At 39.6% G+C, this 279533-nt stretch overlaps 19 protein-coding genes across 28 annotated transcripts in view; 7 read left to right on the top strand and 12 right to left on the bottom strand.

The window, feature by feature from the left end:
* The window catches only part of aplnrb (apelin receptor b), a 2158-nt gene extending 228 nt beyond the window's left edge, over positions 1 to 1930 (bottom strand). Inside the window, exon 1 of the mRNA XM_061061586.1 lies at positions 1 to 1930. This exon is cut by the window's left edge and continues 228 nt beyond it. Within this exon, the coding sequence (XP_060917569.1) occupies positions 765 to 1841 (1077 nt within the window). The 5' untranslated portion in view covers positions 1842 to 1930 and the 3' untranslated portion in view covers positions 1 to 764.
* A 13412-nt stretch (positions 1931 to 15342) lies between these two features.
* Positions 15343 to 23749, bottom strand: tbc1d10ab (TBC1 domain family, member 10Ab). Its single transcript, XM_061060780.1, has 9 exons — positions 23467 to 23749; positions 22043 to 22142; positions 21608 to 21715; positions 21291 to 21397; positions 21087 to 21201; positions 19793 to 19858; positions 19387 to 19576; positions 18384 to 18538; positions 15343 to 18182 (listed from the first exon to the last, which is right to left on the bottom strand). The coding sequence occupies exons 1-9, from the start codon at positions 23646 to 23648 to the stop codon at positions 17778 to 17780; spliced, it is 1428 nt and encodes a 475-aa protein (XP_060916763.1). The 5' UTR covers positions 23649 to 23749; the 3' UTR covers positions 15343 to 17777.
* A 1347-nt stretch (positions 23750 to 25096) lies between these two features.
* On the bottom strand, positions 25097 to 34109 carry LOC132991866 (protein phosphatase PTC7 homolog). The gene is made up of 6 exons (XM_061060810.1): positions 33488 to 34109; positions 31197 to 31376; positions 29801 to 29999; positions 28240 to 28363; positions 27998 to 28127; positions 25097 to 27575 (listed from the first exon to the last, which is right to left on the bottom strand). Exons 1-6 carry the CDS (start codon positions 33687 to 33689, stop codon positions 27517 to 27519), a joined length of 894 nt encoding a protein of 297 aa, XP_060916793.1. The 5' UTR covers positions 33690 to 34109; the 3' UTR covers positions 25097 to 27516.
* A 311-nt stretch (positions 34110 to 34420) lies between these two features.
* On the top strand, positions 34421 to 38882 carry prnpb (prion protein b). The gene is made up of 2 exons (XM_061060852.1): positions 34421 to 34579; positions 35113 to 38882. The coding sequence occupies exon 2, from the start codon at positions 35117 to 35119 to the stop codon at positions 36590 to 36592; it is 1476 nt and encodes a 491-aa protein (XP_060916835.1). The 5' UTR covers positions 34421 to 34579; positions 35113 to 35116; the 3' UTR covers positions 36593 to 38882.
* A 789-nt stretch (positions 38883 to 39671) lies between these two features.
* On the bottom strand, positions 39672 to 40819 carry sprn2 (shadow of prion protein 2). Its single transcript, XM_061060853.1, has 2 exons — positions 40663 to 40819; positions 39672 to 40203 (listed from the first exon to the last, which is right to left on the bottom strand). The coding sequence occupies exon 2, from the start codon at positions 40185 to 40187 to the stop codon at positions 39735 to 39737; it is 453 nt and encodes a 150-aa protein (XP_060916836.1). The 5' UTR covers positions 40188 to 40203; positions 40663 to 40819; the 3' UTR covers positions 39672 to 39734.
* A 1787-nt stretch (positions 40820 to 42606) lies between these two features.
* Positions 42607 to 59539, bottom strand: LOC132992325 (calsenilin-like). Of its 2 annotated transcripts, XM_061061564.1 has the most exons (10): positions 59480 to 59539; positions 59233 to 59307; positions 54733 to 54907; positions 47259 to 47383; positions 44134 to 44203; positions 43870 to 43940; positions 43646 to 43753; positions 43456 to 43560; positions 43273 to 43335; positions 42607 to 43186 (listed from the first exon to the last, which is right to left on the bottom strand). In XM_061061564.1, exons 2-10 carry the CDS (start codon positions 59305 to 59307, stop codon positions 43139 to 43141), a joined length of 840 nt encoding a protein of 279 aa, XP_060917547.1. In that variant the 5' UTR covers positions 59480 to 59539; the 3' UTR covers positions 42607 to 43138. The 2 variants fall into 2 exon arrangements, with proteins under 2 accessions (XP_060917547.1, XP_060917549.1); XM_061061566.1 differs by lacking the exons at positions 54733 to 54907; positions 59233 to 59307; positions 59480 to 59539 and adding an exon at positions 49377 to 50481.
* Positions 59540 to 64623: 5084 nt separating this feature from the next.
* On the top strand, positions 64624 to 69155 carry trim69 (tripartite motif containing 69). Its single transcript, XM_061061390.1, has 6 exons — positions 64624 to 65674; positions 66075 to 66170; positions 66499 to 66732; positions 67379 to 67401; positions 67500 to 67615; positions 67721 to 69155. The coding sequence occupies exons 1-6, from the start codon at positions 65039 to 65041 to the stop codon at positions 68263 to 68265; spliced, it is 1650 nt and encodes a 549-aa protein (XP_060917373.1). The 5' UTR covers positions 64624 to 65038; the 3' UTR covers positions 68266 to 69155.
* A 1269-nt stretch (positions 69156 to 70424) lies between these two features.
* LOC132992440 (bone morphogenetic protein 1-like) lies at positions 70425 to 85206 on the bottom strand. Of its 4 annotated transcripts, none has more exons than XM_061061720.1 (20): positions 85032 to 85206; positions 81003 to 81098; positions 80742 to 80891; positions 80509 to 80626; positions 79542 to 79720; positions 79240 to 79345; positions 78100 to 78224; positions 77779 to 77894; positions 76409 to 76511; positions 76173 to 76289; positions 75882 to 76027; positions 75520 to 75715; positions 75311 to 75436; positions 74056 to 74219; positions 73783 to 73963; positions 72757 to 72882; positions 71699 to 71826; positions 71364 to 71577; positions 70945 to 71195; positions 70425 to 70849 (listed from the first exon to the last, which is right to left on the bottom strand). In XM_061061720.1, exons 1-20 carry the CDS (start codon positions 85057 to 85059, stop codon positions 70715 to 70717), a joined length of 2805 nt encoding a protein of 934 aa, XP_060917703.1. In that variant the 5' UTR covers positions 85060 to 85206; the 3' UTR covers positions 70425 to 70714. The 4 variants fall into 4 exon arrangements, with proteins under 4 accessions (XP_060917703.1, XP_060917700.1, XP_060917701.1 ...); XM_061061717.1 differs by lacking the exon at positions 85032 to 85206 and adding an exon at positions 84330 to 84650; XM_061061718.1 differs by lacking the exon at positions 85032 to 85206 and adding an exon at positions 84330 to 84650 and having other exon boundaries at positions 74056 to 74216.
* A 1927-nt stretch (positions 85207 to 87133) lies between these two features.
* antxr1b (ANTXR cell adhesion molecule 1b) lies at positions 87134 to 101623 on the top strand. Its single transcript, XM_061061555.1, has 18 exons — positions 87134 to 87656; positions 90189 to 90260; positions 90352 to 90423; positions 90540 to 90621; positions 90740 to 90773; positions 91035 to 91114; positions 91716 to 91784; positions 91886 to 91966; positions 92063 to 92123; positions 92282 to 92380; positions 93710 to 93779; positions 93948 to 94026; positions 94816 to 94911; positions 95006 to 95047; positions 95174 to 95266; positions 98294 to 98455; positions 99050 to 99130; positions 100731 to 101623. Exons 1-18 carry the CDS (start codon positions 87481 to 87483, stop codon positions 101103 to 101105), a joined length of 1824 nt encoding a protein of 607 aa, XP_060917538.1. The 5' UTR covers positions 87134 to 87480; the 3' UTR covers positions 101106 to 101623.
* Positions 101624 to 107352: 5729 nt separating this feature from the next.
* On the bottom strand, positions 107353 to 129104 carry LOC132992515 (AP2-associated protein kinase 1-like). Of its 3 annotated transcripts, none has more exons than XM_061061844.1 (20): positions 128062 to 129099; positions 126620 to 126738; positions 125267 to 125375; positions 124920 to 125062; positions 124322 to 124443; positions 123844 to 123925; positions 123474 to 123606; positions 123258 to 123361; positions 122854 to 122936; positions 122531 to 122691; positions 122019 to 122140; positions 120802 to 121134; positions 120035 to 120168; positions 119746 to 119921; positions 119557 to 119646; positions 118477 to 118572; positions 118073 to 118180; positions 117524 to 117694; positions 116186 to 116296; positions 107353 to 109024 (listed from the first exon to the last, which is right to left on the bottom strand). In XM_061061844.1, the coding sequence occupies exons 1-20, from the start codon at positions 128222 to 128224 to the stop codon at positions 108330 to 108332; spliced, it is 3255 nt and encodes a 1084-aa protein (XP_060917827.1). In that variant the 5' UTR covers positions 128225 to 129099; the 3' UTR covers positions 107353 to 108329. The 3 variants fall into 3 exon arrangements, with proteins under 3 accessions (XP_060917827.1, XP_060917828.1, XP_060917829.1); XM_061061845.1 differs by having other exon boundaries at positions 119767 to 119921; XM_061061846.1 differs by lacking the exon at positions 107353 to 109024 and adding an exon at positions 110719 to 115873 and having other exon boundaries at positions 128062 to 129104.
* A 1203-nt stretch (positions 129105 to 130307) lies between these two features.
* anxa4 (annexin A4) lies at positions 130308 to 138901 on the top strand. The gene is made up of 13 exons (XM_061061143.1): positions 130308 to 130465; positions 131743 to 131796; positions 132956 to 133043; positions 133710 to 133804; positions 134689 to 134802; positions 135269 to 135359; positions 136615 to 136694; positions 137081 to 137137; positions 137214 to 137307; positions 137598 to 137693; positions 138153 to 138211; positions 138320 to 138442; positions 138654 to 138901. The coding sequence occupies exons 2-13, from the start codon at positions 131788 to 131790 to the stop codon at positions 138708 to 138710; spliced, it is 963 nt and encodes a 320-aa protein (XP_060917126.1). The 5' UTR covers positions 130308 to 130465; positions 131743 to 131787; the 3' UTR covers positions 138711 to 138901.
* Positions 138902 to 150462: 11561 nt separating this feature from the next.
* Positions 150463 to 156147, top strand: LOC132992368 (prolactin-releasing peptide receptor-like). The gene is made up of 3 exons (XM_061061619.1): positions 150463 to 150613; positions 153481 to 153955; positions 155061 to 156147. The coding sequence occupies exons 2-3, from the start codon at positions 153507 to 153509 to the stop codon at positions 155692 to 155694; spliced, it is 1083 nt and encodes a 360-aa protein (XP_060917602.1). The 5' UTR covers positions 150463 to 150613; positions 153481 to 153506; the 3' UTR covers positions 155695 to 156147.
* Positions 156148 to 159384: 3237 nt separating this feature from the next.
* Positions 159385 to 163620, bottom strand: brf2 (BRF2 RNA polymerase III transcription initiation factor subunit). The gene is made up of 4 exons (XM_061061722.1): positions 163416 to 163620; positions 162046 to 162105; positions 161605 to 161926; positions 159385 to 160444 (listed from the first exon to the last, which is right to left on the bottom strand). The coding sequence occupies exons 1-4, from the start codon at positions 163567 to 163569 to the stop codon at positions 159634 to 159636; spliced, it is 1347 nt and encodes a 448-aa protein (XP_060917705.1). The 5' UTR covers positions 163570 to 163620; the 3' UTR covers positions 159385 to 159633.
* Positions 163621 to 164229: 609 nt separating this feature from the next.
* rab11fip1b (RAB11 family interacting protein 1 (class I) b) lies at positions 164230 to 178554 on the bottom strand. Its single transcript, XM_061061089.1, has 6 exons — positions 178060 to 178554; positions 169845 to 170272; positions 167858 to 169619; positions 165666 to 166505; positions 165204 to 165318; positions 164230 to 165043 (listed from the first exon to the last, which is right to left on the bottom strand). The coding sequence occupies exons 1-6, from the start codon at positions 178419 to 178421 to the stop codon at positions 164837 to 164839; spliced, it is 3714 nt and encodes a 1237-aa protein (XP_060917072.1). The 5' UTR covers positions 178422 to 178554; the 3' UTR covers positions 164230 to 164836.
* An 879-nt stretch (positions 178555 to 179433) lies between these two features.
* On the bottom strand, positions 179434 to 188156 carry LOC132992486 (glycerol-3-phosphate acyltransferase 4-like). The gene is made up of 13 exons (XM_061061794.1): positions 187812 to 188156; positions 186776 to 187065; positions 185344 to 185413; positions 184947 to 185241; positions 184515 to 184589; positions 184204 to 184293; positions 183681 to 183774; positions 183432 to 183547; positions 181452 to 181507; positions 181273 to 181358; positions 181062 to 181190; positions 180881 to 180960; positions 179434 to 180478 (listed from the first exon to the last, which is right to left on the bottom strand). Exons 2-13 carry the CDS (start codon positions 186941 to 186943, stop codon positions 180316 to 180318), a joined length of 1422 nt encoding a protein of 473 aa, XP_060917777.1. The 5' UTR covers positions 186944 to 187065; positions 187812 to 188156; the 3' UTR covers positions 179434 to 180315.
* A 187-nt stretch (positions 188157 to 188343) lies between these two features.
* cabp1b (calcium binding protein 1b) lies at positions 188344 to 204136 on the bottom strand. Of its 3 annotated transcripts, none has more exons than XM_061061525.1 (8): positions 203215 to 204134; positions 192895 to 193062; positions 191991 to 192021; positions 191741 to 191884; positions 191429 to 191538; positions 190837 to 190911; positions 190660 to 190732; positions 188344 to 189928 (listed from the first exon to the last, which is right to left on the bottom strand). In XM_061061525.1, exons 1-8 carry the CDS (start codon positions 203866 to 203868, stop codon positions 189903 to 189905), a joined length of 1281 nt encoding a protein of 426 aa, XP_060917508.1. In that variant the 5' UTR covers positions 203869 to 204134; the 3' UTR covers positions 188344 to 189902. The 3 variants fall into 3 exon arrangements, with proteins under 3 accessions (XP_060917508.1, XP_060917511.1, XP_060917510.1); XM_061061528.1 differs by lacking the exon at positions 203215 to 204134 and adding an exon at positions 195887 to 196425; XM_061061527.1 differs by lacking the exon at positions 192895 to 193062 and having other exon boundaries at positions 203215 to 204136.
* A 10943-nt stretch (positions 204137 to 215079) lies between these two features.
* Positions 215080 to 224642, top strand: ggt5b (gamma-glutamyltransferase 5b). 2 transcript variants are annotated; one of them, XM_061061839.1, is made up of 12 exons: positions 215080 to 215343; positions 217043 to 217170; positions 217540 to 217635; positions 218960 to 219155; positions 220153 to 220313; positions 220444 to 220590; positions 220715 to 220845; positions 221376 to 221563; positions 221662 to 221753; positions 221871 to 221980; positions 222063 to 222188; positions 222387 to 224642. In XM_061061839.1, exons 1-12 carry the CDS (start codon positions 215171 to 215173, stop codon positions 222531 to 222533), a joined length of 1695 nt encoding a protein of 564 aa, XP_060917822.1. In that variant the 5' UTR covers positions 215080 to 215170; the 3' UTR covers positions 222534 to 224642. The 2 variants fall into 2 exon arrangements, with proteins under 2 accessions (XP_060917822.1, XP_060917823.1); XM_061061840.1 differs by having other exon boundaries at positions 215081 to 215343; positions 222063 to 222170.
* Positions 224643 to 226904: 2262 nt separating this feature from the next.
* On the bottom strand, positions 226905 to 238601 carry ggt1b (gamma-glutamyltransferase 1b). The gene is made up of 13 exons (XM_061061838.1): positions 238405 to 238601; positions 236397 to 236596; positions 236015 to 236145; positions 235809 to 235898; positions 235393 to 235585; positions 234666 to 234826; positions 233870 to 234019; positions 231425 to 231561; positions 230584 to 230771; positions 230356 to 230483; positions 229923 to 230035; positions 229668 to 229781; positions 226905 to 228223 (listed from the first exon to the last, which is right to left on the bottom strand). The coding sequence occupies exons 2-13, from the start codon at positions 236561 to 236563 to the stop codon at positions 228077 to 228079; spliced, it is 1719 nt and encodes a 572-aa protein (XP_060917821.1). The 5' UTR covers positions 236564 to 236596; positions 238405 to 238601; the 3' UTR covers positions 226905 to 228076.
* Positions 238602 to 243412: 4811 nt separating this feature from the next.
* lrrc75bb (leucine rich repeat containing 75Bb) lies at positions 243413 to 271153 on the top strand. Its single transcript, XM_061061594.1, has 4 exons — positions 243413 to 243989; positions 250011 to 250139; positions 253717 to 253829; positions 269246 to 271153. Exons 1-4 carry the CDS (start codon positions 243705 to 243707, stop codon positions 269844 to 269846), a joined length of 1128 nt encoding a protein of 375 aa, XP_060917577.1. The 5' UTR covers positions 243413 to 243704; the 3' UTR covers positions 269847 to 271153.
* Positions 271154 to 279533: the final 8380 nt, after the last annotated feature.

Here is a 279533-nt window from a genome sequence, read left to right as displayed (position 1 = left end):
CACACACACACACACAAACACACACGCACATACAGGCAGGCTGTCAAAGCAGTCACCTTTTAATTGGGAACTCCACCAGCCTGAAAACATTTATCAGCTGCCATCTGTCGGTCTGTCTGGGACCCACCACTCCACTCCACCCCCAACCCACCCCACTATCTCCGTCTCTCCTTACAACACCCTCATCAGACTACAACACCTCTTACTGACTGGAATACCCTTACCATACATACACACACACACACACAAAACTGCTGCCTGTGATTCTACGGACCGAGCTGGAGGGTTGAGTAGTCTGATAGAGATCACACTTCAAGTGCTTACAATGAAAACAAGAACAGCAGGGGCAAAGGCATGAGTAAGACATTTTAGCAGGACTTAAGGACGGAGTTCAAAGCCTGGTTTCTTGCATGAAGTCAATCGGAGAACCAAGAGACACAAGAGCATGAGGTCCTCCAACAATACATTCCACTTATTCTGAAAAGAAGAAGTGTGGAGCTGCCATTTGCCTTGTCTTAAGAGGTCCAGTTTTTCTGCCATGTTACTGAATGTCAAGCAGGAGTTTGTGTGGTCAGACCCCAAAACTTCAACCTCAACTGTTGCCCAAAGCAGTCCACAGTGTCTGAGAGGAACAAAGGGGTTACCCTGGAACTGACCATGGACAATCTTTGGGCACGCCAAGCACTGTCAAGTCTTGATTTATCTGCAGTGTTCTGCATTGTTTAACTCTTTCTCCCAGAGTGTCTCTTGGCGCTCAGTTGTCGTCACACTTTTGTAGCCAGAGAATGAGCCTCCGTCTTCTGCGATGACAGGGAGCTGGCAGGGCTTGCGTGCAATGACTTTTTGAGGTTCAGTAGGCACAGGCACTGGGATCTGAAGCGCAGGTCGAAGAAGGCATAAAGAAAAGGGTTGAGGCAGCTGTTGACATAGGCCAGGCAGGTTGCGTATGGGTGAGCCAGTAGCAGGAAGCGCAGGAAGGCACAGGTGGCGGGGAACAGGTCCAAGTAGGAGAGGGCGTCTGCGCTCTTCACGATGTGGAAGGGCATCCAGCAGGCAGCGAACACCACCACAAGTGTTGTGATGATCTTCAGCAGCCTCCTCTTGCGCTGGTCCTCTTTGCGCAGGGTGTTGAAGTGGCGGGTGACAGTGCAGCCGATGAAACCGTAGCACACCATCATTGCCAAGAACGGTAGAAGGAAGCCGAGAGCTGAGGAGGAGATGCTGAGACCGGCGATCCACAGGCTCTCTTGTTCTTTGTTTGTCAGCACCAGGTCAAAGTCCATGGCGCAGGATGTGCGGTTGCTGGTTTGGTCATATTTTGTTGTGCGGAAGATCAGAGTTGGGGCTGCCAGGAGGCCGGACAGCATCCAGATGGCTGTGAGGCAGGCTTGTGTGTGGCCGCGGGTGCGCAGCTGGGTGCTGGAAAGTGAGTGAACAATGGCCAGGTAGCGGTCAAAGCTCATGCAGGTGAGGCAGAAGACGCTGGCGTACATGTTGAGCAGGACTACGTAGCTGCTGATCTTGCACAGGGCCACTCCGAAGGGCCAGTGGTAGCCCATGGCGGTGTAGACAGCCCACAGAGGAAGAGTGACCACAAAGGTGAGGTCGGCCAGTGCGAGGTTGCCGATGTAGACGTCAGCAGCTCGCCGCTTTCCTTGGGCTCGCCACACAGTGAAGATGACCACCCCGTTTCCAGAGAGACCAAGGATGAAAATAAGCATGTAGAGCACCGGGATGACAGAGTATGACGGCGTCCACTCGGAATAGTCGCACATGGTGGAGTTTTCTGTCTCCTCGTAGTCGTAGTATTCATAGGGCCCTTCAGTTGGCTCCATCTCCATTCTGTCTCTTTTCTTCTCTTTTCGCACCTTTGTTGAAGAAACAGAAATGTATGATGCAGCTAGGTTCCACAGAAGTTGTCAGTGCTCTGAAGTCTGTTGCTACATGTGAAATCTGCCCACCTTTATATACCCCAACAGGCTTGTACCCTCCCAGAACTCCCCCTTCGCCCCTCCCACTGCCCTCCTACTCTCGGCTGTGAAGAACATGCTCTTTTACTGCACACACGCCCACTTCTCCCCATTCATTCAATTTGTGTCCCTCACTATGTAATGGATTGTAAAGCAACTTTAATAAACGTAATTTTGTAAATGTTTTAAAGTTTGGTAAAAGTCCCAATACTTTATACGAGATGATATCCCTTACTTTTTCTTGCACACTTTATGAACAAGGACAAGATATAAGGAGGCGAAATGAAATTATCTCCACAATTTAACAATCATGAAAACTACATTTCCAACTCACCTCAAACACCAGTGCTATTGCAACACTATTTTTTATTATTTCAGTAGTTGAAGTTTATCAGACATGTTTTGACTGTGGCCCGCAAGTCAAGTCTGGGCATGACAAGTTTCATGAAGTACTCAATTTCAATATGAATTGAGAGTCCTTCAGGGAAGTAGCACTCTGTTTAAATAGGAACAGGGCTCAATTTACGTTTGTATGTTTGGCTGTTTCATGTCTGTACATGCTCAAACAAGTAGAACTAAAAAACTGAAATCAAAACAAAGATAGGGTTTGCTTAATTGAACTTCAGGTTCTACAAACAAACTTTGACCTCTCGACTTTGATTGAATATACACAATGTTGACACGCATTACTGTTAAGTATCCCTCAGTTACATTTAAAAGTCTATTTGAACTTAATAGGACAGACTGAGAAGAATGCAGGTCACAATGTGATTGAAGGAAATGTTTTTTTTTTTTTTTTAATCACAGTCTTGTTTTTTTCATTAATGATTTTTAAGAAGAAAAATAAATCACATCACGCATTTAGGAATCCCTTTTCAAAGATAAAATAAAAAGATATGTATGAATACGTAAATGAAACAGTATGCCACACATGAATTCACATTACCTCAGAGAGGGGGAAGTAGATGATATAAACAGAGAAGTTAATGCTACGAAACGCTTAAAATGCAATACATCCAAAAAGTCATTTTTAAACGTCAAATGCTTTGTTTTAAAAAAAAAAAAAACTCGGAGGGAATAATGTAACATGATATTTTTTTTGATTAGTACTTGCAGGAGAAGAATAGCTGGCTTATGGTGTGTAAGAGTACAACAAAGCTGATCTTTTAGGCATAAGTGTCAAAGTTATGACACAATAAACCTGCTTGAGAAACAATCCAAACTTGAGTTGGGTTTTGTTTCATGTCACAAAATGTAAATACAAACCCAGTTTCAAAGAACAAGACAGAAAGAATGTTTGGTGATGTGTATAATAAGATGATGCACTGAACATCTGGCATATTTCTGTGTAATTTATATGTTGAAACCACAAAAACCACTGCCAGTGTTTGTATGCAAATATAACCATGCATAGCTTTGGGGACGGATATTTGTGATGCTTCCTGACAGTGTTAAATAAGATACCTTTTTTTAAACTCTTAAACTACAACAGGGGAAACAAACTGTGCTATGGTAAGTGTTCAAACACTCCTCTCTCTGTTGTCTGTCGGGTGTATCTGTTGGTCCAGGTGGGACAGCTCAGTCTTCAGTTCGCTCCGTCTCTCAGCAGAGCAGCAGCAGTGGCGCCAGGGCACCGACCTTTAGACACAACTACTGTTTCACTCAACAATCTTTTCCTCCACTGAGCCCTTCCTCCATTCCTCTGCCTCTGCCTCCTCTTCCGTCCGCGCTCATCTCCTCCTTCCTCTGATTATGCAGATGAGAATTGATTCCCTTCTCCCTCGCCCTCTGCCCACGTCATTTAACGGAGATGTTTGTTGTTGCCAGATTTATTGTGATGCGTGATGCTTGTGGTATAAGGTAATCAAACTGATCCGATTGTTTGTGTGTCTCCACCTGAACTGTGTCCTCTCTTACTACGCCTAATCGTCCCTCCAGCAGCTCTTTGTCCCTCCGGCCGAAACAGGAAAAAGGCAAAGTGAGTTGAATCAAAGCGAGCTTCCTATCTGCCCTGTGACGAGTCTGTTTTTAGTTTATGTGAGGATGGGAAAATACAGCTAAATAAAACATCAGGCCTTGATGAACCCATCAATCCACCCACTTGTTTTTCCCAAAATCCCCTAATCAGCCTTTAAGAAGCAGTTTTACAGGACAGGATATGAAACAAGAAAAACAAGAAACAAAACCGTCTACAATAACACTTATGAGAATCCAATGTCATGTTTGCATGATATGACACTAAAATCTAAATTCTCTCCACTGTAAGCCTTCAGGGGTGACAACAAGTTCCAATTGGAAAAAAAAAGCTTTATCTCCTTGAAGAACATCCATCACTTCACCCTGCATACCAGAGACCCAGTTTCCACAATGTTGGTTCTTGTTTTTCCTCTAAATTGCCCACCTGTGTTTCATATTGATGTTGTCACTGTTGCTGCTGTCCTCTCATGTGTGGCCCTGTGCTGTAAACCACACACCATGGAGGCACCGCAGTATCCCTCGCTCTTGGTGCCCTTATTTAACAGCCCCAAAAAGCTTGTTGTCCATCCTTCATCGCCTGTCATGTGTCAGCGATGAGTCAGTCATTGAGTTAAACAAGTTGGGGCTTCTGATAACTTACACAAAGACAGAGAGAGACACACACAACAGTGACTGTCTGTCTGCGGAGCTGCCTGTTTTTTTTTTACCTTTTATCGTGACCTTGCGCGTTTATGAGACACTTTTTGGTGATACTTTCGGCGCCAAAACAGCTCTAAGTGTGTGTTCTTGTTGTTTAGATGTGTGTGAGGGTTGGCGGGAGGGGGGGGGGTCGACAGTTGTTTGATGTGTGCTAAGCTGTCACAGACCACATACATGCGCCCCCCCCCCCCCCTGTGCTGAGACAGCTGCTTCCTCGAGGCTTTTGCTTCCAATGTGACAAACTCTGAGTCAGAATCAAGCTCAACTATTAAGTCATGATATCACATGTTTTGACCTGAACGCAGCTTGACAGCTCTGATGATAAACAGACCCTTGGGCAAATACTGAGCAGCACCATTACATTACATTGCCAATCAGATCAGCGGTTTGATATGCAATTTTAGCTATCTGAATGCTGTCAAAATCAATGCTTGCAGCCTGGCTGGAAAGCTAGAACATTTGGCCGTTGTTACCGCCTGCTTCACTTCGCAATTCTCCCTTTAAGTCACAGACGTTGCAGCGATTAACACCAGCTTGTTAGACTAAAAGGGCAAAAGGATGGGAGAGGTTTACGGCATTTCTCACTGTCCCAATGAAGACTAAAGGGACTCCAGTTAAGCTTTATAGCTGGTTCCATGAATGTCAAGCTGCACTGGGGACATATATGGACACCCTACAAAATATGAAAAGAAAGGCGGATCACTACAGAATATGGTCAACGTTGAACCCCTGATTTCATGTTATCTCTAATTTGGTGTAACGCTGATGTAAACAAGAATAGCGGATGATATCAAACTGTGATACTTGGCCGGAACCAGAGGTAAGACCTACTTAATTGAATTAGATTTTGTAGGAGCAACTGTGTTGGGTTTGCAACCTGTCAGGGAGGGTTTAAGACTAGATCTGCAAATCTCAAAGCCTTTATTCTGGGTTGACAGTCAATACTACCAAGCAATGCCAGATAACGTATTTCTCTTAAAAAAGCAAAAGGGGATGATGAATGAAATCAATCCCTAACTCCTGCAATCTTAGCCTGGATAACGTTTTCTCTTCCAGTGTCTCCTTATACATCATGTTGATACATGTTATTTTTGATGAACGTAAACTTGTCTTGTAATCACTGGAACAATCGTGTTATCTCTGATCATGTCAGTCACTATGCAAACAGAAGCGATACATTGGGCTGAAGTCAAGTTGTTAGATTCATGTCAGATTTACTTACTGCAGCAGCATATTTGTCCCATCATGTAAAGTCGTTGGATTTCCAGGAAATTGAACTTGCAAAGAACTGACCTTAACTTTTCAGAGTCCTTTTCCCAAAACACAGCAATTCTAGTAGCTTAACGCTTGCATCAGCAAGATCTTGGCACATTTGGTCTCCTGGGGCCGGATTCAAGAAAAAGAAACTTCTTAAGTGCTGAGTTCTTCTTAACTTCAGTCTTAAGACAAAATTTAAGATGATTTGATATTCATGAAAAAATATTATTTATTTTTTTAACTTTCCTCTTGTGTTTTCTCGTAAGAAAAATCACAAGAAGAAATTCGATTCTTGAAAGCAAAGTTTTTCAATGTCTTCCTAATTTTCTTCGCAACTTGTTGACAAACATGCTTATTATAATGTATTGAAATTACATTTTAGTCCTTTAGTCAATGATTTTACACCCCCTAAGGCATATGCATAGGCCTATTATATAGGGATAAAAGGCTGCCCTATACAGCATATGAGAAGTTCATAAGTAAGAATATAAGGAAGTTTGTAAGAAAGAAAATAAAGAAGTTCTTAAGAAAGCAATGGGTCTCATGTATTACTCCATTACCATTCCAATGGATCTTTTGAAAGGTGAGTAAGTAGTATTGCTGCTGTTTTGTAATGTCTTACCCCATGTGGCACACAAACATTAATTTCCTGAAATGTTTTTTGAAGAACTGAAAGTCATTTAGCCTACATGTAGAATAGCAGCAGTGTTTCTGAATGAGCAGTGAACCCACACATGGATGTCCATTTTTTGTTTTCTGATTGTAGATCAGTCGACCGGGGGACTCTGTTGACATAAATCTTCCTGCTTTTCAACATGTTGTCTTCTCTGCCAGCAGCAACTGACCAAAAGTATTTATCAGCTGTGAACTTGAGGACAGAGGAGGGAAATCCCATACAGCTTTCACAAAAAGGTATAAATAGCCCTCACTTGCACTCATTGGTGAAAATAACGGTGGAGGATGGGGGGGCTCTTCAATTTAAGATAAAGAACAGTAAAACGTCTTGTGTGTTTGCTGTGGGACATATCCACAATTAAACTAGGATTACATACAACATGCTAAACATAAAGCAAAGAGATGAAGAGACTCAAGGGAAACAGATGAAGAGAAACTAGTAGCCTACCATCCTAAGGTGCTACGCTATAAACGGTGACAGTCTCAGTTTATATCCTTATAAACAAGTTTGTTTAGTTCTCTGTACAGTATGTAGTAACTTATCCAGTAGTTACCAAACTTTGCGACTTTAGAGTTTTGGCAGTGTGTCTGTCTGTGAGCCAGTACCTGAATGATTAACCATTTCCCTTCAGTTAGCTAATATTAGCATGCTCACGCATGAACTGAGATTGTGAGCATTAAACACATTTAAACATAAATATGTTGGCTTAGTTCCTGCTGTGCTAGTAAAACTCTTTCAGATAGGCCAGCATGTTCTTTTTCCGAGTGTGCTTGGCCTCTGTGAGCCAACATCAGAATGAGTAACCATTTCCCTTCACTCAGCTAATGTTAGGATTTGCTTCTCTTTTTTGGCAACTCTTATTTTTGCTTGCCTTACTCGCTACTTTCATGTGTACCACCCTTCTGTTTGTATAAAACGTCTTCTCTCGTGTTTAAGTTTTACTTTTGTAATACTGACATCGAACGCTTGTGTTTGTGATATGCTAATCCATATTGTGACAGTTGGACAAAAACAGAAAAAAAAGGAAAAGCAAGTGAAGTTTGCAAACACTGACCACCAAATAATTGAGCAATGCTGCATTTACTTGCTTCAACTTTAAAAACACTTAACAATTAATCTGTGTTGCTGTCAGAACTGCTCTGGACTTCTCTATATGGATGAAACCAAATCTACGAGTTACAAGTTAGCAACGAAATCCAGCAAAAGAACCGGAATATGCTGAGAACCTTTTTTGTTGTTTACCCAAATTTTGGCAAATTCCATTTAATTTGTTTATTACATACTTTGAGGGAACTGCAGGCTTAATTTCACACAAGCTACAAGTTTTTTTGTTTTTTTTAAAGGTTTATTTTTGTGCTTTTTGTGCCTTTATTTGAGAGATAGGACAGTGGATAGAGTCAGAAATGGGAGAGAGAGAGAGAGAGTGGGGAACGACATGCAGGAAAGGAGCCACAGGTCAGATTTAAACCTGGGCCGCCCGCTTGGAAGACTACAGCTTCCATACATGGGAAGCGCGCACAAACCACTGCACCACCAGCGTCCCAAGCTACACGTTTTTCAGCAATATCCTGAGATAAACAAACCACCCAAATCATTTGTGAAGGAGATAAAGTCGAGGTCCCCTGCTGTCTTAACAACAGGAAACAGCATTTTTAAAACCTGCACCAACGTCTCCCCCTTTCCCGTGGGGAACATCCACCAGGCGAGAAACTTTATTCTGCTGCACGCCTTCCTCTGGAAATAAAACTGACATTGTACAGAAAATCGTGTGAATCATGGATGGTCCAGAGAACAGGAGGTTGTCTGGATACTGTGTGAATTATTCTTAAAGCACTGCCGGATTTAAGCAGCTTTGAAGTCATTTATCCTCCACATGTAACATGAACTGTTTCATAGATTTTTATGGCTGTCCGAACTTCACATAGTTTTGAAACACAAACCTCCAGTTTAGTTTCTGGGTGGAAAAGTGTACACATACATATACATACGTGCACATGCACAAAACACACTCCACAATCCTGCAAGCTCACTGAGTGTATGTAACACCCATGAAAACTCTGGATGGAATACAATAAGCTATTGTAACCTCAAACCAAAGGTCTTGACGCCCATATGCTTTTGTCATTAGTCTCAATTATAACAGACTATGAGGTCACTTGCCGGTGTGTTCAAACACATCCCATTTTCTCTGTTTCATGCATACACCCACTGACACACTTCAACCACAATGCAAAAAACAATGCAAACATTTTTTAAAGATGTTTCAAATGAATTTTTTTTATAGTAGTTACATTTTCCCTCTTACAATAATTTCTGATGGCACAATGATGGCAGTTCTACTGCTGAACATACATACATGAGAAGTATGTGGGAATAGAAATCAGAAGTATTATTATGTTTGGAAATTGTGTTGACTATTCTGGCAACTCAACAGCATCTGCAGCTGATATCACAGATGTTTGCTACAACTGGATTTCTTTGTGACTCAATTGCAGGCCTATGTTTGAGATTACAAACAAACCTGTTTAATAAAATCATTTACATTTACATGTTATAAAAACTTTTAAAATAAAAGATTTTTACCTGTACTCTTTCAGACCTTAAAATACCAAATCTATCTTTTTTATTTTAAGACAAATATCACAAACATGCAGATTTTATTTTAGCTTTGTTTTGATAATACTGGGTAAATGTGATTATTGATTCATATTGTTGAAGTCAACACCCCTAGAAGTTATATGATCAGGCATGACTTAAACAACTGAACAGATAGACTAAATGCAAGATACCTTAAATATATCAGCGTTAACTCATTGATTTGACAGGAAAACTATGTGCACACTCCAACAAGCACAGGAGATTAAAGTGGAACAAGGAAGTTAGCTTGTGTCTGGTTTGTATCAGTCTTTGATGGATGTTTACCACAGATAATGTGTACTGGTTTCTCTGTTTGATTTTGTTTTTAAAACCCTATGGTCCAAACTCAGCAGTTAACATGTGATATACAGATGTCACTGCAGAAAGAAACAGTGGCTACAGTTGTAAAGATTAAATCCGAGTTTAATCATTCGGGAACATTCTAGAAACTTTAATGATCTGTATCTCTGCAGGCTTGCTCAAAATTGCTGATACAAGCTTAATACTTTCCACAATCGGCCACTTATTTAATGTCTTATTTATTAAAACCTCTGAGTCTTTACTCTGCTGGACATTTATCGGACTGTTATCTCGGCTGCTCGTGCTTCTGCTGCTGACCATCAGTATCTGCCTGTCCTAGTTAAAGCTAGCCCAGGGTTTATCAGGACCAGAGCCCTCTCTCTCTCTCTCTCTCTCTCTCTCGCGCTCTTTTACTGCAACAGCCCCCACCCCCCACTGTGTATCCTCTGTGAGCCTCAGGCTTCCTTGACGGGGAAAGAGGGGACTAGATGGACGGGAAGACAGGAGACAGTGGGGATGTGACACAACAATGGCAGGAAGTGACTTCAGATCAATACAGATTGAGGCAGAATGGAGCGACACAGAGGCAGCGCGGTAACAAACATCCCCGGTGAAGAGATAAACATGCAACACAAACAGGGCCAAATAAACGTAGCCAGGACCCCAAGCCATTAAAGGCATAAAGGCAGCTTCAATCAAAATGTGCTACAGGATATTTCATTCTTCTCATTAAAGTAAAATGTGGTTCTTTTTTTTCTTCTTTTGTTATCTGATTTAGAATTTAATTACATTTAACATTTAACATGCACTGCCTAAATGCCCTTAATTACTGTAATCATCTCACCAAAAATGGTTTAACCACAAACATTTGCTGCTGGGTTTCTTTTAATACGTTGTGCTGCAATAATTCTTGTTTAAATATGCAGACTGATAGAACACATTGATTTAAAGGTTAAACTGCAACAGTTTACAATACAGCTCAGACACATAACAATACTAATTATTGTTGCATGCTTTTTCCGTTTTTTAACTGACTGCAACACAAATTGTAGCAGTCAGTTAAAATTGCACAAGAGTCATGCACAAGAAAATAAATCTATAGAAACGTCTACAAATCAATGAAGAAAGTTGTTTTTTTTTTGCAGGAAGCGGAAGGAGTCAACATCGTGGTTCAGTCGGGGAGGGGGGAGGCTGTCGAGCAGTTCAGAGGTCACTGCGAGGTCCCTCAAACAGATAACCTGATACGTCTCTGAGGTTGTATAATGTGAAACCAGGAGCTTGTGACTTCAAACAAGCTGAAATCAAGTGTAAAGAATCTAGATTATGAGACGACATGATGTTTTACAACACCAAGGAGATTAGATCACACTTAGTAATCTAAGCGTGATTATGTGAGAAAATGCACTAATTTGTCCAGATTTAAGAAAGAGGAAAGACATACTGTTAGAGGTAGGGATGGGAATTACAGGATAACTCAAGATATGTTTAATACAACACGATTTGATAAACTACGACATGATATATGATACTTGGCCCACAATGACGGTAATATCATGATACAGCGATCCTGTCATAATTGAAATATTGCAAGACAATCATTATGATGAAGAAAATAAAATGACCCTAAAAAGTGCTGGATTAATGTTTTTATTCACTGCAATTTTGCCTCATCGCATTTCATCTCTTAACTCATCTCTCACCTCTGTCTGACATTATCCCGCTTTCTTCTTTTCTTTCCTTTATCCTGCTGTCAACTTTGGCCAATTTGTCACTTCAATTCATGTTACCCTCATTTATGTCACAAGTACCACATATAACAAGTATAACAACATGTTACCTCTACACTGACCTAAAGCTATCATGTATCCAGTGTTGCACATCATTTTCTGTATTGTGAAACTCAGCCAATGCCAATGGATCATTCCTACAGGAGAATCTTTTGCACATATGCCTGTCTGGAATCCTGCTACAATGCACTTTTTTTTTCTTTGAAGAAAACGACCCTTTGAAAGACCTTAGCATGGGACAATAACTTGGATGTATATATGAAACTACTTTGCAATGTGCACCAAGCCGCATAAATCAGTCTGAGGATGATTCATAAGACGTTCAGCCACAAAAGATCAGGGGGATCCCCTCTTAAACCAAACAGGTGTGCCTTATCATTTCCTCCAGCGAATCATAACCCAGTGTCAAAAAAAAACTGATGGATCTGAGATCATTGGGTCTCCATGTCCAGCTACTGTTATCCTGAGGAAAACCATAAAAGGACATGCACATCCTGTCCACTGTTCACTGAACGAGCATCTGTCCGACCCCTGACACCTTCCACTCTGACTTTGCTTCCTGTCCCACACATGCAGCTCAGCTACTTGAAACTTTTCATCAAAGAATTAACCCCCCGAAAACGTAAGAAGTCCTCAATATGAGCAACCATGAGGTGCCAATCCTCTGTGCCATCACATATGCAGAGAGTGGGGAAAAAAAGGAGAACACAGATTGTAGACAATTATTGAGGCCAAAAATCACATCACGCATACATTCTCAAACTGCAGAAAAGACTTACCAGCTGCAGTCTAATCTGACCATTTAAACTATTATCAACTTGTCACAGTTGGGGTGTGTGACTCTGACCTCTCCCCCATATAATCCCCCCCCCTTTGGGCATGATTGGGGATGGCAGGCCGCGGATAAGGGTCTTCGTTACCAAAAAGCATTAGCGGAGCTTTTCAGCTCCTGAAGCCAGACTTTAATCTCCCAGACGCTTCACACATATGTTCTCAAGAGATTATCCACCCCACTCTATCCGCCAATCCCCAATAAACAACTATAAACAGTACATAAACAGATATCACTTGTGTGGGATGTAAGCTGTCAATAAAGTCATACAGTCAAAATGAAGAGCAGGAAAAAAATTGGAATCAACTTTGATGATTTATTCTTGAAGTTCCTGTGAGGATCCATCAGTTTGTGTTGATTTCAGCGCCCCCTGTGGACAATGTGGTACAGTATTATCTGACAAAGGAACTATTTGCTGGGGGTAAATGTAAAAAATGAAGACGGCTGTTCTTGCTGGGTGCAGTTCATTACTTCGTCTGCCACCTACCCCTTGGCACTGGTTTCAGGCATTAAACATAACTATGTACAATAGTCAGTCTTGATGCTGGTCTCGCTTGCTTTCATAGATGATATGGTGTCGTTTCAGTCAGTTTCATAACCTGCTAAAATGTCCTATCTGTAGCTTTAACCCGAACAGGGTACAACATGCTTACTTGGATGCAGTCAGGAAGCATAATTTGGATGCAGTGCAAACAGTTTCCAAAAAGGAGTGATACTGCAGTACTGCAGAAGGAAGGTCTGTAGTTAGGCGGTGCTTCTTATTACTCCCTCTGTAAGTTTACAAAGTTTTGCAGGAGAGTCAGAGCTCAGTGTGTTTGCTGATGTTTCTCTGTCAGTTAAGAATCATTGTCACAGGTGAATAACGGACCCAGATGCACATGTTGACCCACCGTGAATGAAGCACACTTAGTTCAAGTTTGTTTTGTCATTTCATCCATATCTATGTAACATGAAATGTTATGGAAATAAATTGTGTCTTAGGACAAATTTACTGAGAAGAGAACAAATAATTGAATAACATGCCTTAGGAACAGATCATTTAAAAACGAATCTGACACAATAAAAGCAATTCTATAAGGGACCCATGCAATGTAGACAATAGTGTAATGAGGCATAAAAAATATAAAATATCTTATGGAAATAATTTCAAAGAGAGCATGTTGTGTGGATTTCAGGAGCAGGGTGTTAGCTTTGTAACCATCTTACGGCCTGTGGAAAGAAGCTGGTTCACTCACATTTGGATGTCTTTCGTATGTGTTTAATCATTTTAAATGTGCCATCGTCTGTAAACGTGTTACCTTGTGTTTTTTATGGCATATAACGGCAAAGCCAAAGACACATTTCTGCATTTCCTGTTCCTATTTTTAGGATCAGATGTACTTAAAAACCGACAAGAATATGGGGATGAATGCAATTTGGCTTACACCTCAACAGGTACCAACATAATGTTGATAAATGTGATTAAGACAAGTTAAGTGTCAATCCCACATAGGGAAATGAAATGACTTTACTTGTTCAGTTTACACAGAAGAACACATATGTACACAATATTAGCAGCTATGTGAACAATGAAAGTATATTTGGAAACCACTTGTTGTTCTGTTTGTTGTCCTGTTCTCAAGAAAGCAATACATGGTCAAAACTGCATTTTCTGAGGCCCTTTGAGTCATTGCAACGGGACTGCTGGAAAAAGTACAAACATGTTTTTATTAGAGAGAAAGGGATTGTCTTCAGACGATAAAAACGTGGGAGATTTGCAACAAAGGAGGGCTTACCCGCTTCTCTAGTTTTGCTGCATCACAATTCACTTTATACGGTGTCGACCAATATGTGTGCAAAAGAAGTTTCCCAGTAGAATGTTTGATCACATAATGACGACACGATGGAGAATATAATGATTGCTTTGGCTCAAGGACCCAAACGTAATAAACTACTGTGTAGGGTTTCTGTATCTGATGAGGTTTAAAGCCCGTGGATGTGGAGCGTTAATAGAACTGGAACTCCTGGATCATATTTCATCTTCTCACCAGTACTTGTAGTAACATGTTTGCACTAACATGGCCCCTTGTGATTTTTTTTAATTTTTTTTTAACATGGACCAGTTTCAGTCCGAACATGGCCTCAGCAGCAACATGGATATTGGGCAATGGCCTCTCCAAACAATATGAGTTGCCCTGATTTCCTCAGTAAATTGTTTTATTTGTGTATCAAATTGTGATTTGGATGGTACAAATGGTAGGAGCAATGAGTGCAATGTGAAGTTCCTGCAAACTCTTCCCCAGCAACAGCTTATTGTACCACAAAATCGACAAATTCTGCTGGGCTTTCTGAGAGAGAGAGAGAGAGATTATAGGGGCATGTCTGGGTCACATCTCCATAAAGCCAGTCTCCCATTACACACGCTACAGTCAAGGTCCGGGAGTTGTGGATGTCGGGGGGAGACAGACAGGTGGGGTTTATAGTAGGGTGGGGCTGGTTTGAGTTGGGTTGGGAAGGGGTGGACAAGATTGCATTGTTTACAAATAGTGGAGTCAGAACAGAGATGATGAGAGGAGGCAGGAATACAAAAATGCTCTAATGACAGGCATCATCAGACAAATGATGGATTATCTTAGAAATAGAAAAGCCACTGAGGAAGAGAAGGAAAAGTTTTTAAAAATCTCAATCATCATCTTGTCTGATAGTTGTGTGCAATAAATCAAAATCCTGTTCATCTTTCCTGCCAATAAAATATTCAAAGCTGAAGTATAGGAGAAATCAAATAACCATATTAATGCAATCAATCATGTGCTTACAATAAAATAAAATAGTATGAACATGTAGGAGGGAATTTTTTGCCTTAATGAAGAAGAAAGAGAAGTCGAAAAGCTGAAGAAGGAGTCTTAACACACGCAGAAGACTCCATTGAGAAACTAAAGGCAAATGTCTGCGTGAGGCTCTTTGGACGCTGCTGTGGGAATTTGCCCCATTTGAGATGCAAATTCCTCGAGGAGCTGAAAGAGCCGGAGAAACAGGTGTCCGAGGAAGTGTGCTGCTGCGTGGGTGAGTGAAGGCGGGTGTTAGGGTGCTGAATGATAACACAGGGCGCATTGAAGCCCTGCTAGTTCAGTGCAGTCTGTGCTCCGCTGCTCTTCTTGTCTCAAGTTTCTGTGATATTACATAAAGGCAAAAGAGGCAGGCAAAATAGGAGACGGATCTGCGAACGTCAAGAGTTTCACATTTTATTGATTTAAATGTAACTCAGTATAAAACAGTATGCAGATAAGGAATATCAAATCAAATGGGGAAAAAAAAAGATCAGAAATAAAAGTCCTGTATACGTATCTATGGAGATGGATGGATAAGTTGCACATTTACAAGCCCCGGCTAAATGATTGTTCTCATTAAATTCAGTTATAATGGGTCTCTTACCTTTCTTTTGGAGTGGCTTTGATTGGTTAGTATTTCGATTTCATCAGTTTTAATTTCAATCACATTCAAACATTTTGTTTTAAGATGGCAAGAACATCTTGCACAGCCTGTATCCTTCAGACTGACTGAGTCACTAGTAATACGAATCCCTGAATGGAGCTCTGTAGCACCATCTACATGACAGTGTAGAAAACGCAACGTAGAAAGTCAACCCATAACCTGTCCCACTGTGACATTATGGCGCATGTTCTTGCTACAGATTGGAACAACATTGTTTAAAGATTCAGGGATGTGGCAGGAACACAGTGCTTCTCAATCAACTCCCAGCACATACTTAAAAAAAATCACAAACTAACTCTATCATAAATCACAAAAAAACAAAAAGATATTTTATTACAAAACACTTCACAATGCATGTTGTTGTTGTTGTTGTTGTTGTTGTTGTTGTTGTTGTTGTTGTAGTAGTACAATTACACTTTAACTGCTGATTAAGTACAGTCCAGGAAGAAGATTGTTAAATGGTGATTGTTTATGATTACATTCAAGAATTTCTTCTTTGAAACAAGTCAGATACTATGAGTATCAACACAAACTGTTTGCTCATCACCTAAAGTCAGTGGTGAAGTTCAGGCAGAGTATACCCAGGTATACAGAGTATACCCACTTATTTTTCAGTCTCAATAGGGCATACCCACTTCTTGATTGACAATATTCAGTAGTATGCTGCAGTTTTGTTTCCTAGGATGGTGAAGAGATGACTCTCCCTATTCTGTCTCTAACTGACGAGTACTTTACAACTGTGTAATCTTACCACTGTTAATAACAGAGGCCGTTTATACTCTGCTGGACCGGCCCCTTAAAAAAAAAAAAAACTGTGGGGAAAAAAATGAAGAGTATACCCAATTCTTTAGGCACCACTACACCACTGAAGGTTTATGTCTCCCTCGACTTTGAATACCTTTTATTGCTTAAATTTATTCTCAACTGGATTTCTTACAAGTTCATTCTGGCGCCTACACAAGAGCCTTCAATCAGCTATGGTTATTCCATATGACAAAGAAACCTTTATTTTGAGCTCATTATGGCAGTGGTTTTAAAAAAGGTAACACCATGTAGCACATTCATGTCATCCTGGTTTAGGATGTAAGACTCAAGCTTTCTTTTTCTGTGAAATCAAATATTTGAAAGGCTAAGGGGCCACAAACCTTTAGCACAATTGTGAAAAAACACTTTTGTGTTCGAGTGCTTTAACATTACATTTCGCCATATCTCCTCACAACATAAATAAAAACCTGAAAAGCTCTCTGATACTGAACACAGTCAAATACAGTATCACAACGTGATTGATAAAACTGCTCAGTATATTAAAAAAAAATCTTTGGCTTTGTAGCGCAAATATTCCCTACACACTTTCCTTCATCTGAGATCAACACAACTGGAGAAAGTTCATGCTGCTGGTCACGGCTGCGGCTGCGAGATGATCTGAGGACGCCCTCAAGTGTTCAGCAACAGCAAAGACAAACTCCTGAATGCAGCCTAACTGTCTAAAGATACTCCCTAACAGATACGCTGTCATATCTGTGTGTCTGCATATCAGTGTGAGTGGGTCTAGCAAAGCAAGATAAATACTAATCTCTGCATTGGCAACATAGCAACAAACGCAGGCAAAGTGGAAGACTTTGAAGTGCTCCAGTAAAGATCCCATTAATTCAGACAGGACCGTACTTCATTTACGATAATATAAACAGAGTTCTGCTATAAAAGGTAAATAGCAGAAGTAACTTTTAACAGTGAGTTAGTGAGTTCACATCTCCATAAATTCAGTCATATAAAGCTAACAGCTTCACAATCCCACAGGCTAAAAACCTTGTTGACATCAATGCAAAAGGCACGTTGTCGCCATCTGTTGTTACTCCCTGGTAATTACACATGTATCAGTTTCATTCTATTTTAAAAATATAAAATAATCTTATGGTACATTTTCGTTACGCTTCTTATTGCCAAAAAAAAATTGCCATAAAGGACAACAGCCTGTGCAAATAAAATGACACTTAGTAGTCTAAGAAAAAAAAGGGCATTTTTGCCAACTGTTACAGTGTTTTATTTCAACAACTGTTTCCTGGAGTTTTACCTTTGTAAAAATAGCTTTACTAAAATTTGTCACAGTCTAGACTACAACAGCCGAGTTGTGTGGAATGATTTGTGTGAGTAAACTTTTGGCACTCACCCTGCTACAGGTAAGTGTCATGCTCAGCACTGCTCAGACTCTCTTTGGACCCTTGCACAGTCATGTGATTGAGTAGAGGTGAGGGGTCACTGGGAGGAAGGTAAGGATCAACAGTCTCCTGTGATGAGGAGGCATTTTTCTTCTCTTTCTCCTCTTTAGTCTTTCTGCTCCCTATGGCGCCCTCCGCCTTCCCCCCGTCTGTTTGTAGTGCCAGGGGAGACTCCACTATGATGGTGGGCCTCTGCCTCAGGTCCTGTCTTCTGGGCGGCTCGGCGGCCATGATGGCCTTCGCGCCGTGCATCCTTGGAGGGGACTTGCAGTGTAGGTCGCCGCGGGACTCCTTCCAGCGCCTGAGCTGAGTATGATGCTCCTTCTCAATGTCTTTCTCAGACACCGCTAACTCAATCACCTGAAACATTAATGGGACAAAGAGAGTAATTCACGTGAGCAACGCTGGGTGTTTTTGTTTGCAGCACACTACAGGTTAAGTCTCTCTCTATCGCTGTTGCTCACAGGAGGGCAAAGTTTAAGAGGAAGATAGCTGAGCATGCAGTAAATGCTGAGGCAGAACAATAAAATGCAGAACAACCATGATGGATTTATACTGTACCTCCTGCACCAGGAATTCTTCCTGCATGTACTGTAGCTTTATAGCACGGAGTAGCTCCATTGTTTCATAAAGACCTTGACCGGTTTTGAGTTTCTCTTGGGATCCCAACATGCATTTCAAGAGAACCAGGCCGACCTTGAAGAGGATTTTTACTCCTGATGACAGCAGAGAATCAGACGACATACGGTTACAGCAGCTGTTTTTGTTTACCTTTTTACAAAGAGACATCCATAAGGGTGCAATGAACTGCTTGAGAGCAATATAAACACTGTACTCAAACTCTCAGCTCCCAGGATATTTTAACCTAAGCAGTACCTCCTTTTCACACTGGGGAAGAAAAGTGAAGAAGTAAATTTGATTACTTTAACAAAATTGGAATAAGCTGCAAACATAGGAAGTTACACACTCTGATTTCTTTTGAACATTTTAAAACACTGAACTTGTATACTTGCAATCACAATTGAGAAAATGTAAACTGGAGAGAAACAAAATATCCTCTCACTGTACTTTGTATATGGCTGAAATGACAATAAAGAAAACTTGAACTTGCGATGCCTGTGTCCATAAATGCTTCAAACTGTATATGTCTATTTCTCTACACATCTGAACCTGATCTCAATTAGACTGCCTGTTTTAAATAAAGCATTAAAAAAACCTGGATCGTAACCATGAAAGGTGGGGTTGTCACACAGATAGGGCGCCGTCCTGTCTCCTGACTCCATTTTAACATAATAATAAAGAGGCTTCATGTGTTGGTTATTTCCTGTTGCCTTAACGCTTAGGTGTATCGTATATCAAGTTAAAGAGGCAGATAATGAGCGCATGACATAACCTGAAGGAAAACTAAATACTGCTATTGAATAATGCTATGAATAAGGAAGTGGTTTCACCTGCTGCGTATTTAATCTCCGCTGTTGCAGATGAGCACAAGAGATAAATACACAGCAGGTGAAACCACTTCCTTGTGCACAATATTGATGTACGTGTCCATGACGTGCCGTACCCTCACAAAGGAACATGTCCCACACACGCAGCACTGAGGCCCAGGGTAGTGTCCGAGAGAAGGCACACATGAACCACTCTGTCATGTACAGGATGGGCTCCAGCTTGTGCTTCTTCAGGTGACGGTGGGCCACAGGAGACACCCGCCGCAGCAGAGCGTACAGGATCTCCCCGTCCAGCTGGATCGCCTCCTGTGGGAGCAAAATGAACCAGCTGTCAGTGGAGAGAGAGAGAGAGAGAGAGATACAGAGGGAACAGAGGTCTTCTTTCTGCATAATGTGATTGTCCTGATTATCTAGACTATGAAGCCTGGTCAGCACCTCGTGTCAGGAGCTGGTGTGAAATGCAGTCTTAAGAAACACAACATGGAATATAGGTCCCCTTTGTGTGTCTGTGTGGACCCTTACCAGCCCTGTGCTGTAGTATCCAGGGAGGTATTTCTCACAGATCTGGACCAGAACCCAGAAAGCATCCTGAGAAAAAAAAAAAATTAAACAAGGTTGGCTCATTAAAAGTGATATGTGGTATTTCAATTTAAACTTTTACAGAGAAATAGTGATTTTGTAAATAACATGTAACAATGACACACAGAGCATGTAAGGCATTTTATTTGACATGTCATTGTCCTAACTCTATCATAAAACAGTGAGTATGCAATTGAAAAATATGTCTGAATAAGAGTGAACCTGTTTAGAAAGGGGGAATTGTTAAAGTCCTATTTTGACAGAGTGAGGCGCGTGACGCAAAGTTATTTGGGCCGTATCCGACTACATTTAGCCAGTTACGCGCTGCACAATCTAAGCGAGGCACAGGGTGCGAGGAGATTAAATTAAGTTGCTTGTTTATACATAGGTGTGCTTTGGGTGTAACATGACTCAAACCAGCGAGTGTCAGCTCTCATTACCCTAACCCTTTAACAGCTAGGTACGTAACGTGCCCTCTTAGTAGCAGGAACATGCTGCACCACACTTTTGATTTCAGACCAGGTTTGTGCTCTTAGTGCAGTCGTTTGGATAGGAATGAGCCACCTTGTGACTAACCACACCTAATTTAAGACCAACACAACCCTGGGCCCTTAGAGGGGTGCAAGTTTATATGCTATTTAAATAACGTGAGAGCTGATCCTTAAAAATTACCCCTGGGACTGCATCAGGTGGTAAAATAGAAAAGACACCTGCACCGCATGCCAAGACACTTTGCACTGGACGTGTGATGGGGCACTAAACCGCAATTTTCACTTAGTCCACGTATGCTGCGTTCCGTCAGCGCCACTGGGTCTGTTTCTGGAGCGTGAATCCAGAGGAGTGAAGCCATAAGCAGTTGTAAACACAGGAGCAAAGACAAAAAAAAATATGCAAACAACATGTTGCTTTGCTGTTCATTCTGTGCCCGTTTTGACATAATGTTCAAAGACTGATGGAATATACGATCGTGAGTCTCTATCTTTATAAATTGACCGGATGCTCTGTGCATTGCTCGGGTTGATCTAGTCTGTTCAGCTTGACGCGTGCTTGCAGCCGACTCCGTCAAAAATAGACTCTGTGCCTATATAGAACAGAGCACAGCGGAGTGGCGCTGCTGGCACTCTGCATAGACAGACCGCGGTGTGTGCTGTAGAAACACAATCAGTGACCAGAGTGGGAGCGAACAGTGCCACAGTGCACAGACTACGTGGGAAAACGCTGGTTAGTGTGTAATCACCTCTGCTGGCATGTGCATCAGAAGTACAGCAGCGATTGGAGCCTGAGCCTGACAGTAACCCTCCTCAGGACGATGCAGAGTATACGCCTTCAGCACGCGGAACAGGTCCTGCTGCCTGAATATTTGAACATTTACATTTTGTTCAACAATTAACCTTATGCAGTCATAATAACATACCAATGGGCATAATTGTAGAAGGCTTACCCATGACCTCCTCTTGCCGCAAACATTTCATGGAAGGGAAACTGTCGATGGAGGTCCCTCTCTATAATATCTATCCATTTAGGATCCCCAGGCTGATCGTCCAGTTCCTAAAACACCAAAGAAATGCATTAGGAATGATTAACTCTTTAGGAATGTCAGTCACTTTTCCAAAATGTATTATTTACTTCTCATGTTTTTTTATTTCCAAAAAACTCAGCAGTTTTTCAAATAACTCTGACTTGGCTGACAGGCATACTTTAAAAAAACAAAAAACAAAAGGACTTCACTATAGAAGGAATCACAAATATGCAACTGACCTGGAATTTGCCCTGGTTTTGCTCCCTTCTAACTTTCCCCCCTGTGAGGTAGAGCCAGGCCCGTCCACGCAGAGAGGGAGGGATTCCCTTCTGACAGCGCTCTTTCACCTGTTATTCAACACATGCAAAGTTATTGAAGAGCCTTCCGAAGGCGGGAGTAATGAACAACAGGAGAGAGGAGCACTGACATCTCTTCTGCTTGTCAACGTTTCTACATTATCTTAAGAATCTGACATCATAATAGACTGGATACAGGTTTTTCCGGCATAGTTTGGTTTAGAGTGCAAGTGCCTTTTTTTTCAAAGCTGACGTAACTGTGTTCATGCTCCAAAAACAGCCCAGTGCACATTAGATAAATTCCTGCAAAGTCCAGATGTCCTTGGCAAAGAGAGAAAGAGTTGAGGCCAGATCTAATATGCAGTTTATCAAGCAGACCTTCTTGTGTTTTTTGGCCATCCACTTGTCCCAGCTGTTGAGCATCTCCAGCCATTTTGACTCTCGCTGCCTTAGCACCTCATGAGGTATTCCTTCTGCACTGAGGAGATAAAAGACACATAAATGCAAAGAAATTACTTTCCATAAAGCAACATCAACTGTACTGTAAAGTGTCACTTCCTTGATAGAGGAACCCTGACATGGGGGGGAGGGGGGGTGGTGGTGGTGGTGGTGGTGGTTGGATGAGGGGGCTCATCTCTTCCTTGTCCGCACAGGAAACATAACCTCAGACAAAACAGTGAAGCACTTGCCAACGGCAGCAAAGTACAGGGAAAACAGGAAGCTGTGGGAGAACTTTCCCCCGTGTTCTGTTCCCTGCTTAATCCTACACAAAACTTAAACCGTGATCTCACTTCACAACAATACTGTCATGTCATCGTTCACACACTTTCACTCAACACTAAAAGAGCTGATGAAATGTTTCTGCAAACAGTAGCTTAAGGAAGTTAACAAGTTGTCAACCACAGTAACATAGCTGAAGAAATGAGACTGAAGACCAAACACTGAGGTTAATTCAGTTCTGTCCCAAAAATAAAACAATCAATAGGAATCTTACAGCAGATTACTGACCCCAGCAGCATGGTTTGTTCAGTTATTCAATTTGCTCTAAATCTGGAAAGCAACAATACAAGAAAACTAAAAAGGTGAGCACAAACTGTACTTTTATGCAGGATTAAATGACGGAAAATCTAATCGAAAGGCAACCAGAGCAGAGGCTCAATAACTACACTTTAAAATAGTAATAACAACGTAATGTAATGTGTTCTTGTGAAGAATCAGTGCACTATGTTAGTGGTTCCTAACCTAGGAGATGCTCCTTTTACAAGAGTGGATTGACAGGTTCTATTAGAAGAAAGTATTTTCTGTCCCCCCCCCCCACTTCATTTTCTATAGTTGACAGCTTTGCCTTAATGCTGCAAAAAATAATGTCAGTTAAGAAGGTAAAATCCGTCTTGAAACGCTCACAGCTTGTTAAAATAACCTATGGCAAGGTATGGGGAAATGCCTTTGCTTTTAAGGGTCATAGGTTAAGAATTTCTGCGCCAGGTGATAAGAAACGAAGCTATTAACTGATGCTACAAGCCAACTATCAACAATGTGGCTCTATAAATTGCTTGCCTTCTTCCACATAATACAGTCAATTCACATGACAGCACATTGCACTGTAGGTCCTCAGCTTCTCTCTGTAATTATTGAATATGATGACTCCAGATATCGCTGAGGGGTTATTGACATTATCAGTAGGCCTATCAGTAAGGTCACAAATCCCATGCTGCAAGAGCAAACAAACATACAATTTAAACCACATTCAGTCAGTGTAAGTAGCAACAGATTTAGACTTAGCAGCATGAAGCTCCACTTACGTGTCTCCGGAGGATTGCTGGGCTCCTCCCGCGAAGCCGTACTTGTCCACCTGAGTCTCCTCCACGACGCCGTTACCGTGTACCTCTGGGTCGGACCCATTGAAGCCGCCCGTCCCGCTACCTGTCAGCTTTTCCGTGCTGCCCCGCATGTCGAGTCCATTGCCCTGCTCGGTTTTTGCCATTTAGTCAACATTTAACATTGAACGAGAGTCTACAATCTGCTCACATAACGAAGACTTACGACCACCGCAAGCTTATTCTCCATGAAGACGTCCGCGGTGGGTCGGATGATTGGCTTCCTATCTGCTAGCTCGTTGGTACCACAACAGACACATATCCTGCGATAGCTTTTAATGGAAGAAAAACAAAAACGGTTCGCCTTGTTCACATAATTAACGCGAACACATTTAACTTGTCAAGCTACAAACGCAGCTACGTCGAAGAATTAGCTCTGCAGCATACAGCCGTCAGCTGACACACAGCTATTAAACCCAGATTCTCTGCTGTCAGCAACAATGTAGGTTATGTTAGCTGCTTCTGGCTACAAGGAAGCAAGTAAACAAAACATCCACAGCATCCTTTGACTCACTGGTGCCACCTACTGCTGAAAACCACTAATTCAGGCATAATGCTTACACTTATTAAATCAGTTTCATAGCCTAGGGCCCATTTAGGTTTTAAAAAATCCAGATCTTATAATGGCATTGCTGTTGGACTTTAAAATATTAAGTTACAACTACATAATAATATGAAAAGAACAGGAGAGGGGGGGAATAGTGTTCAGTATATTAACCTGTGCCCATTACTGGCTTGAGAAGTACACTTTACTTAACTTGGTTTTACCTTTAGTTAGAATAGAATAGAATTTCTTTATTGATCCCAAACTGGGAAATTGTGGCGTTACAGCAGCAGGTTATCCAAACACACAATATGAGTAAAAAAAACCCCACAATGTTAGCAAATCTAAACACAATATAATATTAAATACAAAGTAAATAAGTACTAAAAAAATATCAAAAATAAGAATGTCAGTGCAAGGTATGTCACAAAATAAAAATCTTAACACATCCAGGTTGCTTTTTTGCATAATCCTTATAATTTACTTGTGGCTCCACAGTAGTAATTGTACAGTTATATACAGTTAAAGAGGGTTAGTTAATGTAATAGAGTAATTGCAGTAAATGGAATTGGCTTATTAGGTTGGCCTTTAATGCATATAAAATGGTATATAGCCTACTATTTTTAAGCATATTCTCAATTTGCCATTCGAATCAGACTGCAGATTTTTAAACATTCAGAGCTCTCATTGACAGTTATAGAAATATATGTACCAGCTGGGATAACTTGTAAACATAAACAGTGAAATATTTGCAATTGTAGGGAGTCAGGGCAAAGTGGGTATAAAAATATATTTTTTTCATTTGGTCATTTTTACCATAAGTATAAAAAATTGGTAATCGGATATTGAGGAAGCAGATAAGAAGTCAATTTTTTTTAAACCATGCGAGACTGCCCTCATTACATTATTCTAACGCCGTCAATACATTTGCAAGACTGTCTTCTGCGACAGTACATCTGTTTCTGGAGATCAAACAAACACACAAAAAAACATGGAACGGAAGCATGGAAATACAGAATATTTAGTATAAATACTAGATTCTTTATTTAAATATTGTACATATTTTTAAACATATTTACAGAAATTAGACCTGCATTGGTACACATTAGACACGTGTATCTCCCATACACACAAACATTGCTTGCTGAAAAGATGACAATCATAACATACGGACTGCAGAAGCACCTTTGAGAACAGCTTTACAGATACGTACGGGCAGACTTCATTTACATCAAATGCTGAACAACATGACCGAGATGAAACAAGCTTGCAATGACAGGAAAGGCCTCTTGATTACAGGTCTAGCTATTTGTTAAGGCTGAAACTGTGCTCACCCTCATACTGTAAGTTCACAGCACCATTACCTCCTTCACCACCGCTTCTTTTTGCATGTGGGATCCATCTTTCTGTCAAACATAGGGCTATCACTGAAGAAAATACAAGAACCATTCTACAACATTTATAAACCATTCTAACAGCAGGAGCAACTGAACTTTCTTAAACAGTGCCTCTATTTGTAGAAACCATGCAAAAGAACAGTGCAAGACGGACAGATATCATTGCCACCATTAAGTATATGAGTGGGGGAAAAAAACATGTTTTAACAGCAGGGCTCACGGAGCAATCATGTGTCTAAATATGGCTTTCCTTCTTTGGTTTCATAAACCTGTCTTGTATTTTGTTGCAACCAGTCACATATAACTTAAATATGGTACACTCTTTTTGTTCTGATAAAACAACTGTAAGCATAGAAAATATATTTGTATGTCCCTCTGAACATTTCCACCCACACTTCTGGTCATCACACAAAACTCAGAGCACATGGAGTTTACAGTATTGCTGTCTGATGTTTTTAACAACAAAGCATAATTACATACACATAGAAAATGTGTCTTTGGTGCACCTACTTTTTCACCTTGAAGACATTGTCCAAACCACTTGGGTGAGCTGTTAGACAAAAGGATGGACTATCACAGGCAGAACAGTATTATCATTGTCTTTGATTAATGTAATGTGATGCGGCACACATATTACAATCACGGTGATTGCGTTTATATAAATCATGTCAAGTTGAGTACAGACATCTTCACTGGGAGCAGCAAACAAATGTAAAGGGCAATAAGGAACGGAGGAACAAACGGAGTACACACCCACACAGACACCTGACTCTAAAGATAGCAGGATCTTTTGTCATCCATCACACAGACAATTCAAACTCTAACTTTAAAACTAAATAATGTTAAAAAAATACATCTTTTCCTTTAAAATTCACGCCTGACCTATCATTGCATTAGTAAGCATTCCCAGATGCTAGATTTAGCTTTGTGAGACATCAGATGTTTACATTAAATACACCACCCACTCCAACCACAATATATCACATGTATGCCAAACACATGCACGCACACACTTTTCACAGCTTTCCTCCCACATAGACACGGCAACAAGCAATCTCGACACATTATCTTCTTGTTCATTTCAGCAAGTGGAAGTGTGGGGTAGATAAAGCTCACTCCAAGATCAACATCTATACAAGAAAAATATAGTTATGAATGCATGTGTACATCTTCCACAATTGTAACCAAATAATTGCTTTAACACCCAAAGCAAAGACAACAGAAAGGCCTGAACGTAGCCCTAAAAACACAAGAATATTTACAACTTATCAGGGTGTGCGCACCAACAGACCCCCAAGCAAAGTGACGAAAACGGATCAACCTTCACGTGTAACTCAAACAAGTGTTAGTTTCCTTTACATATTCATTTAATCTGAGCTTTTACTCGTTAGCTCTACCATCGCTCACATTCCCAAACCAAACTCTGAACATTATTTTTTTTTAAGACCCTCTCCACACCCAGTATCAGCTTCCTCAGTCCATCTATATGCTTTGTTCAAATACATTTACAACAAGGAACAGATTGGAACAACGGAGACAGAATGCCGGGTTCAAAGTCAACACTATCACTACTCTCTTAAGGATCCACACCATGGCTTACACCTCTTATTATTTCACCTTTTTTTTTTTACACAGAGAGGCTTCCAGGTTTTAAAGCCCTCAGTCAGACAAAACAGTCCCATTACCAAAGAAGTGTTGATGCAGTGCAGTGGGACATGCAAGACTGAAAGGCATCCCTCAGGCCACTGTACTCGGCTCCTCCTGCATCATGATCAACATGAAAATGGTCCTTTATGTCTGCTTCCCCTTAAACGTTGGAGCACCGAAGCAAAACAGAGGAAGGGAACTAAAGATGTACACAGGTGAACATCAGCCCCCCGGCTAGGGAGTGTGCGACGAGTTAAAGGGCCTTCCCTGTCAGCCCACAGGATGCGGTGCATTTTTTAAGGGGGGAGGGCCGCAGGTGGAAGACTCAGGCAGACAAGAGGGAAGGACCAGCCCCAGAGAAGCGCACACACACACACACACACATTTTCAGTCTGTGTATTCCGCCACTATGGACAGCAGCACCGTGATGTCATCTGGCTTCCCCCCTGCAGAAGCAACCCAAAACAATTAGCAACATGTCCTGCAAAGTAGCCCTTGACATTTTGCAATTCTATTTCAAGCTCAATTACAAAGCATGTAAGATTTAGTCAAGACAAATGGAGACAGTTAAAGGTGTGTAATCAGCCAAAGATAGTCTTCAATTTAAACTTTTTTAAGCCTAATTCTTGTGAAATTACAACAATTATACTTATTCTGTAATATTGTTCAACTTAAAATATATGTACATCAAAACAAAACTTTATGAATTGCAGAGTAAATCTCCAAGAGTAACCAGTGCAAGAGAGAAAGAAAAAACATTTTTAAGATGTGTGCGGGGATAATGAATAAGGCCATTTTGGTTCCACTGATTTACATGTCCTCAAAGTAGTTTTAACTTTGAAAGCATCCGAAAGCTCTGTATACATACCTCTTACATTCAGGCCATTGTCACAGGCAAACTGTGCGAAAGGCGACATATAGTTGGGGTCGTAAGCAAGGTCATGAGCTTGCTTTGCAATACTCTGTGCAGTCTGCAGGATGCTGTCATAGTTTGTAGTCTGAAATGAGAATGAGAAAAAAAAATTGAATTTGAGAAGTGACATCTCATATATTTATTATATGGATACAGTTTGTGTGAAAGCTTGAGTAAGCGAGATATAAATGTGACACCTTGAGTTTTTTTAGCTCCTGCAGAATCATGTAGTCCGGCATGTTGTCAAAGAGGCCGTCGGTTGCCGTTAAAATTATGTCACCAAGCTGCACATCAAAAGAGGAGCTGTCCGCTGCTTCAGGACTGGAGGGAAACACAAGGGCAAGTCAGGATCAGTCAAAGGTGAAACAGGATCATGCAGCGCCTGAGCGGCTGTCAACAGTTTCCATCATGGAATTAAGCCAGTCAGTGGTCACTGTGCCAAGTCTTGAGGGTGGACGCGGCGTGGGCGTTTAATCGGACAGCTGCCTAGGAAGCAGCCTGTCCTCCGTGTCCTTGCCAATCGCAGAAGGGACCTGGTGTTTATTGGCAACATACCAAAAACTCAAGTTTATTTCCTGGGATCATTTAATTGTATGTCTGTGCCTTTTCCTGAGGGTTTTATTCTAAGGTTGCAAAAAAAGAGCCATTAATGTTTCTTTAAAGTGAACGTTTGGAGGTTTAACAGCTAAGTATTAAACTCTGTTTCACACCAGACAGGATTAAATTCGAAACAGGCTTCTAGACGGCTCTTAATGGATTATAAAAGGTTTATCTTGTTAATTGGGCTGCCATTGTTAGAATCACATTGTGACACCAATCGGGATTGCCTTGCATGCATGCTTATATATCGTGTCTTGTGCTACTGAAACAAACTGCATGTTTTGTGTGCAGGCAGGACACTGCATTTTTATAAAAGGTAATATTTATAAAGTTTCATTTTTGCTGAGGCCTCCATGATTTTCAAAATAATGCCACAGAGATAGTTGTGTTCATACAGCGCAAGATAAATACTCCTTTAAAACAAGTTTATGAGAAACTATGAACTATAAAACATTTAGCCAAACCTAATGATGATTCTTTTAAACCCCCCAACTATTTCATATGGTATCATGCTCTCATGATAGTATTATTGCTACGGAACATTAAAAATGACAGAAAAGTTGACTACCACCATCCCAATAGATCTGGCAAGCTATGTGGAGGTGTAGCCTGCTTTGACACCAAAACAGTCATTGTTTATTCTGCAAACACTGCCTGAATGTTAACTTCCCATATATGAGGGCAAAATGAAATGAAAATCCCTGTTTGAACCACTTGCTAAGGAAAGTCTACATGTACTAAACAAGTCATGGTTTGGGGCGGCAGCAGCTCACGGTGTAGGGACTTGGGTTGGGAACCGTAGGGTTGTAGATTCAAGTCCTTGGTGAGGACCAAGTCTGGAAATTGGTCGGATGACTGGAGCGATGCAAGGTCACTTCCTGAGCACTGCTGATGTGCCCTTGAGCACGGCACCAAACCCCCAGCTTCTTGGGCGCTCTTTCATGTGTAGCCCCTCCCTCTGACATTTCTCCATTAGTGCATGTCCATAGGATCCTGTTTGTGCATGCATGTGTATTCCAGCCTATGTTTGTATCCCCTCGTGGGATTAATAAAGGACATCTTTATATCTTCTTCTTTCTTATGTTGTAAAATATACCATGGACTTTATTCTTTCTAACACCTGATTTGCGAGTGTGCATGTAGCGCTGAGATACTAACCTGTCGCTGAGCACCACTCCCTCAGCTCCTGGAGGAGCGATGGACAGCTGGAAGGGCGTGTTAAAGTAGTGCTGCTGCTCGTCTGAGCGATGAACCACCTCTCCTCCCCGAACCACCAGGAAGCCGGAGTCACCAAGGTTGCACGTGTGTAGCCGGTGACTCCGTCGGTCCAAGACCACGATACAGGCTGTACTGCTCCCTACAACCAGAGGAACATAAAGTTATTGACATATAAAAAGGTGGGGGGGGGGAAAAGAAAAAGCACAACAAACACAACAGAAGAAAAGAAGCATAGGTTTGATGTGCTTCACTACACTTAGTAGAGAATGCTGCTTAACCAGTGCATCAATGTGTGCACCTCCCAAAGACTGTGGGTGAAATTACTGTGCAGTTTTAAACTGGCCTCGCACCATGAACAGTGAGGAAAAACAACCGGCAGCTTTAGGTGCCAACAGTCTGCGTAACCTTGAGCAACGAAGGTCAAAAGCAGACGTCGTCAAAGCTTCCAAAAATAAAAGTAGGCCATTTGACAAACATCGTGACGAGAGGGAGGAGGTGAACTTTTAGGGCTGGCTGCATGTCAGGGATACCCAGAAGATATGCAACCATGGTCACATGTGTGGCATGTGCACACTTTTAAAAACCTGTCTGACCCGCCTGCAGTGTCGGGCCATACACAGATTCTTGACCTTTTCCAATTCTGGTATAAGGTTAGTATGGTCACCCTGCATGTTTACCCCCACACGGCTCAACATCCAAGTGTCATAATGAAATGCAGCCTGATTCAGTGGTTAGTTACCTCACAGGCATTACATCACTAAGGAGGATGCAGGTCAAAGCCTAAATTAATGGTAACAAACAGCCCACACACTAAATAATACAAGGGGTGAAGCTAGCTCTCCGGATATAATAAACGAGATAATTAGGACTATCATTGTGTATCCTATTAGCTCTTTCCGACTGTGTTTCCGAAAAAGTGCCGTAACGAACCTCAGCCGTCATTACGTCTTCGTACATTCATATTGGTTCCACAACGGTGCACAAACACATAGCTTTGCGCTCCCCCACTGATCCTGTCTCGCCCCTGTAACTACCTCCAAAAATGGAACCCCAGTACACCTCTGAGACATTCAAACTGAAGGCGAAACATCACAGGGGTGTATATATCGTGGCTTGAAATGACAGTCCGAAGTAAATGAAGATACTGTATATTATATCAATATGTTTTGCATCTAGCCAAGCAAAGCCATTATTCACAGTCTGACTCATCCTGCAGCTATGTTATTTATTACTCAGAGTATGTCTGTTCACATGGGACCATGACTCACTCCAACACTGAATTTGTGAGCACCTTAATACTTCACCAGCGTGTGGTCTTTTCTCTGTGTGTACTCACCTAGTAGGGGGACTTTGTTCTGTAGAAGCTCGTAGTAGCCCGAGGTCAGGATACCCACTGGATTACTCGGAGTGAAGCGTCCCTCCTTCACAAGTCGCTCACAGGTCCTCATTAAGGTGGCAGAGAACTGAGAAGGGTCCACGCCATAATCGCGCCAACCACCAACGCCGTCTGCAACCCCTGATGGACGAAGGGGACATTTTTTTGTTTCACAAAGGGCTCACCAATACAAAAACAATCTGGTCCAGTCCGTCATACATGGTGATAACAAATAAGAGCTGAAACAATACATTGATCAATGAATCAGGTGACGGTCAGGGAGTCAATGAGCATCTATTCTGACCATTTATACACTTTAACCATTTTTCAAGGTAGAATATAAAACACTTTCTGGGTCCAGCTTTGCATATACGGTCTTTCTGATATTAAAGTACATATCTATTTGAGATTATCTAAAACAAGTAACATCTGATTAATCAACAAAATAACTGGAAATTATATTGATACATCTTTTTTGGTTACATGCCTATATTTTTCAGTTTCTAAATATATCAGGACCAAGGTACCGCAATGGTTTTTCTTTTGGCCGTGACCATCTTGCAACAGTAAGTTGTATTCATATACAGTATATTAATCAAACAACAGACTATATGGAGAGGAACATGTGTTCAAAAAAGGATGACAACAACATAACACATCAAAAAGGACCAGGGTTTTAATTCAGACTTGCTGTATTTTTGGCTCACTGTAATGTGTTGAGTTATAGAGCTTTCAGATTTGTGGCAAAAACAAATGCCTTTTTAAACCTGTGAGATGTCTAACCAACTTCCTAAAATAAAGATTTTTTAAAAAGATAATGCTGCTAGAACATTTATCTTCAAAGCAAACTAGTTAGTATCTGATAGTGATACAACTTCTTTTTTTTTTTTTAAACACCATTGCGGAACACAAAACTATTTCCCTAAAATAGATGTCACATAATTTAACCTACAGAGCACAGTCTGACTATATGGTAAACAAAACCGACAAAAAGTTGTGGGCTACAGAATAATAAATCACCCTTCTTTAGTCACTAATCTCCCTCATGTGTGCTTAAGTAACATGCTATTAACTTTTTTTAAAGTAAGAATTATGAAACTCACAGAGTAAACTTGTTTTTCCATAAAAAACAATGTAACATGTCGAGGGCACCATATGGTTTAAAAAATATATATAGTGCATTCCTATAGTATTTGCTCAGTGATTTTATGTACATCACCCTGTTTTTGAGTAAAATAATGTTTTTCTGTAGTTATGTTCACTATGCACTTTTCCAATGTCCAATTTTATTACACAAAAATCGGTTTAGGAATGTTAGATATATGTTAATACGCTTTAACTTTGGTTTCAATTTTCTGTTTATATTTCGTGTCGAAGCTACCCCATCCCCCCCCAACACACACACAAAAAGAAAATACCATATAAATTCCCAGAAATTTGCCAAATCATTCGAGTTCACAGAGTTTTACTTCACCCGTACTCTCTTTGTCATGTGTTACAACCTGGAGATACTTTGTTTCACTGAGCTGCTTATTTGCATTTCATATTAATAGCATCATCATGAAAGACTTCAAATTACTAACAAAAAACAAAAAAAACTATGAAACACAACGCCATGGTGTCGACCAAGTCATGAGGCAATTCGGGGCAATCTTTGTTGCGTCCTGTCGGCTGAGAAATGAAGAGGACAAAGCAATTACACCTCGCTTAGCTGGCAGGCTAAGACGCGAATAGCAACATGGCTGCCTCCATGCTCAACCATTCTGACCTTTGCAAGACATTGTAGTAATAACTCTGAGAAGCTGCAGAAGGGGCTTTTTTTTTTTTTTTAAATGTATTCCCACATATATTCAAGCGTATCTATATCATGTAGTCTGACATCTTTCATTAGAGTCATGCCTTCCCCAGTTGAAGCTCTTCTAGGTGAAAGGTCATTCAGTGGTTCACCTCAAACGTACCCGCTGCAGGCAGGTAATCACAAAATAATCACAAAAAGACATGAGTGCAGCTGAACTTAAAACACTGTACGTCCCTAACTATTTCCCCTACTTGGGATGTGAACTGGTGATAACGTGATAGCTGCAGGATGAGGAAAGTTGTGACTCTTTCTTAAGTGGGGGTGGGTTGGGGGGCTGTTGTGTTGTCATCCAAAAGGGGGACCCTGAAGGTCATCTGAGTGGAGGGGTGACCCCATGAATGAATGCATGTCAGCTACAGTGTTTTATTTTTTTTATTTTTGCTTGTGAGCTTACCCAAAACATCTGCAGCCCTGTTCCGTGCAATGAAGCAGGCATCGTCGCCGTAGCACATCCCTTTCTTCAGGATCCCCTTTCGGAAGTCTTTACCGAAACCACAACTGGCGCTGATCAGGCTGTAGTCCCGACCGTCCGTCTGAGAGAGTCCGCCCAGGACAGCCCTGGCAACCAGTCTGCCATAAGACAGTACGGATAACATCCCCTTGCAAGGATACCCCTGTCTTGTGTAGAGACGCTCTCTCTCTCTCTCCCTCTCTCCCCCTCTCTCTCTCTCTCTCTACCCGGTCCCGGCCGCCTGCCTGTTAGGCTGCTTCTTCAGATCAAGCACCGGTTCTTTCTTTATCCGTCCATTCGGTCCGCACTGTCCCCGCTTCCGTGAAATAACAATTTGGCCTCCAACACTTTAGTTCTCGTGAAAAAGAAAAAAAAAAAAGCCACCGTCCGCCCTGCCTGGTTAAAGTGCAGTTTATGACTCAGGTGAGAATCTCATAAACGATGTTCCTCCGCTCGGCTCCCTCCTTCCAGACATGTTTCCACTATTGTACCGGACATAAAGCTGCGAGTACATACGGGTTGTTTGACCGTGTAGAATCGTGACGCTGACGATTTATCTACGCCGTCCAATGGCAGAGCAGCCCGCAGCCCGGAGAGGACTTGCAGTTCCCAGACCTGCCGAGAAGCCTCTGATTAGGGTTGAACTGCGCAGGCTTTCCGATGCGCGTTCGTTTTCCATCACGGGACCGCCCGGTTAGTCTGCGAGAGACACAGTCATCACCATTTGGCCTACAATGAGGCTACGTTAATAATACAGTTCCAGATGAATGCGTTATTTAAAAACCACGGTTTGCAAGATTGTTTTAAGACAAAATGTCGAAAATGTAACACAATTTGAGGTCACAGCAAAGTGTCACCGCCCCCTTTCCTACGGGGTACTTGCTGCACATCAAAACGAGCGCACTCCATTTAGACGACTCTGCAACGACAAGTAGCCCAAACACCATAACGGTTCTGGGAAAGAGGGAGATCAGACATCAACACTTTGCAGCCGATTAACCATCAAAACATTCAGATATAGGGCGTCAGTTCAAGGTAAGAAATAGTTTTGTAAGAAGAAATAATTATGTTATTTAAGTGTTGTGGGGGGGTTATCCTCGAACAGAGGACAGAGCGGCACACCATTGTGTTTGTGGTTATGTTAAACGTAGCGATGGTTATTATTAACAAGGAATGGTGCAATGGCTGTAACTCAGTTTTTAAATCAAATAGCTCTTTCATTTTTTTAATTTTTTTTACTCGTTTATGTCGTTTGGCTCTCCTTTTTTATTTTTATTGAATTTTTTGTTACCTTAGGCTACCTCATTTATTTTTAGATAAAGCAAATGGTGCGAGGTGGTAGCCTGCGTCTTTGAAACGCAATTAAAAACGCATTTTAAAGGACTCGATAATGTGCTGCTATACTATAGACCATGGACTATTCATTATTAAAAGGAAAGCCTAAGGTGACCCGATGCTTTTTTTTTTTTTGCACGTCATCCTGGGGTGATACCTGGGGAAACAACATAAAACGCCGTTGTTTATCATGCTTGTGTTTGACAAATGTCTCGAAACATTTTTCTCTTTAGGGACATGATGAGGAGGTTGTGTGAGTTGACACGCGTGTCCATCCTTGTTTTGTTACTGTTGAACACTCAGTCAACATGGGCTAAGAGAGGCAGCAGCAGCAGTAGCAGCAGCAGGAAAACATCATCCACCAGCAACAAGGGTGGGACACAAACTAAACCATCCACTCAGCCAGGAAACTACCCACGACAGCCGCAGAGTCCCAACCGAAACCCCAATCCTTATCCAGGTGGTGGAAGTTATCCAGGAGCGGGCAATACTAACCCAGGAGGAGTTCCCAGACAAAATCCAGGAAGTAATCCAGGAGCTGGTGGTTACCCCAATCAGTATCCTGGAAGAGCCAATCCTGGAGGTTATCCAAACCAGAATCCTGCAGGAGGTTATCCGCACCAGAATCCTGCAGGAGGTTATCCGCACCAGAATCCTGCAGGGGGTTATCCAGCAGGCGGAAACCCAGCAGGGTATCCCCAAAACCCAGCAAGAGGGAATTATCCAAATCAGTATCCAGCTGCTGGAGGCAACCCAGCAGGAGGTGGCTATCCCAACCAGTATCCAGGCAGAGCTGGTACCAACCAAGGAGGATATCCAAACCAGTACCCAGCAGCAGGTGGTTACCCTGTCAGAGGTGGAAATACTGGACAGGGTTGGGGTCAGGGTGGTGTGAATCCAGGGGGTTACCCTGGTCAAGGTGGTGGATACGGTGGTGGTGGTTACGGCGGTGGTTACGGCGGTGGTTACGGCGGTGGTTACGGTGGCGGTTACGGCGGCGGCGGCGGTTACCCCAACTGGAACCCGAATAATAAGATCCTCAGTCCTCGCTTTGGTGGAGGAGGCTATGGGCAGGGAGGCTATGGACAGGGAGGCTACGGGATGGGAGGGGGTTCTCCCTTCTCCCGTTCAGTACAGAGTATGGGATACCAGCCTCAGTCGTCAGGTTTTGCTAAAAAAGCCATGTTAGCGGCAGGTGTTGGTGCTGTAGCTGGAATGGCTGTTGGGTATGGACTTGGGCGTTTCCCTCGACCACATTTCAATTTCCGAAACCCTGAAGAAGAGCAGTATTACAACAGCTACATGTACCGTCGTTATGGCACCCAATCTACAGACCAAAAAGACTTTGGCCGTGACTATGTCTACAAGCCCCCACCAAGGGCCGATTCTTATGACAGCTTCATGGATAAATGCATGAACAGGACTGTCAAAGATCAGAGCAGCACCACTCCTAAAGGTACGACGGGAGGCGATAAGGAGGATGACGACACAGTCAGCATTGAGGAGATTGGATACCCAGCCCTGATTGAGCAAGTGAAGGCCCGGCGCTGTGTCGAACAGTACATGGTCTACTCTGAGCGCTTTTTGGAGGAACGAAAAGCTGAGCCGCAAGTCATGCCGCCTGCTGGCGGGAACAGCCCTCCGAGCTACGGTGTGATGCAGCTCTTAACCTCCCTCTGTGTGCTACTGTCCAGCATGCTTCTTCTCCAGTAAAACAGTTATCCTCCCTGTCACCAGGCCCCATATGGATTTCTACTTCCTCCATTATAGCTGCATGTCTGCATTGTGCTACGGTATATTATCCCCATAGTAAACAATAGCTGTACACTTAAAAGTTCTTATGGTCAGTCAGTCATTTACTTAACTAACAAAACAAGATACAGTAATGTGTATGTGTAAAGGAGTCAAACTTTGATTTTGTTAGATCTTCAGTTTTGTGATGTGCAAGCTTCACTCCTAACTTTTTTTTTTTTTTCATCTCAGATGTTTTGCACTTTTTTACTTCAGGTTATTGTACACTGAATGCATAGCCATTCAGGGCTATTTTAGTTGTTTGTTTGTGACAGTTTACTTTGACGCTACTGTTTAAATAGGAATGTAACTTTATAAGATCTATCTACAATAACATCCAACTAACACCATTTATTTACATACATTTATTTCACTTTCCACATTCCAATATATCAGACTGTTTTGTTCAAGTGGTTATTCCTGTTTTCTGTTTGTATCATATATAAGCATCTTAAAGCCATGGTTCCACTTCTAAATTGGGATACATTTCAACATAAATATAGACAGATGAGGTCGAAGACCAGTCATCATACTGTAGAGTCTCTACTGTAGAGAAAAAACTGAGAGATAATGATACTTACAGAATAATTAAAGGCAAGGCATGAGTCATGATAATTGCATTCTCTCCACAATGTGGCTGTTACATATTACAAGATGATGCCCTGAAGTATTTCTTGTAAACCACTGTTATGACCACACTCTTGGCTGCAAAATACTCAACCTTAGTGGGAACTATTAAACGCTAATTCCCTTTTTTTTTTTGTAAACCACAATAATAACAAACAGTTGTATACTTGCATGAGAAAACAAGTGAATAATGGCCCTAACTCTTCTCAGGTACTTTATACTCACACTTTGTTTATTGTTAGGTACAGTAGGTAGGATTGCATGTAACAGCCCTCAACAGCCAATGGGCATCAGTGAACATGTCTCCTTTGACGTTCAACAGATGCCGTCATTAGCAGAGCTCTGGTGTTGCTTTTTTGCCTGCAGCTATTTGATAACAGTGCATTTGTCGTCTTGAGCGGTGTCTTTATCTGTTCATTACAAGTTTGCTGAAAACTGAAGCTATATTGAAGTTCTGCACAGAAAACTCCTGCATCAATTCCTATTTTAATCCTAGATTCTGGCATCCAATGAGTCATTTATATCTGCACTTTCACCTTACTCATCTCTTACTTATTGTCATTTCTTACACATCAGTTTGATACGATTTACACTGGAACTAAAAGCAAAAATTGGGCAATGAGGAGATTAAAAGTTGCTGGTTTAGAGAAAATGTGGAAGTTTTAGAGGGCGTAGTCTCACTGCTGTAATGTTGTGGAGAATTGCTTCCGATCTCTATGCCAACCCTGGAAATACTTGTTCAGTCTCCTAGAAAAATCTCTAGACTTTCCAGTCTGGTTTTCCAGGTTTGAGCTGGTCAACACATCTCATGTTCTAACTGTCATCATTCGAATCTTTAAACACAGTGAGATGGATATAATAGGTGTAGTTGTTTGGTCTACTACAGATATCTTGGTTTGCCTTTCCTGAACCTGACTCCACCTGGCTGTCATGGCAAATTACTTTTGTTCTTCTGGACCTTTCACTCTGAGTGAGTTGTGTCACTGTGTATAGTGTTGTTGATCTGTACATTAGAGATTCAGTTCCAATCTTTGCTTTCATTTTAAACCTGCCTGATGTAATGTATTTTATTTCTCTCTGGGTTTTGTAAAGCACTTTCTAATTATTTTTGAAGGTATTTTCACCCAAGCTAAAAAAAAACAACGTTCTGATTGAATTAAAACTATTTGGGGAAAGTCCAGCAGGGTACAGTTCAAATATGTGTATTTTTCTGGATGTAGTTTTACGATGCTGGTCTAAAACCATACATGTATTTTATACCCCTCCCAGTTAATTTGTTTTAGTGCTACACAGAGGGGGTTTCTCCTGTTATTTTTTTAATAATGGCAACAATGATAAATTGATTTAAATTAGATTTTGACATCTTTGTACTATTTGGGCTGTAGGATATCTGTGAAGTGCACTTACTCCCCTTCTGGATTAGATATTCCGTGACTGCGTCATTGAGCTCATGCTGAGAAGGATTATCTGTGTGACTCTTCTGGTCCTCACCTGCAAATGAAACACTTTCGGTACTCATCAAATACTATGGCTGATTTTGGTTTGTCATGGATGTTATGTGTTAAATAAAATAACTAACAAATCAGTGATTTCTCTGCCTTATTAATGTACATTTGCAAACCCTGTCACATGTTCTCGTTACAACCCTCCTTTATAATATATATTTAAAACAAATCTATGTATGGGATTCAAAGAGTGTCACAAACGTTGCTCTAAAAGCAGTGAATAAAAGTGTACAGCAAAGTACATCACATCGTTTCCTGCATTACTAGACACTCTAAACCTACTCCACTGCATTTGGCTGAAAGCTTTCGTTTCAAGTTGATTCATATTAGCTTAGCATTGGGGCTGTTGTTCTGAGCTCATTATAAGTGGACTCGAGAGATTAGTGGTTATTACAGGATAGCAACACTTATGATTTACTGTATGAGTGTCTTGTGGAAAAATGCAGAACAGCCTGTTCTGCTCTAAATGAACGCAGCAGTAATGTTTGTTCAAAAACACAGAGAACAATAATTAAACCATGACAGAAACAGTGCATATTGCATTTTACAATAAAATGTATTCAAAATATGTGTATATATATATACATCGTCACTTGATTAAGGTTATTGAATAATGGGAAATTTGCAGATTATTTGAATATGGAAATGCTAGTTCTGGCACTATCTCAAAACAAGTTTAATCTTCCCATAAAGAAAGTGTCATGAAATCAATCTAATAGATTCTAAGGCCAAGTTCCATGTTAATGAGGATTTTTATGAGTAATGTTAGATTAAGTTCATAAATTCTTAAAGCTACTGTAAAATGTTGTTTCAAACGTATATGCACTCTTCTAACACAGCATACTCTCAAATAACAACACTAACACACATTTTCTTTAAAAAGCTTTTATTTCATTTGAGTTGCAGACAGACCGCTGTGATCAAATGTTGTGTTACATGTCTCTGATCCATGCTGCTATAAGGACAGACACCGCATGTCCCAGTGTGAGGAAGGCGTTAGGAGCCGGGGCCGCCGCGTTAACAAAGGCTCTCCACAGAGACTGGTTGTGAAATCCCTGGCGGTTTTCATAGTAAAGCCGTTGATCTTGCTGGGAAGAGACTGCTTTATGATGACTCATAGATCCATGCTTGGGTCGACCAAAGAGGCCCATCCCGTATCCGGTGCCTGTGCCCCCCAGCATCCCGGCTGCCGCTGCCCCCGCCAACTTCAGGCCGTGCTTGGAGAGGCCGCGTCCCTGGGACGGAGGCCCTTTGTCTGCATCACCTTTTCCTCGCCCCTTGAAGAGGCCTCCACGTTTACAGTGTGCGTACTGTGCACCCGGGCACAGTGCTGCCACCAGCAACAGACAAACCCAGAGTGAGAGGAGCTTCTGCTGGCCCGTCATTTCTGCAGATCTGATCCTGCAGAAAATGAATGAAAATGCTCTCTCAGTTTTTGGACCGTAAACACTTTTATATAGATGACAAAGAGAGAGGTATGTTGGCTGTTATTCAAACTAGTATAAAAGCTTTTGACTGAACATCTAGTCACATGACAAACAGCACAACAGACATCCAGAACTTTCCACATTCTCTGTCAGCACTGGCAATCAGCTGGGCATTATGTGTGTGATGCATATTTCTCCCCTTTGTGACAATTGTTTTCATGTACACTTTGTCATCTGTTGTAACAAAACGTATCAAAGATGTAATATCTAACAATTGCATTTATATTTACGTTATGGTCCACGTATAATTGCAAGAAGATCAATTCTTCTTAAATCGAAATTTTAACAATTATCCATCCATTTTTTTTGAAATAGTTAAATGAAAACAACATCATAAATATACATAAAATGTTATATGTAAACAAGTCTTTACCTTTAGTAGTTGGTCACTCTGAGAGGTCGTGATGCAGGAGCGGCAGTCCTTTGTTCAAACCACTTACAGCACAGCAGCATTTTAGAATCACTATCGTTTACATACAAACAGCATGTTCACATCAGAGGCAGCTCAGCTCCTCCCCCCCCAAAAAAAACAAACCCTACAGGTTGAATCATTTAGCTGATGGAGGCATATCACATACAGTGTAGATGCCCAGGTTTATCCTATTATACAGTAGGCCCCTCCTCTATGTTTGTTGACTTCCAGCTACATACAGTCAATGACTACACGCTTCTGATGTTCTCGCATCGGTTATGGAACTTATTGGTTTTCCTACTGACATTAACCTGGACTTCATTAGCTTGTCCTGTCGATAGAGGGTTTCCAGTTGAGGAAGAGTTATAATTACAAGACAGAGAAGACTTTATGCAAATTTAATGAAAGTAAATTCTGTTTTGGTTAAGTTTGCGTCCCTCTTTCTATGTCTGTGTGTGTTTCATTTTTATACTGTAACACTTAAAAGCCCAGGTTTTTATTTTTGTCAGTCGAAGAAATGACCCCGCCTTTATTTGGGACAGGCGGGTCTTTGATTATTTTCACACAAAACACGTTCACAGCAAAGATTGGAAAGATGATAAAATTGTAAATATACACCAGTAATAGTAATTAAGCAGCAGACACACAAACTTTATTCTGTCTTTCTATGACAGATGTTGAAGTTTATCTTTATTTTTTTGTGTCTTGCTGTTTTTTTATCCTTATTTTTTGACCCAACACCAGGCTAGTAAACAGGACTTGACTCTGGAGGGGCTTTTATTTACATTTTTTATGATTTGTACTGTGAGAACCAGTAATCTGTGTTTAGCCTCAGCTTTTCATCTTCAACGTAGAAGCATGAACTTTGGTTTTTCAGTCTAAAAAAAAATTACATGTCTGCTTCACAAATCCCCCAATCGCACAGTTCTGTTCTTCTTTTCAGTCAGTATTTAAAGAATTATAACACAACAATAAAAACACAGAATAATATTTGGTGTTTTAGCTCTGGACTTCATCAACCCTTCAGATTTATAAATTGTACATGACATGTTAAATGTATACGTATGTAAATCCATTGAGTCATTAGCATTGTACCTATGATGAAAAAACAAATCTACACATGTTGATTTATACAGTATATGTGCATCAAGGAAGACATATTGAGATCATAGGATGACAAAACTAGAGTCCAAGAACTGCATGTATCAGAATCAAATGAACAAGAGAACATCAGAGACAGATGGCCTTTTGAATTTGAACAGTTTTTGTTCAAAATACCAAGACAGTGATGCAACAAAGCAACAGATTTTGGAACAAGAACGAGGATTGTTCTTAAAAAAAAAAGAGAGATTGTTTAAAGTGGTAGATAAAAGGGGAGGGGGGCGTGTCCTAAGGGGACTTTCAAATAGTTTTTTCCTCTGAGTGATGGTGCCTCATTATTTACAGTCTATGGATGGCGCCATGTTTTATGACACTATCTTTAGGACACAGTGTCAGTCTGTTCAGTATGATACATACAAAGGCTTAATACATTGTTTTTTCCATTGAACTATACAATGCTTGTAGTTGTACAGAACAGTATTTATTCCTTACAGTAAGTTTCCCACTGAAGCTTTAAATTGAATGGAAATGAACATATAAAGTAGCACAGTTGTTATATCTCAGATGTTTAAATTAAAGTAACAATGGTTTATTCTGTATTTTATTTTGAAAGTTCCCACCCCATTGTGTCCACAGATCTAAGTTTTGTTCATTCTCCCAGGAAAACGGTTCCAAAGGAAAAAAAAAAAGAAGATGAAAACAGAATGTGATGAGAATTTTTTCCCGTTAAGATCATCTGTAGGCCCATTAGATGACGTTTGCTTCAAACTTACTGTGGGTCTTTGTGGAGAAATTGTGCTTTAAAAAAGAACATAACTGACTTATCGGTTTGTGAAGGTTTATATTTATTTCAGCATATTTTGGGTCAACATGACAATGACTTGGCATCACATTTACACAACAATCTAAAGAACTTTGAAACATATATATTTCTTTACACTATTATACAGTAACAAATCACATATGCAAACTGTCATTTGCCAAGATGACAACAATGAATCCTTGTGAGTGGTTCATCACATGCTTTAAAAAGTTGTGCATACACTCATGCTCATCTGGCAATGGTGACGTCTTTATTTCACATTTCCTTCATGTGCAACAACAAGAGTAAAACTGTCATGCAAAGAAACTTGACACAGTGATTTCTCCACATCCCTCTGCATAGAACAGGTTGACAGGAAATAACAGTGGTCGCCATTTTGTATTTAAATGTGTCAAATGTGTTGCATGACCCAGATTTGTCCTTTTTTCAGGATGAATTAAGTTATTTCAGGCGTTTGGAGCTTGCAGCTGGAAGCACTGTATGGCATTACTGATCCACGTCCCTCTGCAGGAACTAGATGACATTTTCAAAGAGCTGCATGGAGGCCATTATATTTTCATCCTAATATCAGAAGACAAAGAAAGAAATGTTGTTGCTTGTTTAAAAAGAGGCATGAAAATTGGATTGATTGGATTGGATTGACCTACCTTTTGGCAGGTTTCTATGAATTCGTCGATTGTCACCACTCCATCTCTGTTTCGATCCATCTTCTGTAAAACGTCAAACACCATGTGGAGATTTGAGATGACACGAATTTGTCATAATCTTATTTTCCATTCTTTTTCTGAGTGTCTGTGTAATATCTGGATGCAAGAGACTCTGCTGTATACCTGGAAGAATCTGTCCACGTGCTCAGATGGTGAATCGTCTCGTACACTGGGTAAAGTATACCTGCCCATCATGTCATAAATGGACGTCATTATTGCCATCATTTCCTGCAGGAAGCCACAGAGACACACAGCACAGGAATAAGGACCATGAAGCACTTTTTGGTACAACTTCAATAAGTGATGATTGAACCTCTTTAGTAACGTAGCCGTCTTTGTTGATGTCATACAGGTTGAAAGCCCATCGCAGTTTCTCTGTGACGGAGCCTCTGAGCAACACGGACAATCCTATCACAAAGTCCTATAAGAGAAACACAAGTTTAACTACAAGCTTATTTCCAAGGAAACACCTGCCACCCATTAGACATAAACAGAACATATGACTGAAGATGTCACAGAATGTGCAGGTTAACTCACCTCAAACCTGATTGATCCACTTCTGTCAATGTCAAACGCATTGAACAAGAAATGTGCGTATGTGGTTGCATCTGAGAACAATCATTGAGAGGAGGAAATTAAAAGAAGTTGGCTTTGCATGATTCTATACTTAGTTAGGTCTACCTGTGTCTGCCTTACAAAGTTTACACATTTTGAATACTTACAGACAGTCGTCACTGAGCGATGATCAGAACATTCAGTGGCAGTTTAACCAACGTGTTAGCATTAGTAGATATACTGTACCTCCTTGAGGGAAGAACTGTGAGTAAATCGTCTTAAAAGTTTCCTCGTCCACGAGCCCACTGGGACATTCCTGTTGAGAGAGAACAACACACACGCACATGACTTCAGCTGATTCCCTTTATTTCATTTTCTGGAAAATTCACATTTTGTGTTTTATGTTGATATGAAAAATAATAATGTAGTTGAATTACCAATGAAAGCGTTCTTGAGTGTGAAAATCCATCTTTCACAAAGGGCCAAAAGAGCACAATAAAGTGTTGCCATGGCTTCACAAATTCTTGCTAAACGAATTCCCTGTTGTATGCTACACTCTTCTTCATTTGGTGAACCCAATTTCTACTTAATAACAGAAAAATTAATTGTTGCTGATATTTTGCAAATTTATTTTTGTTGTATTTCTGCTGCAGTACAGAAATATGGCCACTAGAGGGCAAGAGAGAAACATATTCCATTTCAAAAGCAATATCCTGACAGAGGCTATCTGCACTTTGTTTATTCTTTAGACCTCATAATCAGTAGTTCAGTGGCACTTGTTAAGCGGCGAGTGTGACAATTTCAAAGAAAAATAAAACAATTTAGCAAAACAGTAACCAAGCCACGGCAAATAGGATTTTAAAAGTATAATTTGATAAAATGGCATGTTTTTCAACAACACAATCTATCATCAGGAGGCGTCAGGAGCATTTCTAACGTCAGGGGCCAGAAAGATTAGTCACACACAGTATTTTTATCCCCTAGGCTTGAAGGGCTGCCACTTCATTTCAAGCATAACGGCAAGAGCGAAATTGTTCTTGTTACATCAAAAGAAAAACAAACATCAAAACCCTGTAGAAATGCAGTTAACTGATTTGTGGAATAAGTTGCTGAATAAAACCCAGATTGTTTTGTTTGTCGCAAACAAATTTGTCCAGAAAAAAAAAAAAAAAAACAGGTGAAACTGATAAACCAAGGCTCAACAAAGCTTCAACAAAATGGGATGCAGCCTTTGCAAATTGAACGTAATAAAATGCAACTGCTATTACAAGTCACAATGTATGCTGTGAAAAAAATGGGTTATTCAAAGGGTACCATGTGAAGATTTTTATTACAGTTTTGTTTACACTTTCTCACCACATCTCTTTATGTGAATCCTTACGGTCACAGGAACTTCATGAACAGATGCAAGCTTTCTTTTAAAGACTCTTAAGCCTGCTTTGTTTACATCAGCATGCTGTCTTCTTCTCCTGTTCTTTAATGGCACTACGCATCCTCTAATGGCACATTACAGTCGCTAACTGTCGATATGCATTACCCGCATCAGTGGTATAGGCCAAATGATGCATTACGTCACGCTTGTGTTCATGCATTCTCATCCTTGTGTGTCTAAGAACACAACCTTTAAAAACAAAACAGGCACCTACTTAGCAAAAGTAGATCAGTATCAATAACCTCTAGTGCAGAAAAACAAAGAAAACTTGAAGTGCCTAAACTGCAGTTCCTCCAGTGGCCACTTGAGGCTGATTCCAGAAGCAAGTAAATCCCTTTTCGGCCCCATAAAATAAATCAAATGTTACAGCAAAAGGAACACAAATATGTTTGGTCTTTAAAATGTATTTTTCTTTTCATGACGACTGAACAAGTGGCCTTAAAAATCTGCACGATTGTGGAGTCATCGCTTTGGGGGACTGCTGGGAGCTGCTTTCAGTCTGCTTGGTGTCCCCTCTGCTGATTCAGTCACTAAACTGAACCTCTCCACCTGTTTGTGTTGTAGATGCGCTTTGGGGATATATTAAATGACCTGCTGTGCTGTAGCAACAGACCATCCATGAAGCCTATCAGTCCTTTTTTCGCTGAATGATCAAACTGTAAGGCTTGTCAGTTCAGTGTTTGCTCAAACATTGATTCTTTTTGTTGTATTAGAATGTGCATTGGATTCAGAGAAGAGCAGAGAAGAAGGGAGGTCAAAGTGAGTAGAAGACTTCATTGAAAGCTAAGTTTGTTGTTCACCAATAAGATCTTTTTGCTTCTTTATTCTGGTAAATAACTAAAACTATTCAGCCGTACCAAAAACAGTCACTCACTCTGAAAACACAATGGTTGACTGTTTCATTAGCCAGCTAGTGAGTACAGAGACTGTAGGATTAGGGATTGGCTAACTTGGAGTTCAAATCTCCTCCCCAGTGTTACCCTCTTGATGTTAAATTGACACTTCTGGATCAAATAAAGAAAATGGAAACAAACCATTATGTGACGTCAAGGTGGCGATTTCTGATTATTTAAACACTCTATGGACTCAACACAAATGTGGGCATTCAGATGATACTGAATACAGTAAAGAAACATTGTAACACAAATAAAAACGGTTTATCTATGAAATATAAAACGTCTTCAGAGCTTTGCTTTCCCATCTGTGAAAAACTGGCTTTAATTGTATTCAAATTAGGGCTGTCAAAATTAACTTGTTCAAAGAGAAATGTGAGAAAGCAGAAGTTAAGGCTTGATACACTGCTGTGAGTCGTAGCAGTGGGACCGGTTTGTGCAGCTATAGAGGTTAGATGAGCTTGAAATGACCAGTGAGGATGATATTTGAAAGGGTGGAAAAAAGGAGGAGAGAAAGGAGCTGGGATGAGGAATGCATCAGCTTGTTTTGTATTTGGTATTTCATGGCATAAGAAAAGGGAAGAGATGATTCTGAAACAGGATGGCATAGTACTGGGTTTGATACGACATGAGAGGGATGATGTGGAAGGCTGGGCCTCTTTGGTCATAGGATGCGTGGGGACGCTGCAGGTCGGACACTGGTGACGTGGAATTGAGGAGCGGGAGACGTAAGTTTTGCTGGGACGCTGTGAAGAGTCAGAAAAGTTTGTTTGTATGTAAGAAAGTTTGTATGTTTGTAGCTCGTGAGGTTTGCGGTGGACTTGTCTGGCGTTCAGGTGCCTGGCTCTTAAGATGGTAGGAGAGGGGCGTGTGAGCGGATCTTAACCCCGGGCTGGCGGAGGGTAAAGGTCCGACGATGTGAGAGCCCGGGAACTCCAGGAGTTGTGGATTCTCAGACTAAACTAAATTAAACAAATTACTTTGCAACTCAGCTCACTTACAGGGGCATGTCTTTAGGGTTACATCTAATCAAAAGCATTTCCTACATTTTTGAAGCCTCTGTAGAGCGACTGAAGCTCCTTCCTGGTGAACTGAGTCTGGGCCTGGAGCTGGTCGAGACCCTCAGGTTGGTGCCGCACCATGGAGAGCTCGAGGTCATTGTCACAGCTGTCTGTCAGCGAGAAGCAGAGAAAACAAGGGCGGAGGAGGGACAGAGGGGGAGGAAGAAAGGCCGAAGGGAAGGAGGGAGGACAGAGCCGCAAGACAAGAAAGAAAGAAAAAAGGAAGGAAGGGTAGGAGAGGAGAGGAGTTGAAAATACTACAAAATAAAAAAAGACGGGAGGCAGAAAATGAAAACTACTGCACATAACTGAAAATGCTCACCATCTTAAGACAAAGAAAATGAAAGGTTGAAAAGGAAACAGAGGGGTTAGAGAAGGAAGGTAAGAGAAGGAAATAGGTGGGAGATTACATTGTTAAATGACAATACAAAAAAGAAGACACAACAGAAAATATTTACATTGGTTTTGACAGTTCAGTGAAACAAATCATGAATAAGACAAATCTACGTTTGGGAAAATTGTTGAAGAAAAATGAACTGTGTAAGAATAAGAATAATCTACATTTCTCATTGTGGGCTCTTGCTGTGTTCAAAGGGACTCCCTTACACGTTAGAGGGTCATTTCTTAAGCCAATTCTGTTTCCTCAAAGTTGACCTATTATGCTGATCCCCATTTTTAAAACTCACATATAGTGTTACAATAAGTACTAAACGCGGGCAAAGTATCAGATCATGAGGTAAAAGTCTGTCGGAGTAATCTCAGGACAATTCTGCAGAGTGCGATAAAAAGGCTTGTTCTGCAAATCCCGCAAAAACTCTCTGATATGAAACCAAGAACTTCAAGAGATGGCTTCAGGCCTCTGTATAGCCCGTTGAAACCTCTTATATAGGCTTCTTCTGCCAGCACTGGAGAGCAGCCCTCCGCTGGCCGCCCTGCAGCGTTCTGCCCCCCCAGGACGGCCTCCAGAGAGCTGGCCAATCAGAAGAAAGTGGACAAACCGCTTCAGACAGAGGCTGAAGGAAGGGCTTTTATGGGTCAAGTATACAATAAATAAGGAGTTCTTTGAGCTCCTAATCACGTAAAGCCAGTCTATAGGTTTCACAGACTGACAGCATGGAAGGTGAAAATGAGCATAACATGGGGATCTTGAAGAATATGAGGATGTAACTCGGAGATGTAGGGGCATGAAGATGTATTTAAAACACTCTTTAATAATACGTTTATCTGCAAAATGTGTGGATAACAAATTGTGGGTGATTTCAAACAGCCTTTGACTGGTCATAAAATCACAAGTATCACTAATGAACATTGATGAAGCTGCGTTTCGGTGTACTCGTTAATCTCATCAGTAACTCCTGTGTTTGACAAGCGTTCATCTGCAGTATAAAAACTGTTTCATTCTATCAGCAAAAGGGAAAACACTGACACTTTTTAGTTCGGTGAAAAAACGAGAGGTGAAAACGTTTACAGAAACATTCAGCATGAAACAACAGAAAAGATTTATTTGCAGAGGAACACCACCATATACTCACCATCTTTACCAGAACAAAACACGAATGGGATGTTGAAAGAAAGCGAACCAGGAAGAGGTGGAGGACAGATGACGAAGAAATGAAAGGGAAGGAAGAAAGTTAAAATGTTTGGCTTGATATAGACAATTTTGAACATTTAACACCAACACAGTGAACAGCCTGTTAAAAGACAGACTCATTGTTTTTTTAAGGCTGTCATGAAAACAATATGAACAGGCTGATATGTCCCCCCCGAAAAATCTCTTAGTCTCCAGAGAGATCTTTTCAGAGTTAACTGATTTTCCCGTTTCTGTTTGTGTTACAAATATTTAGGCTCAATAATGAAACAGTATCAGAGAAACACTCGAGGAAAGAATTTAGTACTTGAAAGTTAATGAACAAGAAAATAAAGAACAACAAAATTAGTAATCAAACTGGTCCTATCTTTTTATATTAGCGTCCTTTAATTTGTGCAACTTAAACGTAACATTTCGGCAGATTCAACAGAAACAAATCACCGGATGTTTTGACATGATTATTGTTCTAATGCTTCACATGACAAGGTTTTTGGAAATGGAAATCTATGCCTTACCTTCCAGAGATAAGGGCTCCCATACCCCAAACTGTTTGAGCACGACAACAAACAGACCAATAACAACAGCAATGGCGATTACTTCCAGCCCATCCATTCCCATTGTTGCCTTGCATTAGAGATCGCCTTTTTTAAAAGCTTTGGTTAAAAAAAAAAAAAGAAACAATTTAAAACGTATCCTGAATCTGATAGAGCAGCCTGTATCCACGATTATCATCTGCTACTAATCATCTTCTTCAACCAGCTACCTCCTTTTATCAGTATTTTGCACGGGCATCAGCTCTTCTATTCACTTAAAAGAAACCTAGGACATCAACCACTGACCACTTGTGAAAAAAAAAAAGAAAAGCTAATAGATTGACTACGGAGCATCCTCCTTTAAGCAAACAGCCCTTATGTCCATCATTTGCTCTTGAAAAAATATTTAATTTGACAAACTTTTAATATCCCATGATGATCCAAAGCTGTCTCCAAGCGCAGATGATCCATCTCTGTTTCTGTTTGTCAGCATATCATGACCTGGGGTCTGTCCCACAACTCCATCAACTCCGGGGCTCCACCCCTGCTCACTCCATCGCCCATACTATCCTGAGCTGTGTGTGTGTGTGTGTGTGTGTGTGTGTGTGTGTGTGTGTGTGTGTGTGTGTGTGTGTGTTTGAGGTCAATACTGAAGGAATTTCTTTACTAATAGTCTCTGATTGACAGGCCACGCTGTCTTTTATTTGCTCAGTCATTTCAAGGATGTAAAGCTGTAAAACCAGGCATTGATCCACATTTGCTGATGACTGGGATATGAACAGCACTTAGGATGGAGGAGCCGGCCCTGCCCTGTGTGGCGCTCCCTGTGTCTACCGGGTTGTTCAGCAATGCACGCGGCCAATAACGGAGAGGGATTCTCTCTGCTGGAAAACATTGTGACCATTGCGACTGTAAAACCAGCGCTTTGTTTAAGATGATGTGGTTAAGAATAGTTAAGTTGAAGTGATTTTTTTATCTGTGCTTTAAACATGTTCTCCACACCTCAGAGGCCAAATTTAGCCGAAGTAAAATCCTTCACATAATGTCCTCTCTGTGTTCTGAGGAGTTTTTGTTCGAAAGGCTTGACGTTGCTGTTAAAACCTGAGGCAGTCTCTGCATGATGGTGCTGTGCTGTAAAACAATAAGAGTAAAGAAGTTAAGACTGTAGTCCACAAGTGATGACTCGGCACAACATAATGGACCCAGTTTAAGCAGGATAGGAGGGTGGAGTGCAAATCAATTGTCCAGAGTTAAAATACCGGTCTTAGAACAGGCAGAGAAAGTGGGCCAGAAATGCATTTGGATACCAGGGGAGGGATTATGGAAATGGACTCATCCTTAATGTCTGCATGTCTTAATCAGCTACTGAAACAAAGATTAAACTGGTATGGTGCCACCCAAAAATAACTTGAGTATGATTCTCTACATAGCTTCTGTCTACAAGCAACATATCCTACAGTAATAAAAAACAAAATATGATTTATTGTTTTCTTAAAGGATCAATATGTAAGATATCTACTGAATTAAGTCATAAAATCACCTTACCATATGATCAGACATGAAGGAATCATAAAATGTTAAAGTGCTGGCTTCTCTGACAACAATGCAGCAGCCAGTATGTCCTCCTACTAAGATTAGATTCCGGTCCGTAATGGTCTGCATTTGTTTTGACGAGAGGAGGTAGGTGGTTTAAAGGCTGCCCCACATGTCCTTCATGGATGCCCATCAGTTTGCCAGGCAAGCGTCAAACCCACAGGTGTTGCGGCGGTGGAAGCAGGAAAAAACAAACTGGCTTAGCTATAAATGATTCTAACGGACCTAAAAAGTCTCAGCACTATTCTAAAAAGTTCCACGACCAGAAAGGTGAAATAGGGAAGCTTTCTGCCCCAGCCTGAATTGTTGATCAATCCAGAAGCATGTATGCTAAATGTTAGTTATAAAGTATTCAGAAAACACAATGTGGAGTGATACATCTAGTTTAATTCACTAGCGCTGTTGTACTCATTATCAGCACTGATGGAATACCTCCTCACCAATCAAAGTTCTAGGTCAGGAAAGATGTTGCATTATGTAAAATAACCTACCCTGATACAAGATTGCTGATTTTAAACTGCGAGAAAAGAGGCGATGAAGTGAAAAGGAAATGGTGCATCTGGTTAACCTCTGCATATAAATGCGTATTTTTGCAGTATTTTGACATGTGTTTGTTCTACCGCCGCAGACAGAAAACACACTCAGCCATTATAACACTAACATGCAAGATGCATGAGCTCATGTGGGAACTGCCTGCCATAAAAATAATGCAGCATTACACTGTTTAATGCTCCTTAAGTGCTGTTCTTCTATTAAATACAGACAAGGGTGAGGTGGCTTAAGCGTGCAGAGATGCAGACAGTGCAGCCTTCAGGTCCTACCATCAGGTTTTAATGCTGCAGTGAGAGCCACATTACAGCCCAGTGCCCGAACCCATTCATCATAGGCTGTCACACAAGCTCTCGTCAAACAGTTAAACACCCTGGACTTCGCGCTCTTCCTCTTGGCTTTTTTTTCTCAGTGCTATCTGTGGCTCTTTCACTGAATTTGAGACTTCTGGCTTTTTGGAAGGAAAATGCCATTATTGAGAGGATTAACCACACATACAGCTTGCATCGATCCATGGGCGGGCTGGGACGCTTTATCATACAAGAACAGCACACAAATGTTTTTTTTTTTTAATAAAACATGTCATATATATTCTTTTATCATACGAAAAAGTAAAAAAAAGTATGTTAGAAAATCTCAGAATTCTCATATTGTTCAAGGATATATTGAAACAGACCCTAAGACTAAATAAAGAAATCAGATAGCTAATTAATGGATGAGTATTGTAAAAGTGTTCCTTTATTTTTATTTTAAAAGTGCTCTGTTCTCTGTTTGATTTAAGTACGAGTCAAGAGTGACATTTTAAGTGCAACAGTCTAGACATCTTAAAAACCTATGCTCTCTGATCTAACACAGCTTGAGAGTGTAATACTCTTTGTATTATTCATACTTTTATAACTGTGTCACTTTCAGCACCAGTGAAGAAATGATGTGTACGTAATAGCGGGACATCATAGTAGTGCGACAGAGTGTAGCCTGCCAAAAAAAGTATTACCGCTGTGGCACAGGAAGTGACGATTCTTTCGACCAATCATCGGACCACAGCGGGTCTAGCTCCACCCTTTAGGGTGGGACAAGTACCATGGCACCCCAACAGAAGGGTAGAAAAAAGTAGGACTGTGGAAATGTAATTTAGGGTTCAGTGTCATTCGTGTCCCAAGGACATTCGACAAGTAGCCGCAAGAGCTGAAGATTGAACCCCCAACCTTTTGGCTGAGAGATCACTGACCCACCACTGAGCCACAGCAATACAACCTGTATTTATTTTGGTTATGTGTCATGTGTTTAAGCGTGTGGAAACGTAGTTCACGCATTAGAGCTGGATTTGCAAGAAGATACAGTACATATCGTTTCCTGTACTTATTCTCTAAGGAGACTGAATGACAGGACGATACCAGACTGATGAGGAAAGAGGGAGAGACAGCGTGGGCGGGGTTGTGATCCATGAGCGGTTTATCATGGTTTACAATAATGCAGCACCGAGGGGGACACGGGCATTTTAAAATATGGATCAGCGAGTTGATCATTTGGATCTTTTGTGCTACATCACAGGGAATCCAGTCCAATGTGGAGTGCATACACTCACTGATAAAACACAGCTCTCCATTTGTTCTCCAACTTTACATTTTGTTAATTTTAATCATTGCAAGGTTTTTGAAGTCTAATGACGGTGAACGAGGCTCTGTGTGTATTTGCATGAAGAATGGACGGTGAGATATTTACAAAAGGTCACTGGGGATGCATTTGGACATGTATCATCTGGCCAGGTGTGAAACCCTATACGCTTAGAGCTGCCAAATGTATGATTCTATCACTCAGGTGTAAACCTTCTTCTAGTGTAATAGTAGCTTGTCCAGGACACAGAAAGGTTGCTATACTGTTTAGAGTCCAGTAGATGGCAGACAAGTTGCATGTGGAGTTGCTAAAACCTCCATATATATTTCCAGACTAAAAACAAACAGCCTGATAAATAAAACATGATTAATAATGCTGTTTTTGAGTTTGTAGAATACTGGATCAGTCCAACTGTTGATGCACTTCAAAGGCCTTTTTCATAAAAGGTCAAGACCTTCCTCTTTTGCAGGTGTCCAAATGAGGGTTGGGATTCATTTGTTCTACGGGCAAACCCCTTTGAGGTGATGTCAGGCATGAGAGCGTTTTTTGTTCTGCTACTGTTTTCATCAACGTGGTCATCTGTCTACTGGCAGAGAGGGACGTCAACAGCGGACGAGCCTGGATGACAACAGTGAGTCATTTCTGGAAGCCGCACAAACGATTCTGTCTGCTCATCACTGTGCTTTTCAACCGCGCAGATCGAAAGCATCTGAGGACAAATGAATCTAACTCTTCAAAGACATTGTTCCCGCTCCTAAAAGGATCCGTGTGATGCTGCGTGGACAGATTGCAGCCCTGCCTGTCGAGTGCAAGCTCACAGCTGACTGCCCCACAGCAGGATAATGTCAATAATTTAGATCAGCCCAGAAAATGGGGGCATGTAGGAAGACACTGTGCTCTTCATCTTAAAAATATGCATCCCTGTCTTTTGTGATGCATTAACATGGTGAAACACATATATCTTTTCAGCTTATTTATTGATTATTTCCTCTTAAAGCATATCTTTTTTTATTGCTGATTGAGACGAGGCCTTAAGATTAAATCATTTCTTCTTATTTCTCAGAGGGATAGTGGGCGTGCAGAAACAAAACAACATCTCCGTGCGGTTGTTTTAGAGAAGGAGGAGAGAGAGAGAGAGAGAGAGAGAGAGAGAGAGAGAGAGAGAGAACAGTCGATGAGCGAGCATTACATGTGGAGGAAAAGATGTAGTGGATCAAACTTGACTCCATGAAGCAGCATAGATTGAAAGCGGCCCATTCGATGACTGATTAACTGCTGAAATAAAGTGGCATTTGCTGAAGAGAGAGGTCAGCGCTGTAAACACTCACTAGAGGAAAAAAGAAGGGCGAGAACATACAGAGAGATAGAGCAGATATATGAAGTAGATGGGGCAAGTGCATGCTTTAAAATGTATGTATTCTGTAGAGCTGGCGATTGAAGGCCTACACCCATACTCTGCCACGAGTCCCTCCTCGCCTGCTGCCGCAGACAATCCTGCAGATGTTCAGTGTGATGCATTGTCTGTGGGGTGTTAGCATGTGTGTGTGTGTGTGTGTGTGTGTGTTAGTGTATGTGCCTGTACCTGGCCCTTGTTGCGTGGTGCTGGCAATAATCCACTTGACGAGGCAACACTTCATCAGAGATTTGCGCGTGAGCCGAGGTTTCTGCCACTTGGAGCCCTCTGTCTGTCCAGGAGGGGTTGGGTCTTTCCCGTTAGCGTCGGGCATCAGACCGCCATCCTTGCTCTTGTCGTTTCCCTGAGGAAAAGAGAAAAGAAACGGTCCACAAAGTAGACGTTCTTTGTAGTAAGCCGATGTTGTCAGAACACGGGCAATAGCTTTTAAACGTAGCAAAAGGCTGCAGGTCCCTCCGCCTGTATTGTCCTTTATTTTGTCTTCCACCTGTGCATCAATGTTTCTTTGAATCATCCAATTTATTTTCTGCCACCTAAACAGCATGGTTTCTTTTCAATCAACTACTTTGTTTTAGACTTAAAAATCTCTTTCCTTTATTTTTTTTTGTTTAAAACCGCACTGACTTTAGAAAACCCCTGAACTTTCCTTTAGCGATAAGTGCTGCCACCACCGAAGTTTTCACCTATCTGGTGAAATATTTTAATATTTTTCTGGAGATCTTTTAGATCTTCCACCTGGTGCTATCATGATGCCAAAATTCGAATGTTTCAAATCAAAAAGCTCCTGCGAGGTACTTTGGGTCTGTGTTGATTTTGGCGCCCCCTGTAGAAAAACCTGTACATCTATTGGTGATCTGTTCCTGTACATGTGTAGTGTTTTAGGATGAAAAAAAAATCTCCTCCTGCTCTATTTCTCTCTTGTCAGACACCAACCTGGTGGCAGAGGTAACAGGCCTTGAAAGTAACTATTTCACTGTTGTTTTTGATGGTATGGTCTGCTTTTAGGTTAAATAGAGGCGTCAGTATATTCATTTAATACTTTCATAAGCAGATGGAAACGCCTAACAGAAGCTTATAGTTCATCACGTCCCCTGCAGTTTCACATGTTTCTAATCCTAATTTAAAAATGTTAGCATGCCATCACAACACAAAGATGAAAGAAGAGTATACCTGCTCAGAATTAGCTTGTAGCTCAAAGCTAGTTTCAGCAATCTGCGAGTCTTATTATTTGTATATTTGATATATAAAGTCAAAAAAACGATGAAATGACTTTAACAAAAGACATGCGGGAAAAGAAAACATTAAGGGGTTCCCTTGTGACTTGGGTTTATATGATGCCAATGTGATAGCACTGTCCCCAGTCTGAAAACACATTTTCTTCTTTTTCTCCCTATAGGCCCTGTAATGCACTCTGTCTGTCTAAAAAAGTCATGGAGACATAGCGAATACGCTTACAGAAAAAAGAAAATTAATCTGCACTGCAACGTCAAGATATGTGCTATCTTGTAGGCCAATAAGTCTGTCAGGTATTTAAGCTTGGTTTAATAGCCTTCATTTACTCTCTGGTGTAGGATGAAAGTTACAGAGAACTGAAGGGCTTTTTTTTTTTAAATACCACCAAACAGACAAATATTCTTTCTCTAGCATATCTTTCCACTACTTGAGATAGGTTGTATATTCATGTAGTTTCTCCGTCATATGGTGGTATGAAACAAAGGAGGGTTTGTCACTGCTAAATGTGACATCTGGACCAGCAGCAGGAGTTTCTTTATTCAGACAACTGGTGAGTATTGATGAACAGATACTTCAAAGAGCAATACTACAAAACTCAAATGCTGCTTATTTCATATGAAAATCTGTTCACTACAATCATTGATTTATCTTTATATGATTAAATACTTCAAGGTCCAAACACTTTGTGTTCCAGCTCCCTAAAGTGTTGGTCTTTTTTTTTAAATAAATGGTTCACATAAAATAAGATGTAATAACTGAAGAATAAAATGCGATTTGATTTAGTCTGCTTTTTCTTTTTTACACTGAAAGGTCCGGTTGAGATGATGAAGTCTATTCTGCCACAGAGTCCTGGGCTAGAAGGCAGCGCCAGCAATTTATGAAGAACAAAAAAAACATACATCCCTAAAAGCAACACGGACAAAGGACGTGCATAAGAAAGAGAGATAGACACATTTCACATCAAGAACCAAGTTAAAAAGCAACAGCAACAGGATTCCTCCCAGACAGTTTTCAAGGTCTTTAAGGTGTTTAAACTTTCAGGACAGGGATATGCAAGCTTCAGTTGTTTTGACTTTTGACATCATCTTCTCCTCCCACACTAGATGCTCACTCACAGTTTTTCCATCCGGATTAATATTTCAGTTATAAAACAGACTTACATTTCTGAGGCGGTGGATTTAAATAGCACAGCCGGTACTGTAAAATAATCCAAAGATGATATGTCAGAAGACGGTGACGCCTTCAGGGGCTGATTCTTTTTCAAATTTTAATATTTTCTAAGGCAGCATCCTCGTGTTTTTATTTTCCCCTTATAAGTTCAATGAGAGTGATATTTCATTCCACTGTTGTATGATTACACAACCACATCTTTTAGGTTTAGTTTCATCTTAGGCTTCTTCCTTTTTTTGTTGTTTATACCTTTAGATCCTCTTTTCCAAATGTTCTCGTCTCTTTTTCTTTGCCTCTGCAATCTTTCCAATGTTGTGATAAAGGCCTGTATAAATAAAACAGCTTTCTATAAGCGCTCCACGAGAAAGTGATGTAAAGAGTTTGTAGTGAACATAGACAGAAGGACTATCCGGGGAGCGTCTCTGTCCCCCTGGTCCCCTATATGAATATGAAGAGATGCCAAAGCATACAGGGCATGGAGAAGTGGCTCAATAATTCACACTCTTTGAAACAGCATCAATAAAAGATCAGAGCTGGCTGCCATGCTGAGGTTAAAGATGACAATAGACAAACCTGAACACTGTTAGATCATCCAAAACCCACATAAAAATGGACCTAGATAGTCCACACCAGTCACACTGCATGTATCTGAAAATGGTTCAATCATATAATCAGGTAAGAAAGTTCAGCAAGAAAGTTATAAAATACTAGTCATACCTCATCATTTGTGAACTGTCTATGACTTTGTGTTTGTCTGAAGAGAGAGTCCCTTTTTGAGTCTGAACATCAGAGCGCTGCATTATTAAAAAGACAGAAGCCAAGTGATGCTCTCTTTGATCATCTAAGTCATCCCTGTGTGTGAGCGTCCTCCACTGATCATCACATATGTTACCTTTGCGAGCTACGAGCATGCACGCACACACACACACGCACGCACACACACACACACACACACACACACACACACACACACACACACACACACACACACACACACACACACACACACCACCCCATCCCAGCCATCTGACACCTGATAGCGGCAGACATAATTTCTATCTTTAAGCCCTATTAAAAAAATGAAAAGCTGATGGTGGATCTTGATTTGGATTTCAAACCTTATGCTGTTTTTTTTTTTTTTTTTTTTTTTTAAATAAATCTTTTATCTGCTTCTTATTCAAAACTTTGATGCTCCTGACCATCGTTTGTTCTGTTTCCCATGTGGCTAACATCTCACTGGTCAAAATCACGTAAAAACAAAAACACCTAGTTAAAGGATCTATTGACTCCCAGCTTGACATGAAGTTCATGTGTCATTTAAAACAACACCTGATAAAGTTTACAATTATTAGTTGATTCCAATACTACACATTTTGAGGTATGTGTAGGCTACTATTTTTTTGCCCATTTATACTTGAAGTTCGCAGAATTTCAGTATTGTAGATTTTACACCACTACTTAGCTCGATAGCTTCAGTCAGAGGCATCGTGCCTTTTCAAACTGGGGGTCTGGAGCCCCCTCAGATTCTAAAAAATGTCCCATTTTTTTTGGTGGAAGGACCCCTTGACCTCACTCTAACTTAGCCCCCCAGAATTTTGGCTTGCATAACGCCCATGGCTTCAGTCAAAAGTTATCTTGTCGATGGATATTTTAGATAAAAAAACATTTGATAAACACGTATACAATGAATAAAAGAATATAATGCAATTTCAAAGTTTGAATTATCGAAAATTGGGCTATAAACTACTACTGATAAAGTTAACCCCAGATCAACAAGCTTCAACTACAAGATCAAAATCAAGCATTCATGTTAAAGCTACAATGATAACAATCAAATCTAAATGAAGGGTACAAACAGTAGAATTAATATATTGTTTTATTTAATACCCTTAGTAGGATACATTTTGCTTATAATAAAAATATAGTTTGCAGGATTTGTACTTTTAACTGTTATTTACACTCCAGCATGCAAGCTTATACAAAATCTATCACAATAGTTCTTACATCTCCCCTTACATTACTGGTGATAAAATGCAAACCACAATCAAATATATGGCCCAATTCTTATTCTTTAATGTTAAAATACTTTTTAAGACTTTGAAAAATAAAAAAAAGTATGTTCAAGTTCGTCAGAACGGGACCTCAGGTAGCTCACACTTAGCATACGGATGGGAATATTAGCATGATTTATGTCAAAGCTGAACATGCTCGTCCTATGGAAGCAACAAGTCAATTAAAGCATGCAGAGAAACTTGTTTACTGCACCTGCATTGCGTCTTGATTTGAGTTGGAGGAATATCGCTGCAATGAATCCTGCTCTGCCGGCGCTCCTTCAGTCATCTGCAGCAGCATGTACAGAGAGAGAGAGAGAGAGAGAGAGAGAGAGAGAGAGAGAGAGAGAGGAGAGAGAGAGGGGGGGCTATTAAGGAGGAGCAGAGCTGCTCACAGTCATCAGCAAAGGATTAACACTATAAAACTATCATTATAGCTACAGATTAACAAACACACGAACCTAAAAGGTCTGAAAGAATCTAATGACTGAGTCAGTGATCTGCAGAAAAGAGCATCAGTCCTCTCAACAAGTGATGGGAGGGAAACAATTTATAGAGCGACAGAAGGAGCGGCGACTGCACGAGGTCCTTACATCATGACATTTTTTATTAGAAGTGCCAGACATATTATAACCTGCCGTGATGCTGTGTGGGTCCAAATTCAGACTGCTCTTCCAGTGTGAATCTCTAAGGAAATTAAACAGAATTGCAGTGTTCTCATGAAGCCAAAGAAGTTGCTGTATTATGTGTGCTTTCTACAGGGAGAATTTATTTGTGTTCGGTATTTGAGTTTATTTGTGTTAGATTCGCAGGCTGCTCAGTTTTTTTTTTTTGTTTTTTTTTTGAGTGCAATGTGACTTTCTTATTGCAGAAAAGTCAGACTGTATGGAGGATCAAAATGACACTGACATCAATTCATTAACATGCTAAACGGCATATTTGTGTGCCACCTGAAGCGGGGAAAAGCAGAAAGAATACACTATCCCGAAATAATTTATAGTATATAGCATATATAGGCTATTCAATGTTTGTTGATCCCTCTAAAAGAAGGTTCAATTTACAATTTATCACATATGCTTAAAACAAAGAAAACCACACATCTTTCCCTCACTTTTAATCAAACATGAGCATGACGTTTTATGTTGTACTGAAACCATAGTGTCAATATGTTAAAGAGCTGAAGTATTCCTTTATTTTGACCTTGATCTGTGACATTATCGCCCCAAACGAACAGTCATTGCTCGCTTTGTGCTGTGCACCTGCTTCTATTCAGTGTCACATTAACTTGGAAGGAAAATGAATCCGAGCGCAGGAAGCTGCCTCTTGTTCCCAAAATATGCTCTGACATCGTCTCTGCATTAGTCTAAGTGCCTCCTCTCAAATTCTATGAAAGTCATGAGGTAGGAGAAACAGACAAAAATTCACTGAGAAGAAGTCCAGCAAAGAAGGAGGAATGGATAATTCAAGACCTGAATATGCTTTTTCACATTTTGTAAGAGATTATTTTGACCAGAGATTGCGCAAGCTAGTGTGTGAACATATTTATAAAACAAAAACTGGCTGGTTGTTCCCATGGTCACATGGGAGGTTTAAATGGCTAGAGAATAGCTGAACACTTGGTTTTCGATGTGTTTGCGAATGAGGGAAATGTTGTCCATCTATGGCAGGATTAACCTGAAAGCAAAATTGTAGAAATTCTAAAATTCTTAAAAAATAAATGCAAGAAAAAAATAGTTGTAAATTATATTTCTTCCACTTCATAACCGCCATGATCTAAACTGTAGAAATTCTATATTTCCATACTGTCTGTCCTTGTGCCTCTTATCTTCCCACAGGTCGGTCTCACTCCTGCAGACACTGAGGTTATTTTTAGCCTCTCAACTTCCAGAGAGCCTTGAGCTTCCCAGATGCCTCACACATCAGCTTAGGGTTTAATTGAAGATGTGTGTTCGGTACGGATACCTATAGTGTGTACGTGTCAATCAATGCGTGTGTCTGTGTGTGTATCTTTAGTTTTTTCTTTTTCCTCATAAATGTTGCATATTGTTTCACAAAACACAAACACTCACATGCATGGCAGCACACATTTGAGAACATATTCACACGTTGTCTCCAGCTGTGCCACAAATATCCTCTGCTTTTCATCATGTTGTGAGGTTAGAGGTATGAATATTTATTTTAAGATACACCATTAAAAACTGTTAATAAGTTACAGAATGTATCGACATGTTTGTGTACCGTAAAAGATGTGCACAAGAAGCCTCACTGTAGCACACATGACATTAAAGGTTTCTGCTTGGTGTGTGAAGCCAAATACACAGGAGCCAAAATTCATAGAGCTAAAAGTAAACAATGCTACAAACTATACAATGATATGATTGATATCTGACATGAAATGACCCTAAAATACGCAATAATGAGTCTACAGCCATATTTGAGTTCCCTGTACCTTTTAGCTAACTCTAGCATGCTAACATGCTCACAATGAAATGCTACAGTAGGTTTCGTATGCTTAGCAGGGTAACTGCTGACCATGTCCAGATTTCTTAGTGTAGCATGTTACGCAAAATAATTATGAGGATAATATATGTTGAGATAGAAAAGTCTGGACAAAGGGGTTGGACCCACCGACTGAACAATATGGCTATCCGTAGAGCTCACAATAGCAAGATTTGCTACTGTTGAGTTTTATATTTTGGTATTTTCAGTGTTTAGAATTCATTTCCTGTTTTATTTTGTATTCATCCCTCATGCTGCTTTAATTCCTGTGTAATCTATGGTGGAATACGTTTCTAGTGCTTCCTGTTTCATTTTCTTTTTTATATCCTTGCTGATTTGTGTTTCTCTGTTTGCTGTGTATTTAGTTTACACAGGTTGTTAGGCGGCTGATATTCCACTGTGAGTTTAGTTTTCAGTGTTTCCTGTTTTATTTTGTAGTTCTTGACCCTTTGAATCACGTCCAGTCTTACTTCCTGCCATGATTGTCTTCACCTGTGTCCGATTGCCCCAGTAGCTACCTTCCCTCCTATTGTCAGACTCGGCTCGTTCATCTACCTGTGGTCAGCGGTCACGTCATCCTCCTCATGTTCATGGATTTTTTGGTGTTGGACTTAGTTATAGGTTTGAAACAAAGTTACTTATTGGTTACTGTCTTTTGCAGTTTTTTCGTTTAAATAAATATTTTAGCTTCGTTGCTGAAATTGGGTCCTCTACTTCCTTTGTTTAAACTACATGACAGTACACAGTGTGGATTTAAAGAGTTTAGTGCATCGAGACAATTGGTATCTAGATTATTGACTTTCATTGCATTCAGGCAGCTTCTGGTGTAGTTTATCTTAATTATTCAATGCCATTGAAGGTGTAATAAACCACATCCACTTCATTCACCCTCTGCTGCACTCCACTCAAATTTCCCCGACCCCTGAGGTTTACAAGAATCTTAACTCCAAAGAATTTAAACAGTTTAATTAACTCAACAACCCTAATCTGTCTCCTCGGTTAATTAAGTTTATGCAGCCCTGAGCCGTCTTTCTTTTTTACTGGGGACCACTGAAGGTTACAAGTTAATTACCCTGTCTGCCATCCATTAACTCGATTTCCAGCAGAATCCTGAGTGAATGTAAATTACAACAGATAAAAGTTTTATAGAATTTTTGCTTTTTTTTTCTTGCCTTCATGTTACAGCAGTGCATGATGTACTGCGGCATGGTTGGATTTGATGGATCATATTCAACTTGTGTAATAGTGCACAGACTTACGTGTGATGCTGTACATGTATGACCTGTGTTATACAAGAAGTAAAGATATACAAGAAGAAAAGACAAACACTGACATGGCATCAGATACTTAGTAATGTGGATCTAAAAACTTTAGTACCTTAAAAAAAAGTTGTAAATATTGAAACTGAATAATAATATAGTGTTTAATGGTTTGTCAGAATGTATTTACTTCTTTACCTCAACACAGCATTTAAAAACCTACTCGTGTAATTGTGCTCTTTATCTTTTGCTAATAAGAAAACATATAGGACACAAACAAAGTTAAAGACATCACTACATCACTGTAACTTATGTGAAAATGATGTCTTTTGAGTGGAACACAATTCTAGTTGCCTTTCTTTGTGTTTGTACATTCATAGGATGCAATTATCTTACAATATATTAAATATACACAACGACATTGAAATACATTCAAATGTATACCTGCATATAAAATCAGATGAATTCAACCTGGAAAGAATCGTTAAAAAAAAATCAAGGAGAGGGAAACACAAATTATTATTGTTGTAGTTAAAGGTGGAGCGTTTTCCTTTTTCTTAGTTTTCAGTGTTTGGACACATTTGCGTGAAAGCGATTAGAGTATTTTTGTATTCTGTGTGCACACATTTTTTGCTAAATCAGTCTGTCAGCTGATTGGTGAATGAGGAACTTGTCGGTCATTCCTATGAACATTCACAGCTTTAATTGAAGGGATTATGGGTGGATATGGGCCAATCAGAGATAAATTGGTATTGGAGATATGCAAGTGTTTTTGTAGGGATCATAATGGAGAAAACAATGATTGAGGTGATTACGTGATGGTGCCATCATGTTGTTTGTACAGCAGATCAAGGTGGGAACTCAGGTTCGATTTCCGACCTGCATCTCCTTTCCCACATGTCATTCTTCTCTCTCTCTCTCTGACTTTTATTGTAGCCACTGTCCTGTCGAAAATAAAGGCAAAAGCACAAAAATAATTCTTTAAAAGAATCTTGACCAGAGTTAGTTAGGATCCTATGGACATTCACAGATGAAGCGCCCAAGCAGTTGGGGGTTCGGTGGATTGCTGAAGGGCACCTCGGCTTCACTCAAGAAGTGAACCGGCACCTCTCCATCAACCAGACCAAGATTCTTTTTTTCCCTGTTAAATTTGCATAGTGACGTTCTCAAAACATCAACATCAGTCTGGCTCTACTGCAGGATTTGTCCGTTTTTCATTGGTTTTTGAAAGATGTGCGTTGGGGACAAATATTTGTCCTTCAATCATTATTAATGACCGAGCTTGTTAAGATTTTCTTTTCCCTCTCCACTGTATTGTATACTGGACATCTTTGTGAATTTTCAGTTACATACACCAGATGTCACTGTTGTCCTTAACAGTCCGTCAGAGGCCTGCTAAACTGCTCACTCAAAGTTTTACATGTTTAACAAAATACTTCAGCCTAATACACTAACCATTACTCTAAATGTACTGAACAATATCCTGATGTGTCAGAACTCTTTTTCCATGGAACAAGTCGCATTAAGACACTGCTTAGAGATGCTTTTTTTCTTACCAGGCAGATGTTTTAACCCTCAGGGAACAAGCTGTAAATATATCTAATAATAATACTAAGGTCACACACATAACACACAGGATGTTTGCAGTGTTTGTGTTTGTCTATGGTGGAGCTTTCCTCCTCCAGGACGTGTTCTTTCTGTGTGTAAATCTTAATGATGTTGTTTTCTCCTCAGCAGCGATGATTACTTACTGGGCAGAGTCTATGTCCATAAAAAGAAGCAGGAAATCTGTTCCTGCCCAAGGATTTTTTTGTTGGTCTCACTAACACACTCACACACACACACACACAAGACAGACACCCACACAGACACAGACTCAGACACAGTTGAAAGTCATGTTAAAATGGATTTACATTCTTTGGTTGTTAGTGTGCAGTAGATTAGGAGTTTAGTGACTCAGGATTTTTTTGCAGGCAGCCAGACTTCACAAAACAAACACACCAAGGATAGAATATCCACGGTCCGCCTCGGTTTCCTAAACTGTGACGTCAGTCTGGAGGGAAAAGGGGGGCCCATTGAGATCCCCTCACTATCGGCTGAGGATGTGAGAGGCTGTGTCTCCGCCTGCACCACCCCCTTAATTTCCCCCACAATCAACAGGAAGGCTGGAGGCCTGGGAGAGCAGCCGTACTCTGCAGGAGAGGAAGGACGTAGAGGTCCAGCTGTACACTTGGAACAAAGGAAAACCATCAAGGCAAAGGAATGAGCAAGACTCAGAAAGAAGTGAAGAAAATCCAGTCAGCTTACCTGCAGAACTTGGAGAAATTAAACCAGGGCATAAAGCCAGAGAAGAAAAGTTGGAAGCCGAAGGAAGGAGAGTTTGTTGTGCAGACAGCGATGGAAAAGCTGCGGCAGCCTCCCATAGCTGGAAAAGTCACCAAAAGCTCAGCTCATAGAATAAGTAGAGATCTGACCTGCTCCATATGCCTGGATCTCTTCAAGCAGCCCATGTCTCTGCCCTGTGACCACACCTTCTGCAAGGGCTGCATCGAGGGGTACTGGACAGGTCCCAGGGGTTCCGGCCAGGGGGGCACGGGCTCCTGCCCTCAGTGCAGGAAGGTGTACCCTGGACAGAGCTACAGGCCAAACCGCATCGTGGCAAACATTGTGGAGAGCTACTGTCAGGGTTTGGAGGAAAGCGGGGCCACAGCCTGCCTCCCAGATGTTGGGGTGCTGGAGAGGGTCCCCGCTCCAGTCCCCCGCTGCAGCAGACACAGAGAGGAGCTGAAACTTTACTGTGAGGAGGACCAGGAGCTGGTGTGTCTGGTGTGTGGACTCTCCCAGGAGCACAGGAATCACACCATGGTGTGTGTGCAGGAGGCTGAACAAAAGTACAGGGTGAGTAAAGCTTTAAGTAAACAGCACGATGTCAAGACTTTACTATTTATTTCTGTCTAAAAAAAAAAATGAAACACAAGAATGCATTTCAGGAAGTATGTACTTTATAATAGATAGTGAATATTTTTTTGCTTTTGCGTTCTCTAAACACTTTTATTGAGGGTGCAAGTGCCGCTTCTCTTGAATTTATGGTACTCATCATGAACCTGTCAATATAGTTAGTGTCTATATAACATTTGTTCCACTGTTTTAAATAAGCAGATAATTAAAAGGGACATGTCAGAATCATGTCTTTTTTTATTTCTTTTTTTACTTGTAAGGAGTTTGAAGTGTGACTCTTTCTGTCTTTTTAAAGTTTGATCCGGGTCAGTTTGCACTGACACTGTTTCTGTCCTTTCAGGCCTCTCTGAACAGCTCCATGGATTCCCTAAAAGTTGAGCTCAACACAGCACTGCAGTATGACAGGGAAGCTGAGGAAGAAGTGAAAAAGTTGAAGGTGAGGGGGGAAATGCACAAACATACTGAGCCCCTGAAGTCCCAGAAAGAAACACTTGTGTTAAGTTATTATATAACTTGTGCAAACAAGATATTTTTTTTCACTTTTTGGGACTTCAGGGGCTCCATACAAACACCATTTAACGGCATGAATATACCTACAAAACGATGCATTGATTTCTCTTACTTTTCACACAAATTGATCCAAAGTTACAATCTGACTAATACAGCCTTTATAAAAGATATAAACATGTTTTTTCAATAGGACACACTTAGTATGGTTTTAATGCTTCCGTATTCCATATATGTAAACGCTGTTGTGACATCAGGAGCACACGGCTGACCTGAAGCAGCGCATTGAGGCCCAGTTCAGTGACCTGCATCAGTTCCTGTACCAGGAGGAGAAGCTGCTGCAGGTGAAGCTGAAGACGGAGGAGCGCAGGGAGCTGATCCGCCTGGACGAGCACAAGGCCCTGCTGTGTGTGGAGATCTCTCGTCTGCAGAGAGCTGTGCACGAGATTGAGGACAAGCTGAAGGAGCAGGACGCCTTCACTCTGCTACGGGTATACGAGCTTCATATACAATGAAAACAGCACATCTGGAAGTTATTAAAGAGCATGATGAGTCAGCTCTGGCGATGGATAAACAAGAAATGCTGAGCTGTTAGAATCAAACTTGTTTCTTTCCAGAAGCATCTATTTCATATTAAAAAGGGAGTCCATTTTTTTAAAATTGGGATGAAAGTTAGTTTAACATCATTCTGTTATGTTTTTGTGAAAAAAACAACAACATCAATATCGACATTCAAGATTTAAGGGTGTGCCTTTTGGCTTTCCTGTTTTAGTTTATACAGCATTCCTGAAAGCCTTAAAAGCTTTGCATGAATTTGAAGAGTAACCTTTGACCTACTGGTAAAATAGTTTTCACTGTTTCTACTCTGAGAATAACAAAAGACTTTCGCAGTTAGTGCAGACAGGATGTAGGCCAGTGATCTCACCCGTTGATCTGGAGGATTAGGAGTTTAGTTGAGGCACAGGGCCAAGCTCAAGGCCACGGCTACGGGACTTTCCCCCGGCCACAGGGAGATCCCAAAGGGTGGGATCGTGTGAGCTCAGACATTGATGTAATGTGGAAAAAGCTCTATCGTCTTTTACGTACAACAAAACTAATCACCCCGTCTCCTGTTTTTATTCCTTTGTCTCATTTCAGAGCATTAAAGTCCTGCTCCAGAGGTGAGATGGGAAGGAGTTTCTTTGCATTTGTATTTGAGCATGGGTAGATTTCGTTTTTCTCTCTCTTCGTACTGTTCTGACTGTGGTTTTGTTGACAGGCCTTCGCTGAAGTTTGAGAAACCTGTGTTTACACCTCCTAGTCTGTGTGAGGGTCGATTTGCAGGACCCCTGCAGTACAGAGTGTGGAAATCAATGAAAGGAAGCCTTTATCCAGGTACTTCAGGCAACATGTTGGCCCCATCTACCTTTGAAAATTAAACTATAAAGACTGAATCACAGAAAACAAATCATTTAAATATTTGTGTGATCTTGTTTTTAGTTCCAGCAGCCATCACTTTTAACTCCAGCACAGCCAACCCCTGGCTCAGCCTCACCTCCTCCCTGACCTGTGTCCGCTACCAGACCTTCAACCACACCGTGCAGGACAACCCGTACAGGTTTAACGCCGCCCTGTCCCTGCTCGGAAGCCAGGGCTTCACCCACGGGCGCCACTACTGGGAGATCGAAGTTTACAGCAGCACAGTCTGGACTGTCGGAGTAGCTCGGGAGTCAGTGCCAAGAAAGGGGGTCATCAAAGCTCTCCCAGCAAATGGCTTCTGGACTCTCTCCCTTTCTTACGGGATACAGTACATGGCCGGAACTTCACCCCCCACCGTGCTGTCCCTGGAGGAGCCACTGGCCCGGATCGGGGTGTACCTGGACTACAAGAGGGGCCTGGTGTCCTTCTACAACGCAGAGTGCATGACACACCTGTACACCTTCAGGGAGACCTTCACCGAGACCCTGTACCCCTACTTCAACCTGGGTTTTCTGGATAAAGTGCATGAGAACGAGCCTCTCAAGGTTTTCTTGCCAAAGATTTAAAAAAAATGTAACAGATGAAAAAGTTGACAAAGCTACAAGTATTGTATAAAAACATGAACTTGTTAAGAATAAGAAATAACAAGGGATCTTTTTAAAAATATCTAGTGTGCAACGTACATAAGTTATTGGAATTTTGGGCAGGAAAGGGTTCGTTTGTCTTGCAAACAATAAGATGACCTGCTCACCAGGATTATGTGCAGGTTACATCTTCTTCTTCCCTTACTTTGTCAGCAATGCAGAATGCATTAGCAGGTTATCACCACCTGTTTATCAGTAGAACTGTGTTAGCACAGAGCAGGATTGTGTTTTCACCCTGAGAAATGTACTGAAAAACTGCCCCGCAGGACACCTGACACTCCACAGGGAACCTTTAATTTACATTTTCTACGCACTTTGTTCAGTGTGTAGGCTGGATCTACTGCCACACATTTCATTTCAGAGAAGCTGGGCTTCAATGAAGAGAAAGAACGTGTGTGATTAACTGGTGCAGTGTGCTATTATTATTATTATTATTATTATTATTATTATTATTATTATTATTATTATTATTATTTTAACAGTTTAATATCTTACTTCTGCATGACTTTAACCTGTATATTTACTGCTTCACTGTGGAATTTGGTCTTGTGAAAAATGTACATCATGTTTAAGTTGATTATATGATGATATCTTATACTTCTGGTGGTTTTGACTAGTTCAGGACCTTGGGAAATGTTAAGCAACAAGACTTGAGTGTCTTTTTTGTGTGTGTGTATCATTTTGGATTTCTACATTGACTTTTGGTGCTAAATGCCTTTGACTTTAACCACTGAGCTGATCCAATATGCAGCCGGCAGTATATCACATGCAGGATTATATGGGTAACATTTCAATAAAAGCATTTCTTGAAATGTTTCTCCCCACACTCTGCTTATTCAAGCTTCAAACGAAACAGGAACACCTTGTCCATACTGCTCTGAAGAACTGTTTTTTTTTAAATTATTGTTAATCAGTAATGCTGCCTTTAAATGAAACGCAATGGCCCATGTGTAAGTCACTGGAAATCATGTTCGCAAAGTGTGTAGCATTCAGGTGGTTAATTCCTACGTAAGACTGAAAAAATTAGCAAGTATAGACTGCAGTTCCTGAAATAGTCATTAGAGGAAGGCTCCAATAAATAGGTCAATCTCAAGCGGCAACCGCCAGTGTTGAAAAATGAAGCCAATGAGGAAGTGCAAAATCCTGCAGTTTGTCGAGGGTCCACTTGAGTCTGGCTCCAAGAAGTCACAAACACACCACATTCAAAAAAGCCAGTTTTTACAGCAGAAATTAACATAGTTTACAGCCTGGTACGAAAAACAATTTTGTTCTGATTAATTTTCATCCGTTTTGATTTTATGAAAGATACGTTTTACAGTTTCCATAGTTAGGCGCGTACCTGACCTGATTGAAACCGGCCTCAGCTCCACCTCTCAGCCTGTCGTTAGGCTGACTGAAGTTTGTCTGAGACAGCATTGACATGGCGGCTGCCGCCGATGAGTCACCGGAGCCCCCTGCAGTAAAAGATGGGTGACGTCACCCATTAATATTTAAAGTCTATGGTCAATCCCCATTCGGCATAAAGCTTGTTTAATTCCATCATCTACACATTTACACTGTGGTACTAAACCTTATTTTTTGGTCTCTTTTTTGTCTCTTTAGCTCATATCTCAAGTGCCTCAAATGTGTGAGTCAGGGTTTTTTATGTAACTCAATCATTTATATGACCTAAATTATGAATGTTTAGTGTCTTGGCTGTTTTAAGTGACAGGTGGATGCTGCCAGCTTTCTAATAGGTGTCTCTTTAAGTATGAAATAGCTTGCTGTGTTATTTGTTCTAAAACAGGAAAAACAAGAAGCCTGTGTTCTGGATTCTTCTGTGAGTGGTTTAGACTCTAGTTTGATTCCATTTGTATGTTAGCACTAATTAGCAGATATCCTCCATCATGATGTACAAGTACTGTACTGCTGTATGGGAATGTTATGACACTATAAGAAAACCAGCTGTGAACTAGCTTTTACTTACAACCCCCCCTTTATTTGGATTGTGCATAACATTCATGAGAAGTGGTCAAACTTTGAATCTCAGACAGTTAAAAGTGACAGAGCTGATACTGATTAAAAAAACAAGGCAAACAATATCACAATATATACATTTTATACCTTTAGAACAGCTCTACAACATAACGTGCGACTGAAAGGACTGAAAAGAATCACTGCAAACTACTCCTTACCTCCCATCCTACAAAGCTCTAAAGTGAAGCAGAGTGAAGATGCAGGGCTCCACTCTAACACAAGTGTATGTGAAGTATGTGGGTGGGTGTTTGTGGTGTCAATCCATGCATTCACTCTCGTCTGGATAACGGGTGTGTCCCTCTAAATGCTAGGGCTGAAGTCTTCATTTAGCTTTTTTTGGGTAGCTTTGAACGAGTCACTTGCTTGCGTGTAACGTGTCCTGGAACTTTGTGCTTGTGTAGCGTACATGAAAACCTTTCTTATTGATGCTGTCGTCTGAGTGAAACTTTAGAACGATGGCATCCCCTGCAGAGTAGACCTCCTCGGGGGCCTAAGAAAAAAGAAAGAAAACAAGAAAGTTTTGAAAGGAAAATATGATTTAAATGTTGTTGTTTTTTTCCACAGCAGTGATATTCTTAGCTTTACCCCGGATCCACAATATCGCCCCAGCCTCGGAGACTTGATGTCAGCGCCGTCATACAGCTCCACGTAATCGTAACCGCAGTCCGCCTCCTCCTCGATCTCAAACACTTGAAAGATGATTTCCACGCCGTACCCCTTCTCAGCAGAGACCACCCAGAGGCAGTCCGAACCGCTGGGATAGTTGTTATCTCCAAACTGGGCGTGAGAGTACAGGTCTTTTGTCTTGACCTCGGCTTTCAGGCTTCCTCCGCATTCTGGGAATTCACAACCACAAAATTAGAGGGTCAAAAAGGAGGAACTCATAAAAGTGAGTGGAAAAATGCTCCTCACTAAACACAGCGTCAATAAAATGTCACTCTATTATGTGCATCTTAAGTCCAGATTTCTTGGCTCTTTACGGTCTTCACTGTGACTTTGCCCACCTGCTCCGTATGTGACTTCAAAACCTCTCTTCTGCACAGAGTTGTCTGAGAAAAAACGCAGGAACATTTTGTTTCCACTGGATACGACTGGAGAGGGTTTCTTGGTGCCACAGAAGCGTCCCAGACTTGGCGCACGTGTGTCTCGCCCGTCGTAGATTTCCAGGTGATCGTAAGCACACTCCAGATGAGCTTCCATGTCGATCTCGTTGAAAATCTGAAAGCGAAGTTAAATGCCTATGATGAGCAACCTCAGAATATGTTGCCTTTCAGTTCTTTAAAGACACAATTCACTGATAAAGGAGAAAATAGAAAAAGAAACACATTCGTTAACATACAAGCTTGACACGATGGCCTGGGGTTGTGGACAGGGACCAGGTGCAGGCCTTCTTGCTGGGGTATCTATCAGGCCAGTTAGGGCTACTTATTGTGCCAGACACAGTGTTTACAAAATGATCGCAGCCGGCTGAAAAATATAACAAAAGAACATTTCAGAGCCAAACAATGGCATCACATCATTTCCTGTTCTTTCACATAAATGCCCTGTCGCATTTTTTTTCCCCTTCAATATCGTCCATTAAAAGTGAAGGAAAATGAAAGCAAAACTAAATCTTTCCACACGCAAACACTTTGTTCACTTTTCAGAAATGGGAAATTCCCTGAGTCCAGAAGTGGCTTTAAGCAGTTCCTTTGAAATCCCCCAACATTGAGGTCAGTTGTGTGTATTTAACATGCATATGAAAGAATCCAATTTGACTGTTGCTGAGCAAAAGAGACCAGTGGGAGAGAGGAGGCTCTGAGATATGATCAGAATTAAACTCTCAAATCAAAATAAGTATAATCCACACTTAGAGGCAGGGTTGGTCATTTTCGAAAACTAGCATGATTTTTCCCTCAGTGCTGCGTCTACACCAACCCCCCTCCCCTCTGTGCCACGCCCCTTACATGCAAGAGTGCCTTTGCAGCAGAAGCGAACCGCAGGTCATCACTTGCATTGTGTAGAAGCTACGCCGTCTCATGTCTGATTCAGCGTTAAATAAACTCACAGTATAAAACTCCGTCATCGGTGACACGCTTTGAGTGTGGGCTAGTGCACAGCGAGGGGTAGAGTACGAGCAGGGAGACAGGGAGGCAAGATTGGGTCATCAAATTGGTCCCTCGTGTCAGACATTGGTCAAAGTTTTTACAGGCTTACAACTGCCACAGATGACGGATTGTCTTTCATTTTCAGAGCACACAAATTATTAATGTCTGTCGGGACCTAAAGACGATTTCAACCAAAATCTTAAAAAGTATATCTGGAGAAAATTACCAACCCTGCCGTTAATGTCATTTTTGTGGACTGACCCTTTAGAATAACCAGCTGAGTGGACAGCGGGAACTCACTGTACTGTACCTTCCTTGCAGTCATGTTTGTTATCATGCAGCATGAAGCCGCTGCGGCACTGACAGCTGTAACTACCGAAGGTGTTCACACATTCATGCTGGCAGCCTCCGTTTTCTTTGGAGCACTCATCGATATCTGTCCAAATGTTAAAAAACAAGTATATAATAACATGGTCAAATGTCACAATAGGCTGCTGAAAGCAGCAGTCCAGATCTGCTGCTGAGGGCAGGCACAAAGGTTTTAGAGCAACAACCATGGAGCCTCTCTGAGCTCAACATCTCTGGTGTGTATTCCTTGTGTTTGTGTGTCTACCTGCCCAGGGACTTCAGGGGGACTCTAGCTAATCAGCTAATCAGCTGGTGCAATGTCTCCACTCATTATTACTGTAATGGCAGTCAGTCAAATATATACACAATTTACATTTTCACATTTATCTACATTCATGTTATTTTATTCCAATGCTGTCACAGGGGGAAAAGTACAAATTAAAAGCATGTGAGCTTGCATCTCCTAATTTTTTTTTAAAAAGGAAGCATGACATGTGTCCATATATATTTTGGACAATTAACATTGCTCATAACTATACATAACATTTCATGAGCTAAATTTTAATATAGCTGTCAGTGTCTTATTGTGAGGAATACATTTATTGAAGCTGGTGCAGCATTTAGTACTCCCCATGTATAAAATGACTTTTTTTTAAATTACATCTTTTTCAATGAATTTGTGTTAAATATAGTTATATCATTGAAAGAAAGAATGAAGTTTAAATAGGGCAGAATGTTTTTTTTTAGACTTAAGCAATAACAATGACACATAACTCTCATGTAGGGTTGAATGTAAGCTTCACAAAGGAGCACACTACAGTGTTGTCATTCTTGTGTCAGAAGCCAACAACAGCTTTTTTGTGTGTTGTTTTGAGTGGTGTGACACTTGTTTCTCTTCTTATTGTGCCCGATCTGGACATTAGGAAATACCTCCTTTGTATGTCCTCCTTTTAAGATGTCCTAAATCCTTCCCCTCTTCATGACTCACCGGAGAAGAAGTGGGCCTTAAAGCCCCTCTTGGAGACAGTGTTGTCCGATTTGAACTCGATCCTCATGTTGTTGTTTTGGGAGGTGATGACCTCGGGTTTCTCTGCTCCACAGAACTTCCCGTGAAGCTTTGAGTCTGAGCTCAGTCCACTGCGCACCTCCACATAATCATATTTACACACCTGATGGTAGACACAACTCAATTTTAATCCCTAAGACAAAGAAATGGTCTGTGAAATTGTCATGGATAGAGTATATTTCAACTTTAACTTACATCGTTTCCTTCAGTCTCGAAAACGTCAAACACCAGGGTGATTCGGTACTGAATGGGTGCCACCAGCTGCCACAAACAGTTCTTGTTTGGAGGGTATTCTTTGGGCCACCCGGGGGTGGTGAGGGAGCCGTTCAGCTTGGTGATGAACCCACCACAGGCAGCTGCTGATGGAGGAGAGCATTGAATTCAGTGGTAGAAGTGTGAGGAAAAAACACTTGCATAAAATAAAGTAAAAAAAACCCTTTAGGGTTGTTAGTCTTAGTGACCTAATCAAAAGATGAATGTCAAGAAATAAAGTGGCAGAAAAGTGCGATAGATGTAAAAAGAAAGTTTGGTACAGGTATGAATTAATAATGGCATCAGAGTGTGCAGAATGAGAAAGCTTACTAAAATAGGGGATACACTAAACACTAAACACTAAAGGGATATTAAGTTCTCATGTGTAGGTCTGGAAAAGTGGTGCTCAAATTGTTTGCACAATGCCCCCTAAAATGAATATAAAGTACCCCAATTAATTACCTGGATCTTGATAAAGGAACTATTCTCTTGACCTAACTTTGAGAATCACATCTCAAGTTGAATCACTTTTTTGTTGAAAGAAAGAGGACGCAGTAATGCAGCTCTGCCCTCTTGTGGTAGAAGTGAAACGTACCAGTCACCTCAAAGAATATATACAGCGTTCCTGTTCAGTATCTAGACTCTGACATGGTATTCCTTATGTGGAACATCATCAGCATTATGTGGGATGGAGTTTTATGGATGACATATTTGCAGCAGCAGTAATAGCTAGGTCCAACTTTCAGGGGAGCTTGGGGGGGGGGGGGGGGGGTCACTTATTTGGACATACCACTAGTTGCACTCAGGTGGTTACATTGGCAGATCTATACCACTCTCAAGTTGGTAGGCTAAATATGAAGTTGGCAGCTTGTTAGGTCACCTACACCTACATGACCAGAAATGACCAGGGAGACAAAGGTTCTGATTTACTTTTAACGCAATTTTTAATGACCAAGTCAGGCTAGCCGGTTCCCTTTGCGTCTAGTGTTTAAGCTAAGCTTAGTTAAGCTAAGGTAAGCTAGGCTAGGGGAAAGGTTACCGGTTAAAGGATGTCGTCCTATTTTAGGGAACAAGAAAGGCCAAACGTGTAATTGTTGCCAGCTGATCTAGTTCGCTGACTCTGATTCAATTTAAAGTAGTTTGATAGTCAGTTTAAGGCCTCTGTATGTTAGCGTGCTGAGTCGTGTTCTACACTCACTCTCACAGCTGCGTCTGTCAGCTGCCAGCTCAAATCCAGGGTCACAGGCACATCTGTAGCTGCCCAGCGTGTTCAGACAGCGCTGCTGGCAGTGACCATTGTCAGGTCTCGAGCACTCGTCCATCTCTGGCAGATGAAAATATGCATTTAGTCCCAAACCATAAATTCCTTTCATTTCTGCAAGTTTGTAGCTGAAATGACTTTTTGACCTTTGAAAAAGTTGACTGCAAACCCAGCTTTGTTGACGGATCCATCGGATACAAACTTCAGCCAGAGCCGGTTGGAGCTGCTCTTGAAGTCATCCGGTTTGTCATAGCCACAGAAGTGGCCGAGCAGTGGGCTGCTTTCTGAACCTCCATCCCTAACCTCAACATAGTCATACGCACAGCTGTCATGTCTCTCAATCTGCAGTGGAAGCAAAGGACAGTGACGTTTACAAAAAAGACACTAAGGCAGATGATGGAACGTGATTCCTTTCCATTTGAAGATATTTAAATACCCATAAACTAACACTATCAAATACTGATGCTTCTTTCTTTTACATAGACAATAGCAATTTAAATGATCTTACATCAAATGACTGAAAGGAGAGGCCGACATCAAAGCCCTCCTCTACAGTGATTTTCCACACACACACTTTGTTGGACTGGTAGTCATCGGGGTAATTTGGGGACTGGATTTGGCCGCTGTCCCGCTTCACCTCTCCACCACAGACCGCTGCAGGGGAGGTGGGAAGTGAGATTTACATTTACTTGTCCGCGCAACAGAGTGACAACTAATTGGAAACCTGTTAAAGTTGCTGCAATGCCTGATTATTATTCTAAAGAATTGCATTAGATCCCTGGTATGGTCAGTGTCGTACCTTCATAGACTGCTGAAAAGCCTTTGCCCACCCAGCTGCTGCTGCTTCTGAATTCAATCCACAGCTGACTGTCAGTCGATGTGATCGAATCTGGAAGTGTGTCTCCACAAAAACGTCCTGACAAAGTACAAGCAAATATATGACCCTGTATACTAAGTATATAACACAGGCCTCTGTAACATTACGTTTCTGAACTAAAGATGCAAAGAGATAAGCTCTCTAATGAAGTTGAAGACCTTTTAAAGGAGCTTTTCTCCAGAACCCGTCTCGGACCTCCACGTGGTCGTACCAACAAAGGTGGCTCCTGAAGAGATCCAAAGAGGTGAAGTTTAACACAATCTAAGAAACAGAAAGAGGAGGAGGAGAGCAGGTTTGGAATCAAAATTTAACATCTATCTTCATTTATGATATCTACACAATAAAACATACTAAATCTGAAGACAGAGATATTTGGAAAACTGAACCGGAAAAATGTCCTGTCTAAAGAGCAATGGTTCAGTTTTAGCCAGTATTTGTTAAGAGACAGCAACCTGACCGTTTCAGGTTGTAATTTTGTGCTCAAGCATCGATAATGTTTATCTCATTACTGTAACAAATTTGTGTTTTATTTTCATTTATGTCTGGTATGTCTTTTCTCTCCTGTTTTGTTGACTTTAATGTTTGTTTTCTATTTGTATGTTGCTAAAATGTCACATTTTAAAATGTGTTAAAAAAATAAATAATTCCAAACTAAAATGAACATTTTGAATATTTTTTTAACATAAGAAACTACATTTTTTATTATAAGACTGATTAGCTCATTTGAACATTAGTTAAAGGAGTCAACAATATATCGCTACATTGTCATGACATGAAAATTGACTTTAGATTCAAGATTTTAAAAGCACATCTGTGCGTAAGTTCTCTTGATATTGAGCCGAAATGTACGGAAGCCCTAAGTGGACACACATTTTATTTAGTTAGGCCCTGTGTCCACCTAGCGTTTCTTCTGGGCAGAAAAGTGCTGGCTGTGCTCTCTGGAGCAGTTGCATGAAGCATTTATGCAAAGAAAATAATAGTGCTACACGTCTGTCCTGTCTCAATGACAACAGTCTGCTGACAACGGCCGCTGTACCACCTACACTGTTACTTTTTACTTTTAAATTTTATTTTAGAATGTTTGTTTCCCCGACCAGACACGGCGCAAGAGGACTTACAAGACATGATCTGTAGGCAGCAAAACTAAAGGGAATATCATACATTTGGAAAAGAGCACCAGTGACAAAGACAGCATCTTTCTGAAAAGTTAAAAGATTTTCAAGTTGAGCGCTCGGAGCAGCCACAGAAAAAGAGGGGGAGTGCTTGGCGCTTTTTCTCCAGGCGGCTGCTTTCTGCTGTAAACGCTTACTCCTAATTGAAAAAAGCGCCATTGGCGCTCAGAAAAAAACGCGAGGTGCACAAAGGGTCTAACTCTTTCTGTGATGACAATAAATCTATGGATGTTTTCTTGAGATCTCAACTTATTTTCCTTGTTATGTTTAAGAAAACCAGTTTTCTGATTATAACGTACATCCACAAATCTTTATCACGCAAACTGTATTTTTTTTTTCCCTGTGTCTTAACTCACCTTCTCTCCAGGAGTGACAGAGATCCTCCACACACAGTGAGCGTACTCTGTATATCCATTCGGAAATCCAGGAGACGAGAAGTTTCCAGCGCTCTCCTGCAGGCTGTCCCCACACTCTTTAACAATAAGACACAATCACACATACACATGGTTACACTACAGGCCTGAAACATACTAATAACGTCTAGGAATAGAGCATATTAAAGTTTCTGTGTCATTTCTATAATTTCCTTATAATAGAAGTTTGAAATCAATATGTGATATCATTTTCGGACATGATTATTTGGTGATTTCATTTTCTACACCAATGATGTGTCTTACTTGAACACTTGTAGAGTTTGCGAGCCTGTGCGATGTCCCCTTTGCTGAGCCTGGTCCTCTGTCCAATAGGCGGCCTGACTCCATTGATGTCATAACGGGGAAGGATTGTGTCTAAGAAAATTCCTCTATTTAAAACAATTGACAAACATGAGTCAAAAATCAGTTACAGTGCCAGATTCAGGAACATGAGCCACACCGATGATCCATGTTGAGGACAGGATTGCTTTTAGATCTGACCCTTGTTCCACACATTGATACTTTATTGGTTCTGATAATCTCTGCCTGGGTATTGAACTCCCTTTTGCACAGTTCCCATGGTGATGCACCCATGAATGAGAGGCATGTGCAAACAGACTGCTCTGAATGGGGCCTTTCGCCGCTGCCAGGCGGCTCAGTGGAGCCCGCTCCTGAATGCCAGAGAAAAAGGCCACTCCAGCCCAAATTGTTCAACAAAGCCCGGGCTGCCAGGCCTTTATTTAGCTTGGCCTGCCTCCATGACCCAGACCAGCAAAGTGGTGATGGAGGTAAAAAACAAAAAGCAGAAAGAAAAAGCAGTGGGGCAACAACATGCACGAGACAGAAATGAAAAGGAGACTAGAGTGAAACCATTTCTGTAACAATAAAGGATCAAATCCCACAAGGCTGGAGAGTGTTTAGCAGAGCTGAATAAAAGGATAAACAGCAAGCTCAGGTGATAACACAGAATGATATTGGTCTGTAGATAGACATTTTTTTAATATGGCGGTTTAATATTGTAGTCAGCACTTTAAACAGAGGAATATGTGGTTAAACTTAAAATGTCAGAAAAATAAAATGAGATAAACCACTGATTTAGCATTCAGAAAAGAGGTACTGTACAGTAATAGCCTGGTCAGAAATTTTGGCATTTTAGGCTGCTGGCTCAAAAACACGCGTACAGTGGGCAGATTGAATCACTCGTACTCAACAAGGCTCTTGAGCAACACCAATGATGACCCCAATGGAGCAGTTGAATGGCCCGCTAATGTAAACAAGAGCTGGACTGAAAACTTGTGTGAGCGTGGCTAAAGAAAATTTCAAAACTAAAAGTGATGAAATCCTTTCATAAATTGAACTTCAGGAAAGAAACTATGAGACATAAAAAAGGCAGCCAATGCCAACCTGGAAAAAGTATTCCTTGCATAATGCATGATGCTGCCAAAGTCGTACACCTCCCCGAGTGAGTCAACCTCATCTGGCTCCATCTTCAGGAAGTTATACTCCTGCCCTAGTCACACACACACACACACACACACACACACACACACACACACACACAAACACACACACACACACACACGCACACGCACACGCACACGCACACGCACACACATAATCAATTGACTAAATGCAGTGGGAAACATCTGGAATATGTGTGTTTACACATTTGTTCACATCAACACAGAAACTGCGGTGAACTGTACCTGGTTGGATGTTGTCTCTGATGATGCTCACATGCTGGTCGCGGTCTGGGCGTGTGTGTTCATGCCAGAAACCGATGACATGTCCCAGTTCATGCACCACAATGCCAAACTTATCACAGTTTTTTCCTATAGAGATGGCCTGAGGGCCGTTGCCTCTTCTGCCCACGTAGGAGCAACACCTGCAGGGGGTGACACAGTTCCCACAAAGCCACATCCTGCAGCACTTTCTTTGTAGAGCAAACACAGATTCTTTTACTGCAGGACCAGTAGATAACTTTTTTATTTAGGAAGATGTGAAAAGAAATGTGAAGTGCCAAGTGGCAGGACATTTACATTTCCTATGTCAGGCCCTAAAGTCTGTATAAACCAGCGACAGCACCCATGGGTTTCTGAGGAGGCTCTATGAAGCCCAAAGATGGCGATTGCCGTGTTGGAAATGCTGTCTCATCCTAATTGTTGACTAATCTAGAAACAGGCTAAGAGGTAGAGCTGAGGTGGGCCTTAAATCTCCTTGCAAACAGCTATAACATGTCCACATGTCAGTCAAATCAGCCACAACCTTAACTATGCAAGACTCTTGGCTTTAGTATAATTAGAATATTTGTGTTAAAAAAAAAAAATCCCACCCGCCCTTCAGTTTTCTACGAATAGAAAAAGCTATAGATGCCAAAATTGTTTATGTACCTGGCTGTAAACATATTAACTTCTGCTTTTTAAAAAGGGAAAGAATGAGGACTCCTTGGTTACTGGAATCAGTCTCCAGTGGACACTCAAGGACCTGCAGTTTTTTGCACTTCATCACTAGTCTAATTTTTCAACATCTGAGGTTGCTGCTTGGTTTGGCCTCTTAAGCAAGAAATCAAATGGGCATGGGATAGTTTAGTTTATCGGTTTAGCTTTCGTAAGCTGTGGTGTAATTTACATGAACATTTGATTATTAATAAAGATTCATGAGAGGCTAACTCACCCACAAGGCCTATACGTGAACACAATGTAGCTTTCTTCAGTCGTCCTCTCAGTGAATGTTACACAGGTGTGTTTCTCCCAGTGACGCATGGCCTGACGGAAAATGGCCCGCTGACTGCCTGAAAGAAATTAAAGGTTGACCTGATTTCAACCAGTCAAACCTCACATGGCAACAGCTAAATTCGACTATATATAGCACACAGAGTTCTTTTTTTATTTTCATCCAAAACTCACCACTGAAATTCCCACTGATGACATACGGGATGATGCCGTCCGGCCACACTCGCTCAGGTCTGGAGGTGGCGGCTCTGCGCAGACGATGAAGAGTCCGTCTGTCTGCAGCTCTCTGAGGGCTGACACTCTCAGTGGATGTGGAGCTGTTACCTGTAACAAGTACATAAGCAGTGTATACATTTGCTTACCCTTTGTTAAAAGTCACTAAACAGTCAGAAAGAATTATTTGATTGGTAAGTAAATGTATTTATGATTTGGTACCTGAGTCTGTGTGATTGGTCTGGCCAACACGTTTGTTGGTGTCTTTGAACATGCGGAGGTCATCTTCATCGAGGGCAATGTCTCCCCAAAAGGCAGCTATGGCAAACAAATGAGCATACAGATTAAAAATACATACATAACAAATAAATCAAATAGCAAAAACAAACCTAAGATGAACTAAAACAAGTGCAGATGCTGGTATAGGTTTGCTACGCCTTTGTACTGTACAGACTGAGAGACATTAATTAAGCGTGCAACAACGTTGGGTATTTTATATATGGAAACTTTTTTTAAAAATACTTTGTATGTCAATCTTGTTTTCAGAGATGGATGGCAATACCATTTACATACTGTAAGTGTTAATGAAGCCACAGCTAGCAGGCATTTGGCTAAGCTAAAAGACTGGACTGCAGCTAAATGTTATCATGTGTTATTTACACAAAACCTAAACTGTAAAAACGTTCTGGGTACTTCTTAGATTGTCATTTGCAACACTAAAACAAATTAGACATAAAAATGGATTATGCTTTGGACAGTGCCAAGTTGGCTGCTTCTGTTTCTTTTTATTCTGCCAAGCGGTATGTCTGCTCTCTGAGTGGAATCAAATGGTAAATGGACTTGAGCTTGTATAGTGCTTTTCTAGTCTTCTGATGACTCAACATGCTTTAACACCGCAGGTCACACCTACACATTCACACCATGATGACAGAGGCTGCTGTGTAAAGTGCCAATCAGAAGCAACTAATCCCATTCATGCCGGAGCAGCGGGAGCAACTTGGGTTTGAGTGTCTTGCCAAAGGACACATCGGACATGTTACTGCAGGAGCTGGGGCTGAACCCTCGACCTGCCGGTTGAGAGACGACCGACTCTACCAACTGACCCCCAGCCCTCTAGTTCAATCAATTCCATGCAATCGTATTTCCGATGCAGAATGTACAAAAGAGTAGATATAGAAGGAAATACTAAATTAATGTTATTTAACAAGGGAAAACTTTGATGGAAATCCTGACACCCAAACTATCTACTAAGTACCACAGTACTTCTAAAGTATAACATAGCACACTCCACATCCAACTTTAGTCAGGAGAATGCTTGGAACAAAGGGTCACACTTCTCATTAACAAAAGACCAGTTCTATCTTTGTTTTTAACTTTATTTCTAAATTTCCCATGTGTTTCTTTCTGCCAACAGGAACCAACAAAATCGCATGCTATGCTTTTTTTGTGGTGCATATCTCAGTCCTGAATGAGGCCTGAGCAGGACTCCACATGTGTCTGTTTGAATAGCAAACACTTCTCTCAAATACAGGACTGTCCAACTGCTGAGTCATTTTAACAAATAAAGATGTGACCTGAATTCTTTACAGTATTGTGATCTCACTGTGCTGGACTTTGCAATGTTTCTGGGTAGCTACTGAAATGATGACCTATGGCACAGTCAGCATTTTGTACTGAATCATTGTTAGAGAGTCACCTATAGATGTCTGATATAGAGCTTTTTTTTTATAGACTTCAGTGTTTCTGACTCTAGTTTTTATGATGTGCTTTTAAGGTTTCTCTTTACATTCACATGATCATTATTCCTGTCTGTCTGTATGTGTTGCCACTGTCAAGAGATGCTAAACTGTTTTTCGTTGTTTTTATAGCAATGACAATAAAGATCTATTCTATTCTAGTTGGAACTCTTTTGTTGTTCACTAAATGAACAAAATTTCAAAATTTCCCAATCACTTGACCTGACGTCTGGAGTTGTATTATCCACTGAGCAGAATTTATTATTTTTTTACGTCTGGTCTAGCTTTATCTTCCAACAGTAGCATGAGATGAAGGTTTAAGATCCATTTTGACCTTAACTAACTGAATTTAAAAAAAACACATAGAAAGTATAATTGCTACAAGCAAACACTGCATGCAGGTCATGCTCAGATTCAGACCTTACCAGTTTCTCAAAAGTTTTCATCACAACAGATGTCAGTTCAATACTTCTAAAATAATTAAGAACTTTTGGGTAGCAGATTTTGGGACTGGGAATAACCCAAGCATCCTTCTAGACTTTTGTGACATGCTGAGTCTGTTAGGACTTTATTATTATTATTATAAAATATTCAGCTGAGTTCTTTTGCACAAGATTTGAGTAATAAACTACAGATGTTTTCAGGTACACGAATCCTCTCTGTTCCAAGAGGAAAATAAAACAAATAAGAGCCACTGACTAAACTTTAAATCCATGCTTTAAAACCTGCTTTCTGAAACTTAGGTGACATCACACACATTTGGTCAATTTGTCTCTCCACTGTGGGATTAACATTTGTTTCCATCATTAAGACATTACTTCCTATTCAAATCAGGATCTCATGTTGTACTGGTCAAGCAGAACGACTCTCTGGAGTTTTTCCCATTTAATACCTCATTTAGCCGTGTGATGTAACAGCCTTTGAAAGTCAAAATGAAAAGGCGTAGCGGGCCCTGTGCCGGCCTTTGAAGTGAATTCACTCATGCAAAGGGTGACTGTAAATGACTGTCACCCCTGCAGCTTTTACCCCATGCCCTGCAGCCAGAGGGATTTCACCGGCGTCCAGCCGAGGACTGAGCTGGCATAGCCTCAATGACCTCTGGTCTCCAGGCAACTGCTCGGAGAAGACGAGTGGTGTGTTTTGGAAGTCACAAGTGAAAAGGGACCCCAACCAGCTGAGGGCCTCCAGTAACAAAAGTAGCTGTTTGGCATGTTATACGATATGACGCAAAATAAATAAAAACAATATTAAATATGCTTTATATTTCTACTTCATTAAATTTTTGAGTGAAATTCTGTTCTTTTTTTTTTTCACTTTTTTTTATTTGACACCTTTGTACTGTAGATAAAGATTCAAGATTCAAAACTTTATCAGACTAGGTCACTTTATACATTTTAGGGTTTTGTTACACTTTTGCTTAACGTGTTAGTATGAGGTGATACTTGTGAAGGAGTTTTGTGTGATTACGTGGAATAGCGTCTTTGACATAAGTACAGTAAAAGAAGATGAAACTTCCTCCTTGTTTTTTTTATTTTTTATAACGCAGAAAGCGTGTTAAAATGACATTTTCATACAAACAGAAACACTAAAATAACTGTCAATGAAGGGTAACCTTGCGTTTTCTTTGCATTTATGTTTTAACTTTATTCCTCATCTTCATCATTAAAAGTCATATTTTACACAACTTTAAAAGTTTAAGCCTCACAGTGACTTGGGCCTATGGGCTGGTATTTTCAAAAACAGATACAGGCTAGCCTATCAACAGGAAATGCAAAAGATCAGTAAAATCATGTATGAGGTAAAAAGCACTGACCAGCTTTACATGGATCCTTGTAGTCGATTACATCACCAAGGAAGGAAATATTAGTGTCCACAATCTCCCATTCAGCCGCCAGAGAAACGCGCAGACTGACGCACAGCAGGTACGCAAATATAACGTCCATAACTTCTGAACAAATATTTAACAGAGGTAAAGCTAGTGACCGATTATATTTGTAGGCAGAGGAAAAGAGCGCAAAAAGGTTCCTCGAATAGATGAGGTGTGATTTTATAAATCACAACGCTGTTTTTCTCACGTCTCCATTCTGCAGCAGTGATTCGCTGACATACAGGAGCGAGAGCAGAGCGCACACAGTGACAGCAGAGCACACATGCATGAATCTGCAGCCAGAGAGGTACTTCACCTGCAGTACCAGGGGTTACACACGTTTACATAATGCGTGTTTTCATCCATTCCGTCAATCTCAATTTATCACCAGGGCATTTTGACACACGAAAGCCTTTTTTTTTTTTTTTTTTTGCATGGTTCTTTAAAAATCATGTTCACTATAAAATTCCAACAAAAAAAAAGAAAAGAAAAAGAAAACGAACAGCTAGATTTGCTGACTCTTTATTCAACAACTTATTATCAGTTGTTTTGGCTTTTGAACTATTAGATCATATGCAGTTCCACTCCAAACACATATCTCATAATGTGAAGAAGTAGAGCAACTGTAAGAAGAAATGTTCCACTTACCTGAAGAGTGAATTGAGTTTAGTGTCATCCTCAGCTGCCCTCAAGCTCATCCATGCATATAGGATCCGTTTAAACCTAATTTGAAACTGCTCCATTTTATATTGCCTACTTACATTTAGTAAAGTGTTCCTTTTTAAAGTATCATAAAAGCTAAATCCCATTACTGCTGTTTACTGCTACACAGTTGCCTTGCAGTGATGGCAAGAGAAGATTCAGTCTGCTCTATGAGTTTCTTTTTTTTTATGTTGGCCCTACTGGTAAGGACAACTGCCATGATTTTTTTCTTTTTCGGGTGAAATGCCAAGCTACTGTCACTCAAGCTTTAGTTGGTTTAGCATATCAAAGGATCTGTCTGCATTGCAGCAGCCGTTATTAGCCTATACTTACAGCTTGTCAAAAATGTTAGTAAGTAGACTTATTATTCTGATGAAACTTCCAGGTCAAAGCATGAATACATTTTTGTTCCCTGTATTTTAAAGTAGTAGTAAACCTTAACACCTAAACCTTGTAATTTTTTCTAACATAAGGAGAGCTTGTTTGAAACAATTGTTTTGTACTGAGTGAATCCATAGCCTACTTATGACACGATTCTGTATATGAGTGAAGAACGTAATAATGTAACGTGATGTTGGAAGTATTCATGGTATAGCATATGTTTGAGTCCATGTTTTTGGCGGGCTCTTGCAGTAAAACTGATGAGAAGAGATCATGCTCATGTGACAAACATTAAGCTTTGAATCATTTCTATCAGTAGGTATCTGCATGCGAGTACCGCTAACAGACTGCTCTTTCACATCTTGTCTTAACTCAAGCTCAGTTTTCTCCTCTCACATTGTAAGTCTGACAGCGAACAGCAACATGGGAAATGGGAGTCTTGACTGGAAGTCCTGTATGGCTAACCGCTAGCTACAACTAGCGGGTAAGATAACAAAATGGACACAACTCTCAGTCCTGACATTGAATTATGAAATCACCACTAGCAGATAGTAAGCTTAGAAAAAAAATGAGCTAGCATTGTTCTGTCTGAAGGTAACCAAGCCTACAATAAAATTTAACGCTTTACTGTATTGGTACAATATGAAGAACGACCAAGTTTTAGCCTCTAAATACAGCCAGCCAGCTGTTTTCAGTGTTAATGCTATGCTAAGCTATCTGACTCTTGGCTATGGCCTCTTATTTAAAGGACACATACGAGTGAATGATTTATTTCATTTAACTTTTGGCACCAGTTGAATACATTTACAAGTAGCACATCATACATATGTTCTTGTGAACTGTTAAAAAAGTTGTTAAACATGTGTCTTGCTTCAACAGCTCATTGGTGGTATTATTTCTGTTTAAACACATATCAATACAAATCAGTAGTGATGTCGGCACACACTCATGAACTTATTCAGTTCTCTAAACAGGAATCTGTAAATGGCTTAAACACCACATCAGCTTCCAAACATATATAACTACATTCTGGCAAGAACAGATATAAAAACTATCTAGACATAAGTAGCTGGGAGCAAAGAAGGAACCTGGTGTAAGGAAAGTGTTAGGGAAGGAGAATCCCTGAACCTGCTGGTGAGGTGAGCAAAACATTTCCCAAAGATGGAAAAATGAAGAAAGCATGAGCGTGAGGACAGTAACTGTCTTTATGCCAAATAACCTTTGAAACAAAATAATGTTTCTATGCTGAACTTTAAATCATGCAGTTCTGAAATGTCAGTAACTCCTAATGTAGAAAAACTAAAAGGAGGAGCACAAAATAGTCCAACAATTTAATAAATATAGCTTATAGACCAGAAGACGATTTGCCTATTAGTATAAACAGTGGAGGCAAAGGTAAACAGCCAACCTGGCTCTTAGTCTTAGACTTATCTATGATGTAAATGATATCTTCCTTCCTTCCTTCTTCATAATCCACCTGTAAAAAGCAAACAAACAAGCGTTTATTAAGTAGAAATAACCCATGTATTTTTTCACTGTGGTAAAAAGCTGCTGAGTACAGAGAAACTGCAGAACATGCATGGTGCATGTGTTGCCACTAAGTGGCACTAACGGGTAAGGTGTAGAATCAACTAAACCTGCAGAAAAGTTAAAGAAGAAGAAAAAAGCATGGGGTACAACAAAGCTCTGAGGACAAAAGAAAGAAACAGAAAATCATTCTCCAAGACTTTCTCTTGCAGTGTTTGATGTGATCTTGTGGCACGGTGTGCTGAGATGATTAAGTGTGGAGAGAGAGAGAGAGAGAGAGAGAGAGTGGTAAAGGGAGACTTCAGTCCAGCTTCAGTCCTTTTCTGCCAGCACACATCTGCTGCTGAGGAGATGGAATACTAATCCAAAGAGGAACCTCAAAGATCACTCTGCACAGCATGGCTGAGGATACCAGTATGCTGTGAGAGGGAAAGCAGACAGAACTCTCCAAACTGAGAGTTTTCAACTTTTTTCTCTGGTTGTGCTGATGCTTTCTCTTACACTTGTTGTGATGTCCCAGTGCTGCAGGCAGGTCCTGCTCGGTGTGGAGCTGGGCATGCTGGTCATGGTCCTGGTGGCCGGCAGCGCTGGACAGATCCATGACAGGAGGGAGGCAGGGTCGTCCTGCTACGGAGGATTTGACCTTTTCTTTGTTTTGGACAAGTGAGTACAACTTTTATTAGAACACAGAAATAATTTCAGAAGTTCAATGCATGACTCATGTAAGCTTGTTTTGAAAACACAGGTGCAAACACCATTAAAGGTAATTTCCAGAGTAATTAATGGGCTGCTACTTGGATGAAAAATATGTGCTACTGGATGATAGCTAACCATTTCTGTATTGTTATATGTATTGTTTTCCTCTTTTGTCTGTGGTGTTCATGATGAGTTGTACAATAAAAAAGGGAGCTTTTTAGAGACATGTAGAAACATGAAAGTAAACTATGTAGAGTCATACCTGCCAAAAACAAAGCACATGTGTCTTTCTGCTTACAGTATGGAGGCATGTTTAGTTTGTTTGTTTTAATTCAGATCCCCATTAGCTTTTGAATTTATAGAATACGACAGCAAAAAATCTGAAACTGAAGAATAAACCACTTAGTGACATTGTCGCCCGATAACAAACCACAGCAAGTATACTTGAATTATTGATGATTGTTTTCTTGCTTTACCCATTTACATATAGGTAAAAATGCCCGGCGCAGATATACAGACCAACAGTTCAAAACCCCAAACTTTAAGTTGACAATGATATAAAAGAGAGAAATTAAAAATCTAAAATTCTCAACTAATCTTAGAAACATATAAACGTATTGTTAATAAATTGGTTTATTGCCTCATCTCTATTTGCAATATGTTGTTTTCTTAATAGCCAAACACAGCAACAGCCTCTTACTATTTGAATGTCCTGTGAGCACAGACAGGAGGGTTAAATTACATCGTCCATTAACCTGTCAGGAAGCTAACGTAAAGCTTCTGAGCAGTTCATATCAAGACCAAGACGTGTTTTTGTTTCATACACCACGTCTTTGTAAACATCCAGCATAAGCTACTTAAAGGTGGTCAGACTGGACAGATAGTGTGTTTCCACTGTGATGGATGTGTTGCATTCACTGAAATGGTAAAGCACACAGCAGGGATTTCTGTTGTCAAACTGTGGCCACGTCTTGCTGACAGGAGCTCTCAACTGTAGTCCCAGCTTCAGCTCTGTGCTCCACTCTGCAGAACCCTTTCTCCATTAGAGCCAGATGTTCCAAAGATCCCCAGATCCTGGCTGTGTGTGTGTGTGTGTGTGTGTGTGTGTGTGCGCTGAGGCTCACATCACGGGATAAACGAAAACATGAGGGAGTGTGAGGAAGAGAGACAGAGGGAGCATGAAAGAGGCGGCACAGGTTGAGCGTATTTGCCTCAAAGTTCTCAGAAATGATGGACTTGTTCTTTTAAATTGACATCATACTAACAATTATTTGATTAAGTCGGCACTTGTTTGCAAAACATGACACCACTGTGTTTGTTTGGCATTTTAATGAAAAGCAGCGCAACCACATAGATGAAAACATTAAGCAACAGCAATCAGAAGGACACACAGACGTAAACTCAATCAGTCATCATGTAGTTTCACGATGTTGAGTAGACAGTGTATGGCATGTTTACAGCAACAAAACGGTTTTATATGCATGTATTTGTATGTAATCCTTTAGACACCAAAAGCTTTTATTTTGGTATCTATTGTGATTGTAATCAAAGGCTAATTTTGAAAGCTATTAATCAGACTCTAATATTTTATTTAATGTCTTTAGTCTCTAGTGGAGCAAAGATTAACATCTGGTTATTTTGTTAAGAATGAAAGGCTATGATTTATGATGAGAGAAAACAGAATATAAATAGTCTGTTCTTCCTGCCAAATGTAAACATGCTCTGGGTGTTTGTGTCTTCTATGGTTGTAAACTCAGGACTTGTTGTTAACATGTTGTTAAGCACTTGAAAAATGTCAATTTGAGTTATTGGTACTTATTTTATAGATCAAAGGATTCATTGATAATAAAAATAATCCATGCATCCATAATTACTCTGTAATAAAATCCTGAACAGCAATTGAAGCATTAAAGTCAAAGTCAAAGTCAAAGTCAACTTTATTGTCAATTTCAAAATATGCCAGACATACAGTGGAATCGAAATTGCGTTTGTCTCCGTCCCGCGGTGCAATATAACCAAAATGAGGTAAAAAGATAAGGTAAAATAGATCAAATAAAATGAGGTAAAAATAAGATAAATAATATTTACAGTAATAAATTCTAAATTGTGCAAAATGGTAAATAAAATAAATAAAATACAATTTTAAGAAAAAGTAAACTTGTGCAGTAAACTGATTGTACTTTTGAGATGTTAGCTTCAGAGTTATTAGTCCAGAGTTCTGTAAACTTGTGCAATGTGCAGTAAACTGAGTGTACTTTTGAATGGTTAGCTTCAGAGTTAGGGGGTTTCCCTCTTTTATTCTTGTAACTTATGTATTTTGAGGATGTGAAAAAGACTTCAGATCCATTGGGTTTGTTTTTGCATAAACTGCATGAAAATCCAATTCTAAAAAAAATCGACTTTATTCAATGTTTTGATTCATTGTTTGTTTCCCTCTCAGGAGGAATTTTCATTGAACAGCATGTTAATTTATTGTGTTTGTCTTGAATCTTCCTCCAGGTCTGGCAGTGTGCAGCATTACTGGAATGAGATTTATTACTTTGTTGATCACCTTGCTCACAAGTTTATCAGGTGGGTCCACAAAGAAAAAAGTTAGATGAAAAAAACAATAGAGTGTGAAACCTGACACGCTTTTTCCTCTGCTTTTTTTAATTTTTTTTAGCCCTCAGCTGCGGATGTCTTTTATAGTTTTTTCCACAGAAGGAAGGACTTTAATGGCACTAACAGAAAACAGGTAAACACGTGCACAGCTCCGCTAAAAATGCCCTTTTGACTTTGTTTTTGATTGTTTAGTTAAAGATAATATATGTGCTATCTCATTTCTAAACTCTGATGTCCTTTAATGATCAGAGAGCAGATCCGAGCCAAACTGGAGGAGCTCAGTAGGGTGCAGCCGGGTGGAGACACTTACATGGACAAAGGTTTAAAAAGAGTAAGCCGTCTGTTAAATCAATGAGAAACTGATCCTGCTTATGCAACAGCATGGCATTTTAACGCTCTATAATGAGGCCCCTTTTTTAATGTATGACTTCTAAAATCTTCTGTTTCAGGCCAGCGAGCAAATTTACTACGCCACTGGAGACGGTGAGTAGATCGTTTTCCATTTTAACACCTAATCATTTGTGTTTTTTTAGGGATGTAGTCTTTGTCCATTCATCATAACTCACTCTAACATGTGGAAAAATCATTCACATGTTTTTCAAAGTAGGACGTGGATTTTGGCTTTATATAAAAAAAGGATTTTAATGGATAGATACTTTATTGATCCTGAGGGAAATTCAAATGGATGAAAGGGAACTTGTATCTACTATCATCAGCTTTTTCCAATCTGACTCTGACTTTCAGGTTACCGGACAGCAAGTGTTATCATCGCTCTGACGGACGGGGAACTGAGAGAAAATCAGTTTGACATGGCACAAAGAGAGGTGACGTAATAACCAGTTAATAATTTCAAGAGTTGTGAACTGTTTAATAACATGATAGTAAATTACTTTTAATTGAGTCAAGACTCAAAATCTTCCCAAAGCTGGCAAAACAATGCATCATGTAGTGATGCCTAACCAGAGACAAGGACTGCAGATTATGGCTAGAAGTCCTCTATACAGTACATTGCATCGGCTGCACTTTAAAGAGATGTACCAATGTCTAAATGTATTGTCCCTGACAAAAAAAAAGGTAAATAAATAATACTAAAAAATGCTTGTCCTTAAACATACTGTGCTTGAAAATAATATAAAATAAGGGAACTTGACATTTGAATAGAAACTGGATAACTTGAAACAGGAAGGCTTTGTGTCATTGCACTCTTTGGGTTCAAACATTTTGGGCTTGTTGTGATTGGACACAAAACATTCTGCGATGCTTCAGCAACTGTCGAGGGCAAAATGTTGCAGCAACATCACAGAACAAGACATGGGCACAGCTGAAGAAGTTTAAAATGTTTTGTCCAGAATACAGCCGCCCGGTGCACAGTCATCATTTCATTAAAGCTTTTTCATTGTTTGTTTTGCCTTGTGTTAAACGCAGGCCGGCAGAGCCAGACAGCTCGGGGCCACAGTGTACTGTGTGGGAGTTAAAGACTTCAATGAAACCCAGGTAAACCAATCCACCGTTTAGTTATCCAACAAACCAGTAGATGATGAAATAACCATACACACAATGAAAGAATAAGCTCATTGTGTGATGTTTCTTGACAGCTTTCAACAATAGCTGACAGTAAGGACCATGTGTTTCCCGTGAATGACGGATTTCAGGCGCTGCAGGGGGTCATCGACTCGGTATGACAGACACAAGCATGACACCTAGATATCACAGAATTCATATTTTGATTGAATCAAGTGTGTCTTTAATTCAAATTGATTACATCAATTCAGATCCTGAAGAGATCATGCATTGAGATCTTGGCTGTGGAGCCCTCCAGCATCTGTGAAGGAGGTAAAGAGAAGCAAAGAAACCGTGGAAATATTGTGCTGTATACTATATAAAACATTCTTTAATCTACGAGATTAAAAAAAAACCAAAAGACAATGCATGTTCTTACTACAAGAAAAAGGGATTTCAATGTTCACTTATTGTTTTTTTATCTTCTTCAGAATCCTTTCAGGTGGTTGTCAGAGGAAATGGTTTCTATCACGCCCGAGATGTTCAGAAGGTTCTCTGTAGCTTTCGCATCAATGACACTGTGACTCTGAGTAAGAATAACATCCAAAGCATGCATTCAAAAACCAGAGTTCTGTGTTATTTTATTTTACTTTTCTCTACAGACAGATATACACTGAAATACAATTAAAAAGTCTATTTTGTAAAATATGCTTTAAGGTGTTTATTTTGTCACTTTACCTATATGTCAATGTGCACTTTAAAAGGAGTTTCCAAACTTTCCAGTTCTCCTCAGCTCTACAGCTCTATTTCATTTTAGGATCTTTCAGCTGGTTGTTTTGGTTTTGTTGCTCTTGTCGCTTCTCTTGTAGTATTAAATAACATTTGCACAAAGAAAGCATCTAGTCGGTGAAGATTGTGAGGCATTAAGCAGTTAAAGAGTTCTCGCCGGAGTTTGTTGAGACCAAAGCAGGGACAACAGATGGAAATTAGCTAGTTAGCTAAATCTGGTACAAAGCATCTCTTCTCCTCTGAGACTAATGGGTTTTTTGTACACTGTACCTGATTCTAATAAACTAAACTTAACTAATCTGAGCTAAAAGAACAGAGAATATTGGACTTGCATTAATCAGTTCATCCAACTCATGACTTCAGATGAATTGTTTTGATAGAGGATGAAAGACAAAAGGACAGAGGGAAAGTCATACTTGTACTGTTCATTATGTAATTCTTAAGGTAAATAAAACTTAGAAACAGTGAGGTAGGGTAGGTGGAATTCACAGTGTTTATGCTAACAGACACATGTAAATGTGTGTTTTGAGCAAATGTTTGATCCTCGATTGTCCACACCATGGAATAAAATGCTCAAGACAAAGAATGTGTAGGCGTGTGAAACCAAAAAATGACATCAAAAGTTTCTAACTATTATTAGACCGAATAGAAAAGCAGCAGCTTTTGGTATTTCACTCAGCAGCCGTTTCCGTCACTGTGCCAAGTTTGGTTTGGCGGTGAATAATGGGGTGGGGGAGAGCAGCTCTTTGTGGCTCACAGTGATTTAACTCCCCGTCCTCCCAAAAAACCATCAGCAGCATCTAGCCGCGCTCAGAATCAGCTGCTTTAACGCTCAACGCCTCTCAGATGTCTGAAGGGGACTGTGGCTCTCATCAGGGACGAACACTGTCTTTGCATAAACTGGAGACACTCGCTCAGCCAGGCCAAATAAACCACATTCCCTCCTCATTTGCTTCATTTTCCATAAGGAGAGGAAGTCCAGGAATTTAATAATGAAAAAGATATTTGGACGCTTTTACTTCCTTTCAGGACTGGTGGAATAACTCAACAACCAACCTTCAGTATTATCTGAAATCGCATAATTACAGCACTTCATAAGATAAATGTGCATGTTGATCCTGTTTCCACAGTGAAAAGACCTCTGGTGGTCAGAGATGTTTACCTTTTGTGCCCAGCTCCTGTTCTGGAAAAAGAGGGAACGTGAGTGTTGCTGTTACTCTCACAGAGATCTCTGTTTCTACATTCTGTATACATAACTTGTGATCTTTGCATTGTGTTTAATGAACTTAAAAAGGAAAGGCAACATGTTTCTGGTATTCATAACCAAAAAACTGAAGCGCTCTCATCAAGTCACATCATTTCTTACAGGACTGCCACTCTCCACGTCAGCATGAATAACGGCCTCAGCTTCATATCAAGCTCCGTCACCATTACTGCTGTCACCTGTGTAAGTACAATCAAAACAAGATGGCCATGGAAAGCAGCATTCTTGAAGTCCGAGGCTTTTGTTTAGGTTTTTTTTTAGCGGGTAGGTAAAGTTTGGTGATGGCTCATTTTTGTAGCATTCATTATTTTTTTCTGGTATGATTATTTGATGTATTTTTTGTGTGAACTTCAGTCTTTACATGATTGGTTTAAAGGATTTGCTTCTTGACCTACCTCTCTCACATGAACTGAGGGTCCGAAAGATTCTTAGCATTACAGAAACATTTAGTCATTATTGGATCTGTATCTTGTGTGCAGCATCTGTTTATTTTATTTTTCTCTGAAGAAAACTCTAAGGACACACACGCCTGCAGCTGCAGCAGCTCGGTCGGCTGCTTCACTTTGCTGCGTTTCTTCAGTGACCTTGACTCTATCAACACGTCGCAAAAATTCAAAGTCATTCACATTCTCCTCTGAGACTATTTCCCACCTTAGCAGATACTCTTCAAGACATGACAGAGGCAATCTCAATGCTGACGGATTCTCTAAAATACATTATATAGAGATTTCTGTAGCAATAATTTAGACATTCACAAACTATGTTTTCATAAGGCAGCAGGAGGTTAAAGTATGTTGTGCATTATACCTTAAAGAATTTAGTGTGCTCACTTGGTCCAAATTGCGGTGTTAGTTTGTGTTCATGTGGTGTTTTTGTTCTTGTTGTTAATGCACATTTTGGCAGAAGTCATATACAGTAATATTAATGACAGCTCACCCTGCCTGTGCTCCTTCTCTGTTTCCTCCCGTATAGTCTGATGGGAAATTTGTGGCCATAGCTCTGCTCATCCTGCTGCTCCTGCTCACCATCGCTCTGCTTTGGTGGTTCTGGCCTCTTTGCTGCACCGTGGTACGACAGCCATCTTGAATCATCTCATAGGGAAGAGCACACAATGACAAAAGTTATGCAACGAAAAATGCTTTTGCTTTTTTTCTGTTTGCAGGTCATTCATGAGCCGCCCCCTCCAGTCATGGAGGACATCTCTGTAAGTGTTCTTCACCAAGTCATCTTCACCTCGATTGTTAATATCAACACATTTTTTGGTCTTCTACATTTTCTTCTAGTTGATTTTGTCTTGTAAGCATGAATACTTTTATTTTTTCTTCTTAAGGATGATGAGGATGGTTTTCCCAAGAAGCGTTGGCCAACTGTCGATGCTTCGTACTACGGAGGACGTGGAGTTGGAGGAATCAAGAGAATGGAGGTAGAAAGCTGATGACCAGCTGTGTGGGGCGGCTGTGGCTCAGTTGAAAGAGTCAGTTGTCTCTCAACTGGAAGGTTGAGGGTTTGATCCCAAGCTCCTTCAGCAACATGTCCTATGTGTGCTTGGGCAAGACACTTAACAACCAAGTTGCCCCCGCTGCTTTGGCGGCGGCATACGCATGCGTATGAATGGGATTAGTTACTTCTGGTGGACACTTTACACAGCAGCCTCTAAGGTCAGTGTGTGAATGTGTAGGTGTGACCTGCGGTGTAAAAGCACTTTGAGTAGTCAGAAGACTAGAAAAGCTCTAAACAAGCTCAAGTCCATTTACCATTTATTATCTTATAGTACTGAAACATTGGTATATTGTACAATTCCAGTGTTCATAAATGTTCACAGAACCGAAACACGTGGCGTCCTAGAATCCAGTGCTCAGCTATTTTTTTTTTTCTGGAATTGTTAAAAAAATGGGAGCGAGATCAAACACAAGTACTGCCGGAAAACAGAGTGAAGCTGGAAGCGACTCACTCCTTAAAAAGAGATGAGTATGCAAGTCCATCCTGGAAGAGTCTGAGTCACTTTGTTGTGGCCGTTAGTTTGTAGAGCCTGTGAGAGTTAAGATGAGGCCAACTGGCTACAAGTAAACTACAAGCACAGCAGATCTACCAAATGCTCAGTAACGCCAAGAGTTTGGACTTTTTGAAGGCCCAGAGTCAATGAAGCGTACACTGTTGGCAGACAAGTCATGCATGGATGATTTGTTTATGGGGATTAAAAAAACGAAATAGTGGCAAAAGCTTTGATATTTGCCCGTGAAATGTAAAAATTAAAGAATAATCTCTAATGAAAAGAAGATTGAAGGACATAGTCATACAGAAAGACCAAAAGGTCTCTTGCAGATTAAGATGGCTATTCAGTAATTAAAGCGTTGGGGTACATCATTTTGAGAACAGCTGTCTGGTTCACAAGAGGTCATCGCTCATATTTTGAATGAAAATGCAAAAAAAGTAGTTATGCCACCAGCGTTTAATCAGGTTTTGGCCTACCTGACAATCTCTGAGGACTTTTGCTATCGTTTGACAACAATACAGCATCTGAACAAATAGCAATGAAGGACTTCTGGACTTGATTTATTTTCTCCTGCGTTGACATTGTTTACAGATTAGTAATATGAGAGGCCAAAAAGAAGTTGACGTAGAGAAACAAACATCTGAGAGTAGATAGTTAGCTGCACTTGTCAGCAGAAATCTGTTTAAAGACATTAGATTCAGCAAAATTCTCATAAAATGACTGAGACGGGTTCCAGAATAACATTTCTGCAGATGGCGTTGAGCCTTTTTTTTTTTTTTTCCTCTTAATGCAGACTGTTTTCCTGCAGGCAACCAGTGGCAGCTGAAATCCTGGTGGAAAGTACTGCTCTAACCAAAAACCGAAAAGAGAAAACAGAACCCTTCCAAAACCAAAATATAACCCTGATACACTCTAGATATCTGCATTTCTATGCAGATAGAGACAGAGATTATATGAAGGAGAGCAGTCTATGTGGAGAGCACAACATCAGGCAGGATTATGCTAAAGCCTAGAATCCATCAGCAGACATTAAACAAAGATTTTAATTGAGATCTCTTAAAAAGACATCTGCCTGCAAGTTCAGCTAACAATCCATTCTTGCTTCTCAAGCTGCTAGTTCGTGTGCTAACAATCATTGTTAGAGGGTCTCTTTTGCTATCACTGCCGGCTACACCGGAAGCCCCGTAAAGTTAGTGGTCCCACCCAGAGGCTTTATCTTTGTAAAGAAAAGAAAAAAAGACAAAGGGTTCAAGAGTTAAACAACAGAAATGCGATATCGGCAAGTTAAAAGAGGCATCAGATGTGTTTGTTGTCTCAGAGGAAGACGTTCAAGCAGACAGAAGTCCCCCTCTCTGTGTGAAACTCCTCACAGACTGGTGGTTCAGTCTTAAGTTCAGTTTGAGCTCAAAGCCTTGAAGCTTCCAGAGCTTCGGAAAGAGCAATGGAAAATATGCACTGCTCATTTAAGTGCCTTCTCTGCCAAGTCAAAGCCTTCATGGCTCGTCTGTGGCAGCTGCAAGGGAGTAAATCTGAGTAATGAACTTTCATGGTTGTTTTGACAGTGCTGGTTTCTCTCTGTGATGTGATGGATTGTTTTTGACATTTACTTTTGCAATTGAAGTGGACCATTAAGCAACGAAAACAATGTTTTTTCTGTGGTGAAATATTCTTTATCTTTTAGAAGACAAGCAATCTGAGGCAACCGTTCTCTTGATGAACTTCAGGCTAAAAAAAAGGTTCAAAACAAATCCTTCAGAGGTTGAGCAGATACTCAAATCTGAAGCTTTGTAAAATAAATTGACTTGGCAGTTGAACTCAGAGGAGACTTCTGTTCTCTCTTGGATTCCAGAGGACGTGGCCTTTTTTTAAAAATCAATTTGTACACAAGCTCCAAACATCTGATTATACAATTAAAAAACACTTCATTAGCTCTCCTGGAGTTGACATTGTTAACGCAAATCAGATCATAACATCATGCTGAGGTAATCAAATTATCTTCTTATCTCAAAAGGCTCTGTTTGGCTCTATATACTTTGAGCTAATTGTTAAAAGTACATTAGTCGTTCACCATGTTCATCATCATGTTAGTGTGCTGGTATGCTAACTTTTTTTCATTAATGCAGACAAAGGTGGTGGGAATTTAATGATATATATACTTATATATTTCTTTGTTTTATGTTTGAATATGAATTGAATAATAGTAAAAACACGTGGAACGTTGAAGAATCACCAATGTTTTTACAGATCCTCCTCTCAGGGAACAAAAAAGGTTTGCACACAGTTTGAGATATTTCAGTCCGGTCATTAGGAAGAGCGAAGCTGGAGAGCAATAACGCTGACATGGCTAGAAATAACCTGAAACACAGCTGCAGCTAATGTAACCAAATATGAATAAATGAATGCCTCTCTTTGCCACTCATTGCAGCACAGTGCTGACAAGCTTTCCTTTCATTTCAGGTTCGATGGGGAGATAAGGGCTCAACGGAAGAAGGAGCCAAACTGGAAAAAGCTAAAAACGCTCGCGTTGTGATGCCTTCAGAGGAGTACGAGTACGATCCTCGGCCTTACTACCACACACACAAATCCATCAGCCCTCAGAAGTGGTACTCTCCCATCAAGGTGCTTTTTGGTTCTTTTTAAGTTAATTCACTTCATCATTCATTCTAAATTCTGTGTACGTTAAAACGATTTCAAACACTTCTCTTATTTCTCTTCACTTCGTTCAGTTGTAAAAGGGATGCACTTATGTCATCACTTGTATTTCCCATAAGTCTAACTTGTGTTTTATGCTGCATGATGTGTAGTCCAGATGTTTTGAAACTAGCTCTGGTATTTAAACATCTTCCTGACGATGGTGTCAACTGTGATAAGCTACAAAATATTTCATTTTTAGTGTTTTGGATGACGGCTTGTTACCAGGAAGTAGTTAATAAATATTAGTTTCCGAACACTTCAGTCAGCTGGATCGATGGTAATAAGAACCAGACATGAACTGAGCTAACCCCCTGACTATGGGTCTGTTATTACTAACAAAATACACTCTTTGTTTATCTGTCTCTCATCCAAACCAAGTCAGAATAAACCCTGCTCATTTAATATCTTTGTTTTTTAAAGGATCTTTTTTGCTGTGCATAACAAAATTCATTACAGGACTCTAAATGAAATCAGGATGATTTTGTATTTGTCCTAACATCTTGAATCATTTTCCTACAGGGTAAACTAGACGCTTTGTGTGTACTCCTGAGAAAAGGCTACGACCGAGTGTCTGTGATGCGACCTCATCCTGGAGACAAGGTGAGACACAGAGACAATACAGAAATTAAAAAAAGACAAGGTGTGACATAATGACTTCCTCTTGGGAGCAAAAAAAAAACCCCAACATCATCAGGTTTTTATTGCTGGAATATGAGAACAAATGAATAAAAAAAAAGCATTTAATAAGATTATGAAGCAACTTCGTCAGTCTTTGGCAGACAGAAGTTTAAGAGCTTCACAAATATCAAAGCCACTTTAAATCTTGAGAGAAATGACTTCAAGGAAACTGTTGTGAAGCATGGAGAGCAGACAAAGGTGAAAGCTTCAGTATTGTCTGGAGGAATGCTCTTGTCTGCAGAAGTCATTAGACGGAAGATGCTGCCTGTCTACTCGAGCTCGCAGAGTCGGAGCGGCTGGTCACGCAGGAATTCTTACTGACAGAGGCATTTCCTCTTTGCATTTGTTGAAAGCTGTAAACTTCTGAACCTACCAATGCATGTGCAGGTTTAGAAGTTTTATGGAACAAACCGTTGTTTATTGTCTTTACAGATCGTTTATCAAAGAAAGAAGCCTCATAAAACCCTGGTGTTGTTCAGATACCAATGCCAGTATCTGAAAAGCCTCTTATTATTCAGCCTGGAAGGCATTACGGAGTATTGGCAAGTACGCCTGTCGCCTGTATGCCTGTCAACACCATAACATATTGCAATAATAGCAATAATATATAATACGGCTGCAACAAGTTACAACTGGTTTAGAGCAGAAAAGAAAAGTGATACCAGGTCAAATATCTATAAACCAGCTGCAAACAAAAACAAGTAAGCCACCCCCCCACCCCCCCCCCCCCCCCCCCCCCAATACCAAAATCTTGTTTTCCCAATATTTTACATTTTAATCATCACATCTAGTTTCTAGTATCACTCACTTCATGGAACACTTCTGCTGTGATGAGTGGATATACATCAGGTGGTTTTTAAACTTAATTGATGGGTTTAAGTGTTGTTGACTTTGCATTGTTTTTGTATTTATAGCCACTTGCTGTCTTCAATTGTTTTCTCTTTTTCATGCAGAGTATGCATCCACATCATGTTCACGTTGTTGTATTTGTTTTAGACTTTTGGATATATTTTTGATGTGGTATCAATTCTGAAGTTGCAGCTTGTTTTTACTGATATATCTTTTGGCCGTTGAAGCTATTTTTCCTTGTTGCCCACTATATATATATATATATATATATATATGGATATAACAATAAAAATAATACTTTATTGGTAAAGCACTATCCAATGCAGGTAACAAAAAGTCTGTTCGAAACAGACTTTTGCTATTAAAAACACAACAGTGCCGTGCTAACAGAGAGTAGAGATTGATCAAAGCTGTGTTACCAATAAATATTTCCCCGTCACACATTTCATGCAGTGTTCTTGTGTTTGAATTCAGTCTGATGAAAACCGGTCGATGCCAACAATCTGATTTCAGTTTCTGTGTACTGTATATGCGTTTATGTTTGTATCACTCAGTTATCAGAGGTCTTCAGTCTAGGTTTTGTAATCTGTAATGGGAAGAGGAAATGGTGTAAGAAAAACCCAACAACAACCCGGTTATGTTGCACTAAACTATCATATTCTATTTTCCACAGGGCCGGTGCATAACCTTCACCCGAACCAAATCCTACCCTGCTCCCCGCTACCCCATCTACAACCACCCCTCCACGCCTGTCTACACCTTACCCCACTGTTATCAGCGCCGTCCATCAGACGACAGCAACCTCTACCATCTGCCGCCTTCGCCAACCTCAACGCTCCCCCCTCTGCCGTCCACTCCTCCCCCATCCTCCACCAGCCCTCCCATGTACACTCCCCCTCCGAACAGGTCACTGCCCCCCAACATGAGCCCGATCTACGCACCTCCATCACCGACTGGCACCCTTCCGCCTCCACCTCAGGGTCCAGCTCCATGCAGAGCCCCTCCTCCGTCACGCCCTCCACCACGTCCTAATCAGGACGACCACTGATGAATCCGAGCCTAAGTAGAAGGATTCAAACTCAGGATGGAGACATGAAAGACTTTCTCACTTTGTGCCTGTTTACTGATGTCCGAGCAAAGTAAGGATTAAAGTGACTTCATTGTGTTGGCTTTAGAGGCTGCAGCAACACCCGCAAAGCAAAACTTTCAACACTGAAGTCTGTTTCCTCAAAAATGATTTGCATTGAACTTTGACTTGTTTTCAGTCCAAATAATGATTTCATAGTGTAACAAGCACAGCTTTGACTCTTAAAATCACATTGGTGCAAAGCAATGTATGCACTTGTCTCAAAAAAAATTGAGACCAATCGGTAAAGCATTGTGATGTGCCAATATATGTTTTATAAACTTGCATTTTAGCGTTTACCTGATGTAAAACTTTCATTCTGATCTAATCCACAGTTTAAATGGTACAAAACCCTTTGGCTGACACACTCCCTCATGTGTTTTGCCAGTGTGTATATTTTGCGAATGAATATTCATTAAACACAGAGATATATATGTACACATACAGCATTCAACGTCTGATTTCCTTTGAAGATTACAGTTTCATTTCCTGGTTTTCTAAAGTACGAATGACAGTTAAAGGACTGGTTCGACATGTTGGGAAATAAACCTTTTTGTCTTTTTGATGAAAGGTACAAAGGGTTAACACTATTGTGTCTATATACATTTAAAGGTAAGAAGAGCAGGTGATCTAATGTTTGTACAATTGTTTCTTTCACTCTTAAAGGGGGCATATTATGAAAAATCCACTTTTGCAGTGTTTTTGAAGATTATTTGGGTAACCTGAGTGTCTACTGACCCACAAAATGTGAAATAAACCCATCCAGTCCTTTGTTTGTAGTGCTGCATAAGCAACAACACCGAGAAAAATGCTCAGTTTCAAATTTGCTCAGCTTGTGATGTCACAAGCTGGATTCTGGTATTTAAAAAAAATCCCCTCCCCTCCCCTGATATCTCCACCCATGGACTCCACCCCCAGCCTAGAACAAAACTTTTGTGCAGATCTGCCATTTTTTAGTCTTGCTACAGAGGATTGATGTCTTCCAGAAAAACTCAGGGGGGGTGCTCATTGAATTCAAAGAGACACACACACCACAACGGAGCTGGTTTAGAGAGTCACAAACCTCCTCTGGTGCTTGATTCATGTTATATTTTGACCAAAGCACAGCACAGATTAAGACCACAGGGGACTGTTTGAAAAGGTGGAAAGGGGGTATAATATGTCCTCTTTAAAGGTCACACATACTCCTTTTCAACAAGTTTAAAAAGGTCTTTGAGGCCCCCAAAACATGTCTGTTTCTCACTTCTCACTAAAAATCCACCCTGATCCTGTATTTTAGCATGCCCATAAACCCCCTAGCTTTAAACGCAGGTCAGCTGTGTTTGACCATCTGGGGGAGGGTTTACTGCTCTCTGTGATGTCACAAAGGGAAAATCTCAAAACGTCCTATTTGAGCACACATTTTCTGAAAAGTGGAGCAGGCAAAAGACGTAGAGGACGGATTTTTCTCACAATTGGGGAGTTTGTAGAGTGTCCGAAAAACATGGTAAAGTGTTTTTTTTTGCGTAATATGTGATCCTCAAATGACTTTACCTACAAGTCAAGCCAGATTACTAATTGCACATTCTGGGATTGTTAGCAGAAAGTTGCACACTGGGCCTATGCCGTGGTATATTTTTTGTTAACTATTTTGAACAGTCACAAATAAAAGCTCAATCCCTTTTTAGCTGTTACTGGTGTTTGTTACTGGTGTTCCTAACAGACCACTCACCTCAGTGGTTGTTATTGTTGTCATGGATACAGGGTGACTGGGTGGTCCTTCAATGTGGCACATGACACATGTTGTACACACTGCCAGACCAGTGTTGACAGATGTGTCCCAGATTACCTCCTTATGTGGCCTTAGTGATCGAATCTTGTGTAATCTTCAATGTGTCCTTGGTGTTAATGTACTACAGAGTGTCCAGGCATGTTAATGCCAAGTGTGACCAGGGCTTTAAACTGTGCAAAGGTCTAATAGGACGGAGCAATTCTAGACGCTTGTGTGTTTGTGCAGGGCCTTTAATTTATCAGGCCTAAACAATGAATATGAAGATATGAAGAAACAATATGTACAGGCCAGTATATAAACAAGACCTCTGAATATCACAACACGTTATAGGTATTTAAGACGCATCTGGATGAAGGTATTCTCTTTAAGGTATATTCAAAGTTTAAAGACACATCAGATACAGGATCTATCCTCTGTCACTGTGAAGGAGAAAAGAGAGGATATGCTAGTTATCAAAGGAACGAGAAGGCTGATCTAAAGTGACTGAATTAAACACAGATTGGCTTCTTTCCTGAGTCATTGGTTTCATATCTTTGACAGGAGAAGTTGAGCTGTAGTTGATGTGGTTGTTGCACCCAGATGTCTACGTATGAAAATACTTTAGGCACCACCAGACGCGTATGGAAAAACTAAAAAACTGTGCTGGAAAAATAACACATCTGGGCTGCTGTGCTCTGATTTCCTGGCTGTCACTGTAGGAAAAGTGCAGCTACAGCTAGAATTTGGTTGTATTAATGGATGGATGAATGGTGTGAAATTATTCACTTATTCACCATTTAAAACAGTGCTCACAATGGATTGAGTTCATAGTTTCCATTTAAGGTAAAATGTGCATAACCTCCTTAAATAAAAAAACATAACTGGATATCAGGTTGGGATTATGTAACAAGCCAACAGCAGCCAGTCAGCTGACTCTTATTCCAGTCAGATCTACTAAAATAAATGATTTTATATCTTTTCCATATGCCTGCTTTCGTCTCTGTTGTTTCTTCATTTAGAAACGCTTTCACAGACGTCTCACAGTCCTGCGGCCGGTGAGCTCATGGAGGCGTGTCTGAGAAAACTGGCAGGAACAGGGACAGTCGGACAAAAGGCAGACTATTAAATATAAAATCCAGTTATAATGCCATGAAGATCTGGCAGAGGGTTTTTTTTACACAGCTTTTACACTTGACCAAACCCACAGCGAGCTGTGAAAATGTAGCTATGGTAAACAAAGAAGTTACATTCCTAATGAATGGTATAGGGAGCTGGTACAATGAGAGAGACATGATGAATGGATTAGAAGACATGGGCATCATGCACAGACCACTTACAGTAAAAGTTTTAGTTTAGTTTATTGGGATCCCCATTAGCTGCAGCATTACAACAGCTGTTCTTCCTGAGGTCCTCGCAACAGACTTTACACAGTGACAATGCAACCATTACAACACACAACATTAATCATAAACAGGATTAACAGGACACGACTAACAGACACACGCATTCAAACATCCCACATCTTACATACAGTAATACAACACCATGCAGTGTTGTCATCTGTATGCATTTTGTGAGTCTTAATGCGAGTTTGCGTATGTCTTTGTAGCTGTGTTTTGTCTCTTTGTTGTTGTTTCGCATCTCTTAGTAGTCTTTCTAATTTCAGTCATTTTATCCCCAAAATAATGTTGACTCTTTTTGAATTGTTTTGCAATTCTTAGTTGTTTTCCAGCTCTTTGTAGTGTTTCTGGGAAGTCTCTGCAGTTGATTTGGACCTCTTTGTAGTCATTTTGTTTTCCAGTTCTTGTTAGTTAGGCTTTTGTGGTAGTTTTGCAGCTGTGTGTTTTTGTCTCCTTTTGAGTTTTGGTAATGTTGTGTCCCGTTTGTTGTGTCTTTGTGCGTTTGTTTTGTGTCTCCTTGTAATCAGTTGTGGTGTATCGATGACTTTCCAACAAGAGATGTAAACTTTCATTTTAAGCATAGCTTCTGGAAACTTTGGGCCCCTCTCTCTTAGCCCTACGAGCTTATTTTTTATGTATTTGTTCATGTTCAAGTTAATACAGTATGGACTACTTTCACATATTCAAGTATTTTTTTCAAAAGTCTTGGCTGGATTTCCACAAGTAAAATTATTTAGTGGCATTCCCTCATTATAATACTGTGTTCTCAACATGTAAATGATTGATGAACCGTCACTCTAGATCCTTATTAAGTGACTTTTAGATCCACTATAAGCAGGCCCAGTTCTACGAGGGTGCAAAAGATTACATTGCATCATCATTTTACATTTCTGTAGCCTCAATTAAATGGATGCAAAAAAAGAGGATAGTATTGTGTTTATAACATTCATGGTCTGATGGTCATGACAGGTGCACGTGACCTGGGGACCACATGAGGGACCCATAACACCTACGCTATTCTCCATTGCTGTTGCCAGTCACTAGCTGCACCCTTTTTAGTCTCAGATGCAACCCGAGTCATTTTGATCCAGAACCAGCGGTATCATAAGAAAATGCCATCTTTAAAATGCAATACCAACCCCAAGCACATAATATGTTGAACTGTAAAGAGAGAAATGTAAATATTCTCAGCAGTGGCCCCAATTTGCTGCACAAACAATAGTTTCACTTTCATGCCACTGTGAATCAGACTCTGCAAGTTTATGAAACACAGTGTAGCGCGCACACAGCACTGAACTAATTAACAGGAAACATCAGACTTATTCATTTCCACTTAGGTATACAAATCCTGACATGTTTACTGGGATGAAATCTTATTTTTTTCGGTAAATCAATCTCAAAGCGATGTTTTATGTAGTTTCAAATAAAAACAAGTAACTTATCTTGCACACTAGCTCAGTTTACTCACTTTTTTTTTAGATAAAGTTTAGGTTTAAGCTGTCACACACGACATAGAGTTGGTTTATCAGGGGCTCAGATTTTTCCATTTTACCTCAGTAATTGATGTGCCTTGTAAAGATAACAGCTCTGACCTCCCTGACCCAAACCAACAGTAGCCCGCTCACTTAAATGAATTTAAGTAGTAAGTAGTCATTTGTGGGTCTCACAGATGTGATTGTAGCAAAAGGTTTATAAGTTCTGATATAAGTTCTATTTACATGTATGGTTATAGTAAGCCTAGATGGTATTAAAGTTTCTATAAACTGTAAAATACATCATTCATGTGTCCTGAGTATTTAATTGAACTGTTACTAATGTGCAAGTCAGCATAACTAAGTCTGTAAATGAACATTGAACCAAACTAGCAAACACAAAAGTAAACAATCCAAAACAACAACAATTTTACAAATTTATATTTTCAAAATCATTTAACTGGAAGCAAAAAATGACCACCACACTGCTTGATTTGAATACTTATTGTAAAGCAGATTCATGTGATATGTCTTGGGGAAACAGAATACAATGACTGGCAGCTTCCTGCTAGCTGTTGTTGACATTAGCCCGTAAGAGAAGTAGCTTACCTTTAGCTTTCGAGGCTAACTCACAGTTACAGCTCAGCTTGGTCAGACGGTCCTATTCTTCACTGTCCTCCTCTTGGTGCTCGTCCTCCGTTGATGGTGCCTCGATTTCTGCTCCATGTTATCGGTTTGCATCCTTGTTGTTGAAACAGTGACTGTTTGTGAGCATCCTCCTCCACTCCTCATATCTCAGATAACCAAAACAGTTAATAATCAGCTGATGATCATCTGACCTTGTTGTGATTTCAAGACTAGAAATGGTTAGAATAATGTGTGTTAATGCTGTCATAAACACGACATATTAAAGACAGTATATTCCATTAATATATTGCGATCAATTGTTGCTTTGAGTGGTTGGAAATGAGTTCTGTATAAAACTACTTCTGTATAAAAATAAAACAAGCTTTCAACCTAAGAGTCAACATGAAGCATATCATTTCAGCCTTGGAAGCAAAGCAGCTAGTAGTAGTTGCATGCATTTGCTAACTTTAGGTGTTTTTTTTTATTATTTAAATGGTAAACAAATCATATTTTAGCTTCCATCTCTGAATCTGTCTCAGAGTAATCCAACAGACTGTCTAAAGTACGGCCACACATGTAGAGATCTTTTCAGGGGGTAAAAATAAAGTCACTGTAGTGCAATATACGGCTTACCTTACACAAAGTCATACTGACCTATCATTTTCATTTTTGCCACTCCATGACTCTTCAGTCATAAATGTTGTCTTTTGTAAGAAATCTTTCAATTAAAACTGACATTAGGATCCCTTGATATATGTGACACGGCTATTACACTTGAGATCTGTAAAGAGTTAAAGGAAGTTTGGTTCTTCTAGCACATATGGCAAATAAAGATGGCAGGCGACAAAGATGAAACTCAAGCATTAGCCTATATCTAGTGTGTATCTGAGAGTTGTGAATAGCCATGATGCAGGATGACATGTTGTTCACAAATCTTTAATTTCACTTTACAACCTTTCTTTATGCCCAGTATTAATAGCCAGACGATACAGGAATAAACAAATACTGTTAGCAAAGGCGCTACGGTAAAGTCCTTAACGTACAAAGAACAAACAAGTATAAAGAAGAAGCATGATTTAGAATATTTAACTTCCGCCCTTGGAGAGGATGATTTTGCTATCTTTAAATTCAAACAAAAGACACAATGTGTTTTATTCATGATACTGAAACCGAAACAAACATGCCTCTCCTTCCTGAATCTCTTCACTCGGTTATATTTTCACTTTTTAAATTACAGTAATGACTGCATAAACATTTGTTTGTATTTGTGAAAAATGCTCCACACCATCATATTAGGTTTCCAAAAACTTCTTTTGACTTACAGCGAAAACTTTGCACCCCTTAGCAGCAGGACCAGAGGGCTGCTATATTTAAGGCACAATCTGTAAGCTAACTGTAAACAGACTAGAGATATGAACATATGAAGCCGTGACACATTGATCAACATGCTTCCAAAGAGAGAAATATCTAAGATATTTTCTGATCAAATATTCTGTAACAGCAACATTTGTGAAGGTCTCAGTACAAACAACCTTTACTTTTTTAATCAAACACTTCATGCATTTTATTCCTTATTTGAATTAAACTGTTAAATGTTAAAATAGATAAAGTGAGCCTTTAAAACCCTAAATAAAGTTTGTATTGAGTCAACTTCAGACTGCTTATATAGTTGTGAAACGACTCACTATTGGTGCTCAGGCTAAAGGCAGATCATATGACTGAGGTAGAACTTTGTCACTGCTAGAATCATTATGTACTCTTCTATATACTGTAGTTATGATGAAAGGAGCAAACTATGTGAGAAATGTGGGTAACACTGCAACTGAACTGCAGTTTGGCTCCGCTAGAGGTTCTGAAACGGCTTTGAGTTGGCATATTTGAACAGATTATTTTATTATCAGGGTTTCCCCTGAGAGCATCTGGGCTGAAAAGGTGCAGCAGTAAACGGGTCATCCAGACCTCGTCCCCCGATGGTCCAGGCATGCAAAGGCCCCACAGCCACCGAGCCTACAGCAGCCTGCTGACCGATCCTGGAGACCACCCGATGCACGGCCACCGGCTGCTGGAGGAGAGGGGCCTCGGGGCGCGGAGGACGAGGACGATCACCGACAGACTGAGGAGCAGCAGGAGAAGACGACGCTCGGACCAGGTGACAGTGTTTGAGGGGTCGGATCTGCTGTGATCCAGACTTCTTAAATATGTGAGTGTTAGTAGAAACGGCTTTGGTGGTTTCCTGCCTCTTTCCAAACGGCGCCTGGAGGAAAACATCAGATGCGTCAGCAGGTTGACAAGAGGCAAAGGAGGAGCTGCTGAGTGCCATCTTGCTTTCTTTTTTAAAGGGAGCCAGCTGGAAGACATCAGAGGGGACTGGGCTGCACTGGGATGCTGCAGGTACTAAATGCAGGCCAGTGGAAGTAACTGGTATTGTTTGGTGTTTTAAGCTCCTTTCATCTGATGGCTGCACGTGTTTATTATAGACACATGGAGCTGTCGTCCGCTGGATCTTCTGACTCTCTTCCTCTTCAGTGAACTGCTCAGACGCCTCGGTCCTCGCAGCTCGCTGTGCATTACTGTTGAGCTCCCTCTGCAGGTCTGTGTGGGAAAGACGGGAGAACAGGAGGAAGACCGCTGAATTTCTTGCTTATTATATCTTCTAATACAGCAGTATAATATTTTTTTTAAATATTGTATGTATGCATGAATAAATAATATAAACCACCATAGAAAGGAAAACGTGAGGAATGTTGTATCCTGCAACTCGACTGAGTTTTAGAGTTCAGTAATGTTTGGTTGGCCTGTCTTCCATGTTTCTTCTTTTAGTGTTAAATCTGTTGTGATGAGTCATTTTTACTCTGTGATGGACAATACAGTGGCTTTCTATTCAATGCAATGTCTACTGAGACGGTTCCTCTCAAGTGAAAGCAAACTGCCATAAGCTGTTTAAATGGAAATGTTGCATTTAAAGATTATAAAAGGAAATCAGCAACATTAGTTATTCTACACTGAGTTTCAGAGGACAATAAATGTACCAGTCTTAAGTAGGCTATATTTCTATTTTTAACATCACAATGAGAAAGCATTTTTTGATTTTGAACCTTTTGAAATTGCTCTGTAAAAAGTTGTGAGAAGCGAGGAAGACATTTGACAGTTGACGAATAAACTTGTGTTTCCTCTACAATAAAAAACTAAACGTTGGGCTATTCATCAGTCGGGCTATAATTAGGATCCTAACCCACTCAGCAGAGGAAGCTGTTTCTTGGATTACATTTTGACCGGGCAGATATAAAGTCATCCGTAATAAAAAAAATTAAAAAAAGGTAAAACAATGAAAGACTGGCATTTAATGGGGCATGAAGTTGGAAGTTTGGTCTTACCTGAGTAGATTAACCTGCTGTCTGATCAGAGTAAGAAGTGAGTTAGTGAGTTACACAGTTTAATGTTCCCTCCTAATGTGCAACAATTTAACAGATGATTAACTCGATCTGATTCTCTCCTCCAAAGTCCTCCATGCAGATATCTTTGTATTATGTCAGAAAACAATCATGTTTGTGATTGATCAACTTTTTAGTAGTGTTGTAGTGAAATCGGTCTTGGTCTAAAGACCGGTCTCAGCATTTTTACTCGGTCTGGTCTTGGTCTCAGACTGGGTGGACTCCGGATTTTAAGGAAAAAAAACTCTTTCTTAAAGAAAAATATATTTCAATTCTTTCAGAATTTGATTTTTAATCCCATGGTTAAGACCACAACCCTCCTGGTGTTACGGTCTAAGTGAGTGACACACAAGATGATGATTTAACTATGGTCTTGGTCTTGTTTCAGTTTGCCCTGCCCTGGTCTTGGTCTTGATAGGTCTTGATCCCTAAATGTCTTGGTTTGGCAGCACTCTGGTCTTGGGTATGTCTTGGTCTTGGTTAGTGTTGTCTTGACTTCAACACTAATTATCAGCTCAGAGAACTGGCAGTCTCTTGATTTCTTTTCCATTATTTTTAGTTTAAGAAAATCGCAATAAAAGAATAATCACAAGAACAGCTGTTCTTGGCTTCCATGGAAGAAGGTGTTAAAACGATACACCTTTTGTCAGAAACAATAACAGCCCAACATTTTTGAGGTGATCAAATGGTTTCATATAGAACAATGTGGAGATCAGTGGTGTATACTCGTATAGACAGTGACATATTTCCTTTGACTGAAAAAGTGATTGATATCTAATGAATCCAAACTATGTGAAAATATCATAACCAATATTATGAGGACAAATGGAAATCTTACAATCAATACTCCACACATTGACATTCACATTTGTATTTTATTTGCCATCCCTTTATAATTCTTTAATTATCTCACAAAAATAGAAGGAGCACATGATACCACAGCTCTGACGCAGGTTTGGGCCGTAAAGACAAAGAGGCGTCTCAAAACACTCAAATAGTTTTCAGAGAAATCGACAGCGTTCGTATTTGGCAGAACAACAGAGGAGATGAGGGGCTTCTGTTTCACATCGAGGACTAATCTCACTACTTTGCTTAGCTTTAATCGATCACGACAGCACATTGGCGGCTACAGGGAGAAAGCTCGGGAGTTGCATAGGTTCAAACAGTGACTGCTAATGTTGGGAGTCGTTCAATGAGAGGATCATAAAGAAGATGATAAAACAAAAACAAAACACCTTCAGCTGTACATGCAGTCTCCACAGTCATACACCCAGGAGAGTGTTTCTCTGATACCACACACTCCTTTATCTTCTCACAAACTCTACTCCAAGTACTCTCAAGATTGGAGGTAAATTACGGTCAAAATTGAGATGGGCAGAAAAACAAGATATGTTCATGAAACTCCTGAATGTAAGTAATTTGCTTAAATTCAGTTATCAGAGATTCACTGTGATTTATCTTTCTGCTGCTGTCTTGAGTTCAGTCATTTTAAATATAATCATACATATTGAATGTATGTACAGTAATAGGATAACTTCTAACTAGCATCTGTAAACTTTTAACGAGTTATCTTCTTTATTAGCACTTAGCAAAGCCGTTACTGATATGTTCATTATTTTAAAATCTTTCAATGTTATGAGGAGTTATTATTTTAACTGTACTTTCCAGAGAGGAGTATGTTAAAGCTTCTGTGAGGAACTTTCGGTTTGTGTTGATTTTGGCGCCCCCTGGGGACCATGCAACCCCTTTTATCTCTATGCTGATTGTATGCAGCCTGCTTTGTTTTAACAGAGAAACCTATAACGCATCAAGAATCTTTCCTGATTCAGCAGCTGGAGATAATAACTTCACATGACTTTAACTACACCGCGGCAGCGTTTACAGCCATCCAGAAAAAAATTAATAGAAATAATCAATTTTGTTGCTGATGGTCTTGTTTACTTTTGCACTTCATAGAGAGACAATGGTTTTCATTTCAATCTGTTTCATTGGCTGAAATCTTCTCACAGGAGCTTTAAGTGGATCGTACAGCATGCTAAAAAGATTCATTCTTAACAAGACAAAATGAAAAAGGCAAAAAGATGGAGGTAGTCTTCCTACTGTGATGTGTGTGGGAAGAAAAATAACTTTGTTTGATCCTACAGAAACACTTATATTGCTGATTGGAGCTGATATTTCAAACCCTGGGCAGCTGATTGGATGCTGCAGCAGCAGTGTTGTACCTTTTAACCCTTTCACACGTTACAGAGCCCCTCGCATGTCACCTAACAAAGTAGTTCTCTAAACTGTAATATGGAGCTCAGACTTTCAGCGCACAGTAAGGAGCAGTCTCAGAGAGAAGGATGTGGCTCTAACTTCCTGAGAGAATTTAGAGGAGGGGGAGGGGGGGGGCTGTGCTTTCAGAAGAGATTTTAATGACAACGTGGTTCACAAGCGTCGCCATGTTTTGCAGCTAACAACAACACAAGTAGGCTACCAGAAATTCACATCCAACAATTCTGACTCCACGCACACTCACACATACTTATCTTAACACTGTATATCAACACACGTGAACAGAACATTCAACAACACTGCCATGCTTTTTCATATGAACTCTGTGATCACTAAAAAAAAAAAATAATAAAGAACAACCGGGTAAAGCAAAAAACAAAGCTTTACGGAGCACGATTCAAAAGAAAAGTTCTACTTCAGCAATGAAATGAAACAGTTTTTTTAGATGTTCAGCGCCCCACTTCTTTTTTTTTTTTTTTTTTTTTGCCTTTTTTTCTCCCAGAAAACTCTTAACTGTTTGGAATAAAAAATATAATCCTTCATAGGTTTACGTTAACAAACATAACACAGGCTCACTTTTTCTTTTTCACAGAGGAGGAGGAATAAGACATGGGATCAGGCCGTACCTCCAGGTTGAACAAAGACCGGGATTATCATCTATACATTATAAAGTACCGACAATTATAGAGCAGATATAACCAAGAAAAAAAACTTTCTCAACACACAATTCCACAAAGAGGAATGAAATATGTATATATTCTTCAATATTATTCATTGGATTATGGTGTTAAGAATCATAGATTTTTTTTTTGAATTATAGACTAATATTTATTTCTTACATTCATTCTCTAACACTCTATTCATATTAACATTTATTAACAGGAAAACCATGTCATTTATGGCTCATATATATATCCACATACAGAGTGTATGTACAAAGATATGTATACGAGATTTCACCAGTAAAGCAATATGTTTCTCACAAGTAAAGCTTTATGACAAGGACTTCATATATACACCACTTGTATGGTCTGGAGAGGAGCCTGCAGGGGTAACAGATATCTATTTACATAAATTAGGAGTAAACAAATGACAGGAATGTCGGGAGGATTGCACAATGCAGGATGAATGTTTGTGGTGACATAAGAACGAATAGAAGTGAGTGAGAATCATTTTTGAAAATTGCCATATTAATCATCTGTTTGTGCCCAAAAAATGACCCAGAGTCACTTATGATCTCTATATAATAACTACTTTAATTCTACTGTTTCCTACTTATGTTGATTATTTAAATTATTCTCATGAGTTCATGCATTTTCTACTGATATGGCACACTCCTGTACATACTGTTATGATCCAGATAATTCCCTTGTAGTATTCTGTAACAAACTGTTGCTTACAAGAATAACAGCAAATGAAAGCAGGTGCCAGTGAATGTTTGGAAATCATACTGTATGTGTTGTTGTTAAACTCAGAGTTCAGCTGGTTTACTGTCAGAGGTCCAATCATCTGTCCTTTGTGCCACATATTATACTATTCTTATTCTTCATTTTATTTCCTGGCACTTCTCTGCTTAGGCTGATCTAGATGTTTTTTTTTTTTAAAGACCAATAAAAACTTTTATATAGCGCATGGTGCAGATGCATTAACAGCATGTCAGACCACCTTCTGTTAGTCCAGTAACAAACAATCTGGAAGCAAACGATGGCGCAAGGCGCAAAAAGGTCTTCTTCAGCCCCTCAATTATTTGTAGCCGTCTTATTGAGGTCATATGTTACTATGACATGGTTATCTCACATTACTTTATAAAGCCAGGTGCTGTTGCTATCACTATGACAGATTTTAACAGGAGTAGGCCCACCTGCCTGTTACTACCTGTTTCTAAAGATGCAGGGAAATACTTTGCAATTTACTTCAGATCACGTTTTGGTCGGTCATTGGCATAATCTGTCACAAATGCGCCTGACCTCGGGTCTTTCTCAAACCAATCCCTCCCCACTCAGCACAGTTTGAGCTCTGTTTGACGTCACGCCCACCGATGGGTGAAGTATCCTTTGTTCAGGTGGAGGGTGTGAAGACAGCAGCAAGTTTTGGGACAAACTCCCCCTCACGCCCACAGAAACAGGAACTTTACGAAACATGGTTTTATGCAAAACCACTCAAATAACATGTTGTCTACATAAATACCACCAGGCAGACTCATTAAAATCCTCCTCTTATATATGACATAAAACTCTCTATGTTCTTAGTGGCTTTGCTTTCTGTAACAGCTTATCGATTCAATTTGATGATTATAAGATGATACGTTTTTGCAAGTCCCTCTAAATATACAACATAAACACTTCACGGTCTTCACATGTACCGTTTTCAAGACTATACAATCTTGAATTAAACTTTTAGATTTAAAAAAAAAAAAAAAAAAAAATTCTGTATTATACTAAAAAAATCTTATTCAGAGGTGTTTAAGTTTGTGTGGGTGATAACAAAAAAAAACATTTATGCACGGATCGTCTACCATGATGAACAATAATAGTGGTTACACCTGTTCAGTAAGGGAGCATCGTCGCAGACTTGCTGTTTGAGGATTTTAAAAAATAGTCAGTCTCACTCCACACTCAAGAGATTTTGGACGGCATTCAATGACGGCAGACCGTCCAACACGAGAGCGCAAATGGAGGGGAAGTGTGAAGGGAGAGGTTTGAGAAAGGTCCCTCAGCTCATTTTCAAATGGGAGATGGTTGTATCTCACAGGTGGCTGCAAACATATCTGCTACTTACTCACTAAGGGCACTTCAAACTGTGTCTGTCATTGACTTGCAGACACTCATGCGCTGTAGTGCCAAAGCTGTCCTTTGAGTGAAATGACCCTCAGTGTCCTGTTAACAATGACGTTATGTTATGGCTGTTTGTTTCCAATCATTCAGTTAATTTGATGTCCTCTTCAGTCTAATCTATAGCAGCTAAATAAATTCCATCCACCAGCCCTGACAGAGGTCACATTTATGCTACTGTGAAAATCAGGCTACATGACTAAGTTTCCCTTTAACAGAAGAAATAAACTCTTCACTTTTTCATGGTTCGACTCGAAAATGTGCAAATAAATCAGGGCAGGAGAATTTTAAAAAGGCATACGACGACAAGTTCACTTGTGCACCATAATAACTACAACCACTTATAACTATGCCTATTGTACATCACAACAATGATCTTCTATTGTTTGCTATTAGACATAATGCAATATTGTTCAAACAAATGGGATAGCAATATTATCTGGTGATTGACGGAGATATGTTTAGAAAGGATGATGTTAGTCTACTGGCCACTCTTGAACAGATGGACGATACATGATATGTAGAGAATTAAACAAAGAGAGGACGTAAGTGAGAGAGAGAAAGAGATGAGAGGTGAGGAGAGGCAGATAATGCGGTCGATTCGGCAGAGCAGGCGGGGATGAAGAAGCACTGACAGGCTGTTTCTACTGTGGCAGCTAGAATGGAGATAACAGCTGGAGGGAGGGTGCAGGAAGCTAGTTATGGCAACAGTGTCAATTGCTGTTATGCTATGCCAGTCTATAATCCAGTGTTACAGCTTCTACGGAAGGGGGGGGGGGAGGGGGAGGGGGGCTGGTTGGGCGCCTACAAGTCGATGAGCTGATCCACCAGCATCATGGAGCGAGCCAAGCTGGGCAGGCTGGATTCAGAGCCGCCACTGTTACTGCGCGAGTGGCCTCCTGAAACTGGCCGGAGAGACAGGGGGAGGAGGGGGGGGGGGGTTTAAAAACAAGTACACAGAAGGGAGGAGAAGCAGAGGAGCAAGGGGTCACAACAAGCAGTTAAGGACAAGGAGAGAGGTTGAGAAAGAAGGAGAGAAAGAGAGAGCAGAATTTACCCGTTTACCTCGAGTGGTCTTCAAAACATTCTTAAAAATGACTTTTTCATTAGTAATTAAATGGATCAGCATGCAACTGAAAGGAAACCCAGTAAACAGCCCGTGTCTTAAAACCAAAGCCTGACCCACCTGAGCTTCCCGAGAGAATGTAAACACTTACCTTGGGAGTTCTTTCTGCCTGTGACGGGAATGGGATCAAACTCGTCCTCTTCGCCAGCCTCTGCTGCACCCACTTGCTGGGACTCGAAGTCTGAGATCAGGAGAGACGAGTCTGCAGGAGAAAGGAGAGAAAGCTTGAGGACGTGACAGTCATTTTGTTTTTGATGCAGTTTGTGTTAAGCGAAGAAAAAGAACATTGTTGTTGGTTAGAGGAGAAGCCTGCTCAACAAAGAACTCCTAAATATAGTAGAAATGTTCCAAAAAAGATCAATAAGTGGAACAACAACAAAAAAAAAAAGACAGCAGGAGCTCTCCAGGGGTAGAAAGAGTATTTTAGTATGAGGAAATATCAGTAATAATTACCATCATACAGCTTATGCACAGTCAGGCAGTGATTCAGTGCTGAAGCTGTCAACCATAGTCAAATGGTTTAATTCCACCACCGCCAAGAAAACAAAACCAAACTAGGGCGGGTCATCTACTGGGTCAATACCACCGAAAGGATTTTATTTCAGACTTTGACATCTCAAAGGAAGGATTCAATTGTACAACTTTCCACAGATTGGATTTACAACATGGAGCGTGCCATTCGGAGTGGATTACCGTAACCATTTCCCTACCAACTGTGGAAACAGCAATTCAGATTATAGAGACTTTTTTGGATTACTTCTTGTGTTCAAGGGCTCTTGAATCCAAATCGTATTTCCTGTACTGGATTAATAGTTTTCCTCCCTAAATTTCTTTGTCCAACAGCAAAAGGAATATTCTGCTCACGGCTGAACAGTTTCCCCTCCTATAATCCATAATGTAACAACAAGTTAAAGACCTTACTCATTTTTATATTGTGTTACAAATGAACTCAGAATCAATGAAGAGCTGTATTGACCAATCACACATCAGGAGACTTCAGCGTGTGCAGGAAAAACAGTCCATATGAAACCAAAAGCAGGCGAAATTCGATCCGTGTTTATGACATACCGGCTTCCATCAGCGGTATCTTGACAATGATTCATCTGTCTCTATAAACAGATATCTGTATAAAATGAAGCTAACAATCAAAGATAGAAAGTTGATGCTTTGTTGAAAGGACAATCAGCAACTATCATGGAAATATAGATGTTTTCTTTTTCTGAACTCAAACAGTATACCAAGGTTCAAAGTCAAAATGATATAAAATATATATTAAAAGTCAATATCCAATCCAAGTACTATCAAACTATTCGTGGCAAATCTTGTTTTAAATAGTTGGAAATATTAGAAGCTGTTGTACATGGTACCCTAAGGTTCAACCGCAGACTTCATTAGATTCTTTTAAATAAGTTCATGTAAAAAGTTTGACCTGCTTTAGGCTGTCCAGAGTCTCCAGACAGCAGGCTGAAATCATCCAAAGCAGAGGCAGCAGAGGTGGGAGCCGAGGAGACGGAGGAGGTGGTGCTGCTCGCTGCCGGAGGGGCGGACGGACCAGAGATCAGAGAGCAGCCCAGGAGAGAGTCGTCGGCAGTCAGAGGGTCTGAGGTGAATCAAGAGAACCGAGGAAAGTCAGAAACAAGGAGGATGTTTAGCTATGGGTCTCTTAGAAAGTGGACAAGGATGCCCTAAATGCTTTGTATGCAGTAACCTTCTGACATAGGATCCTTCTACTAGTTACAAAGCTGTAACATTCAGGGTTTTATATCCAAGATATCTCTTAGGAAATTCAAATAAATAATCTTCTCTAGAATTTTAAACATTACTAATAAAGACAATAAAACAGCAATGGTTATCTATACAGGTATTTGATTTAGAGTTTTTGAAACACCTTGTTTTTTTCATAACTGTATGGCACTGAACACATTCTGAAACATGTCTTCAAAAGCAAAGCCCCCGCATACACATACTGTACACACACCTTTCGCAGACTCCTCCACAGAGCCACCGAAGGGGTCAGACAATGACAAGAGGTCGGGAAGCATGAGTGAGGAGGGTTCTGGAGATTTGAGCCCCTCAATCAGCTTCTCTGAAGGCCGATACAGAAGAAAAGTACGTAAGCAAAGCCAGCCACAAAATCAGAGAATTTACTGATAGAACAAATTCTGTAACAGCAGAAGAACAGATTGGACTTTGTTCTAGTGAAAATACTTCGTTCAAGACTTTGTGGAATTGTGAATGGGTTTAGAGTCAGACTGGCTGACGAACGTCCATATCATTATTTATTCATATTATTATAGATTTTTCTAACATAGCAATTTAATGATAAAAAGACAAGACAATCAATGTGGATACAATATGGATGAAATGACAAGAAGTGTTTACCTGGTGTATCAGACAGCTCAAGGGAACAGAAAGCATCCGGCAGAGCCAACAGCGAAGCCCCCGAATCCACATCAACAATGGCTGATGGTTTTTCAGCTGGAGATTAAAGAAAGATGTCCAATCTAAATAACAGACTTTATACTATAGTGACATCTAATTCAAACTCTTTCTTTAATGGATGTGATGCACATGAGCAGCATCTGCTTAAAAGCTTCTTCAAGCTAGCAGATGAATGGATCGGGTTCTTTAAGAGGTTTGCCCAATGGTTGGATATACGACATGATATTAACTGCAAACTCATTCAGCACAACACTGGTGTATTAAAGGTGGGAAAAACTAAACACGATTTTTGTTTTTTACTGCTAATCTCAGTTAGAGCTATTTCTAAAAAGAAATAAATCAATTAGCTTTGTTGTGTTGACATCAAACAAGCATGCCAACAAAAACAAAAAATCTGTATTCATACAGTACTTCACACACACAGATAAAAAGGCTAAACCTGCTAAAAAGAAATACAAAGAAAAAAAAAAGAAAAAACATGGAATATGTTTTAAACTTGGAAATCAGTTATTTTTTGTAAAAGTATGTTTTAGAAAAGATTTTAAAGCATTTTTAAAACAGTATGTCTGAAGACTTTTAAGGAGGAATGTGCGACTTTTCTATCCAGTAGATGTTGCTCTTGAGCACCAGCATGAAACGAAAAAAAAAAACTGCTGTTTGGCTGCACTTCTACCATACTGAAGCCTCCGCTCTCCTTCAGCTTGTAAGCACGAGAAGTTTAGCACAAGAAGAGAACAAAATTCTCGATGGCTCAATCTGCAATTGCCTGTGCCCGGCATTACAGCCCCTGCTGTATTTATGTGCAAAATGTTGGACATTCTTTCTTTACAGACTTTCTTGAAGTAGCTTTGCTTCTTCACCCTTATAATATAATGCTTTAAAAGACAGTCTAAGGTCTAAGAGAACCATTACATTGAATAATTCTAAGTGTAGCTGTTACTACATAAAGTAAAAAAAAAGCTTGTGTCTAATTTGTCTCATACATTTAAATTGTGTTAGAATTCAAGAGAGGTGACATACCGCTTTCTTGCGATATATCTTCTTCAGTCGAGGCCTGCAGGCCTGGAATCAGAACCTCAGAGGGTGCTGGCTCGATTTCTGAAGGTAAATCTGAAATAAGAAAAAAAAAGGAGAAGAAATCCTCTGCTGTTAACATTTTGGTCACATTACAAATATACTTAAAAACATGCATACAAATGCAAAGATTACCAGCAGGCTTTGCTTCATCACCTCTGACTTCCTCTCCAGTGAGGCTGGAGAAGTTGTCGTCGTCAAACGGGTTCCATGCAGGCTGTGTGGGGGTGTTTGTTGATCCGGCTTTGCTCGGGTCCTGGCCTGCATCACCAACAGCAGGCTGAGTGCTGTTTGGTGGAGATGTAAGTGATCTTAAGTAGACAAAAAAACAACAACAAATAAAATATTATAATTTTTTTTTTTAAAAGGGAGAAGAATTAATTTTTTTCCTTCAGGCGAAATTTAGCACACTTTCACATCTTACTGGTTCAGAGCAGCATCTCTGTTAACTTCCTGTGGTTGATGTGTGGAGTCACCAGTAACACTGCTCAGCGTGGCATCACTTGGTGTGCGTTGATGGCCTCGTTCTTCAAAAGTCTTTGGAGAAGCGGGTGGAGTCTGATGAGAACAAGACAGAGAGGGAAATGTAACGTCTCAAATGTGTTTACATTTTTAAAAACAATTTGGTTTAAATTTGCGTAAATTATTTTTGTAATCTCTCAAAGCCATACGCCGGTATATGTTTTGTTTTTTTATTTTATTATTTGAGTAAATTTTTGGCTTTATTGGATTGGACAGAGGGGCGAGAAATGTTGGAGAGAGTGGGAGAAGACATGCATGTGTGAATGCTTAACTGTTCTTTATGTACTTGGCAATAAACCCCGATTCTGATTCTGATGCAGCAAATATTGAATCTTGAATTTGAACCCATGGCCTCTGCGACAAGGACTATGGCCTCTTAAGAACAGCCCTTATCACTGAGCTAAATCAACATATTCATATTTTTTGTTAGCAAAAAGTTAAAAATTAAGTAATATAATTTATGGTTATAATTCTTAACAAACCGGGATAAGAAATATTGATCTGAGTCTTTGATTGTGAAGAAGTATAACAATTCATGGACAAATGGACAAATGGACATGCTTCTTCAAAAACAAAAAGTAGGAAAGGTAATTCAGTCCAACAGATCTAACATTATGATGATGAAATAATCACAGTTTGATGGTGGATGCTAAACACAGAGCCACTTACATTCTCCGCTGCTTTTTGGCTGATGTCGGTGCAGGGGAGCGGAGCCTGCTGCTGAGATACCTGCGGAGCAGTTTTGGTGGGTGAAGCCTGAGCCCCTGGCTGCGGAGCTGGGCCTGGCTGCTTACGTCGAGCCGGGCGCTGAGGAGGGGCGGGACTTGATGGAGTCTGATCAGCCTGCTGGGAGGGGGCACTGACCGCAGAGAGAGGTGTGGTCTGCTGCTGAACTGTTGGCTGTGCTTGAGGTTGGATGTCAGCTTTGATCACTGGTGACACGACCGCTGCTGCTGCTGTTGGTGTATTCTCTGCTGCTGGAGCTGCCACTGTCTGCACCGGCTACCACACAAAAACACAAGACAGAACATGCTGTCACTCATTGGACTATGTTTGTAAACCGTCTTAATACAAGTCCCAGAATCAACTGCAATTTAAAATCTGAGGAGCACTGACACAAGTAGTTTTAGTTATTTTTAAATGATCTGCTTTACAGTGAATTGATAGATAGTCCATCATTTGTTAAGGAGAACAATTTCCTGAACTATTCCAGGAAGTACTCCAGCTAATTGTTATTCACATTTACTCAAAGATCTAAAGACCAGTAAGGATTTTCCAAAATAACCAGATGACATAAGAAAATTCCTTCCGTATGTTTCCTTTTACACCCCCTACCCACTTCCTATTCAAAGAACAATAATGTTTTACAATCTTGGAGTACAAATCACACACACCGGCTTCAAGGCATTGTTCAAACTGAATTTTAAACCTTTACTTAAGCGGATCTTGCAGATCTTGCACCCTGGTCAACTTTACCTATATCTCTCTCTTAGGCCGCATTGACTCAATCAGAATTGCAGGATTGACTTCAAAGGTCCTATATTTAATCCACATGATACCCAATTCTTTTTTTTTTTAATTAATGATTTAGAGTATCGAGTCATCTGCAGGTTTACTCTACCTAATTTTTACACTATTACTGGACAGCAAACATTGCTGAGTTAGCGATTTGGATGTTCACATTTTGGGATGATGGGAGTATTGTCTGGTCTTCCACAGGACTAAACTCAAATTTCAGATTTCTCTCCTCTGCTCCCCCTCTATCTATCCATGTCCACCCCTGTCCATTTTGCACAATTTAAAACTGAAAAAGTGTTCAGGGTTAGTACTCATATAACCCTCTTCAAAGTTCCTGTTTCTGCCCAGTGTAATCTGTCAGTGTGTACCTGTTTCTGCAGAGCTGCAGCCTGACTTGAATTGTTTTGTGACTGGATGAGAGGCAGAGCTGAAGTCTGAGCCTTCTGTGACAGCAGAGCTGCAGCTGGCTGGGAGAGGTCTAAGCTCACTCCTGTGGGATGTTACAAAGAGCACAGACTGCACATTACTCATAAGCATGGAAACATTTGAATCTTGGTAACGATACAGATGCAAAAAAATTCAAATTGTATAATAATGTACATCACAACGTGATCTACAAATGCAAATAAAAGACTTGCAACAGGTGAAAAAGCTGGGGTGTGAAAGACATCATGACATAATCCCTTAAGGCATGTGGTTAGATTGCTTTCATTTGCATTAGTCTTAACCTGCATACTTGATCTGCTCCTGTAGAGAATTGCACTTTTAACTGTGCACAGGATTAGAGGGAATCCTGTACTCATGCACATCTTTATTCTAAGGCTCATTTTCTTTTCCCTGTGACTGATATTAGCAAAAGAGGACAGAGCGCTGTACTCACCCACAGGCTGAGCCGCACCACCAGGGAGATTAGCCCGCTTGCGAGGGGTGAGAGCAGCAGGCTGGATGGGTAGGATGCCAGCCGCAGGCTGAGTATGGGCTGCTTTGGGCCTCTGACGAGGGGTGATGGAGGTTTCAGTGGTGGGGACTGGATCTGTCAGTCTGGCAACACAGGGAGCATGTTGGCCGTCTTGTTAATCATTGAAAATGGTTTAACATCATTATTTAATGAATGTAAGTGTACCGACCCTGCCTAATGATTTCCACTAAATGTAATGTTACGACAGCATTAACGGTAATACAGTGTAAGCAGGGCATGCTTGCCTGGGTTTAGTCTGGCTCTTCTTTGCTGCAGCAGCCTCGCTCGCTTTGATTGGCTCGGGAAGTTTAGTAGGAATCGGAGAATTCTGCATTATGAAAAAGATACACAAAAAAGTCAATTTTGAATTTTCACAGGACAGCATTATCAGAAATAATGGCACATCGTCTCTAAAAACTTTCTGACTCTTGTAATTGGCAGTAAAAATTAAGAATCTCATCAACATTTCCCTCGGTATGTTACTGATGTATTTGTGCAAATTTTACCCCCCATAGTGTGAAAACTGGTGGGTCAGACAGGGAACCCAGAGCACATCGTACTGAATACGACATGAAGATCAATTACTGATGAGAGAAAGCAAAGCAAAGTCCAAATATTTCTGCTGACACTGGTGTTTAGAGAGACTGACCTTCACATTCTGAACGGGGCAGGTCCGATGAGCTTGTTTAAAAGCAAAGAAGGACACCTGATAGATATCTGGCCGTTTGTCGGGATCTGGCTCCAGCATGTACCCTGCAGAAAACCCATGAAGAAATGAGAGAAATGGAAACATATAGATGTACTTAATGACAAATGACAACAGAAATCAAATGTGTATAGACTGAGAACATTAATCAGGACTGACGAATGAGGCAGTGAAGATCATAAGAGTAGCGGGAGTTGTCAGGAATTGTGAAACTGCCATCACAGATGGCCACCTGGCTTTCACCAAAGGGCAAAGTGAAGAAGCACAACTTGTACAGCAAACAGCCCAATGCCTGGAGAAAACCACCACATGCCCACCCCGTCACACCACACACACACACATAAAGAAGAGAAGAGTAGGAAGAGAAGATTAATCAATAACACTCAGGAAAGTCACAAAACAAAAACACATGGCTAAATCAGAAGCTTTATGCTTACACTTTGAATGTGTTTTACAGCGCTGGAGTCAATAACCTTTAACTTATCAATATATATACGGTATGTCTGATACATCTGTCCTCTTCACTCACCCAGACATCTGCTTTCGTTGTGATAATCTTATTGTTGTAGAGGTTCACCATCTCTGGGGCACGATATGATAAAGTAGTGTACCTGATAGAAACAGAACAAATCATAATGACTAGATCAGAGCTAAATAAGAAAGAAAACAACCAGATAATAATGTGGAACGGAAATTACCCAGCCTACTCAGTATTTTTTGCTACTAAATGATTTTACCGATAAAAATCAAATTCACATCAAGGAAACCTTCTCTGCACACACTTATTACAATATCAATTGCTTTGCAGAAATCTCTGGTCCAAATGTGGATGAGGTAAAAAAAAAAAAAAAAGAAAAAAAAAAAAGGTAATCAGCCAAATAAAAATAACCCAAACAAACGACAAAGCTTCTCATGGATGGAAAACTGCTGATCATTTCCATAAAGCCCCGCCCCCAAAAAAAGAGGTGCTAATAATTGAAAGCTGCAAATACTGCCAAAGCACAAACTTTTTGATCTCCTCTTCTACTGTGGCCACTCCTTCAGTCTGCGGGCTCTGGAACTTGTTGGTGGCGCTGCCAAAGTCACACAGCACATAATGACCCTTGTCATGCAACAGTATGTTCTCCACCTGACGGCACAAGAGATAAGAAACAAAAGCAGTCACGAACATGTAGAGCTGCTGGGATTCTGGGAGTTTTACTGCCTCCTGCAACATGTGCAGTTGAATGATGAACAAAAAAAAAGAAACTCAAGGTGAGGCCATGTCTGTCGATCACGACTCCTGCACTGCATATACAGTGGCGATGCTACATGTGCTAAATCTACTGAGTGACTGTTCCCTAAAATGAATGCGGCAGACACGCTGCAGATGACTGGACTCTCAAGGTTTTTGAAGTATTTTGACAACTGACAATGTCCTCTCCCTTCATTTCAGAGTTATCCATAATTTAACAGTTTCAGCTCACACAAACACACACGTATAATTGACATGTTTTTTTTGCCTGTGTTTCTACAGATAAAATGTCCTCTGCTTTAACAGGTATGAAAAGCATGGGCTGACTGTCCTAGAGTTACACACTGGACAGAAGTGGAAAAATGTGTCACCTTAAGGTCTCTGTGGATGATAGGTGTCTTGCGCTGGTGCAGGCGAGAAACGGCATCACAGGTGTCGCAGAAGATCTGCAGCACCTCTGCCTCTGTGAAGCCGGTCTGCAGCCTCTGATTCATCAAGTTGACCACCTGCCCTCCTGCAAATCAGGCAACAAAAACATCAGAGGGAATAAACTCACTGGTACATGTCGCACCTTTTTTACAACACATATACTGTTCCAATATATTGTGTTCAAACCTTCTCCTTGGTGTTTCATTATTCTGCAGGTTGTAATACAAATCTATCATGACAAATGAAAATGCTACACATGCTAACACCATCTTCCCCTTTCAGAACTCACCCTTGCAGTAGTCCATCAGAATAAAAACCTCCCATACATCCCGGGATCCCATCGCTGTGATACTGGAGTCTAGATAACCAACAATATTCTTGTGACCGACAAGGTCTTTCTGCAAGAACACAAACACACATCAAGAGTATTTAAAACAATGTTTTTATTATTATTTTAACACATTAAAAAAGATAGTAGAAACAAAAAAATAATTTGACCACAAAAAAGATTTGAAGAATTTGAATATTTCCAGACTACGCTGCAGTGAATTATGACAACTGATGAAAATGTTGCTTAATGTTGAGCCTTCTATTCAATCTGATCAGCGTTTAGTGATGCAGTGTGAGGTCATTGCCTGCAGAGGGAGCTGCAATGGTGAGCTGAAATCAGCAATGTATTAGGTAATGAAAAAATGTCAAGTACTGCAGCTGAGGTTAAGCACAGTCTGTGTGTTTGTGTGTGCTTGTGTGCGTGTGTGTGCGTGGCCAGATGGAGACTAAACGAATGAGACAGAGATCTAGACAGAGAAAGCATGTCATGTGTCATATATAGAAAAATAACCGACATCATCTCGGACTTAAACTGTAGGATATTTCCGTTCTGTTTAAAAAGTAATACTCTGCCCTGAGTTGTGAAATGTTCAGACTGTAAGTCGGTCGAATGCTGATACCATCAGCCACTTCACTTCTTTGAAATTTAACTTCTTCCTTCCTTCCTGAGTTTTTTTTAGACGCAAATAAACAAATTCTGTGTGTGGATTCAAGGACTGTAAAAGTCAAGCTACAAACTAATGCAGGGAAATAACACATTAATACCACTGATATTTCTTGTGGCTTGTGATACACAGTCAGACATTTAGCTCTTCGGTTTTAAGACAAGCAGGCAGACAGACACATTGTCCTAAATTCACAAGAGACACAATATGGGAAAAACTAGAGCTTCAGAACATGTTGTCATTTTCTTCCCTTCCTCATTGTGAAGCCTAAATTAAACATTTTAAATAATTAAAAACTAATTATCAACAACTAGTCCTTAAAGGATGGATGTTGTTCATGCGAATGGCCCCTCGACTTGTTCTACAAAAAGTCTCAGGAGAGCAGAACATGCAAGATGATACTGTGAAAACAAAAATTGAGCACATGAGAACCAGTTGAGTGAATACAGAACAACTATCAACACAACCCTGCTGCAGGCTGTCAGTGTACCAAAAGGTTCTCCCCGGATAAAATAGATTAGAGATACCACAAAAAAAAAAGTTTTTTTAATTTGCAGGCCCAAATATGAATTGCTTTTGCACACATAGAAAACCACATGAACTCAGTGTGAGAACAAACAGAGAAATATTTAATCTCAACGACTCACCATTATTTGAATCTCGCACTTGCACACTTGCAGATCATGCTCATTGTTGACATACATTCTCTTCAGGGCGCAGCGCACCCCCTGATTTGTTTTCACAAGAAAAACAATCGCAAAACCACCTGCAGGGATTAGACAGAGACCACATGAAACAGTCAATCCTCATGAAGATGATAGGCATGTTACCAAAATCTTGACAATGAACAGTTGGGCAGATGCATAGAGGCAGATTACAACATTATAAACTGATTTCATTACAATCAAATCAAAATGTAGGATATGACACTCCAGGCATCACTCCAAGTTGTCAGGCATCGGGATTCTTTATTATTTAACTCACATACAAGATTTTACACCCAATTACAGCAACAAGTTTAGTCTGCATGTAGCCTTACATCAAAAGCGACAATCTGGACCAAATGGAGCAGCCTTATAGCGTCATGTATTAGTCATGTCATTGCTGCAGGGTTTACGTGGAGGCCTACATTGAGGCCTAACCATCTGGTACAGCTCTGACCACAAATTCACTTTGCCGAGTTTCGTTGTGACCGAATTATCAATTTCCGTCAGACTGAAATGGCTTGTTCAGCAGCCTCGACATGACACGTGTTAAACGGCATTGTATTGCACTGTAGCTCTATAAATCTGAAAGAGACACCAATGGCCTCCGGTGCTGGATGACGATGAGGGTTTCAATTGACTTCAGCTGCAGAAGTGAAACTCCCGATCTGATGTACAGGAACCTTCATCCTTCATAACATACAGACAAAACTCTGGATTTGGAAATCTTGCCAAGTTAGTGGCTTGACGCACTTATAAGAACTCTTCTGCAGACATGATTACAGTAGACACGGTCAGTAGAAAAGTGGGGAAAGTAAAAAGTCTGTAGCAGAGTATTTCAACAAAAGCATACATTCTTATGCTGTACTAAATGTTTTTTTTGTGAAAAGAATCGCATTCTTTGGTCTTACATGATGTGTAAAAGAAACTGATGAATACAATGACTGTATTTTGGTCCCTACTTCAGCAGCAGTCATTTGTCCCTGATGCCAAACAGTCTTATAAAGTGGCCACCCCTGGGTCTGTATGGAATATTGCAATCATGCGTGATTCCCAACTTGTGCTGTACACACAAAAAAAAACTCATTCATTCATTTAAAAAAAAACAACTCCAACAACTGTACAGACACAGCCAGGTCTCCGTCTCCTTGAATCACACTTCTGAATCATAAAACAGCTAACAGGATACTGTTGTTAGTCAGAGTCCAGCTGAGAAAAAGCAGTAGGCCTCTAGTTTGCTATTTGATGCAGAGCTACATCATTCCTGTGGTGGATGGCATAAGGTTTCATCCCTGGTCCGTCATGTGACTCATCAATCAATCTCACTCCAGCCTAAACAACATGCATTAAAATAACAATTTAGCCTCTTCGCATTGCAAACCAACCTTCAGCAATGATCTCCTCCACAGTGACTTGGTGCTTCCCGACAGTGAAGGCTTTGCCAATGAAATTTCCGCCTGCATGGCTGGACCCAGAGCTGCAACCTCCTCCTCCAGAACCAGGCCCGGAGCTCACCAACTCCCGACGGGAATCGAAGAACTTCCTCATGTTGTCGCAACGACGGGAGGAGTAACTCAATCACAGAAACACAGATGAACTGCTTGTGTCCTGTGTAGTTAATTATTGCACTAGATAGACAATACAGATCAGACTGTGCACATAAAAGGGTCCGAAGCTTCAAGTAAGTCTATTTACAGCCTCAAAACATGCAGTGATCCATTTGCCACCTATGATGATTTTGAGATAACCCAGATTTTTGGTGGCAAAATTCCCATTTGCTTGACAACACACGCTAGTTGGTGGTAGCTTGAAGCGGCTAGCTGTTATGTAAGTGAATTACACCACCCAGGAGCATAAAGCATCTCCGGAGAAAGTCTCTCTTTAGCTATCCATCCAGCTGCTCACGGCCGGCTGCTGCTGCTGATAACATTAGGTCCTTCTCCATCTCGTCCGGTCGTTACAGAGCTAGCTAAGTGCTAGCTACTTACGCGCTATGACATTTCGTGTAAGGTTACCCAGGTTATCCTCTAAAGATACTGTCTTCAGTGCGAGATATCCGCAGTGTAATTCGTTTGGTAGCGTTGCCCGAAAAAATATTTCCATCCTTAGCCAAGTGTAGCGACCGTTACATGGCACATAGCTACCCGTCAAGCTATTTAATTGCTCCCATTTACGATAAAAACTATGGTTTCAGAAAGCTAACGTTTAGCGCGTTTCAGCCCCTCTACAAACAAAACGATTATTGATGACAGGGAACTACAACCTACGTACGTTGCAACTGTAGCTACAAATACGAAACCACACAATTTAAAATCCCCAAAACGTCAGTCAGAGGTTAAAACCCCAGCAGCCTAATCTCTGCAACCACAGCAATCTTTGGCTGCCAGCGATATCGCAACATCCTAGCTGTTGCTGTTGACGCGCGGATGGAATTGTGGGTAATGTAGTTCATCGAGTAGCTGCAACAACGCCCCCCCCCCTCCTCCTCCCTGCCCCCAATGCTGCGTTCCGGTGAAAAAGCGCGTACTGAAAACTGTGGACAACTGTGTATATTATAGATTGGTTCACAGCATAGACTGTAAACATGAAGGTTCACACCGTGGTTTCATTTCCGAGACGGAAAGCAGTTCACGAGTTTTTGGAAAGAACCATACAGAAATACAACTAATTGTGACAAAATGGCTGGATAGCCATCATCGTCAAAAGGTTTTAAATAAATTAAACACATTTATCATGTATCTGCTTTCCGTTTTTTGTTCATGTGAATGTGAAAAAGCTTGGCAAAAGGGCACATAAAATGTTGTTTATTAGTGTCCACCAGTAGGTTATAAAATTAGGCCGATCAGCTCATTTAGTAAAAGTCGTAGCCTAGTTATTTATATCACACTGTTAAAGTTATTTGTTGCAAGTACAAGTTTTTGAGTAAATTTAAATAAATAAATGAAAAAATATGTTTATGTAGGCTTGTGAAAGACCAGAAAACTGAATTGAGATAGGCCTATTCCATTATATGACAGGCCCCTGTATATTAAAAAAAATCTAATTAGCCTGGTCTCACGAAAAGGGTGATCTTATCATTTTGTCATTAACTGGACTAATGGAGTTCCGAAATTGCCCAAAATAGCACTTTAACAATGCGTGTTTGTTCAATGCAAAAATCAAACAATAACAGAAACACACGAGAAGTCCTATTTGAAATGACTGAAGGCAAATTATTCTAGGAAAGTGAAATGTTTTCCAAAAGACACAGTTGTGAAAATAAATGCCAATTATTGTTCTGAGCACCGTCTGATTGATAGATCGATTAATTTTTGGAGCTGTGCCTTAAATATATATATATTTTTTCTAACATAGCCTATCAATATTCAATAAATTATTTATAATTCTGTTTGAAAACTCTTAATATTTTATGTTGCCTAACAGCTGCCACATGGTAGTAGTAATTTAGAAAGTATAACATTTCCTGAAATTTAGGTAGGTAGAAAGTATGTGCGTCAAATTTTAAGTAGGACAACAGTTCTGTAGATTATTAAATTTGACCACTGATAACTGCAGGTTTACTTGTATTACGGGAAGGTTTCCCATTCTACCGACAGTCCTTGAATGCAGCAGCAGCAGCTCGCGTGTACGTTGCAGCGCGCACGCGAAGGGAGGACCCTGATAAAATATTTGCATCACGGTGGGTGGGACATGTGAACTGCTGGCATTTATAAGCTGTATTTACTTGTCCTGTGACGTCTCCCACTCGTCTCGTCGAGCTCCTCGCTGAATAAATTGTCGTCAGGACAGGTAAGGCGTAATTCACAGACTTAGACATAGATAGGTGTTTTTCAGTTCATGATAGAGTTGAGCTCAGACTGTTGTGGTTGGTGCTGTGTTTGTGTGTAGGGTGTGCCCTGCAACTTCATGCCAAGTGAGCTGTTAACTTTGCGCTCTGCTTTCTGAATTACTTTCGATATGTCTTCAAACTTTTTTAAAACTGTTCTTACCATCATTAACCAGGTTTGTACGGCTTTGTGGAATAGGAATCAAACTTTAACTTTGGCAGGCATACACGTTTCTAGTGGAACAGTTTACTCTATCTTTACTTTTCAAGTTTATAAGAATACCCCTTTCTCACTATTACACAATTTCAAATGAAGCTGCTGACGTTATATGTTTCTGATCCAATCACGTGCTGTCTAAAAATACAAACAGGAATATGCTCAGTAATTGTTTTGAGAATAAAAGTAACAGGACTATAATGCATCCAGGATACTTTAAGATGCATGTTAAGGAGGTTTATGGAAATGACCTTGAAACCTTGAAATGTACACATTTACTAAAATTGACTTGTGGTTAACTGGAGCCAAGTGAATGTTATACATCATTATCTTTAGCAACTAGATCTTATTTGTTATACCCACAGTCTGTGGTCCACAAAGTGTGTGTGAAGGAGTCACCTGTCCTGTATTTACATCACAGACCACTCCCTCATGCACACTTTAAGTCATAATGTTTTACTAGTAAATGTCTCTAATGACACATCCCAGCACAGGGATCAGGTTTTTTTCTTATTAGTTAAACAGACTGTCATGGTTTAGTATAAATAGATATTATTCTTGTTTGTAAAAAACAAACAAAAACATATAGGCTGGATTTTTTGTAAAATAAGTTTTTCTTCTTTAAACAATTTTTAGCTGGGGGGGAGGGGGGGGAGGGGATTGTGGCACATATGTGACTATTATGTCAGTGGGTAAGCTGATCCATCCTGTCAGGGAATCCCCTCTTCCTTTCCTCAGTGGAGTAATCACAGGTGTTTCCAAACAAACTCGAGCTTAATTAGATTCGCTCTCCGGTCTCTTGCACAGAGGTGGGACACAGGCCCAATGTGTGTGACGGAAACCCTCTCTGACATGATGAGATGATGAGCTGCATACAATATTGATCAGAGGTTAATGAGGGTCACAGGCAAAGTGGAAACCATTTACTGTCTCAAAACCTGATGACCTGCAGTGTATTACACCTCACACAATGTTGAAGAGACTATTGTGTAATTTGACATTATGTATTTTGTTTGTTTTTAGCTTTCTTCATCTCCAGAAATCCACACTCTCCCACTCTACTCTACAATGGCAGCGGTAAGTTTGTCCTACAGCTGCTGTTCCTCCATTGCACAGTGATAAGAGGCAGAAGACATGTAATGAGGGGTTTACTGTGATCAATCATCAAGTTTCAGTGAGATGCAATATTTTCTCAACAAAACAATATGCTTATGGTAGTTTCTAATTTTAAACTACATTTAAGTGATTGATAAAAGACAATGACTGAAACAAGTAGCTTAAATGTTTATTAACACACAAAAATATGTTAAATCGTTGATCCTTGCATCTATATATATTGTTCATGTTAACGTATTGTTGCGCACCTTGAATATTGTTTACCGGTATATGAATTTGCATCCCGAGTAGGGACCCTGCTATCATCTTGTGCTTGGTTTTGAAAAGATCTCGGCAGCAATCTACATGTATGAAAAACATTTGCATCAAAGTGATGATTCGTTAGTATTTATCAGTTGTATTGTTGAGTTTTTCTCTTTGATGTTATTAATAATACTCTCTTGAAGTTAAAGCAGTTCTGCCTATTAATTATTACTTAGCCATTAACTTTTATATATTTAAAAAAATCTCTCTAATCATTGTTATTCTCTTGTCTACTTAAAACCTAATTAAGGACATAATTCTTCCCATAAAGTCAATCATCCTAAACCATGCTTAGTTGCAGTAAGAGTCTCAAAGATAGATTTTTTTTTTCAGTCTCTTGCATATTAAAATGGTAAAATACATGTTTTTCTTACATGAATAATTGAGTATCTGTGCTGTGTTGCATGCTTACATTATAATTCAGATGTTATTGAGCTTTTAAAACCTCGCCAAATTTGTTTCAATACAATCGAAAAATATTTATCGTTTCCAAAATATACATTTAGAAATGCTAAATAAAAATGTAAATGTTGTTCATTACAGTCGTTTAACTGCTTCACATTGGGTGTGTTGTATTGTTGTAAGAATATTATATATTCCCAGTTTATATGGCAGAGATTTCAGATTTCCACATTTAACGTTTTTAAATGTTCGTTCAGCCTGTCACAATGTCATGCTCGTATCTGCACAACTTGACCTCTGAGTTACAGAAACAAACTTCCCCTTAAGTAGATGAATGTAAAAACAGCTTGAACGATCATCAAAATCTGATCAGTAGCTAATAGATTATTGGCTGGATCTTGTTGTTTCTTACCAGATTGGAAAGAGAGGAACAGTGACTGAGGCGGCTGGGTTTGACCCAGAGGCAGATGCCCAGCGACTCAGAGGAGCCATGAAGGGAACTGGTGAGTGATCCTGAAACTATCATTAGCTGAGGATATTTTGAACTGTGGTATTAAGAATAAGCCTCCATGGGAAAAAAATATAATTAATCTTTCCCTTCGCCTTTCTCTTCTTCTCCTCCAGGAAAGTCGAGCTAAAATAGTTTTGCTGTTGTCATAGCAGCTTCAGATTTAATTTTTTTTTTCTCGTCCATTCATTCTGCTGAGTGTGTCCTTGTACTTTGCCTCAACTCTCTACCCTTTATATGGAGGAGAATCATGACTTTGCAGAGTAGACAGGAAGTAGTAGTAGACTGTCATAAACTAATCTCATTATGGTTGGCACTGCTATGAAACAATGTTGGCAGGTATTTACCCCGGAGCATGTAACAAACATGCTCATGCAAAATCTCTCTATCAGCACATTCAGGATGTGGAATCTTGATGCTATTAGCATGTGCTAGCATAATCATCTCCTCCTGACTCTAGTTTAAGCTTTATTACAAACAGATGGTTTCCATGCCGCTGCAAACAAACAACTGGATCATCTGCAGGTCTGCAGTGCTAGTTACTGATTTGATGTCATGAACATTTTGTTCCTTCATGGAACGCCATGCATAGGAATATTTAATCCTTACACTTCAAGATACTTTTGGTTAACAGTTACTCACTTGTCTTTTTTTCTTGCAGGCACCGATGAGGCAGCTGTCACTGAGGTCCTATCACACCGTACTGTTGCACAAAGGCAGCGCATCAAAGAGGTCTTCAAACAAGCTGTGGGAAAGGTGAGGGTTTTCACTGAGCTGTATGCAAAGGCAGCGAATATCGTCTATTTGTGAACAGATTAAGGGTTTTTGGTTTTTGTCATGAGTCATCATGCAAGGTAGGAAATAATGACGGATAGAGTGCGTGAAGAATTTAAAACAAGCTGTGGATGTTTTCCCTCTTCTTCCATTGTGTTATCTCACATCGTTTGTCACTTAAGGTGGATGTGTGCTGTGCCAACAAAGCACTGATAATGTCCAAGTTAACCATTAACCATAAAGCAGAAATGAATACCACCTGCAAACAAACGTCTGGACAGAGAGGGCCTTGTAACCTGTTAAACATGGGAACATGGCCTTCATTAAAACCAAGCACACTGAACCCACAAAGGTATATCCCACTGACTGCTTCTTTGTTTCATGCTTATGTAGATCAATATATTAACTAAAACGGTACTGTGGGATGTTTATTATACTGACATGATTAGATAAGAATTGGAAAACTATGCAGTGTCCGTTGACTGGACGATAAACTCTGAAAGTTTCCTCTGAGGAAGCAGCAGAAAAAGAGTGTGTGGATCCTCTCCGGCAGAAAGAGTGAGTCATCTTCCACATGGCGACGCCCACATGTGGTCACACAGCTGAGCTTTGTGGCGCAAGACTGGGTCTACAAAACCACACCCTCTAACAGGGACCCGAGCGCTGCAGCTGGAATGTGTAAAATCATGTCTCATGTCCACGCTGGCAGCTCAAACCCCCAAACAAAAAGCATCAATTCACTTATTTCAAAGTTAGAAATGATCAGCGTTCATTAAAGACGCCATTTTTTTGATGAAATGTTTAAGCACTGGGATGATTGATGGGCTGTTTTCCTGCTTTATCCATCTGTACATATCCTCTTGCAGGACCTGGCTGACGAGCTGTCCTCAGAGCTGAGTGGGAACTTCAGGAGCGTTGTTTTAGGTCTGCTGATGCTGGCGCCTGTGTATGATGCCTACGAGCTGAAATATGCAATGAAGGTCAGAGATTCAAACTTCTCCTTTAAAAAAACAAAAACAAAAAAAAAACAAGTCCAGTGGTTGTCAACATGTCTCTTAAAAAGACAAACAACAACAATGCATTCATCCCACAAAAAATACAGCCTGTTCATTCTTCATTTATATGTGCCATAGTCCTTCATTGTAATCACACCATCAGATTCATCATGGCATTGTGTTGACACATTTCTTTATTACATTGAAACAGAGTAACTTCGTTTTACTAAGTCAATCCTACACACACATTTTTCCTGCAATAAAGTCTACATGGAAGACTGAAAGAGCGACAGACACCCATTTGATTTAGCTCATTTGATGGGATTTGTTGACTAATAAAAAATATAAATAATATCTACTTCAGTTCATTCACTTATCTTGTGAAGGCAGTGAAGTGATCAGACCCTCTTTTTCACCGATTGTTTTTTTTACACCTGTCTGTTTGTCACAGGGGGCTGGAACCGAGGAGGCTGCTCTCATCGATATTCTCGCTTCAAGGTCAAATGCGGAAATAAAAACCATCAATGCTTTCTACAAGAAAGGTAAGTGTGTCTCTTCTATAAATAGTATTCTGACTTCTGTTTCGCAGTGCGACTCAGTGTCTGTTGGTTACCTATGGGTTGTGTATGATATCCGATCTCATGTATCAGTGACGGCCCTGTGTTCTTTGTTTGAAGATTCATTGACCTCCGTCATTAGAAAACAGTGGATGGAATAAATTATTCATAAAAGCCATTGCTGCTCTTTATGTGGCCGTTTATTGTCTATTTTCTGCTCCTTGGCTGCAGTGACACAAGTTGGTATTTCCAGTGTTTTGTCTTTAGCTTTGTCTCATGGTGCGATCCATTTACTGGGATCTCAGAGCTAGGAATGAAGTCACACCTGAGTTAACAACATTCCAGTTATCTTCTTTGTTGTTATCGCCTGGTATTAGCAAACAAAACACACTTCATGATAGTTTAACATACCATGACAACATGCCCACAGATAGAACCTGCACGATGCTATCGGTGTGATTGATTTAATTACACAAAAAGAGGACTGAGTTGCTAAAAAAACACAATAATTACAGCTTGAACATAACTGTTGATGCACCTAGCAGTCATGTTGGATTTCATCCAAGTTTCCAAGTCAGAATTCCGACTTCAGAAGTGTGTTCCTGATGACATATCAGGCCGACGACTCGGAATTTCCAACTTCCGCAACAAATGGAACGCACCATCACAGTGAATTTAAACCAACTTGTTTTTATAGTTTACACTCTCACTTATATGGAGCTGTGTCTATTCCATTTAGCAGCAAAGTCTGAGAATTTAGACCACAGTATAAAAAGTATTCATGAAATCATAACTTCAGCTGTAGTTATTTCCTTGAATTCACATGATCCCCATGAGCTTCTTAAACCTATAATACTCCATTTTTGTGTGAATGTGTTTGTTTTTTGTGTCGCAGTAAAATAACATAAATGCTTTACTGAGCTTTGCCTTTTATGAGCTCAGTATTTTAGAAGGACATTATCTAAATGATTGAAAAGGCTTAATTCTGAACCAATCAGTACACACACACACACACACACAAACAGTTATTAATGACATAAGAACATATTTTCACAAGTTAAAGATACCTATTCAGGAGGTTGTGAGAGAAAAACTAATGAAAGGGGATACAGGTTGTTTTGCAGAAGGCTAAAAACACTTAATAATGAATGCTTATAAAACTTTATATTGAGACATTGAGACATTATTCACCATTATTCGACGACTGTTCATTAATCAGTGTGTTTGCTTTGTGTTATAGAATATGGGAAAAGCTTGGAGGACGCTGTTTGTGGGGACACATCAGGCATGTTTCAGAGGGTTTTGGTGTCATTACTCACGGTAAGGGATTGATAGCTCAGGACCTCCCCTAGCATGGACTGATGCAAAAAGTATATGAGTTATATAAAATGTAATTACATCTTTCATTAATGAAAAAATGCAGGTCAGAGAAAAACAAATACATCTTGTTTTCTTTAACTGTTAGGGGATATCTTTCAGAATTGAAGTGTTGTGAAATTCTTCCAGACACATAAGATGACTTTTAAATGTCAGTATAAATCTTAAAGTGTGAACCTTTTTTTAAATATTATAATTCACAATCGTTCTAGGAGAGGAGGAACTTCCTTTTGCATTATGAAAACATGAATTTACATTTCTTGTCTATTTTCTGTCTCAACAATCCTACACTCAGTTCCTCAGAAGTCGCTCTGTTCTCTGTGTTGTAGGCTGGACGGGATGAAAGCGACAATGTGGACAACGCCCAGGCTGTCCTGGATGCTAAGGCAAGACTTCAGTTTCTTTAGCTGAAATCACTTGTGCTTAATATAATCATCGCTTTTCGAATGTTTGTGATCACAGGAAATCTACGAGGCCGGTGAGGCTCGATGGGGCACAGACGAGGTGAAATTCCTCACCGTGCTTTGTGTCAGGAACCAGAAACATCTGCTGACAGGTACTCATGCAGAATTTTACTCAACACACATTCAAACCTTCAAACCAAATATCCATGGGCTTTTTTGTCTCATGACTTTACTCAATATAGCCAAAGAAGTCATGTAATAGACCCAGGATATTTAATTTCAGATTCAGGAGCAAACACTCTCTTTGAATGACCTTTCCTCCTTAGTTCACGTAGTCTTCTTTTGTGTTATGAATTTGACGATAAAAAAACAGTCAGATGGATGTATTCTTGAGTTATTCTACAACCCCTTTAATGTTTTGTTTTTTTTAATCTTCCTGTAGTGTTCGAGGAGTATAAGAAGATTTCTGGCAGAGAAATCGAGGACAGCATTAAGAGGGAGATGTCCGGCTGCCTTGAGGACGTCTTTCTGGCCATAGGTCTGTCTCTCTGCTGCAACATATTCCTTAGAGATAGATATTACAAATAGACGTCTTCTGCCAGGAATTCTTGCTAAGCATGTCTGTTGGAAGTTTTTCATGCCGGAGAAAAACACACAGCTGTAACTGCCTACCAAAGATATCATGACAATTTAAAATAATGAGGATCTTACTCTCAAAAGTGTCAGCCGCAGGAGGCGACTGTATCAGCTCGATACACACGTCTGTGGAAACCCTTGTGTGCTGGCCTAAATAAAAGGAACGCTTGTTTAATGCATGCAACCGGTCTGCAGTAGTACAGTCACATTTTTCTTCAATGTAACACATCTGCTTTTCTTTGTCGGTAAGCTGTGTGCCAAGATAAAAGCTAATTTAAACACTGAGCTCATACCACCTTTTTTTTTTTTGTTCAATAAATGTTGCACCTTATTTGACTTCTTTTTGTTTTTTGCTCGACAGTGAAATGCATTAGGAACAAGCCGGCGTTCTTTGCAGAGCGATTATACAAATCAATGAAGGTATATTTGAAATGTTTCTAACAAAAGAAGAGTAAACTGCAGTCAGTGTTGTAAAAACAAGAAAGGGAAAACATCTTCGTCTGTTAACACTTTATTCTCTCTCGTCAGGGGCTGGGCACTACAGATAGTGTCCTCATGAGAATAATGGTTGCTAGGGCAGAGATTGACATGTTGGACATCAAAGCGGAGTTCCTGAAGCTGTACGGCAAGACTCTCCACTCCTTCATCAAGGTGAGGCACCACAGCTAAGAGGTGGAAACACTGCAGTCAGCAAAAGCTTTGAAATACATCAGCCGTGATAGAATTATAATATCTGTTGCTTATAAAGGTCTTGGAATTGAATAAGAATATCAAAGCGTTTTATCAGATTGTTTCATGTGTCTGTTGGCAATTTGTCCTTTGAAGTCTCACAGATTTTTTTTTTTTTTTTCACGCTGCTCAGGGAGACACCTCTGGTGACTACCGCAAAATCCTGCTGGAGCTGTGTGGAGGCGAGTAGAGAAACATCACCACAGCGTTCAGCTGGCTCTTGATTCTGGAGACCACATTATGAGCTTTTTTTTTCCGTTAATGAATTCCTGTATCTCTTATCTTTTCTACTTCCATGGCCTTTTACATTTCCCTGATGGACCACAGTGCCTCATTTTACTGTTTGTAATAGAAATTAAACCAAAGAGCAGTGACCTTTTACACCCGTCTGTGTTTGTGTTATTGATCCTGCGTTAAGGATAAATAATTGTTTTTAGTTAGAGAGGGAGATATATCCCCCTCAAGTCTCTGAGCACATAAAAGATGAATGTTATTGGCCTTCCAGCTCTCGTTGTTACAGCCCGATATTGTCCATCACTGTCCAGTCAGTGAGCTCCATTTGTTTAATTAGTTGCAATTACTCATTGGTTGAGTCAGCCCTTCATTTAACTCAATTACATTACCACACTGCTAGCTTGATTTGAGGCAGTAAAATGTGTTCTAATTAAGTTAAGGAGCACGTCCCCTTGCTCATACAAACATCAGATACAACACAGTCATAATAATGTGCAGTATTTTTACCCAAAGTGACCACTAGGTGGAACCAAAACTACTCTCCATACAGTTAGTCTGAAGCAGCATTGAAGGGAATTCTCCCAGCGTCCTCTTTGCGATTAAAGCACTTAATGTTTTATATTGTGCTGCAAAATATCAAATGTCATTTTATAACCCTTTTTGAAAGTGAGGGCCTAACATGTGCCCTATACAGACTTACAAATGGAATCCAATTAGCTTTAGCAGCCTAACACTCAACTGGCAGGCTCTCCAATTACTCTTTATGGTGCAAACAGGAAGAAAAAAACATCACTAAACCATCATCAGACTAAATGTTCACCATATTTCTCCCTCTGAGGGGAGGGGGGCTTAAATCAGCAGGTTTTTAATTCACTGAATTTGATCGGAGCCTCAGAGGAGCTAATAAGTCGATTCTGGAAACATTTGTTGAATGTTAGATTTGTTCAGAGGAAAGTTTTGGTCCATGTATCGTTATAGGCTATGTAGCAACTACAGTTGTAAGTGATTAGATATCTGACATTGTAAAGGGGAACAGTGGTATATATTTCAAATGAAATGCTTTTAAAAGAGGCCTCTGTTTTATTGTGTACAATATCAATCCTGTAGAAGCACCTGCATTCATTTGAGTTCTTGGCATGGACGTTTTTCATTAGAGAGAATGAGGATTTGTTTTTTCAACTGTGAACAACAATCTAATAAAAGTGAGCATTTTAAATAAACACAATTTACTGAAAACGTTTCAACAGGGGCCTCTGAAGAGCAAAACAAGGTAATAAATGGTTTATTGTAAAAGTCTTTACGCTCACTTTCATTAAGAATAAGTTGTTCTCTGAGGTTTAACAAGTCAAGGAAACCTTTAAGAAGAGCTGTAGCAGATGGAATAAACAAGACAAGGACACAATACAACAGAAGGAATGTACTGAACAGAAGAGACGAGGTGTTTATTTTCACTTTCAAAGCTCGACAAACATCCCAAGATCTGAGAAGATGAGTCAGCATAAGAATGCAAATATTACCACGGCAATAGAAAAACAGAAATACTTGAATGTGAATGTGTTGTATGCATGTTTAAATGAACTGAACACTAAACACGCTGCAGATAAATGAAGGTGGCAAGATGAACTCATGAACAGCATAGTATACAAAAAGATTACCTGAGAGTTACACCTGTTGCTTTGGCCCTGGTTTGAGATTTGGAAACACATTTTTAGACTGAAATATATTTTACAAGCAACTTCCGTTAAGTATAGATAAGAAAACACGGGTTGAAATGTATTTCAAGGCCTCCTCCTGAAAAGGTAGAAAAAGTCAAAAAAGACACAGTGCTAATTCATCTATTTCAGTTTTCAATCTATCATAGGAAGAAAGTCAACATATGATAAAAATATATTACTATATATCTTCATTCACTGCTCTAAAATGTCCACTTATTCATTATTTATTGTATATTGTTTATTTATTTATAGCTTCTGCTTTCAGTCAGCTAAATGCTGACAGCAGTAACTGACTTGTAGGTCAGTTCCTATACAGTGGTGCATGTAGTAAAGTGTTTTCATTACTGACCTTTGAAGTTCTTTTAATGGTGAGAGATTCAACAAAAATGCTGATTAACTGCACTGTCATGTCTATTATCACATCGCATACCTGAGTCATTATAAACATTCAGACGACTTTCAACTGAAGACTTGAATAATTCATATATTTATTTGTCGAATCCATAAAAACTAAGCATGAACACAAAACTCAATTCTTTTAAGGGGCTATTTATCAGGTCTTATTGGGACTGACATTTTTATATGAATTGAATCCCCCCAAATAATGAGATTTAAAACAGGCGATGGGATTGAAGGACGATTATTTCTTGGTTTGGATTCAAGTCTGACATGCGGCTCCTTTCTCGCATGTCATTCCCTTCTGTCTCTCTCTCTCTCTCTCTCTCTCTCTCTCTCTCTCTCTCCCCGATTTCCTACTCCATCCCCTGCCTTCAATCAATCAATCAAGCTTTATCCATAAAGCACCTTTCATACAAATCAGATGCAATTCAAAGTGCTTTACAGCGGCTGAAAAACAAGAGAGAAAAAACTTAAAATAGCGACCAAACATGCTACAAACTAAAACGGATTCAGATACCAATGCACACCAATAGGAATAAATATATGTAGTGAAAACATTAAAAAGGTAAAGCACTGAAAAAAAGTGATAACAATTAGTAGTTTAAAAATAAATAATAAATATTCAAAACTAAATGAATAAGGGTTAAGGGTTATACCTCTCACCTTACAAAAGTCATGAATAGCCCATGATAAAACTAATTTACAGAAATGAACACACAAAAAAAAGATTGAACAGTTTTCTCCCTTTAAATTGTTTCAAACATGAATGAACCTCAAATCAAAGAAAGCAAGCTTTGACTTCTGATACTGGCTATAGGCAGCTTCAACCTTCACCACAAACAGCAGCCACAGACTCCGAGTAAATGTGACAAACCGAGGGCAAGCTATCACAGCAGGCAATTACGGCGGCAGCATCGACACATGTCGAGACAAATGAATGTGTTTTCTTCTCTGCCTACGCGCTTTTGTTGTGAAATGTTCCGGGTACACACAGAAACGTTGCTGCAAGCACACCATGTTCAACCTCTAACAGATGCACTGTAAGATCAGACATGACGTTTACATCAGTATGATAAAAAAAAAAAACTTTAACTAATGAGACTTTCTTGAAACCCTGATTTGTATGAGAAAGTCCAGTGTAAAACAAAAAGGCATTCAGTGAATAGTGCAATGATAAAAAGACATTGACGTCTGTTGACGTTTCAGGCACAGCTGCTATCATACATCGATGATGATCAGATTGATGTCACAGCATACTGTAGCACAGAAATGAAATAATATTCAACTGTCAATGCGCAGTTGCACCACTGAATTTAGTTCAATTGCAAGAATTGTTTTCTGCATAGACCTGTTTCCAAACAGTGCAGGAATTATAGGACTCCTTGACCTCAGGATGATGACATCACTGACATGTATTTCCTCCGGTTCAGTGATGTCCAAAGTTACTCACTCAGTTTCACAAAATATGTTTCTGCTTCTAAAGATGTAAAAAGCTGATCTAACTGAGTGTAAAGCTGCAAACCATTGGATCGCTTATTAAATCATGGTTTTACTGCACATAATATCTGTGTTTGGACGCTTCAGTAGGTATCTTTTAATAATCTCCCTCTTCATAGCTGGGTTGTAGAATATTACAATTATAAAATGTGCAGTGGCAATGAAAGGAGCTTTTTAGGCTGAAGAAGTTGAATGTAATCATGCTTCCCTAATACTCACATTGGCGATTCATTTGAGTGAAATTATAATGTAGAAGTAATATCTTATGATGTCTTTAAGGTGTAACCACTTATTTATAATAGAGAATTGACTAAACACAATTGACGTCTTAAGCTAATCAAAATTGACCCTTCCACACAGCATACAGTTTGACATGTCAGAGTAAGAAAAGCACAGATTTCATTACAATAACAATAAATCAGGGTCATTAAAGTGTCCCAGTCAGTCATGACGGTTTGACTCAATAGGAGGCTAAAAGGAATCTAGACATTGCCAAGGGACTACTGATATTAGCCTATTGCTACAATCTGGCATATTTACATGTTTTTGTTCATTAATATTCACTGTCCCTATTTTAAATGAAGACATAAATAAAAAGATTATCCACACCAATCTGTATCATCCTTAATGTTCTAAAACCCGTCATCCTGGTCTTCTGGGCTGGGCAGGTATAACCCTTGTGTTATTTAGTTTCAGGTTAACTTATAAACAAAAGATTTATCCCCTTTAGTTCGAGTCTTCTGTACAAAATGTTTCCTTTTGAGAAATACGCACAATCAAAAAAAAAGAAAGACAAACCAGATGTTCTGAAAGTTGTTCTTATTGTTGATTTGATAACTTGATTCAAGGGGTTGACCTGAACATTTTGTCATGAGCTGAAATGACCAAAAGAGTAAAACTGTACAGTGAGGAACGACTGAGAGATGATGCAGTCATATGTATAATACTGACTTTAGGTTCAATCTGTCTGCAGATAAATGAAGGTGGCAGTGTGCTTTAGCATTTCATTTTGTACACTGATTGAAATCTTTAAACTGTGTTTCAATTGTCATTCAGTTCTTGTTATTCTTTCTAGCCGTCAATTTGTAGAAGGTCCTATTTGAAGGCTTGAAGCACAGCAGACAGAAAACAGAAAATAGGAATATGCAACGATGAATAAAAAAGTTGAAGAGATAAATTAGTAATTCAGTGAGGGAGGCGAGACACTTTTACGTGAGCTATTTACAGGTTGGTGTGAGGGTCAGCCACCAGAGAGACGTTCAGCTCCTGACACGCTGACAGACAGAAAACAACTGAACACACACTTAAATATTGAAAAGGCTCTGGATAAGAACTGATATAAAACCTGTTTGGACAAGTCGAGTATAAAGACATGAATGGCTCAACTGTTGCTTTTTGCACATAAAGCTGCAGGTGTATTAAACTGGGAAGCAAAAATGTTGAATTTTCTGTCTGTGCACAGCGGGAGTATGAAATGAAGATTTGTTCAAATCCCATGACAGCTGCTGCGACAAACAGACATTCAAAGACAGCGGCAGGCAGACGAAACATGGAATTTATCAGTGTGAAGCTTAGATACACACACAGACACGCTCAAACTACACACTCGCTGGAAGTCAGTACACACCTTTATCTTTATTCAAAGTGTCAGAAAAAGACTGGAACACAACTGACACTGAACAATTCTGCTTCAATGCAAAACATTTCCTCGCTCCCCTTGACTGGTGTCTGCCTGTAGACGGTTCCTGCTTTGTGTCGAGGTTTGGAGATGTTGTTGTTAGGATTCATTTTCTACGCCAACTAAAAGTGTTCTTTCTTCATTAAGAAGAACAGATTCACAGTCTGCTGAAGTCATAATAAATAAATGAAGGCCCTACATCATGCTCGAGCTGCCTTCTACTCCTCGCTTATCGAATTCATAAAAAACAATCCTAGTCAACTTTTCAGCACAGAGTCAAAGCTCCATTGAGCCCCGAGCCATGTATTCCTTTTGTCCTCAACAGTCATGATTTCATTAACTTTTTTAATAATAAAATTCTAAATATTAAATACTCCTCAAACTGTGATTCAGCAGCAATAACTCTAAAACCTGATATTTACCTTGACTGCTTTTCTCCTATTGACCTTTCAGAACTAAATTATTTCTATGTCCCTGTTGGCATGAACCACATCCTTTTTATTTTATTTTATTTTTTTTATTTTTTTTACTTTTTCACATCTTTTTATTGGATAGGGCAGTGGATAGAGAAATAAATCAGGAGAGAAAAGACTGGGAAAGTAGCCTCAGGCCGCAACTGAACCCCGACCACCCACTTGGAGGACCATAGCCTCCGCACATGGAACACGACTTAACCAACTAGGCCATCTGAGCCCGTACCTTAGACATTTAAAGTATTTGTAATTAAAGTCTTCTTAAAAAGCCTTCTCTTGATTCAGTAACCTTAGCCAACTATATATCCAACCTTCTTTTATATCTCAAAGGGTCGTGTCCTTCAAACTGACTCCTGGTGTTCATTAGCAGAGCTTTATTCTCACTGCCAGGGAGAGACCAGGGTGCTGAGAGCTGTTATAACTAAAGAGTGCTTGGAAACAAGAGCTGTAATTCTTCATTTGTTTCCGAAGGGAAATGTTTTTTGTAAACTACAACACACTTTTGCACGTTAGTTGAATCAGTGCACAATATTAAGAGCTGCTCATACACACAGTTAAAAAAAAAATCATTCCTTTGTGTTTGAGCAAAGCGTATGAACAAAACCTTATTTCAAATAAAAAATCTTTATAATGTAAAATAAGATATAAAAAGGTATCAAATGATTATAGCACAACTTAGAGATCCAATTAAAATGTGTTTTTCAAATTATTTTGACATCACATGTATTACTATTAAAAAATTGCTACAAGTGTGAAAAGATGAAAATTTCTCTCTTAATTTATCTGTTAACATGAAATATGATTCCCTCAAGCTCAGCCTCATCTTAAAGGGATACTGTGGTCGGTTATTCTGAGGTGAGGTTGTTTGAGGTCCTTGTCACACAAGTGTATAACTGGAATAAAAAAAACAACCTAGCCTACAAGTTAAACACAAGAATGTCATTACTTCTGGGTGTCTTGTTCAATACTGCATTGTGTTTCAAATAGGACCTCTGTCACTACATTTGCTGATATTGCTTTCTCATTGCAAAACCCATCATATTTCTGTTTCAACTGAACACGATTAGACAGGATTTACAGCATTAGAGCCTAGCAGTAGAGGAGAAAACAGTGTATCCATTATTGCACTAGAGCCTCTTTATTAGTGAGCCGTGTCCCTTTTGCTCATAGTTTTTATTTGGTAATAGAGAATTCATGGTCTGCTTTATTTTATTTTTGAAATGTAGAATTCAAAGCATGTTTAACATTCACTCTCTAATAGCCTTTGAACACGTTCACAAAACTCCTGAAAATGTAAAATGTGCGGGCTGCATGTGTGAAGACAAACGGCCACATTTTCAACCCGACTTTATCTGGCTTTTATTCAGACAGTCCCAAAGTCAAATTTCCGCAAAAACTCAGGGTGAGCCGATGTGTGACTGTCGCATGTAATATTCAGGATGATGATGTTTTTATAATGGGACGACCAGTTCTCTTGAGACATGTAGCATTCATATAAACATTGCACTGACACTGTTAATCTCTCCCATTCTGATTATCTCCCTCCCACCCTTTCCTCTCTTTCTCCCTGTTTAAATCTGTACTTTTTTTCTGCGGGGCTGAGGGGGTTTGACATGCACGATTCCTCAGCAGACTCCCAGTAATGCTTTCTCGAAATACTGACATCATGATCATCTGTTTCATTAAACAATAGAATAATTAATAAATCACATCCTGTTGATGGTGTCGTCCTTGCCAATGAATTATTACGTTCAACACCCACAATGTCACCACAGACAGTATGAGAAGCATCAGGTGTGTGCAGCCTGAGTCCTCCTGCGAGGATCTGTAATGATCAACAATCATTCAGAGACCTCTTACAGCAAACCCTGTGTGAGTTGGATCTTAACTTAATACAGCCATCAAAATTCTGTCTCATCCCTCTAACATCAAAGTGAGCGGAGATATTTATGCTGCATATTTATCCTGATGCTGAAGGATCTTCTTTAAATTCCATTGGATGTGATTTGTAATGATGAATATGATCAGATTAGTTTTCTTATCGTCTCCTGATATGCTTTCTCCCCTGCTTTATAGGACATGGTTTAGATGTGGTTTATAAATTTAGCTAATGATGTAACGTAGGGTAAACTAAAAAGCACGGATGTGGATACAACATGCATCACCATAAAAAACATAAAAAAGTTAAGCATTCAGTTTTCATTGTAAACTTACCAAGTCCACCTTCAACACGTATTTTTCATTAAACCTTTAAATCTGCAATGACTCATGGGTACTCCAGATTTGGTATACTGAGTCTTTAAATGTTTACTGAGGTCATAAATCAAGCGAGAAATAGGCTCCTTTTCTGATACAGCTCCATACATTTATATGGTTTTGCTAAAAATGCAGTCGCCCTCTGCTGGCTGCTAGAAAAGATGTAGATTTAAGATGCTTTTCATTTCACCTCAGTTAGGTAATCACTTCAAAGGCACAAGCAAGGAACAAGATTTTCAACGTCTTACGTGATCTAATTTCTGTTTGTAGTTTGACTAATGAGCAATAAGCAACGTTGACTACATGCTGGAAGAGTTCATGTGGAGAGCAAAAAAAACAACATGCACAGGGCATAACGCAATACCTTGATTTTTTTATTTAAAAACTGTGGATTTCTCGGGTGTTAATCTAACACGACCAAGATGATGACTGGCTAAACTGGAGTGGAGCTGCTGCTCCTTTACCTCAATGGAAAACAGTTGAGGTGGTTCAGTGCATTTGATTTTGGATGCCTCCTTGTTTCCTTCCCTTCGAGGTTCTCCAGGCAGAAGAGACCCAGAGTTAGACTCATAGCTTTCAGAATCCACAAGGAGGTTCTGGATAATGTTGCTAAGGAAAGGAATGTCTGGGTCTACTTCCTTAGCTTGCTGTGCCCATGACCGAGCCCCAGATAATCGCAAGAAAATGGAAAGATGGATGGATGGCTGGATGGATGGAATCCCAGAACTCATTGGCTATCATCTGATTACTACTTGTCTCGTTTTATCTCAACAAACAGACATATATTGGATTTTAGTGCAGCAAACAACCTGGTCATTGATGTTATCTCTTCTCTAGAGTGGGACTATAAACAATGACAAGCACATGCATAGACAAAGAAAGTTTTTGCCCAGATGTTTTTTTTTTTTTTTTTATCCATTTCTGGGAAACAACTGGCTACCAAGGAAGCTATGCAAAATTGGTGGTAGGTCCCAGGCAATAGCTGATGGCTCACTTTTGACACTAAGATGCTATGTTTATTTCTCTAACAAAGTCTTCACATATTTTTGACGTATACGTTTCAGTATTCAGTCAAACAAACCGTAAAAGAGTCAACTTGAAAAGGAAGACAGCCAGTGAATCAGCCACATCTTTTTGTGTATGTTTGTTTTGTTCTCACAATAAATCAACACATTTCAGCATCTTTTAGAGGGCAATTTTACCTTATTGAAAAGAATATAACGGCATCTATCGTTGTAAACTATTGCCCCTTAAGCTACCTGCATGATATTATCGGTAAAAGCCAGAACTGGCAGATAAACGTGTTGCCTACAACGCTGAACTCCAAACCCCTTGTGATTGGGAATGGATTTCCTTTTTACCCTTTTGGGAAATAAACTGATTCTCTGTTTTTCTCCGTCCTGTGTCCCTCAGACTTACAGGCTTGGATGATAGGACAAAAGACGGCCTTGGTGCCACTGTGTAAATGCACTGTAATGTATAGAGTGTAAATGTTTTCACAGGATTGCCCGTCATACGAGCAGGCAGACTCGATAAAGGGCTTATTATTCCGCCCATACATTGCTGTCATTACAAGATTGCTGTCTTGTCTGTTTGTCGTTGTTATCTGTAGTTGACAGGGTTTTTCTGCTCCTAGAAAGCCATGTTCTGTTTTTTTTTACATGACAGCAGCTTCAAACCATCTTTATCTCTTTAAACTATGGTTTGTCTAGTGTGAGGTTTTTAGAGAAATATATATTGTTTATATAAAAATAAATGTGCATCACTGGTTCCTGACATCCATCAGTCATTCGACTTGTAGAATGAGAAGGTCCTTTTGTTATTATTGACAACCAAAGACATGAGACAAGGTACTAACCTGTTTCTGACATTTGAAGATTTGAAATCGAATCTTGTAAATCCTTATCATTTAATTGCTTCTACATGGATCATTGACTTTAAAGACAGTGTAAATCAAGCGTGAGCAGTGGCGATTTTGGTTTGAAAATGGTAGTGGGCCCTGCAAAATATCCAGAAAATTTGATGATGAGATAAAAACATACAGAGGTTGGCTCGGTTAATCAAAAACTTCACTCAGTTAACCGTTAATCCGTTCACAAAGACAAAGGATTAACTTAATATCAGTTAATCCGTTAATTCTGTTCATATTAAAAGGTTAACGCTCAGGTTAAAAAATGAATAAAAAATGTAATGGCTAGAATTTACATTTCAATGATTAATGGACGTGTGACTGGCTCTGACCATATATTACATTCAACCATAATTGCACAACAAATCAATTGCATGCAAGTGAGAGAGGCGTCCCAGCACTGTCGATGACAAAGTTCTAACTGAATAATGCCATCAAAATAATGAAGACCTGACAACATGCCCTTCAATATCGACGGAATTACCAAAGGAGAGCGATCTCCCTCAGGATCCAAACAACACTGTTATGAGTACAATTTTCAAAAACAATGCAAAACTCGCGCCGTAAACGGCCCACAGCCAATGCATGACAGTCAATACATGAGGCCCCTAAACACTGTACTACAGTCAGGCTGCAACCACAGAAAGGCGACATCTCTCACACACTCGCATACACTTATCGCCATTCAAATGTAAACAGTATGCAAACTACATCATCAATTCCATACAATAATAAGTCCATTAAAAATCACCTTCTTTGTGTCAAACCAGTGTCATGCTCAAACCAAGTGCTCAGTAGAGGTAGAATGTAAAGAATATATCGTTATTGTCATTGCTATAATAACAACGAAAAACAGTTTAGCAGCTCGTCGTCAGTGGCAACACATACAGACAGACAATAAAAATGATAATGTTAGACAAGGTACTCAGTACATTCAATGCTTTATGACTCAGAACAAGTATAATAATAAATTAGAGTCAGCGATATTCTCTAGAAGAATGAGTCTAAGCAGTCCAAGTGTCTAAACTTCTATATGACCTTACTGTTTAATTCCAACAGTCCATGGATGAGCACACGTTTCATCATGAGTAGAGTACTATAACAGGCCTAATTTTGTAAAAACAACAAATAATGTCAACATTTACTGATATGACTCCCATATTAATATTACTTTTTGATGGGAACTTATGTCTTTCCTGGCGTATCATATAACACCATCAAAAGGAAGTCGTAGTTTTAACTTGGAGTTCCATGAAAGCAAACAGTAGCTGTTATCTGACCGTTAGCAACTCACTTATTAATCAGAGAACGCTCAAATTGTTGAAGTTCATAGCTTAAGACACAGCATGATTAAATACTCTATCGCTCCTCCGTTTCCTATTCTATCGACCGTCCTAGCCAATAAAGACAAAAAGCCACAAAATAAATCTTTAAAAAGAAGAAGAAAAACAATCCTGTTTTATCAATGTTTGACGAAAATGTCTGAAACACCCAGATAGACAGTCTTTTATAAGGTGGTAAATCAGATAACTCCAGTCAAGGCATCTGCAAATGCACCAACAAACAACGAGGCAGATAAATAATAGAGACCTGCACATGCCTGTGGGTGGGTTAATCAATAATTACATTTACTGTCTCAATCCTGAGATCTATCAGTGCTAAACCTGTACAGTAACTAATCAGCTCAAGATCAAACGTCATCTTCAAGTCCAACCAGGACATGAATCTTTTGTGGGTCTCGTCCATCTTATTGGCTTCCTGTCACTGCCATAGACATCTCTCTCTCTCTCTCTCTCTCTCTCTCTCTCTCTCTCTCTCTCTCTCTTTCTCTCTCTCTAAAACAGCTTCAGCTCACTCACCGTGGAGACGTTCAGAAGGAAGGTCTGCTACTCTCACTCCACTCATCTCTACCACTGAAACACAGCAACACAGGTAAGTTTACTGAGTGATTCGTATTTGATTGTACAACGATTCCTCTCACATCTTTCATCATCTTCAAACATCAGATTGGACATTATTTATATGCCATGAAGGTCACACTGCTCTGAGTAGTTAAAAGTTACGGGTTTCGGTTTGCATGTGCACCATTGTAAGAACTAAGTCCAGTGTGCGGGTACTCCGATTTGTATTTGTCTTTCATTTCAATTATTATTTTTTTAAATCATGTCGATTAAATATGTACTTTTTTACACAGAGTTCCTAATTTCATCTGGACTATGTCAATGCGTGAGAGAAAAACATTAGGAAATATGAAAATGAAAGAACTTAAAAGGGATATGAATCTATGAATGCGAATGCGAACCAATCTGCCTCAAAGGAAAAGAACATGCACTTTGTTTTATATAACTCTATGACTTTTTTATGCACTGTGGCTTTTATATTCATACAATTCAGTGACTTCTGGTTTCAGCCCATACTGAATACTCATATTCAAAGGAAGTCACTGTGGGATCAAAGTTTAAGCTATAGAATTAGTGTTGTAGGGTACCGGTAGCCTAGTGGTTACTGTGCAAAGGATACTGTCCTCCAAGCGGGCAGCACTGGTTTGAATCCGACCTGTGTCTCCTTTCTCACATGTCATTCTCCACTCTCTCTCTTCCGATTTCTGACTATCCAGTGTTTCAATCTTTTTTCAATCAAACATTTAAATCCGCTGATCCAATTTTCTAATCCAGATTCAAAACTGATTTTTTTCCGCTTGGTGTCTTCCAATGAATAACATTAGGTCAAAGCAAATGTATTCTACATGTTAGTTTAATAGACCTCGCATACAAACTGTGTGTTGTTTTACATCATTCATTTCCTTTGTATTCATGTGAACACAAATTAAACGTAGACTTTAATCTCACTGTGATCATTTAAATGTCAAATAGACAGCAATGTAAGAATAATGTCCCATTCTGTTCATGAATATTATAATAACAAGTCTGTGATAAGCCTTCACATCGACTGATAGTATAAATCAAGTCCACATGGAAAAAAGTCCCATAGTCCCTTTCTGTACCTCTGCACTCCTTCACCACACGAGTTAGCAGAGTGTGTGTACGATTCAGCAGATAACTTTACAGCAGCATTATACCTCCAGAAGAGTGAGAACTGTTGATCATGCGGTTATATGGTAAGGTGCAAAGAGTCTGAAAGGCTTTGATGAATTCATGTGCAAAATTAAAGAAGAACTATAATAAGATAAATCATAAGGAAAGTTCATTCTATGTATTAAACATTAAGTAACGGCTTTTGGCTCACATGGTGTTTCTGTTAAATTTGTCCATAACTTGTAGATTTATTTGAATTTGAGTAACCAGTTGTAATGACATGTGTGCTGAATCAGAGGAAAAGCACAAGGACATGAAATGTAAATTAATAGCACAATCTGCCTGCATTAACACTAAAAATGTGGATATATCTTCTAAGATCTAAGTGATCTATATATGTCTTTGAAAGTTTTAAACACAAATGGTGAGAAGGTTTCTATAAACCCAAATTAAGAACATTTCATCTGATCAAAAGAGTTTGAAGTCCGGCCTATAATGTCACTCTTAACCTATCCAGAGGTCGGAGGTCCGTCAGTGTGTGATTGTTGACTCTTGGTTTTCAAAAATGTGGACAGCAGGGGGGCAAGTTCACTGGAAGTCCGTTTGTATGGATCCAGCGAGAAATTACTTTTTCTTCTTCTTTTTTTCAATCTTTGTAAACATTCTCTTAATGATTTATAGCCTTAATCACTTGTTTCAGGGTATGATTTAGGGTGTGGCTACCTGTGATTTACAAGTCACTGCTATGCCAACCTGTCAACTAAAGGATACAGAAGCAGCAATTCACATTTTTGTACCTTTTGCACAATTTAGAATTTATTACTGTAAATATTATTTATCTTATTTTTACCTCATTTTATTTGATCTATTTTACCTTATCTTATTTTACCTTATTTTGGTTGTATTGCACCGTGGGACGGAGACAAACGCAATTTCGATTCCACTGTATGTCTGGCATATTTTGAAATTGACAATAAAGTTGACTTTGACTTTGACTTTGATATCCTCTCTGTAGTCCAAATATTAGCTATTCTGGCTCCCAAAAAAGCTGTGACGTCCAAAACGCCAAATTTCTAGGCTTCAAAACAGCAGTCCAAAACCAAAGGAGTTATGCTACATCCACTTCTTATATAAAGTCAATGTATTTGATCAAAGGTTACATTAAGAGATACAGTATAACACTCACAAATGATGAAAGTGTAGACAGATGAACACCGTGCTTTGGAGGGATTTTGCACTTGAGATTTTTATTTAAATCTCATTCCAAATGTAATATGTTTTCACAACTTTACCTTTCCTTATTGTGTTTATTCCAATTCATTCTCAACTTGGTATGTGACAATAATATAAAATATGTTTAGTTAAATGCATCAAAATGCAGCGACTCAGTCAGGCTGAATAGACATATGAAGGCAATAAAGATAGCTCCATAATTGCACCAATGCAAGCAGAACTCTGTGACTGTGTGTATGTACCTTTTAGCAGAGGATGCAGAATGTTTGCTTTTCATATCCAAACGCCTTCATAATAGCAAACCCTCTGATACTGTGCTCTTATACTGTGTGAATGTGTTGGTGTAAGTAAAGTGTAGTAATGGTTTTCCACTTAGAAAATGTCACGACCTGTTTATAAAAGGTAGATTTTTTTTCCACACATGTCCATGGTTTGAGCACATTCAATTGGCATTTATTTGCTCCATAGAAAGGTTTCAAGGTTTTGTCTTAACAGCTGATAATGTGTTTTATTGTATTTTGGATGATGTAGGCATTGAGTGATTGATCTTTGCTGCCATGGAGGGTAATCACAGTGGCTCAGCTGGAAGCACACAGCCATCTGGTTCAGGAGAGCACACAGATGGACACATATACGAAGTCGCCGTGCAGAACAACTCCTCCAACCGCAGCTCCCAGTTTGCAGACGTGGCCCTGCTGCAGACCTTCAAGCCGCTCATTATCCCCTGCTACGTGCTTGTCTTGGTGGTGGGTGTCTTCGGGAATTACCTGCTCCTGTATGTCATCTGCCGCACGCGCAAGATGCACAACGTGACCAACTTCTTCATAGGGAACTTGGCCTTCTCTGACATGCTCATGTGTGTGACGTGTGTGCCATTCTCTCTCGCCTACGCCTTAAACCCACGCGGCTGGGTGTTTGGCCGCTCCATGTGCTATGTAGTATTCCTGATTCAACCGGTGACAGTCTATGTTTCAGTCTTCACGCTAACTGCTATTGCTGTGGACAGGTGGGTGGATCTGTCTCAAATTTAACTTTTTTCCCCCTCCTCCTTTAAGTTTCTTCTAGTTTGTCCTTCTTCCTTTCTAGCTTCCATTGCAGCACATGTCTAATGATGGTTTGATGTAATATTGGTCTGAAGTCTCATGAGAAACAAACTGAGTCCTGAAGCAACCATCATGAATAAATGAACTTCAAATAACATGAAGCAAATTCCCGCTTCGATATCCAGTATACAGTATTAAGAAAAACATCATTCTGAATATGAGTTGAGTGTAAATGTCAAGGCAAAAATTCATCATGTTTCATTCACGCTTGTAAAAAACAGAGGTGCACATCATATAATTAGTGAGCGCATTCTTACTTTTGAAAGGAAATTTAACACCAAGGGGGTTAACTAATTATTCTTAATGAATGTATGTGACTTAACTATTATATATTCAATGCATGCTTTATTGAGTGAACACATACACCTCTGGCTTACACAAAAAGGATTTTTGTGAAAGTCCCTGAAAAGAAATATTACCAATAGCATTCCTGCAATGCAGCTTAGCGGGTTCATATAATAGTAGGCAGCTAAAAGATTTACATTTCTACAATTCGCTTTTATCCAAAGCGTCGTACATCAGAGAGTAAGTACAACACAGGGAAGGATCAAGAAAGGATAAAACCACGTCAAATGAACCGCTCAGTCCGTTGATTTCTCTTGTGTCTGAGGGCGAGGACAAGAACGTCAATCAAGGCTTTTGTAAACTCACCTTGGACCTATTTAGAGCTCTCAGGTTGCAGTGTTTTCCTTTTCAAGTTGTTTTTGGTCTCAACATAAAAATAATGAAAAGGTGCAATGGAAATGCAAATCAGTAATAGACTGCAATAGACTGCAGTGGGATTCTGTGCAACTGCTATTTCAGTGCTGATGAACCAATCAAATATTCATATTTTAAATAATCAACTAAGTTACAAGTGATGTTCACTCAATAAAAATAATTCTGTAGGCTTTTACTTTCATTTGTGCTTTTATGCATTGATTTGATTGGGATTGGTTGAGCATGAGTAAACCCTGCCGAGTACATCTCATACACCTTATTAAGGAGTATTGCTTTTTCCTTTTGCAGATATTATGCAACCGTGCATCCCCTGAAGAAGCGTACCACTGTGTCTACCTGTGTCTCCGTCCTCATCGGCATCTGGCTGCTGTCCTGCGGGCTCGTAGCTCCGGCCGTCACTCACACCTACCACGTGGAGTTTAAAGATGAAGGCTTCACCATCTGTGAGGAGTTCTGGTTGGGACAGGAGAAAGAAAGACGTGTCTACGCATACAGCACCCTGCTGGTCACATACGTCCTGCCTTTGTCAGCTGTGTTTGTCTCTTATCTCTGTATTACTGTGAAATTAAAGAAGTGCGTTGCCCCGGGAAACAGGACACAAGACCAGGCGGGCGTTCATCAAGCTCGGAAGAGGAAGATCTTTCGCCTCGTTGCACTCTTGGTGTCTGCGTTTGCATTGTGTTGGCTCCCCATTCATGTATTCAACGTGCTGCGAGATATAGATATTAATCTCATCAACAAGCACTACTTTTTACTCATCCAGCTGCTGTGCCACCTGTGCGCCATGAGCTCGTCTTGCTGTAACCCTTTCCTCTATGCATGGCTACACGATCGCTTTGGGGCGGAGTTACGGAAAATGTTTCAGTGCCGTCATCGCATCGGAGTGCCTACCAATCACTGTGCTGCCAGTGTGGTGCTGTGATGAGCCGGTTATTGTTTTTAGTTTAAATGTATTATTCATATTGAGTACCTGCAGGAATCTTAGGGGAAAACATTTTGTTGTCAAAGATTGGAGTTTATTCTGTTGCAAACAGGAAGCTTTCAAGGCAATGCATTAAGTATGTTTTGTTCCAAAAATGATGGATTGGACGGAAGTGAATCTTGCAGAGAGGCCAATCTTTTGGAACCACAAAATGATTCAATTTAATGTCCTCCCTGTTAACAGATAACTTTAGCTAACCAAGAAATCAATTGGTCATGTCATTTGGAAGTATCTTTCCTCTGTGGACCAGCAATACTTACTAATGGTAAAGTAATCTAACGATCAGATATCATTAACAAGTTCCTTGTCAAGAGGGGAAATCTGAAAGGAAATGGTTCATCTATTGGGGAACATTAGCACGCCAATACAATATCATGCAGATCTCCTACTTGGGGTTTCTAGTGAAACCCCAAGTAGTTATCGTAAGTAAGTTATCACTAGACGAAGGCCAGTGCTTCACAAGAAACTGGAAGTTCTTAAAGTTATCCTCTGGGGACTTTGAAGATTAGCAGCAGATTAAATGAATATCAGGTCATTCTTTTAAAATGCTAGGTCATAGACCAGTGTTTTTTAAAGGGAATTTTCCAGTCCCACAATCATTGGTGTTTGAAGCTGGGTCATGGTGTCATTGAAATCTAGAGAGGTTTTTAAAGAAGGCCAATATGTATTTTGGATCATTCTTTTAAAACCATGAATATACCAAACTGGAAGGCATCAGACAAACAGTTGAGCAGACCTCTTCCTCAAGAACCAAGAAATGGATGGAGAGATAGAAAGGTTCAACAATGCTAATGGAGCAAGGAATACCAACCAGGTTAAAAAACTTCATTAGTTCATAAGTTCATTACAAATTTCTAATGGTGAAAAGGATCACAGCAGACGCGTGACTTAACTTTATATATTTTCACACACATTTATTTTTGGTCTTTTACACAGAAATATGTTGTAAACTGTCAATGTTTCCATCTGTAGCCGAACAAACTCTGTTTGATGTTTGGTCTGTCTAACAGCACTCGCTGCAGCTGCGCTCTGCACAGACGAGAAAAAAAGTGTGTCTTTGTAGATCACAGCAAACTTTTTAATCACATAAAAGATTGATATTTTGTGTTAGTAACGTTGACTTTCCTCGTTGTCGGGGGAAACAGAAACTGTTGCTGACATGATGCAGCTTTTAATGGTACAGTCTGTTGTGCTTTGATTTTAAGAGAACTCTCTAAATATGATCTGAAAAACGATCCCATCACTGACAAAAATCCTTGATCCGATCCGTGAGATTCATGATCCTTTGCACCATTACAAATTTGACTTTAATATTTGATGAGTTATAGGAAACATGCTGCACTTTGGACTTGAATAAGATGATGAAACTGTTTAAAATGTTTGTTGAAAAAATAAATAGAATGAGCATGGGATTCAGAAGAGTTGATATCTAGAGGTTGAAGCTCTACATTTTAAAATGAATGGAATAAAAACATTTAGACTTAAAACAGAAAGGATAGCTTAGAATTGTGCATGGATATACGATGAAGGAAGGACCATCAGTTCAAACTGTGTTTGGAAATGTTCACTGCAGACGTGGTTGGACACTGATGTCAGAGCTTATCCTTGAGTGTTGCTCCTTGAAGCCTTTTCTTGATCTTGCTCCCCAGACTTTAATTCTCTTAAAGTTAGGAGCTGATGAATGTGCACCTTAACATTACTATTAATCCATTTCTGATGGTATTGGCTGTGAAAAAAGCTACTGTCGTGGAATGCTTTGCTCTGTATTGCTTTTTGTGCTTTCTTTGGATTTTTTTTTTCAGATTTTAAAGAGAAAATGATTTACATTGTGTGGAAAAAGTAAAGTATCGCATTGACAATTGTAAAATAACCAAAGCAGCATCATAATCCAAAATGTATTCAGGGACTGATAACATGCTCGCTAGTATTTTCACTATCTGCAGTCCAGTTCCATTGTTACTTATCGTTGCACTTTGACACCTGTCTTGTATTCTGTGCTAACAGATTTATATTTGAAGTCAAAACATTTGAAGTGCTACAGGTATGTGTGTGCCTTTCGTTTTGCTCTTTCTGTCTATGAATTGGGTTTTGACAGGCAAAAAACTGTATAAAAAGATAAGTATGATTTGTAGCCTGTACAAAACTCTGTGAAAAAATTGTGAATAAAAACACGGACATTTCAAAGACCTCTCTACTTCAGATCGCTCTAACTCCATGACAGCAGGGCGTTGAATGAAATTATGTCCAGCTTGTTCAGAGTGCAGTGTCACAGCAGAATTTCATTTAACTAATTTAACAACAGGGAGGATGGAAGTGTTTTCTGCATATTAACTAGCCCTGTTTAGGACATTAAAACAATGCAAGGATTTATGGATCTCCTTGACTGCTACAGTCTGCCCAGCTTTCCAACAAGGACATCAAATTAATGAGATGGAATATTCATACTACATCCTAATCTAACACAGGTCTGTTTCTGTTCTCTGGGATTTCAGTTTCAAAAGTGGTTGCAACGCTTCAAAACCAATGTGTTATGTTGGTATTTTTCTTTGGGTCTGAATGCTGCACAGTCTACATAAATTACCCTCCATGTTTTGTGCATACAATACAGAAGCTGGATTTTGGGGTAACTTTCAATCATAATAAAGAGTCTTATATCTCTGTGTTGCTCAGCACTTGCAAGGATGAAATAAAATATTCAACTTGACAAATCTCAGGGCGCTGATATGAATCAAGTCCTGGATTAATGCTTTGTTCTCTAAAGAAATTCATGTCTATAATTTGTTGGTTTGCACTGTACCTGTGAAACCCTGTATTGCAGTATTGTAATCTTTCACACCTCATAATCAGATCCTTATGCTGGTGGGTTTAGTGCAAATAAAACTGAGCATGTCTTCTTTATATGGTTTGTTAAAGCTTATTTTCCACAGCAGACTTTCAGATAGCAGAAAAGCTAAGCTGCTAAAGATTATATTAACAATGTCTCAGTTCTGTTCTTTGGCCCCAGTAAGACAGAGAAACAGCAGGTTAAGTACCAGGACCCCCAAAACTTTAACGGGTTAGAATCGAGCCATCATAATAATATATATATATTTTTTTACATCTGTGCTTTCCCAACTGTGGCTTATTTAAATGTATGCTGTGAAAAAGGTCAAAGTTGATTTAGACCTGCAAAACCAAAATATGATACTTGCCTCATTCAATTTTGGACAAACATTTTCATTTTGTGCACTTATGATATTGTGTTTCTGTCCAAAGATTTTGGAGTTACATTATATTCCTTCAAAGCTACAGCAAGAAAGTTTTTTTCTTCACAATTTTGTTTTTTTTTTAAAATCACTGCATTTCAAAAACATTTTGAAATTGAAATTCTCCTTTAAAGAAATGTGTTTCTGAGCTCTTTCTGTCAGCACACTAACATTTGTATTTAGTTTGAATAAACTCACCCGGTCTGTCCTTTAAGTCTGACGTAACCGGCTGAGTGCATCAGACAGTTTGCGGGGATAAAGGTTGGCTTTTATGATTAGTGTGTCATTTGGTGGGCGGGGCTTAGCGGAGTGATATGAGGTAGCAAAGGGATAAGTGGAAGGATTTTGTCATTGGACTGCTTACCGCCACTTTAACAAATAAATTCAATTTAGATTCACATTTTTTTTTACCACTTTAAACTTTTATTAATTTAAACGTAAACCAAAAGATATATTCTTGAACTGCATACGCTACATTTTAAAGGTTGTAGCATATCTTAAAGTGATCTCATGAAAATAAAGACTTTAATGCAAATAGAAGTCCTTCAAAAGAAACTTTAAGGGTCAAAAATATGTTTTTTCTTATATAACAAGAAACCAATTAACGGAAAGCTCGGTCTGGATGTGAAACCTGTTATGATTTCTCGCTCTCTGAGAGCATCTTTTGTGTCAGAGCAAACTCTCTGGCTTCCCGAGGAGAACGGATGTATGAGTCAATTTCACTGTCGGAGATCTCCTCATCACCAGTGACATCCTTGAGCCCAGGCTGCTCTACTCGCCTTTTCTTAGCATGAACCACACATGGCGGCGCAAACAGCACTCTCTTCCCCCAGTCTGGAGCTGGATCCTGGCTCTCCTGAGTGTCATCATGCTGCTCAGGTACTGTGCATAGATCACCATCTTCATCTCCTGTTTGATGGGCCTTTTCAGTATTCACTTCACATTTCTCCACAGAGGACCCATCAAGGATTTTTGAGGGAGTGTCATCCTCAGTTAGAGAGTCCTCGCACCTGGTTTGACACTCTGCCAGCAGAGCGTCCTCGTGGGTCCTCATAGCCCTTCTTAGCAGTGCGTACCTGTTATTCAGAATATCCCCCACCTGCAAGATCACATTTTCCAGTGTCACCTCCACTCTGACCCACGGAATCTCCTTCCCCAGCTTACACAGCACCTCCTTCATCTCCGTTATTCTCTTCATAGCTGGCCTGAGCTTATTCACTTTGGCAAGCTGGCAGAATTTGTCCAGAGAGAATTTCAGCCGCTGCTTGTTGGGTTTCAATGACTGCCATGCTAAATAGATAGCCGCCATCATGATGGGGATGGGCTTCCTGCCAGTCACTATCCAGGTGTCTGCTGCCAGCTCCACCAAGGCAACGGCGCGTTTAGACAGAGCCCTGGAGTCCTCTGCAAACTCTTCAGGAACATCACTTGAGCTAATTTTGTACCTGTGAGAAAGACAAATGATCTTGTGTAACTATAATGTTGAATTCATATTTAAGAATGGGTCTCATCAGAGACTGGAATGTCTCATTTGAAGCACATCATTTGGATGATTTAGACTAGAGCACAGTTGGCTTTCGGTTCGGCCTGGTAGCTTTCCAGATCGAAAAAGTTTCTTTTTAATTTGCTCCAATGAGATAAACTAACTCTTGAAACTTTAGGTTGGCTTTAGGTTCAACAAGTTCATTCAGACAGATTAGCATTCAAGTCTTCATTCCAAATAGATCCACATGTGTTTAACTTGTAAATAATAGTTTTTTATACCCATCCATCTGTACAATTAAACTTAAAAAGCAAAATATCCCCATCTAAAGGAATCAAGGTCCTACGACGGACTTGTCAGATGTCTTATAGGGACATTTCAATATTACTGAACCATCCATTATACGAACACAATGTTTACTATTACAATCACAATCGAGCAGAATATAATTATGGTACAATTACATTTAATTTCATGTGCCTTCTGACTTTCATTATAGTTTTGGACGCCCCTCTGTTGGCCGGGCAAACCGCCAACCCACAGCTGTTGCAGCGATGAATGCGGGAAAGCGATTGGGTTCCGATATAACTGCAGCATATGGATTTGTTTTCTAGATCGCCAGAAAATAATTCATCATTATCATATGATATAAACCTTTATCTCAAGATAATGAAAAAAAGAATCTATATTTTAAGAAAACTTATGCTACATTCCATTTCCATTGTAATCTTGAGATAATGAGCTGAAAAAGTCAGAATCATGTGAAGAACCCGAAATGACTTTCTATCACAGGTAATAAATAAAGTAAATAAAACATACGGAATGGATGCATGTCCATTTAGGGCTTCCGTACACCAATACTATTGTCAATGATGCCATTACTTTTTTACATAGCAACCTGGCACCGGAATTTCCTTAAGGATTCATTAAGTTCTAAATATTTTATCTTACTCAGTGTAACAGACAAGGATGAAAACGGATGCTGATTGGTCACAATTAGCTCTTACGTACTTCGCCTCCTTTTCTAACATGTAAATACATTTTAGTTTTCCTCTTTTCCATACCGCTGATAGAGCTCATTCCTCTCACACAGAAACATTCAGACCGCCGTGTTTCACTCACTCCTGACAGTGCGCTTCCATCACATCTGTGACGTTGACGGTCGGAGCCGTAATGTGGAGAACTTTGACCATCTCTTGATAGACCACTCCCACCACCATGGGGTCGACGTCCAGCAGGCAGCTGATGGTTCCCATGGTGATCGGCCAATTGAGCAATCTGCAGCTCACAAGCACGCAGCAGCCGGCGAGAACTTCCTTCTTCTGGAGGCTCACCTTGATGAAGCTCTCGTGCTGATAGGCCTGGTTGTAATACGTGTTTGAGAGATCCTCGATCTCACCGTGAACCCTGAGGATGCGACACATGGCTTTGAGACGCTGCAGACCTGCAGACATAACAAGATATCTAACCTGAGCATGTGAAAACAGCAGGATGAAAACTCCATACAGATGATCACTATCAAGAAGGAAGAAAAAAAAGCTCCCCTCTGAGAGGAGATCTCACCTTTAATTAGGTTTGCACACGGCTTTTTGCTTACAGCTGTGGTCCGGCTGTAGCTCACATCTGCAAAACACACAGAGTGAAACCATTAAATAAAAAATAAAAAATCATCCATGATGAACCTGGAGCAGGGAATGCTGGGCGATCATGTTCATACTTATCTAGAGAAATACACCAATGGCATCATACGGATGATGTATGCTGCCCTACAATTTTTTTCGAAAATGAGTTTTTGTCATTTTTGGAACATTACAGATGTTCTTTATCATGTGGACAGATATCTTGAGTCAATTGTGTCGTTGTTTTTTTGAGGAAAATAGTAGGTTGTATTTGCCTTAACTTCCAAAAGCCCTCGAGAAACCGAGGCAGAGTCCAGTAACTTCACTCATCAGGGTCTTTGCCTTTGTTTTACTGCGGATCAAAGTGAAGTTACTGTTTCACTGCAGTGGAGTTAAGGTGTTATGCCTTTGTTTTAATATCTGTCATATGGCACTTAATTGTGCCATGATCACTAGATGTTATCGTTATTATCATATACTGATTTAATATAGTGATCAGCAACCAAGGGAGCTAACAAATGGAAGTTACTGCCTTTTGCCTCGGCATGACGCCTTATTATTGTACAGGCAACGCAACGGCAGAGTACCTTAACTTCCAAATAAGGGTCAAAGGTCATGTTTGACCTCAAGATTTGTATGTACATTAATAACCTGATTAAAAATGACAAAAGAATTGCCACATTTCCAATATTCTGCCTGCAACTCATTTGGCTGGACAACAAAAAGGGCTTTAAAGTCAAAACAACCGTTTCAGAAATACCTTTGTTCCCTTGTCCATCAAAGCCCTCAGCAGTACCGAAGCTGTAATGTGTGTGTATAGGTGTGCATGTATGAGGTGGTGTGAGTGTGTGTGTGTGAAGATGTGTAGATGTACCTGCACTGTTATCACTTTCATAACTATTACATATCTATGGTTTTAGTAATTCACTTGTATGGAATTTTATGATTATTTAACTGACATGTTTTACCGACGAATGAATGCATTTTTTTTTTTTTGCTACTGCATCAGAGCTCTGTGAAGTCCAAGACAAATTTCCCACTGGGACAATAAAGTTCATCTTAATCTTAATCTTATCTCAGTTCTACACTCTGGTGAGTTCAGGTCTTTAGGGCAGAATGGTTGTGAGACAAAATCGCTGAGTACATAAAGGTTCATTTCACCCAAATGACTAAAGTACCATTTTACCTAAATGTACTTAAATCTATCCAGACAGATCATGTTTTTATTCGTCCATTATTACTTGTCTTTTAAATGTAATTCACCCAACCCAAATAAAAATACCGGACAGACTGATAAGTATCATCGCTGTTTACCTGAACCTCCTACACCTACGGGATCATCGGCCAGGACTCCCTCGGACACCACCGAGCCGCAGTCCACACACACCAGCTGGGCTTGAGAGTACAGAGCATCGTCCACTATGTTTGAGGATCCGCAGCCCGGACAGCTCAGACCCGGACGAGACATTTCACAAACACCCGCAGCTACAACTTAAAACATGAACAAACGTAAACGGAAATCGACGAGGACACTGGGGGAGCTCTACATCCGTGTTGGTAAAAGTGTTACGATAATAAACTTTGAATTGTAAGCAGAATATGAACGACCAATGAACGTTAAATTTTACCGGTCTAGTGTGGGCAATTAAAATGTGCTCGGGTTGACACAACGTTTGGCATGTCGATGGTTCCGCTTGGTCAAAACTACACTGCACCGTCAAATAGACAATGATGATAATTGTTAAAACCTATTATTTTAGTCTATAAAAAACAGTGGATGTTTCTCCGAGTGTCCTCAGTGATGTTAAAACTGTAACGTTCGCATTTAGCTAACAGTAGGATATTAAAACTACTACTTCTAGACTGTTTTTACACAGCTGCAGTAGGACTACAATATTTGTGTAGCATGAAGACTGCTTATAAATCTGAGACAAACCCTTTTTCTTTTTCTAGATAGAAAATCAAACATCACCAATAATAACAAGCTATGCATTATGGGGAGGGGGCAGAAGTGGAAAAAAAAAAGTTTTGTAGACCTAATATTTACAGTCTACGTAGACTCCTACAAAAAAGGTCTACTCAAAAAATCCAAACTAATGTTTTAGGAATTGATGAAAAGACATGGACAAATGCTTTATTATTCTTTATTTCAGACACACGAAAATATTTGCTTTTATAACAGTTTTTTTATACACCACTTCAGTAAAGAACAATAATTCATTAACAATGTTAGATACATAAAGTGCCATTTAGGGGTTAGCAGAATCATGTAAACTTTGACATTCAGTACAAAAGCATGAAACATAATCTATGTAACTAGAGCAAAGTACAGTAAAATAAGGCCCTATTCATATTGGATGAACGTCCAGGAGGCATGAAGCTTGTCTATAGAAAAAGATTTGTTTTACCCTACAACACAGAAAGTAATGCCACGTCATGTCAGCAACATTTGACACCAAAGCTCAACGTGGGAACAGTCATAAACCCACCTACCATGTTTTTTTCTTATATACACATGGTACATAAAGAAGTGTGAAAAATTCAGAACATCTTTGATTGTTATTTTTAATATAAATATTATCCACACACTGAGCTGAAACTGTAATCATCGTGGTTTTATTTACGTTGATGTTGAACGTAAACTGATCATGTCTCGCAAACCCTAAACTCCAGTATATCCAGTTGATAACTGATTTTAACTGATTAGGAATCACCGGAACCAAAATGCTGCAATGCTATGCTGCTTTCTTCAGAGAGTTCAAGGACATGAGAATAGTTGGTGCCTCTTCGATGACACGCACAAGCAAGTTATCAATGTACTGCTCCAGCTCAGACATCTTTTTGTCTCTCTCCGAGAGCTGGTTCTCCTGTTTTAGCACCATCGCGATGAGTTCCTGTCGAGTCAGCAGAGAGTACGGCCCTTTAAGTGCAGTGTCATTTACCTGGAAGCGAGCATTAAGCAGGGAGACTGTGTTAGGTTTAGATTGAAATGTTGGTGCTTTTCGATGTATCAGATAAACAAACTTTTTGGTTCATTTATATTATAAAAACAGCAAGAACTATTAAATCAGAACACAATTTTTGATCAAAAGAAAGATAGACCTTTGTTTTCTCTTGAACTTCACAAATCATTACTGTAGCCTTGTGCTCTTCTTCTGTGTTAGCAACAGAGACAGACTGCTGTTCCAAAGCATTTAGGGGTTTCACGGGTTGAAGCCTGCAATGAACAAAAAAAAAAAAAGAAAGAAAGAAAGAAGAAAAGAAAGGTTTAGAAACTGGATGGATGGGAGAGAGATATTCCAGCAATGTTTCAGTTCAAAGGCAAATCTGGTTAGAAATCAAAAGTCAAACAGAATACTCCAGTTTGTATAACCCCTGCAAGCTCAAAGATTTATGAATTTAAATGAAAGATAAAGTATAAATAATAGAAAACTTCTACATTAGAGATGTGTAGTGCAATGAGCCTTTCTCTTATCATGCAAGAAGCTAGCAATGTGTGATCTATAAAATATGAAGTTTCACTGACTGACATTCAGATTCTGTTGAGGAACTAAACTGTCTCACCTGCGTCGAGCTGTAGGAGGCGCCTCCTTCTCCCCAACCGACTCCTCTGCAGCAGTCTGCACGGTTTCATGCTGGGATTCCTGCAGTGTTGTCTCCGCCAATAAAGCACTTTTGCTCCCTGAGTTTGTGTCTTGGGCTTCACTGATATCTGGTACTTTCCTGCCTGTATCATCTGTAACAAGGACTCCTTCTGTGCTTTGGTCAATTAAAGTGCTTGATGCTTTTGTAGCAGGAAGTTGGGGGGCACGGACTATCTTTGAGGATTTGATTTTCACTTGAGAGGCGGTGTCTCCGTCAGCAGCTTGTGTGACAGGTGGAGGCCACTGTATTGAACCAGAATTACCTGTCATGGTTGTATCATTTTGGCTTGTGAGCTCATTTTCATCTTCATCATCCTCAAATGGATTTAAGCTGGAAACAACCGGCTCTTGTTTTGTCTTTGAAATGTTGCCATCACAAGACTGAGACTGTTTCAGTTCAGATTCCGATGAACCAGGTCTTAGTGGTGCAAGACGTTTACCAGTCTTCGCCTGATCTGTCGTTCCCTTGGTGGAACCATTTTGTGTCGAGCTTAGAGAATTATTTGTACCTGTGGCAGAGCTTCGCACAGGGGCAATTTTTTTCCCAGAGCGCTTAGGAATAAGGCTGGTGGTTTTGGCGTCTTGGTCTTTGTCTTTACTTTGCTTCTTTATTTGGGCCGGATGTTGCATGCCGGCTCTGTCCTGCTCCTTCTGAGTGTGTCTGTCGGCTTGAAGCCTTCCTGGAGGCTGAGGAGCCGCTCGCTTCTCCTGCTGGGAACCAATAAGATCCTTCTCGTTTGTGGAAGTGGAAGATTGGCACCTGGAAATCAGACACAGGATACATATTTAAGGATTTGTTAAAGAGAGTTTCATAGTGAAACCAGAAAAAAAACTATTTTGTGAGTAAGTACAGTCAGATAAAAGAAAACGTGTGTGTTGCAAAATTAAAGAAACAACCCACGAAAATAGTACAAGGAAAAGGCAGTGTTACATTTAGTGAGACTGAAATGACAACCAAACACTTTTATTGTATCCTGAAAATCTGATCAGAGAGCTCTGTGAAACACCGTCCACCTTCACTGTCACTCAGAATCATTATCAATACGTCATTTTCACTTCCCATTAATATGACACCTGATAGAATGAGCTACGACTGTGCAATGGTCCCCCAAACTCAGCGGACAATCAAAACTTTTCATTACTAACACACACACGCGTGTGCCTGCACACTCATACCAACTGTAACACAAACTAAAGTACAGGCACAGCGCAATGAAAGTTTGATGATGGTGTCAGCTTCAGGTTTCATTTAAAAGTCAAGTGCTAGCAGGAACTGCTCCTTAGTGTAAAGTGACTGAAAAGAAGATGTTAAACTACATTCAGATAAAACTTTATGTGCATGTTAATGACTCCGATTTGATTTGTGTCAGGCATCAAATTTAGTGTCACTACCTCCTTTGTTTGTTCTGTCTGTTTTGATTATGATACTGACATAAACAGCAGGTTACTTGAATGAATCTATTTTAACCACGTCGCAACGTGCAACACTTACATGATGGTAATGTTGGTCTGTGCACCACTTTGTTCCTAACAGTACCTCAGAGCGTTTGATAAATTGGTAGGGATTTTGAGATTTACGACATGAAGATTCTTCATAAAGATTACAAGTCTAATTCGAAGATTACTCCTGAAGACTTCTAGTCGACGATTATGTAATGGTACTCCTGGCCTTCATCTGGTTCCACCATCAGGTTAATATTTGTGGTTGTGAATGAAAGGTCTCAACAATGGACTTTAGCGGACTTCTAAGAAATTGACTTGTTGCCTTAATGGACCATTGTGTAAGTTTGATTTATTTATCCACCCATCTATCTATCTGGGGGGTGGGGGGTTCAGCATAAATGTTGTCCGAGGTGCGCACATTGCAAACATTTCTATTGGATTTATTATGATCAGATACTGATCAGCTGAGGTATAAGGTAGGGCCCTAGTGTCTTCAGTAAATGAAGAAACGTGTGTTAATTCTTAACCTTGTTAGATACAAAACACATATTTGTCAAAGTAAAGAGTGGCTATTAAAGAAACAGAAACAACATCTACAACCCTTATGATGGGAAAGAGTCAGAGAGGTTTGGTTGATAGAGGATTATTACTGACTGATACGAGTCTCACCTGTTTGGTTCAGCAGGTGAGCTTGAACTCTCATCAAATGGATTGTCGGAATACGTTTCATCAAATGGATTAGAAGAAGAGACTTGTGCAGGGATGTCAAATTCTACTCTTCTCCCTGCAGCTTTGTTTTTTAATCTGTTCTCCTTCTTCTGTTCTTCTGCATCGTGTGTTAAGATCTCTTTCTCCAATCTCCTGGCCTCCTCTTCAGCTTTTTCCTTCTTCCTTATCCTCTCCTCTTCTTGCATTTTCTCCTCTTCTAGTCTCTTCATTTCTTCCTTTTCCATCCTTGCCCTCTCCTCTTCTTCCTTTCTCCTCTCTTCCTCAATTCTCACCTTTTTCTCCTCTTCCTTAATTCTTCTGTTCTCTTCTTCCTCTTGTCTTGTTTTTTCTTCCACCAATCTCTCATACTCTTCCTTTTCCATCCTGGCCTTCTCCTCTTCCTCTTTTCTCCTCTCCTCCTCCTTCCTAACCCTCTCCTCTTCCTCTCTTTGCCTTTCTTCTTCTTCCTCAATTCTCTTCCTTTCTTGCTCTTCTAGTTTCCTCTGTTCCTCTAACTTCTTGTGCTCTTTTTCCAGCTTTGTCCTTTCTTCTTCCTCCATTCTCCTTTTCTCTTGTAGTTCAAATCTTTTCCTGTCTTCCTCCTCCAGTTTCATCTTTTCATTCACCAATCTTTCATATTCTTCCTTTTCCTTCCTCGACTTCTCCTCCTCTTTATTAATCCTTTCCTTCTCCCGTTGTCTTATTTCCTGTTCCTCTAGCTTCCTCTGTTTCTCTTCTTCTTGTCTTATCATCTCCTCTTTCTCTCTTCTCCTCTCTTCCTGGATCCTTTCTTCCTCTATTCTTATTCTCGCCTCTTCCTGCTTTCTAACCCTTTCTTCTTCTTCAATTCTTCTTCTTGTGTCTTCCTCCAGTCTCTTAATTTCCAATTTACGCTCTTCTTCTTGTCTTCTAGCCCTCTCCTCTTCCTGTGCCACTTCCTCCTCCAGCCTTTTTCTTTCCTCTTCCTCAAGTTTCCTTCTTTCTTCTTCATATAGTCTCCTCATCTCTGCTAATCTTTCACGCTCTTCTTCTTCTTCTTTCTTAACCCTTTCCTCTTGTTGTTGTCTCTGCCTCACTTCTTCCTCTCTACGTACCCTCTCCTCTTCCTCCTTAACTTTCTCCTCTTCAATCCTTTTTTTATCTTCCTCTCGTCTCTTCTCATCAGCCATCCTCAGAAGTTCTTCTTCTCTTCTAACCCTGTCCTCCTCCTCCTCCCTCCTCCTCCTCCTCTCTTCTTCTTCCCTTTTAATTTTCTCATATGCAGTCCTTTTTTCTTCTTCCTCTTGTCTCCTCTTCTCCTCAGCCAACTTTTCAAGCCTCTCTTCCTCTTGTTTTTTCCTCCTCTTCTGCTCCATTTTTATCGTTTCCTCTTCCTTCTTTCTCAGTTCACCCTCTTCTTCATTTGTATCTCTCTCCGCATTGGCCTCTTCCTCTTCTTCCTCCTCTGTCCAGGGTGAATATTGCCTCACAGCCCTCAGAGAATCCACCGATGGAGGGGAGCTATCTGGGACGTCCTCCATGGATCCATGCCCTGAGCTGGCGAGACTGTAGTTTGAGCCGATGCGAGAGGTTCGGGGCTGAGGCTCCTCACAGTAAACATGGCTGCCATTGATGCATACGTTACTCTGTTCTGCAGCGGCATGTTTTTGGTGAGCAGAGGAGGAGTCTTTGCCGTCTGAGCTGCCTGAGCGTTTGTGTATCATGAACTTGAACTTCTTTTTACCTGCAAGGACAAAGAAATAAACATGCATTTAATTAAACAAAATAAAAAGAAGTGACACTGCAGCTATGAAGCGTTGGATTGGTGTTCAGTATTTTGAGCAAACATTTTCAAATTAGATTGATCAATTAACCTTCGTCACATAACTCAAAATGAAAATCTTAAACCCTGGGGACACATTCTGATCACCCCTTATAACAGTGAGTGAATAAAATGGATGTTCCTGACCTTCAAAGGACTCAGCATTTAGACCAGACGACTGGCTGCTGCTCAGTGACGAGTTCTTCACAGGCAGAACGGACATGGACTGAGACATGTTCTTCTGCAGGTTGGACTTCGGAGAAAACAAAGACTTCATCTTCAGTTTCTTCTTTTTCTCGTCCTTGCCAGCAGACACCTCCCCCTCCCCGTGTCCTTCCTCCTCGCTGTCCGTCAGAACCTGAGTGAACGACGGCACCACGTTAGACGCTGCATCCGACTCCTTTTTCTTGCCCCGGACTTTGTCCTTGAACTTTCCCAGACGGGATCTGGATTTGCCGGCAGCGGAGAGGTCAAACATGCTGCCGGTCATGTTATTTCTCAGGAACTGGATGTCCACGAGAACCTCTCCTCTGTCTTTGTCTGGCTTGCCCGTCTTGTCCAGCAACTTGAACCATCTGTGTAAGAGAGGCATGGTTTTAGAATTTTAAGGGCATGTTACATAACAAATGTGCAAACATTTATGTAGAAGCAAATCTTTTAGAAAATAATTATTAAAGCATTGTTGATAGCTCAGTCTTATGGTCAGTGCTTACTCCTGGAAAAAAAACGTCTATAAGGCAATAACATTCAACTTACTAACATTTTTAAATCTCATGATTCACACAGGACAGCAATGTCACCCAGAAATATTGAGGAGCTTCACTCCCTTACAAATTACCGTCTGTCAATATATCATAGAATGGGCAAAAGGACTTGGAGAATCACACCCTAAGACTTCATGTTTTTTTTTCTTCAAGTTTGGTCAGTGTGTGGAAACTATGATCCATCCTGTAGCAAATGGGAGTTTGACTCAGCAATTATTTGAATGTTTTTGGAAACTGTGAGGCACATCCAGCAAACTGACCAAGAAGGAACATTTTTTTCTTTTTCTTTAATAATAATGCTGTCTTGTCTGTGGCTGCCTCTAATGTTGGGAATGTATGAATACTGTGTCTAGAATTTTAGTTTTTTTCCTTTTTCCCCCTTAAGACTTCCGTGATCACTTTCTAAGATGAAGTATGACCTCAGGATAGGACTTGTGGCATTTATTTCAACATGACAGGCGCTCATGAAAGCATGCCTTGCTTGACTTTGTACATATATTGCACAGTCACAGACAATTAACCACAGAGAACCAATAAACAGCTCGACCTCCCAACAGGAGGAAGGTTTTCTTCCAAAAAAAATAGTCTCTGCCTCGAAAATCCTGAAACTGGTCAGGTCCACAGAGAACTAATCTGGTATTATCCTCATAGTCACGAAATACACTGGAGATAGGTGCCAAACCGAGGCGTTTTAAGGAAGTGGATTGGGGAGTCATGGGCCCCCTGAAATCTGATTGGCCATCCCGAAGACTCTGATTGGCTCTCTGCCTGTTCAGAGGCAGAACTTAAACCAACTTATTGTGCTTTGTTGCAACAGCATGAAAGCAGCTTCTTAGACGATCAAAAATAAACACACATTTACTTTTGTCACATATTAAACTTTTGAAAAAACATTGTCTATTTAAGTCCATAGGGAAGAATGTATGAAGGATTTACATGTTTAGGCCTACACTCTGTTATTTTAAAAAGCCTTACACAGAATATGACAACTGTATGATACCTTAACTTTAGTCAAAGTGGAGGTGATTAGTGGAGACAGAATGATTTAAAAAAAAGCTTGGTTGTCAGTTTAGCTTTGTTTAAATTGAATGTCCGGTGTACAGTGGCTATATAGCTCTGTGAAGCGGCAGCCTGGGGTTCGAATCCCACCCTTTGGTATGAACTGTTTTCGACTCTTATCCACTGTCCTTCATAAAGGAACGAAAAGTCCAAAAAATGATCTTGGAAAAAAACATGCTGATTGGACATTTTTTTTGTAGGGTCACATTTCCCTATTTGGTTCAACCACCTAACTTTGAAAGAAGAAGAAAAGGAAAAGAAGAAAAATAACAATCAAGGGCAAAAACTGAGACCAGCTTTTGTCCAGCTTCTGCCACCTGAGTCACAGTCCAATACTGACAGAAGAATCTGAGAAAAAGAAGAATCCTTTTACAGAACAAAGAAAAAGGATCAGTCAGCATCAAAAAGTGCCCATCAGGCAGAAATCTGAGGTCAGCTCAACGCTGAACAAACAACTCACACTGAAATCTGGATTCCTGGGGAAATGAGGAAATGAGGAAGGGGCTGTGGGTATATTTCTGTGTGTGTGTGTGTGTGTGTGTATGTGTGTGTGTGTCATGAACATATTTCTGTGTTGTGGCAGCATTAAGAACGGCTCTTGCTATTTGAAACAAGAACATTTTGTTCAAATGTAGAGCTTTAGTTTTAACTATTTTCATTCAGCAGAGATAAGCAGTATTGTGACTGCCTCAATATATCATGTTTTTAATATGTTTGAGTGCCATAAGAAGTATTTTTCACAACATTACTTTCTAAGATGATACTGCTATGTAGACTGAACCACGTACATTGCCCTCCTTCAGTGGTGCTGGATAAGATAAGCTGCTGAGATTCACCCTCCTCCCCCTCCCCCAGGAATTCTTCACATGTGTGGCATAAGCAAGTCAAAGAGGGGAAAGGCCTTTTCCTGGAATTTATGAAACTGGTGAGACTGCTGTCACAGCTCCTCTTCTACAGCTGATGAGTAAGAGGATGTGAATTGCAAATTTCAGAACTTAACATTAAAAATATTCGAGAGAGACTTCTCCATGCCTAGCCTGATAAATGTCCTTCAAGAGCACATTCCGGTGTAGAAAATGAATACATTTAACTTTGGAATAAAAACAAGTTTTCTGTAGTTGTTACTTTATGTTCCTATACTCCCACCCACAGACATATTTTTATGTGGAACAAAGTTATTGAAAGGATATTTCATCCAATCCTCTGTGGTATCATTCAAAATGATGTTCAAGTCCACCTGGAAATGTTACTTCAATATCGCTATTTCTTCTTTTGGTCTCCAGCTAGATGTAAAGATTTTTGCTTTTATCTATTAAATGTTCCTATAGTGTTCTCCAGCTAGTCTCCATATAAACAGCTGCATGCAGAGGCTAATATAATATGATAATGAAAGCAGTGAGAATAAACCAGGAAACATCAGGCCTTTAAGGCAAACTAACGAGCTGGCAGATTCTAAGGCTCAGAGAAGTTGGAGAAAAAGGCAAAGTTAAGTGTTCATGTAAACCTTACGTTGAATTTACTCAATGATTTATTGTAAATATGGTTTCAATATATTGAGTTTTGCCACTTTAAGAACTTGTTGTCTATCTAGCTCGAGTTGAGTTTCAAAGCACATCTATGGCTTCATAATGTTAGGAAATAAGCTTAAATGATATTCCAGTTTCACATCGAAGAAAAGCTGAATCTCCTTATCCACTTCACAACTGTTCAAAAATGGTAGAATCGAATAAACCCAAACCATTTGAAAATACATTTTGATTCTATAGCTTTAGTGATGCTTTACTGTAGGTTTTTATATAAATTCTCTGGCTATATATGACTATGAGCAAAATCCTTTCACCTACAACTAGTTGTGTTGTCCTTTATCAAAGTATTGATTAAAGGCATTTTAAGCTGTATTGTTGCCCTCTTTGTTATTTCATAGGAATGGCTGTGATACGTATTTGTCATTGTAAACCAACAAAGGCTTCCAATGTGTTTCATGGCTTCAACATATTGCATAAGTATTGTATTAGTAAGCTATATTGTAATAAAGTCGATAGCCCAACATTGTGACAATGTGGTGAGGTAACTCTGTATTAAGATACGATAATCTTAGCGGTTGTATAGTATGGACATGCTAGTGTTATATATAAAATCACTGTAAAAAAGACATTATAGCATAGATCCTTACACTGTTATTATAGATCGTATGGTCTACTTCACTAGGACTACAGCACGTTTGAACATACTTTGCAAACTTAGCACATCTACAGTATGGTTAACATCACTATATCTATATATGACGTAGTGTACTAACAAATACTAAAATGAATGCCAATATCAATATCAAACACCCACAGCACTTCCCTGATAGCAACAACTGTCACTAAAAACATCCCACACCAACAAATGAAAAGGAGAAGAAGAAAGCTAGTTCAGCTTACACAGAAGGGAAGTTGCAAAAGAGTTTGGCCGTTAGCTGATGGGGCAGTAAGCAGGGTGCAGGAGGAGGAATTAAATTATGCTTTTACTAAACAAAGCCATTATGATTATGATAATGATGACTTTAAACTCTGTAATCCAACACTTTGTGGAGTTTTTTTTTTTTTTAAGTGCTGCTCTGCTTCACACAGAACCACTGGAGGATACAGTAATTCATGACTCAACATTAAGTTAATGTATTCAGCTTTCTGCACACACACACGTCCTTCCTGGTGAAGCCTCAACTACAGATAATACAAGGCCTTGAGTGGCTCAAGCCTTTCTTATCACAGAGCACAGCTGCGTGAGTGGGAGAAGAGCCCAAACAGCTCAGCAGTGATAATGTTCAAGGACCAACACTGTCCAGGGCTTATTGTATCAGTCGGTGCTTCATAGAAGACAAAATGAAGGCGTGTGCAAAAGAAACTGAAGGAAAAAAGGTTCAACCACTGGTTAGATTTGTCTAAAATCTATAACAGTATAAGAGCACATGTCATGTCAAAGAAAGAAAAACATAGGAGGGTTTTCAAGCATCATAGGTTCTGTAGTTCAGACCTGTGGCAGTGGAGGGTTTCTATATTTCCTTGAATTTAATGCTCCTTGAAAAGGGAACCGTAGGGCTCACAGGCCAATGTAACGCCTGTATTTTGTACAGCAGAGAGGCACTGACTTAATTGTCTTCAAGTTAATCACTTTAGCCTCATGAACGGGGATGTCATAATGATTTTGGTGCTGACCGTTTTTAAATTAAATAAATGCTTCTGTCACAGATGATATTTAGAAAATATCACTGTCAGAGAAAGAAAGTGATATAAACAACAAATTAATGATGACTCAATTTAATTTCGCTGCTGCAGTTTCAAGGTCTTGGTATTGTGGATTCAGATTCACTGCCACACTCTCACAGCTTAATTGACTCTTCAATACAACAAAGCTTGTTAGGGCTGGCTACATCTGTGCTTAGAATACCATGACAACTAAAATTGCCTGATTAAAAAAAACTTCACATTTCAGTACTTTTTTTGTAAACAACTGGCTTATTTTAATGTTATCTGCTGCAATAGCTTATTTTCTGTCCTGTAATGTTTTAATTTCATCAAGGCTGATGTTTTGTAATTTAAAGCTCCTGTGAGTCCTTTTCATTTTTTTTGTAAATTTTAGCCCCTCACCTTGTCTTTTTGCTGATCTTGTCCTGTACATGTCTTTATAGACATCTCATCTAGACAAAAACTAAAAAAAAAAGGACTTCAGGTCGGTCCAATTTGAATCTCTTCATCCGTCATCTAACTCAGAACCAGCAGTGAAAGACAAAAAAAGAAAATCTGAAAACATAACAAATATTTCTCCTGGTTGTCCGGTTTGCTTTTTTAGAGGCATGACTCATTTCAGTCTGTTTCGTATCGAGCTTAAAAACCTCTAACAGGAGCTTCAATTATTCTAATTAATGAATCAAAACGATTTAAAATGAAATCCTTAAATTTTAAGAAAAATGTCAAGTTTCCAAAAGTCGACTCTGTATGATGCAGAAGATAATGTGATACAATTGAACATTCTGAAAAGCTACTAGTGGACCTTTTTGATGAGACTGTTTTGTCATGATGAGTCTATATCAAATATGTTATGTTAGGTTTGTAAAAGTGTTCATTCATTTGTGTTAAGTCCCGCACCTGTGCAGTCCAAAGCCTGCTGAGTAGAACATTTTAGCGCCTTTAAAAACATCATATGTTCAAAAAGGGAACATGGTGGGATAATTGCTTGGCTGAATTTAGCCCACACTGTGTACCTTTAAACAGAAGAGCTCTTGTAGAGGCAGCCTGTGGAACATGTTTGTCTTTTTAGGGTCAGTGCAGGCACATTGGTCTCGCCTGGAAAAACTGACCTTGCTAGACTGTAGCTGTTGCCATCTCTGTTTGTTTTTGGTTGATAAAAACAGTCAGGAATGTGAGGCTAAAGCTGGATTTAGAGGCAGTGTTGCGTTCAGGTGCTCACTGGCGTCTACATGAGAGCAACAGGAAACCAGCTAAAGCATGCTGACTGATTTTACAAAAAAAAAAGTTATTTGAGCTGTAATAAAAATCCCCATTAAACCCTAAGCAGGTAGCCATGTGCAAAGTTCTGCAGCAGTACTCGAGGGAAATCAGATTTTTGTTTAAGGACTTGTTGCCAAAGAGAGCAGATGTTATCAGTGACAGAACAACAAAACCCAAAGCATGCAGGAAAAAACATTCAGCACACAACCTGGGAAACTCAACTGAGCATGCTGGGAGCTAGACATTTTCTGAACAGTAGTCTAGGAAGTTTTCTGTAATTGGACGCATTACAGTCACATTAATGCCATGCTCTTAAAATATATTTTTTAATAAGATTTCCCTTTGGCAATCATAAAAAAAAAAAACTGTCCCTGGGTTGCTAATAGCTGTGTTCTATAAAAAGTCTACCATGCTATCAAAAAGTAGCACGATTTTATATCAAGCATGGGCAGTAGACAACCATAAGTTCAGATCTAGCTTTGCTATGGGGACTTCATTACACTTCATGCAATGGTGCAAGACATCAAACTGAGCGAACACACCCAATTACCAACAAACAACCCTCAGAAGGTGGGAGAAGGAAGCGTGTGTTTGTTGTGTTTTTGTGTCACGCTGGTATGCAGTGTGCTTTTGCAGGCTATAATACCGGTCACATGGCAGCAGAATAAAGTACTCAGAAACAGCTTAGCAATACAAAACAATGTGTCTTGAATTTCTAATTTTAACAAGAATATCTAATGATCTTTTCTTGGAACAAATGTGGAACGTATTTTCTGCTTAAAGGAGCAGGAATAACTGTTAATACTGAGATCATGCAGTAGTGCCAGCAAGGCCTGGAAAAAACCTGATCACTTCCGTTGTTAGCACAAACTCTGGAGAGAAGGGTGTCAATGTTTGGTACAGTAAATGATTTAGTAGAGACCTCAGTCAGTTAGTACATCAACTATTCTGGGTAGGAGCAGGGAGAATAGGCTACTAATTCAACGGCTGATGTTTTCATAGCATCTGTATGAAAACGTGCTTCGACGTGAAGTCTGCGTCGTCTTTGGGGAATCCTTCTGTGGCTGACAGTTCAGTCAATGAACGAGTGAATCCTTCGACTCAGGTCTTTTGCCTGAGCAAGTAATGCTGATTGGCATCCTTGAAGGCCGCTGCCGAGGGAACAAATCCCTTAAGCTGCACTGGAGCAGGAGGGCAACAATCATAAATCAAAGCCAGCAACGCGGGTCGGTGTACTGATGCATGGCTGTGTGTGAGTGTGTGTTAAGAATAAATAAATTAACTCACTTCAATGCATATATCACTGAGGTAAATCACTTCCAAAGAGTCTTTCAAAGGACAGATAATGAAAACATTTGCATTGTGACAATCCATTTTGCCAATAATTGCTTTTCCCATAATTATTTAAGTATTGAGCGAACCTGAATTATATCATTAGGGATTTAACAGGGATCGTGGAGTGCTGTGCTGCTAAAAGGTAAAGTATAGTATTATCTGCATAGAAAGTTGAATATCGCACATGTTTAGGTCTTGGATTTTGACTGGACTTAGGAAAAGAAAAATGGTGGTTGGCGTGCAAAGGCAGGTTTGCTTCAATATAACAAATGGAGAGACCGTTTTAAACCTTTACCATAAGTGTATCTTTAGAATTGTCTTAAGTTTCAGCAGCAGATGTATTTAGCCTAACTGCTGGAAGATTTCTTTTTACCTCCTATAACCTCTCCCACCAGGTGACCAGCTCAATGAACCATCCTTTAAATGACGGTTAATGTTATTTGGTTAAGCTTTGAAGACAATTGATCCATTGATTAGTTAATCATGGGATGTTTTTTTTTTCTTCCAGCAACAGCAGCTGCCCAGATTCATATTTCAATGTGTGGGCTTCTAACAGAAGAAGACTCATGTATCATGAGTAGAAGTATCATGTGGTGGTGATTATTTAGGCCTTGCACAAACCACACAACAATCGATTAATCGAGGAACTTTCACCCGATTTTTTATCTGGCCCACGTTACAACTGTGTTGTCTTCTTCTGTGTGCACTTACTCTGTCTTTTTGCGGGTTTTGTCCTCACTGAGATGCAGCAGGTTGATGACAGCCTGACCCAGCAGTTTGTCTGGACCCACCAGGGCCCGATGCAGGACCTGGACGTGCAGCGTGCCTCCTCCTCCTCCTCCTCCTCCTGCTGCTCCTTGATGCGGCATCGGCGGCAGGTCGAAGGCGGCCTCCTCCTTCCACACCGGAGCAACACTCTTTTCCACCACCGAGGTCTGAAACTTCTCTTTGCCCACTTGCATGACCGCGTACGCATCGTTCGTGCCGCTTTTCCCCTTTATCCTCAGCCCTCTTGCTTGGAGCACCGTTACCTGCACGCTCGAGGGACACCACTGTTGATCCGAGAAGGACATGTTTACGCCACTTGTTGCTTCGAAAAAGAAGTCCAGAAAAGTAAGTCGGGTTTTGACAGAAGAGAGGAAAAGTTTAGTCGGCAGCTCCGTTAAACTTGAGGAAACAGCTGAGTGGGCGTGGTGACGCCGTCAGGGGGGGGGCTTTGCTTAAGACACGACACGCCCCCAGATTATATCACTTCTGTGAAACACCAATTTGCACCGCATTGATTTACTGCAGACAATAGGCCACACCTGATCGTCTTTCACACGTGTCTGACTTCATCAGCATCACCTCTGCTGCAATACATAAAGAATTGATGTGGCTCCTTAATCAAGCTCAAATATGTCAGTCATGCTAGTCCCTTGGTTTGCATACAGGCCTAATAAAAGTGAAGGATTATGTTGTATTTTGCCACGTGTATGACTGATCTCGCTCTGAAAACTTGAAACAAGAGAAGAGACAGGATACCGGTATGTGACAGTTCTCTGCCATCTGATACTGATCAGATGCTTGGATTCAGTTTCACCTGAAGCCCCAGTTTGAATCTTAAACAGTCTGTAGCACCTGAGTCTGACTGGATATCATCTCACAGCAGGTGGCTCGATGTTCTAAAATGTCTTTAATTGGGATTGTGTGTGTGTGTGTGTGTGTGTGTGTGTGTGTGTGTGTGTGTGTGTGTGTGTGTGTGTGTGTGTGTGTGTGTGTGTGTGTGTGTGTGTGTGTGTGTGTGTGTGTGTGTGTGTGTGTGTGTGTGTGTGTGTGTGTGTGTGTGTGTGTGTGTGTGTGTGTGTGTGTGTGTGTGTGTGTGTGTGTGTGTGTGTGTGTGTGTGTGTGTGTGTGTGTGTGTTTCTTTGTTTCTGTTACGGACTGTCATGTTAATTCCTTGAACTCTTGCTCATGCATGCTCGGCCAAAAACTTAAAATTCCTGTGAATCTGAGAAGGACAAGTTGGGTATGAAAAATGTTTGTCAGACAGGCCGTCTTTGAAAGTCTGCATTTTGATTTGTTATCTATTGTTGTGTAAAAATGTTGATGCTACAATATGGATTCTTCTTTGTTTGAACACTGACTCCTGCTGTTTAACAACCATTTCTTTCCCAATTCTTTTCATGTCAAATATTCAAATCCTTTGTAGACAAGCATCCGTTTTAAAAAGAGAGCGAAAAATAAAGCCTCCTTTTGTCTGTGGCATACATTGTGCACTGACCCTGTAAAGATTACAGGTTAAGACCCATATAGAGCCTTGAGCCAATTAGCAAAGTGACGCACAACTGATGGCACTGACTTCTAGTGTGTCTGTCTGACTGGTGTAACGTCTGTTGGACTACAACTTGAGTTATTGTTTTCTTAATGGCTACATTCACTTGTTTTTTTTTTTAAAGGCTTATTTGGGTTTTTTTTATGCCTTAATTGTAGAAACAGGACAGTGTTAGAATCATAAATCAGGAGAACGAGTGGGGAATGACATTCGGGAAAAGAGCCATAGGCCAGATTTGAACCCGGGACGCCAGCTATGAGGACTACAGCCTCTGCACATGGTGTGCGCAAAACTAACCGCTAGGCCACCGTCGCCCCTACATTCACTTGTTTAAAGATTCTCTTCTTTGCAAAAAAAATTGGATACAAAGAGGGTCATCTGCAATACAATTTCAAGTTCAATACTGCAATATAAATAAGGCAGAAATTTATTTTGAGATCACTTAATGTTGAATAATTTAAAAAGACAAAAGAACATTAAGGTGTCTACATCCCTCACTGTAAAACATGCTGTACTGTAAGTTTAACCATTCCTCTAATTTCACATCACATAAACAATTTCAATAAATACAATTCTTTCAAAAACAGAAATCAGAAATAAATATCGTGGAAAAAAAGAAGTACTGCTCTCAAAGTCACACATTTCCTCTGCTGTCATTTTCCATTTGTTGTATCTTGTTTGCTTTTTTCCTCCTCTAAATGTTTGTTGTCACTTTGGTCCCCGTGTTCCTGCTCTCCCACGAGAACTTGACTGTAAAGTCTTTGCTGCTCTTCTTTGAAAGCCTCTTTCACTTTAGCTCGTTTCAGTCCTCCATCCCTGAGAGGGAAGAGAGAATCACACACAGACCCATCATCAGTGGTCATATTCACTTCTTTTACAATCACCATGGCATTACAAACATTTTAACTCTCAAAACTACTTCTTTACTGATATTGTTCATGTTTTTAGGTGCTTCCCTCAATTAACATTTTCAAATTCTGCAAATGACAAAAAAAAAAAAAATGAAATACCCAATCTTTAGAAAACAAAAAATTTAACTATCAGCAGTAGGTGGTGCTATTCTGACTGGAGAATAGCACCACCTACTGCTCTACTTGACGAGTCAACTCCTAATATTCTCAAAACAGTGGGAGTAAATGCAGAGAAATTGTTCTGCAATTTAGAAGATTAAATTAAGATCTGCACAACATTTGGATGGAAACTCAGTTAATGACTCACCAAATGAGATCCACTAGTCCTCCTTGCGCAGCTATGGCTGCTTTCACTCTGTTGGCAAACTGAACTGCATCCTCCCCTTCCTATGTAATACAAAACAGGCTGAGAAAAAAAATCGGGTGCAAAAGTACTGCAGTCTCTGAAAAACACAACAGTTGATGTGAAAGTTGAGTTAGGGTTTCACCTCTCGGTTCATAGGCGGCAGGTACCAAACACTGCACACAATGGCCCAGCTACTCATCATCCTCAGCAGATAATTCACCAAACCAAAAGTACTGCTGTTCCAGAAAGGATCTCCAAATAGAGGATCATACTGCGAGACCAAGAAATGGTTGTGACAAGTAGATGTAAGAGCAAAGCAAGAAAAAAGGAGGAAAAAAAAAAGTAGTTCTTACCTTAATGGCAACTGGATAGACAGTGCAGCCGATTTCAAAGCTGCCCTTCTTAAACATCATCACTGAAGTGTTGTTGATGCAGGTACCTGGAAAGGACAGCACAAGCCTCTTATTGGAACGGTCAATCAACCTCATATGATTTTAAGGTGTGTTTATGAGAAAGGAGTCACCATACAAACCCTCAGGGAAGATCAGGATGGGCTGTTTGGTTTTGTCAGAAACGTGATTACTAAGCCTGCAATTACAAAGTTAAAGTGATCAAAATCTCTATATCTTCTCTAATATTGCATTTAGCCTAATTTCTAAAAATTTAAGCCAAATGATGTTCTAACCAGGTCTGAACTGTTTCAATTGAAACATTAACCAAAACCATATCATTATATAGGCATACTTAATAGCATTTCAAGTTGAAATAGGGCTCAGAAATTAATCAAGTTTTAAAGATCATGAAAACAAGATAATCAAGATTAAACAATTGCTGTCTGCGTATGTGTTGACTTCCATGAGTACCTGAATTCCACTAATCCCAACATTAAACTCAGCATGGAATATAGCAACACAGAGATAAACTCCCTTGACCTGAAAGTCACTGCTGACACTCATGCATATTTACACACGTCGATTTTTCAGAAGAGCAGTGACAGAAACACTTTACTAAGTGCAGACAGTTTTCACCCTAAAAGTCTGATTTCCAACATCCCTTACGGCCAGTTCCAAAGACTGAGGAGGATCTGTGACGACAACGATGATTTTGAACACCAAGCTGAGGACATGTATCACAGATATAGACCAACTTTTTAACAAAAGATCTAGTGCGGAACAACAACCGTCAAGGATCTTTTTCTCCACCCAATACAGTAACATGGCTTAAGACATAAAACACATTGTGCAAAAGAACTGGGACATCCTGCTGAGTGATACCACCCTCAGCTCAGTGTTTTAGTGTTGTAGGAACCTACAGATGTGGAGCCTGTAACCACTGTGACAACATGAAAAGAGACAAGACATTGTGGACACTTTTAAGAACAAGACTTTTCACTGCCGCAGCTTTGCTAACTGCAACACGACACATGTCGTATTCAGACTTGAATGTGAATGTGGCTGTTTTTATGTTGGCCGCATGAAACGCAGACTGCGTGACAGACTGGCTGAACATAAATACGCCATAAGGACTAAAAACCCGAACTACCCTATGGCACAGCACTTCCACACAGCAGGCCACACAAACTCAGAAAATTTAAAAGTCATGGCCACTGAAGTAATTCCCAAAAGCCTTAGAGGAGGTGATAAACTCAAACGCCTCCTTCAACGGGAAACCTTTTGGATCTACACACTCAGGGTCACTTCCTTCCCCGGCCTTAACGAGAAGATTGATTTCTCTCCTTTTCTCTAACTGGTTTTGCTAATGTCATATATATGCCTTCTGTCTATCAATATCAATGTCTGTGACTTAATTTCCAGACTAATGCCCATCTGAAGAGTATGTGTCTTGTCTTGATGGTGTACGGCCTTACTGTTTCTTGAACTGTGTTTTTCACCTCCAGTTCCGTGCAGTCTTGGGTTTACCATCATTATAGCATTTTTTCTATGATTCAACACATAATGAAGTGATCCTGGTGGTGGTTATTCTTCCACTTTGCTTTTATTTAATTATATATGCATTGTCTCGTCTGTGACAACTTTGTAATTTTGTAACATTGTATGTGTGTGCTTTGCATTGAACTTATTCTTTCATGGCATCCTACCGTACTTAAACAAGTTCTGAAATATTTTTGTGTCATAATATATGAGTCGCTGTGTTTGTTTACATCTTAATCAGATGTTTGAAATGTATCATGTGACCATGACGTCACATGACACCCTATTTGAGCACCTGTCTCATCTTTATCAATTATGTCCTAACGAAGACTCAGTAAGGTCGAAACGCGTTGAATGTTAAAAAGGACTTTCAAGTTAATATTTCAATTCATTTTTTGCTGATAGGTTTGTGCATTTCCATGCACAGCTCCCATTAAATACGACTAACAAAGACATATCCAGAGGTTAACACATTATTGTAAATTGAATTTTCTACAAGCTCAGCATACTACATAGTGGTACTACTAGTGACCATTGCTGTAGCTGAGAGCACTGCTGAAACTGAGATGATGCAGTGTTACCTTTTGGCCACTAGGTGTCTGTCTTTCACTTCTGATCTTTCAAACCAGATGTGAGTCGAGGACTTGGCCATCGCTCTCTGGATCGCTCCCATCAACCCCCTGTGCAGCTGTCCAACCTGAGAGTGACAAACATTGTTTTTCATTTGTTATTATCGAAAAAAGTGTCTATTTTTTTCACGACATCACATTCTTATGAGGGCTAAACACTGAAAAAACAACAACAACACAGACACGCACAAACTTTTCTACCATAGAGTAGCAGCCATCATTGGCCAGGATGATGACATCAATGGGTGTTGTGTGATTGGCCACACAGATGCTACCATTTTGGGGTTTGTTCTGTCTGAAATTTAAGACACAAACATACACCTTGATAACATGTAACAAATATCTTGTCTCAAAAGAAGCAACTACTTCAGATTAAAAGAGGACTAGGTATCAGGAATGCCAATCAATGCATTGATACAAAAAAATCAACTTGTTTAAGGTAAATAAACAGTGACATTAAATAATTTAACGATTATAGTGGGGTGCTGGTGCAAGTTGAGAAATAATTACAGTCAAAGATAGCACAATGTTTGGGATCAGTGTTGTTCCAGTTCCACTAATAATGTATTTTCTTACATCCCACTGGCTTCAGAAGGGTTAAACAGTTTGGGCCATGAATACAGTCTTCATATCAAAGGGGGTATCATTAATGAAAATCTGTATTGCACTAGGGGTACAGATCATTCTTTTTAAAGGTATTTAAATAACATAAATAATGTTGTACCTGTTATGATAGGTGATGACTGCTGTAAGAGCTCGAACACAGAAGCGATAACACAACAGATGAATCTTCTCACTCAGGAAGAACCTTAACCTGGAGACATAAGGCACAATGCCCGAATATTTATACACTTTATCAGGATGAACACTTCAAAAATGTATCAAACAGCTTGTGAGGACAAAGAATCATAGTTTCAAACAGTTTGGCTTTAAATGAAAACCCCAGCCAGTCATTCGTCCTTCTTTCAACCTTTATTATGACGACCTATCTTAGCATGCAGGCCCAAACTGAAGGAAGAACTGGAGGAAACTTACTCTCTACTTGGTAAAAAACCCACCAAAGTAGTCAGGACAAGCAGCAGACTAATGCCAGTGACCGCCAGAGTAACCCTGCAGAAAAGAACAGGAGGTGAATCCAACTCAACAAGCAGTATAGACCAATTTATGCCTGGGCATCTTCTGTGTATTAGGTCTTAAACCAAATACATTACAATCATTTTAGCTAAATTATCATGCAGTTGTGATTGCATTTCAACACTCTTGTGAATTCCAACATAAATGTGTTTGTATATATAGGAACCCCCTTTTTCAAATGCTTTTTTATTTGTGGTTTGTTTTGCGCCAGGGCTGGTATAGCCTATTGCTTGTAGCTTAAGGGTAAAGCAGTACTTAATAGATTCTCAGCTTTTATAATATGAAATGAATCTGCCACATCTATCACAAAACCCGCCTGTGTGCTGCTCTGACCTGAGAGGCAGCAGGACGCCGTAGCGGACGAACACTCCCAGCCCCCACACCACGGTGAGTCTCACACTTATATGACGGAAGTTGTAGTTGCTCCGAGTCAGCAAATTCCAGCTTTCCAGTTCCTGGGCCGAAAAGCACTTGGTGACCTCGTCATCCACGATGCTCTCCACGCCTCTCTTGCAGAAGTAGAAGATGTCGCCCATCTCGAACTCTGTCGAGCCGAGACAGCTGGTGGGACCCCGGAGCTCCTGGATCTCCTGCTGCAAAGAGGACGGTGGTTCTTTGGCAATGATTCCTGCCATGCGAACAAAAATGGAATGCATTTGAGTTAATGGTCAAGATGACAAAGGTTGAGTGAGCTTCATGATAAGGAAATGTTGAAATATTACTAATTTACCGTTGCTATATGGTTTATAGAGTTCCTGATTCTTTTCCTTTGCTCCCATCTCAATTCGTGAGGTAGCCCACTGATTTAGGAGGGGAAAAACATGTCAAAGCTGATGTAATTCATTTTTTTTAGTTGCTTCAAGTTTTTACATTAAATAAGCGTCGCAGGTCGTTAACCGCATTGGAGGTTCAAAATGAATATGGGCAGCAGAAGGCTGTGCATATGAGAACAATGTAACACAGTTGTGGTCCAATTTCAGTCGCACACTTTTACCCTTGGTCTGATTTATTCAAGCATGAGTAATTCACAATTTTGATGGATCAGGTGTCTGTGCCACCTAGAACTTAAAACTAGGGAACAATTAATTGGTGTGAACTCCAAGTAAAATACCGAAGTGGACTCACACTTCAACACCAAGTCCTTAGAGACCTGCCCCATAACAAGTGATTAGTCAGCCCTAGACAAGGCTTCCTGTTGCTCACACAAAAACACCATACACCTGATTCCAACAGAAGGTACCCAGGGCTAAAAAGAGGAATTGGACACACACATGTAGATGGTACAGAGTAGATTGTACAGTAACAGGACAAAGTAAAGATTTTTCCAGTTACTGTAAAGAAGAAGACAAAAAAACTTTCAACACAGCATAATGTTCACCTTTTATTTGCTGTTACCAATTCCATTAAAATATGCGGAGCGTCATGCCAGGCTTAGGGGTGTGGCTTTCAAGTTATTACAAAAGTGGATGGTCATCAAAGTACATCCTCACTGTGATCTAAATATGGTAATTAATGGCTTTAAAAAACAAGATGACGACAGAAAAATGCCTACCTAGAGGCTGCAAACTATTGTCCCCAAAAAACCAATGGGTGACATTACAGTGGCTACATCCACTTTTTAATATAATCCATGAGAAAATCATTTTGCAAAAAAACTTTCAGACATGAGATGGTACGTCGTAAAAACAACATCAATATTCGATCACAGCTACCACTATCATGAGGGGCTGCCCCTGTGAGGGTAAGTGCCTTGTACTCTCTGTACTCTATAAAATCCTCAAACATGCTTGTAGATGAACATCATCCCAGGAGCTTTAGGTCCCTGTGGTATCAAGGCTCGACACAACCTCAGATGGTAGTCCCACGGCTAAAAGCTTTGTTCCTCCCAGGGGACTGTTCCGAAAATCTAAGTCTCTGAGGAAATGGAAGCAGAAACAATCCCTGTGCCTCTAACAATCTCACTGAACTCTGGGGTCCCATCCATGTCACACGGAATCCATTTTTCAAAATAAAATCACGGAGATTGGTAATAAAAAAGCAATTTACGGGAAAAGACATTTGATAAAATAAATAGATACACAAACAATGTATCAACTACACGTGAGTAAAAAAGTATTTGATTTTGTAGCCTTAAAATGAAATTGAGAAGACGTCAAACTCACCTCAAAGATTTTGAGAAGTGTCCTGATGTAGAGTCTGCGGACCCCAACAGAGACCCCAAATACAGCTGGCACAATTGTGAAAACTATTAGAAGAGTCAACCACACAGTGATGGTGATGCTTAGACATCGGTAAAGCAGGTTATCACCAGGAAATGTAAGCCAGGTCATGCTACCCAACAGGAGAGGGGAGACAGTGAGCAAAGACTGCACACAAGCATGAAAACTAAGTCTGTTCAAAGTCGTGGGGTCCAAAGCCGTAGCTGAACTTTATCTCAGGAGTGACTCATTACCTGCGTGTGACAAAGAAAGCAAAGAAATACAGTATTTGAAAATGTGTCATAAGAAGTACACCTTATACAATCCTATGTTCTCTCTTTAAGGTGACTCTCTCCACATTGTAATTTACTATGTGACCTTTTGAGCAACATCATACTATTTACTGACGGCCATCTTAAATAATTGTTATTACAATGACAACTTATACTAGACCCAGTGGTAGTGAGTCGAACTGAACAGTGTAGTGAGGGAAACTGGCCAGGGAGCTTCACTGTACACCAGTAAACTCAGATAACTTTTAGAAGGGTTCAGGATTGCTTGATTTTCATCAATGAGTTCATTTAATTCGTCATACTGTTGACAAACCAAAGTGTGCTTGAATCACGCAAATGCATTGAGTAAATTGGAATTAAATTAAAAACAAGATACGGAAAACGAAAAGATGATATATGGGAAAACATGCCATCTTGCAAATATTTTACTATTAAAAATATACATTAAATATTTTGAATATATGATAATTAAATGACTGGAAATATATCTCAGCTTTCAATTAATAAAATAAGTGCAAAAACAACAACAACAACAAAAAAAAAAAGGCAGAACACTTGTTATGATGGTAGCTAGTGGCCACTTCCGGAGTAATGACGTGTCCGAAACGTCCGAACTACTGATATCCAGGAACGACGCTTAAAAGGTATCTTTAAATTATTCTACATTATTGGCCGAATTGGCCTAGCTGTTGTGTTATGGCTCTTACCTTCCTCCGGATTTAACGCTACTCTTGAGCTGCAGGAGGAGTTGGATAACAGGCAGTCGGTTAATTCTCCATATGGACAACCCAGGCTATAATACTCAAGGATTTCTGATTCTGTGCTTCGCTTTACAGGCTGTTAGCAACATGCTAACTGTACAGACAGAGTTGTATTGAGTCTCCATGGCAACAGGTGGCCAATGAGCACTGCTGTCACTGCACCGTGGGCTGGAGGGTTAATCTGATTACAGTGAGTACTTCAACCGGAGACTATGTAAACATATAGTAATTAACCAACTTGTTAACATTCATTCATACTGAAATGTTATTACATTACAATTTTAAGATATACAAACTTTCAATTTGCATACTGTTGATATAGCCTACATTTTATGAATCAAACAGGATAGTTAACCAGCGCACCTGCTGTCTGAAGATTCTGCACTCTAGATGTTATTTTCCTGTCCACTTCTCCTGTAATAGTCATAGACACACACACACACACATGCACACCATTTCAGAGACAATGCCTATGTGATCAAGTTCCAATAAAAATCTTTATTTTTATATATTCTGCTACAAATTCCTGTTGTTTCTTGCATGCATAGTTTCACACAGTTAAGACACATAAAATCACAAAGTAAGATTTCCCATTAGAGGAATACCTTAACTTTAAAGCATGCATATTCCCATTTGTCCATGTATGAACAGACAAATCATCGTTTTTGCCACCCAGGGGAACCAACCAGCATTTCAAACACCCATTTTAAAAATATAATCCAATTATAAATCATATATCATGGATTGATGCGTACTTATGCATTAGACTGAATAAGACTCAAATTATGTTTTGTAAACTTTCTTTGGCCTTTTTTGTGTGCATAAAGAGATGATATCCTGCTACTTTACAAACACTTAATGGTCGTGTGGAGCAAATTGTAGTTTTTTTCCTTATTATGCTGGGGAGAGCGGGTTTGGAGGAAGTTGATTGTTCATGACATTTTGACGTAAAAAAAAAAAAAAAAAAGTTAAATGTCGAGTTGTTGCAACAGTGTTGAAATGTCTTCTGTACTGTTCTTCAGATCCATTAAACTCACAAAACCCCAACAAATAAATACAAATTTCAAAGACCTCTGCTAAGAAGCATTGACATAATCTCTCTCTCATGTAGAGCTTACACCTTCGGTTTGATAATTTACCAATGAGAATGAAGGTGTTGATGATTGGTCAATCTCAGAGTATTCATGCAAAGTAATATTCAGAATAAGCGAAACACATGAAATCAAATAAGTAAAAGATGCAACTCACTGTACACAGAGAGATTTTTTTTTGCAGATGAAGATGTCTTTTGCACACTGAAAATGACATGTATATCACAGTAAGGTAGGTATAATGTTATTAAGAACTGCATCAGTGCTACATTACACAAAATTACAAAACATTACTGGCTTTTCTTTACCAGGGTTTGACAGTAGCCATAAAGGACATCTTACATTTATAGTAAAGGCTGGAGAGAAACATCAGAACGCACAAAAACACAAACACAAAGCCTTAACATGATCGCATAAAATCTTTCCATATTGCCATATGTTATGTGCTTAAGATGTCCTCTGCATTAGAAAATGATGTGCTGTGTAGGTTTGGCTTTTTGCTGGCATTTTGTTGTTTAAAGTACATCTTATTTACTGCTACATTTATTCATTTTGATGATACTTTGAGCGTAACAACTCAAATACTCTTTACAATGCAGCCACATCAGCATTAGAAATGTTGTTATTACTTAAGGAAATGTGCTTTCTGAAAATATACTTTGTAAAAGCCAGAAATGCAGCTGTTGGTTTTGTTTATGCTTGAAGAAACAGCAGCTGCATAAAATCAACAGTGTCACTCCCGGCTGTAGTCGTCAGCCTTTGTGCTTCAGCGTGGCAGTTTCAGGGCAGGGTTGATATGTTTTTGTTTTCCTTGTTCATTGACAGTTCAGAAGTTCAACATCCAACAGGACTCTGTGCTCGTCTTTCTCCTCTTCTTCCTGCAGCAGCAGCAGTATCCAGAATCCATGTGTGGGTTTTTAACTCTGACGAATAGCTGTCCGGAAACTCATCGAGACATCATCCGCACAAATTCTGAAAAAGAAAGTAAAAGGCAGTTTGTTAGCACCAGTGCCCACTTTAGTAAACAGAACTCTGATTTTTAGTGATTTATGGCTGGGTGGATATGTAGGGAGGCCCAGCTGCTTGCTCAGAAAGAGACACTTCATAGATTAATAGTGACCAGTTCTTGTCACAGTAAGTGCTCAAACAAGTTTCAATTCTTCTTTGCAAAGGGGCTTTTATTTTAGTATGAGATTTGTTTGCAACTGGATATGCATGGTTTGATTTTAAAGTATTATCTTTCTGTTCATTTAAGCTTCAGGTTTACTTAACCATCCCAGTTAACGACAGCAGAAGAAAGATTCCTTACTTGTAACTTGTGCACACTTTCTGCACACAGTATGTAGAGGAAATGTGAAATCATGTTGTGAAAAGCAGCAGTAGTTTCTAATATTTTCATCCCTGACAGCCTGTTTGCATCTTTTTCTCTGTGGGTAATCTATGAGGTGACATAATCCCTTGGTAGGGAGGTAATCTGACAGACAGTCCTGCTGCCTTCATCCCTTCACCTAGCTATCAGCAGTGTGTTGGGATAACTGCTACACACATGTTTGGACTTTTGGCTTTTGCTTTGAAATGTGCATGTGTCACACAGAGTGATGCAAGTAGGAAGACACCAACATATGAGGCTCAGCGCACATTGAGATGTGTTGTGCTGGATTCATTTAAAAGTATGCTTTCACATACTGCATCGGATTCTTTACCTTCAAAGTCCACGTGTCCGTCTCCGTTAAGGTCGATGTCTCGCAGTATGTCCTCCAGATCTCTGTGTCCAACCTGAAACAGTCAGGCCGTGGTGAATGTGTGTGGCTCATTGATTAGACAACATGATTGATGGAGAGTTACGAACGGGAGGACAGACTCTCCCAGCAGCTATGTACCTGTTGTCCTAAAAGTTTTTTCATGGCTTCTCTGAGTTCGGCTGTGCTGATCTGGCCATCACCATTAGTGTCAAACTGAGGTTAAAAAAAAACAGGGACAAAAACAGATAAAGCATTAAACCGAATGGAGCCATAACTAGAACAAAAAACTCTCTTAGTCTCTTGTCTTTTAAATCCCAAAGTTTACCCCACCAACTGTCATTATTTTAGTTGAAAAAATGTTGTTGATATTATGTTGAACATCCTACTAAAAAATATATTTTTTGTTTGACTTTATGTTTTATTTTGGCTTTAGCTCATTAATTCATTTTTTTAAAAATCTATAAGACAGCCCAGGTTCAAACCTGACCTGTGACTCCTTTCCCACATATCATTCCCCATCATCTCTGTCCCCAATTTCCAAAGATAAACACTGTCCTGTCTCTCAATAAAGGCATAAAAAAAAGAAAACTGTACTCATTTTAATTCAACATTCCACCCTGGTGTTCTTAACTTCATTTAAAAAAAATAAAAAATAAAAACCTTTCAATGCTATTCTAAACATGTCTGAATGTCCCGCGGGATCAACAATCCATCCATCCAATCTCCTCACCTCCTTAAAAGCATCCCTCAGCTCTTTGACCCCAATCATGTCTGCAGTCTCAGCCAGAAGTTTTGGCCCCATGAGCTCTACAAAGTCCTCAAAGTCGACGTGTCCTCCCACTGTTCGAGGGATTGAAAAGCAAAAAGGAAGCTGCAATAATCTCAAGGATAAAATGACACTGCTTTGTATTGGATGATAAAGCCTGAGACATATTTGCTCTGAAAGTTAATAACTCAAACTTTCTGCAATGACATCATGAGAAGCTGGATGTTTTTTTTTTCCAATCTATTTCATACACACTTTAAAATGAAACACACTTACAGTTCATGTTGATCTGCTGACTCAGTTCAATCAGCTCCATCTCTGTTGGCATGTAGCCCATCGTTCTCATGCAGTTTCCCAGGTCTTTACAGCCGATGAACCCATCTTTATCTTTGTCGAACTCTTTGAACGCTTCACGCAGCTCTGAGACCAACAGAGATAGGGTATGAACGTGTGACCGATGTGACAATTACGATAAATTTGGATTATTTTGACATTCCTCGTCATCCTGAAATACAATATGACATACCATCCATTTCTTCTGGCCTCAACTCTCGGTCCTGTAAAGGATCAGAGTGCAAGGTTAGTGCACATACTGCTGATATTTTGAAATTAGGCCAGTGTGCAGCATTCCTCTCACAATGTGATGCTGTAAAAAAAAAAAAAAAAGCAACTACAGGTACGTGTCGCAGCAGAGTGCCAGGAGCCTGCTGGTTTCCCTCCAGTCAGACAGGAAGAGCTTAGCAGTGACATCACCTGCGGAAGAAAACCTGCAGACCTCTGGCACTCTGCGACACTGAAGAAAAATAACACATTAGATAAAGGGATTAAAAAAAAGCACAATGTATTCATATTTGTCAAAAGGAACCAATACCATTCAGTTTATCTGTAGTGTAGGTGTATGTGTCAAGAATTATTAAAATGCAGAGACAAAGTAAAGTCAGAAAAGTATCCGGCAGCTCCTGTGTTTGCCAGTCAGATCTGGATCCCGTCATCCGTTAGTCATGTGAGAGCTTGTTAGAACAATCAATAAAACAACAGTAATCTAAGATAAAGAACATCCCTGTTTTCTTGAATAAAAAGGCCTTGAAAACTAAGAAATTATCCGTATGTAAATAGAATCCCTGTCATCACCAATCCACCTCTTTATTAACCCTTCTTCCTGCTACAAATGTCCACTATCTTTATGATTGATACAGTCTCATGCATGAACACAGTCACACACTCACACCATTCTAAGCAGCAAATGATCTGTATAAAAAAGTGATTAATGTAGTAAACATACCATCTTCTCAGTTTCACCACGCTTGTGTACATGCTTTACAGTATGTGCTATTTCCTACACATGTTCATGGCATGTTCCTGATAATGTGCATGTGCTTTGTGCTAATCTCTTGGTTTGCATGCACATGATGATGTCTGGACTTACGTACAGCCTGCCGGCTCTCAGCGAAGCCCTTGCGTAGAAAGATGCATGCAGGCCCCAGTACGTTGTGCATGTTGCCTCCGTTCTGGGCCATGGCTATTAGTGGCTCAAGATAGGCCCCCCCAGAGCCCCCCTCCTCACAGGACTGCACTGCTTTGTAGTTCTTCTTCTGGTCCTAGAGCAGCATCCCGGGCGGGGGGCCAGACATGGGAGCAGGGGCAAAGACAGGGGTAGAGACCGTGACTAAGAATGTGGCAGCATGGTGTCAACAAGGGGGGGGGGGGGGGGGTGTTGATGGAAGGAAAGAGGGTGTGAGGGGAGTCAAAAGCAGGATCAGAGGTGACAAACATATGTCTGTCAGTCAGGGTGAGGTTTGGAGTCAGGTCATGTTGGAGTAAACCCCCCCCCCTCCCCTCCCCCAGTCAGAGGTTGTAATTCATTATGACAAGAGCAACTGATGCCTTCCATGAATGTGTCTGTGGGTCACAATTCTGCACCACAGGATATTAAAAGCCACAATTGAATGTGTTATAATAAATAATGCTAATGGTGGAGTTTCGATGCAACGCCTCTTTTATGTCACACTGACTCGTTAAAACCAATCTTTATGTTATTTTATTCATCTTTCTTAAACACATTTGTTGTCTTAATTACTATTACAGATGATTAAAAACTATGACTCTAGTTCTGTAATTTCAACTGCGGGTCTAACGGTTATAACACTCACTGATCAAAGTAACTCCTGAGATCAGGGAGCTCTTACGCTACAGCAGGATCATATGGGTCAAGAAACACCGGCAGTAAGATGATCAAACATCTGTAAAAGAAACCCTGGGTCAGATCTATTTGCAAATGAATATGAAGGTAAAATGACATGTTTCAATGAGTGTTTAGAGCCCAACTCCCCGATCCAAATGTAACATAATTATCATACATGTGTGCAAAAAAGTTTCCATATGATTAATTATTAACACCCACACTTAGAGTACACTTTCATTTTTGACACCAAATAAAGAACTCTGATCATACCTAACTGTGATATGATCATGTCACAGAGTTATCTTTCGACACCCACGTTACTGGTAGTAGGAAACGACAGCATCTACGTGGGCACACTATAAACCTAGAACACATGACTAATAAAACAGTCTAAATTATACTAGTGGTAGAAATACTGCATGTGCAGTATCTGCATGGTCTAAGGGTTTTAAAAGATGACAGTTTATTGAGAAGGCATGTTGAGGTAAATACGGATGTTAGCAAAGTTTTTTTGTGTGCATATTTTAAAATAATTGTGTCATGCAGAAGATGAGGCTGAAGTTCAGCCAGCCATTTAATTATAATCACCAATTAGCCAATCAACCAGGGGCCAAAAGTTGCTTTCATAGCACTGATCCCAATTACAGGGAGAGCTACAGGTTAATTAAAAATGGGAAATCACTGCCTGCCAGTGGACATAAAAAAGGTTACTGTAAATAAGCCAAATACAGCCTGACCATTGTTCTGACTAATATTCAACTTACAGAGCATAACAGCCTTATCTTAGGTTAAAGGCAGAAAACACCAGAGACTGTTAGAAATGTTCGACTATATGCTACACATTTGCCAAGCAAATATGAACTGAGTTCAAAGCTTATAATCTCTTTGTGTAATAAAACATGAACATTTTGCCAAGTCTTCAATTACTGCAGTTTATCATCCAACTCAGAGGTGGAAAATCCAGATAAAGCAAGTGAAGTGGCCCAACTGTCACAGTGAATCACCAAGACAACGTCTCTGTTGCTGCTCAAATCTCTCAGATATGAGCTACTACCAATCTCCATTTTTTTTTCTTTACAGTAACATAAAACATCTACATGAATACATAATGACAATTGAATATGCATACAAATACATGAAAATTTACACATTGTTTGCTCTACAAATGACCTTCACTTTCCATCTGTTACTTTGTCAATTCGAGCATTCCTACAGTCTCCACCGCAGGAACGGATGCCCACTGGGTAATCTGACCAAGTGATGCATGGAGCAAAACTGTCTTTGGGTACAACGTGCCAAAGAAGTACTACGAATGCCCTGCGCTTATAGTTATATAATGAATTTAAAAAATATATAATAATAGTCCTGGAGCAGGGTCAGAAAATAGATGAAGAAACTCTCGCACTCCAACCCAAATTCTGCACAGATGGTATCAACAGTTACTTGTCATACTGGGCTTCCTCAAGGGTGTGCAGCTGCTCATATGAAGTCAAATATATTTGCGCGGCTGTCTGCCTATAAGACTGAGGAGTCAAGCGCACGATGAAGGGCAGCAGATGCAAGAGATGTTTCGTATGAACCGAGGTTATCTTGTTGAGCCTTTACGGATGCTTATATCTCAATCATGCATTATTCTTGTCGTATAAAAGACTCAATTTCAGTTTTTCCAATTTTGCTATTCTGATGTAACTGAAGCAGCACACCAGTTTGCAGCATTTTTGTTGACGGGTCACCATTCACAGGAGCAGATTTATACTTACTGAAGTTTGATTGAAATTGGCCTGCTCCGAATCTAACTGAACATTAAGTAGCACCAACTGACCACATCCTCTGACCTTTGTCTAAAAAGGTTTCCAGGGAAAGCTACAACGCACTAATGAGCACAGAAAGTACTTGTATCCAAATAAAGACATAATAAGATGCTAACTGTCGGCTAATGTCACTGCAACTCATAAAGTACAAGCAGAATGACCTTTAAAGAAAACCAAAAACACTCAAACATTAAGCCTTTCTGTTGGCAAACTCTAAACGCTATACACTTCCAGTATTCTCCAATTTGCTCAGACTCCAGTAACACAAAATGCAGGTAAACAGTTTGTTAATGAACCAGTCAGACAACACAAAGGGTTTTTAGTCAGTACATGTCCAGTCGGTCAGGTTTGGGACACACCACGAGACAAACATGCATCAACACTCAGGGGGATTCAGGGAGAATGAAAAAGCCTCAGAGCGGACCTTACCTTCTTGGTGAAAATTTTAAGCGACTTTACAGAGTTGCCCATTGCAAACAGAAAATCCTTCCTGGTTTTATGTTTTTTCTTTAACTTTGTTGGTGTGGGTGTATATGCCTGTACGTGTATGCATGTGTGTTTGCGTGTGTTCCGGGGCATGCATGGGAATAGGGGTGATCAGAAAGGGGGAGAGGGTTCAAAGGGTCATTGGCTAATATAAGAGGACATTTGGGAAAAGGCAGGGAGAGGAGGAGAGGTGTCATAGGAGGTAGGGAGGAGAGGGACGGATGAGTGTACAGGGAGGACCTAGTGGTGAGGACGCTGGGAGGGACGAGGGGAGGGGACACTGAGACAAAGGAGGAAATATGTAAACAGGAACAAAGACAGAATCGGAACAACACAGAGATAAGCGAGGGAGAGGAAGCATGCATGCAATCAGAGCGAGATGCAAGCGCCAAGAGGAGGAAAAGCAAGATTGCTTATTCATTCCATCCTCTCTCTCCTACAGTGTATTTCCTCCCTCCCCTCTACCCTCTCTCTATCTCTCTCACTCACTCTCTCTCTCTCTCCCAGTCTCTCTCTCTCTTGCTCTTTTTTCCTTACTATCGTCCCCTCCTCCCCAGTTTTAAATCATCTATGCGAATGACAGAAGAATTCAGTTCGGACAAGCATATTACCTTCCCCTGAGCGAGAAGATGGAGACACTAATCCAAACATGCGTGCACACGCGTATACACAAGCACACTCTTACACACACACACACATACACTTGATTAAACACACAGGGATGTGGGGCTGTGGAGCTAAAAATATAACACACGCTCACTCTTTTTCGCCCCCTACTCTCTCATCTTTCCCCATTCTTCCCAAAGCATCCTCTCTCTCCCCTCTCTCTCTCTCTCTCTCTCCCCCCCCCTCTCTGACACACACATGTAGATGTAACACAAAGTCATGTTAAGCTTGAAGGGCATGGACTCAGTTCAAAGGCAAAAATTTGGATCCTCAACCACAAAGGATGCAAACCAAAACACGTGCAAATGCAAACACAGACACACAAACACACAGCCAAAAATGCTCTCTCTCATTTTCTTTCATCCACACATATTTAATGGGATGTACTATATTTGAAGAAGTGAGTGCTTCCAAAGATAGAACCCCTCTAAAAGCAGCAGTGTACAGTAACAATAGGCAGTTATATTTGTAGTATATGTACTTGCACTTATACTCGACCGCATGGACTCAATGACCCGTACAACTCAAACGGGCAGACAGACAGCAAGAGCCCTAACATCTCATGTGGTGTAGACAGGTCCAAATCAAATCACACCAGTGGGCGATTGAATCTTAACACAAGGTCAGGGTAAATACACTTCTTTTATACATACAGCACGTTTATAGAAGTTTGATTTTAAAGGAAGAACGCGCACATTTTTGATCCAGTAGATGTCGCCTTTGAGCACCAGCATGAAACTAAAACAAACCGCTGTTTAGCGACACCTTCGCTATCCTGAAGCTCTCCTCTAGCCACACACCTCCAACCCCTCTCCACTCACTTTAGCACGAAGGAGTTATCAATTACTGTATAACACACCATAATTAAGCACCGTTAAGCGCAAGCAGCGGACAAAATTGTCATTTGCTCGAGCTGCAATTGCCTGTGGCCTGCATTGTTGTGTTAGCAGGCTAATGTTAGCACACTTTGGTAAACTCCTAGCTTCATGTTGTACATACATTGACACGGAATGACCGTGATCTAAAGACACTTACGTGACATCCAAATAAGTAGTGAGTATGTTATCCTTCTTTTCTCTAGTCCTTGACTAAAACCGCTTTATATGCAAGGCCGTCCTGTCCATTTAAACATGATGTAAAAATGGCTCCTACAACAATACAGCTGGCGCTTCTCACACGTTGTAGACAGTCATGACTCAGAGAGACATTTACAGAGGACAAACTTGATTTCTGTGTAAAATGTCGCACATTCTTCCTTTAAGAAGGCGTTTAAAGGATGAAACTTGCTAGCTTAATTTGCTAGCTTAAAGCATTGCTTGCAGCGACTGCAGCAATATAACTATACTATAACTTGTAATGGAGTATTTTCCCATCTTATCCTTGTTACTTTACTCAAGAGAGACTGCTAATTTTTTATAATTTACAAATGGTTTCCACAAAAAGTCAAAATACCTTTTCTTTACAGCCTGTTTCTAGTTTCTTCTTCATATTTTCCATACTGAGACATGGCTTCCTATCAATGCTGTTGTTGTGTTGTCATAAAATTGTACTGGTACATTTGTATTTTATTGTCAAACAAATTAATACAGCCTGACCTTCACAGTAAATCTCAGACGTCATTCTACAGAGCTAAGGTCAAGCATCCAGGAGAAGTTAGGACATGCAAAACACATTTTCCAGTGAAGATTAACTCTAGTGTTTCATCCTCCACTGTCGACGAGACTAAATCACAACATACAGTGTAAAACCTCAAATTAGCTTTGTACCAGCAGTATTCTCTCCTGAGCTGACTTCCGTGGCGACAATTTCTACACTGTTAAACATCCTTGTTTCGTCTCTCCTACGCAACCTTGTCTATTCTGTGATTTTAATAAACACATTCACTCTGGAGTTGCCGCTGATCTCGCTCCTATTCAATATCTGCGCTTCTCGTCTGTATGCTTCTGAGAATGATTCATCCAGCCTCTCACCGCAGGCTCATTGTGAACTTCAGAACACATCAGACGTCAGACACAGGAACCGTCAGCTCTCATAATGTCACAGTGTATAGTGGGCACGGCCATGAGATCTATTCCTCCCCATATCCCTCTCTGTCTCTCTCGCTCTCTCTCTCTCTCTCTCTCTCTCCCAGGCTGTATCCCTCGCCCTCTCACACTAACACAGACACACACTTTACACTTTTACATAACTGCTTACACACTACATACCAACAGGACATTTATCTGGATATTAATACGTTTATTAGAACGAGATTTTTGCTTATTTATCGACACACAATGCACTAAAATCTATGTGGGGATTCCTTAAAAGGAAATATAAATAATGACTCACTTTAATGATGATTTTGAGGTCAAATATAATCCTGTTTCAACCACTGCCATCAAACGTGTTCAATGAGCTGAGAGATGTTCAAGGGGGAACTGATGGATTGATGTATTAATAACAAGCTCACATGACCTTGCCATCAAATTGGCAATTATTGTTTTGTTATAATGGATCCAAAGTATCTCAGATATATTTTATTTTGTAGTTTTTTGTAATGCTCAAATGACGTAGTTCCTCCAATGAATTCTAATGAAGACAAAGGGAGATTTTTGCGCTTTTGTTTCTGACTGGCAGTCTAAAAAACACTGCACACTTGCGTCATCTTCTTGTAGAGCCTAGACGTCACAGTTTTTTTCTGCATTTCATTAATTCTGTTTAGCTCAAACTTCGATTCTCATATTCTGGTATTTCAGTATCTTTTCATGTCGCAGGGAAAATATCAGCATCTTTCATACAAGTGGTTCAACCTCTGTTGATTTTCTTCTGACTCTTTGATTTGTATTCCCTGCTCCTCCTTAGACTCCCTCTCTCCCAGTGATACTCCCTCTCAGCCTCAGGTTCTACATAAATATTTAGCATCATCACACACACACGTGCACGGCGTGCAGTTGTACGCACACATACTTCTATTTCCCTGCCTAATCCCCATCTCAAAAGGGGATTTAAACCAAAGAGTGAATCTACCTCCTTCTCAGCCGGCACTGATATAAAAATATCCATGTGGGTCTAAAAATAGCCACTTACACTCTAGATATACTTGAGGCATATGCTGGCATGAACATGATGGTGCTGCTCTCTTTGCACTCCGATCTTTCTCCTCATTTCCCTCTCGTTTCACTCCCTCTCAGACATCATCAAGGGCAGCGTGACCCCAGCAGAGGAGAGGGGAATAATAGAGAAGGCTGATTTTGTACGAGCAGCAGAAAAAAAAAGAGCAGAAACGGCAGACAGGAAATGTAAGTGACTGAGATGAGTAACAGGAAACCAGGCGAGAAAGTGAGGGGCTAATCTGTGCATTTGGACCTTTCCTCACATTGTCCTCAGAGGAGTCAGGAGACGAGCAGGAAAGTGGGAATTTGTTTTATGTAAGAATCATCAGGCCTGCCAGCAAAGTCTATCTTTTCCTGTGTTGTTCTGTGTCCTTCCCCTGATTTATCCGATTGTCTCGCTTCCTTCACTTTCTTTTCCTGCTCTTTCACTTCTCTTGTCTCACTGATGTGACACTCGAGGCTGTTACTCTCTCAATCACACACACACTCTGAGTTCAGGCCTATTAGTACAAGCAGTGCTTGCTCCCTCTGCTGGTTCACACACACTTCCTTTAATCCAAAGCTAATTTAAAATGAAAATTGCTATCTACTTAGTAATACATTTATCTGCAGTAAAACAGAATTTGAATAAGAGCTCTGTCCTGAAATCTCCAGATTTCCAGTAAGGATTCTGAAAGCAAGGTCACTGAAGGTCATGAAAAAATGAGTGCTTGTTCCGAATCTCTTAGAACAGAAACTACATTTCTACTGGGACAAAAACAATCATGCTCTGTCCTTGAACAAGGTGTCTTGTGTAACCTCAATAGTTTAAAAAGCCTGCTTTAAATACACAAATCTTCACAATACAAAAGCAAAAAATCACAGCATCAAAATCTGAGTCACAGAGCTGCAAAACACATTCAAAACACAGCTAACGTAGATCCTTATCCAAACTAGAATTTTTATAATCATGATATCTTTTATGAATATTATAGTGCTGCACATGTTTCTTTATTGTCCCTTTTTTTAAATTTGCTCCTTCAGGTAACGTGCCTGCCAAATTATTAGCATTTTCACACACACACACACACACACACACACACACACACACACACACACACACACACACACACACACACACACACACACACATACACACACACACACACACACACAAAAAAAACCTTTCCTCCTCCAGTCTTCCATAATCAGGTCTTGATGTTCTATTTTTAGCTTCTTCCACTGGCAGCGAGTGAGTTCTGTAAAGAACTGCATGCAGATCTTGATGTTACATAAGAAAATGTGAAATGAGACAATTTGTAGTGTGGAATATCTCACCCCTGTATTCAGCGCAGACTATACCACATCTATTCATGCAGCATTAAAGGCTGTTATTGTGACTGCACGCTGACTAGAATAAAACAGCTTGGGTAAGATTCTGAGCAGGTGCAAAAATATGCGTCCTTAAACTGTTTAAATCTACTATTTTCTCTTTATTCTTTTTTTCACACAGACATCTTTGGCTCTTTCTTAATTCTTTCAAGTGGTGTTGACTCAGACATGTACACTCACTTTCGACAACTACATCTGATGACCTCATAGTGACATCACAGATAATCACTTTGCAGCTAAAATTCTAACGTGTGGGTTTGAGTTATTATGTTATTGAGTAGTTGTCATTAATAAAAATGTACAACAGCACAACACTTAAGTCACTGTTCCAAGAAGCTGTAAGAATATCCACATTTCGGATCTATATGACAAACATCTGCTACTTCCACACACGTCAGCAGCTGCAGCGAGCTCATGTCGCACAGCGCTGAATGGATTTTGCCTCGCTGGAACCCCTAAGACTGATTGGAGCTCTGGCCTGGATTGAGAGGAGTTATTTCTGGAACACATTAGCGTTCAGGGAGGTAATTGTCTCCTCTTGAGCTTTTTATCACTCAGAGAGAGAAGGATTTCAATGAAACTAGAAAAAAAAAGATGGCACTGTAGATTAATGTTCTGTACAGATCTGGGCAGAGTGCAGCATGTTGCAGAAAACCTAGTGGATTTGACATCGACATTCCCTCAAAACCATCTATTTGGTAGTTTTTTTATTAGTTTTGAAGGTGGATTGCCTTTCATTTGAATTCTTATTTAATTATCCCTTCAGTGTGTATCCGTATAGGGAGATTGTTTTACTTACCTGTGTGTGTATTTGTGTGTTCCTGTATTAGAGTGACAAGCTCTCTCTTCATTAGAAAGTTTTCCACACTGAGGAAAATTGATCCCCACAATGTGGCTCAGGTGACGGCTACAATGAAAGCGGTTGTTTTCATAGTGGGATGCTTGACAGATTGCAGCCCCTCCACCATGAAGCTGATGGGACACCAGATACAAAACAGGAGCTAGATTTGGACTGCATGCATGCATCTATTTTTAATTGGCTAAACTGGGGTGAGTGAAGGTGCAGGCTGCATGAACCTACACCTACGAACACTAACCCCCGTTGTGCCCTAATGTAAAAACAAGTGCCCTCTTAGGTGCCCCTGCGGTAGATAAAACATGATAAAGTGTCCTCTAGTGGGCCCTCTTAGTGGACACAAAGTGATATTCTCACTACCATCCTCAGCTGTGTATCTTTCTGAAATAAATGGTTAAATAGTAGTTCCTTGTGTGTTTTATCACAGATGTGTAGTAGTTGAAATTATATAATAAAAAGCACTTAATCATCACCAGGGTTTCTATCTATTTCACTATATATGTATGATGACTTTTTGTGCACTGGTGCCATACCGCATAGATTAGGTGCCCTTTTTTATCATTTCTGCCCATGACCCTCAAACATCCTGAGTCTGCCAGTGGCACCTTGCCACTCTCATAATGGATACAATGTGAAGATTAGATGCTGAGTCTACATTATTTTTATCTCGTAAAACTGATATTGGATTTGAACTAATTTCTAAGTTTTGTTAATTGGCTTTCTTATTTTTTTTTGTAATATTTCCCTGCATCTTTAACTGTCTAAATTGGAGGAATTATCCCTAAATCTCCAGATTAATTGCATCCATTAAGGTCTTTCATTTTCATTTTTGTGTGTTTTTCTTTGTGTGTTTTTGTTTTGTTTTTGTTTTATAGGGGATCATACATGGCCACAAAATCAATTTATATTGACAATAGCAAATGGTAACTTTGTATCAATTAAACAAAATGACTGTACATTGGTGTCAACAGAACTAGTTTTGTTTAATATATAAGACTTATTCAGTTAAAAGACCTAGCATTATGTTAAAGCGTCAGCTTCAAATTTTGCCCTCTGCATTCTTCAAATCACCCACAAGTCAAATACATTAGTGAGCCATGAGTAAAAATGAAGTGCTTCCATTTTGCTGCATTGTATTTCAAAGGAAAAAGAGAAAATCTAAATATGGATTTTGTGCACTGAAAGGGTTAAAAAAAAAATAATCAAATGCATATTGATGTGTGTAAATTGGAGCAGCTTTTTGAGCCGTTTCAAAACTTTAAATCCCATTAATTCCCACTCACCTGCCCAAAGACGGACTTCACTATGGGATGCAGACTGGAATCATACTCAGAAGGGGTCGCGCTCAGTCTTTTTGCTTTGCGTCTGGAGGAGGGCTGGACAGGTGCGCTGGTGGCCGGAGGATCCGAGCTAAGACTTGAGGAGGACCCGGTGATCACTCTCTCTCTGGGTTCGAAGAAGAGAGCCGCCTCGTCCTCTTGTTTGGGATAGGATGGAGTCGGAGAGGTCCTCTTGTCCTGCCGGGGGCCGCTCTGCTGAGGCTGCTCACCTCTGGAGGAGTCGTGGTGATGATGCGGGTGTTTAGACCTGGAGGACTTGGTGCGTTCCTTATGATGCCGACTCATCCTGTGCCTTACGTCCTCGTGTGCGTAACCATCATCCAGGTGGCTCTGCTGCCGGTGCGAGTGGCTCTTCTGCACGCGGTGATCACCCATATTTCTGGACTCTGATTGTCTCGGTTGGCAGAGTGGTCTCTGAGCGCTAGTTTCGCACTCCTCCGTCCAGCCCGCATCCCCTCCGCCTCCAGCTCCGGCGGGATGCTGAGTTCGGTTTCTTCGGTGATCATGAGGATCGTTATTTGAGTGCCCGGACCTGCGTTGAAGCCCCGAGGATCTGAGCAGAGAGGTGGTGGACTCGCTTTTAGGCAGAGAGCTCATGGTTCTCTGTGTCTTGCCTGTGAAGCGAAGTGAAGCTGCTGGAGGCTGGAGGTCGAGTTACAGGAGAAGGAAGGAGGTCCTCGATCCGCCACGTGCAGGTGTTCATCTGCAGCCAGCGGCACCCGCACTCTAATCTACAGCCACACACTCCACCATCACTGTTAAAGTTGATGAAGGTGAAGCAGCAGCTGATCTGTCACTCAGGCGGTCAGTATGACGCTTCACGGGGGCTCCGCTAACTTTGGCTGACAGCTGCACTGTTTTGACACGCAGTTCAAACGCAGAGTTCATTAAGACCCACGTCACTGCAGATCATTTCTCCCACAATGAACTGCTCGATTGGTGCTCTTTCATCACGATATTATTGCAGAACTCTGACAGGATCTAAATAACCGGCTTTCAGAAATACACCTTGATAAATCTTACAGGCATCAATAGAGAAAAGATCAGACACCATGAGAGGCACTCCAAACTCTAAGTGGCTACGGTGACGTCAGCGCCAGAGGACAGAAGTCCCTTTAAAGCATGTCAAAAGCACCCCCTTTTTAGTATTCTTTTAACTGTAGCGTTGAATAGTAACATAATCTTTTTGGATTGAACACCGTGGCGACGTGTATTCAGTCTGCACTGAGATACACTAACCAGAAAAGAGGAAAAGAGAAGCAAATCAACAGCACAATAAAGTTTTTGATATTTGTCTCCTCTAAATAAAAGGAGTGTACCAAGTCACTTTATGTGAGAAGATATCTTATCACCAAAAATACCCATTAATTTGATCTCTTGTTTAAAAAAAAAAGACAGTTTTCTATCTCTCATCAAGGGAGGCAATTTCAGAGTTAATATTCAACTGCCATGGGTCCCAAGCAGTGATCTAGTGCAGGGTATACGCAGGTATATGCAGTATACCCTCTTGTTTTTCAGTCGCCACAGGGTATTCTAAATCTCCTCTGATTCACACCATTAATTGATTGACCATTTTCAGTAGGATGCTGCAATTCCTAGGATGGTGAAGGGACGACCCTTTGCCTCTAATTGGCTAGCATGCACTGGCTAAATATGCAAGAGGAGTCCTATGTCACTGTTAGTAACAGAGGTCGTTTATCCTTCGCTGGACGGGAAACTTAAACAAAATATTTGGGAAAAATGAAGAGTATACCCACTTCTTCAGGCACCACTACACCACTGGTCCCAAGCTATTGAAAATGATTATTCATCGTGTTAAAGGATCCATATATTATAGAAATGTTTTAATCCCCTCTAAAGGCAAAAACAAACCATATTATAAATGAAAAAGTAAAAGGTAATCTTCCCTCTACCTGAACATTAGTTTCAATGTTTTCTCCATCACCCTCAATTAGCCGGCCAGCGTGTGCCAGAATGAGTCAAAAACAAACATCATCAACATGGTTGTATAGTGAGGGTTTAAGGTGCAAAGGCAGGAATATACTTTGGGTTACTCAAAACATATCAGTACAGTAAGTTAAAAAAAAAAAATAACAATACAGAAAATTAAAGCATGAGTTTCCTCCCATCTGCACACCCAGGGTCATAATCCTCACAGCAGATGTCCAGGGACGCAGGGCAGAAACGTATGTAATGATGTTAATGTAAAGTGCCAATTAGACACTCCAGCTCTCACGAACTGTGTTACACAGAGCACAAGGCTGAGACATGAGCAGATTTTACCCTCTCTCTCTCTCTCTCTCTCTCTCTCTGGGGATTTTTTGTTCTCTGACATCTGTGTCTCTTCCTCCTCTGAGGCAAAGTATCTTCACTCCATCGCTCCCATCCCCCGCCCTCCAACATCGGCCTGTTTTCACTTCTTTGCTACTTTCTGCTCTTCTGTGAATCTCATCTGAAGTGCACAAATGTCACCAATGCTACACATTTTGTTAATGTGTTGGGTCTCTATCAGGTATTTAGTTTGTCAGTTGCAGTACAGGCCTATAGTCCTGTCAACATCTTGACACTAATCTTATATTATTGTGCTTTTTACAGATGAATATTTTGACAAACAGTGTTTACACCTCTGCCACCCACCCACCCCCCACATCTGATAACGAAAGAGGACGAGGGTGGGGGGGATTAGAAGCGTCATACTATACTTTTCATATAAAATATACAACGTGTGCATCAAGAGCAAGCTGTGTAATTCATGTGTAGAGCATGGTTAACCAACATTTTCCAAGTACAAATGTGTGCACAAACATGACATTCATGACACAATTGTATGCAGAGTATAAAAAAAATGGCGGGCAATTTTGGCAGTGTTAATCATTTTATTATTCTTCATTTTAGATATCCTGCACTTCCTTGTTATGTTGCTCTTCATACACCAACTACCACTCGTCCTCACTCTCTCTTTCTGTGACCACTGGACTGCAGCAGGGTCCGTACAAGCCTCAGGGTTCAATATGGCCCATTTTATGTCCGCAGAGACCGTGAGAGTAAAAAAGAACCGGAAAATGTAGCATGCCGTAATAATTCAAAACAACAAAAATATTATGTCTGAGAAATGTATTTTTTATTTTTTGAAAAACAGCAATTTAGCTTTTTTGTTTTAAATGTGATTTTATTTGTTCAGGGGCTACGTAACTTTCATTTTTTTGTTTTGTTTCTCCCCAGTCCCTCCAACCCCCACATGCAACACTCTGCAGGTCAGATGGCCAAACTAACTTTCATGACAAGTGTTATCATGCACACCGCTGCTGCTTGGGGCTCACAACTGAATATTCAGTAAAATACTGTTCTTTGTGTAAAAAATGACCCACAAAAAGGCTAAAACAGCTTTAGCTCAAGAGGGCTTTAAGTGCTATAAGTATAAGTGAGTGGACTTTGTGCTGCTGTTCAGGCATTGAAGTATAGAAATTAAAAAGACAACAATGGCAGACATTTCTCATATACAGAAAAACTAGTATCAAGACATAACAAAATGTATGAAATCATTTTGGAGATTTTTTATTTTGAAGAGCTTTTGGTAAGTGATCATAATTTTTTTAATTTAGTGTTGTAAGTATCATATGTCGTCCCATTAATTAACTTCTACATGAAAGCAAAGCCGTCCTGTGCTTGACTTTTGCAGTGACATGAGGTAATGTTTTTTTATTTTCAATCCTGAATAATTCCCTGACTGTAACTTTATCCTTGATCACATCTCGCATCCCTATTAACCTCGTCCCCTGGCGCAGTTTGGTATCACTGAAAGATTCATCAGCAGGGTAAATAATTAACCACGCAGCAGCTTGGGGCCGACAAGGTGAAGAAAGAGCCCCGTCATCTGAATCATCCAAACATTTTGTCCACTCATCTAATGAGCACTTTCTGAAGGACATTACAGCATGACGCTAGAAACTTGTTTGTGCAAAACTCAAGTTTCAAGTTCAGATGAAAGCCTCGCTGACATCAGTGGACTGATAGGATAATTAACTGTTTGCTCCAATGAACCAAAGCACAATTCATTTAAATATCCATTCATTAAGTCAGTCAGTTTCCATTAACCTTAACTCGGATCAGTCCTAATAGAATCACTTATATATCTATAATTTCTGACCTAATTGAATCGCCAACATACCAACATACATGGACAATAACTAATTTAAAAACAAAAAAGTTAACCATAAGATTAATAAAATTGGTCAATGCATCTCAATTCCTCAATGTACTTCCTGGTCCACAGTGTCTTTTGTCTAGGATGATTTTATAAAAAATACAAACAGAACATAAGCAGCATAAATGCCAGGTACCCAAACTCCTTCTTTTAAAGAGGCTGTATGTTAACACTGAGAGGTGTGTATTCCATTATTCTACCCGGTCCTTACTGCGTTATTTCCTGGGCTCGGTGTGTTTCGGTCAGTGTCTTTTGACCTGAAGCAGCAGCAATGTTTTCTTGGTTTTTCAGACCTGAACAGAGGTTGATCCCTTACTATATCAGCCTTGCTTCCCTAGTCAAAGCCCTTATGTCCACCTCTGCTTTCTATCATTGGTCACCTGCAGCCAAAAGCACCTTTAATAAACTCAATGACGTTTTCTTTATGTCCTCGTCCAACCAGATCCAGTCCTTCAATTCAATGATTCTCCTGCTGACAATAAAATCCACCCAAGGTGGACATATTGTTCAGGTTATACCAAAACTCCAAAGCCAGATACCCTGAAATGCCAGGTCAACATAAGAGACCATTTTTGATCCAGATCCAGATTTAAAGGTTCAGTTGTTGATGAGACAAACCCAGATTTTACAGCCAGATTGAGACAACTGTCCTACCAACTTTGTGTTTGTCCCTGAAGCTGTCAACTCTTAATGGGCTTGTTCTGCTCATTGGGTCTGTTATTCTGTATCAGCCATCTGTGGCCCTTCTTTGTCAAATGTTCAGGTGGTCCACCATTGTTCCAGTCACCTGTTTCTTCTTCTCTGCTGTCTGTTGCATTCTAAATAAATCCTCAACTAAATCAAGCACCGGCCACAGTCAGACTCCTCCACAAAGCAATGGCCAAATAGACCTGGAACCTGTGCTCTGCTGCGTCACCTCATATTTCCAATATAGGGCTTATTGGCTCAGTGGTAGAGTTGGTCATCTATCAACTTGAAGATCAAGATCAGCTCCTGCAGCCATATGTCCATGTGTCCTTGAACAAGACACCTAACTCAGTTTGTATGAACGGGTTTAGCTAATACTGATGGCCACTTTACTGTACATGTCACCTATCTTAATTTACCTGTGTTTTCTTATAAAGCATTCTAGACTTGGAAGTTGTTAAAAGCAAAGTGTCCATTCTGAGACTGACTCTCTAAATGAGGTAAGGACATGATAATTTGCTCATGTGCTTACTTCCAATCAGCCACCGCTGTATAAGAAGGACGTTAATTCCTTTGAGCTTAAACTACTTAGTTTCCACCCACTCCAATAATGGTTTCAGTGGTGCAGTTCAATCAGTGTTACTGTTGCCAGACACAGCAGGTGTGTTTCACTTTAAATGTAGCAGATAAAAGGACTGCAGTGATGACTTCTGCAACAAAAAAGTTACTTTGAAAAAATATATCCGATTCAGTAGCTCTGATAGGTTATAGTTGGTTTCATGAAAAAGGAAGTAGTTATACGCACATCACGTAGGTGCAGGGCCGTGCAAAATCAGCCGACTGAGGAAGAAGATAGGCCCACACACTCAAATGCCACAAAAAGTTTTAATTCATCACAATCGCACTGTTTCCACCAGAGGTCTTCTACATAGTTGATTTCAAGGAAACGTAATTGTGTTGATGATAACGTCCGCCAATATATTGTTGACCTTATATATTGAAAAAAAAAAAACATATTGATTTTTTTCTGTACTGTCTGTACTTATTCTAAATCCAAACCTTTGTATTTAGTGAAATAACATCAGAATTTTGCATGAAAATTAGGACAGTTTTGTTCTTAATTTATAAATGTTGTACATGTCTGTTTAGCATTAGTTGCAGATGCACTTCCCAACATTCCCAACATTCCATGCTAGCACTGTATTTCTCTGAGATGGTGCATTATCTGTGACATAAGTGATTGCTTTTACCATCTTTCTGGAGCTTTTCTTAAACATTGTGCTCTGTCTTTCTCCTCTTCCGGGGTGACTCAGTTAGATTAAAATAGTTTTGTATCCATGCCTCAGAGCAAAGAATGATATTAAAGTCACTCATCAAGCTTCAAAGTACGTTGTAGTGCATGATAGCTATTATATGATCTAAATTACGCATTTACAAAGAAAAGAGTCTGTTTTAGATCAGGAATCATTTTCGTGGAGAATAAAAAGGTTAGAGACTACAAAAAGAAGGAAAAGGAGCAAGTCACTGAAAGTGAACTGTAAAGGTGCAGTGTACACCTATCGTATGGTTGGTGAATTTAAATATTAAATATTTAAGGAACGCAATGAACTATATTATGTCCCTGCAAAGTGTAGCCCTGCACTTTTTCTGTGTTCTTTTCAATTATAGAAATATAAATAACAACACACTGATCTATATTTTACTGGTGTTAATTGGATCCTGTTTGAAAAAGAACTACATGATGCAAAAGCATGGGATTGTTAGAGAAGTGCTTTAGACTTTTACACTATTTAAGGTGAAGAAAAGGTATTTGGGTCTGACATTGAGCTAATGGAAAAACTATAATTGATATAAACATGAGAATGTTTTCTGGCTAGGTTTTATAGTTCCAGGTCTTGTAAGTGCCTCATACTATTCCTATAATATCCCTTTAATTACATCAGATACAATAGTATGAGTTTGTCCCAATGATTAAGAAATGGGAGCTCTCTGGTTTGAATTCTTACTTTGTTATCTCATATTGTGTCCAGTAAACTGCACCCACTCACAAACTGGTACTCTGTTGAGTTGAGATAGCAGAGTGTTCTGTCTCCGCTCGGTTGTTTATTCCAGGTGTTGTAAAAGTTCATAACATCCTGTCTGAGAGGGAGACTTAAATCATTGATCAGTTCCTTTGTTCCTTAGTAAAATAAACCCAGATGTTAATCCACAGTCCTGAGTCCTGCAGGAAGAGAGGTTGTAAAACGTGGCTACAACATTCTGAAAACGTTTGCTGATAACGTTCTGAAAACGTTTTGCGATAACGTTCTGAGAAGGTTTGGGGATAACGTTCTGAAAACGTTTGGCAAAAACGTTCTGAAAACGTTTGGGGATAATGTTCTGAAAAGAAGTGGAATTATGTGTCTTTACCGTCTTTAGGTGAGAGGGCCCCCCAATAGATTTTTGCCTAGGGCCCCACCAGACTCTGGAATCGCCACTGGCTGTACAATCCACCTCAACATCCTACAGCGACCCCCTAATCCCCCTGAACCTACACCCTCATCATAGCTTTAAATTCAGTTTTAGCTTCAGCTCCGCTGTTTGCAACCTCTGTGATTCTGTCCTGTTTGAGCTTAAATAGTCGATCATTTCCTTTCCCTCAGTCACAAGGATTTTCATTTTTTCCATTTTTTATCCCCAGTCAAAACAAATGCAGACCATTCAGGCCTGGAATTGAAACTTAGAGGGAGGACATACTGACTGCTGCATTGTTGTTAGAGAAGGCAGCACTTCAACATTGCATGTTTCCTTAATGTATGAAGATATGGCAAGGTCATTTTATGATTTCATTCAGTAGATATCTTTTATAAGCCTATTGCTCCTTTAATATAATGCACTACTGTGGGGCCACAACAATCATAGAGACAGGCCATTACCTGCTGTCTCAATCCCTGGATCTGCTTCACTATCACTAAGCGCTGCATCATTCCCTTAACGTTTAATTTGCTTTTCCGACAAAGTTTAAATTACCACCTCATTTATATAGGAACTTCTTAATGAAAACCTCTTTCAACTGCAAAACTGAACTTATATGTTGCTTCACCTGCATCCTCTTCCCATTTAACAGATTAACAGACTTTTCTCTAATTTGCTTCAGTCTAAATGACAGACTATTAAACGGTCCTTAAGATATTAAGGTGATTACAGTCTGCTTTGGAGAGTCAAGAGATTTAAAACTGAAAATATACACACTGTCTCCCTCTGGTGGTGAAATGTTTTTTGACCTTTGGAATCCATAGACATAATGCAATTCATTTATTTCAAGGTGTTCTTCCTAAGCACTGAAACATCCTTTGAAGATACATATCACTGATTTGCATCAAATAAAGTTCATTTACATAAAAAAAAACTATGCTCTAGTCACATTTGTTTACACAAACTTGTTTTGTCTGCACTAAATCAAGTAAATTCAAAGCAATTTTATTTGCACAGCACCAAATGATTAATTAGTTTGCTTCGGAGGGCTCAGCAAGCTATGTCACATTTAAAAAGCTTTATCTCTATAACCTTGATTTAGATCAGGAAAATCCCCAAAATTGGAGAGTAAGAAACAACTAAGAAACATTTAAAATGAAAACCACCTCATGGATAAAGAGGCATGATTAATGATCTGTTTAAATATAAATCAAAACCACTTACTTGCAATTTAAAATAACAAGAGCACAAAGACAGCAATGAAAAAATGCAGCTCACTTTCATTGTCCTGGAATCGTATAATTCCCCCGGGTTACGACACTCACGAGGGTCAGCACCTTGGACAGAGGTCGCAAATACTACCTTTGCAAAAGCACAAACATCTGAATCAATGACCCTTCACCCTGGACCATCAGGACATGTCACGTAAAGCTGCATGAGTAGTAACTATCATTTACGCTTGGTGACTCAACACAGTGACAGATCTGCTCGTAAGAAATACCTTTTGCTTTAAATTAGTGTGATTATCTGATTCCCCAGCTCAACTGTGTGCATATTCCTATGTGTGTCATACTCTCAAAGCTTTTGTAGTTACAGTCCAAAAGGAAAATGCAAAATGCAAACATACAAAGTAGGAGTCAGAGCAGACAATGGGTTTGAGTTACAGCCATACACAGAAAAACATTCAGGAAAGCGGGGGTGTCTTTCAGACCTGAAACAATGAGGCTTTCCAGTAGAAACATTAACACATCAAGACGCATTGTTGCTTAAGATTAGATTTTTGCCAGATTTATTATATACTACCCATTTCCCAAAAAGGCTAGTTGTGTAGGCATTGTGCCATTTTTGGATGGATTATCAGATTGGCTTGCCACTTTCCTTGCTGACAGACATTGAAATCTATTAGCACACATGTTCGTTCTTGTATCTCACGTCACTGAGACAGCTGTGTCTTGACGAACTCATAGCTAAAGTTGAATGAGTCAAACTGGAGGTAGTCGGAGGCATTGGCAGAAGTTCCTGTACACAGCAAGTTGAATGGCCACATTTGGGGATTTAGCCTCATCAACATGTTCTGTAACATCAAAACCACAAAGAATACAAATAAATCTTGTGTTCAGGTTGGCCTGCTCAGTACAGGTGTGCAGGATGTTACATCACATGTAATCACTCACTCCCTCATCCACTAGACATTTATTTGTTTTTCCTTTTGGACCTATGACACACCAGTTGTGTGATGTTGTAATTATTCATACATTTAAGAGGCTTTTGGAGGTGAAATATAATATGACATTTCTGTAATATCTTGAAAAACAAGACAACTTAGATGTTTTGTGTTGAACGTTACTTTGATCAAAAATCAACAGCCACAGAAGTGGACAACATTCAGTCACGCAGAACTTTATTGGCACACTTTTATACATGGTGTAGTATTCCCAAACTGTGACTGTCTGTCACTGTCTGGTTATTTTAAGAGTCATGCTTTTTGAAATTGCCTAAATCAAGGTGAAAGCATCAAAACAGGCCTCCACACAAAAATAGAAAATATGGGGCACTGGTAGTGGTGTGCTATTCCCTTTCTCGCATGTAATTCCCCACTCTGTACCCGATTTCTAACTCTATCCACCGTCCAATCTCCAAATAAATGCATAAATAAAAAAGTGTTATAACAATATCTTGATTGTTTCCTCAGCTAAATTGGCAGTTAAGGTTTTCTCTTTCTTTCATTTTCTCAAAACTTAGCCTACTAAAACACAAAACTGTAAATATTTCAATTTTCATGAAAAAACAAACACTTAGGCGTCCATTGGAGATGCAAAGACATGAACATTTCCATTCTTGACCTTTCAATTTACCATTTCCTATTACTTAACCTTCGTTACTGTCCTTATCGGCTTTCTCAATTAAATCATTGTGAAATTTAAAAAAAATCATTTCACCAGGCATTTCATCAGACAACTTAAGCTCAGGGCATTAAACATGGGAAATAAAAACATTTAGCCTAAGATATATATTTTCATGTGGCGCTCCTTTTTCTATAGCTAAAATGTAAACTGGAATATTCAAACAGCAACTTTGTGCTCCTGAGATATCTTACAAACTTCTGCTGTGTCAGCGTCAGAGGGGTCACTTCCAGTCGCTGCAATGGTTCTTCTTAGCCTGTTTTTCCAGATGTTTCTGGGTCAGATTGTTTAAACGTTGGGGATAAACAAAGGAGGGTAAACGCAACATCATTTATTAATGACCGTAAGAGTGTAACTCACATCCGGTTCAGCTCCCACATCAGCGCTCCCCCACGTTGTATGTATCGTGTTTAAAAACATTCAGAAAACATCGAACCCATTTTTTTATAATTAACTAGTGAATACGTCACAACAAACCACAAAAAACTGGCAATTCCCGATGGCAGGGTCATTAAAATCATCATCATCATTGAGATTTCTTTCATTTATGATGTCGAGGCACAAAAACGCACTATTAGCCTACATCGATTGAAACTCCAAAGAAACATACAAAAACAACAAAAATATTTATAGAAAACAATTACACACTGAGGTGAAATTATCACACTGAGATAATTGATTAGTGTGTCGATCTTAAGAGCATGGCTACATTGTAAAACATTCCACATGTTCCGCGCAAAGACGCAAAAAGCGGTCAGAAACCAAGTTTCTGACTAAGCTTGCTGATGAAGATGTCAGTATGATATTTAAATGATAATATTTCATTCAAAGATATTTGTACACTTTTACTCGTTCAATATTAAATCCATCCAGTGTGAATAATTGTAGACTGTCAAAAGATACCTGGCCCGGAAAAAATCGTGCATTTTGTTTTGTTGCTATTATGAACAAGTGCATTGTGAAGGATATTATAAGAAATATGCAGTTTCTCAACAGCGAGCCGTACAGACTCATCAAAACAATACAACATATTGCCATCTGCGTATAAGTTAATACTACTGTCGGTTATATGGGAGACAATATTATTGATATAAATGGTAAACAAGACAGGGCCCAGAACTAACCCCTGTGGAACACCTTTTGTTAATGGTCGAAACTTTGATATTTTTTTCCAGCCTTTACACACTCATCCAAAAGGTAGGAGCCATTTACAAGCAGTGGAGTCAAACCCAATGTTAGAGAGCTTCCCGATGAGAAGATCACGATCAACCCTATTAAAAGATTTTGACAAATCAATCAAAACTGCAGCACAATGCCTCTTCTTGTCCATGTCCGAAACAATATCAGTAACACTAATGTGACAACAGAGGTGGTACTGTGCATGGGTCTTAAACCAGGCTGATGAGGCATAAAATAACTAGACATAAATGTTTTGAGTTGACTATTTTTCAGTGATTCCAGTAAATCTGTCATACAGCCTCTTTCACTTTGGGCCAGTATGCAGGCTCCTGGAGGAGAAGAGGGAGGGGAAAGTTTGGGATTAGCACACTCCTGAATGAGCAGTGCGTTATTAATCATTGAGTAGCGCGTGTACGCACTCAGTGGCCGCTTCAGTTTCCTTGCGCGCACAGTTTCCTCCTCAGAAAGTTTAATGGCTGAATACAATCCCTGCCGGGTGAGCTGCTTTATCTTGGCTGGATTAATTAGCACCGTCGCTCTCGTCTTTTTCTGCATCTTCTGGTTTGTGGACGGAGGATGTCCCAGCGGCAGTTTCAAGCACGCGGCTGTGGCTGCAGACTCTCTGCGGTGCTCACAGATCGGCAGGTAAGTCACCTTGTTGAACACTTTCTTACGTTGAAAAAAGTTCGTTGTAATTGGGAGAAGTTAGTGACGAATTTGACGAAATATTCCCCTCAACACTTTCAACTTTATACTTAAGTTGTTCGGGACTCTGTAGGCTATCTGTTCATGTGGCAGAGATAAAAAGCTGAACTGAATGGGATAAGCTGTTTAAGAGATTTGAGAGGCTGTGTTTGAAGAATGAAGATAATACCTGCAGACGTGTGTCATACAGGCTGTGATTCTACTCACCCCTTGTTGATGTATAGCCACTCTCATTTGGGAAGATTTCCCAACCCACTCACTGATGTTTATCTTTAATGTGGAGTTAATAGACTTGCCTCTCTCTATGATGCAGTCGTTGTTCAGTGCAAGCCACAACCGACTCCATAAATCTCTCATCAGAGGGACTCTAAATTTAGGCGAAAGGTGATTTCTCTTTACAAGAATGTGCATGTACTATAGCTCTTCCGGCTTTTGTATTCAGGTGCAGACAAGGGTGTCTTTCTTTTCCTGTGCTCTGCCAAGATTTGTCAAGGGTTCATTTCCTCGCAACAAAGACAATGAGCTTTATGAAGCATCAGGCAACATGCTCATCTGAAAGGGCCTTTAAAGAACACACTAGGACCTTTTTTAAATCGATGCTGATATCTGAAGTGGAACAACATGATTAAGTGTTATAGAACACCTTCACCTTCATGTAACAGGAGTTATAGAAAAATAAAATGTACTCTGGTCAGATAAATAGACAGTATATGAACACTGTGTTTAAGCAGAAGTATTCAGTTATAATCCCTCTTATTGTTAAAGAAAAGATAGAATCAAATCTAATATTATTTTCTCATGAATTTAGATAAATTACAAACCATTATCTTCATTACTGTATTGAAAGCTTGCAGTCAGTCTGAAGTCTTGCCTGTTTCCTAATCAAGTTTATACACAAACCTGTATTCCAAGAAAAAGCAAGGAAATATGAGGATCATATGGATTAAATAACCTGATTCTTTTATCTTAGCCTTTACAAGATATACAACCCTCTTTTAATAGGGGACCTCTGTACACAATCCACCTTTCACAGATGAATACATTTACTACGTCTTCATAATGACATTAAACTGATATCAACTATTGCATTTGTTGTTCTTTTTAATCAGTCTACATGAGACTCCTAATTTAATTAATCTGATTCAATTTGGATCACTCAATCTTTTCCCTCAGTTCAACCCATCAAACTACAAAAGCCCCGAGTAGGCCTGACCTTAACTGAGCCAAAACATTCCCACTCCTTTTCCCTCTCTGAATGCATCTGAATCCATGCCAGCCTCTTAGTTGAAAAGAGCCATTCAGAAACTCCCAGGAGACGGTTCAGAAACAAGCTTACAGGAACTGTCGTGTTATATAATTACATTGGAAACGCCTAATTAAAGCTTATGAGTTGTAAATTTCCAAGTTGTCCTTGAGAATCATGCCTTAAAAAGGCTCTATATACCATGGCCAGCGACTTCCTGGCATGATTTCCTGAAGTCTGAAGCATCAGCATGCGGTGTAAACTTGCTTCTTGGCAGGCTGATACTCTTCAAAGACTACCCCACACAGCTACAAAATCAATGTGCACATGTGTATCTGAGGTTGGTAAATAGTTTAAACGTGTGTTCCCATAAATGCAATGACTATGTCTTTACAGGAACATGCTGCAGGAGGGAGGGTCAGCAGTAGATGGCGCCATTGCAGCACTTCTGTGCACGTCTTTAATCAATCCTCAGAGCATGGGGATTGGAGGAGGGTCTATATTCACTATTAGAGATAAAACAGGTGGGTCCTCTCATTTATTTGATGACGATTATGATGACATTTATTCAAAGCCATAATCTTAAGTCTTTGATCTCTGTATTTTTTGAGCGGGTCTCTGTGTGCTGTTTTTATATGTACAGTATTGGATTGCTTTTTGGTTAAAAAAAAATCTCCCCCTAAATGTTATATGAATATTATATATTTCTGTAGAAACAAACCTTTTTTATTTTTTATTTTGTAAGTATTTATAACTATCAATCAAAGCCGTTTTTACATTCTTGTTGTATTAAAGCACTTGGTAACCTCATCTGGGTTTAGAAAGGTGCCATATAAATCAAGTTTATTTATTATTAACTCTGAAAATCATTATGATTATGTATCTTTTTACAGGCAAAGTGAAAGTCTACAACTTCAGAGAGACGGTCCCAAAGTCTTTTAAAAGTAACCTGTTAGATGATTGTCCAACCACATTCAGAATGACCACAGGTAGGCAGAATTGTCCATAACATGTACATATTCTTGTATCACAGATTTCTTATTTGTGCAATGTTTTGTCAACATCAATATTGCATTCAAAGTTCCCATTAACAGTCAAGGCTAGGAAAGACAGGTTTGTTAGCGTAGCACATTTCATACTCAATATGTTTTACACAATTTAAAGACACAAAACAACTGAGCACATAAAAGGACACTAGAAGAACAAATTATTTATTTGTGGATTTTGATCTAATTTGAATTGCCCCTCGGGGACAATTTTTTATTTTTTTTTAATTGGATTGAATCTGTACATAAGTAGGTACACTAGTAGTGTTTTCTTTTTTTTTCTTTAGAAAATCTCCACATGGTTTATTTCAACAGTCACATGTACCAATCATCAAGAATCTTGCAGTAGAAAATGGAAAAAAGCATAGACTGCATATTAAGATGGATAGAGCAACAGCCGTCTGTGAGTGAAGCCAGAAGATTTAGAGCTCCCCTGATAGATCATAGATAGATATAGATATAGATCGTCAACCCCTGCCTCCTCTATGTTAACAAATAGGACATGGGTCAAACTATAAAATCAAAATTGCTTCATTTTACTCAAACCCGGTTTCCTCATGATAGTTATTGTCATGTCATTTTTTTGGGAAAAAAAGTTGATTTTTACTTAGTTATGGATGCTATAAAATGGTGTTTGATGCCATAATTGACAGCTCTTTTGATGACACTGAGTGCATGGGATTAGCAGAGTATACGCGGAAAACAGCGAGAGAAAACGTGACTAACACCAACACAAGAGCGGTTGAGTTTCCATAATCGTGGGTTTCTGCTTCAAATTGACACACGAATCTGCTGTGGCCTCTACCTAACTGAGAGATTTTGTGCTGTTTATTTGTAAGTTAACTGTGTGTTAATGTCAATACTATGATTAATCAAGCCGATCCCTACCGGGCAGACTCTGGTGCAGGCTGAGGCGTGCTGTCCATTTTTCTATACAGTCTCTGTAAAATAAAATACACGTAAAAAGGCTCTTTTGACAGCATGCTATTAATCACTTTGTCTGACACCAACTCTCTAACAGCATTTTCCAACATGAAAATGAACCATTACAAATATTCAATCTTCATACTGATGATCTCTCTCTGTCTTTGTGGGTCATAAGGACACATCAGCATTATTCTCAATCTGTTTCATAGCCTTAAATCCACTCACTAATCATTTTTAAGAACTCATTCTTTGCTATTCTTTTTGTTCCAGACCAATTTCTGATTGTTGTTTCTGTAATTTCTTGATTGCTGCACTCTTCCCCTCCCTGTACGATGTATAGGCACACAGTGGATCGGTGTTCCCGGCGAGCTGCGGGGATATGAAGCCGTCCACAAGCAGTATGGGAAGCTGCCCTGGGCAAAGCTGTTTGAGCCAACGATAAAACTGGCTAGAGAGGGCATCCCTCTGCCTCCATACCTGGGAGAGCTCCTAACTATCCCCCTTGCAATAAAACATGTGGAAAATTCCTCCATCTGGTAAAGCATCTTACTGACAATTAAAACATGTTTGATGGTATGTGTGTCAGGGGAGAGACTCAGGAGAGGGCTCTCCTATAGAAATGCATTTTAACTAATTTAATGGTTGTGATGTGGATTTCCGTTGTTGATGATATGTTTGATGATGAAGAAATTCGCCGTTGAGACTGACTGGCTTTTAAACAAAATTATTTATTAACAAGTTGCAGAATCACTGAACACGTCTGCCCAGGAGAGTCAAGAAGCCAATAATGATCTCTCTCGAACATACATTGAGAGTGCTATTTATACATAATGTCGCAGGACACTTGAGGACATCTGTTTTCTGTCCTTGGGTATCTCTCTGGCCACAGGGGTCCCCTTGTTTACCTTCCACTGTGGGAGATCCTTATCTTAGATTTAGGCATTCCCTGGCAAGTCAACACCCATCCTGCCAACAGCACCTCTGAACAAACATTCAACTGAAAGGGGACTCCTCTTATCAGATACAAATTCTTTCCAGATGTGTGCAGTATACAACTTAAAGAGCAGTATAATATCTCTGTCCTAGATATTTAAGACACTTCAGTTGTTTTATGAAACCACTGAGAATCTAAGTGTTTGACTTTCAAGAATTTAGATTGCATAATAGTCTCACCATGATGAAGTGCTCATCTGTTTTCTAAAAGCAACGGATGGCATACTGTTGTTGTTACCATACAATTTCAGGTACAGAAGGTGCTGACCCAGACACAACAGAAATGCAAACCTTTCGTTCAAATACTTTTGAAAATTTAGATTTTCCTTACATTAACATTCTGAAAGAGTATATTTGCAGTGATACTTTTGATTGATCACATGGGATGAATGTGACAAATGTAAAGATTTACATGAAGTTAATGTCACTCTGAGGTTTACACATAAGTTCAGGAGTTCATAAATAGTTTGAGTATCACTGAATGTGATCCTGTGTTTCAATATGTTTCAAATGTTATTTCACTTGCATGTGTTTTCCCAGTGAAGTTTTCTGCAACAAGAACAAAACTGTTTTGAGGAAAGGAGACATACTTAAGTTTCCCAAACTTTCCGAAAGCATGGAAATGATTGCTGCACAAGGAGCTAATGCCTTCTACACAGGCAAGATAGGACATGACTTAATCCAAGACATAAAAGCTGCAGGTTAGTGCAATGTTATCAACGATTGGGTAAGATGGGGGTGTATGCTTGAATAGACTGAAAAAAGACAAAAATACTTTATTTGAGAGATAGACCTGCTGTTTTTAAATGATTACATTGATGTTACAATCAGGTGGAACGATGGAACTTGAGGATCTGGAGTCCTTCCAGGTGCGGGTGGAGGACGCTTGGACAGTTCCTCTGGGGGATGCTAAGCTTCACATTACTCCACCACCTGCTGGAGGCGCCCTGCTGGCCTTCATTCTCAAAGTTCTGGAAGGTTAGATGATCCCATAAACTTAAATTGTAGCAATTTCTTCCCCCTAAATACTCAATGAGCAAAAACAACAAAATTGTACAGTGAAATAGCTTTTCAGATGTTGTTTTATTTCTCTGTTTTTCAGGGTTCTCTTTGACTCCAAACTCTTTTCTTGGTGACCAGAAGATTCAGACATATCATCGTTTTATAGAGGCAGCCAAATTTGCTAATGGACAAAAGAGAAGCATTCAAGATCCTGCCTTTCATGACAGAAAGGTTATGATATTCAATTTTTAATCCATCCATTTTTTACTAGTTTTCTGTGTATGCTGATTTTAAGCATCCTTCAAGCTCCTTGTATTGGTTTGATGTCCTAAACTTAAAGCTCTGGTAAAAACTACTGTACATGGAAAAACTTATTTTAGACTATTTAGCTCCAGAGAACCAGATAAACATTGGACTTGCAACCAAATAATCAATCAATCATTGCAGATTTTTTTATAACCAAAAACAACATCAGGTACCCCGGGGGTTTAAGGAAAAGTACATTTTTGGAAATATGCTAAAAAAGCCTTCTTGCTAAGAGTTGCTTCTACCTTCTTGCCTGTGTGTTAAATTTGAAGCGTCTCTAGCTGCTGGCTAACTAAGATTACAGCAAATATGAAAAGAGGGAAATGACTATCGAGGCTCTGTTTACATGTCACAGATTCAAATTCCTGCTACCTTTAAAAATCCCCATTAACACTTTTCATGTTTCCAAGAAATGTCTATGCTGTTTTCCATTCTCATGTGGATTTTTCTTTCAGAGTGCCGATCATTTGATTGATCCCGCCTTCATTAGTCGCATCCGGGGGATGATTTTTTCAAACCGCACCCATGACAACTCGTACTACTCCAACGTCAAACCCTCACCCGATCACTTTGGGACCACTCATGTGTCGGTGCTGGATGAAGACGGACTGGCTGTCTCTGCCACCAGCACGATAAACCATCTGTAAGCAGGACGCCTTTTCGGGAAAATAGTTTTTATATCAAACCATTTAAACTTTGTTGTGATGGTTATTGCTCCGTCTTCTGTGTTGTGTTTTGAAGGTTTGGAGGGGCCGTTTACTCTCCACGTACAGGTATCATCCTCAACAATGAGCTGTCTGACTTTTGTGGGAGAGCAGACACAGTGACGGCAGGTGAAGTCATTAAAATTACCCCAACATTTCATCATAAGACAACAGATTCAAAGACATGAGTTCACGTGTTAATGTTGAAATCTTTCAGTGTGTTATAGTCTGTAATTGTTGTCACAGGTGAGCAGCCTCCTTCCTCGATGACTCCCGTAATACTGGAGTCAAAGTCCGGAGGTCTCCTTGTGATTGGTGGATCAGGCGGGAGTATGATTACCTCAGCAGTCGCCTTGGTAACTAAACTAAACTCTGTTTGTAACTTTAATGACTGATTCTTATTTATTTTCCTTACATGCTTCTCTTTTATTCTTACAGTCTATTATGAATCACCTGTGGTTGGGGATGAATCTCGAAGATGCCATTTCTGCACCTATAGTCTTTATTGACTCTAAGAATAAATTAAATTTTGAGAAATTCAGGAATGTCGAGAGGTTTGATAAGGTGAGTTGCTGCTTTTTTCATCCTTACTGCCAATCAGTGACATTGAAATTTACTACACTCTAATGAGTAACATTATGTTAATGGCTTCTGATGGAGATTATCGAGACATAATCCTAAAAAGTCCCATTTAATTTGCCATTTTGCGCTCTAAGTGTGAAAGGAGAAGTGGTAATGTTCATTGTTTTTGTGTGTCCTCAGTCTGTGAAGGATGGACTCATGGCTCTCGGACACAATCTAGAGAGCCCCCAATTTTTCTTCAATGTGGTAAATGCTGTGGAAAAGGAGAACGGATGCATTGTGGCCGTGTCTGACAGCAGGAAGATGGGAATGTCAGATGGTTATTGACCAAATATTGGTGAGGAAGCGCCACCCTCCACTTCAACCCCCCGCCCCCTAAAGACTGACTGAACCTTTAGCCTTAATGGGAATACTGAATGTGTAAAAAATCCAACAACCAAATGTTGGCATTTTAGTGCTCGTTGGCAGTCCAGGTAGCTTCAGGCTTAAAGAATCATTTTGATTTATTATAATAAAAGTCTAGTTTTCATAGATTTTGACACCATTTCTATCAAGAACAAACAATTGTAGTCACCATTTACCCTTTGAAATCTTTGACGGAGCCACAAGTTTATGAAATTGTTCATAAAAAAAATTAAACGCACATATTTTTTGCAACCCCGAGACAAGTTGGGGAAACAATGGTGTTCTATCCTCTAAGTCTACAGATTGAATTGTGAGCAGCCCAAAGAAAACGGTTGGATAAAAGTTATTTACAAGGTAATACTTTTTAAGGACTTTTCTCTACACCCAATACTAAATGCACATTTTTAAAAAGAATTAAGAAAAAATAAATAATAAACACTGTACAATAAGGCACACACATTTTGCAGAGTTACTATGGAACAAATGAGGAAGTAGAAGAAGATACACTTTATTAATCCCGCAAGGGGAAATTAAATTTTACACTCTGTGGTTGAACATGCTACACACATTGGCTGAAACACACACACACACATGCACAAACATGGACATGCACTAATGGAGAGATGTCAGAGTGAGGGGTCTGCCCACAGCGAGCACTCGTGAGCTGGTGAGAGGGTTGCCTTGCTTAAGGGCACACTGGCAGTGCTCAGGAAGTGAACTGGCACCTCTCCAGCTACCAGACCAATATCCAGACTTTGTCCGCCCCGGGACTTGAATCGGCGACCTTCCAGCTCCCAACCCAAGTCCCTACAGACTGAGCTACTGCCGCCTCCAACTTTTAGCTAACAGTTGATAGCAAGTAACTCCTCATCACATTATAGAGTAGCTTATAATTACTGAACACAGATCGAATGCTAGATAAGGTATACACAAAACTTATGCTTACTAGGGAACGAATAGGGAACGAATAATAACATTTTGTGTACCATATTTACCTGTTAACTAATTGTTAACTAGTAGTTAGTTCCTCATTTGTTCCCCAGTAACTATGTGAAATCTGTGTACAACATTGTAAAGTGTTACCAAATAATCCTTATTTACAAAGAAAAACGAACTATTAAAGAAGTCAATAGTTTTAATCCCAACAGAGATTTTGATTAATGAGCGTAGTAGTTAACTGAAATGTAACTTTTTGCGAAGTGTTCAACTGCATTTCCTAGTCTGAGTTTGCTCACTTGTCATCATTGTCAACATCTGGATAGGCTTGTGGCTTTGCTTTCATTCTTTTTTCCAGAATTGGGATAATTCCTAACATTCACCCCCATTGTAAGCAAAATAAGTTTGAGCAGTTTTTAGACCTTTGAAAAACGTTTTTATTCTCTAACATTCAGGTTTCTTACCCTGTTAATGTGATAGTAGAAATGATGTCCATTTAGCTGTTATGACCACTTTATATAAACACACTTTAAGTCCAGCCAGTTGGTATGCACACATATACTATAATAATGTTATATCCTGTGAATCACGAAGACGCACAGTCAACGCACCGTGAAGCACCATGAGGTCTGCTTATATGTGTTGTAGAGTTACAAACTTTAATCCAAAGTGTAATGTTTCGGCAGAATGAGCCTTGAAAGAAAATCTACTGTTGTTAAAAAAAAAAAAGAAGCAGTGTATGTTTTCATGTACGACTGAATTTGATTCTTTGTATGAACTTTTTTTTTAATGTGATTGAGCCATGTGCCTTTACAACGTGACACCCTGACTGACATGTGAATGGAAAACAGAGAACTTTTACTTTGACCTTTAAGATGTTAGTTTGGTTCAAATGTGTGTATGACATTGACAGAAACACGTTATTTCCATTTAACAACATTATATAGAAAGAAGATTTTTTTATTTCCATTTACATATATATATATATTTGTATTTTGATAAGACGTTGTGTTTTGTGAATTCATTACTTTTTGTTACAACAATTAACTGTGAATATCTGTGTTGTCATAATAAAACAAAGATTCCGAACAAAGACGAGCTGCCTCACTCTTTAAACAAAACACCTCCAATACACTTTTCGTTGTACGACAACACTTGTTTACACATTTATCCTTTATTGTTAGTATATGATCAGCAATAATCTGCATCATGTTTTCCCGTTTGCCCTGGTTCAAAGCAGCACTTGTGCTCTACAACAAAGGAAGCAGTAATGAGATACATTTCAGAAGAAGGACTTATGAATTAGTAATGATTTCTTAAGTGGATTCTGCTGCGTTTTCCTTTGAGGCACAGGATCTGAGTTATGAGAACATGTAAATTTGAGTCTGTGTGAAGCACCACTGTCTTTTTCTGTATGACAAATGAGTTAATCTGGATAAGTTGTAACTTCATATCGGGTGTCGTGGCATTAACAGCCTTTCAAAGTAAGGATCATTTTACACTGTGAAGAAAACGTCTGATTTAAAGAAGAAGCGGTTCAATAATCCTCTGATGACTCTTGTTCTCAGTCACATATTCCCATGATGAAGCAAACAACCTACACTGTACTTACGTAATGGTAGTCTACACGTTTAATTTTTTTGTAACATTCATAATGCCATGCAAGGAAGCAGGTTGAATTACAACTTGAGCTTTTGCATATGCCCAAAGGGTGTGTGAATTGGCCTCGGAGTTACATAATACCAACACTCATTATGTGAAAGTGAGGCCGCGCTTAATTGGGCCTTAAAGCAAAATTCCGGTGTGACTTGCTCATTTTTGCTTTCTCCGACTCCATGAAAATAATTGCATCACACAAGGTGGCGATATTTTTTGCAGAGATTCCCAGGCGACCAAGGCTGTACTCAGACTTCAGTAGACGAAAAACAAAATCATACTGATTAAAAAATATGATTGCGTCATACACATACAGAACATATTGGATATTTTTCTCTCTAATCTCAAACATAAGACCCACACAGATTATCATTAAGACTATTGCGTGTTCCATAGGGAGCAACATACCACCTCAAATGGCCTCATTTGATCTCATAGTGAGGTAGATGTAAAGAAAAAAAGCAGAGACCAACCACAACTTTCTCTAGAAACCTTCAGCAGTGAGAGGTAAAACTTCAAAAGCAGAATCCTTAGCAAAATATGAATAACAAAATGTTTTGGGAAACACGATGAGCAAAGGCTCCTACTCTCTGGGAAGTAGCTAGCTGACATTAGCTGTAGCTGTTTGAATGTTTACGGTTGGCTTGGAAAGCATTGACTGCATTATTCAGATTTTTTTATATACAGCTCTGATGAGTCCTTGAACAGTTGAGGAGGTTTAAATTTTGACATGTAAAGCCCATTCCTCTCACTAAATAAAATGCAGGAATTGGGAGTTACTCCAAAAGGGCCAAGATTAATTTTACATAACATGCTGTTCCCAAAAATATTTTTTTATAGATCATTTGTGCTTTTTTTTAAATATCACATGGCTGTAAAACCTGCTGTTAAATTAAACACAGGCCTATATGGGGATTGCCTCAATTTGGAGCCAGTATCAAGTGGCCATTATAGGAACTGCACTTTTTGGCACTTCAGTGTTTGCTTTACTTTTTACCCCAGAGGTTGCTGCTTGCATGAGCTTAACAGCGGAGAAATTATATTAGGTGTTAGGATAATTGTCGTGCTGTACACCTGAATAAAACTAGATGTAACCAGTTAGCTAGCAGCCTTATAAATAAGTCAGTTATAATGAAACATGTTGACGCAACTTAATGTTCTTTCTATTTGCAACATATTATTTTCATGAAGATATTTTACCCATGGAAAGCTCTATGTCTGTTGAGATGGCCAAGCAGGTCAGTCCACCACTTTGGTCCGGACAAGAATACTAAGGAAACTTTTTGATAATAAGCTAGTTGATATAATAAAACACTTTTTGGCAAATATTGTACAATCTCTCTTTGGTGAATCTTTGACCTATTATCTAGCCCAACATCAGGTTGCATTTGTTTATTTGTGTAATACTTTGGTTAATGACATAATACCTACAGAACTTTGATACTCCCATAGTTGTACACTATGTCCAGAGCTAACTAATACATGTTAGCATACCAAGGTTAACAGAAATATTTATACCTAAGATACATAAACATTAAGCTTTGCGCATAACTTTAAAAAAAGCATACAATATAGCTGCTTAAGCCTGTTAACATTTTCTTTGTGAGCATGTTAGCATGCTATCATTAGCATTAGTAAATAACAAGCTTTTGCAAGCTACTTTGTAAAAATCCTCCTTTTTTAGTAATAAATCTCCTTAAAGACTTTTCGCATGTGTGTTTAATTTTCACAGTATGATCATTTCAAGTGTTTCTTCAAAAAATACATCAATAATATCTACAATAGCAACTGTAATTTTATAAAAGCAGTCAGAACATTAATGCTGGTAATTAAAAAAATGGATGCATTCACTCAGAGATTTTTAGTGTGTTTAAAATAAAAATATCTATAGTGTGAATGTTAAACCAGTTGTCTCTCAATATTTCAATCACTTGGGAACCATTCATCCATAGCAAACAAGTTATAAAAGCATCATTATTTGACACAGATTTACATTTCGTGAATTATGTAACACATTTACATTCCAGCTGAGAGAAGATGAGCCCTGAATCCCAGCAGTGACAGTGAGCAGCAACAGCTGTAATGTTGTTATGGGGTCATTATAGGCCATTGCACTGTGAGTTGTGGGAAATTACTGTAACTCATTATGTGGGAGTGCTGTTCCCTGAGGTGTTATAGACCTTTATTTGGACAACAGCTCCTGTCTGCTCCCTCTCTTCTCTCTGTGTACTGTCACCATATATGATCCTTGTATAATATTTTTAACTTCTAAATGAAAGTCATTTGATCTATGGGGTTTCTTTGCTTGAGTTGTTTTTACATACAGTTGATATTTCTGCATTAGGAGTAACTGTAGATGCTGCATGTCGGATCGTTAATGGACAACAAACGGAAGTGACTCTACATTGCTGATGATTTACCAAACACGCTTCTTATAACATCCAAAAATTGTGAGTACAGTGTTTCCTCATTGACAGTAACATGATTTACAATTTGCAATTCATGTTGTTTTGCCTCAATTTAAAATTCCAAGACCGAATGATGGAAAGCTGTAAAATCTCATATCTTGTGCGTCACTTTAGTGCAATGGTGTGAAATATATTTGTAATGATTTAAGTATATATTCAAAACTTATTTCAGACTAAACTGAACAACAGTGAGGCACTTTCGTTTGGAAGATCAAATCAATAAGACAGAGTTGAGTCATGTGGAGTACATGAATGTTTTTGCAAACTTAATGAGAGAACAATAGGTCACCAGTGGGCTGACAATGGTTCCTGGTTCTTTAGCCTCTTATCTCACAGCTCTTACCCAGGGTGTCAAGGTTCACACAGCTCCGGTCTTTCTGTGTGATCAGCAATTCTATTTCGACTTCAGTAGCCCGCGGCATACCCACCCTTGCGAGGATCTGACTGAGCATGGAGTCCATCAACATGGCGAACCACCGCCTGCACCACAGCGCCGGTTGACTTGAGGAATTCTGTCTCGTGGTTTTTTTCTGCCAAACCATCCAGAACGTTCTGTGAACAGAAACATATATGAAGACATACAGACTCTATGCAAGCCAAGGACAGCTGAATAGATGTGTCAATCTGTTTGTGTTGAATATTTTCCATCACATAGTGTCTGCGTCAGTCTCTTGGCACTTCAATAATTTGAGCAAAGGCAGCTATAGCCATTTTACTCTATTTATTTTTAATGAAGTCTGTGGAAATTTTCTTTAAATGACCAAAACTCAGAGAAAATAGCCCTCCACACTAAATGATGCACAAAAAATAATGCAAAGTTGAGCGGTTAAAGGACCAATATGTAACTCTGACACCTAGCACTTATAATGGGTACTGCAGACCAAATTCAAAACACTGGAAAGAGCTGTCTCCCCGCGCCCCCTCCTCCCTAGATTGGATGTGAGCGCAGGTTGCCATGTCGGGGACACTGAAGCTTCCGTGTTAAGCCAGCTCTGCATCGATCTTGAAACCTTTCCTTCGTTCGAACCTCTCTCCATTTTTCGAAATCTCCAATATTTATTCTAGTTTTACCACGTTTCTTATCGTGAAACTTATTAGAAAAATGCAGACTCTTTTTAGGTCAGGTAAAATAACTTCTATCTGAACCAGTTCGCCTGCCCACTTCCATCACTGCAACACCTCTTGGTTTTGTCATGTGGGGGGGGGGTGTTGCCACCTTTTCTGGTCAAAACAAAAAGAAACCACTCCGCACCAGAATAAAAAAAAACAGCAGCCAGGACATCCTGTTGTCAGAGAAACCAGCACTTCAACATAGCATGTTTCCTTAATGTCTGATGATATAAGGTGATTTAATGATTCCATTCAGTAGATATCTTACATATTGGACCTTTAACTTCAAAGCAGGTTCATGTACTCAACAAATAATGGTCAAATGATTAAACAGTAAGATCGTTGCATGGATAGAGCCTTTTTTTAAGTCTCTTAATGTTTCATTTTGGAAAGTCTTTAAAGGATAACAAATGTACCCAAACATAGAGACAAGTAATGCAATAGATCACCACAAACAGACAAAACAACTAAAAAGACATGTCTATGAATCAGCGGTGGTGGCTCTTTTCTAGGAGGGTTAGAGGCCTTTTGCATGTCTGTGACCAGGGCCAGCTGTAGAGATTGATGTTTATATTAAACCATCAGGTTTGTTTTCCCATTTATTACCCTCAAACCTTTAGGAGGCAAACAAGATTGTTAGGTCAATTTTTTTCTCATACTACAAATTAGACTCTAACAAATGTGTGCGGAAATGATTTTCTAGTCGCGTCACGTAAACACCCCTGAAGGTAAACTCAATAAACAGTGTTCCTGGTGTTGGACATGGCTGGGGTATAAGAGCTCGGGGTTAGTTGGTCTTTTGGTTGAAGGATCGTCTCCTGACACCCCCACACCACCCGTCTATTTGTCACACATATCAGTGTTGTTTACTGTTTGTGACACTCACTTTGTCAAAGCCCGGCTCTGCTACAGTGGTGTTGGGACTCAGCTGGTTGTGGAGCCTTGGATCTGACACAGCTTTCTTCAGATCGTAGTCGAAGAACAGTGCCCTCAGTATCACCTAAAAAACAACACTTATTCAGCCACTGATCATTTTACAGACATAAAGTAACAAGCTAGGTGTTATTTTTGAAGACAAAACAACATGCTTAATGAGTAACAGCACCTTTTTTATAGCATTTTTTTGTAGCTAATGACTCACCTGAGCAATAGAAGTAGTAATTTTTGTCCCTCCTGATCCTCCCACGACCATCTTTACTGTTTTGTTTTTGTCAAAAAGGATGGCTGGACACATGGAGGACAATGGCCTTTTTCCTATTAACAAGATTTAATTCAATTAAAGGTAAAAAAACAAAAAAAAAGTTCCTATAAAAGTATTCTATACCCCCCTACTGACGTTAACTTGACTTTTATTTTGTGATGATGAAAACAATGGAAAGGTGACACCTTACAAAAGGAGTGAAGACATTTGATCCGCTCTGAAGATTTAGTGTTAAAGCACAAAAACATTTTATACAGTCTGAAAGAGGACAGCTTGACTTCTGAAGCAGCCAATTTTTTTTACAATTGTACTAGTTTTAAGAAACCTTATGGATGTTTCAGTGTATGTGTGTGTGTGTTGGTCTTTATCTAACCTGGCCTGATGAAGTTGTTGGGTGAAGGAGGCACTCCAAAGCCGTTTGTGATGAGTGGGGAGCTGAAGTCGTCCATCTCGTTGTTGAGAATGATCCCTGTTGAATTCGACATGACTTTGGAGCCCAGACTACAAGAAACAACAGCCATTACACAAAAGAAGTTACAGACCCAAAACTGATTCACTTTCATCATTCAGACATTTGTTTTGGTCCGTTAAGAGGCCTTACTATTGGTTGATGGTGCTGGTGGCAGCCACAGCGCTTCCGTCTTCGGCCACTACAGACAGATGTGCGGTCCCGTGGTTTTCGGGCAGGTAGAACTCTGGCTCATAGTAGTTCATGTGATGAGTGGTATTGTCTGTGATCTTCTTACGAAGGTCATTGGCATAAAAAGATGAAGTCATATTCTTGATGAGCTTTGGAAGAGAGAGCAGAACTCAAAATTAAATCGCACAGCAATTAGTTATTTCATACTGTAGGTTAATTCATGTTCCAGGTAAGCCCAAAGATAAATGTACAATGAGCTTCCAACACCAAAAATTATTGAAGTGGAAAAAAGTAACTAAACATTCATAGTAGGGTAAGTGCTGTATGGACAATATAGCCAACGTAATGAGTCAGAAAAAGGTTTTAATGTTTGGTAATGCAAAAATACTCTTAACATGTTACTTTTTTCAGTATTTAATGGATACTGAAAAAAAGCACCTCTGATCGACTAGTTTATTTTTACGTATTAATAAGGCACTGTGATGTAACCTGTTGGGATTGTTACATACAGAGCACTTTAATGAGGCTCCAGCTCCAAAGAAATATCCGTTCTTTACATTACTCTTTAACAGTTGTACAAAACTGAGAATGTTGGACTTTGGCACTCTCCTTGCAGCACACTGCTATTAAACATGTAACGAGAATGCTAACAAGTACGAACGATAAGGCCTTCAGCTTTTAATACGTTGCCTTTTTCTAAAAAAGGAGGTGCTGCCGCCTCGGGGTAAATTGTATGATTCCACAAAAAATCGACACTTCAAATTTGGTATTAGAAAAACGTATTGGAAGGTAATTTTCTCACGTCTGTGATGTTGAGGAAGTTTGGATCTCCAAGTAAGGTCCTCTTTGCATAAGCGAAACGAAAAGCCTCCACGATGCGATGGTTGGTCAGGATCTTATTCCCAGTGCTCGACACACTATCTGGGGTTAAGTTGTACCCTGTAGAAAATGTAACAAATAAATGTTTTTAAAACGTAGACTCATGTAGAGAAGGAGACCGCTAAAATAGACCTGACCCAGCATTTGTGTTTATTTAGTCCGAAAGCTGTTACCAGACTTTTGGTATTAGCCTGAGCTGACAGCCAGTAGAAGAGAGGAGGAGGAAGAAGGCTGAGGGAAGCAGAGAGTTTCGGTTTGATGGTTTTCAGCTGTCGGACAGAGACAGGAGTCACGGTAAATCAGCAGGATGAAAGTTTCGGGCAGCCTGTGAAATGTGTGCGTGAAACCTCCGCCACTCGACTGTGTCCAATTAGGAGGTAAATTGGTGAGATTAGTGTTAGTGTGTGAGGCGGGGGATGTAGTGAGTGGGTGGCCAGTCAGAGGAAAGGAAAGGTTTGGAGAGATTAATTACTTTGGAGGGAAGTTTCCGTCAAATCCTTGGAGGGAGACACAGTTAGTGTACTGAAAAGCAGCAGAGAGAAAGTGTCTGCAGCAGAGACAGTTTATATGTCCTGCAATGGCAATTAGGAGAACGTCAATTTAAACACGTTGTGTTGTACACAGAAAAGATATATGATTAAATGATGGAAATGATGATAGACCAAGAAGGTCTGAGGAGCAGCATGTTCATTATCTGTCCTGCCACGACTCTGAATCTGTTAGCTTGGAAGACAGACTGCACAGATATCTGGATCTTAATTACTTCAATCCAAAAGAAGCTCTACTCTAAGGGTTGCACAGTTATTTCCTCAGTGGTTTCAACTTCAATCTCTTAATAAGAAGGAGTGAAATGAAAGTTTTTTATTGAAGCTCATATTTTAATTTCAGTAGGAAGTATCATCTGTTAATGTGGCTGTATCAAAAATCCAAGTCTTAATGTCCTAATCATTGTTAATAAAGAATTTCTTTTTTTTGTTGTATTTGTCACATCTCAGGTGAAATGACTTTTTCTACTATTTGAAAGACCTAGAAGAATTCAAATTAATGTATTCCCTTTCTTGCAAAATGTTCATATAAACATCATGTTAACCAGTGAGTCACGTTATCTTTATGCCTATGGCTTTTGCAAAAACGTTTTAGCAGTAGCATTATACTTTGTATATGAACTAGTCTTATCTATCTTTTTATGTGAGTCTTGGAAAATATTGTATTTTTTCCTTTACAGCTAAGGTTAGGGTGTAGGTTGAGGTTCACTGTCTTAAGTTTTGTTGCCCGACTGAATCTTCCCAAGGATATTGGATTGTGCTTATTGTTCATTATATATCATAAAAATTGATTGAGACCTTTATACTCACTATATAAATCACTCAAAACGGTCATATACTGTAGTTAATAAGACAGCTATATAACTACACTGAAAGCACTGAGTCATCGCTGGTGACAAAGTCACCAAGTGTTGCAACTGCTTGAAAGCTGGATTTGATATTTATTTTGTTCAGGCTGGAGAGGCTGTTTGAATCAGGTCCAAACCGTTCTGCCCCAACAGATCAATGTAGACAAATCACTACAGGACTCTATAAAAAAATATAATAGGGAACCATCAGGACAGCTCACATTCCTGGCATCAATTACAAAAAGGATGTTGTGGGTGACAGGGACCGGGAGAGGCGGCTGTAAAAGACTATTTATAGCCATGAATAAAAAGCTTAAACATTGTCAGACAATGGCCAATGTTTTCTGGGATTGCATTACAACTGACGTGTGCTGCCTTTTTAACTCTCCACATGGGCAGGTTTCCAGAAATTAATTAATGCCTTTGGAAAAGCAAGTGGGTGACACTACTCATACCAAAAAAGGAAACCTGAGCATCTTCAACAGCGGATATCCTGTTTCTTGCTTACGCATATCTGTTTATGTGCATTGGTTAAGACCACATATGAGTTTGGACTGATTGAGGTTTTAAATAGAGGATCTGATTGTTTACTTAATATGTCATGGTCAAGACTAACCCCAGTATTGACTGCTGGATGGAGGGTTATTTGGAGAAAAGATCTAACCTCAACTAAAAAGTTGAACTTTTATTAAAGTGTGCTACAGTAATGTGTCATGTTATATTAAATAGGATTTTATAGTCCTGCTTAAACTACTTGGATAAATGTCTCTTGTTTTACAAAGTAGTTCAGGATACTCTTAGGTAACTTGAAGTCAAGCAATCTTTTTATAGGAACAGATTTAGTGCACAATAGATCAACATGCTGCTCACAGCGGAGTCCTTTTTAAACAGACTGACTGGAGAAGTGAAAGCAGCTCACATTAAAGCACATCCTCTCCCACTCAGGGTGTTTTTGGACAAAGCATCAAGGCTTACCATTCAAGATGTTTAATATCAGCGAGAGCACAGGGCCGCTAGCGGGGGCATTGGGAACAGCCATGGTGTACTCCCCCACATTCACCCTTAGAGGGTTCTCATCCAAGACAGGCACATAATCCTTCAGATCCTCCATTGTGATGATACCGCCTAAACACAGATTGAAACACACTGACAATGTGCACTTGGACAAAATTGGAAATTTCAATCCTGCAATTTACCATGTAAATTAGATGTGCAGAGTGTGTTTTTTTTTTTTAAACGTATCCTGGAGTCTTTTAAGCAAATAGCTCTTAGAGAGAATGGCAGTGGCAATGATGAAAATGATAATGTCCTTACAGTATGTGTGACATTAATGTACTTGAAGTGCAAAGAAACATAACAAGTTTCATAGCCAACAATTATTTCTTTATGCGACAAAATTGGAAACATGATAATGCCAACAATTATTTTAGGTAAAACTCCTGAAATCATCTGACATGTGACTCTAGGCTTTAGATCATTAAGCCAATAAAACATGTATCCTAATGTGTATAGTGCCAAATCACAGCCAAACTCTCAGGATACTTGACAAAAAGAGCAGGTCTATACTGTGGCCTACCATGAAAATAAATACTTTGTCATATTATTTGGAGAGACTCAACTTTAATCCACTTCTATCCTGACTGTAAGAGCGGAGAAAGTCAGATTAGTGGAGAGGCAGAGAGATGGATATTAACAGAAAGATAGAAAGGCAGACTTTCTTTGCCCATCATCTTTTCTCATCAAGATCAAATTTAAAAAAAATATATCCTACCTGCTGCTTGAATATCTGTCACAAGGTTCTGAGCCAGTTCTCCCTGGTAGAAAGCATCGGGACCCTCCTCGGCTATCTTCCTGTAGGTTGCTGCTAGCTTGGTAAATTTGATGTGATCGTTTTCCTTAAGGACTTCGCCATTTTGCCCACAAAACACTTCACTGATTTAAAGAGAAAAATGTATATTTAATGAAAAATAACCTTAGCCTGTATATGACAAGTGGAAGTAGCCATCATTATGTCACTGATTGGTTTGTCATCTGCTGCTTTGAAGTCTTGAGTCCATCTTGTTTTTTTAAACTATAAATGACCATATTTAGGAAAGAGGATGGCAACGTATTAGTTTGTTCATCCTGGTTTGTAAAGACTTGTCAAACAGTCATGCATTAAACCATTCCCTGCATAATGGTCTTCATCTTAACAAGAGTATAATTTTTAAAAAGGACACAGTTGGGTTTTGAAGAAGATTCAAACCACACACTTTTTTATGAAAATGTTAACAGAGGTAATAAATCAAAATAAGAATCAGGTTTATTTTCTCATCTAGTTTAATACAATCCGACTTATTTTTGCCACCAGTGTAGTCTCCCCCTGCTGGCCATTAGAAGCACTGTAGGTTTACTGCAATGGCCACATTTTCTAAAACCAAGAGGCCAAATCTACTTCTTATACCCATTTATTTAGGAAACACGATTTGACGTACTTCAGAATAATGACTCTGACTCACCATAAGACCGGGTCCTTTACGATTGTTTTCCTGTGGCTGTTAATGGCAGTGGCAAGTGCCCTTCCCAGAGGAAATCCTTTTTCTGCAAGTTCAATGCTTGGCTGGAACAAGTCTTTCCATGGTATTTTGCCATGTCGCCGATGTGCCAGCTCATATCCTCGAATCTCCCCTGGCACTGCGATAGACAAGCCTCCTACCAACCATGCAAACCAAGTAAGAAAAAAAGTTATTCAGACAATATTACATACTATTATTACCCTTTACGTGCAATCGTAGACAGAATAATTTTCCCTTTATACCTGGGTTTAGAGTCTGTCCTTCTTTTGTCACTTTTACAAGGTCACCCTTGTTTATAATACATTTAACTACAGCTTGCCTGGGCTCTTCTACGTCTGACAGAGCTAGTTAAACATTACCTTTCTGGGACAAATCTGTACTGTTGCCAAACATGTTCTTTGTTGCGTTGTGCGGTGCCGTCTCTCTGGCATCAATCGTCTCAACCTTCCCTGTGTGTAAGTCACAAATCAGGGAATTGCGTTACTTGTAAGGGTCCATTTTGTCAGTTGGAAAGTTACAAATTGAACAGTTTGTGTTGTGGATGTATATTAGAGGATTGGTGTACCAGTTTTTGAATCGTAGATGGTGAAGAAAAGTCCTCCTCCGATGCCCATACTGTGTGCGTTCATAAGTCCGACACACAGTAAAGCAGCTATAGAGGCATCCACTGCAGACCCCCCTTTCTGCAGCATGTCTCTGTGGTAAAATTAATTAAAACACACACAGGGAAGGAGTGGAGGAGGATTAGATTATTAGCACACTTGAGATCTTAAGACCCTGTGTTGGCATAGACGTAAATAAATTAAGTACAGATGGTTCACACAGGGATTTGCATGTATGCTTTACGTGTGTGTCTATACAGTATTTAGATATGGTTGCATGATTGTGTAGGTGTTTACAGCGCTGTTCCTGTCATGGGGGATGTTTACGGGTGTGGTACCTCTCACCTGCCAACCTCTGAGCATGGCCCAGCATCTGCTGCCACAGCTGCCTTCGAGTACACTTGATCACTCGGTTGCTTCCTTTTCCCAACACCGAAGAAAACTCCCACAAAAGTGGCAACAGAAGCCAACACTAGCATCCCCAGGGCCACGACTATTGTTTTCTTCACCATTTTGACAGCTCAGGTAAGGCCTTGATTTACTGCCTGTCAAGAAAAACAACAATGGTTATAAATAAAATTAATCAAAATGAAACTGCAGCTGAACCAAACTGCACTTTGTATAATAAGAAACAAGCAAAATCGCTGTACTCCCGAATCCTAAATATACCTCATACATATATATAAAAAAAAAAAAAGATTTGCTCTTACACTTCATGTTTCATAACAGGTTGAGTCATACATTATCCCCAAATTCAAACAAAGAAAAAAATGACCCAAAAATGAAGTGAACATATAGAACTACCAGTTCATTAAATAGGTTGCAAAGATTAAATCTTTAAAGCCAATACATTTTCAGAAAAGTCGTCCAGAATGCAGTTTTCTGCAATTTAGAAAAAAAAAAGCGAAGTATTTAAACACAACACACTTTTTTTTCTATGATTACATAACATTTATGGAGAAATTTAAATGTATGACTGCTAGGTTTGATCACACCTTTAAGATGACTGTCAGAACTAACTGCAAAGTCCATCTTCTCTGTATTTTCCCTACTCCACTTTTCAGAAAAAGTGTGCTCAAACAGGCTGTTTTCCCATTGTGACATTTGTGACACCCCCAAGAGGGGTGTGGTCAGACAGCTCAGTTACATTTAAAGCTGTAGTCACAGAAACAGCCTGTTCTGAGCAGGGCTGATATAGAGAGGTTTATAGGGATGATAAAATACAGGATCAAAGTGGATTTTTGACAAGAAAATTCACAGACGTGTTTATAATATAAGAGACTTATTTAAAGTTGTTGAAAAATATTATAATATGTGACCTTTAAATCAGTAGCTTCAGTCGTCAGAACACTGACATATTTACACGGCACTCTTGATCCCTGATAAACATTATGCAACAAGAGGAAACATGCTTTTGGTTTTTCCTGGAAGGGCTTAGGCCTTCATCAGTTCAAATAAATGTGCATTTACAGTTTCAGCTCAGGCCTTCAGTAATACATTTGTTAGTAACTATACCGACCAACAGAAGGAAAATATGTTTGATGATGTTTAAAGACTAAGCTAAGAGAAGACACAATAAGAATTGTGTTGTTAAATATTGCTTACCAATAAGGCCAAGACCTTTAAATGTATTTAATAAAACATGGTACTGGGGTTATGTTTACAATGTTGTGAATCTTAAACCAAAGGTTAGTTGAATGGAGGGCTCTACTCATTTAGAAGTTACACAACTCAAGTCTTTAGCTGAAAAATACCTTTGCTGCAATGCTCATTTAAAACATTTTGCTCCCGACAAATAACAGGTTTTTTGATGTGCATTGTAGGCTCTTACGGCCAATAAATATCTACATTGTCATGATTTTTAAGTTAAATTAAATCATACGACACAGCTTTGTTTTTCTACTTGATTTTCTTTTCTGTGTTGTATTCCCCGGCCTGTGCTTTAGCTCCCAGTAAGACAAAGAAAAAAAAGGAAAAAACAGAGTATTTAAGGGGGGTAGTACTTCCCATGGTCTCTGTAGTGGTTTCCATACTGAACATTAATACCTACTGTCATGCAGATTATTTGGTCTGTCAGAGCACTGGGTCCAGATTATATTACATCCAAGTGATTTGAAGCAGTTTCACAGCTATAAACATTAAACATTATATTCCACAGACCATTTTCTGTAAAAAGTCACCACGTTCACATCTCAAAGGACAAAGTTACTTAAAGGATTACAACTTAAAAGGTCTTTTTGTTTGTTTAAACCAATACTTGGATACAAATTGAATACAAACACTGATGATTAAGTTCTAATATTGAACCACCTGCATGAATTAAATGAACCTTCAAAAAATAATTTTCTCTAACCTTGATTTCTCCAGGGGCCTTAGCAGCAGGCAGCTCACTGTTTACCATGAACCACAGCACCAGGTAAAGGCTTACTTGTGATTCTCAATACGTAACTCAGACAAAAGTCATTAAACTTTAACCCAACAGATCATAAATCACCTATCTTGAGCAACCAAGAGCAGAGAAAAAAAATGCAGACAGAGACAGAGGAAAAGACTCGTGACAGCGTTCACGTTATCAGGCAAATAATGAATCATCTGTACACAATCAACACATCACTTTCTAAAACACCACAGAGCAAATGTGTGACCCTGAAACTGTAAAGCAACAACAGTTCATAATATGATGAAGACTTCTTTATCTAAAGTGGTACTTAAACTTATCTGAGACAAAGATTATAAAGCAGTAGCCTCAGTGTGCTGCTGGTTCATTTTACGTATGTGAAATTTGACACCAGGTAGTCAACATTCACATAAAACTGTACAGTAGGCCTGAGCAGGGTCATTTCTTACAGCTATGATGCAACACTTTAAAGTTGTTCTTTTTGCATGATGGATTAAAACCTTTTATATCTAAGTGTTAAAATAAAGTGCCTCCTCACCAAGACGATGAAGGCCTTCGGGGCTGCGAGGGAGACGGTCACATCTGCCACGAGGGGACGGCGAACACTAAGAACAAACCGCAGGGGGACAGTGTGAAATAGTCCAGTTAAATAAGCTGCCAGGCACGAGACAGATGACTTTCTCAACTTTGACATGGAGGGCCCAGGCTTGTTATCTCAGGTAACGCTGCTCGGGCAATAAAATGGTTCAAAGAGAATTTGCATTTGTTTAGGTTTCAGGCAGCCTTGAGGAAATCAAGCATGACAGGTATGTTAAGGCAATCAGAGACAGCCTTGAATTTGATTCCTCCTAAAATGTGAGGAATGTGTTTTGGTTAAAGTTAATTCAGGTTAGCAGAGTTTCACTTCCAAAATAAAGCAATAAATGTGTATGGTTTTTAGCTTTAAATGTGCAAAAAAAAAAAAAACGTGACCTGTGTAGTGGAATGTGAATGCTCCATGCAAGGAGTCTCTGTAAACACAGTGTGTATTTTCATTCATTGGGCCTTTGTGCCAAACATCTAGTGGCAGCTGTGTTAACACCAACACTTAATGTTTGTGTTTCCACAGCTGTACAAAATACCCAAAGTTGGCTAGTTGTATGCAGCTCCATTTCATCAGAAACTGCCATGGCATGTCTGAAAATATTGCACTCATCTTCAACCTGAGAAAATACGGTTAACCCCGTCAAAAGAAAAAATAAATAGATAAGAAACAGATTGTGCGTTTGTTTGGATCGCAAACTTATGCGGTACTTCAATAGAATTACATGTATTCACAGGAGGCCAACAAAAGCCTCAAACTCAGCCTGGACTTCAAATATTAAAATAAAAGAAGTTGATTTAAATAAAGTTTTGGATACAAAACAAGTGTCTATCAGTGTGGATGATATATTGTAGCACTCACTTTAATATAAAGTGACACCTCAAGCTGAATATTAAGTTGTCTGCAGTCAACTACATCTGCTAAACCAACAGCTGTTTTCTGCTGATTTCTTCTTTTGTCCACCGAAGGAAAACAAAACCATCCACAGTTTTCAAGGTTTCTTCTTGTGGCTTTTTAATATGTCCTAATTAATTACTTTGAATGCATGGCAGAGCCCGAAGATATACGACGCAACTGCACTGTGGTGGAGCAACAACAACTTACTGTCTGTGTCAGTCTGTAAATCATTTCATTTGCTGTCGGCAATTAACGCAAGGTCACTGAAAAACCCATGTATTGAGAAACATAAGTTCTACTTTTGGCTTGAGACTGGATGGAGGAGAACCTCCTCCCTTCAAAACTAAGAAGAGACAAAGTCAGTCCTCACAGGGGACCCTATATTGATAAAAATGCCTATAAACTCACAAAACACAAAGTGACACTCACGTCCCTAATGCAGTGAGAAGCAGACCAGGACAACAATGTGCAGCTCAGAGATAATACTTAATCTCAACAGTGAAGTGTACTCCTGGCTGTCAGCCCCGACACCTTGTGCACTGAATCATCCCAGAGTCCCTTACATGTATCTGGGAAAAGGTCAGAGAGTAGTTTAAAATCCCTCAAACATCTTCATGAAAACCTCTTTTTCCTGGTGTGATGGTGTGATCTGAAGCATCCCTCTGAGAAAGACCAGTCTGGACTGTTCAGCGCTTCTACGGCAAGTCAGCAATACAAAGCAGCTTTCACATGAACCAGTCCACAACACTATTAGGCAAGACTCTTTAAATAATTTAAATAATTCGATCTCTGGTAAAAACCTCGACCATTGTCCTCCAATACTCAATATCTCTAAAGAAGGCTTTAAATGTTTAATAGTAGCTCAAATCCACAAGAGAAGCTAGAATGACTCGATATAGACCTTGCTGTGATACTACCTTACAGGTAGTGTTTTGTATTTGGTTGTACCATACCATAATAAACAATATCATACAATTTTGTATCATATTATAAGGAATTGTACTGCACTGACTGAACTGTATCAAAGTAAAACTGTATAAAGTAATGCAACTTTATATCATTATCTAACCTTACCTAGTCTTATCGTATTGTTTTGTAGAGTACCGTGATGTGAAGTTACTTTACAAAACAATGCCATTAGACCGGTGAGGTAAAATAATGTTAGGTGTTACATGACCTAACCTTAACTCACCCCCCCCCCCCCCCCCCCCCTTTATATTACCTAATGTATAGCGCATTGTATCCTATTGCATTGTAAAATACTCATCTTTCCTTAAACTCTGGCAAAAGAGTTTTCTGCTCCCTGTTGAATTCAAGGGTAAAGAAAAAACAGGGACAAAAAAAACAAACTTACAAGCATTATGGACCCTGGGAAAATGGGTTTGATGGATGGAAATGCAATGGGCACATGGGGACAAGTATAGTCTTACTCTTTTCTCTAGCATAAGGTTGCTGATGTTCCCATGGCTTTGCATGTAGTTTTTTGAGGTGACACAACTTATCACACTCGTGTGGCATTTTCTTTTGTGATGTAAGGATTCATGCCCACAGATATTCCACAGGGCTGACGGTAGATTAGGATTGGAAAACTCTGTCCCAAGAAATCTGTCAACCTTACCACACAAAGATTTACCAGGAGCTTAACAAGATGTCACTGTATTAGAAACGGTGAGTAAAGTTAAAGGCTTTAAGAAGGTAGCAAAGTAGGCATGTCATCTCACTGTGTAATCTCTCTTGCTTAAGCCCCCTGTTATCATTATTCCACTGCAGTGCATTCCAGTTTTTAAAAAAAATCATATTCATATTTAATGATTTCATGAGTGCCTTAACGTGAGTTTTTGTGCTCTGTCTTCTTGCAAGTCAGATGTGCTCTCACAACACAAAATACTCCATGGGATTTAGAGGGGGGGGGGCTATAGCACACAGTAGGAGGAGTCTTTATAATAGTGATTGTTTCTGGGTTGATATCACTGCAATGTATGAAAACGTTTCAGCACTACAAACGTTTAGTAGAAAATATAATATGACAAAACAACATCATCTCTCTGCCCACAAGGTCTCTGTGAATGTTCCAGACTATTACCTCATAAGCTATCAGCTACTTGGAGCAGCACACATGCACACCTCCTGGAAGAAAGTTAAAAAAAATTCAGTGTGGTGCTGATGTGAAAGGGGCCTTTTTAGTCTCTGTTGTCTAACTAGTCTGTTTCTGCTCAAGGTTTCTGCCTGTTGAAGAAGTTTTCAAGTCTTTCACTGCCACTGTTACAAAGTGTTTGCTCACTGTTAAAATGAGGTGTTTTTATATAATATTACAGAGTATTGTCTAGACCCACTAGATATACATGTTTTAATACATTTTGTTGTTATTTGTCAATATATGAATATGAATTGATTGATTGATTAATGGATGGATGGACTGATGGATAAAACAAGCTCCTCATCGACAATTTAATTACCCCCATTCAAATCTTCCTTTATTAAAATAACTTTACGGGATGGATTTTCAAAAACAGCCTGTTGCAGATATATCCTCACCCAACAGTTCACTCTCCACTGACACACAGGAGTTTAGTTACTGAAGCGAGGTAGTGTATATAAAGGTTTAAGAACAATTCATCCACAGAGTTCAGGTGCTGTGTTGTTGTTCACTAGATTGGTAAACTCTTCTCTTTGTCGTAAATTGTTAAAGCCTCTTACAAGTCATGTTTTTCAGTATGTGATTAAATCTGTCTACTAGCCCATCTGTCTGGACTAAATCAATACTATTGCTGATTTAATGGACTCCCATAACTTGAGCGTGTGCAGTCTGCATAGCTGATGGATGTACTTTAGTTAAAGACTATGTTGCAATTTAAGGCCGTTTTAGTTATTAGTCAGACTCAGCAGACTCCTCCTGCTTCATCAACTACCCATGGTGTAATATTAATTTCTTGAAAACTTCAAGAGGATTGGAGACCAGATGTATTCTGTGAATAAGTTATGAAGTAATTATAGGCTTGTAAACTTTTTAAAAGTTTTTGAAAATCTGAATCAGCACCAAGATTTTGTGACTTGCACTGTGTGCACTCAAATTATATCAGAGCCTTATACCTATGATCCCCAGGAGTGACAAATCAATATGAATACCTTTAATATTTAATGCAATCCAAAGCAACACATTTAATACATTTAAGTGTTGCACCTATCTATCTATATATCTATATATCTATCTAAATATCTATCTATCTCTCTCTATATATATATCTATCTATCTATCTATCTATCTATCTATCTATCTATCTATCTATCGATCTAATTAATTGTCATATTACATTACGCAACTGTTACATAAGACCCTATGAAAACACTCGATTAGTAGATAAGTCTACTTTCTCTTACTGACTACGCGTCAAGTAAACCACCTGTGCGTTATGCTGTGGGGTCAATAAGAAATGTAAGCTGCCAACAGTTTCCTCCATGCCTCTCAGTCTCAGGCTGTGCGGAGAAACACGATCTGATTGGCTGAGGAGCGCACGAGCTCTGAGTAAAGCAAAGGATGCCAGAGTGCTTAGGCAGTGCATGGACGGATGAACGCAGGGGACGACGGCGAAACCGCGTACACATTGTTTACGGTGCTGCTTTACACTTAGGAGTAGCTTTAAAACTTTCATACGCTGCTTTTTCTGAGGTTACATGAGTGTTTCTTTATCTCGCTACAAGGAAAGTGTGATGTTTTGGCTGCATGTTGTGAAATCCCTCTCTCCACTACCTGCTTCGACACATCCTCTCAGGAGTGATGGGTTCTAAGTTGACCAGACAGAGAAGTCTCGATTTGGAAAGCAAATTGTCAAAGAGAAGACGCCAGAGGAATGAAACCCAGGTGGAAAGCGAGAGAAGTGGCGACAGAAGAGACTTCTTGTTTACCTCCCTGATGCTCAGGTCCGACAAGCTCCCGGGGATGCTGCGGAAAACCAACCACAGCCCGTACGTCCGCCGGGTGGCCTGGATCCGGGACATCCAGCGGCTTCTCCGGGAGCAGAAGACGGAGCAGGCGGCCGAAGTGCTAAAACTCCTGAGAAAGGTGATTACTTACATTTCTATAATGCACCGAGTTTATTCAAAAGTATTCGCCTCTTACCTTAAATGTGGTCAATAAAGGACGAAACTAATTTAATTGACGCACTGAGTGGGTTTCATATGAGCGCGTGGACAAAAGTTAACTTAAATCCATCTTTAAAAGGCATATTATCGTTTATCTGCAAGTTATGAAACAATAACAAGTTTGTCTAGCTCTACTTGTGCTTAACATGATGTTGCTGAGTTTTTATTTCCACTTGTATGAGCTAGCCTAGGAGTGTTGTCTACATCATAAAGCTAAGCACAAACAAATGGTATTCCACTTTTTGTGTCAGCAGGTGTCAGTGTGTAAGTCAATTTTTAAAAGTTAAAGGCATTTAATCCTTTACCATTTTTTTTTAAATAAATGTTACCATTAAAGGAAGCCTTACTGTCATAAAGAGCAAATACTGTAGCCTATAACCTACTCTGTCGCCGCCTGCTTATAATTCGGAGGGAAAAAAGGAGAGTTTATAATGAGGTTTTAGCCTCAGTGGGTGAGAGTCTGGTCTGAATCAACCACCTGTTTTGTCTGAGAGGGAAAGAAGCCAGCAAGTTCATGATCTGAATATTCAATCAGCTCCAATAAACACAGAACACTGAGTGTATTATGTGTTGGCCTTTTTTATAAAAAAAAACGAAATAAAAAAACAAGTAAAGGAAGACTTGCTCAGATGAATATTGCTTTGTAAATGAAAAGTTGTGAAAATCTTGATTAAATGCCTTAATATTTGTTTCTCGCAGCTTACAACCCTATAGACTCTTGGAAACAGGTTATTTTATTCAGGTGTATAAATTGTATAACTGCAATGAATGACAAGTCATGTCTGTTCTTCTTCTGCTGTTGTTCAGTCGTTCCTTTTCAAAGGAGGTTTTGATAAACGATAAAAGAGAATGTGAATTTTGCAAATACAAAAGAAGAAGAAGCCATTCATAAAAACTCAGTTCTGCTGTTAAACAGATAAAATATGGCCCCATTTCACAGCATTATGCAAACACTTCATTGTCATCAGCTTCTTAGCTCTCAACTAGAAGTTAGTGATGTTTTTTTTTTTTTTTTCATTTTACATCCGTTACATTTTCCTGTGTAGCACCTTGCTCAGCTTAATCCTCACTTTCTTAAAATGTATCCTAACTAGAGAGAGGAGGGGAAAATAACAGACTTTAGAGCTCAGCTTGAGCTTTCCTCTGCCTTCTGGTATGTGCACGGATCAAAGGAGCACAGTTTCGAAGTTCAGACAAAAGCAGTTCTGATCAAGAGGGCATCCCTGTCACGAAAACTCCCTGCCCATCTGTATACTACCATAGAATAAATTATACAGGTGTGTGGAGATAAAAGCAGGAAAACGACGCTGAGGAAAAGCTGTGGGCGTCTGCATTTAAGACGGATTTGTAGGTACCTCTATATTTCTCTGCAGAAAGCTTTATACTTCATTGTAAACATTCATATTCATATTTGTGTGAAGCAGGAGGGATATGACTCATGCATAGCTTCCTTTAAGACCTCAATATGTCTGTCCAGGTTGATTAAAGTCCTCCTGCAGTCTGTGATATCTCATAAGAACGAATATTTTAAAGATCAACTCGTGCATTTGTTGGTCGTGAGCAGGGGCAGCTTTCCTCGAAGCTCAGCATTTGAACTGCTCACGAAGCATGAATACACTCTCCATCTCTTGCTGAGGTGAAGCCAGAGCACTGCTTCTGTTGTATGTTGTTGGGGTTTGAGCCAAGTGTCTGACTAACAATACTTCAGCACTTTTAAAAAAAAAAAAACCTGGCAGGAGATTTCTTATTGTTGCTCTTAAGCAGTGAAGCGGCCTTCTCCTCTCAGAGACGGATGGATTTGGAGATAATCACCTTGAGATGATAGATGCGGGAACATGTCTCTTTAGAGGGAGTCATTACGAAGGGAAACCAATAACACCAGCGCCCCCACACTGTATCTCCATCCCATATCTGCCTCCTGGGCCATTAAGTTAATTAGTTTGGGATCTTCTAGATATTCATTAGTAAACAAAGAATCAGCAACTGCTCATATCAATTATGCTCCCCAACACGAACACTAAGTAACCAATGTGCAGCCATGGAAAAGGCACTAATTAAGGTGGTCTCTCTAGTGATTGAACTACCTTTCTGAAGTCTGAGGTCAGTTTCCTCAGCACACGTATGTTATTTGCTTAATTCATTTACCTTGTATAACTTCTAGTCAGAATTCTGTGCCTTCTGACTCATAGTACCGGGCATCCAGTGTTAAATAGTAAAATAAGACCTACGAATGGGGTTAAGGTTTAAGATTCTTGACAAGAATGCATCCTGATACTTTTTATGTAAACATATTCATACATGCTAAATATGGGGAATAATAGTAGACAAGGGCAACACGGCGGTAAATATAATGATTACCGCTGTTGCCCCACAGAAAAAGTTCCTGGTTTGAATTTCTGGCCAGACAGGGACCTTTCTCATGGAGTCGGCATGCTTTCCCCTTGCCTGTGTTCTCTTTAGGGACGACTCCAACTTCCTCCTACAGTTCAAAGACATGCTTATTTGGCATTTATTGACTTAAAATTGAGTGGAAGTGTGAATGTGAGTGTGAGCACTTGTCTGTCTGTATGTGTTTGCCCAGTGTCTGAGTGGCAACTTGTCCAGGGTATAACCTGCCTCTTGCCCAATGACAACTGGGATCAGTCCCAGTCCCCTGAGAAGAAAAGGAATAGATCATTTTAGTAAAGTAGACCAAGATGCATGTAACATCAGTGCCTTCATGGCTAAAATAAATGTGGGAACTTTAGTTTCACATTTGCCTTCGTTTGTTGTGGTAGAGTTTCAAAATAGATTGATGTTAATCTTGTGTCTGGTAAAAAGCAACATTCAGCTGCTAGTTAGCTGAGCTTAGCTTAGCATGGAGGCTACAGTATGTCCCTATTTAAGGGCTGCATCCTTCGGCATTAGAAGGCCAATTACATCACTTCCATGTGGTGAAGGATGTCCCATTTTGAAGGCTCCTTTCAATGTGGCATTCAAATGCGTCCTCATTTCGTTGGCCAACGAAGGATCTATCGCATTCTTCTTCCAACATATCCAAAGATTCATTGCGTTCCAGCTCTTTCTTTTTCTTTTTCTAAACCTTTATTTATACTCAAAGTCTGACATTACAATTATGAATTGGCATAAATCTCACAATTACATCTAAAGATTAGTTGATAAGAACCAAACACAATGAAGATAAACTATAAAATAAAATTAATACAAAGCCAAAAAAATTCAGAAATCAAACAGGAATCAAGATATGTATAGCTTAGTAAATCACTGAGTCTTGTCTAGTTTGAACGCATTTCAATGTTTGCTTGACGTTTGTTTGTTCATTCATTCATAAAGATTAAGAGCAGTGGTCTCATGGGCTTCATAAATGAGTTAGTTCTGGTGCAGCTTGAGGTTGCTAGGCGACAAGGTAAGGGTTGGTGACACAAACAGGAAATTCTCCGTAGACCAGGCCGTCTTATTTCAGTTCGGCTTGAGCGGTCTACACAGGCTAGGAAGGCTGGGTCTTTCAAAGGATGCTAACTAACGAAATGTCAGTTTTTATGCTAGGCTAAGCTAACCTGCTAATGCCTACTCTAATGTCTCTTTACCATACAGACATGAGAGCAATATTATTTTCTCTACTAACGTATTAGGAAAATGTAATAGGCACATTCTCCTTGATATCTTACTATTTTAAATAAAATGAGTTTGTGGTATACTCCTTATAAACTGAGATTTTTCTAGTTTTTTTAGTCATTGTTTCGGGCATGTAGCTGCAACATTAATCAAATATAAAAATGTATGTGCTGGAGTGACAGAGCGTAATATTTAATTCAAAGACTGAACTTTGGAGAATTTGTTGATAGTCTATGACTCTTAATAAAACTTAAAAATCGCTCTTTTGAGTGCATGTTTAGTGTAAAAGACAAGACCATCCTTCATATGCAATTTCACATTTGACTAAGATGACATGCTGACCTCGTCCTATTTGTCAGATATCCTTACCAAACATTTGTTGCTGCTGGCAAAGCATTCGCCTCTCAGAGATGAAACAGATTTTCAGTCATTTTTCATGTGACAACCATGAACAGTATTGGGTGATTGCTCTAAAGGTCACAACAAGTCAAGTAAAAGTAAAATAAAATAAAAAGGAGTTGGAGGGTTTGTTACCTGACAGTCCTAACATGTTTCGTACACTGAAGCAGGAAACTGTGGGACTGGATTTGTCACACTGTGAAATATGTTTAATTGGATTCTAATGAACTGCATGTGTGGGATGACATCCTGCGTTTCGGTGCGCATCCGTTTATTCAGACTCTTTGTGACAAGGCGTATGTCAGATTAGATATGCAGCTTTCAAGAGGACATTTGTAGCAAGATCTGAAGGCACAAATAGGAAGACATTTCATGCTTTTCTGATCAAGATCAGTCAAACTAATCCCCTGTATCAGATCTTTAAAACACATTTTAGCTCTGAATCCCTCTTCGAGCTGCTCCAAAAAGCAGCTGCTTAAGACACATCATCATAATGAAATCATCTTCAGATTACTTTGTGCTTTCATTTATGGACACATGTGGTGCCTTCAGCCTGACTAAATGAGGTTTTACTGAAGAGGGAGCTGGTCTGGAGGATAGTCCAGCGTCAGGGAATCCCACAGAGCTCAGCTGTAATAAATCAACCCAAAAGCTGGAGGAGGAGAAAATGCTGATGGGAGTTTTCGTCTTTGCTTCCACTGTGCCCCGAAGTATTAGAGCTGTCAAGCCGTATAGAGCATGTTTTACACAGTCTCAACCTCCAGCCGGATGTTTGAAAAGCTTTTCAGTTCAAATAAAGCTGACAGTATTTACTCTTCAGCCCCACAGCTTCTGGTTGTTCACTTTTACATGTCATAAAGTGAGCATTGCTGAAAGCAAGACGATTAAGGTCCAGTGAAACATGTTTGCTGTGTTTGTTTTTTTTTTTTTGATTGAGTTGCAGTATTTCAGTTGCTGGTATACCATGATGTTTGAGTGGGGGAAATCATCTTCTTACAGTTGTTTTGGATTAAGTGAGAAACGCAGCTTTATGTCTAAAAAGGCACTTTTCTTTGAAGATCTTCCCTCTTCTTCTTAACCTTTCATCTCCTCATCATTTTGTTTCATGTACGCCGTTTCTTGTCTTCCCTGCTGTTTCTTGTTTTTTTTCTTCTGTCGTGTGTTTGTGTGTGAGTGCTAGTATCTTCCCTTTAAAATGCGGGGGATGCTGCATGCCGCTGAGACTATTTGATGTGTCTGAAAATGTTAGTTCTCAAACTGGTAATGACACGTCAGCACTGGAAGCATTACCTGAGGATGTAGCTTTCTACTCTGTACATCTTCATTGTTCATGAGTAAAAACAGCTGGAAGATGACGTAGATTACATGTTGTGTCCTGCTCTGCTCAATCCTGAAAATTGAAGATGGAAGGCATAAATGCGTTAAACTGGAATCAAAAAGTTTTTTCTCAGATTAAGAGTTGTTTTTTTCATTCTTGTGATAGAAACTCCTGCGAGACAAAACACATCCAAAACCTGCAAATGAAACCTTATTCTCTTTATTAACGTTAAAGAAAATAAAAAAAAGACAACTTCATTTTTAGATTGCTTCAACCTTAATCCCAACGCCCACAGACGTATCTGAAAACACACATACAGTATATGCACAGATATAAATGAAACCATTTGATGTTAGCAGCCAACTCTCAATGGCAAACCCCCAATCAGCTGCAGTGTGATAAGAGGGCAGGATGAAAGGGGGTCATGATCACAGCTATTAGAAAATGATAATCTATTTCATCTAAATATCCATGAAATGCCTCATGAATATTAAATCAAGCAACATCAAGATGAGTGTGTTTTCGGCAAATAATTTATGAATTGTAACTACATTTAAGTTCTGGTGAGAGGTAAACTGAGTCACTTTCCTTTCTTATCTTTTCTTTCAGGATTTGGGACTCCAGGGAACGTCCCTCAATGACATTTTGTACAAGAATGCTGCTTTTCTCAACCTGGTGGACCCCATTTCCCATGAGCTGCTGCTCAGTCTCGCACGGGACCTTCAGTGTCCAAAAAGGGTAAAAATCCAGCTTTTTCATGTCGGTTTTTAACTGTTACATTCATGAATTATGAAACAGCCGCTCTTTGTTCCGAACACAAAACACCTCACCTTAATTAACAGAACATGAACCAGAGAGACGAGCTGCAGAGCGTCCGCATTTATTAGCCATGCTGAAGTGCATGTGTCACATTGTTGGCATGCTGTTGTGGCAGCATTGAAGTGTCAGGTTGCCTCCTTCAAACACAACAACAAGCACTAAGAAGATGTAATGTGTTTAGCATTAGGTGACATAATAACTTTGAATGTGAGAGGATCCTGTAAACTATTATTATAATATAACTATTATAATATAAATTATTTGAACATTGATCTTGTAGAAACACTTTTTTGTAGAAACCCTTTTTTGTAGAAACCCTTTTTTGAAACCTCTTTTGTGTTTGTACTAGGACATATAACCCTAGCAGAAAATTAGAGACGTTCTAGCTAGCATTGCTCTTTGTATGTTAACAAACACTCCTGCAATCATGTATGAAGTTTATTGATTTATACATGACCCCCTTCATTTAATCCATACATAAACCAAAGCATAAAAAACAATGTTTGTAGTTAAAGGGGTTTCTTGCACGGCCAATGATATTTACTCATCAAAGTGTACTTAAGAAAACTTTTCCTTTTTTAAAAAAATGATTCAGAATTAGATTAACCATTTTTCTATCACTCATCAATAACAACAGCAGAAACAAAGTGACAAACTTCCAACAACTTGACCTAAAATAGATCAATTTGATGTTTTGATCCAGCTATAAAGTGGATACCTACATACTCCGGACAGGTGAGGGGGTAGTTAAAAGGCTTGAGGGAGACTTTGGGTCAGGATTTGGCTCTGCAGTGGCACCCTGTGGTCTGTTCTCCCTTCTGCTCTCATGCTCTTTTAGCTCAGTGGCCAACAGGCAGCATCTGTGCTCAAGACCTGCAGGTGTGTGAGATTATCTGTCATGGCTGCTTCATGCTGAAAAGTGTGGGCAAGTTACCAGCAGGGATCAGTCTGAGGTCAACAGGGTCAGGGCCACAGATTCCGGTGCACAGAGGATTATGGGGTATCATGGGGTTGACGCCATCATTTAGAGATCTTGGAGGAATCGTACAGGTTGCAAATGGGATCTAACTGGTGAAGCTGGAGTCCAGTTGGTGCTGTGAGTGTGAGGTCTGTTGTGTCCCCGGTTATGGACCCCTTTTATTGTTTGTAAGAACCTGTAAGAAAAATATAACACAGGCAAAGAAATCAAGAAATGACTTGGCTGAAGGAAGGGTAGTCTTAGCAGGGTGGGTGTGTTGTTGTTGTTTTTGTCGTGGTAGTGTACTATTTTCATTTGAAGGCATGAATTTAAAACTTTGCCCTGCACTATGGCTGAGAGAGAGGAGCTGGGGAGGAACGAGTGGTAAGCAAATGCTAATTTATTAGCCATAGCTATGTTATCATCAGGTAGCGCTATCTCCTTTTTTTAATGAAAAGTGACAGTGATATTGTTTGGAATGCATATATGAGCTAGCAAAACCACAAATGAAATGTAAAGAAGGTGATTTGAAGATAATTTGTTCCATTCACCGTTGTAGCAACTTCACACTTACAAGGTGAAGCAGGTTAGGCATACACTTCTCCATTGCCTTTTGTCTTTTTTTTTTTTTTTTTAAGATGCTCTATTTCACAAAGTTAGCTTCTCTAGTCCACTAACTACTCGATTAAACAACCACCACAGGAAGTAAAATGAACAGGCTTATTTTTCAGCTAATGAATTAGCCATGAGTGAAGACTAATATGCTTTGGATAGATGACCTTTGCAGGACCATGGCTCCTATCCGGTGCTACCATGTCATCCAAATATGATCACTTCTGACTACAGAAAACAAACTTGGTGGTGAAAACAAATGCCAAACTCAAAGAGTCAAAAAGGCAGTTTACAAAGAATTGATTGACATTATGGTGCCTACGTCCATTTTTTACTGGGCCCATGTCGTCACCCCAATACATAGTCCATCAAAGTACAGTCCAGAGATATAAAGATCGACTGGAGACTCATTTTACACAAAGAGATGTAAGTAATTAAAGATTTTTGATGCTTTCAAATGTTCCTTCATGCTATTATTATTTGTGAACGCAGAAATTACAGCCCTACATTTTTAGTGAATCAATAAGAAAACCCTTTCACTTATGCATAGTATATGATTTCCGTTTGGCTTCATAATGTCAATGAAATAAAGCACTATTCCTTCGGGATTTAGATCACGATTTATCAAGAGTCAGCTCATCCACTTGTAGCGTGGCATACAAATCAGAGATATTAGAATTCAAATTACATTGCAAACTCAGATATGAGGAGGGTAAGGACACCAGAGTGTGTCTCAGAGTGGCTGTAAAACACAGAGCCGACAGCCGTTGCACTTATCTTCAGTCTGCAGTTATCTCTTTAAGGAAAAGATGAACTGCCTCGAGATAAAGTGTTCTAGTTTTCTTTCGCCGAGTCCGGCTGATAATCACCTGTGAGAAACTCTAATCTTATCGCTGTTTGCTTTGGCGAGGAAAGCCCAGGAGGACAGGGGAGAAAAGAGGCAGACATGTTCTCCTGACTGGCTGGCGACCCGTGGCAGAGACTGTGTCAGACGTGATGGGGATGTAGAGAAGCAATGTGCTGAATTTAAGGCTTGGCAGCTGCTTCAGTGTCCACTACTTTTCCACCAGACTGACATTTATTTACATTATATATTCAAGGACATATTGAGGGCTGAGCGATAGATCAGTTTTGAATGTTTTGAAGCATGTGGTCATCACTTTCTGACAGCTCATCTATTGTATATTTAGTTTGATGCACTCAGGTTTACAGACCCATGATTAATGCTCATAGAGCTACAGTAGTGTACATTTACTTCCAGGCCACAAAGTCACATTTTCTTCATCGCAAATCAGTATGCGCCGCTGCAACACGATGCTCACTCATCCAAATGGTTGAAACAGCAGCACTGAATGTTAGAAACTATGAGGCATGTTTGTTCGGGCGCCCGAGAAAAGAAGCGACAGCAGGAATGCTTAATTGCCTTAAGGTAAATTGCCCCTGTCTTTCTTTTTTTTTTCCCCCTCTCTCGCCACATTGCCTCTGTCTTGTTGTCGTGTTGTACCATTAATTAGATTTGCCCTGCTCAGCACAACCCATTCCGTTTAAAGGCTTTGACGGAGGAGGAAGAGAGCAAAGAGAGGAGGGGGAGGCGAGACATGGAGCAAAGAGGCAGGCAGAAGGGAAAATAAATTAATGTTTCTGCGGAGGAAATGTTTGAAGCTGCTGTATTCAAAGGACAAGAAAGACTTTGTGACTGTGGGAAAATCAGTACATCTGAAGTTTGCAGGAAATAAGAAAGTGAGATCAGGCATCCAGTATTTATACATCCAACATATAATATATACAGTTCATGTGGTTTGTTTTATGACTCCACAAAAAAGGGTTAGATAAATTTATGCAAAAAAACAGCTCTATGGTTTCACTTTGTTGTATGAACTAGATTCATTTCTCATCTTATACCTTTCCTTCCTGTGTGTTGTGTAGGAGACTGAGTCCCTCAAGTCCACCAACAAGATCTGCCGCCAGCTTATCTACCACCTGACCCCTCACTCTAAGTGGACGAGGCAGAGTGTGCCCAGGAGGAAGTCTCAGGCCTGGTAAGTGAGTCCTCTCAGCTGCCTGACACTCAGCCTCCGCCATAGTTAACACAAAAAGTAATTTAAAGTATCAATTCATAAAACTATAAAGAGCCTCTCTACAAATTCTGACAAAGACTTTTTCACTTTATCAAGGTTACATCGGTGGTTTGTGCTTTTTTTCTTCTTCATGTTTATTTGTATGGAGACAAGTTTGGAGCAAGTAAACCGCTGCCACACACTATAGCATTTATAGCCTTAGCTAATTTGCCTGTCAGTAGACGGGCCCTTAAAACACATTCAATTCAACTATAGACACAAATAAAACAGAAGCAAACAAGCACAACCATAAACACACGAAACAGTACAGGATATAAACTATCATACAATAAAAGGAAGTCAAACAGGAAGAGCAATGACTACAGAACTGAAGATCATATAAGACTACAAGTCCTCTTTAAGAAGTGACTCAGTTTGAGTTTAAAATGACCCCAGTCTGGATCCAGTTTGACCTCTGCAGGTATAGCATTCCACATGTTGATCCCCTGAACAGAAAAGGCGTTTTTTCCAAGTGAAGATTTACGAAAATGGCACGTTACATTAGTAAGGTTGAGGTGTGTTTTTCATGTAAAGATCACTCTTTTCGCTTTTTGCAGGATTTCTTACCATAATGACAGAGGGTTGTTTAAACACAAGATATGTTTTATTCCTTTTTTCTTATATTATACTTTCTATAATGACTGTAAGCTTATTTGACAAGCACCACACAGCTATATATCTCTCACTGTGTGAATGAATTACTGTGAAAAAAATCTCTGTATTTACTTAAATTCTACCTTTAGTTGTTTCTTGGTACGTCAAGGTGTTCCTCTAAAACCCTAGATGCAGTCTGAAGTCATGTATTACTGTAATCGAGGGATGTCAAATTTATTAACCAATGGCATCGTGCCTCTAATTTCACACCTGCCTCTCAGCTGCAGAAACTGATTCCCACCTGATACTATGGTGGCAAAACCCGCCTCACACCAGCTTTAACACCAACTGAGGCAGCAAAAAAGATGTGTTTGCTGAGACTTTAACAACCCAGACTTTTTTTACACTACAGCACAGCTTTCATGTTTACTACTGAACTGTCTCAGAGGATGATTAGGAGACAAACAAGAAACTTAGATACGGGGCATGGTTGCACAATTTAAACTGGAGTCGTCTTTTGTGTTTGTCCATCCTTTTAATGCCTTGCTGCAAAGCCAATCGCCCTTTAGGGACAAATAAAGTTGGGTTGAGTTGAACTTGGACAACTATCATCAAACTGCAGGCCACCAGAGGTCAGCCAGACAGACATTGATTGCTGCTGCAGTCTAAAAAATTAAAATGGTCTCAAACTCAATGAAAGTAACAGGTGCATTTGTGGAGATGTAATGAAAGAAAAAAAAAAAACTCTCTAATTACGATGATGATGAGGCTCCGTCTCCCCAAGCAATTAACCCAGATTGAAAGATTTTTTTGACAGCTGGAGTGAACGTCCCGCCCCAGTCTCCTGGTTGCAATATTTTCGAAATAACACTCAACAGAACAACAAGGCAGAATCTCCCAGTGTGCTCATTAGCAAGCTTCAGTCTCTCCCACAGCCTCTGCTGCAAGCATCCAGACACCAGCCCCTACTGTTTCTTTTCCCTGTAAATATAAAGCTTACTAAAACGAGCAGAAATGGATGTTTTTGATGCATTCAAACACAGTTTACATGGTATCAAACGCTTTTCTGTTATCGATCTTTTCCTTTTAGCTCAACTCTCTCAGTCTGTCTCCTCCTCCCTCACCTTTCTGCTTTGCTAATCCTTTTTTTTTTCTCCTCACTCCTCCATTTCTCCTGTTTTAAATTCTCTTCGATGCATTGATTTTCTTCCTCCCCTTCGTTTCCTGTGGGATTTTTTTCTCTCTCCGTCTTGTGAGAGTCCATTTTGTTCAACAGTTGCCACACAGAGCGGCTTTGCAGTTTGAGCCGAGGCTCTTGGGGAAACACTCTGTCAGACGGAGAGAAATAAAAACAGGGGGAGGCGGAATCACTGCAAGGTTGCCGATAAGAACCATGTGTTTCCCTCTTTTTCATCCTGCCTTGCTTCGTATCGATCGTGAATTTGATCTCTTCATGTTTAGGAAAGATATATATATGTATATATATGTACATATATATATATAGATATATATCTATATATATAGATATAGATATATATATGTACAGTATATAAATACTGCATCCTATATTGCATATATTTCCATTTTCTCCAAGTAATAGTGAAAAGATAATTTGATCATTCGAGAAGTGTATTGCAGTCTGCTCTCCAATCATGTCTGATTGAATTATTTGAATGAAATATATGCAACTGGTTGCAAATCATTCTGCAAAAACACATAAGTCATGATTTAAGTTTTTATTACTCAAGCCTGCTCTGCTTTTATAACACTCCAACATCGAAGTGACTGTGTTGTTGTGAATATTCTGTCAAAACAATATCATTTAGGTCTCTGCAGCTGCTTGTGCCAGCTTTCAGAGAAGTACTGTTTTGCCCCAGTGGAGGTTTTATCGTAATTGTAATTGGTATTGAATTTCAGATTGATTAAGCTCATATTTTTTATTACACATTAAATTGCCCTTGCAGCACATTTTGAAGAGATTGTATTCCAGTTGCGAATGCTATTTTATTACCTGTCATTACTGCAGTGAGATTATTGATACTTGGCTTTTACAACAGATATCACAGACGTCCTCAGTGCATTTCAAGAAATTAGTTTGGTTCAAGAAGACAACAGAATTCTAGTGTTAAGCTTTGGAGAGTAAAATCACTCCAAGTATAGAAGAAAATCTGTGCATCTGGCAATTTTCGTTGTATTTGACTCAGCATAGAACACCACTGACAGGATTAAGTGTTAATGTTCAGTCGTGCAGGTCGTGCAGACTGAGGACGGGGGTGAAAGAAATTGTGGGTATGACAGCTGTTTGGGCAGGTGTAATCAGCGGTGGGTGAGCTTTAAAAGTCTGTGTGAGTCTTCATATTTGACCCAGACCTCATGCTGAAGTGACTTTCCTCCTACAGCTCAAACTGCAGGAAGTCCAAAAGTTATTTTACTTTAACTGATCTTCATTTGTAACTTAGCAACACACAATAACATATCTGGTGACATTTAAAGTACCAATATGTAAGATATCATAAAATGACCTCACTATATCATGCTATGTATTTGCTGGCTTCTTGGAGGACAATGCAGCAGCCAGTATGTCCTCCTCCTAAGTTTCGATTCCGGTGTGGAATGGTTTTGTTTTCGTTTTGAGAGGGTAGTCAGCTTTAAGGCAACCCCACATGGCTGTTGTGGACGCCTCTCGGTTTGCCATGCAAACGTCAAACGAACGTGCTACAGAGATGGAAGCAAGCAAGTGAACTGGCTCAGATATAACTGATTTTACCCGACCTAAAAAGCTCAGCATATTTCTAATAGGATCCACAAGCAGAAAAGTGGTAAAAGTAAAACTAGGATAAAATATTGGCGATGCTTTTGAAAATGGAGAGAAATAAGAATGCAGAAAGGTTTCAAGACTGATGCAGAGCGGGCTAATCATGGAAGCGTCAGTGTCGGCCACATAATAACCTGCATGCACATCGACTCCACGGAGGAGGGGGAGGAGGGTTTTCAATGTTTAAAAATTTGGACTGCCGTGCCCGTTTTAAACACGACGTGTCAGGGTTACATATTGCTCCTTTAACATCATGAACATGTTGAAAAGGTCATAAACATCATATTTATTATAGCAAAGGTCAAACTTGATGAAAAGTAAACCCTGCTCGATATTTGAACAAGAATTTTGACATGCCTCATCCTCTTCATTATGCAAACAAGGATACGACAGGAAGATTTCATTTAAGCTTCAAAGCCCCAATTAGGGACCAACCTTCAGAATCCTCTTTTTGTTCTAAACTTTCACTGATTCTGCTTAACTCCAACTTGTATTTCCATCACATGTCTCCTAAAAGCCTGTCTCAACATTACTAATATGCTGATCTCCTTTTAATCAGCATGACCCCTCCCCCTCCTCAGATTGCTAGACATTCGTACATTTCAAATGTGCTCGTCCCCAGCCACGAACAGCATCGGATGACCTACCGTCTCTCTGTAAGCTAGAAAGCCGTCACGTTGAAATGTCTGCAGCCAGATCCTCAGACTACTTTGAGCTTTAATTAAAACCTACCTTTCTTTGTATGCGTCTTCACCTTTTCTCTGAAGAGGTACCCCTTTCAACCTTAGACTACATAAAAGAAGTGGATGTACAGTATAGCTTCCATGACTTCAGTTACTGACTACCGTTTTAAAGCTTCTAGTTTGGCATTTCAGCTGTTGCAAGCTTGTTTTTAGGCGCCATACATGACCACATTTGGACTTGAGGAAGATAGGTGTTGTAATACCTTAATCCTGATTGAGTGGTCTCAGTAGAAGTGTCTTTCAAATCTTGAGTCAGCCTCACTTGAAAGCATTGGATGTTTTATCATCTTTACTTTCGTTGAAAGAGACTGTGCTTTTGAGGTTGTATCTCCTAAACTTTGGATCTGTCCTGCACTAGAACTGAGCACTGTTGACATTTTTAAAAAGCATTTTAAGACCTATTTGTTAAATGTCTGCTTTAATGTAATTCTCTATTTTTGATGTGTCTCTGATTTGCCTTTTAAACTTTTATTGTGGAAATCTGTTTTTAAAAGGTGCTGAATGAATTTGACTTACTTTACTTAAATTGGACCATATATGGGGAAATGTTTGCCTATGCTTTCCTATTAGCTCTACTTTACAGGCATGGATGCCAAATTTACTTTCAACCCAAAGATGCCAGAACATCTATTTTCATCGAGGTTTTCATCTTTCCTCATTATTTTAAAGGAATCTGTTTAGATTGCTTATTTAACAAATTAAAACGTATTTCCCGCTGAGTTCTCAGAGTTATCATATCAACCCCAATGAGTCCTCATCCTCAAATATTCTCCAACGTTGATTCATTCTCTGCTGCCACAGGAATCCTGGAGGAAGCAGAGAAACACCCACTTGTGACCTGCTTTTTTATACTCAGTGTGTCTGCTTAGAAAAAGTCTCTCCAACATCAGCAGGATAAGGACCTGTCTTTGCTTAACTTCAAGAAAAAAACAAATTTCCTCTAGTGGCATCATCCTCTCACTTCTGAATCATACCTTGTGAAGTATTAGCCAGCTAAAAGCCATCTGGAAATCCTGGCTTTGACTATATTTCTTCATGGAGTGAAAGTTTTTTTGGACATCTGTGAAGTGGGGGATGCTTATGACCATTTTCTCCTCTTCAGCGGTGACATTTCTAGTCCAGATTCCTTTGCGGCTTTTCACCGGCTAATCACCAAAGAATTGCTCACTTGAAATCTCTGTGCGTTTTCTCTCCTGCTCTGCTCAGACTCATTTGCTCTCATTTTTTAAAGAAATCCCTCCTAGCTCTCCCCCTCACTGTTATTTTGAGCCCTTCTCTTTGACTTGATCCTTTCAGGGCCACAGCAATATTGTCAAAGCTCTACATATTCAACCTTTGCAGTCCGAACTATTGAGTGTGTCTGTGACCTAATTAAAGAATATTCTACTGTCCAATCACATCTAGGCATATCTAAAATAATTCATCTAAAATTAATCTTTTCATATAATTGAATGGCCATTTTCTACAACAAGCTGCAAGCCCTTTTGGCATGTAATTGTGACTATATTTATATTATTCTTTTGCTTTTTCTAGGAGGAGGAAAAGATGACTGCAAAATCATACTAAAACGAAATGCAGGTTTTTAATGGGAGAAAATGAAAGCGTTGCACCTTTTTGGGAGAGGTTTTTTCATAAAAAGTCAAGTTAAAAAAAGGGTAAAACTAAAAAAAATCCTGAGGTTCTTAGGATTCTGAACTTGCACAACAAACCAGCAACATTTCATATAAATAGCCGTGAGCAACAAGAAATAAATGATGAAGCTGTTGTCTCAAGTGGCCTACATACTGTATGAACAAGAGACAAAGAATATGCTTTTATGTGGAAGAGTTTTGTTTGTGTCTTTAGCTCTGTAGATGGCAGGGTCTGCCTTTCTGGTGCATGGTCTGAAATATCTCAACAATTTAATGGTGCATTTCTGAGAAACTTTGTACTGATATTCATGGCTAGTATCTTTGTTGTCCTTGACGTTTTCTCTACCTTAAGGTTAAAATGTGTGGTTACAGTATATGTTAAATGACTCAATGATATTAAAATGGCATACCATGACCTTTTGCACTGATAAGGCCTGCACAGTGGTGCTGTGGTGTGCTGTTCTCTGAGTACATGTGAGGGTCCACCTGGGTACTCAAGCTACAAAACATTCATATATTGAAAATTGACTGAGTATCCTATTTCTACCAATAGTTTGTTTGACAAACTTTGAGTGATATTTTTATTTCCATTCATGGTCTCATACTGGATCCAGGGTTTTTTACCATGTAGTAAAAGCTCATGTTTTTCCCTGCAGCTCAGGAAACGTCTCTTTCTCTTGATGTGAAGCCTCCATAATAATAATAAGATCTCACCTCTTCTCCGATCAGACCTACTCTTTGTCACATAGCTGGAAAAATGAACGACAGAGTTCTTCTTTACTACATTTACTGCATTTGTAGCTCGTGTACACTGACGCACGTGTCATCTGACTTAAACTCGTGTATGACCCATTTCTGCAGCCCAGTCACCCCCTGAGGTGTGCACTTGAAGGCCAAACAGGCTCTGACTCAGCAGGGTTGACCTCTAGGTAACTCACAAGGTTGACTACTGAAGAGAGGTTAAAAAACAGACAAAAATGGAAAAGAATATGAGAAAAGTATACATTTGTGTCATAGACAAACACAGACAAACACAGATGTCTGGTTTTTGAAAAGGTTTTTCTTTCTCTGGTCATTACTCCATTCAGACATGGAGTATTCCACTTGACTGCACCATGCACTCAATCTACTTCTATTTGACCTCCACTTTTAATAGAGACTTAAAGATCTAGACACCATCATGGTCTATGAATAATTGAGGACTTCCCGCAGTACCGACCGAGATGCTGGTGGATGAAGTAGAGAAGGAAGAGATGCTCAGTGTCCATCATTTCAACCTCACGGGACCTAGCTTTAATGAAATAATCACAACCATTAAACTTGTTGATCAAAGCGACACGTTAATTATTAACAGCAATTTAAAGCTTGTGTTACGCTGCTTTAAATTACTGCATTTCAGGGCTTCCTTGTGTCTTCTCCAGGGATTAAACCACTCTTAACCTCTCATTGATTGGATTTTAACTGTAAATCTGAGATAAGGCTGCTGCTGCTCCGGGATAATAACAGAAACAAGAATTGTTGTGCTTCTGATAATCTGTGGGTCTCGTTGCTTTGAGCCTGATACAGATCACTCCCCACAATCAAGCCCCTCGGTGTGTGTATGAAGCCCTGCATTTTAATGCTGATTTCATAACTGTGCCTTGACACAGTGTGGCACACTCAGGCTCACTCCTCCATGATATACACAGTTATATAACGCAAACTGTTTTCTATGTGTTCTGTCGCGGAATTCTCCTATAAGCGTCTAGTTTGTCACATCGAATCAAATGGTGGGTGAATTTATAGCTCACCCGAGGAGTACATTTTGCATTTTACACGCTGCATAGTTGCATTATAGAACATTCTGTACCGAGAGGTTTCATAACCATTGGCACAGCGGCAACAAATATGCTTTTATCTTTTGTCACAAGCCATATATTATGTCACATCTATAGTGGGCTGTTTGTGTTATGTTTATGTAAACAGAGATAAGCAGAGTAGTACAGTGAGATCATCTTATTCTCAGGAGAAAGTAGATCATATTTTCCCTCTTTTATATTTCTATTAGTACACTTTTTATAATGTTGCTTTTTTGTATTGAGGAAAAAGTGTCATTTCCTTGACATTTTTTCTTGACATTCATGTCTTAATAACCCACGAGAATTTTTTGATGGAGTAGCTTACAGCTAAAAAAGATTTATTACACTCCCTTGAGTCTTTTTCTGTCCTACTCAGAGCTCATTAAAACTCCACCTTCACATCTGTAGCCACTCAAGACAAATGACAAAATGTGTGTGACACCTTCAAGGAATTAGCTGTTAGTAAATTGAAACATCCTTTTAATATTTTCACTTTTCTTCTGAAAAATAACTTTTTTTCTTTTTGAAGGGCAAATGTGTTGTTAATAGCTGCTGTTTCACTCTGTGTTGACATCATTACTACTTTCCCCAAAACTTAAAAATCAAAGTCTCTTAGAACCAAGTGACAGATCTGCAATGTCAGAACATAGCATAGCCTGAAGCAGCTCCGTTTCCAACATATAACGAAGGAAACCTTAATCAGCCCTGCTGCTAAATGCTTTACTGAAATTTAATCCAAATTAGCTTCAAGGCTATTTTTTCCTTCCCAGAAAAAGTGCTATTATCCTCGAGAAACTGGAGGACACCGGATGGTGTATGAAATCCCCACTTTCAGATTTGCCAGTACATATCCTACTTAACCGTAGTATTATTGTGACAGCTGCATAGATGAGGCTAATTTAACTACATTTTCAGCTCAGAGTGACTGTAAATGATTCTCATTTACACAGGCCAAAATGTCCCAAGGCTCATGAGTCACATTTTTGATACTAAAACTGAGTTAAACAAACTGTTTTGGGAAATGTTCAGTAATGTAGCCTGCAGTCACAGGCCTGAAGGCACACTCAGATAAAAGAGAAAAACAGAAATAAAGAGAGTAGCAGTTCTTTACAAGCTGCTCACTTCTCAAGGATGAATTTGTACATGAGACCCTCATAGGCTCTCCCACGGCTGAGCAAGACGACTGCTCATGTTTTATACACATGCCTACAAGCAAGCTGTTTCAGATCGATCCAAGGAATAAACAGGTCAGGACCAAAGTGTTGATGAAGCAGACATTGATCTGACCAATCTCAAGAGTCTGTGGAGCAGCTTCCACATCCAATGTTTCTCAAGTGCTTTTATTTCATTCCCCTGAAAGGAGTGGCATGTTTCTCTGTCTCTGCATGCTCAGCAGGCAGTAAATTGGAATTTGTGTTACAGATTTTATTCTCCCAAGGGAGATGCTATTTGATTTATATCAGATCTTAGGTAATGAATACAAAGCATACATTATTTGTACAAAAAAAATTGGATAAATTATCGAGCTAACAAGCTTTCTTTAAGAAAAACTTCTTAAACAACATCTTAGAAACAAAGATGTCACACCACCTCAGCTTAAGCCTATTTGCATCTTCAAGTCCATTATAAATTGTTTTTAAGGCTTTACTCATTACTTTTACAGCAGTTCAGGATCTGGCTCCATACCCGCTCCTCCCTAAAGTCCTGCAAACAAAGGTCTCCTAACAGTCTCCAAGTCTACAACTAAAGAAAAGGCTGCTTTTGCTGTTGGGCATTAAACATGCCTTCATGTACACTTTAGTGTCTGTCTTAAAATAACCATTTTAGGAACTTGTATGTTCTTTTTTCATCACGCATTAAACTTTTTTTTTTCTTTTTACAGTTTTACTTATTTGACATTTTTGTTGTTTGTGTTCTTTTTGTTAAGTTTCTTTTTTTTTCTTCTTTTAAAGGTTTATATACAAATATAGGGTAAACCTTTGATTACTGTTTCCATCTCAATGATTCTATACAGTACATCCCCAGAAAAGATTACAGCCTCTCTATTTGAGGTCAAGGACAATCCATTGATTTCTGTAATCACTCGTTTTCTGAAACATGTCTGGGACCACTCAGTGTCAGGAAAGTCTCCAATGAGTCTGGTTGTCTCTTAATGTTACACAAGTTAGTCTGCAGCTTCTCAATTTCCCTGCTTAGCTAATCAGTTTCCCCTTCAATGACACCAAACACTCCCTCAACACTTAACCTGAAGAGAGATGGCAGGCTGGAGTGGTAAACGTTTTCAAAGTTGAAAGGGTCAAGCCAACATGTTCATTGTCCTCCATTAAAACACACTGACATTTTCAAAGAGAGAATGGTACAACTCTTCCATATTCTGCCACCAGGGTGAGAGTTAAAAGCAAATTGCAGAAGAAACTTGTAATCTGTCCACCCACACAGATTACATGTTCCCCTTCATTTACTCTCATGAATCAGTAATTCATCAAGAGACAGATGGAGTGTTCGGGTTATTCTTCCCCCTCACATTATTTAATGTTGTGTTTAATAATTGATGGTGGTCACTATTATCAGAGTTGGTTAAGTAAATATACTTAACTGTTTGACCTCTCTTTTTGCCTGCACATTCCTTCTTTAAGCACTGTTCTATGGTTACAGAGACTTTACTGGAGCTACTTGGGTGCAGTTGAGACACACTTCATATATAGTTGGCTTATTGTAACTAAAGTCAATATTTAAATGTATGAATCACAGATTTATAAAGAGGATTGAATGAACAGTTTGATAATCTGTCAAATCGTTTTTTATTTGCGCTCGCGAGTTTAAATGAAGATCATTACTACTTCCAATTCTCATGTCTATTTGGAAAAGATTAATCTAGCGACAGCAGTTATTTTGGTTATCAAAGCATAAACACTGAAACAGGTAAAACTGTTAGCTTGACTTTATTCAAAGGGGGAAAAGTCACTGCTCCAAAGCTCATATTAATCCCCTATAAAGCCACAATGAGTCTTCTTTTAAATACCATTCCACAGTTTTGTATGAACTAAACAAACGCAATGTCACAGGATAAAAAGTTAGGGCCAGAGGTGCTGTTGTTAGAGTTTGATGCCTTTGGACATATATGTAGGTAAACCGCTAGTTACCAAGAAAATCAGAATAGCAAAAATGATGTTAAAGAATTAATTGAAGTAGGATTTTTTACATAGTTATCAGCTGGCACAATAAGAATCAAAGAGAAATCATAAATCTCTGGTACGGGGCTCAAGGGAAGGTTCCAGTTTTCATTTCCTATTTGAATTAGAGAATATTAGTGAGAAAAAGTTCTTCAAGAACATCAAGCTGATTGCAATTCTTGATAAATTTGCAGATAAATAGAGTTGCATGTCATCAGCAAACTAATGAAATGGATAGTTATCATTTCATAACATACATACAGAAGCAGATAGACAGGAAATGGAAAGGGACCTAGAAAAGAGCCTTGGGGTACTCCACAGTGCAAAGAGCCATGAGCTACCGATTAAATTAGTGGTAAACAAGCAGTTTAAATAGTTGGAAACAAACTACTTGTGAGGAGAGTCTTCAAGTTTTGTAAAGTCTCTTAGACAACAAACTAAGTTATCATGATATATAGCTCAGCCTCAGAAAAACCATTTCAGCCCAGACCAACAGACCTGCAAGTATGAGCTACAAGGATCACATGTGCAGTTAGAATACAGTTAATAACCATGTCTAAGATTTTTAACAAATCTTAAAGTTCTGGATTGATATTTACATTGTCCCATAGTACACTAGTTGCCATAGGTTAAATATTGGGGGGAAATAAAATGTCAGTTATTATCTGAAACTTTAAAATGTATAATGTATATTTTCGCTCTGCTGTGGAAAGAGAAGGCTGTACCAGATTTGTAGGGGGTGCATTATTATGGTAGGTTCTGGTCAGCTGATGCTCGGAATAAATCTCTGCATCAACGCTGGCAGCCTGCAAGATACATCAGGAAACTGTATGTTTGTTCTTCAGTCTCACCTCTGTCCCTTACAGTTTGCAGTGAACAGCGCTTCAATCACTGGTTATTCAGCAGTGTACATCTCTAAACACAGATTCTGCAATTTATGATTAAAAGACACAATCGCTGGTTTTGTTGTGACCTTTTCTGCAAGCTGGGTCTCTCTGCCTGCACTCCATTTACACATCACACACCCCAGATGTTTTGGTTCCCACCTCTGGGGTTTACATAACTATAGAACAGCAAGGACCCTTGTTCAGTGTGTAAAAGTTAACAACATCCCTGAGGAAAGACAGGCTATGAAAAGCAATTAGACAGTCTGCCTCAACCCACATTTAGCAGCCAATAGTTTGACACAAGAGAGGCAGCTCTTATTAGATTCCTACACTGTTGTATCAGTTGCTCCTGAGGATGTCAATAAATGGATTTCCCTCAGTTCTTTGCTTTTAAATGAGTCCCAATGCAGGGCATCCTGTTGTTTCTCTTGCTCTCATGTTTATGCGGGTAGACTGTCCTTTGAAGTTGTTTGTGTCTGAGATGGTCCAAGAGGATATGCACCACTGCCTACGAGCATGGCAGCCACATCAAGAGAGACCAGATGAGACATTTTGTGTTATTTATAATGTTATCATTTGATGGACTATAGTGAACACTGAGGCTTCAGTAATGTTAGCTGTGCCCCCAGCCATGCAACCTGTGGGTGGAACTGCTCCCACGGTGCCAGGAGGCAGCAGAGAAGGAAGAAAGAAGTTGTCATCGACTCTGTCTCATTAAAAGCAAATTAAAGCCCACCCTTATGCTGCACTTATTGCTGCATTATATAGAATAGCTCTTCCTACTAAAACAACTACAACACACGAGAAGGAAAGCCCTCCTATAGATAAGTCCAAGAGAACCAAAGTCGATGCTCATAATCAGTTTCATTATAGTAAAGTGCAGAAGCTGCTCAGAGGACCAGTAAACCTTCTGAAGCCGAGTGGTGGAGTGTGCAAAAACAATGCAGAAGCAGACAGACTTCAATGGCATTTTTAGAAGCTACTGGTAAAAGGCAAAAATAATAAAATAATAAGGCAATGAAATAATTAGTCCAAGGCTATTTGCAGCTCATTTTTACAGGTTGCATTTAAACCAATCATTGTTTCTTTTCTTCTAACAGCCTTTGTTTGAATATTTTTATGTGTTTCAGGGTCAAAAAGCAAAGTAATATGTGGAAAATTTGGTGCAGGTGCTTCTGCAGATCAAATTCAGAACAAGAGAGAGGATAAGAGTCATAATATAAAAATTAAGAGGCCAGGAAATAAAGAGAGCAGAATCGGGAGAAAAGGCAATGAACAAAGAGAGCTGTTCCAGGAATCAATAATATTTCGAATCACATCTCTGTGGTGCTACAGATCTTTTTCTTTCCCCTAACAGGCAGAAAGGTTGATAGATGTAAAACGTGCAGCCTGCCGATTTATAAAGCTCCAAGACCGAGCAGAGAGCGAGGCATGGATAATCCTCATTGTGCCTGAGGAAGCAGAGGGGCGAGCAAAGGCAAACAGGACTAAGACAAAGAGAGGATAAACTTAAGGCCACTTAACCAGAACATTTTTCTGCTGTTTGTCTGATTTTTTAAACAAAGTCTCCCACTCTTCCACCTCATTGTCATTTGTTTGGCAGATTCCTCCCGATGACTTCCTCCAAGTCTGAATGTTGCTACAAAGAAAGGATTTCTAATGCACTGCAGCAGGCTTCTTCTTATTCACCATTGCTGCCATCACATGCATGGAGCTTACTTAAAGCTCTCCAATGCATATTTAACAAAGCTGGTACGAAGGGAACATTTTGTTTCAGAGTGCTCAGTGCGATCCCAGGCAGCTAGGGATACAATGATCCAATCTGACACCTGTGAAAGCAACAGTAGTATTTTTCCTTGAAATGCACTCCTCTCACACCTTGTCTGAAGTCATTTGGGCTGAAAGAAACGATCACTAGCCTCTATCACTCTTGGTCTTAGCTCAGTTTTGTCCCACTGTGTGATTGTCCATGCATCAACTGTGCTTTTGTCCCCCTGCCTTTTCAAAATGATTTCAAATAAATTCATATACAGAGCTCTGACAAAACATAAAGGAAAGTTTGCTCATTTTTAACATAACCTATTTACTTCTACTATGGTTGGCATGCATTATAACTCTTGTGTTTACAATACATTTAAAGCTACAGCCAGCAAAATGCTAACCTAGCTTACCATTAGTAATGATAGCAGTGAAAACAACTAACCACACTATTAGAAGTACAAAAGAATTCAGCTACCAGCACTGCTAGAATTTGCTAATTTGAAATATTTTAATTTGTCACCTGTGGAGGTTCTTGATTTTGAAAATGCTAGCTGTTTCGCCTTGTTTTTCTACTTTTTGGTAAGCTAAGCTCATTGTGTTTTATTGTACTGACATGATAGAGGTGTCAATGACCCTAGCAGCTTTGAAATCATTTTTCAGAACACAAAGTCACCCCCATAAAGTGAAGCTTTTAAGCTAGTTGTTGGACTTTGACCCAGTTGGCTAAATTAAGTTAGCTGGCTACTGGTGGTAGCTTCATACTTTAAGGGGAGCTCCAACAGAAATATTTAACTAAAATATGCTGTAGGTCTCAGATAAAACTTCCACAAGGGGACAAAAGCTATATAAAGCTTTTAGGGAGCTTTCTGATTAAGTGTTTGGCCCTTGAGATTGCAAATTTCAAGATAAATTGGAGCTGTGACCTTTGGAATAAGTGAGGGGACCACCTGTAGTCTGCTCCTCATATCTGCATGAAGCTAACGACGCTTAATTAGCTGCTTATAGTATGAAACGTTCAAAATCTCCAACAGATCTGTTTGTGGGGTTTTGTATAGTCAGTTGAGTCTTAAAATACTAGCTGTAGTGTTTCAGGATCACAATGCTAACTTTTGTTTTGAGTGTTCTTACTACATAAATACATGATAGATACATCTATCTTTTTGCTTATTTTGATCATGTGATAAATTAAGCTCTGCAACAAGGGATCACAGCCGTGGGCCCTTTTGCTGATAGTCTGGAGTGAACTATTCATATGTCACTCACAAAACCTCAGACACACTGACCTTTTTTTAAAACCCAGTAAAAAGATGTATATCTCCTCTCAATCCCTGCTTTCATAAAGACATATGAATGACACCCCAGCCTGTTGAAAGGTGACATATCTGGTGAATTTACTTTTTTACCTTCTCCTGTCTGATTAAGTCATTAATATATTTGTTTAATTTCTTTGAAGGTTGTCTGTACTTGCAGACTGAGGCAGTTGGACGTGACACCCAAAACCTGAAAAGAGCTGGTGCTTTTTAGTGTTTGACAGTGGCTGAGCGAATTTGTTACTTGAGGGACTGAGACTGAGACACATTTAAATGCAAATGTTCTACTTTACATTATTGATTACTACACACTCCATTGGTGGATGCTGTTTCTTTTTGTTGCATACTTTGCAGTTCTCCTGTATAAGTGGTACTGTGTGGAGTCCCATAACAGAGGCTTTTTAATCAATAACCTCAGCATCAGTAAGTGAAGATCGTTTGTCTTAACAACCTGTTTGAAAACGACACGCCACTGCTGAAGAAAGACCAAATATTTCAAACTGTCTGCAACTAATGCCCTTTTTTGGCAAGATTCATCTTGTTAACAACGCTTGTGTGTGTTTTGTTTTTAATCTTTTTCAAATAGTCTGAAGACCACCCTGAAGAAGAAACTGTCCGGTGATGTGGTGAACCTCTCAGGCATACCGCTGTCTGGCCGAGACGTCCATCGCGTGGCTTTCTACCTGCAGAGCAGCAGTGACGCAGTGTCGGCTGTGGACCTGAGCTTCACCGAGCTGCAGGACGAAAGCTTAAGGCTGCTGCTGCCTTCGCTCGGCTGCCTGCCCAAACTGTCCATACTGGCCCTCAATGGAAACCGTCTGACCATGGCCATCCTGAAAGACCTGACAGATGCTGTGAAGGATCCTAAGAGGTTCCCAAAACTGGCCTGGGTTGACCTGGGTAACAATGTGGATATCTTTACTGTGCCGCAGCCGCTGCTTGTGGCCCTGCGACGCCGTTTCGGTTTACGCAGCAGCCTCCCAACCATTTATGAGTACAGAGAGGCTCAGGCAATGAGTGGCTCCACACCAAACATGGAGACCTCTGTGGAGGAGCCCAGCCTCTGTGAGGAAGGCGATGGAGATGAGGATGATCGAGAGGAGGAGGACAGACTGGAGCTTCGATCCTGGGGCTTCAGAGAAGAAAACATATCAAAAAGTGTGTCATTGCACTTCTGTGGGAGGTGATCGCGTCAGTGCTGTTTTTTTTTTTTTTAGACTGAGTGCCCCTTATATCCCTCAGAATCACCTCAACCCTGAGTCGGACCTCCTCTGTTAGCAGGTGTTATTGTGGCAGAAGCTAACAGTGACCCACATGTTTCTGTAAATAATGTGTCTGCCTGGATGCTCTACAGTGTGAGGCAGGCACTAAGACCTCATTTACACGATTCAACATTTCATTGTTCCAGGAGCTGTTTTCAGAGTATCGAGTTTCTAAAACATTGTGCTCTTGCAGGTTCAAACTTCTAGCTTTTTCCAATGTCCACTGGAGGTGCCAGGGGTTAAGTGCCTTGCAAAAGGGCATCTCAATAGTAGTGCATGAGAAAAGAGGGCGAGTTGCTGATTCCCCTAGCACATTTACCCAACTGAATCTGTCTCTCTGACAACTTCAGTCCTGCTGCAACATTTCTATGAAAAGTAGGAATAAGTCCAAGAAGCTTCATATCCTACTTCAAGATTTATTTTAACTAGTCCAATATTTTGGGCATAATATATTTTTTGAGTCATAAATTCTGCTTCCAACATATTTCTGTCATTACACAGGATTTATACCCTCATTCTGAAATAATTGCTGAGTGGTGATATTTAATAAAGCATATTGAATCTATTAATTTTTGGTTCTTCACACAGAACCAAAAATGGCACACACAGTTGGGGTGTGAGCTGGCGATGAACTGATTTCTGCTGCTATCAGGCCTCATTAGGTCCCTTCAGGCTCAGATGGTGAGCGGAGAGGATCTTTTTATTTCTCAGTAAATAGGACTAGCCCCAGATAATTCGTCCAGTCTGGGTTTCATGAATGATTATAATAATGAATCAGACCACACGCAATGTGAAAGATGTTCACAATGTTTTTAAGGCAAACACAGATTTGACAACAAATCTAAAACCAGCTCTGTGTGCACATACATCTGTGTTGTGGCATGGACATAATGCAGCAGTTTATTTTTGTCTCTTCTTAAATGTGAAGTTTTTGTTTTTGTAAAAAAAAAAAAAGAAAAAAAAAGAGTTAAATGGGCATGACTGTTAATTGAAGAAATAACATCAGATCCCGCCGTAAGAGAGCATGATTACATGTGGTTTATTATGACTACTTATATACGAATATTCTGGGGGGTATTTGATAAAACTTGCCGCATGTGAACGCAACATTTCATCCTGCTTACAGATGTTGATGTGATTTCCATGCTATTTTTCAGGATAGTCTGTTTGTGTCTACAGGGATGTTAATTAACAGGATGCTTGTGTGTGTGTCCGTTTGTTTGTTTGAGTGTGTGTGTCCGTTTTTTGTTTCTTTGTGTGTGTGTGTGTGTGTGTGTGTGTATGGGTGCATACTTACTGTGTGTGTCTGTGTGCCTGAGAGTGTTGCGGACATGCAGAGTAAATTTCTACCTTTGATTGTAGAAATTAAATGTTTACTCATTTGCACTTTAAGGACGACTTCCTCGCTGACTGTGGAAGCTGTTGTTTTATGGGTCGCTGTTGACAGAAAAAAAACGTCTCTGTGAAAATGTTTTATCTGAACTGTTTGATTTCATAGATCAACCATCAACTTTTGTCAAATCACTGTCAGGATCAACACATTTGTACATTTCCTTGAATTTGACTTTGCCTCATTAAATCAACATCCTTCCCTTAAAGTAAAAGTGTATGTGCCTGGTGTTGCTTCCAATATAAACATGATTTGAAAAGAACTTGCCTTTTGTGGAGTTTTTATTGTTGGATGAACACATTTATGATTTAGCGAGAAATGTGAAAACACTACTCATAGTGCATTATACTAGTCTGTAACATGAAAGTGATACGTCTGCAAGCAGCTGAGAGAGATGTATTTATTAATAAAAGGCCCTATTAGGATTTATTCTATTTTAAGACTTTAAACAGAGTTGATGAAAGACTAAATCAAAACTCATATTTATGAAAATATTGTATTACAAAATGTGAACTTTTGATAATGTTAATGGTTGAACATCCCTTCTTTGGTATTTTTTTGCCACTTGGATGCAACAAGTGGCAAATAAACCACTGACAGAACCTTCAAAGCTGATGATGGCAAAAAGATGCTTATTCACACTCCCATTGTAGCCTATCATATTTCTGACAACATGATAAACGTCCAACTTCTTAGCTTTGTATTTGTTCTCCACCCACGCCTTAAGGAAATCTTCTGCTGCTTTGGCCTGAAGCTAATCGCTAACTCTAGTTTGTTGTCGAGCAGTCAAGAAGCAGAAAACCCAGATTTGATACTGAAAGGTTCAGTATGTAAACTCCTTTGATAGGAAGCTCTCAATCAATCGGGCATGGAATTATGGGCCTAATTATCTCTGCTACTCCACCCACCATCCCCGAATAAAACGAACTCTGAGTTTACCATGAACGGGCAAAATAAACCTGAGGAAGAGAATATGTTTACCATTGATGTATCCAGGTGTAATTTACTTGTTTTTTTCTTCATAGCAGCACATACAGCAACAGTACAGCAGCTTTTTGTAGCAATGTTACATACGGTGTTTCTATGCCAACTTGAACATGTCATGTCTGTCATGGCGACAAGGCTTATCCCGTTACAACTTCAATATTAAGGATTTCTCTGGATTTTAAAACTTTTGGAAATATTTGAGATAATGTAAGTGCACAACAAAATAATATATAGCCTGCTGTATAACATAGGTCTAGTCCATTTTTAGATATTTTAGTGTAAACATTCTAATACATTCTACATTTTTGTACCTTTAATAAAAACGCAGCATTAAAAAATAAAGCCAACATGATTGGAATGACTATTGTTCATTTTTTAGATTGTTATGCTTGCTGTAAGATTCATTAGTTTTGGATCCTGAAATCCTTCTTGCTTGGATTGTAGTTGTAGTCCCTTCTTTTTACCTGTCCTGTACATGAATTAGTTTTATCACAGCTTGTTGAAAATGACTGCTGCATGTTTATCATTCAGAACTACAAAGATCTTCATGATGTCATATTGCATTTCATATTAACGGAGATGCTTTTACTCTTCATATCCGAATCTTTTTTACACACAGATTGTGCAAGATACAGTACGTAGTGCTGAAAGTTAGTTAAGTAACTCACAGACATATTAGATAAAGTGATGACTCTGGGGTTTTTGCAGCTATTGGTTTCCATGTCAGCATTTAATACAGTGTGTGAGCATGAGACCGGTGCTCTGTTTGGACATGTCAGGAATAGAATAATATCAACATCCTGCTGACTTCTAGCTGCACTGCAAGCCAGGCATTTTCATGTTCACAAGGGGGCGGGGGGGGGGGGGGGAGCCTGAGGCCATAAATCTTCAATTCCTCTTCTTCTCTCTTAGAGTCATCAAGGAGTGTCAGATAGCAGAGGAGCCTGTTTTGGTTTGTAACCAACATTGCAACACCCTGCAAACCATAAGTGGTCTAATATCTGTGTCTCTGCTGTTTATCAGACATAAACAACGTCTCATCTGCAGCATTCGGGAGTAAATAAAACGAATAGACCAATTTAGAAAAGCCTACACGTGTACATTGAGCTGTCAGTTTCATAGGTTTTCACCTAGCTTATGAGTTTGTAAGTGTACTAGAACAGCCCTTTCTTACTGACATTTTTAAAACTGTAAGAACCTATTAAAAATATGATGTAATATTGATCACAGTTAAGTGTTGTCAGATGTTTTCAGGTCCATGACTCCTATTTGTTTCAAGGGAAAAGAAGACCTTTCAAGTGTCATTTTGGTCAATATAAGACTGCTGATGGTCTTCACGTTTGTGACTAACTTCCTATATTTATTTTTTACTAAAGTGTATCAAAACGAGATTAAAAACTATTTTGCTAGTTCAAAAGTCAAAGCCGTCTAAAGGGACAATGCTGCTAGCTTTTTGACTACCTGAGATCTGCAATGGCTTTCATGCTTGACCAGGCTGTTAGACTTAACAGACTGTGTGACACATGGCTTGTTATGGGGTAGTTTTATATATTTTATATATCTTATATATCTGCAGAAGGCAGAATCAGAACATGTGACCCACAAGCTCATCCAGATCATCACCACATACCTCTTTTTCTCTTCTCTTCTTCTACCTCGCACAGACTCCTTGCCCAGTCCTTAATGTCCTTGGTCTGGACTCTCTCTCTCTTTATAACAGTTATGAATGTAGGCAGGAGAGGTACACGCACATGTGACCCTCAAGCCCAAGGGAGGAAGTGGGAGTGATGTTTACACCACAGCAAAAATTAACGCATGGATACAAGCTGTGGTGAGATTGTTTGCTTTATGCTTTTTTTTTTTTTTTTCACCAAAACAAATGAAAGGCTTCATTTAAGTAGGATTTATTGCAGGACTGTTTTGTTGTTTTTGTGACATTGCTGAAGAGTTTTGTTGATCTCTCTCACGGTAGAAGCCTGGAAGGCTTCATCATCTTACAACGCTTACACAGAGTTCTCAAAAAGATCTCACTTCTTGTTTGCAGAACTCACACTTAGGTCAAGTCAATACTCTCTGACCAGGTCAAACTCAGAAACTGTGAGCGGTAACATGTCGAAGGTTAGAACACACTGTACTGCACTGATGTAGGAGGCAGAGCAAAGGATTTTATTAATCCTCCCCTCGGTCCTTACTTCCTGTGGTTTGACCCTGGTACAAACTCTGTCACATGTCAACATCTTCTTTTAGGGGAACACGCAAGAGTGTATTAACTAAAGGTAGTTCAAATGTAACAGCTAGAATGACTATTTCTTTTTCAAACTCTACACCTTCTTAGGTCAACATAAAGTACTATATGTTATACTTAAAGCTTCTAAAAGTTAAGTAAGTATATTTAAATGCTTCATTAAAAGTAGCAAGTTCTTCTTCCAAATCCTACTTGTTCAAACAAGCAGCAGTATTATTAACTAAATATGCATAACAGATTTAAAGTAAAAGTACTCGTTCTTCAAAAATGGCCACTAGGATTCATATATTTTCAAATTTTATTTAACGGGTAACAAAAAGTGAAATAACCCATTGCATTCTAATCCCACTAAGGTGCAAACCAGTAATATCAACACAGTGTACCTAAAAGATTAAAGGGTAACATTTTTTAAAGCGGTAATTGGAATTCATACATTTTAATGGCATTTATTAAAGCAAATTTACCAAAATTCTAAGAAGTTCATAACACGTAGAAGAACAAGGCCCATCATCCAAACCCTCTTAAGGACACATAAGGAAGTACGATCAACTAACTGTACTTGATGTATAAAAGGTAAAAAGCCTCTTTCTTCAAAAATGGCTTACAAGATTTCATAGTATTTATTGCAGTTATATACCAAAACCAAAAGTGAAATACTCCATCACAATTACAAGTCCTATATCCAATCATTTTATAGAAAAGTATTTCAACTCATGTACTTCAAGTATTGAAGGTAAAAGTACAAATTACAAAGTAAAAAATAAATGTATTTAGTATGAAAGATAATAGTAATTACTCTTATAAAATGGTCCCTGGGACTCCAACATTTTCAAAATAGTATTAAAGTAAGCCTAAATGCAACAATACCCAAATGTTTAGGAAGCCCACATAGAGATATTATACACTAAATGAAAGTATTAAGAGTAAAAGTACCCACTCTTAACCAAAAATGGCTCTGTAATGGGATTCTCAGAGCAAAAGCTACTGAGTTTTTCTTTCACTTATTATATTACATGTCCATGTTTTTGAAAGCACACATGCTCCATCTAGTGGTCATGATTGGTAGCACAGAGTATGGTTAGCAGGGCATGTGCTGGCAAGCTAGGGTTTTTTTGGGAAACTGGAATCTTATCTGACCTTCATTTGCTCTGCCTAAATATTTCTGTCCTCAGCAGGAGAAACTGGATGTAAGAGTTTGCTGGAAACGCTCGGCTGAACGTGTAGATACACGCAGATTTATACAGTCACGAGAAGTTTTAAAGGTTAAAATGAATGAATGTTTATGGGAGTCTTTAATTGGGAATTTAATTTGTTTCCACAGAGTTCTAATTTTTTGATTAAGTCATGTTTTCAACTACATCTGGCCTGTGTGTGTGTGTGTGTGTGTGTGTGTGTGTGTGTGTGTGTGTGTGTGTGCGTGTGTGTGTGTGTGTGTGTGTGTGTGTGTGTGTGTGTGTGTGTGTGTGTGTGTGTGGCCTTTGAAAGAATAGTGGCCGATGTTTCGGTCTGATGGGGGGATTTTTTGCTCATGTTGCACAATCCTGGATACAAATGTGGGCTTTGAATATTCTCCCACACTTTTTAGATGCAAGTTCTCCTCACACGGTTTGAACTTGGCATCTGGTTTTCATCCAATGTTGCTTTATAAAGTGGACTGACAATAAACACCCCCAGAAGGATTCTAAAAAGATCCCCAAGAGGGTGTTGTGTCTCGGTGTTTCGCTTCTATTTCCCTCAAAATTCTTACGTAAAGGTTTCCTGTAAATTCATGATTTTTTACGACCATAATTTCCATGAGATGGTTGACATTGTATAAGTAGAAGCAGACTGACTGATCAGATAAAGTATCAGACAAGTTTGCAACAGGCTAAGCATGGTTAGCAGCTGTGGGAACAAAGCACATTGCAATGGGTGTCAGTGTGAGAAGAATAGGGATATTCAAGAGTTTGTTTTTCTCTGTATGTCCAAGATGTTATGTTTAAGAGGACATATGGCGTGTGTGGAGCTAAATGCTTCTGTCATCAATTAAACAGAAAATGAATCCTCAACAAGCATGGTCATTTAAGTGTTTCAATCATTGATAAATAATTAACGGAAAAAGATTTTCTCCTTCTTTAGAAAACAGATTAGCTGATATTTTTGCTGTTGTGTCTAATTGAAAATGTATTTGAACTGTTAAAAATGCACATGATGACACTCTCGAAAGTATTTTAAAAAGTAAGGCTTTTTCACTTTTTCCTTTATACGGACAACAAGATCAGCGTCCCCCTTCACCCCGAAAGGATGGACTGTAGGTAAACCCATTTTCTGAAGGGTCAACATTCAGGAGGAAATGAAAGTGGAGGATTTTTAACAGGGTTATCGGAGTTTTTCAAAATCAAACTTTATCTGCATTAAAACATTATTTTTGACTGATCTAGTTTATTTATCTTCTGTAAGCTTTCTTTATATTTCTTTGATCTAAAAGGCCTCTTAATGACCTTTAAATGAAACTGAATGTGTTGGTGAAACAATGTGTGACACAGAAAACAATGATGAAGATTTGACTTGATGAAAAACTGGTGAGGAAACTGAAAGTCTGTCTACATTACTGAATAAAAAAGCAGATATAAATGAACTTAAAAAAGTGTTTACACTAACAATCTCCCACTGAGAGTTCAGCAAGATGTTTATATAAACAGATTATTTGTTTTTTTTAGAAAGAAACATCGTTGTTTGTATATTTCTGTAATTTGGCTTCACTAACTGGTCTAACATAATGTCTTTATGAGCATCTAACAGCTGAATAAACTGTTGATACTATCAATAAACATCTGGATCCAACAAACACCTCATTGAAAATCTCAAACATCACATTTTGGCTGTTCGGAAGTTTACTCTCAAACTTGATTCTGAAGAATATTACATTTATTCGTAAAGGCCTGACGGTAAAGAATAAATGACAGAGGATCTTTAAACATTTCACCAGATGTGTCAGATGTTTCTCAGCTGACACAGTTCGAGAGCAACGAGATGTTTCCCCACATTGTTCACTGTTCACAATTAAGCATACATGTCTGAAAAATTAAAACCATATCGAATGAGTCAGTCCTCTGTCACAATATTAAAAAGTAAAAAAAAATGGTCATACAGTTTATTATGAGGCATCATGACTGTTGTGCTTTTCCATAATATCACATCATGTGTGAAAGGTTCATAGACATTTACTGTCAAATGGGACAAAAGGCCACAGCAGCACCAAAAGCCAATCATGATAGTAATGATTTAAATAATGTTTGCCTCATTTTTACTGGGTTGTATCAATGGGATGTGATTTTTCTGTGAGTTTACTATCAATAATCATTCATATTTTGTATAATACTTCTTGCACAGTGATGTAACTTGCAGCAGGTAAAGGAGCATTTTCACTCATCCCAAAAAACACCCTGAGGTGTTTTAAAGGGACTGTGTCATCACTTTTTTGTGTCATTATAAACGATGATGAACATGTCAGAGGCCACATCTCTGACTGTGCAACGGTTGCCTCAATCTCTCATCATCTGATATGCAACTGTGTTGTCTGATGAAGTTTTAAAATAAGTATGTTGATCTTATCTTATCTTAGATCTAATACATACAAATCATCCTGGGTTATACAAATACATGTACAATTTTCACATTTTGTTCAACAGCAGTGTGATGTCATCATGTTAACCGACTTTTTCCTCAACTGACTTCTAGTGCACTTAATATGGGGTACATTTGTAATCTTTGGTTAAAGGGAAGGAAAGGGCACATAAAGGGTCAGTTCATGCAAATCCCAAAATTCAATGTGTTCAAAACATTGACAAATTCATTTATCAGAATTAGCAGAAAGAAACATACATTTTCCAGTAAAAGTGTCCCAGTTACAATAGATTAGAAGCTGACATATTTCTGTGGATCTACTTATTCCCGGAAAAAATAGCCCCAATATAAACTGTTGGCAGTGAGCTGTGTGGATTAATCACAAAAAATGGGACACTGTTTTTGGAAAAAGAAAAGCGTTGCTGTATATTTAAAAAAAAGTGCTGATAGCCCTATAAAAATAATCCTGCTGGTCTCGAATGTATTTAGGTGGCGACAGATATCCCCTTTTAAAAATGGGTCAATATGGCCAAGTCTGCATCGCTCAACCTCTCTAAAATCAGGTGAAAAGGAAAATGCTGTGTAAAGATAGAATCAAAGCTAAATGCACCGTCACAGGTAAAGTGTGTCTGCTTCTTTCAAGCGAAAAAGAAGTTTGCACACATTAATACTTCAATACAACTTTGATGTTTAAGCCCCGGGACAGAATATTCAGGCCAAATCTGGAGCTCTAAAGTGTGTCACTGATGGCCCGAAGGCCTCCGCACATCTTTGAATGTGCTTGTGTTAAATAAAATCAACATAGTAGGCTCTCTGTTTGATGTTGTGCAAATGGCAGAGAATCTAAAGTGATTCAGGCAGCAGCATAAAACTCCATTTGCATCATTGTGATTCATCAGCACCTTAAAAGTATTTTTTGCCTCGTGCAGGACTTGCTGCAACATTTGCATGACTTAAAAAGTCTGTTTGATTTCAGCTGCATTACACAGTCAGAGCATAATGACGACCACGAGCTGCCTTCCTCGCCTGTAGCTCTGTTGTGTCTCAGTGATGAATGATATGGTAGGGTGGAAGCGCTATCTGCTGCCCCCTGCGGGTTGACGGCGGTACTGACGTCATATGGAAGAAAACCCCTCTAATCTCCTTACTGCAGACAGCGCGCGCCCTGTCACAGCCATGCACACATGCAAACGCGCACTGCACGCTAAACGTGGCAGTAAATAAGATTGTGGACGCATTTAGTTTTGGTACAAAACAAACCGTGCATGTTTGCGAAGGGGGTAATCCATCTTCCGGTTAAGCTATAACCATGAAAAAAGACGTGATTTCTCCTCAGTCTGAATAATAACAATGATTCTTTTTTTTTTTTTTTCCTTTGCAACAG

This window comes from Labrus mixtus, chromosome 17 (assembly GCF_963584025.1).
Source record: "Labrus mixtus chromosome 17, fLabMix1.1, whole genome shotgun sequence".
In the NCBI taxonomy this organism is placed as follows: domain Eukaryota; kingdom Metazoa; phylum Chordata; class Actinopteri; order Labriformes; family Labridae; genus Labrus; species Labrus mixtus.
Note: the sequence above shows the minus strand (reverse complement) of the source record. Positions and strands in the feature narration are given on the sequence as shown.

Excerpts from the sequence above, each read along its gene's own strand:
- LOC132992440 (XM_061061717.1), bottom strand. The coding sequence starts at position 84,459 with ATGGACGTTATATTTGCGTACCTGCTGTGCGTCAGTCTGCGCGTTTCT. Across the intron at positions 76,028-76,172 it reads CTTTTCAGCAGTCTATGAAG|CGGTCTGTGGTGGAGAGGTG; the intron begins GTACGACACTGA and ends CCTCCCCTGCAG. Across the intron at positions 75,437-75,519 it reads TGCAGTCAACTTTTTCAAAG|AGATGGACGAGTGCTCGAGA; the intron begins GTCAAAAAGTCA and ends TTCATCTGCCAG.
- LOC132992515 (XM_061061844.1), bottom strand. The coding sequence starts at position 128,224 with ATGAGGAAGTTCTTCGATTCCCGTCGGGAGTTGGTGAGCTCCGGGCCT. Across the intron at positions 124,444-124,919 it reads TCATCCACAGAGACCTTAAG|GTGGAGAACATACTGTTGCA; the intron begins GTGACACATTTT and ends TTGTGCCGTCAG. Across the intron at positions 123,926-124,321 it reads GTAGAAGAGGAGATCAAAAA|GTACACTACTTTATCATATC; the intron begins GTTTGTGCTTTG and ends TGTTTCTATCAG.
- ggt1b (XM_061061838.1), bottom strand. The coding sequence starts at position 236,563 with ATGGTGAAGAAAACAATAGTCGTGGCCCTGGGGATGCTAGTGTTGGCT. Across the intron at positions 236,146-236,396 it reads CCATGCTCAGAGGTTGGCAG|AGACATGCTGCAGAAAGGGG; the intron begins GTGAGAGGTACC and ends ATTTTACCACAG. Across the intron at positions 235,586-235,808 it reads TACAGATTTGTCCCAGAAAG|GAGGCTTGTCTATCGCAGTG; the intron begins GTAATGTTTAAC and ends CATGGTTGGTAG.
- LOC132991866 (XM_061060810.1), bottom strand. The coding sequence starts at position 33,689 with ATGTTATCCGTACTGTCTTATGGCAGACTGGTTGCCAGGGCTGTCCTG. Across the intron at positions 30,000-31,196 it reads GAACAAAGTCCCCCTACTAG|GGAGCAGTACAGCCTGTATC; the intron begins GTGAGTACACAC and ends CTCTGGTTGTAG. Across the intron at positions 28,128-28,239 it reads AGGAGCTAAAAAAACTCAAG|ACTACAAACTATGACAGCAT; the intron begins GTGTCACATTTA and ends TTCTCATTTCAG.
- lrrc75bb (XM_061061594.1), top strand. The coding sequence starts at position 243,705 with ATGGGTTCTAAGTTGACCAGACAGAGAAGTCTCGATTTGGAAAGCAAA. Across the intron at positions 243,990-250,010 it reads TGCTAAAACTCCTGAGAAAG|GATTTGGGACTCCAGGGAAC; the intron begins GTGATTACTTAC and ends CTTTTCTTTCAG. Across the intron at positions 250,140-253,716 it reads ACCTTCAGTGTCCAAAAAGG|GAGACTGAGTCCCTCAAGTC; the intron begins GTAAAAATCCAG and ends TGTGTTGTGTAG.
- LOC132992368 (XM_061061619.1), top strand. The coding sequence starts at position 153,507 with ATGGAGGGTAATCACAGTGGCTCAGCTGGAAGCACACAGCCATCTGGT. Across the intron at positions 153,956-155,060 it reads ACTGCTATTGCTGTGGACAG|ATATTATGCAACCGTGCATC; the intron begins GTGGGTGGATCT and ends TTCCTTTTGCAG.
- brf2 (XM_061061722.1), bottom strand. The coding sequence starts at position 163,569 with ATGTCTCGTCCGGGTCTGAGCTGTCCGGGCTGCGGATCCTCAAACATA. Across the intron at positions 162,106-163,415 it reads CGTAGGTGTAGGAGGTTCAG|ATGTGAGCTACAGCCGGACC; the intron begins GTAAACAGCGAT and ends TGTGTTTTGCAG. Across the intron at positions 161,927-162,045 it reads GTGTGCAAACCTAATTAAAG|GTCTGCAGCGTCTCAAAGCC; the intron begins GTGAGATCTCCT and ends TTATGTCTGCAG.
- prnpb (XM_061060852.1), top strand. The coding sequence starts at position 35,117 with ATGATGAGGAGGTTGTGTGAGTTGACACGCGTGTCCATCCTTGTTTTG.
- trim69 (XM_061061390.1), top strand. The coding sequence starts at position 65,039 with ATGAGCAAGACTCAGAAAGAAGTGAAGAAAATCCAGTCAGCTTACCTG. Across the intron at positions 65,675-66,074 it reads AGGCTGAACAAAAGTACAGG|GCCTCTCTGAACAGCTCCAT; the intron begins GTGAGTAAAGCT and ends CTGTCCTTTCAG. Across the intron at positions 66,733-67,378 it reads ACGCCTTCACTCTGCTACGG|AGCATTAAAGTCCTGCTCCA; the intron begins GTATACGAGCTT and ends GTCTCATTTCAG.
- ggt5b (XM_061061839.1), top strand. The coding sequence starts at position 215,171 with ATGGCTGAATACAATCCCTGCCGGGTGAGCTGCTTTATCTTGGCTGGA. Across the intron at positions 220,591-220,714 it reads CATTCTCAAAGTTCTGGAAG|GGTTCTCTTTGACTCCAAAC; the intron begins GTTAGATGATCC and ends TCTGTTTTTCAG. Across the intron at positions 221,564-221,661 it reads ACCAGCACGATAAACCATCT|GTTTGGAGGGGCCGTTTACT; the intron begins GTAAGCAGGACG and ends TGTGTTTTGAAG.
- LOC132992486 (XM_061061794.1), bottom strand. The coding sequence starts at position 186,943 with ATGACCTGGCTTACATTTCCTGGTGATAACCTGCTTTACCGATGTCTA. Across the intron at positions 184,590-184,946 it reads GGCGTCCTGCTGCCTCTCAG|GGTTACTCTGGCGGTCACTG; the intron begins GTCAGAGCAGCA and ends TCTTTTCTGCAG. Across the intron at positions 183,548-183,680 it reads ATGATGGCTGCTACTCTATG|GTTGGACAGCTGCACAGGGG; the intron begins GTAGAAAAGTTT and ends TGTCACTCTCAG.
- antxr1b (XM_061061555.1), top strand. The coding sequence starts at position 87,481 with ATGCTTTCTCTTACACTTGTTGTGATGTCCCAGTGCTGCAGGCAGGTC. Across the intron at positions 87,657-90,188 it reads CTTTTCTTTGTTTTGGACAA|GTCTGGCAGTGTGCAGCATT; the intron begins GTGAGTACAACT and ends ATCTTCCTCCAG. Across the intron at positions 90,774-91,034 it reads TTACTACGCCACTGGAGACG|GTTACCGGACAGCAAGTGTT; the intron begins GTGAGTAGATCG and ends TCTGACTTTCAG.
- cabp1b (XM_061061525.1), bottom strand. The coding sequence starts at position 203,868 with ATGAGCTCTCTGCCTAAAAGCGAGTCCACCACCTCTCTGCTCAGATCC. Across the intron at positions 193,063-203,214 it reads TGAAGTCCGTCTTTGGGCAG|GACCAGAAGAAGAACTACAA; the intron begins GTGAGTGGGAAT and ends ATGCTGCTCTAG. Across the intron at positions 190,912-191,428 it reads TGAGGGATGCTTTTAAGGAG|TTTGACACTAATGGTGATGG; the intron begins GTGAGGAGATTG and ends TTTTAACCTCAG.
- anxa4 (XM_061061143.1), top strand. Across the intron at positions 135,360-136,614 it reads CAATGCTTTCTACAAGAAAG|AATATGGGAAAAGCTTGGAG; the intron begins GTAAGTGTGTCT and ends TTTGTGTTATAG. Across the intron at positions 137,138-137,213 it reads AGGCTGTCCTGGATGCTAAG|GAAATCTACGAGGCCGGTGA; the intron begins GCAAGACTTCAG and ends TTGTGATCACAG.
- sprn2 (XM_061060853.1), bottom strand. The coding sequence starts at position 40,187 with ATGACGGGCCAGCAGAAGCTCCTCTCACTCTGGGTTTGTCTGTTGCTG.
- tbc1d10ab (XM_061060780.1), bottom strand. The coding sequence starts at position 23,648 with ATGGCAAAAACCGAGCAGGGCAATGGACTCGACATGCGGGGCAGCACG. Across the intron at positions 22,143-23,466 it reads CAGCAATCCTCCGGAGACAC|TGCAGAAGGAATACCTCATG; the intron begins GTAAGTGGAGCT and ends TTATCTCCTCAG. Across the intron at positions 18,539-19,386 it reads GGACATGTTCCTTTGTGAGG|GAGTAAAAATCCTCTTCAAG; the intron begins GTACGGCACGTC and ends TGCTGTCATCAG.
- LOC132992325 (XM_061061564.1), bottom strand. The coding sequence starts at position 59,307 with ATGACTGAAGGAGCGCCGGCAGAGCAGGATTCATTGCAGCGATATTCC. Across the intron at positions 43,941-44,133 it reads ACAGTTCTTCCCTCAAGGAG|ATGCAACCACATACGCACAT; the intron begins GTACAGTATATC and ends GATTGTTCTCAG. Across the intron at positions 43,561-43,645 it reads ACGGCTACGTTACTAAAGAG|GAAATGATGGCAATAATGAC; the intron begins GTTCAATCATCA and ends GGCTTCCTGCAG.
- rab11fip1b (XM_061061089.1), bottom strand. The coding sequence starts at position 178,421 with ATGTCCTTCTCGGATCAACAGTGGTGTCCCTCGAGCGTGCAGGTAACG. Across the intron at positions 170,273-178,059 it reads AAAACCCGCAAAAAGACAGA|ATGGTTCAAGTTGCTGGACA; the intron begins GTAAGTGCACAC and ends TCTCTTACACAG. Across the intron at positions 169,620-169,844 it reads AAATGCTGAGTCCTTTGAAG|GTAAAAAGAAGTTCAAGTTC; the intron begins GTCAGGAACATC and ends TTGTCCTTGCAG.